Raw genomic sequence first — 288,358 nt, 5'->3', positions numbered from 1 at the left:
TATGAGACAAATTATGAAGATCCTGAATGTATCTTGAAATGATTTTTTTGAGGGAAGTGTTTGTATTTTTGTTTTGGTCAGTTATGTTGGCAGTAATATTGATTCATTTTGTGATAGATCAGTTTTTGACCAGTGTGCATGAAGCTGTTCTTCCTCAAAATCGTCTTTGGTTAGCGATGTAGTTCGAGAGTACTTGTATTGATATTATTCCTCATGGACTTTTCTGGTAGCCATGGTGATGTGGTCCAGTTCACCAGGGTCCTTTCTGTCCTCTTCTGGGTGGGCAGGCTTGTGTGACTTTATAGCCTAATTCAGGTACGTGCTTCATCTGCAAGTTTTACTCTCACCTCTAGTAGTTTTGAGTGATGATTTGGCTAAATTTAAAATTCAAGTGTAGTAAAGTTCTGTGCGATAGAATGGTAGAGAAGTTTGCTTTACTTACTCAGCTTCAGATCAGCTTGTGCCAAGCACTCTGTGGCAGTTTGTTTCTAATACTGTTTCTTCATCTTGCTAGTTTAAAAAATTTTAAAAGTCTTCAAAAATACTTTCTCTTCCTTGGTCCATAATAGTGCATTCTTATGGTTTAAGAAATCATTGCCTTCTCAAAGGTGTAGATTCTAAATGGAAAGCTACATACAGGTTCCTGTGATGTGGGTTTTAGTGGAAGAATAGAGGATGTTTATTTGGGGCCTGTGTACCCTCCTCCCCTTCCACCCCCAGTGCACTTTAGCTGAGGCTGAGGAGGCAGCAGATTTGAGTTTTCCACCATATAGTTCTTCAAACATTTGGGACCAGCGAAGGACCACACTTGCTGGACAAGGGACACATGGGACTTGGGTTCCCAACCAACTTTTCATGTAGGGAAGGACAGGGAATTAGACATGTGTAAGTTTTGACACGTGACATAGTCTCCTTGGTATCTTCCACTTAAAACGGAGATTTGACACTGTGTTTGCATTATATCTGATAAAGGTGTGTGGTAATTAATCCTCCTCCCCATCCCATTCTGTGGCAAGTTGGGTAGCCTTTCATATGCACGATGTTCTCTTTTTTATCCTTCTGAAAATGTAAACATTTTAAAATTGGTTCTGTTGATATTTAAAACATAATTAGCAAATGTACATATTAACATACACAAGAAATACCCTTTAATCTTTAACATGATGCTAAGCCAACAAACAGTGAGAAGTTGCTTGTAGAATTATAAGCATGTTTTTAGTTTTCAAGGCACTGCCTGCCATTGCACTAAGTGAATAATAGAATCAATTTGAGCACAGGTGTACAATAAAAAAAATATGCAGTAGTTGGTGATGTATTTTAAAGTGTATGGGTCAAGAAATTATTTATGGATGAAACTAACAACATATTGAGACTGTTAGGCCTAGATCCTCAAGGTGAACTTTAAAAAAAATCTGTAATTGCAGTATATTATATTCTTGTATACTTGACCTTGTTTGTGCTTGAAATTTAGCTTTGGCCAATTGTAGGTGTATTGATTTTTTTTTTTTTCAGGAAAAAACATGCAGACTCATCTTGAGAATTTAAAAATCTTGACTAAATTATCTTGATTAAATTAAGAAACATGGGGTGAGGGCTTCCCTCTGTTAAAAGTGTTTGGGGCAGTGAAGTCACATAGTGAAGCCATAATGAAACAACATTGAGAATAACAATAATGGTCATACCTACTAGCAGTTAGTTATTGAACATTTCCAATGAGGTATCCATTATGCTGTGTGTTGTAATGAATTGTTTCATTCACTCATCAGAGCAACTCTAGGAAATAGGTAGAATTATTATTCCCATTTTATGCATGAGGAAACTTGGGCTCAGAGGTTAAATTGCCCAGTGTCAGACACATGGATTCAGTTTCCTTCACTGCTTGCTGAAGGAGGGATTTGAATTCAGATTGGCCAATCTCCAGCCATCTAGACCAGTTCTGAGACTTATATCATTACTGTCTTAATAGGCAAAGATCCATGAAAAGTATCAGCAACACCCTGTAATTCTATACCATATTCAATTGCCGTATCTTACAGCTTAGGTTATTTCTGTCCACATTTCCTCTGTTTGTGCCTACTATATTTGTGGGGACATATGCGTTGGAACATATTGTCACCAAAGATTACTCTCTTCATGCCTTTCATCCTTAGTGCTTTTCCTCTCCCAAGGAGAGGAGAACCGTTGTTCTTGCGGAGGTTTTTTTCCAAAATGCTGTGTGACTGAAAGAAAGCTTGACTTATGACATCACACAGATTAGGAAATGAATCATAGAAATGGAAATAGTAATACTGTTAACTTCCCTTAGATACTCTGCCTCTATTAAGGTACTATATATATCATATATGGCATGTAATATATAATTAGCTACTATAAATGCATATATACATATCTATACAATGATATTATTAGCTTTTCCTGTTCATTGAACTTGTCAAGCCGTGTGTCTTGACTTTATTTTTAATCTAAAAAGTCCCCATAATCCTAAATTATGACTGGAAAAGAACTAGGTGGCCTGCAAGGGAGATTATTGGCTGCATGATTTTTATTTTTTCTCAGGAGTAGACATACAAATTAATATTTCTCTGTGCCTTTCTCCAGGCATATAACTATATGTTATTTACCTAATCATCTTCTTGGTGACTTGGATATCCCACATTTCCGGGAGTAGTTCTTCCTTTCAAGCTAGAAAATACTCATCTGCTACCTGAATTATGATTGTCTTGGTAATGGATCAGTCAATTTAGATCAGAGTGTATAGGGTATTCTCAAAATTTGTAACTCCAGATTCTTAAGTCTCTGAGCATTTGATTCAGTCCTTTCTCCCCAAATTCTGTTTATTGATTTTTTTAAAGCTTTATTTATGATACAAGAATTGGGGTATAAACTAGAGGTGTGAGGGTGAGAGGATACACCAGAGAGAGTGGGGAGCAGAACAGGCAGATCTACTGAAATACGCTGCTGAGGGGAGCAGCGGGAGAGACTGGAGAGATCTGCTGTGCCTTGTGGGTTTCTCGCTGACCAGCCAGGAATCTAACTTGTGCTGCAAGTGGCTGTTGATAGCTTGATAGCACTGTCTTTAACCCCTGAGCCATCAGGGAGGCCCCTGCTTATTGATTAAGGAGAAACAAGGTAGGATCTAAAATGAGAGTAGATTTGGGACCAGGGTCTGGGATAAGAGTAGCTGTTAGGAAGTGAGATGGTTCCCTTCCTCTGGATTCTCCTGCTAACCAGACTGGCAGGAAAATCAAAGAGATGAAGTGTAGACTCTTTTCACTTTATTTTAATTGATTTTGTTTTTGCTTACAAGTGACTCTTTAAGGGCAACATAAAATGGGGCAAAGTAAAACAGTGGATGTTTATATGGGAGTGTCTTATATTGTTCTTTCATCATTTCAGCAGGTTTTAAAAATTGTATGAAAACCAATGCTTTCTTCAGTAACAGTGACTTCAAGGGCTAGGTCTCAATAGCTAAATTTGTGCGTTAGCATTAGCTGAAATACCTAGTCACATGAACTGTTTTCTTGAATCCTGATGTAGGATTAATCAAAATGCCTAGGAAGGAACAATAATTGCCATTTTTATGCATGAGGAAATGGAGTTTTAGAGATTGTTTAATGAATTTGCCCAAGACCAAGCTTTTAATGGTGGATTTTGGACCCCAACCAGGACAGGGTCATTTCATAGCCTGAAGCCTTAATCTCTTCAGAATTTGCTTGTACGGTCTCACAACATTGACCTAGGCCTTAGAAGGGTAGGAAGAACAAATATCAATTTCTTGCACACCTATGCTTTCTAAGAGTATCTCCTAGAGAATTGTCTATTAATGGATTATAGTCAGTGAGTCTGCTCTTCCTCAAATATATCAGCTACACACACTTTTAACTGAAAAGATACATGCTCTTTGCAGGACTTACTAATGTTGCAGTCCTGTTTTTTTTTTTTTTAAGATTTATTTATTTATGCATATAAGAGCTGGGGTACAGGTCAGAGATGCGGGGGATGAGAGGATTCACCAGAGACAGAGTGGGGAACAGAACAGGCAGATTGACCAAAGTAGGCTGCTGAGGGGAGCAGCGGGGAGACAGGAGAGGTCTGCTGCGCCATGTCGGTTGCTCCCTGGCCGGCTGGGCATTGAACTTGTGCTGCAGAGGCTGTGGATCGCTTCATAGTGCGGTGCTTAACCCCTTGCGCCACCAGGGAGGCCCCCCTGTTTTTATTTATCAGTCTGACACATTTCCAACCTCAAAGTTTTTAGCTTGCTACAGAATTGACATTCCTCTACGTTTCTTCCTAGTGTTTATCCAAATGCAGTTTTGGAAAAGTTTCATTTAGCATCTTTTTTTCTCACTACACAGGATTTGAGTTGCCAGGGAAGAAGCTCCCAGTCATAGCACTTGTTCTTCACCGGAAGCATTAATTTGGGTGAATATGCAGCCTCCATGAAGTACTTGAACTCTGCTTCTGCTAACACAGGACAGCAGACCTTCTGCACACTGCATGGTTTAAATAGGTATAAAATTCCAATTCATAATTCAGGAGGCTTACATGTTATAGGGTGAACGTGTATTCCTTTTCCAGGAATTTTAAAAAATGATAAAAATCCAAGCTCTTAGTAATACTTTCTTTGCCTCCAAGAAATAGACTGGAGGGAGAGGGATCAGAGGGAAGGGAGGGAGGAGCACAGGGGATGGAGGTGATGGTGCATGGGTGCATTGGTGAAGGAAACTGTGGGGACTACACCTTGGGGGGCAGGGAGGAAAAAGCAAACATTGTTTAAAAATGAACAATGATGTAAAAAAATATATTTAAAAAAGGAAATAGTCTATGTGGTGTAGTTCTAGATTTTGGACATATTTATACTTTTTTACCTTCACAAAAGAACAAACTGTTGACTAGTTAAAACTTAAGTTTTGCTATTTTTAGTGCACTTAAAATGTTTCATTTCGACTGTGTTCATTTCAGAGCTAGATTTATCATCTGAATTAGCATTTTAAGTTTCCAATTTCCCTTTCAGTAAAAGGTAAAAATAAAAATCTGGACTGGTGTTTGAAACAAGCATCAAGTTTATAAGAAACCTTGTGGCTAAGAATGAGCTGCTTGAGAGTCTTTATTTGCCTGTTAGGGTTCAGCAGGATAAGGAAAACTTTGTCTTGTGTGCTGTCAGATATTTTCATAAAGACACAATGCAATAACATAGGTGATTTCTCCCTGGGTTGAGCACAACAGACAGTGTGACACTGCTGTAACTAAATGGCATGCTGACAGGCAATGCCACTGTGCCATTGCTGGAATAATGTGTTGTGGTCATGTGTGACTGTCTTGGTGTGTTAAATAAAAGGCAATGTGTGCTTTCTGAAGAGCTGTGCAGAAACCCAGGTTTGTGCTAGCAGAGTGGTTGACTTTGAGGACTGGCAGTCATTCTCCAAGGCTCAGGCTTTTCAGGACCTAGAGAAATGCCCACATTATTGGCATTATCCTTTATGGATCACTGCTACAACATCAACAACAACATCTGCACTTTGCTACCTGAGAAATGACTCTTCGCTGCATTTACCTCCTCTAAAAAAGACTGCTTGGGCCAGGGATTGAATTTAGTAAATGATTTGATCTGTTTTACTTACTAACACTAGATTAATGAAAATAGGTCTTGTGATTTCTTTTCTTGGTATTTTGAGATAGTTGTGTGAAAATTCTTAGCCATCATATCTTGGGGCAGAAAAGCTCTCGTACATAATACTTGCTTTTTCTCATTGCTGGGGGCTTCTGTCTTCATCCTGTAACTCTTTAATATGTTCTGTCTCTCCCTCCCCTCTACCTTGCATGAATGCACAAGTACAAGGTTGTTTTGCAGATATAATGCATCCATTGGTCTTAAGGAAGAGTAGAATGGTAAACTGGACTGAGATAATTTTCTCCAAGGGACCTGTGAATTGGGTCTGTTAGGTGACCTAGGGTGCTTGTTAAAAATTCAGATTCCTTAACCCACACCAGTTACATTAAATTAAAATCTCTGTGGGCCAGCTAGAATCAGAATTTTATCTAGTTGCTCTAATGGTCAAAAAGCCACATCATTAGACTAAAATCTGAGTTACATAATGAGCATACTTGGACTATAAAATTTAGGGATGTGGTATGCATATAGTCTTACAGTGTTTTTTTAATGTTGCAAGTAATCTTATAATCTTGCCATGTTAGATAAGTGAAAGGTAGTGGTATTTGGCATATCGATTGGTATGAAAAGTGAACATGGACAAATGTTTAAGAGTTTGAAAGCATAGTTCACTTTAAATGTTGCGGTAAAAGGAATGGAGAATAACATGTTTTGTATTTGTTTGTTAACTTTTAATTTCTGCCACAGAATAGTTAAACACTCATTTTATGTGTGGTCTAGTTTACATGGTGGATGTATGAAAAAGGAATATATTTAATATACCACAATAAATATTGTGGGACAACCCATTTCAAGCCAATATTACTTCCAAAAGCATGTAGTAAATTTAAAATGAGGGTCATCTCAAAAGGTAATTTGATGAGATTAGTGCCATTTTTGAGAATTTGTTAACATAATTTTATATAATTCTAAGAACTGTGATACCTATATGGAAGGTGAAGGAAGCACAGACATGCGCGTGCATACACACACATACACACACGCAGAGTTCTTTTCTTACCACTGCTTTTTGCTTCCTTTCTCATTTGTTCCTCACTATCCATCCTCTCTTCTTGATTTCATCTCCCTGAATCTTATCAAGGAGATACTTTAGGGGCCTGGGCCTTCCCTCTGATGCTTCCTCAGTTTTCATTCTTCTTCTTTCTACTCCCTAAATACAGCCTGTATGTAGAGTTTGCCATCTTGGCCTTCTTCAGGGTCTATTTCAGACCCACAGCTTCAGCTCTTGTTTCAATGTAATTGCCTCATTTTCTTAAATTTCCAGTTATCTTCCCCAAACGTCTGTCCTTAATGTTTCCAGCTTGTCTAAAACCAAAGACTTCCTAATGTCTACTGCCTGCAAAAATTTAAAAGAAACGTGAAATTCCAGCTTTTTCTTGGACCTGGATTCCACATCTCGGGCCTACACTGATGTGGCCTCTTGCTGTTTACCTACGTCCAGGTTGATGCTGATCTGTTCTCTCAAGCTCCTTTTCTTCAGTGGCTGCCACATCCCTTTGTTTTGGCATCCTTGCTCCTTCTGTTACATTGTGCTTTCCCTGACACCCACTTGGCTATTAGAATGAAGTCCCAGGTCTGCTAGGTCCTTGTTGATTATACTGGTGGTAACGGGTGTCTGCATCCTCTGTTTTTTCCCTCCCTGCCCTTCTGTATTCTCCTTTATTGCTCAATCAAAGGCTGCCTCAGCATCCTGACTGTGAGTTTATAAGGCCCCAGAACCTGACCATCAGCCCTCCTCTCAGTCATGGCTGCCTGCAGAGAAGGGTATCTCCAGCTCTGTTCCTTGGGCTGGGCAAGGCATGTGGGGCCTCCAAAGAGAGTACTCCATGGCAGCTGGATCTGATGAGTTTAATGTTGAGGCTTCTGTCTCAGGTGATTTGAGGTCACCCAGTGCCCAAACCCGTGTTCCTCTGTGATCTCCTCTGTGACACGTATCACCCTACTTGGCTCTCTCCAAGTTAATTCAGAATGTGGGTGGGGAAAAGGTGAGAGTTTTCCAGGCCTCTTCAAACCCCATCACCATGTTTCTTACTGGAAGGCATTTTCCCATGGAAACATTGTTGTGATTGGGAGCTTAAGATGTGCTGTGGGTTAATTCGGAGCTTTTGTAGCTTAGTACAGTAGTATCTACATTATGATTTTGTGTTGGAGGGAAAACTGTTACACTTGGCAACAAACTTCCTTTGGAAGGGAGTCACTTGCTGAAATAGGCATGACTGAAGGATGCATGCGATATAGGATGGGTGATGGCACTGAGGAACCTCCTGGGGACTCTGGAACCTGGGTGATGACTGCCTTACAGGTTCATTCTACTGCGGCTTTCAGGAATGGGACTTTGACAAACTACATGTATCCAAATCAAGGTTAGAGTGAACTTTTGCTTAAAGGGCCAGAGCCAAGTCAATCCTGAGGAAGAGTTTAATGAATGCAAAGACATGGCCAGTAATGATGAAGAAAAAAATTCAATAATGTGTTCAGATTTACATCTATAAAGAGTAAATGGCAATGTCTGTTAGAGGCTTATAATAAAATCTTTTTATTTTTGGACATGGATGTGCTTGGTTAAAGATTTTTTTCCCCCCAGCTTTCAAAGATAAGAATTACAAGTGTGTATATCTTAAGAACATTCTAGGTAATTTTTTGATATGACTTCAACACTTGTGAAGTTGTACTTTTGTAAAATTATTACTGTGCTGAGTTCTGTAGGAGATGCTATAAACATTATCCATAGCCAGGAAGTGCATGTTAACACAGGTAACAGCGTGGAACAGGTCAGCACAGGATGTAATTAGTGCTAAAGAGGTGTGATGCTGTCAGTGTAGTAGCAACCGGGAGCCACCAGTGCTGGGCTTGGTGGTAGAGAAAGAAAGCAGTAAGTATGCCTTGCACTCTCTTTTGATAGGTTGGGGGAACTGAGAAATAACATGAACAAAAGCATGACAATACTGAGGCGAGGGTTCTGGCAGGAAACAAGAGGGTCTGTCCAGACCAACCTGCAGGGCCCAGGGCAGGAACCTTTGTACCAATACTGTCCTAGGACTGGGGTGGGGAGTCTGAGGGGGAGAGGACTAGAAGCAAAAAGTCAGAGGCCCTTGAAATGGCCAAGCCAGCAAGAGGTGAAGCTCCTACTAAGACAGGGACTATAAAGAGGAGAGAAGAGACTCAGGGAGGATTAAGGGAAACCTGAATGAGTAAGCTAGTCATTCCTTGGGGCCTGGCTTGGACCTGAGGATGGCTTCAGTGAGAACTTAGGTTTTATATTTTGAACTTAGATTGGATCCAAAAATACAAGATATTCAAATAGATAGGGTAAGATGTATAAATGATTACTTTAGGAAGGTTCCAAAATAAAGCCACTTCACTGATGAGGTTGTGCAGCTTCTTGCAGGTCAAGAAGTATTAAACTTATTTCCATTAACTAATTAATACTGTAGTCATTAAATTTTTCAGTTTTTAAAAATTAAGTCAGTATCTTATAAAAACAGATCTTGCAACTGTTTTCACATGTAGTTTGATTTTGTTTTTGTAAAAGTCCTTTCAACATGGGGCAGAGCTTAAGAATAGTAATGTAAAATAATTCTGTATAATATTAATATTACTCTTTTTTTTAAAAAGATTTATTTATTTATTTATACAAGCACTGGGTACAGTCAGAAGCGCGGGATAGTGAGAGAATTCACCAGAGCCAGGGCGGGGAACTGAACAGGCAGACTGACTACAAAGTACACTGCTGAGGGGCCTCCCCGGTGGCGCAGCGGTAGAGCGCTGGGTTGCGAAGCTGCCCGCGGCCTCTGCGGTGCCGGTTCAATCCCTGGCTGCTCCCCGGCCACCAGAGGAGGGTCCCACATGGCGCGCAGACCTCTCCTGCCGCCCGCTGCTCCCCTCAGCAGTGTACTTCGGTCCTTCTGCCTGCTCTGCCCCTCGCTCTGGCTCTGGTGAATTCTCTCACCCTCCCGACTTCTGACTGTACCCAGTGCATGTATAAACAAAACAAACAAGCAAACAAATAAATAAAGAAAAACATGCCTCTATTTAAAAAAAAAAAAAAGTACACTGCTGAGGGGAGCAGCGGGCACAGCAGGACAGGTCTGTGCGCCATGTGGGACCCTCACCAGCGGGATCGAACCGGCGCTGCGGGATCGAACCGGCGCTGCAGAGGCTGCAGCCCAGCGCTCAACCGCTGCGCCACCAGGGGAGGCCCATTAATATTACTCTTATAGAGTCAAAATAGCAAAGTGGTAATTTGATTAGGAGTATGTACAGTTACTACAAAATGAAGGTTCTTAGTTTACTGTAGTTCAAACTTTCTTTTGAGTGTGTGTGTTCCAATGTTAGGAAGAACTGTCTCGTGTTTTATACTTCAGTGACTCTAATATGTGTCTGTGGATCTATTATAAAGACATAACATAGTCTGTGAGAAAGTACAGTAGAAAAACAGTTCCAAGCAAATAGAACAGCAGTAAGGAATGTAAGTGGGTAATATAAAGAAAATTTAATCGCCAGTAAGCATGAACATGTCTTAAGTTATGGAAAAATAAAAGAAATACAATTAAAATGATTTTTTTCCTCTTTATCAAATTAGCAAAGATTTAAAAAATACTCTGATACTGGCAGGGTATGGTGATACTGGTACACTCAGTGCTGTGTAGAGCTTAATAACTACAAACATTTTGGAAATGAATGAATATTTATTTCAAGACCTTTATAAATGATCCTTTCCAGTTGTATCAGTCATTTATGTTAAGATCTGACATCAAATAAACTATAAAGAGGTCACAGCATTTTCTTCTGATAGTGAAAAATTGAAAATGATCCAGTTTGTGCTATATTCAAGTTAGATGTTATGCATGTATTAAAAATCATGTTTTTTAAAAATAGAAAAAAGAAGTAGAATACAAAAATATACTAATTTTGCTCCCAATTTTATCCAAATTAGATCACACAAATAAGGAAAGATTAGGGAAGATACATCAGCTTAAAAATGAATAGTTTTAGGGCCTCCCCGAGGGTCCCATATGGCATGACAGACCTCTCCTGCTGCCCGCTGCTCCCCTCAGCAGTGTGCTTCGTCAGTCTGCCTGCTCTGCTCCCCACTCTGGCTCTGGTGAATTCTCTCACCCTCCTGCGCTTCTGACTGTACCCAGTGCTTGTATAAATAAACAAAATAAATAAATAAATAAATAAATAAATAAATAAATAAATAAATCTTAAAAAAAAATATAATTTTAGGGATTGACAGTTTCACTCAGTTAAAAAGCCCCAATTTCAGAGTTAAACAGTTGTGGTCTGAAGGCCTACCTGACCACTTACTAACTTTGTGACTTTGGATAAGTGATAGATTAGCTCTGTGACTATGACCAAGTTGTGTAGCTTATCTAAGATTCAGTTTCTTCAGCTATAATAGGGACAACAGTATTTATCGCCAAAGCTTACTGAGATTAATGCAACAATGCATCTAAAATACTTCATTCATTACTTGTTGTATTGTTAGCACAGTACAGTGAATTTAGTTATTAGAATTGCAGTTGGTTTTTATTTTAATTTTTGTATTTTTTTAAGTTTTAAATTGATAGGTCATTTTACATGCACAAAATACCACCACTACCACCAAGAAGCTATCTGGTTCCATATATGGAAGGGAGGAGTCTGGCAGGGAAATCTTTAAAAAATAAACTAGTCACATTTCTAAGCTAAATGCTCCTAACTTTTACCCTTTAGGGTCCCCCCCCGCCCCCCCCGCAAGATCTCTAGGTAGTATTTGGCTTATTTTTCCTATCCCCAAGAAATTTTGTCTTACATACATTACATTTAGAAGCCCCCCTCCTTCTTTAAAATTTTCCAAAGTGAAAGAAAACAGGAATCATCTTTAAAACATTTTCTGTATACGAGATCTGAATTTGGTTAATATTAACTGCACATTTAGCACTCAAATTTCAGACATATTTAGTGCTAGCTTCTGTACATCTCACCTAATTGTTTAAATATGTGAGCATGATTTTGATATTTGGGAGGTGGAGGAGAAACCCCTTGAGGTTTTGGAGCTTGAGTTAAAAGGCTTATTGTGTCTTGGAGTAAGTTGATGTAAGCTAGTAGGAAGACTTTAGCATCTGGAACTCTTTCACCTTGGAATTGTGTCTTTCTCATAGAAGAAACACATTTGGCCTGCATACAGTTTGGAGAAGCTCTCAGGCTATATTTTCTTCACAGGAGGGTAACAGCTTTGCACTTATAATAAAATAACTTCAAAGCTTTTGTCCCCTTGAAGTTATGTTACCTTTCATTTACTCTGAAAGATTACTATATCTTATGTGGCAGAGGATGATAAGAAAAAGAAAAACAGAGACAAGTTGTTAACATTATCCTCTAAATTAATTATGAATAAATGGATAGGTGATAATATAAAACTTGAAAACCATGGGATCCAAAACATATGCAATTATATTTCTGATATTTCTGATATATTGAAATGTGTACAGGATGTTTCAGCACTAGTAAAATGAGTGTAAAAAATCCTTCCATTGTATTTTTCATTCTTGTTTACTGTACAAAAAGGAAAATCACCTCACTGTATCTGAAATTGGAAATTAAATTTCTGCTCTTTAGCAAAAATATTTCACAATTTATGTCACTTTAACCACACCTGGTGCCAGCTCTTATACCCCTTGTTCCATACATTGCAAACAGCACTTAGAGTACAGCTTGGGTAGACTCATGAATCAGGTATTTCAACATGACCCTGCTTGGCTACTGGACCTAATATAAGCAGACAGTGGGCAACTTTTTATAGTGTTAATCTGCCAGACTGCTGTCAACACATTGGGTACATAAAACAGTGTCACCAAGACTATTCCACAAGTGTGATGCCAAAATCTATTAAAATTAACAGTAAAACATGAAATGTACTGCTAGCTACTATAAGTCTGACTTGAAAAACAGTGAAGCATTTGAGTCCAGGTTCTGAGTTTAGTACTAGGCTAGTGCCCTCACTATAAATATGCAAAAGTAGTAAAATGAATGGTTCTTGTTTTTAAGAGGTTTAAAATGTAATTACTCAGTGATACAAAGCAAGGAAATCCCCCTTTAGTATTTTGTACCTAGGATAATTAGAGAGGATTTTGCATTGGGTCATGTGAGGCCAGTGTGGAAAGAATAGACAGGGTAGCTACACCTCTCCAGGTCCAAATGTGCATTTATTATAGTGATGTCAGAGATTTGTTCTCCACTGGCCATGAGAATAAAAAATTTCAGATAAAATGTTAGCAATTTAAGGATTTCTTAAATGTATAGTTAGAGATGGAAAGGTAGCATGGCATAAAAGTTAAAACCAAATGCTCTGGAGTCTGATGGCCTGGTCATGTTGGCCTAGGGCAAGTGAATTAATGTGTGCCTCAGTTTCCTCACTTATAAAATGGGGTTAATAATACTAGCTTCCTCAGTGTCCAGCAACGAATCCATCATTAAAACAAGCAGTTATTGATATTGTTATCACTGCTTTGTTTCTTAGTAAAGAGACTATGAAAGTGAGAGGTGTAAAAATTTGAGAGCCTGCTGTCTATCAGAATGACTGTGCAGGTTTCAAATAAAGATGGTAGATAAGGCCTTCCTTGGCATCACAGTGAGCGTTATGCAACCTGAGAGCAATTAGTTATTAGCATCTATGATTGTGGCAACCACTGCTGGAATGTTTTGCTAGTAATTTCTAGGTCAGTGTTTACTGGATTTCCCCGTCATATAGTTAAATAAGGAATAGTTTGAACATGGCAGTGTGGATTTAGGTTGTTTCAAAGTTTGGGAACTGAGTTTTGTGCCACAAGAGGCTTCTCTTGTTTTATCCCATAAATTCCAATGTTACGTGACAAAACCAAAAATTTTAATGGTTCTGAACAGTTATCGAAAGATGATCTGGTGGCGCAGCGGTTGAGCGCTGCACTGTGAAGCTGTCCGCAGTCTCTGCAGTGCCTGTTCCATCCCGGTCAGCCGGCAAGGGTCCCACGTGGCGCGACACACCTCTCCTGTCTCGCCTGCTGCTCCCCTCAACAGTGTGTTTTGTCAGTCTGCCCATTCTGTTCCCCGCTCTGTCTCTGGTGAATCCTCTCACCCTCCTGTGCATCTGGCCTGTACCCCAGTTCTTGTATAAATAAATAAATCTTAAAAAAAAAAAAGATGATCAAGCAGAACTGAGACGATTTAAAACTGCCAGGCATTGATATTTTAACCATTTTGTCTTGAGTCACCTAGAGTGAGCCAGGACCATGTAATATTTTATTACATTTTTCTTGTTTTTTTAAGCCTAGGATAACCTGTTTTGTTGTAGCCTGCCCTGTACCTACCCCCATTGCTATGGAATTGCTCCTAACTTCTCTATTTCCTTTCCCAGGGCCTAATCTCTATTGTTGATTGGGGTAAGGGAGGGTGGAGACAGCTGGAATAAAAAATAGGGCAAGAGTCTAAAGAGCTGGTAGTTGAATTAAATTTTATCTCTTCAACCTCATACTCTGCTGACTCCTAGGATCAGTCCTCCCATTCTGCTCTCTGAGTCATGTGGTGAGTTTGGGGAAGCAGTCCCCTCCCTTTGTTTGCTGCTGATTATTTCTGTGGAAACACTTTAAATTCCAAAGAGCCAAAATTTCAAAAGATCATTAAGAATAAAACTAAATATTAAATTGATATTTGGTGAATACTTACTTTGGACTCTTTACAGTCTTATTGACAGTCTTTTTTCACAAATTGTTTCTATGACTTTTCTACAATTTTTTTTTAAAGATTTATTTATTTATTTATACAAGCACTGGGTACAGTCAGAAGCGCGGGAGGGTGAGAGAATTCACCAGAGCCAGAACGGAGAGCAGAGCAGGCAGAGTGACGAATGATGAAATACACTGCTGAGGGGAGCAGAGGGTGGCAGGAGAGGTCTGTCGTGCCATGGGGGACCCTTGCCCGCGGCCGGGGATTGAACCATTGCTGCAGTCTGTGGGCAGCTTCGCAGCCCAGCGCTCAACTGCTGCGCCACCAGGGGAGGCCCGGCTTTTCTACAATCTTACCATTTTGTTTCATTTTAATTTTATTTATAATAAAGATTATTTATAAAAAACTAGGGTATAAGCCAGAGGGGTTGGGGTGTGTGTGTGTGTGTGTGTATGTGAGAGAGAGAGAGAGAGAGAGAGAGAGAGAGAGAGAGAGACAGACAGACAGACAGACAGACAGACAGACAGGATTCACCAGAGAGAGTGGGAAGCAAAACAGGCAGATCTACTGAAGTACACTGTTGAGGGGGGCAGCATGTGAGGCAGGAGAGATGGTCTACTGCACCATGTGGGTTGCTCCCTGGCCGGCCAGGGGGATCGAACTTATGCAGCAGTGGCTGGTAATAGCTTGATCGCACTCTCTTTAACCCCTCTGCCACCAGGGAGACCCTATAATCTTACCATTTTAAAGTAATTGTAGTAGCCAATACCCATTCTGTAATAGGTATATGCTATTTAATAGGTCATGGACTTTACCAGTTGATGCTGTGCTGAAACTGGATACTGAATTGATGAAAATCAGGCGCGCACGAGCACACGCGCGTGTGTGTATGTGTGTGTGTGTGTATCTCAACCCAAACTAGATGAAGAAAACTTTAAATCCAATGGGTCACCACCACAGAATACAGATTACTGTGTTTGGTGAGATGATGTCACATCTGGTAGCTGTAGAGTTGTGGAAACATCAACATTTTGCCAGCTTTGGCGCTGGCTAGGTACCCATTTAAACCAATCAAATTGTCTATAAATGTGGAAGTTTCAAATGCCAGAGCTGCTGTCACTAACCATGGGAGGCAGTATAACCTAACAGTTAAAGTGTGGGTTCTGGAGTTAGAACCTGGTTCTAATTTAGACTCTTCATTGTACCATGTGACCTTGGGAAAGCCTTAGATCCTCCAGGCTGAGTTTCTGAGACTGGTGCATGTACTCTAAGCAGAATGATGGGATGTTAATGAGGACGTCAGACCTGCAGTTTCGACAAGTCTGTCATAGCCTCGGAAGGCAATACTTTTCAGAAATGGTGGACTGCTTTCACAGATTAGAACAATCTGTTCATTTGAATTTTGAGCTGAGTGAGGTTCGTGAATAATGTATGTTTGAGCTGGGAAATAATCTGATGGAAAGTGAGCACACATACACATGTACACATAAACTTAAAGTAATACAGAAGATTTTATGTGATAGCAACAGATACACGGCTGCAGTTTGACCAAGTCGCCACTCTACAGGTAAAGTTAAAAAAAAAAAAAAAAGTCGCAGTTAATCATCTTTAAACTCAGCAGTGATGGGTTAGTCACTATATAGGTGAGAGAGCATGTGTAAAGCATTCATAGGTTATACAGTACTGAGTACTCAACAAAGTGCTTTGGAAATGGTAGTCAGGAAGGGAAAATCATGGCTCAGAGAGTCAGTCTTTTCAGCTACGTGGATTCATTAATCTGTGGAAAGTCCCATATTCGAAGTATCTGCAAATACTTAGAGAAAAAATAAAAGGGAAGAGTGTCCCTTTCTTTTCCCTAAGTAAATGCAAGTTCCTTAAGGTGAGGTTATTTTTTTTCCTTATGTTTTTCTATATATTTGGTTGGGAATAGATGGGATTTACTAGATAGAATGGAGAGCATGTTTCTTACCCAAAGATGGTGCTATAGGCTGTGCCACGTTTACATCAGTACCTTACGGACTATTTTATTATATCATAGTTCTCTTTTTTCTGTAGTTGTCTATACTATATAATGGGAGGATTTTTTAATATGAGTCTCTCTTGGAACAACTTTTATCAGGTAATTAAATTTTATTTGCAAAGGTCGGTTTGGGTAAGAAGAAAATCTCTGAAGATTTGAAAGGTATTGGTTTAGCAACAGTTCCATGTGAACCTGAGATAATTTTAACCTTCTCTGGGATTTTTCAAAGCTTCTCCCCAAATCTTTATGGGAGGGTGCACCCATCACCATTGCAACTTGTTTGATTTCTCTGAAGAGGGTGTTTACGTTGCTGTAGAGTTGTTTCTGCCTCTTTGTAAACCCTTAAGTTCCTGCTGTATCACTCTGCATGGAGTTTAAGGGGACTGAAAACTTGGGCTTTGTTCCTCGCAATGTTGGTTTTTAGAGGCAGGACAAAATAAAGAAAAAAATAACTTATTTACCCACTGGTTTTGGCTCTTGTGAGTTACTATAATTTCAGTTTCCTCATTTGCAAAATATGGACAGATAATACTTTGGTATTTGTGAGGATCATATGGGTGTGGTGTGTAACGTGTGTGGTGTGTAAAGTGTATTATTGCTTGGTCTACAGTGAACATTCTAAGCGCTTGTTGCCTTCCCCCCTACTTTAATGCTAATTCTCCGCATGTGGTAGGTGAATAATTGGGAAATTTTTCTTATTTCAAACATTACAAATCTGTTTAAACTAGCTGTCCCTCATGATTTTTACTTAGGTATTTATGGTTATTGTATACATATCACACCTTCACATTCGTCCCTCTAACTTTGGTTTCTTCAGCTTAAATGCCCATTCTAACCTGATAAAACAACTGGAATTTATTTAGTCCCCTAAATGAATAAAGCATTTTATATTAAGACCCTCCACTGACAAACTTGTGAGAAGGTGGAGATGGTGGTTTTAGTTGCAAATTTAAAACCCAAATACCTTATACCAAATATTCCCTGTCAAAGATTTTTTCAGTTGCTAGTGAACAGAATGTGAAAGTGAGCAGGAATTTGCTTATACACTTTGATGCCTATAAGTAGCCAGACAGTGTGAGATGGGACTACTCAAGGGAGGTATGAACAAACTGGGCTCAACACTGCAACCATCTTCAGTGGTGAATTGCATGTCTCTTAATTCTATAAAATGTCTTTGGCTTGTTGACTGGTGATAGTGTGGAAATGAAAGTACTATAGGAAAGTGTGTTAGAATTTCATGACTTTATCTCTCTCATTGGTCAAGGAGGGATTGTGGGGAGGAAATAAAAGAAGAAAACAAGAGAAGCAAGGAAGCTATTTGTACTTTCATTCTCTCCATTATAGAGCATTTTTTTTTTTTTTTTTAAGAAAGACATGGCTTTCTTAGACGCTGTACTGAGATAAGTTCTTGAAATCCTACTTGGTTAAAAAATTGTCAATTGAAATTGCAATCTCTGCCCTATTCTTCCTCTACCTCTATACAACAAAAAAGACAAATTCATTATGCTTCCGTAATTGTAACCATTGCTTCAGCTCTCATGTTATTTAGCTGCATCACAAAATTAATGTTACATTCCTGTCTTTGCTTATAATTTGAACACTGTATTGTTCCACCTCTCCTAGGAGTGTTTCACCAGTGGTCTACCATCCTGCCGTCATCTTAGAGTGGCCTACCATCCTGCTGTCGTCTTAGACAACTTTTTCAGATTTTTAATCTCTCAAATTGCTCTCTCAGACTGGCTAGTTATTGAGCCTGCTCTTTTGATCTTCTGTGTCATCTCTGAAACAGATCAGGACTCCTACCTCATGTGATATCTGACTTCATTCTCTGAAATTAATTTTGATTTAACCATGTTGAAGCTCCTGAATCTACAATAAAAATTTCACTCAAGACTCTCTACTCCTAACCTCCCTCTGTCGAATTCTCTTCTCTCACTGTGGACCATCTCTACTTACCTCTCATGCCACTCTCTGAATTTTGTCTACTTTTAGGATGTGTTTTGATTTTTTTTTTCTTTTTAAAGATTTATTTATTTATACAAGCACTGGGTACAGTCAGAAGCGCAGGAGGGTGAGAGAATTCACCAGAGCCAGAGCGGGGAACAGAACAGGCAGACTGATGAAATACACTGCTGAGGGGAGAGGGGAGAGGTCTGTCGCTCCATGTGGGGCCCTTGCCGGTGGCCGGGGATCAAATCGTAGCTACAGACACTGTGCGGGCAGCTTCGCAGCCCAGCGTCCAATTGCTGCTGCACCACCAGGGGAGGCCCAGCCTCTCTCCCTTTTTAACTTACTATTTAAATCCATTCAGGAAAAAAAACAATCTCCCTTGCTTGGGTCTCCTCAAGGCTTATGTACTTAGATCTTAGATCACTTTTTTTTTTTACTCTTCCCTTTTCTAAGGTATTGGCTATAGAGTTAGTTTTATGTTTATTGATCCAAAGAATAGTTAGGAATATCTATGGACTGGGCACCATGCAGCGTGTTGGGGATACAGAGATGAGCAAAATTAAGATTCATCCAACAACCCATGGATAGATGGATTTAATTAAATAATCACACATATGTAAAAGTGCAACTGTAACTTTTTTTTTTAAAAGTGAGCAGTATTTAGTGTTGTGTAGTGTGTTACAGGCATTTGACTTGGGTATGGAAAGACTGACTTACCTGAGGAAGATTAACTTGAGTTAGGTGAGAACTCCTACGTGAAGGCTCAGTAGCTACACAGGGAGAGCTCCTAAGACTAGTGTGTTCTACCATGGTCATAGATTGGAGATAAATGGACAAGTTCTGGGAAGGCAGCAACCAGTCCAGGTGAGAGGTTATGAGACTTGAAGTGAATGGGGTCTGAGAATGATTTAGCAGGTAACATCAATGTGATTTTATGATAGATTGCATTTGGGAGTCATAGGAGAAAGAGTGGGGAGTAGTGGGGGACTCCTGGCTTTCTGGTTTGCACAGATTGGCTACTTGGATGACTGATGTCCGTAGGGGCACCCCTAGCACATGTTGTGCCTGCTCAAATTTATGAGAGGCATTCATGACTTATCTAGTGGAAGAGTGACTGGATTTTTCCAATCACTTGCTCCTTTAGTACTTGTGTTGTGCCAAAACTGTATAATCACACACCTGATTGTAAGAGCTCCTTGGCCAGTCACCAGCATTCATCAACTTTTTTCCACCTCTTACTTCCAAACCATGTAAGATTTGCCTACTCTTCCTTTTTTAAAAAATCATATGGCAAAGTCTTAAGTGTGTAAAAGCAAGTGGGAAGGAGCCAATTGGGAGGACAAAGGATAAATGATGAAGAAGCTCCTTGAGGAGGATAAGGGATGGGATCCAAAGGTGGAGGGACCAACTTTTTAACTCAAAAGAGCTCAATGGTAATGGGCATGGATGGGTGCAGATGTTAGTGAGCTTATTTAGTTATCAGAAAAGTCCTGTTTTCCCTGCAAAGTGGGAAGTAAAGTTATTTATGCCTTTCCCCTCCAACCATTGAGGACAAAGGTATTTATTATGAACATACTTATTTGTTTCTTTCACAGCACTAGGTTGTCAGCTATTTCATTGTTGAGTTTCACTGAAAAATTCACTCATTGAAAATTTAGACTTGTTACTTAGGGTAAAATATGAAAATAAATCTCAAAGATAACTGTTCTGTCACATTTGAAAAAATATGAAATGCTGTAAGCATGAACTATACTAAATTATTCCTACTCCCTGAATGTTACTTATTTAATTTATAAGATATCAACAAATAAACATCATAGAGTAAAAATGGCAGGTTTCTTGCTAATAGTTTGATGCCTGGACTTTATTATGATTTTTTTTGTTTTCAAATTCTTAAGTTTATTTAAATAGCTAGTGTTTATGCCTCAAAGATATTTATTTCTTTTCCTAGTGATTTTTAATAAATATTATTAATGGACGATTGGTGGGGCTAGATAATTGAAAGGTATCTTTAGTGAAAGACTGATAAACCTACATAGCTCAGGAATAATTTTATACACTAGGAAATGGTATATTAGACTTTCTGAATTTTGGATTTATATTTTTCTTTTCTTTATTAAATATATTTATATTTAAATATATATGTATATTTTATATCATTGTTGATTTTTGTACAATGTTTGATTTTTCTTCTCAGGTGTAATCCCCATAAAATTCCTATCACTGAGTCTCCCGTGAACTATTGCCATAGTCCCGTGTGCTCTGCCCTCCCCTGTTTTGATCCCTCTCCCTCCCTCTCCCCTGCTGGTGACTGGCCAAGGAGCTCTTACAATCAGGTGTGTGATTATACAGTTTTGGCACAACACAAGTACTAAAGGAGCAAGTGATTGGAAAACTATAAATCCCTCCTCCGATTTATAGTTTGCCTGCTAGTTTTGTCTTTTTTTTTTCTTTCCCTACTCCTTACTTGGTTTCTCTATATATCTTATATAAGTGAAACTGTCTGATATTTTTCTTTCTTCTTCTGACTTATTTTACTAAGCATAATCCCTTCTAGCTCCATCCTTGTTGCTGCAAATTGATGCCTGGATTTTAGACCAATACATACCACCCACTCTTTGAGATTTAGATATAAAGTACAGGTAATGGTGATACATGTAGAAAAGAAAACAGAGGGAGAAAAGCTGCATGAAATAATGGTTCTTTACTTCACCCCTGTGCATTGACTAATATCATATAATAAAATGAATGGCTTTAGTATTGTGTTTTACTGCTGACCAGGCTCTTCAACAAACACATTGACTCTATGATCCATATGGCATTTTACAGAAGAATAAACTTAGAATTTACCCAAAGCCACACACATAGTAGATGGATGAGACATATTTGTTTCCAGGTCTTGTGACTCCAAAATAGAGTCATGTGCCTTTCCACAGTGGCATCCTGAAAGGATGGACCCTAATCGTTACAGTCACAAATATCTTGGAGTGTTTAATACAAACATAAGACCCTATTATACTGTGGTGATTATACTCATTTGATCTGATTGCTGTTGGGTGGTGTAGCAGGTTTCCTGATTAATATTTTATTTGTTTTCTAATTATGCCTGTGTAAAATTATTTAAAATGGTTAAAGCTTGAATTTGATTAGGTAGTTGAGCCATTATGAATTGCTTAAGAGATAATGTTCAGGAAGCAGTAAGAAATAATTTAGTGTGGTATGTGTTTTAGTATTTAATATTTTTAAATACTTGGTAGAATAGTGAGTTTTATGATACAGGGAATATTTTTGTGCTTGACTAGAATTCACATATAATTAAATAGAAGTCACTTAAACAGTATGCGTAAACAGTGTCTGAACAGTGTAGAAGATGAAAGAACCAAGGGAGACAGAAGGCCACTTGTTAGGGAATTGAACGAGCAAAGTTTCAGGTTAAGAGAGTTTCTTACTCTGACTACTGAAGTTGTAAGAATAAGAATTAGAGCTGTAACATAAAAAGATAAACAAGAGAATAAATTTATCTTCAAATCATTGGATCAAAAATATAGTAATTTTTAGCTATGATTTGGTGATTTAAGAAGTTTTTTGTCACTTAAAATATTTTGTTATTAAAAAAATCAACATTATAGGGCCTCTCTGGTAGCGCAGCAGTTGAACGCTGGGTTGTGAAGCTGCCCGCAGCCTCTGCAGTGCCAGTTCGATCCCCGGCTGCTCCCCGGCCACTGGAGGAGGGTCCCGCATGGTGCGCAGACCTCTCCTGCCGCCCGCTGCTCCCCTCAGCAGTGTACTTCAGTCCTTCTGCCTGCTCTGCTCCCTGCTCTGGCTCTGATGAAGTCTCTCACCCTTCCGCGCTTCTGACTGTACCCAGTGCTTGTATAAATAAATAAATCTTTAAAAAGAAAAAAAAAATCAACATTACCAACTTGCTAATAATTTATTTTTATTTATTTATTTAAAAAATATTTATTATTTATACAAGCACTGGGTATAGTCAGAAGCGCGGGAGGGTGAGAGAATTCACCAGAGCCAGAGCGGGGAGCAGAGCAGGCAGAAGGACCGAAGTACACTGCTGAGGGGAGCAGCGGGTGCAGGAGAAGTCTGTGTGCCATGTGGGACCCTCCTCCGATGTCTGGGGAGCAGCTGGGGATCGAACCGGCGCTGCAGAGGCTGCGGGCAGCTTCACAACCCAGCGCTCAACCGCTGCGCCACCGGGGAGGCTCTCCTTGCTAATAATTTAGTAGTATAGATTGACTAATGAATTACCTTAGGAATGTTATACTTTGTGTATACACAACAATATACACAGCTGTGTATACTCTGTTGCTTTATGTCTCATTTTTAATTGAACATTAAGGGAATGCAGTATTTTAATCACAACTCTGCCAATATCTTTATCTAGAAACTTGTTGCTGTTTTTGTCTTTTCATGAAATTTTGGTTGCCAAGAACGGCACGATAACTTTTTTCTTACCAGATTGAGTTGGTATAGTGCATTCTTGGTCATCAAAATACTCATAGCTTTGGAGCTTTGATATGGTAAATGTTCATAGTTTTGACTATATAAAAATGGATGCTTAGTTATGTTGGTACACATAGAGAACCAAGAAGGCCATGTTAAGCTCAACTGTTTGTAATTATGGGTAACTTTTTTCTTGGCTTCTTGTGCTTTTGGTTATCTATTATGTACATGTTAACTTTAAAAAAATAAGTTCTTACTGTTAAACCTGCAGAAAAGTCAATTTGATGAAAGTTAGTATTCGTATATGAAGAAAAAGGGAGTTTTTTTCCCAAAGATCTTTTAAAATATGTATTAGTACTAGGGTCCTGCATAACAACTGAGTCTGTGGTATAAAACCTGATACATGTAAATAAAAAGCTCCTTTTGATGTTATTTCATCTAGTCTTGGAACTTAGTTATTCCTGCATCTAGAAGCTGAAATATGCAAATATTGACAACAGTAGATATATTGATAATGATTTCAGTTAAAATATTGTGAGTCTGTGTATCCAGGAGTCACCCTCGACTGACAGCATTTTCTCTGGAAAGAAATTTCACTGTGTTCCCCCTGAGTGAGTCTTCTCTTGTTGCTAAATTTGAAGATTGCAATTTACTGTCTTACTCTTACGTCATATTCTCGTTCCCTATGAAATGGTGTAACTTGGGTATGTCTTAATATAGCAGATGTCTCATTTACTGATCAATGGATTGGATTAATGAAAAACATTTACCAGTACCCTGCCATAGAATTTATTTGGAGGGATTTTAATAATAATTATGAAGGATGGAGGATGAGTTATCTGTTGATAGGTAACTCACCCAGCATTTATTGACTTCCTCTGGCAAGGCCAGCTATATATAAATTCATATTTGAATCAGACATTAAGGGCAGAGTTTATGAAAGCATTATTCAGATCTTAAATATTTATGCTGTCTGGCCAGTTAAAATATTAGGGAGATTTCCTGTAAGAATTAGTTTTTTTTGTTGTTGATTTTAAATGTTGGAGGATATCTGGAGAGAGTGGCGATAGAATGGGGAGGAGGAATAACGTCTGAGCAAAGTTACAAAGTTTTATATTTTGGAAATAGGAGAATTTGGCTGCATGAAATAGAGGAGATACAAAGATTAGTTTAAGGAGGGCTTTTTCAATGAGCCAGAGCTTATTTCATAGAGGTTAACCCAAAGTTTTCAAATTAGGAGGGAGCTCATCAGAGCTGTGCTTTGAGTGTTTGGTGTTAGAATCCCACCTGGCTTTTCCTCTGTGTTTTACCCAGTCTCCACTGCATCTTTGACTTTCTCTCCCCCTATAACCTACTCTATCCAGAATGTTGTCAAAATTTGTGCATTTGTAGATTCTGTCCCCCATGCCTTGCCTCTTGAATCCTGCCCAAATTTCAGTGTCTACTGACTTTCTCTGGTGGACTACTGCAAATATTTCTTACATGAACTCTCCATTCCAGAAGTCTCTATGTTGCCTGCATCTCCTCGTTTCACACTAGTGCATACAATTTTTGTGTCTCACCCTTGGAAAACCAAATTGACCATCTCCACTAAGTACCCAGACCTTGTAATCTTGCTGCCAACCTAACTTTCTAACCACAGTAGCTACACTTTTTTATGTCTTGGTATCAGCTATAATTGGATTACTGACAGTTCCCAAACATGGTAGTTTTCCTTTTCTATGGCTCTGCTCTTGCTTGTCGGAATCCTTCAGTTTTCAGGTTCTGTTTCAAATGCTATCTCTCTGTAAAGTCACTTTTCAAAAGAATGCAACATCGTTGTCTTACTCTCTCCTTCAAATTATTTCAGGGCATATCTCCCCTTGGGGATTACTCGGTCAGTAAACAGCCAAATCAGGCGCCAAGGGAAGTATGGCAGTATCTTGCCCCGGCATGGCTCTAGTGTCCCATTGAGTCCTCATTGCCCTTTCCCTCCTGGGTGCACTATCACTCTGTTTTTGCTGGTACGTCTCTGCCTATCTCACTCTGCTTTTACAATATTTCTGAGATTTTTTTTTTAATATCCAAAAGGGCTGGTTTATTATAAAAAGGGAAAGAGAAGTAAAGGACACTTGCACAGACGTAAGTGGACAGAAAGAGCTGCCTATTTCTAAGATTGTATTGCACTTAAGTACCTATAGACATATTTTCTTCTTTTATATAATGTGATCTTTGAAGATAGTTTAGGGTTGTTTTAATATTTTTTATTAGTGTTTATTTTATAGATAGCATTTTCATTATTATGTCCATTAAGAATTTACATCTGATTTCCAAAATAGGTAGTTATAGTATACATTCCCTAATTAATAACTAAGGGGCTTTTGTAGAGCTTGTAATATTTTGATTAACTTGAAATGATGGTGGATTCCTTAAAGTAGAACTGAGTATGCTTAACTAGAAGTTAGAATAAAGTTAGAGGAAGGTGGGAAAGGCAAATATATTGTAAAAATCACCAAATCTTAATTCATTTTATTTGGGTATCCTCATAGCCGCCAATAAACCTATACTGGTAGGTTCATAGGTTTTTGTTTGCTTTTTAAGTTGGGTAAAAGTTATTTCCTTGTAACTAAGCTATGGTGAAGTTGATCACATTGTGTCATTGTTACTTTCTTCTTTGCTCTTCTGACAAGATTGAGTTCATCAAGAATTTACTTATTTTCTATTGCAACAACAGCACAGTATCGCTCACATCCTAAACGTGTTTAGGTTTTTTAAAAAGAAGTTGAAACAGTATTTAAGGATTAAAAGGAAATTTTAGTTGCAATTCTTGTCTCTAATAGCAGGGATAATAGAAATTGACCTTTAAAGAGTAGGAGTTTAAAAGTTTTCTTATAGTACTAATTTGTATAAATTGAAGGATTCTTAATTTCTTGTTAATAGTCAGGTATTTAAGGAGAGATTCACAAATACAGATTGCTAGGAATAGTTTTGAAGATTCTTTTGAATCTTAATTTTTAATCACTCTGTAGTATTACTTCTGATCATTGTTCTTGAAGTGATTATAAAAATTCAATTATATTTTTTTGGAAAATATCCAAGTATCAGTTTCTTCTTTAAATCTTATTTAGGGGCCTCCCTGGTGGTGCAGGCAGTTGAGTGCCGCACTGTGAAGCTATCTACAGCCTCTGCAGCGTGGGTTCAATCCCGGCCAGCCAGTGAGAATCCCACCTGGCGCGGCAGACCTCTTGTCTCACCTGCTGCTCCCCTCAGCAGTGTATTTCGTCAGTCTGCCTGTTCTGTTCCCTGCTTTGTCTCTGGTGAATCCTCTCACTCTCCCGCACGCCTGGCCTGTACCCTTGTTCTTGTATAAATAAAAATAAATCTTTACAAAATTTTATTTAGAGGAAAGGCTCTCTTCTGTTTATAAAATGTGGAGGGAAGGGGAGAGAAAGGAATGTCTTAGAAGAAATTTTTTTATGTCAAGATAGATTTTTTTAAAAATTCATTATAATTTGTGTGTAGACTTCCTAAGTTTTAAAATTTGTCTTTGACCTCCTGATGATGTTAGTCCCAGCAGCAGTGCTCTTTTCAGTGACACAAAATCATATATCTTTGAAGCACTAATCTGGAAGAGGCCAGATGCTGTGGCTGCTGTGTGTATAGCCACGTAATGAGTCAATTGTGCTCAAAATACATTGTTAACCTCTTTCTCTTTGCCTGGTGGAAATGACATCTTGTCTTTCTTCAGTGTACCAGCTGTACTAAAGGTAGCACATTAACATTCTAATGTGCAATTGATTTCATCAAGTTTAAAATCAAGTTGTAATCATGACTCAGAATCTCATTGCCTTTTTTTTGTTGAGAACATGGATCCATTTTTATCTACTCTTTACTCCTTCGAGACATTTTATTAGGAATCCTATAGTGCCATGCCCGAGTCCTTAATCTCGAGGTCTTTTAAATGTAAATATATGTTGAAATTTTTAGGATTTAAAAATAGTACATTCTTCTAAGAGCAGAATGAGACATGTATCTTAAAGAACATTGTGGTTGGAAGAGGGCAATGTGGAAACTTCACTTGGGAAAGGCTCTAAGATGATGATTGCTAGGCTGTGGTGGATAACCCATCTCCTAGATTCCTGCCGACAGTGAGTTGAAAAAATACTTGATGGGTGAAGACACACCTGCCATGTGCTCATGTAGGCAGAAAAGGTTGAGTTTCTTTGGAGAATAAGGCCAGCGTTAGTGGTGGAAGAGAGAGGTAAAACACGTTTTTTGATTTTTTTTATTCTTTAAACCATCATTTCTTCCCCTTCCTTGTCGTAAGTTGTTTGTTTTTTTTTTTTTTTTACACACTTAACAGAACAATTAATATTTGGTGAAAATGATTGGTGTAATGGCATAGTACTCTTTTCAGTTCTGCTTCATTTACGAGTTCTTCCAATGTCTTGTCACAAGTGAAACAATAAAAAGGATGCTTCTGTTCAGCTTTATACAAAAGTGTAAAAATCTAATATACTTAAGAACTTTTACTAATAGACCTATGTGCAGTCCCACATCACAATTGTAGAAGAATAAAGTGATAATTCCAAGGGAAAGCATCCTTGAGACTTGCTAAATTTCCATTTCTGTGTTGATGAGAAGAGAAGGTTATAATGGAGTCTAAGGCAGTTTCAAGGCAAAGTGTGGCAGCCTCATCAGATACAGCTCTGCGGCCTACTGACTTATAATGAGGGTGGCATGTAATTAGAAATTGTCTCTGTCTTTTCTGAGTACTGATGAAAACCATGGCTCAGAGGTTAATTCAAATAATAATTAATATTGGTCTTTGTCAGTACAGGGTGGTAATGAAATCTTTCGTAATTTGATGACTTTGACTTTAAATGTTGAGCAAGGAGTAGAAATGGTGTTATTTCTCACACTAATTGTGGGGAAGCTCCAACAACTACCACAAAATGGTAAGGGACATTATTTGGAAGGTGTTGAACACAAAATTTCTCTGTAGCCTGTAATTGCCTACTGTCGAAGTTCTAACATAAGAGAGGTATTTTATTTTATTTCCTAAAGTGATAATGATTTAGAGTGAACTATTATTAAGGTGCTAGTAATTGGTTACTGTGGACCAGGGAAACTTGGTGGTTGTTCACACATGTAGTGTTCATAGTGTGCAGTATTAAATTACCCACTAAATCTGAACAGATAATGCCTATCTGATAATCAAAAGACAAAAATACCAAATGGTTGTTAAACGAGAGAACCTTGAAGGTCCTTTTCAATCTTTAAAAGTTAATGATTCAGTGAGTCATTGTACAACACATAGTGGACATTTTTCATATATAGAGTTGGGAGTTACAAATGAAGTAGAAGATACATAGTTAATGTAAGATGGTTGCTGACAAGTGCATAAATAACTGTTATCACAAATCAACTATAGCTTTACAAAGTTGTAAATGTCAAGTAGAATTGTTTGACTAAAATAATTTTGGTGGAAGCAAGATGTATGGGCAGGACTGTCTTTAAAAATTAATTACAAGTGCTTAATTGAGTAACTTGCTTTGAAATCACACTTCTTTTTTTGAATACTTGTTGATGGGTAGCTTACTCTTTGAGGGTTGTGTTTGGTATCATTCTAAGCAGCGACATCTTTTATTAGGGAAAATAACAGAACCAAAAAAAGAGGAACTTACACAAAATATTGGTATTCTGAGATACTTCAGATGCCCAATTAGTAGCACCTTTCTAATGCACACAAATACATGGAATAGTAGAACCAGCTGTTGTGGTCTTTCACAGGATACACTAACTCACATCCAGAATTATTTTATTCATGCATTCACCAGCTTTCATCATGTCCCATGTTATTTTGAGACAAATCTTAGAGAAAATTATTTTAAAGTACTTCAATAGGTATCACTAATAGGAAAGAGCTTTTTTCCAAGCTAAATTGCTATACATGCCTAATTTAAGGAAAAGTTTTTTGGGTTCATTTTATTTAATTGAATGGCAGTGCTATACTTGAGGAGTGATTTGTAATCATCTTGTCTTCACTAGAATATAGTGGGTGATAAGTAATTGTTGGGCAACTTTTGGTAAGTTTGATTTCAGGAGTGGTCACAAGTTTGAAATGAGAATGACAGGATCAAACATTGTTTTTATTTATGAAGGCATTGTTTATAGGGTGTTGGTGTTAAGACAGTCAGGAGGTCGTACACTTTGGGGGAGATGGTCAGAGTTGATGAGGAACTCTTCTGGAACCGTTGCTGAATGGGATAAACCAACAGCATTTCCAGGAGAAGCAGTCAGGGAAAAGTCATCAGGGTGTATGTAATCATCATGACCTTTCCCCCAGCAAGCCTGATATTATCGCTTCTCTGCCAAACACCCTCTCTTGGCTTCTTGTTGCCTTTATGCAGGTCGGGAGTTCTGACATGATTTCAAAAGCTCCCTTACCCTTCAGCCTCTTCAGGATCTTTATATGACCTCTTGGCCCCTCTGGTAAGTGGCCCTGCCTTCCTTTCTCATTCCTCAGAGCCCTGCCCTCCTGCCTTCTTTCACCTGACTGCCTCTTGCCCTTCCTTCACATCTCGTCATCACTTAGGGAGACTTCCCCTGGCTGTAGCCAAGGTTAGGCCACTATCTGACAGCCTCAGCACTTGTTCTGCTTTCATAACCTTCATTGCGCTTGCAATTTTTTCCCACATGTGCCTGTGAGGAGATGGGAATCTCAGCACTTTAGCTCTCAGGACTTAGCTTTCATCAAAGATGTACTTCATGAGTGAATGAATGGAAAGACATAGTAGACTGTTGAGGGTAGAGATGGTTCAGTGAGAAGGGAATGGGAGGGAGATTCTGCTGACATCCACGGAAGGATGTTTTGTTTGAAACATTTGTGTTTTTGAGTGGATGGGATAGCTAAGTACATATTTCCTGTTATCAGTGAGAGATATGACTGGAGGGAGATATTAGAGTTTTATAGGTGACATCAAGGAACAGCGGCAACATTGACATGATTTGCCTCCTAAAAGAGTTTGGAGTGAAGAGCTGCTAATGGATCTGAGCTGGAGTGCATTTTTGATTGATAGTGGTGGTTGATCCAACAGCTGTCTTTCTAGTTGCATGTGTCCTTGATAGAAGTAGACTCCAGTGTGTCAGGGAGCTTGCCGCATAGAGATGGGCCCCTTATATCAAACGGATCTCCCTTTGGTGAAAGAGCTTCTCTATGTCTGGCTATTGAGAAGTTCATGTTAGTGAGCTGTGGGTACAAGCGGGCCTTTGAAGTTTCCTAGGACAATATTTTTCCATTTTCTGTATTTGGTTAACACTCTACTTCAAAAAAAAAAAAGTAAAATAAACAAAAAAATAGCCACATGATATGGAAAAACCCCTAAACTTGGGAAGGAAGTTTTGTTTTGAACACCACTATATATGGACAAAACACTTAACATTTTAAGCCTCATTGTTTTATTTATAAAAGGCAGGAACACTGATCCTTCATAGGCATAGAGACTGGTCAGGTGTGGTGGCATAGGACAAGAAGCTTTCCAACAGCACCATTGCATTCAGAACATTAACACTGTGTGGTTTTCAGTGGAATCCTTTTTGACTTTTCATTTCTCTCACAGGCTTCTTCAAATTTGTCCTCAGATCCTATTGGTACTACCTCCAAAGGACATGCAGAATCTGCAACATCTATCTCCACTTCTACTGCCTTGTCCTAGTAGCCTTTCTTTTCTCTGGTCTTAACTGCAGTAGTTCCCTCGCTGGTCTCCCTCTCTGTGCTTGCTGCCTTCAGCCTGTTTCCAAAGAACAGTGTCCAAGCTACGTGTGATCACACCCGTTCTCTGCTGAAAGCATTTCTGAGCCCCGCTTCTATGAGGTAAAACCATAGTCCACAGAAGAGGACTCTTCCTGCACCCTCTGCCCTATCCCCCCTCTGACACACTCTCATGAGTTCTTGGGACAGAGGTACAAGCCCACTTTCCCAATTTTGGTACTCTTGTCTTGGCCACCTGTGCTTCACCCTCAGCTCCTTTCAAACAGTCAATCCCAGAACTTCACAGTCCTTTCCCTGGGGAGTCTGGGGGTACAAGTTCCTAGTTCCTCTGACTTCCCAATTTACAGATAACCTACTGATTGGGAGAAAATATTTGCACACAATACGTCTGATAGAGGACTGATATCAAAGATACACAGTAAACTCATAAAAATTTATAAAAACAAAACAGATAACCCAATCAAAAAAATGGGTAGAAGAACTTGACACTTTTCCAAAGAAGACATTCAAACTGCGAATGAAAAAACGATATTCACCATCACTTACTAGAGAAATGCCAATCAAGACCACACTGAGATACCATAGTGAAATGACCAAAAACAAGTGCTGGTGAGGATGTGGAGAAAAGGGAATCCTACACTGCTGGTAGGAATGCATACTGGTCCAGCCGTGTGGGAAGCAGTATGGAGGTGTCTCAAAACAATAAAAATTGATCTGCCTTTAAATGCGGTAATTCCACTCAAAGGCATCAACCCCGCCCCTTCAAAAAACACTAATTCAAAAGGAAACTTGCTTTTCCATATTTATTGCAGTGATATTTACTGTAGCTAAATTAAGGAACCAACCTTAGTACCCCCAAATAGGTGACTGGATCAAGAAGATGTGGTATATATACACAATGAAATACTACTCAGCAATCAAAAAAGATAAACTTATGCCATTTGTGGCAACATTGATAGAGCTGGACAGGAAAATGGTCAGTGAAATAACTCAGAAGGAGAAAGATAAATAGCAGACCGTGTCACTGATATGTGGTAGTAACTAAATGTAACTAAACTAAGAGTCAGATAAGGTTAAAAAACTGATCTTAGATAACTGACCACAGAACTGAAGCTCTAGGAGGTATGAGGCAGGTGTGTGGGAGGGTAAGAACAAAGAAGGAAGAAAGCACAATGGTCTACCAAGGTGGAATATGGGTAATACTGTATTATGGTGGTAATACCTGAGGGGGTATCCAAATATTACCTCAATTAATCATAAATAAAAAACCACCACATTCCTTTTCCAAACTTCCTGTTTCCTTTCTGTGTGGAACTTTTTTCCTTTTGGTTATTTACTTATATTTTCCTTATTTACTCAGACTCTCTTCACTAGAATGTAATTCAGCTTCATGAAGGAGAGAACTGTTATCTGTGAGTTTTTTTTTTTTTATAATACATCCTCAGTGCTTGGAATAGTGTTTGACATAGAACAGGTGCTCAATAAAATATCTGTTGCATAAATGTATGTGGAAACTAATCATTGTGGGGAAAAATGTCTTCAGTTTTCTCCTGTGTACTGCTTTTTTTTTTTTTTTTTTTTTTGGGTATGCTACACAGATGAACTTTTATGAAAGATAACAAACATTGTTTTACCATAATGCTTTCAAAAATTAGACATCTCTTCTCTTTGAAATGGTCAAAATAGCAACCTATTAACAAATTAGATTTTTTCCCTTTTGTTCAGATTTAGGTTAAGCCTTTTGGGCTACAGTATTGCATGTGTGATGAGTGTTATATTGGGTGGGGCATGGCTTCTTTTTGTCCTGTTTACTGGCATTGTTTAGTTAGATCATTTGGTGAAGCTGATGCATTCTGATTGAAAAGGAAATAATTGGAATTCTGTTCATAACCTTACCTGTCAAATTAGAATTGCAATTTACCTGCATAAAAATGAAGGCAAGTGTATTATTGTGGCGTTTCCATTGAGTTACTTCTTGGTTACAATGTAACTTGACAATATACTTGTGTAGAGCTTTTCTGACAGCTCAACATTGTTTGACATTTGTGTCAGAGTCTTTTTGGCACTGCTGTGGATATCACCTTGGCAGTGGACAGTAGTGAGTATATGCCCACCTTCACTTCTTGGTCACACTGCCTCTCACGAGGTTATGTAGTTAAACCTTAGCTGTGCAGGGGATGGGTGGGTGGGGTGAATAGAGTAAAGTTACTTGACTTAATTTTGATTATATGTTCAGGGACAGTGTCTTGCCTTTTGGACCATCACTGGAGTAGTACCTAACACTGTTTGGATAAGGGAAAGAATTTGTTATTTGTGGGAACAGGGAATGTTGGGGGTGATAGACTGCATTTTTTATTTGAATAAGCTTGAATTACGGGCTGAAAATATTTTTCAAACTTCTGAGGCAGAAATACGGAAAATTTTGACATTTTCCATTTGGGACTTCTAGAATTGTTAAGAAATATAGATAGGTAGGTTGGTTTGATTCCTTTTAAATACTTGGAACATCTGTGGGGGTTCAAAGATTCATAAACATTTCTTTCCAGAATTCCCTTGAACATAAAATATATATCAGCATCTCTTTCTTAGGACTTCTGATTAAATGTGCTAACTATTGATTGTCTCATTCATGAATTATTAATTGGCCAGTTCTTTGTTCAGACATGATGGGGGGCTTGGGATAACAAAGGCATGGGGCACACAGGCCTGACATTGGGGAGCTCTCACCCCACTCATCTGCATCAAACATGCATCACCACATGGCAGGGTGTGACTCTGCACAGGAAGGGCAGACTGTCGGGTGTTTGCATCCCTGTGAGGTCCCGCTTACCTCTGAGGAACTCCAAGCTCTGTGAGATGTAATAACTTGGCCAGGATTACCAGCTCGTAGAACTTGGATGGAAACTGGATCAGTTTAGCATAGGAGAGAAAATTATAATAAATAATTTTTCTAACATCTGATTAAAGTATGCTTTTTTCAAAGAATGCATAGATCCAACCCATAAATCCTGTATAAAGTAGAATTTGAAAGCCCCTGACCCCAGTAAATTCTGGTTGATTAATTTTTCCTCTGGGTTTTTTAGTGGGAGAGAGGTTTTCACAGTGTAGACATATTATACAAATATAACTTCCTTTTTTTCAAAACCATGAGTGATCTTTTTATATCATTACATAGACCTCTACCATATCTTCTCAAATGGCTCAAATGTTATTCTATATAACTTCATTTGTCATCTTCCTTTAACGTATATTTAGGTCATGTCCAGTGTTTCACTATTGAAAACAACGCTATTGTAAAGATTAGTCCTGTGTATCTTTTGGGTATGTTTCTAGAAATGGGTGTTAATGGGACCCTAGACTGTTCACTCTCTATGTTGTGTGTGTTCTTGGACTGTCCGGAGCAGCTTACAATCCTTTTAGTAGCGTGGGAGTTGCCCATTTTTTTTTCTGCACTGGACATTTTTGCCTTTAGCTAGTTTGATAGGTGCGCTTCTTTCATCATCAGTGGAGTCAAATTTCCTCCCAAATGTGTTTTGTTTTTCCTGAAAGGCTGACGTCTATTTGCACCATTGTGCTGTCCAGCCTGCAACTGAAGGAATTGCTTCTGTGACTGAAGATTGGATGTGAGCCTGAGCTCTTTTCCCTCTTCCAGTAGAGAGCTGAGGTTAAGATCACTGGCTCTAAAGTAGTCTTGGGGATTATTTCTGTTACTGCCACTTGTCAGCAGTGGCTCCTTGGCACACTCCTTAACCTTTCATTCCTGTGATGAGAGTAGCAAAGATTAAAGGAGTGAGTACATCTGAAGCCTCAGCACAGGGCCTGGTACAGGAATAAATGCTTAGTAAATGTTTGCCACCCTTGGCATGAAGCACCAGTGTGGGAAGTGACTTCCCCTTCTTTTTTTTTTAATTTTTATTTATTTATGCATACAAGAACTGGGGTACAGGTCAGAGGTGCGGGAGGGTGAGAGGATTCACCAGAGATAGAGTGGGGAGCAGAACAGGCAGACAGACTGAAAACACTACTGAGGGGAGCAGTGGATGAGACAGGAGGGCAAGACAGCAGAAGTCTGCTGAGCCATGTGAGTAGCTCGCTGGCCGGCCAGGGATCGAACCGATGCTGCAGAGGCTGCAGACAGCTTCACAGAGCTGAGCTCAACCCCCTGCCCCCCCAGGGAGGCCCTGACTTTCCCTTCTATCTCTCCTCCTACAGGAATCCCAGCAAGTTGTGCTCAGCTGCTTTGGCTCCTTGTCATAGGACTGGCAGTTGCTGTTTTTCCCAGTGAACTTTCTCTTTGTCTCTCTCACAAGTTGTGCAGGTGAGCTTCTAGACCAACACTCTCAGCCTGGGCCAGGGACCTGAGCATTTCTTCTGAAGTTGGTTAGGAATTCAAGGTTGTGTCTCAGGCTACCTCCTCACTCACTCACTGACCTTCCCCCACCTTCCCCCCTCCCTTGCCCCAAATTAAAATGAAAAAATATTCAACATCACTTGTAATCAGGGAAATGCAAATCAAAACTACCATGAGATACCATCTCACACCAGTGAGAATGGCACATATTAAAAAAACTAGCAACAACAAATGTTGGCGAGGGTGTGGAGAAAAAGGAACTCTTCTGCACTGTTGGTGGGAGTGCAAACTGGTCCAATCACTATGGAGAGCTGTGTGGAGATTTCTGGACCTACTAAACATAGAGCTTCCATATGATCCAGCAATTCCACTCCTAGGTATTTACCCAAAGGACACAGAAACATCAATTCCAAAGAGCACCTGCACCCCTATGTTTATAGTGGCACTATTTACAATAGCTAAGCTTTGGAAACAACCCAAATGCCCAAAAATAGATGACTGGATCAAGAAGATGTGGTACATATATACCATGGAATATTACTCAGCATTCAAAAAAGATAAACACATGCAATTTGCAGCAACATGGATGGCGCTGGAAGGGATCATGCTCAGCGAAATAAGCCAAAAAGAAAAAGAAAAATACCGGATGGTCTCACTCATAGCAGGAATCTAGAAAACTTAAATAAGGGACCAGGAAAATGAATATAAGAAAGTGAAAATCAAAATCAACAAAAAACTATGAACCAGAGACACTTTTTGGGGGGTGGGGGGCGGGAGGGGAAGGATTGGGGTCAGAATGGGGCGTTTGCAATTGTATGGGGGAATATAAAAATAAAATTTATTATTTAAAAAAAATAAAATAAAATGTTAAACCTCAACCCTAATGTGACCGTTGGAGATAGGGTCTTTAGTGGGGATAATTAAGGTTAAAGGAAGGCATAAGATGGGTCCCTAATCTGGAAGGATTGAAGATCTTAGAAGAAGAAGAAAAGAAAGATTTCATTCTCTCCCCTCCTTTGCACACAGAGAGGCGGTGTGAGCATACAATGCGATGTGTAAGTCTCAGGTACAGGTCAAAAGAAGAGGCATCAGAATGAAATCTACCTTGCCAGTTTTTTGATCTTAGACTTCTAGCCTCTAGAACTGTGAGAGATAAATTTCTGTTGTTTAAGCCACCTATTACAGTATTTTGTTATGGCAACCCTAGCAGACTAAGGTAATGGTCCTCACAATTATGGGGTTCTGTTTCTAGGCCTTTGGTTTATTGCATCAAAATAATCTGGAGAGTATTGGTAAAATGCAGATGACTGGGGCTTACCCTAAGAATTTCAGAAGCAGTAGGTCTGGGTTGGCATGAGAAGTCACATTCCTGACCAGTTTCCCATTATTGCTCATGCTGCTAGTGTAGCTTCCTTGGACAGCTACTGTCTAGGGAGCATGAAGAGGCTTCAAGCAAGAGCCCCAGAGTTGGAGTACAGGTACCGGCTTCTCCACCCAACTACAGACGTCCTTCAGATTCTCCGAGGCTCAGTTTCACCATCTGTAAAATGAAGCTCACATTTATGTTAGTTATTTCATAGAGCTATCAATGCTAAGATACATAAATATGAACTTTTGGTTCCTCCTTTGGTTTTCATAGAAGGGAGTAGGGGTGTGTGGGATGTTGAGCTTTTGTGAAAAGAGAGCAAATGGATGAGCACCAAAGTGTTTTTTATTTGTATATTTATATAGAGGTAATATTACTTTACATACTGTATATAATTTAGGGAAGTTCACACCTCCCCAATGTATGTCACTACACTACCTCCACCACCAAAAACACCCATAGTCCTTTGCCATAGAACATGAGCTCCCTCCCCATTTCATTCCCAACTCCAGTGTTGTAAAGTACTTTTATAGTAAGCCACAAATTGAAACTAAGACCTTTCCTGTGCTCTCTTCCCTGGATTCTATTTATCTGATTTGTCAGCTGCTGGAACTTTCACTTTACCCCTTTTTCTTCTGTATGTCTTTACCCCAACTCTCTCACTGTTTTAGCCCAGTAACCTTTTTTTTTTACTTCAAAGATTTATTTAGGCATACAAGAACTGGGGAAGAGGCCAGAATTGATGAGGGAGGTGAGAGGATTCATCAGAGACAGAGTCGGGAGCAGAATATGTGGATCTACTGAAATACACTGCTGAGGGGAGCAGAGGGCTAGACTGGAGAGGTCTGCTGTGCCATGTGGGTTGCTCCCTGGCCGCCTGGGGATAGAGCTGCATAGCACTGTCTTTAACCCCTGCAACACCAGGGAGGCCCCTAGTCCAGTAATCCTTTGTATAGCGTCTGTGGCTTTGTTTTTGGCTCTCCATTGTCAGGGGATATATGTGCTTCCTAGGTGATTGTGGCTGTGGAATTTACTGATTGTTTACTTCTCCATCAGTGAGATTTGTGATCCTGATTTCTAAAGCGTCCAGGGTATTGTTTTTGAAAGATTTTTTTGTATATTATTTTGCCATGTTTAAATGTTTTATGGTGTAAAAGTTTTAAGTGTACATTAATTACAGATATATTGCATGTTCAGTGGTGTTCTGACCAATAGTAAGAATGCTGATCATTTAGAGCTGTGGTTGTCAAATTTTTTATTCTCAGCACCACTTTATTGAGAACTCCAGAGAGCTTTGTTCATGTAGGTTTTATCTATTGGCATTTATTGAAATAGATTAAATTCATTTAAAATTGTATTAAAATGGTTCTCCCTGGTGGTGTAAGGGGTTAAGTCTCAGTACTACAAAGCTATCCACGTCCACTACAGCACAAGTTAGCTCCCCGGGGAGCTAACCCACATGTGCAGCAGATCTCTCCTGTCTCTCCCGCTGCTCCCCTCAGCAGTGTATTTCAGTAGATCCACATATTCTGCTCCCCACTCTGTCTCTGGCTTACACCCCAGTTCTTGTATGCATAAATAAATACAATAAATGTTTAAAAAAATAAAATCATATTGAACCCATTGCAAATCAATATAAATAGCATCATTTTATGAAGAATAATTCTTTTCTGAAGCAAAAGTTTAGTTAGAGTGAATATCATTACTTTATATTTTTGTAAGTCTCATTATTGCCTGGCTTAAGAGAAGAAAGAGTCTCATAGCTGGTGCTGAGTTCCATCTGTTGTAATATGTTGTTTTGGTTGAAGAACATGAAGACAATCTGGACTCATGCAGATATGTAATAGAAAGGGAGGGATATTTGAGTAGCCTTTTCAGACAATTTGATGTTGCACTGAAACGATAAGATTTCTTCTAGGCTAGTTGAAATGCAGAATCTGAAATCATAGCAGTGAAATTTTTGTCCTTGGTTTCATTTTGAATGAATTTTTTATATCGTGCATGTGTTTTTAACATCATGCATCGATAATTTGGAAGACATTGGCTCAATGAGCTATATAAATTTTTCAAATGTTGGCACATTTCATTACATGATATTTAAAAAGAGCACATTAGTTAATATTGCCACCTATGTGATCAGAAAGTCTTTAGGTATTGGGAAGCTGTTAATTTCATGATGGTGGATACAAATTTTCCAAAATTCTGGTTTTCATTTGAAAGTCAGAGTGTACCATTGGCAACCAAACTGTCCATTGTTTTCCTTGACGAGACTTATTTTGTTTATTTTTGAGAAAATGGCTATAAAATACTCAAGTGTGAATAACTATAGTTTGTCATATTTTCCAAGTAAAATGGTGATTTTTTTAAAAAAGCTTGCAATTCAGTTGCACAGCCTACTTCTTCATCAAGTGAATGGTTTATGACTTTACCCACCATCTGGAAGGATACAGGTGTACAGGAATGGTGAGAGGGCAAATATCTTTGCGTATAGAAAGGCTACTTAGACACATTTTGGATAAATGAGTACTCTGCTGGTTAAAAGAAAAAAACATTCTCATAGTTGACTTAATTCACCAGAAATTATGTAAATGAATATTGTTTCCGTCAGTGTTGCAACTTGGGAGACAGAGCACCACATTCAGTGATACCTCCAATGATTAGATTGCGGTTATGGTGGCACCTTATTTGGAATCATTTCAAGTTGTAACTTTTGTTTGTTCCATAGGTTGTATTTGGATGTACTGTTTTAAAATTGTGTTGCCTTGAATGTTAACATTTTTCCTGTGGCTTATAAATATATTTGTCTAGTATGAGAGGATACCATTTCCTATTGAGAACAAAGGGGATACGTTTTTAGTAGTTTAGAGTATTAATTACCGGGGACCCAGCACTAGTCCTGGAGTTTTTGCTCGCTCACTGCCTGACTGGATGACCTTGAAAAATGCATTTAACGTCTCATTGTAAGGCCAGCTGACTGGGTTGAGTCTTAGTTTTCCAGCACTCATGTTCTGTGATTCTCTGATTCTAGAGGCACAAAAGCAGGATTCCTAGCATAACCTGGGAAGATGGCATTTTGGGAACTTTCTCTGCAGCCTTCCTGTTCCTTTCTGCCAGCCCTGTCTCTGCCCTAGTAAGGTGGCAGGTTTTCTGTGGTTGTGGTTTTAGAAAAGGATTTTTTAATTCTTACTAGGGCAGAAGAGTTCAGAATTTGGTGTAATAATAGAAGTTGAATCTTCTAGCATCAGCTTCTATAGAGATGTTTCGGAGGTGAAATTGGGAGGAAGGAAGCCTAGATGACTAGGTCAAGGACACAACCAGGGACAACACCTAACATTTACTGGTTGTTCTCTTAATGGTTACTCTTTTTTAAAATTTATTTATTATTATTTTAAAAAAGATTTATTTATTTATTTATACAAGCACTGGGTACAGTCAGAAGCGCGGGAGGGTGAGAGAATTCACCAGAGCCAGAGCGGGGAACAGAACAGAGAGAAGGACCGAAGTGCACTGCTGAGGGGAGCAGCGGGCGGCAGGAGAGGTCTGCGTGCCATGTGGGACCCTTCTCCAGTGGCCGGGGAGCAGCCGGGGATCGAACCGGCGCTGCAGAGGCTGCGGGCAGCTTCGCAACCCAGCGCTCAACTGCTGCGCCACCGGGGAGGCCCAAATGAGCTCACTTCTAAACCTTCTGTTTAGGGACATGATGGAATACTTAATTTTATACAAGGGTTCTAGAGAGCTACTTTAATTTCCTTGAGGTAGAGAAGGTATTGGAGTCAAAGCTAGCTGGTTTCACAAATGGTTTCCCCCAAATTTATATATGCAGTTCTTTTCTGTGCTGTTTCTTCCCTGGCCATGCTATTTCTTTCATCATATTTTCTCTATGACTGTAGTGTTTTTTTTTTTTTTTAAAGATTTATTTATGAATTCAAGAACTGGGTGTAGGCCAGAGGTGTGGGGGTAGAGGAGAATGAGAGGATTCACCAGAGACAGAGTGGGGAGCTGAACAGGCGCATTGACAGAAATATACTGCTGAGGGGAGCAGTGGTGAGTCAAGTGAGGTCTGCTGCGCCATGTGGGTTAGTTCCCTGGCCGGAGATCTAACTTGTGCTGCAGTGGATGTCAGTAGCTTCATAGTGCTGAGCCTTAGCCCCTTGCACTACCAGGGAGGCCCTGTGACTGTAGTTTAAGCTCTTTTAAAAGTGTTGAAGTGATGTCACAATTAGACATTACTAATCTTTGGTGAGATGGTGATTTTATAAATAAACTTTCAGTATTTGTAAACTTAATTTTGAAAATAGTCAATAAAAGATGAAGCTGAGCAATTGCTTATGTTAAATCAGAAACTTGTGTTGAGATGAGGTCTGCCTCGGGCCATTAGAGATGTAAAATTGAGGGCAGATAAGGTTTGGGATGAGTTCAGAAACATGGTGGATGTGCAATTACAATAGTCAAGTGTTTCTCATTTGCTTTTCCATATCACAAAGTAGCAACTCAAATTCTTATGTACTATTTATTAAAAATAACTTGTTTTTTATTCTTTCAGCAATTTTGTCATGCACCTGCTTTTTCTTAGCCATAGTGGTAAGTACTGTGGATAACAAGTGAATGTCTGAGCTGCAGCCCTCCAGCAGCCTACAGCCATGGTGGATGGCATAGGGGCTTGATGGCGATGGCCCTCAAGATGTGGGGAGCTCTTGGACTTGTGTGTCAATGTCCTGCAAAATGCAGAAGTGTTGCCCTGGGTTCCAGATATAGGAAAGCATACCATTAGGTTGTTAGGGGAGAGATGTTTTAAAGAAATACTCTGTGATCTCTTCAGAAGGATATTTTCTTTTCTTTTTTTTTATATAATTTTTTTTATTTTTATATTCCCCATACAATTGCGACCCCCTTATTTTGACCCCAATCCCTCCCCTCCCCACCCCCCATCCCCCATAGCGTGTCTCTGGTTCATAGTTGCTGGTTGATTTTGATTTTTACTTTCTTATAGTTATTCTTTTTCCTGGCCCCTTATTTAAGTTTTCTAGATTCCTGCTATGAGTGAGACCATCTGGTATTTTTCTTTTTCTTTCTGGCTTATTTCGCTGAGCATGATCCCTTCCAGCACCATCCATGTTGCTGCAAATTGCATGTGTTTATCTTTTTTGAATGCTGAGTAATATTCCATGGTGTATATGTACCACATCTTCAGAAGGATATATTAAAGATGAAGGTTCTTGTGTCTTTGATGAGAGAGCTCTCCATCTGTGTAGTCAGGGAATCTGAGGAATGAAGTGCCCTAAGCTAGACCTTCAAGATGAATTGTAGTGGAAAATAAACTTTAATTATTTTTATAATTGTGTTGTAAAAATGTATTTTGTAGGAATTTGAAATAGTTATGATATCATCACAGCATCCCTAAAGATGGACAGTTGACACTAATCTGTTCTGTTATTGGAAAAGGAAAGTGAAGAGGTTACTTGGCAAATCAATGGGAAATGGGAAAAAGAGATTTAACATACAGTTCTTCCTTCCGAGCTTTTTTAGGATGGTGTGTTCTGAACACTTCAATTGTTAATTAAACGGAAGAATTGCATTTGTGTGGCCAGGAGCTTACATTGCAGTGATTAGGGAGACAGTGTGTACTGCTGAGTAAAGGGACTGAGAAGTTCCATTCTTGTGAGAAGTTTGCTTCTGGTGACTGCATGATCTTTGAACCAAAGCTCCCATTCAGGAAAGGACCTGTCTGAGCCTTTTTCATAGAGATGGTGCCTGCAGGTGTCTCATTGCCTGTGCTCCCCTTCTCTCAGTGGGTTGAAGCAGAGGAATTTTCTGTGATGTCCCTTCAGAGCATTACAAGGGTATGTATTCTGTGAAATGATGGTTTCATAATCTTACCGCATAAACCAGGTGCTAATTTACTTTTAGGGAAGAACTGTGACTAGTGGTTCCTGGGTAATTTTGCATTTAAAACTGAAGTGTCACTAAACCAGTTACATAGTAATATAATATATATATGTTAGATTTATTTGTGTAGGGCCTCCCTGGTGAACTAGGGGTTAAGTCTCAGCACTGTTACACTATCACCATGACTGCCTGAGTTCGATCCCCTGCCAGGGAGCTAACCCACACATGGCACAGCAGACCTCTCCTGTCTCACCCACTGCTCCCCTGAGCAGTGTATTGCAGTAGATCTGCCTGTTCTGCTTCCCCACTCTGTCTCTGGTGAATCCTCTTTCCCCTACTCCTGCACCTCTGGCCTGTACCCCAGTTCTTGTATGCATAAATGATCTTTTTTTAAAGAAAGATTTATTTCTGTAATCACTTTTTATCAGTTATCTATGTTGCTTGAAATTCTGATATTTTTATCACTAGAAATATGAATTTTAGAGGAGGACAACTATACTATGCTTATTTCTAACGCAGCTTAGGGTAGTGTTTAAGAGTAGAGAATAGTCACCATTTTGTTCAGCCACCTTTCCACCTCCCTACTGTATAGATGAAAAAACCAGAAACAGAGAGGTTAAGTAACTGGATCAAGGTCATAAAGCCTGGTTGACTTAATTTGCCTCTTTAAATTTTTCATGATAAAGCAGAGTGTTTGATCATTTGCATTGTAAACCTAATTATATGCTAGGTTCTGTGTTAAGTGCCTTACATATACAGTCTAATTTAGTCCTTGTGAATGTGAGGTAAGTGGTATTATTTGTATTTTACAGATGAGAAAAGGAAGTTCTAGAATGAGATGAGTAATTTCAGAGTTAGTGGGTTTATAGTGTCCTCTGACTATGCCACTTTGTTCTGCTGATTTCTCTTTAAAACTCACACCTCAAGACTATCGTCTTCAGCTGATTTCAGTAAACCAATCAGAGACATCAGTATGAAGCCACAGCCACTTACTGTTTCCTTTTTTTGCATCTGCACCATCCTTTCCCTTATCCCAGAATCTGCTTTTTGTACACTGGAATTTCTGCTTACCCCCCTTCAAGGATCATGCACGTAGTTCTCTCCTTTCTTTCTATGCTGCTTCATAGACCTCTCACTTTATCACTTTCACCCCTCTGCTGTTAGTGTTTATACATTTTATCCAACAAATGCTTATATCGTGCTTACTGTCAGGTACTTTACAAATATCAATATACTTAAGTCTCCTAAAAATCTTACGAGATAAATACTTACTGTTTCACTTTATATTGAGGCACAGAGAGACTAAGGAAATTGCCCAGGGTTATCTGATTTGTATTAGAACACAATTTCATTTCTCTCATGTTGCGTAGACAAATACTGTTCCTTGATCAGTCCACCTCCACTACTGCCTAGCTTTCTCTTCACCTTCTTGGTCCAAAGTTGTGAGTTCTCTGTATCTTTCTCTACCCATCTTTACCTTATCTGGAACATTTAAGTTTCTGCCTCCACTGCTGAATAAAAAGTACTCTTAACCAGGTTACCTATATCCTATTTGTAGCATCTGATGAACACTTAAACCATCTTTCTCTATAGCATTTGAACTTGTTGATCTCTTCCTTTTTAAAGCATTTACTTGGTGTTTTTGCCTCTCTGCTAGCTGATTCTTCTGCTTGCCCTACAAGTGTTGGTATTCTTCAGTGCTTTTCTCTTGACACTCTAAACATATTCTCTGGGTGATTTTATCTACTCCAAAACTTTGCCTTCCTTCTGTTTGTCAGTGACTCAAACAGCCATGTCTTTAGTTTCAGCTTCTTTCTTGAGCCTCTTCACTTTTACATTGTACTGTTTACTAGATAGTTCTGTGTGGATTTTCTTGACACCTCTCCCCTACTCCAAACAAACCCTCCTTTTCTTCCTTTCCCCATAGTCCAGTGAATGGTATCATTGTATACTTGTTTACCCAAGCCAGAGTTCTGTCACTCATAGATGATTCTTCATCCTTCAAAATCCAATCAGAAACCAAATCAGATGAGCATCTCTGTCTCTTGTATATTCCCTCCATGGCTGCACCAACATCTCTTCTTTGTTGATAAGAGCCTTGTAACTGGACTTCTGAGCTCTAGTCTCATACCATTTCTATCTCTCCCAGTCAGTGAGACCATTTTAGTAAGGGAGATTCTTGCTGAAATGTGTATCTTTCTAAAATGCATAGATGAAAAATTTGGAGTGACTTCCCCATGAATTTAGAAGGAATTATGAGGCCCTATATCATCTGGCCTCCCCTTTTAAGCCATATTGAAGTATTTACAGACATGTCAGTATATTCTGCTTCCCTAAACCTCAGGATTTTAAAGTTTGAATCCTCTCTGCTTCCCTCTTGCTCCAATCCTCTAGTTGCCAATCTACGGATGGCTTTTTAGGTCTTGGCTTAGACAGAGGCCTGTTGGACTACCACTGTCTGAATTTTCTAACATGGTGAAAATTCAGCTGATCTCTATTTTTGCTGGTTCAGTTTGGTAGCTACCAGACCAAAAAAAAAAAAAAAAAATGCTGTTGGGCACTTGAATATGGCTAGTATGACAGAACAACTGGATTTTAAATTTTTATGTAATTTTAACTCATTTGATTTTAAACAGCCATGTGGGACTGGTGGCCACCATACTGGATGGTGTAGGGACTGCAGGGAGGAGTGCTTGCCTGCTTCCCTGCATTCGGTTCTTAATCTCGGCCCAAGCACTTTCCCCAAGAACAAGATAGTTGATGGCATAGAGCAGCCAGGAAAAAATAACAGAAAGCACACTTAGGAGCATAAAGCATATTTCTATAAAGGCATGAAGACTATTATAATACAGAAAAATCATTTTACTGAAAAAAGAGTTTGATTTATCAAATGCTAGTTATTTTCAGCATACTTACATGGCTTACTTTATATTGGATTTGCATCTGAAGTGCATAAATATAAATTGTGACCCAAAGGGGCTAGGTGAACTTAAAAATCAAAATTCATTTTTATCATTCATTAGGAATGATATCCTAATAGCAAAAATCAAAATAAAATCAAACATTTTTTGTTGATATCAGATTACATTTTAGGTTTTGATAATACTTGATATGGATTGTTAACAAATATTGATGGAACTTAAAATAGGTAAGAAAGCATTATCTGGAGAAGTCTGGACTTTTTTGGGCAAAGGTGCCCAAATATAATAAGCAATAAATGACGCTTATTACATTTCTTCCTTGACTGCACTGGAGTACAAGTAAAAGGTAAAGTAGGGAGAAGATACTGCCCAGTTCTTTGGACCGTGTTGATGGGAAATGCCCCGGGCCAACGTTACTCTGATCGGTTCACTCTGAAGATTGGAGCAGGTCATTGCACAAGCAAGGCATTATAAAGCTAGACTATTCTCACCAGTATGCCATTCTCTTTGTAAATGACACAACATACATGGAGAGAAGGAAGATGCTTTAATTCCCCATCCCATCCCTTAGTCCCTCTCCCTTGTGTGAATAAAATTTTGAGGGGCTGGTGCAGTTTATCCTTCCGTGTTATTGTGATGGGGCTCAGTGGGGGATGGAAGGGTGGATTGTGTGTCAGTGATTTACTGAGATGGTGTGGAATGGCTATTTCCTTAAACATTTTTGAGGCAGAAGGTCTGTCATTGGGGATACAGAGTTACAAACATGCAAGGTTGTTGATGTGCTCACCTGCCTGGCACATGGGGCATATTTATGGACAGATAGTGGGAACATTTAAATAGTTTGTGCTGAAGGAAACATTGAAATATTACAGCCAATACTCACAAGTTAACTTTTTTTTTTAAATGATTGTATTTCCCATTTTATTTATTTATTTTTAAATAGAGGCATGTTTTATTTATTTATTTTATTTGTTTGTTTTGTTTATACATACACTGGGTACAGTCAGAAGCGCGGGAGGGTGAGAGAATTCACCAGAGCCAGAGCGGGGAGCAGAGCAGGCAGAAGGACCGAAGTACACTACTGAGGGGAGTAGCGGGTGGCAGGAGAGGTCTGCGTGCCATGTGGGACCCTCCTCTGGTGGCCGGAGAGCAGCCGGGGATCGAACCGGCACTGCAGAGGCTGTGGGCAGCTTCGCAACCCAGCGCTCAACCGCTGCACCACCGGGGAGGCCCAAAAGGGGCTACACTCTTAATAGCAGTATTAGAAATCTTTATTGTCTTCAGAAAAGTCAGTCTTTTCAGATCATTTCTGAGAAATGGACATGAGTAGTGAATTTTGTATATTTAGAGATTTAGTATATGGGGGAAGGAAACTTGAAAAATATGGATAAGTTCTATGCAATGTAAATACTCTCGCTGATGAGGTCTAATCCTTTTAATTTCCTTATCTGGACCATAGTTTTTGTTTTGTTTTGTTTTTAAATTTATTTATTTATTTATACAAGCACTGGTTACGGGTTGTCAGAAACACGGGAGGGTGAGAGGATTCACCAGAGCCAGCGGGGAACAGAATAGGCAGAAGGACCGAAGTACACTGCTGAGGGGAGCAGCGGGCGGCAGGAGAGGTCTGCGCGTCATTTGGGACCCTTGCCTGGTGGCTGGGGATCGAATTGGCTCTGCAGAGGCTGTGGGCAGCTTCGCAGCCCAGCGCTCAACTGATGTGCCACTGGGGAGGCCCCATAGTTTTTCTTTTTTTAAGATTTATTTATTTATGCATATAAGAGTTGGGGTACAGGCCAGAGATGAAGGGGGCTGAGAGGATTCACCAGAGACAGAGTGGGGAACAGAACAGGCAGACTGACTGAAACCTGAAACCCACTGCTGAGGGTAGCAGTGGGTGAGACAGGAGAGGTCTGCTTTGCCATGTGGGTTTTTCCCTGGCTGGGGATTGAACTCGTGCTGCAGTGGCTGTGGCTTGCTTCATAGTGTGGTGCTTAACCCCTTGCGCCACCAGGGAGGCCTCAAAATGTTTTTTAATAAACATTGTGTAGCAGTTAAACTCACTAAAACCATATGAATGAGAGATGGGCTGTGGTGGCTGTGCAGCCATCTGAGGCTTTAGTAGACTCTGCATTCTAAAGTTAAGTAGGTGTCTGGTTCTTTTTGTATTCTTTGGTTAAGCCTCTTGCAAAATGCCATTTGAAGGGTCACTGATAGCTCTAAATTATCTTTATGATACTCATTATGTGAAACCAAGTCTTGCCTGTTAGTTCATCTTCTCACTTTCCCTTTTCTTATATTGGACTCTTTTCCTTGCTAACTCTAGGTGAACTTAGTATTTATTTGTGATCAAAATGGACGCAATACGGACACATAATCACAGAAATAAGATTCCTTTTCAAACTGAAATACAAAGTTTACCTGCAAGTGAGAATGATATTCTAATATCAGATACCTTATACACTCATGTAAAAAATAGTTACGATTAGATGACTGTAGGGAAACTGTGAGGCAAAATAAGGTCATTAAAGTCAGCTTTGAGTGATAAAGAATGGTATGGTTTACAATAAAATAAAAGATTAATTCACTTATAATATTTCATACAGTTAATTTTCACCACAGTGCCCAGCTAATTGGAGGAAGGCAATTCAGAAAATTTCTGGATAATGTGGAGATGGGCCAGCCAGTTTAGGGTTGAGCTTTTGCTGTGGATGAAGGAAAACAAAAGTTAAATATATAGAGCTTATGGTTAGAAATGTTATCTTTTATCATATACTAATATGAAGAAAGATACTTATTTTGGTGAAAGATACATCAGGCATATTTACTTGCATGAAATCAATAGTTTTGTTGATCAATGATTGTTTCATTATAAATTTCAGTAGTAGTTTTGCTTTTAAATAATTTTGATTATGGTGATATTGTAGAATCTACTCATGTTTTTAGGTGTAGGTACAGAAAAAGTTGGAATGCTTATGAAATGATAAAAAACTTTTTATGTTTCAGTTTAACTTGGTTTGTCAGATAATTAATAGAAAGAGAAATTTAATACTGTAATCATTGGGTAAGTTACATTTTTTTCTTATTTGTTTTCTGTAGGTTTACCTTTTGAGACTGCGTGTAGTTTTCCAAATATTTTCTCTCATACTCTTCCAAAGACCACCCCAGCCTTCATTTACAGTTCTGTTCACTTTCATATTGCTTCTCTTTTTGATGGAAATTTGAATTTTTATAATTCCTATGTATTTCTCCTTTGCATGAAATACAGCATTATAGAAAACCTTCCAGCTTACTGTGTGACCTCTGTTCTTGGTATCCTGTGACACATCATTGTTTTTCCTGTGCTCAGATTTATTCATAATGGCTAAGGCTCCTTTCTCATCACATGAGCTCTGTTCTACCTGAGAAAACAGATAAATTATTTTCAGCTGTGGTGGTGCCCAAGGGTTTTTTTTTTCCCTTCTCTAAAGAAAATGTTAGTAGTGTGTGTTAGAGAAGACTGTTTAACTATACCCCTTTTTGCTTGTATTTCAAGCAAGAACTGGGTACAGTTTAAAATTTCTCATGAATATGAGGAAAGATCCTCCTTTCAGCTTTCCCGTGCCCTTAAAAATGCAGACGACTATAAGAAATTGCCAGATCAGTTGTTAATCAGTGATAACTGTGATAAGTATACAAAAAGCATGGTTCTTACAAGAAGAGTAGGCTGTTGGTTGTTTTTTCAGACCCCTCCCTGCAGCCCCCAGCCCTTGTCCCATCATGGCATCCACTAGTGCTTTCAGGTCAGCTTTCCAGCAGTTTGTGATCATGGGCTCTGTGGCCCAGGACAGCTCCTTCTTCCCTCTGATTCTACTCTCATTTTTAGTAAGGCTTAACATCACCCAGACAGTGAACTCAGTGGCTTGAAGTAGAGTGGGAAAATATATTTTCATTGGTGATGTCTTTATTTGGCTAATAAATGATTTATAAATAATAAAAAATAAAAAACTAAGTTTTGTTTAAACCATCCCAGGGTATTTTGCATTTTGTGCCTTTAAATTTTTTTTTCATTTTTTTTTTGGTTGAAGTAAAGTCATTTTACAGTGTTGTATGTGATTTTTAAAAACATTTTTATGTTTTTTGAGGTAATATTAAGCAAGGTATACTAGCAATCACCAGATTTTGTAAAATTTATATTACCCTTCCATTAGTCTGTGCTATACATGTCCTTGCCAGGTGGTTTGAAAAATAGTTTTTAATTTTTAAGAATTTTTTTACTGTGTTGTTTTAGTTGAAGTAATATTGGTTTATAATATTATAGGTTTCAGGTGTACATTATTATAAATCAACAACTGTATATACTACATTATGTTTGCCACTAAAATTCTAATTCCTAAACACTTTTTAAAAGAATTATTTATTTTTTTAAGATTTATTTTTTATTTATACAATAGCTGGGGTACAGGCCAGAGGTGCGGGAGGGTGAGAGGATTCACCAGAGACAGAGTGGGGAGCAGAACAGGCAGACAGACCGAAAGCACTGCTGAGGGGAGCAGCGGGCAAGGCAGGAGAGGTCTGCCATGCCATGTCGGAATCTCTCTGGCTGGCCAGGAATCGAACCCATGCTGCAGAGGCTGTGGACAGCTTCATAGAGCTGCACTTAACCTGCTGCGCCACCATGGAGGTCCCTAAAGATTTACTTTATGCATACATGAACTGGGGTACAGGCCAGAGTGTGTGTGGGGGTGTGAGAGGATTTACTAGAGAGAGTGGGGAGCAGAACAGGCAGATCTACTGAAATACACTGTTGAGGGGAGCAGCGGGCGAGAGGAGAGGTTCTGCTGCACCATGTGGGATGCTCCCTGGCCAGGGGATCCAACTCATGCCAGTAGCTTGATAGTGCTGTCTTTAACCCCTGTGCCACCGGGGAGGCCCCCTTTTTAAAGTTTAAATTTCCTGTGTCTTACACAAATTATACTAAAATGTTTCCATTTATTTTTGCATCTTAATTTGCCTTTCCCCCTTTGCCATATTAAAGTTAATTAGGATGGGGCCTCCCTTGTGGTGCAAGGGGTTGAGTCTCAACACTATGAAGCTATCAATGAAACAGTCTGAGTTCGATCCCTGGCCAGGGAGCTAACCCACATATGGCACAGCAGACCCTTCCTGTCTCTCCTGCTGCTCCCCTCAGAAATGTATTTCAGTTGATCTGCCTGTTTTGCTCACCACTCTGTCTCTGGCAATCCTCTAACACCCCTGCACCTCTGATCTACACCCCAGTTTTTGTATGCATAAATAAATAAAAATAAATCTAAAAATAGTTTGTTTAAAAGAGTATAATTAGGGTAACATTAAAAAGGTGTGGGCTAGACACATGTATTTTACATAGGAACATGTCTTACTCATAGATATGTTCAAATGTGTCTATTGACATTTATTCCCATTTCTCTGCTACCATATCATGTTGAGTGTCTAGGTGTTACTACAGTGTTTACTGGTCTCTTGCTGGGCAATAATGAGTTGTGTGTGGAAGATCACCCTGATTGTGTTTTCCTAGTGTCTGTGGTGGCACAAGCAGGTTAACTGTCTGCTCGCCATCTTCTCAGCAGTCTTAAGTCTTTGAAGGTAATGGTTTTTTTAGTGTCAAATTGCAGGATATAAAGGTTGTTCTCTCAGGGACAATGATTTCCATGATTCTCACATTTTTGTGGCACAACTTATGTACAGGACAATGTGTCTTTTAACCTATTTAGAAAAAGAATATTAGTGCTGTGGCCATGCACTTAGTATAAACTGTTAACTAGGTGCTGGTACCTTAGTTGCCTTGAAAGGAAACATATTTGCCCCAGCACTGTTACGTAAAAAAAAATCATCTTTATCTGGAAGGCAACCCAGACTACGAAGACTCTTCAAAGTTATGTAGAAATAACTGAAAGTTTTCTGCAAGAAACCTGTGAAATAACCTGTTATGTAACAGAGCATTAGATATTAATGCTAACTGTATTTTTTTTTATCTTGCAGAAATGATTGACAAGCAGATGGGCATATTTTTTAAGATTAAACCACTTTTAAATGTCCACTTCTTGTAAACGACTACACATTAAAATTTGTCATTAAGGGTTATTCATAATTCTTTGCATGAGATCAGTACTGTTTTTGTCTTTCACAAATACCAGGACACTTTTCTCTAAATGTAAAATGGCATATGTTTGTATTACTTGTTTTGTCATTCTTTGGGGACAAGAGACATTTGTTGAGTATTCATTCTTAAATCAGAAGTTGAGGGTCAGTTGGAGCTATAACTCAAAAGGAACTTAGGATCTGAGAATAAGACTTCCCAAATTTTCATCTGGGCCAGAGTCACCAAGGGTCTTTGTTAATAAAATGCCTATAAACCAGAGACACACTGGGGGGGGGGGCGGGGGGAGGAGTGGCAGGGAAAGGAAGGACTAGAGTCAAAATAAGGGGGGAGGTGCAATTGTATGGGGAATATAACCAAAACGAAAATGCATACATTGTGCAAAGATGAAAAAAAATGTAAGAATTATATAAAATAAAATATTTAAATAAAAATGAAAAAAAATGCCTATTTTGTGTCAGGTCTGGGGTGGGCCAAAATGTTTTGCATCTCTCACAGGCCACCAGGAGTGCTGTTCCTGGACCTCCTTTCCAATGGCAAAACTCGACTCTAGGGAGAGAGGCAAATGAAGAACAACATTGTACATTATGACTTTGTAGCTCTTTGTCTCTGATGCAAGGGAAATACTAGGGAGGGCTTTAGAAATCAGCCTCAGGAGGGGTGTATTGCAGGTCAGGAAACTTCCCTCAGGGATGGCAGCAAAGAGACGGAAAGAGACCAGACTGCACAGAGAATGGAAAGGAGGCAGGTGTTAGGAAGTCAGTGGATAGTTGTTGGTAAACTACCAGCGACTGGACAGATCTAACCTGAGTATTTGTGAGTGTTCCTGGGAGGCAGAGGGAAGGAAGTTGGTGGAACTGAGAATGGAGAGTTGAGAGGGATCTAATCACAAAGTGCCTTTAGCCAGGCTGGAACACTTGGACTTGATTTTGAAAGCTATAGGAAATCCTTTGAGAATTTTGCATCAAGAGCGACATGATGTGTTTTGTGTTTTTTGAAGTTCATTCAGTCAACTGTATGAGCGTGTTGTGACAGGACTTGTGAGAACCAGTCAGGGCATAAATGTTTTGTCCTTCACTAAATCAAGAAGGTCTGACTACATCAGAGATGGCAAGAATGGAGAAGAGGAGGTAGCCTTGTGAGGTATTTAGGAGGCAGAATTAGCAGATTGATTGGTTGAATGTACATAAGGGCTAGCTGAGGGGCTTCATTACAGCAGCACTCTGTGCAGGACAGGGGCCATGTGTGTCAGTTTTGTTCAGCTTTGTGTATTCACTGTGTGTTAAATGCTTTATGCAAAGTAGGCACATATTAAATTTTTTTAAGTGAATAAATGACAGTAAGGATTGAGAGTTATTTTCCATTGTTCCATGGGTCAAAGGGGTGAAAGGAGATACCATTAGCTGCCATGAGAAATGCTTCATAAAGCATAACATTAAATAACATCAACTCAGAACATAGCTTTCATATTAAAAATACATATCTTTTCAATTAATATCAGCAAATTGGATGTTACCTAGTGTACCTAGTGATATATATATATATATATATATATGGAGAGAGAGAGAGAGAGAGAGAAGCTCTCAGTGCAATTCCTATTTGTTTTTTGTTTCTGAATGAAGCTTGCACTGATATAGACCTTCAGAAGTACATATTCTTTTTTGTCCTTCCCAAATTTTTTTCTTCTTCCAAGGAAATGATGAATGAAATAATTAATGTACCAGACCTCTAATAAAAGTTTTGGCCTTATGATAGCATTGTAGATTTTTGGTAGTAATAATTAAACTTGCAAATATTTTATTAAAGGGCATTGGTAATGTGACACCTCTGTAAGTGAAAATGATTTTGAAATTAATTACTCCTAAGTCTCTGAATTTTGTACAGTTGAGAATCATCCTAAGTGATAAAAATTATTTGTTAAAATAGAAACAAATATATATTGGGACATTATAAAAAGGAGAAATTTTATAGGTTGAAAATAATAGTTACTAGGGCCTCCCCGGTGGTGCAGTGGGTTGAGTGCCATGCTGTGAAGCTATCTGCAGCCTCAGCAGTGCGTTTCTATCCCGGCAGGCTGGCGAGAATCCCACATGGTGCCACAGACCTCTCCTGTCATGCCCGCTGCTCACCTCAGCAGTGTATTTCTGTCGTCTGCCTGTCTGCCTGTTCTGCTCCCCACTCTGTCTCTAGTGAATCCTCTCACCCTCCTGCACCTCTGATTTGTACCCCAGCTCTTGTATAAACATAAATAAATCTTTTAAAAAAATAGTTAATTAACATAAATGTCACATATAGAAATAATACTATAAATTTCATTTCAAGGGGTAGGTGTGGACCTTTAAATGAATTTTAATCTCTGAGGAGGAGAAAATATTTTTCATCAAAGAAAACTGCTACTATTTAATATGGTCTTTGTTTAACTATGTGACCTTAAGAGGAAATGTCTGCAGGGATGGAAATGTTACTCATCTGCACTGTCCATAAACGCCCAGTAGCTGCCAGATGCATGTGGCTATTGAGCACTTGAGATGTAGCTTGTATGCCTGAGCAACTGAATTTAAATTTTTATTTGGTTTTGATTAATTTAAGCGGCAACATGTGGCTAGCGGCTGTTGTGGGACAGCATAGTTGTAATGGCAATGCCCTAGGATACTAATGAGGAAGAAAATGTGACCTTGTCGGGGGGCTCAGCAAGGGCAGCATTTGGTCCATTGGGCAAATATGGGACTGGCTTAAGGTGAAGTGATTGGTAACTTGGAGACATTTCCTGATTTTTCATCTGGGGTCTTGTCCGCTGGATGGGTGCCTTCTCCTCACAGCAAGCAATGGCCTGTCTGACTTTTTTTTCTCCCAAGGGACTGCTGGGGGCCATTGGTGGGAATCTTTGTCCACAGGCTTCATGATCTAGCTTAAAGGACTTGCAATTTGAATAGCTCTGCAGTGTTGAGCCCTTTGTCTTTGTGTACTCACCTGTCAGCTTGTGAAACCTCCCCCTGTTAATGTATTTTGTAATCTTGATGAGGTAGAGGCATCTTCATGGATTGTGCTGAGACTGGTTATGTGGGTTTTTCCAACTGCTTGATATTCCCTGGAAAATGCTGATACATACTTCACCTATCCCTCAAATCATTGTCACTGTTACATTGAATACCATAAGCATTTTGGAGATGGAGGAGAAAAATTTAAAGAGAAGATTACAAATGAAGCTATGTAACAATAAAATGGTCCTCAGTGTCTAAAAGATAGTTGCACTATTTATTTTGTACTTGCTCTCACATGTACTTGCTCTGATTGAATATTTGTGAAGAAAGTTTCCTTTGTTTAGTACTCTGCTTGTATTGCTGGCTAAAAAGGTGGTTGGTCTATAGGAAATATTTTACATAGGAGAAGTATTTTGTATTCTCCTATATCCTTGCTGGGTTTCCAGGTCAGTGTGATGTCAAATTAAAAGTTGGCTACACAAATGTCATACTGCTTTGAGAGGAGTGCAAGTTAATGTAAGTTTGGGGAGGCCAGAAATTCACTTCCGAATATTAATGTGTATTTCTATATAGTTTATTTCTTTCATGTTTGTTTCTTTGCATCATTTGCTTTTATCCCATAGTCTCTGTGAGCTATTATTTTATCCTGTTTTGCAACTGCCTGTTTTTGTATATGCCTATTTTTCATTTTTTATTTCAAATAAAATTAACTCAATATGGTATTGTGTGTTTGCTTTCCAAAAGTTATAGCTAGACTAAATGAAACATTTTTTGAGAGGAAATTCTCTTCTATTTGGAGGTCTCAGCAAGTGGTTTAGTTTTGTCACCAAATAAAATGGACCCAATTTAGGCCTTTAGTATTTTGCTCTCACCTATAAGCTGCCCTTTTTCTATAATTTCTTTTTTTGGGAGTTGTCATTAAAGTGTTTTATACATGTTTACTCCCATGTCTATAAGAATTTTTTTCCCCCTCTTTTAAAGAAAGGGGTTTGGAGTAGGTACCCAAAAGTACTTGCCAGTCTAAAATTTTCATAATTGGCTTCATAGCAAGTTACTACTGTGATGATTCCCTTAGTTGAGCTGTCTCACCTTACCCCGCATCATCCCCAGATGCATGGAACTTCTGAACTGTTGTTTGTCTCAGAAAATACTTGCCTGCAGGACACTGATCAGAAACTTACTGTCTTCATTATATATATTGGTACTGCTTACTGTATAATACTGCATACAGCTAAAACATTTAAGTCATCATAGTTTACCAAGAAATATTTTGTAAAATGGCATCCTAAGTTTTTTAATAATGTAACCCCTGAATCTTAATTCTCATTTAAGAGATTCATCATTTATAGAGGAACATGTGCTCCGTGAGGACAAAAGAGGATTTTGTTTTTGTGCAGTGATATATCTCTTAATACCTAGACCAGTGCCTGGGTCAGAGCCAGTGCTCAATAAATACAGTTTGAATAAATAAATGTGATTTGTGATTTGACTTGATTTTTATTTAAAGCCAAATGAAATGTAAATACAACCTGAATATTTATTACCCAAGTGATAACTAGTATTTCTGTTTCTTCTTTTTAATAATCTATAACTGCTATCCAGTATAGTAACTATTACACATTTTTTTTTTTAACTTGAAATATGGCCAGAAGGAGTTGAGATATGATGCGCTGTAAGTGTAAACTAGATAGTGGGTTTCAAAGACTTAATACCAAAAAAGTGAAACATTACATTTGTTTTTTAAAATTATTACATGTTGAGGTGATAATATTTTGCATATGTTGAATTAATGAAAATTATTACTACCAATGTTTTTTTGGTTACTTCTTAAATGTGGCTACCAGAAAATTTTGAATTACATTGTATAGCTCTGATGTCATGACTTATTGAATAGTGCTGATCTAGACATAGGAAAAGTAGATACTAAATGTAGAGAAGGGGCAGGCAACTTTCAAAATGGAGTTTTAAATGAATGTCTTTGATAGAAACAAAATTACATGTTGCAGCTGTGACTTGGGAAAGTGGATAGTCAAATGATCTTGATCAAATTCTAAAAGGCCAAAATAAATTAATTAGATTAGCTCAAATCAGAAATATGAACTCTTGCTACCAGATGGATTCCTAGCATAGTCGCCAGCCGAGTCTTGAGGTCAGGAAGGGGGCAGGAAGGCAGTGGTGACTGTCCAAGAATTGTGAGCAGTCATTAATGACAAACAAAAGCAATAGTATTTTAAATGTCATTTCATTGGGATCACCTGAGTGTGGTCACAGTTGTGGTGGGTGGCGTGTTTATTTGTTAGCAGGTAACGCTGTCATTCATTCTTCATGTTATTGATGAACTGTTCGTAGGAAGGAATAGGGAGCTGGAAGCCCAAGTGTCAGGTGGGATTACTATTAGCGAGTCCGCTGTTCTGTCCCTTTCCATGGCCATCGGCAAGCTGTTGTCCCCTTGTGCTCAGCTTTAAATTGATGTACAGTAAAAGCCAACTCTATCATGCTTCTCTAGGCCGGCTATGCCGCTCCTTCTGGGTTCAGTGGAGTAGGCCATCCCTCCCTCTGGGCACATCCCTCCCCCAACTTGCTGGGAAGCCCATCCAGTCAGCAGCATTTCCAACTGAGACATGAAGCAGGCCCTGGAGGATAAAGCCGTTATCCTATAAAACAAGGCAATCCAGGACATACAAGTAAACATTACTTTCCTTAAGCTAATTTGAAAGGTTATTTTGGTAAGTGGTTAGTCCATATGGCTGGTTTAAGCTATTATCAAGTCCATTCCAGTATTTATTTCCTTGAAAGCTAGAATGAGCCTTGAATAAATGAATACTGACGACTTAGACTTTTTTGGAAGTAAATTCAATTTATGAAAATGTTTGTTTCACTTGGCACTGGACATTTCTACTTTATTTTGGATTTTAAAGTAATTGTGTAGGAAAGCAGGATGCCTGTAAATAAATTGGCTTTTGTGCTCACCTTATTTTCACCCATCTGACCTCTGTTTTTGGAGAAGGTAGATCAGAAAATTCATGGCAGTTAGCGGTGGAGTGAGGAGACCTGTGACTTTAGATGACAGCTGTCACCTGAAAACTACAGACCTAGAGACCCTCTCAGGTGTAACGCTGGTAGTTATGACAGGGAACAGGAATGCTGTTTACATTTTCTGTAAGCAAAATTCTCCCCTTGTTAGGAATATGTTAGAGTAGGGCAGGCAGAAACTGAACTTTCATCTGTCTTGTTAGTAAGTTCTCAGTAATGTTGGCTGCACATTGTTCCATTTCCAGGCTGAGACAGACGTGTGTCACTGGAATTGACGACCAAGCCTGTTTATAAACATCACTTTGGAAATTCTTCAACGAGATACTGCTTTTTTAAGTTGTCCAGTGTCACACAATGCTTAATGTGCCTGTGAAAGAGGGAGAAAATGAGTTAAATTCCAAAGATGTTTAAGATTTCAGACATTTTTCCTACATGAATTCATTCTTTATTAAGCTGTTGATTTAATTAGCGTGCAATAAAAACACTTTCCTGTTTTTGAGTATTGAAACATTGTTTAAATTGGTTATTTTAATCTCACACAAAATCTGTTACTGTTTGAATAAAACGCAGAGCATTAGATAGTGTATACACCATGGGTGTAAACACAGGTTGCTGCTGGGTAAGCCCTCTCACTTTGCCCCCACCTGCTTCTGTCCTGCTTCGTGGATGAGTGCTTCAGGGACACTCTGAACTTTATGCTGTTAACTTTCTTCTGTAACTTTCAGTTCTGGAGAAAGTTTTCTTTTTCTACTAGTGAGAATAGTCCTCAACTCTCCAGCCAGCAGGAATTTCTCTGATAGGTCACATGGGCCCCCTAGGCCACCACTGAGCCTGGAGTCTGCGGGTGGATAATGAACCTGGGATTAGACTTCCTTTGCTGGCACTGCAGACCGGCAACAGTGGATCCAGACTGGTCTTCTTGGAGAATAAATGCTTTTTTTCTTCTTGTCTCTTCCTGGATCTTGTCTATTCCTGCCATTAAACATAATAGAATTATGAATTTGCTGTACTGTTTGCAAGTCAGCTTTCCAGTGCTGTGATGGATGCCTTTTTGTTTGATGCCTCTGGAGTTGTATGTGGGCTGTAAATATCTAATTTATACAAAATGACTGATTTTGGTATTTGTATAATCCTCTAGTCAATTTAACTAAGTTGAGCTTTTCACAGCCCTTGGTGCTGTGGCTGCTCATCTGATTACACTGCTCAGGGGAATAAGGTTAAGGGCGGGCTGTTGGTAACCGGAGCATTTCCAGGGCTTTGGTTCAGCAGATGGGCCGCTTGGCTATATTCATACATCTGCTTGCCTGCTGTGGCAGCTGCTGCTGCTTCATGTTGTGTTCTTTTGTTCTGTTCCATCCAAGAATGGAATGCTAGGAAGTGTAGTGAATGGATTAATTTAAGGTTAAGGTTAGTGTTTTGCTTGCTTTCTAAGTAACCGATCATAATAATGCTTCTGGTAGAAGCTAATGAGTTTCTCTTAAAGTGAACTGGATTTATAAAATACAGCTCAGCGAGGGGGCTAGATTAGTATTGTTGATGGAAACCAAATTTAAATGTGTAAAATACGGGCCGTTTTTATCATTTGTTCCTAATTCTTTGTTTTCTTCCTTTCTCCTCCCTACCTCCCACTCCCTTCTAGGACCTATATCCAGACTTTGCCTGACACTGCAGGGTCCAAGAGAATTAAAGAAATATGGAATGACATGAAGAAGATTAGTTAAGGATTATAGGCTTTGAGGACAAACACCTCAGTGAAGTGAAGCACAGACAAGCTCCCGAGCTGTAGTTTGGAGGAGCCGTGTGTTGGAAGAAGATGGCAGATCCAGGAATGATGAGTCTTTTTGGCGAGGATGGGAATATTTTCAGCGAAGGCCTCGAAGGCCTCGGAGAATGTGGTTACCCTGAAAATCCAGTGAATCCCATGGGTCAGCAAATGCCGATAGACCAAGGCTTTGCCTCTTTACAGCCATCCCTTCACCATCCCTCCACTAATCAAAATCAAACAAAGTTGACCCATTTCGATCACTATAATCAGTATGAACAAAAGATGCATCTGATGGATCAGCCGAACAGAATGATGAGTAATGCCCCTGGGAACGGACTGGCGTCTCCTCACTCACAGTACCACACCCCTCCCGTTCCTCAGGTCCCTCATGGTGGCAGTGGCAGCGGTCAGATGGGAGTCTACCCTGGCATGCAGAATGAAAGGCATGGGCAATCTTTTGTGGACAGTGGCTCCATGTGGGGCCCCCGGGCTGTTCAGGTACCAGACCAGATACGAGCCCCCTACCAGCAGCAGCCACAACAGCCACAGCAGGCCCAGCCGGCTCCATCAGGGCCACCCACGCAGGGCCACCCTCAGCACATGCAGCAGATGGGCAGCTACATGGCGCGTGGGGATTTTTCCATGCAGCAGCATGGTCAGCCACAACAGAGGATGAGCCAGTTTTCCCAAGGTCAAGAGGGCCTCAATCAGGGAAATCCTTTTATTGCCACCTCAGGACCTGGCCACTTGTCCCACGTGCCCCAGCAGAGTCCCAACATGGCACCTTCCTTACGTCACTCAGTGCAGCAGTTCCACCACCACCCCCCTACTGCTCTCCATGGAGAATCAGTTGCCCACAGTCCCAGATTCTCCCCTAATCCTCCTCAACAAGGGGCTGTCAGGCCACAAACCCTTAACTTTAGTTCTCGGAGCCAGACAGTCCCCTCACCTACTATAAACAACTCAGGGCAGTATTCTCGATATCCTTACAGTAACCTAAATCAGGGATTAGTTAACAATACAGGGATGAATCAAAATTTAGGCCTTACAAATAATACTCCAATGAATCAGTCCGTACCAAGATACCCCAATGCTGTAGGATTCCCATCAAACAGTGGTCAAGGACTAATGCACCAGCAGCCCATCCACCCCAGTGGCTCACTTAACCAAATGAACACACAAACTATGCATCCTTCACAGCCTCAGGGAACTTATGCCTCTCCTCCTCCCATGTCACCTATGAAAGCAATGAGTAATCCAGCAGGTACTCCTCCTCCGCAAGTCAGGCCTGGAAGTGCTGGGATACCAATGGAAGTTGGCAGTTATCCAAATATGCCCCACCCTCAGCCATCTCACCAGCCCCCTGGTGCCATGGGAATTGGACAGAGGAATATGGGCCCCAGAAACATGCAGCAGTCTCGTCCGTTTATGGGCATGTCCTCAGCACCGAGGGAGTTGGCCGGGCACATGAGACCAAATGGTTGTCCTGGTGTTGGCCTTGCAGATCCACAGGCAATCCAGGATCGACTGCTACCTGGCCAGCAGCATCCTGGTCAGCAGCCGTCTTTTCAGCAGTTGCCAACCTGCCCTCCGATGCAGCCCCACCCGGGCTTGCACCACCAGTCTTCACCCCCACACCCGCATCACCAGCCTTGGGCACAGCTCCACCCATCACCCCAGAACACCCCGCAGAAAGTGCCTGTGCCTCAGGTAAGGGGACTTGGATCCTGCCTGCCTTGCAGTGTAAAGTGCAACGTGGTGAACAATTCTAATAGAATTTTCCTTTAAACTTCGCAGAAGCCGTTTCATTAGGAGTTTCATAATTTTTATTTTGTAAGCTGCCCCCAGAATCTTTTTTCCTTTATAGTCTTCCACTTAATAGAAGCTTAAGCATTTCATTCACTTATTCAAAAAGTCTTGGATCTTTCTGACCTGGGAATTATGCTAGATGCTTAGGTTGCACAGATGACTAAGAGCAGGCCCCTACTGCCCCAGGGAGATAGACATAGGGCCCAGAACAAGCATTTCCCCCTTCTCTTCTCTTTTCCTTTATCTCTGTTTTAAAAATACACAGAAGCTTGGTTTCTGGCAAAGTTTTATGTTTGTGTTTTTGGAAATTTTAAATTTTTTTCCTTGAGAAGCTACAGAATGAGTTCTGTAATATTTATTTCACCAACTGTTGAATGTTAGTGTTAACTTAAATTGCAAACTGCAGATAATCACAGTAAATGATATTCCACAGAAGGTATTTGGCCTCTGTAAGATAGTTTTGGGTACCCAGCACTCAGACAGGGGTCTTTTCATTAGCTAGCATTTTTGTTATCCCACAAAATTTATAAGCAAACAGATTTAAGTTTTAAGCTCTACTATTCATAGAGGCATGCTTCCATTAAAAATGTTGTATGCTCTGGGTAGGCCTAGGAAAAATAAATATCTATATGTGCAGATTATTCTGAATTCTGGTAAATACACGTTTTGATTTTCTATGATTGCGATCCTGAATTTGGCTGCTATAGTAGGGATTTTAGAGCTGGAAGGCACAGTGCTTGTTCTTAATGAATTTATAATCAATTTTGGGAAACATGGCCAATATGTTAAAGAAAAAAGCACAATAAAAGACCATGTGTGATTATGTGACAGGTGTCCATAGAGGAAATATTTGTGGGTGAGAGTGTTTGGCACTTCTCTAAGACTTAAATTAAGTCAGGGCAAGTGAACCAAGGATAGCATTTTAGGTTGGAGGCTGGTTCATTAAATTGGGGCACCGGTGGTTGAGCCTGCTTCAAGGCAGGTCCAGATGGTAGAGGTCTTGTGTTCTGTTCTATGGGATTTAAACTTCATTGGGGAGCTGATATTGATTAAATAGTCTGAGGATGACTGGGGAGCAAGAAGATGTATTGGTGAGTCTTTGGCCCAGGCCTGTGAGGGGAGTTTGCACCAAAGATCGGGGAACAGGTAACAGAAGGGATGGAAGCAATACGAAAGTAAAAGGAATCGGTTAGGAAAAAAAATTCTTTGTGATCCTGTGGGGCAGAGAGGCATTTAAAATAGAGACTCTGAAGCTCCATCCTTGGTGGGACTGAGAAACTGGAGATCAGTAAGGCCTCCTTCCAAGTAGGGTTTTTAGGAAAGCTGCTATTGAGGCTCCAGCACACTTGGAGATTTCTCAGGACGGTCAGTGGGAGACACTGGGGCCTTAGCTGCCTGACCTGTGCTGCCCAGGAGAGAGCTGCTTCTTTCTCATCCAGGAGCGTAACCTGCAGCCCATAGGAAAGGGCTCTGGGGATATGTGGTTACTGGACGTTGTGCAAGGGGAGGTGAAAGGGCAGCCTGACAAAGCACTGGGAGCAGAGGCCCTGGGGAAAAGCAAGGGCAAAGGAGTGAATAGGAAGATCAAACCTAACTAATTTGTTTTCCTTTATACAAACTTCAAGGCAAAATGCCACTCCTCAGAATTGAACTAAAGTGCTCTTCCCTGAGGCTTGGCCCACCTGTGTGACTTCTAGGACAGAAATGAATGTGACTTCATTTCCAGGAATTATTCTTGTTCCATGGAACATATTTTATTAATCAAGTATCGCTTCAGTGTAGTAGTCTAGTCCTTATACCTCCTTGTCCCAGCATCTTCTCTGGTCTCTGGAGTGCAGGTGTAGTCTGAAGGAGATACCCGGTGATTTTAATCTAATCCCTGGCTGAGAATTGTTGGTCTCCTTCAGGTCCCCCTAGTTTTAGAGTACAGATATCTCAGCCAGCAATTTAGAAGACGTGTATGATGCATGGTGTTTGCGTCACTGGACACTGGAGGGCTCCATGTGAGCTGCGCTCTCGCCAGGCGCCAGGGCCTCATGTGCGTTTCCCTGCCTCTCCAGTGAGCCATTATAGACAGAATTGGAACTGCTAGAGGGGTTTAAATAGTACATTTGAGGTAGTTTCACTATAAGTATAACTGCATTTTAAAATTTTGCTTTTTGTATGTGCTTTCTTATTTCTGTTTAACTTTTTACCTCCTCTTCAGATTTTGAAGCACTTAGTTTTGAACATAGTATTAGGGAGGTATAAAATCTTGGGAAATCAAAGTCGGTAAAGTCAGAATAGTGTTTAAATCCCTGATCTACTGCTTGTTAGGTTAGTGACCTTCTGCAACTTAAGAACCTCTCTGAACCTCAGAAAACAGGAAAAATAGCAGCCATCCCAAGGGGTGTTGATATTGAGTGTAATAATAGATACCAAGTGCTTAGTGTAACGTCCAGCCCAGGGTGTATACTCATGTGTTAATTCCTTTCTAGGTTTTAGTTTCTGACCTCCTGAAATGCAAACCTTCCTGTATAATTATGTCATTGCATGTATAAATACAATGTAAAATTACTTTTGTTTTTAAGGAACAGATTAAATATTATTATGAAATATAGCTTTCATGATGAAACACGGCATTTGTTTTGTGCAAATATTCCCCACCCTTTTGTAGCCCAATATTGCCAGCTGTGGTGAGGATGTAATAGGCGTAATTCAAACTGTCAAATAATTCTAAAAATCATTCCTTCCTTGCGAATCACTCATGTTCTATTTGAGCAAATATATCTTGTCATTTTGCTTTAAAACTACTAAAATTATTTTAAATTTCATATATGATAGAATAGTGGTTCAAAATCATGCTGTTTGGGGGGAAACTGCCAGATTAGGTTATAATATTAATGTAGCTTGCAGAATTACCATATTCCGTTATGCTTATTGTCTTGTCTTCAATTTTTCACTTCTTAAAAATGGAATCAGGCCTTTTTAAGTGTTTCATGGGTTCCAAGCAGATATTTTCTAAATTATCTAACATGTTTAAATATCTTTACATATAAATTTAAATTTACATTGACAAGTCAATGAGGGAAAATATTAGAATGCTAAGAGTGTATAGCATTATAATGTTCATTTTGGTTGGTGTGTGGACATATTCTTTTAAGGGAAGCTGTTCTGATTATCTTATAAAATTACAGGGAAAAAGTCCTAGCTTATGTTTCTTTTCAATTGTTTATTAATAGAGTGGCTCCTGAATGTCTTCATCTCAGGTGATCACTTTACACTCTTAAAAATTATTGAGAACTCTGAATATCCTTTGTTTATGTGGATTTGATGTGTTGATATTTATCATCTTAGAAATTTAAACTGGACAGTTGGAAATATTTACATGTTAATCATTTGAAAAATAAACCATTACTAGTTAGCATAAATAATATTTTTAAATGAAAAATAACCTTTCCCAAACAAAAAAATTAGCGGCGTTGTTTTACATTTTCTCAAGTGTTGGACTCTCTCCTCTGCCTCAGCATTCTGTCTGCATACAAGTGATAAACCTTTGGAAAAATCCATGTATGTTTGGAGAAACTGAGAGGCGGAGGCATATAACATCTCACTGTCATAAAAATAGTTCTGACTTCACAGACCCTGGTGCCCCCCTCTCGCTCCCCCCCCCCCGCCCCACCTCTTTAGAACTGCTGTTATGAAGGGAAGAGTGCAGGCTTAGGAGTCTGCTGCTTTTGGTAGAAACACCAACTGATTACTGACCCCGTGACCTGGGGCAGGTTACTTAACTTCAGGGACTTCATTGCATTATCACTAAAATGAGGGTTTATGTACCTTCCTGGTTAGAGCCATAGTGAGATTAGCAATAACGTCTTTTCTGGTATTGGACACATAGTGGGAACTCAAAATGGTAATTGTCATTAGGCAAATATTCAAAATTGCCCATTGCAAAGTTTTCAAAATAATCTCAAGCATTTGTTTCAATGTTAGCTATTGTTAGAGTAGTTTGACTTCATTTCCTTTGTTTCAGGAACACTTAGCAAGTATCAAGGCTCCCTATATGCTACTCATTGGGAAAGAAAGAAAGATCTTGTGAGGAGGAGCGGGTATGAGTGGGTGAGGCATGGTTATGCTGTGGAAAGTGCATCATGGAGATAAACACCGTGTGCTTTGGGAACAACACCTAATCCAATCTCAGTGTGGGCGACGTTGGGGTCTGGGAGGGCTAACTGGCTGAAGTGATGTCTTTTCTGAGATGTGAAGGGTCAGTCAGTTTGAATTGAAAGGAGAATGGGTGAAAGGAATAAGAAGAGTACTCATTATTGGAGTGTTGCAGCTGGGAATATAGAGTAAAACTACTCAGTCTATCTGAGGGATTCCCCTTGGTCATGCCTGGGCATGCACTAGGAGGTCCATGTCCATGGCATGCACTGGGAGGTTTTGGGCAGGGACACGGCACCACCGCCAAGTGCTCTACAGCCCTTCAGGCTAAGGAGAGACCTGGGAGTGGAACGGTTATCAGTGCAGTGAGCGCGTGAGTGAGAACCACCTAGGAGGAAAGCACAGTGTGTCAGTTCATTTGAAGACCTTATCTAAGAAAGACTGGCTAGGTGGATTATCCTTTAAGTTACAGGCAAATCTCTGGGTTTCTGAATAAATTTTAATGCATACATCTACACAGGTGTCTCAGTTCATGGATTATGCTCTCAAATGTACACATTTTGGTGGACTTTATAGGATCTGCAATACAGTATCCTTAGAATAAGTATATTTTGTATGCATTTGTGCCTCATTGATTTGTTTGGTACTTAAATATAGTCATGGGGAAGGAGAACAGAAACAGAAAAAGGTTTTAAAGGACCACTAAGATTAAGGAAATGGGTGATAATTTCTCTGTGTCATAATTTCTCTCTATATTAAAAAAAGAGAACTAGGGGCTTCCCCAGTGGCGCAGGGGGTTAAGTGTCAGCACTATGAAGCTATCCGCAGACACTGCAGCATGCATTTGATCTATGGCCAGGGAGCTGACCCACTTGGTGTAGCAAACCTCTCCTGTCTCGCCCACTGCTCCCCTTAGCAGTATATTTCAGTCAATCCACCTTTTCTGCTCCCCACTCTGTCTCTGGTGACTCCTCCTCCCCCCCACCTCTGGCCTATACCCCAGTTCTTATATGCATAAATAAATAAATCTTTTTTTAAAAAGATAAAGAACTAGAAGAATCAGTAGTGCAACTTTTCCAGTTCTTTGTTTTCCATCATGTGTTATGAATATTATTTTAAAACAATAGCCTTTCTCAAAAAACCCTTGGGAATGTAGTAGCATTTTTTTAAAGATTTATTTTTATTTTTATTTATTTATGCATATAAGAACTGGGGTGTAGTACGGAGGTATGGGGATGTGTATGAGAGGATTCACCAGAGACAGAGCAGAACAGGTGGATCCATTGAAATACACTGCTGAGGGGGAGCAGCGGGTGAGACAGGAGAGGTCTGCTGCACCGTGTGGGTAGCTCCCTGGCCTGATGGAACTCATGCCACAGTGGCTAGAGATCATTTGATAGTGCTGAGACTTTAATCCCTGTGCCACCAGGGAGCCCCAAAAGTAGCATTTTTTAGTATCAACAGTACATAGAGTATTGGAGGGGTGTGTTTGTGGGGTGTGTGTGTGTGTGTGTGTGTGTTTAAAATGACTATTTGTTCATGAAAAGAAATTGAAGTGAATTTCATTTGTTTGAATTTCATAGGAGGCTGAGTGTCTTTCTTCTCTCTTATAGGAAAAAGTAATCAGTTTTTCCAAAAGGTGGATTGTAGCCATTTTCAAGATTTTAGTTTCAAGAGGTTTTTGGATACCTTTGGTAATTATTTTTTCCCCTTGACTCAGACTCTCTCTTTGCTTCTCTGTCAATTATGTTTGTTTCTTTATGAAACTGGTTCCTCAAAGTTAAGGGAGAAGGTCTTCATTTTAACTATTATGCAACCCAATCCCCTTTTGCCTTTTTTTAAAAGATTTTTTTTTTTTATCTATTTATGTATACAAGAGCTGGGGTACAGGCCAGAGGTTTGCGGGGGGTGAGAGGACCCACCAAAGACAGAGTAGGGAACAGAACAGGCAGATTGACTGAAGTACACAGCTGAGGGGAGCAGTGGGCAAGTCAGGAGTGGACTACTGCGCCATGTAAGTTGCTCCCCAGGGGTGGAACTCGTGCTGCAGAGGCTGTGGAACAGCTTCATAGGTTGCCATCAGGTTGCCTTGTGCCATCAGGGAGGCTCTCCCCTTTGCCTTTTACCTTTTTATTTTCTGCTGCTTTTTTCCAGTTATTCAGAAAAGTGTTCTTTGGCACAGCAGGGCAGTGGATGGCTGTGGAAGGATAATTGGGAAGTGGCTTACGGGCTAGGAGAACTTTGCTAGACCTGACTTGGAGAATTACCTTAATCTTAACATCTTATACTAGTCTCCAGTCTCTGTAGTTATCCTGTTAGTGTTACTAGACCGTCTCCTAGTGACTACAGAAAGGTAGTCCTCATCCTTCCTTTGCTACATAGCACAATTCTTCTGTTAGTGAAGGAAGTCAGGAGCAAACTTGGACTTTTGCTTTTTGCCTTGCAATATTTCAGTAGGTAATTGTGAATCACCACAAGTGAGGTCTTGTTTTTCTTCACTGAGTGTAAAAAAAATGTAGGCAAACCTTCTGGAAGTTGGGACAAATGGCAAGAGTAGGTGGTGATGGAGAAGTTAAAGAAAGTTGGCACAATGCCAAGAAATTGGCACCATTTAAAAATGTCAATAATGGACATAGCCACAGAAGCACTCACATCCGGCTTGCTTTTTTTCCTGGTTTGAATTGGGTGATGAGAGTGATGGCTTAGTGTATCTGGACACTGTTTTCTTATGTCTTATTTTAGTGATTGAATCAAAATCATCACCCAGGCAGTTCTTTAAAGGAAACATGCGGCTGGGTTGCTGCGCCTTCTTGAAAGCGTATTATTTCTGGATGCTTTGTAGTGCTCTGGGCCCATTCATCCTCTGCTAACTTCTGTGTTTAATTATAAATAATTCTGTCCACAGATTTTAGGAGAATTCTTAGAGTTTGATGCTGTGTGAGAGCAAATACAATTGTTTTAAAAGGCATGATCCTGAGAGCTTTTTTTGGTTTGTTTGCTTTGGCCAATGGCATAAAGAGTTAGAGGATACTGAGGAGGTACAAGTGATAAGGGAAGCTTTGATTCTCCAATCAAGTTCTTCCGCTGGGCCCTTTCCGTCTCTTCTGGGGTTGGCTAGAGCTATTCGCAGTATTAGCATAAGAATCCCACTGTCACCTTTTGCTGGGTGGGATGTTCCTGTCTCTTGCTCAGCTTACAGTGCTTGGAGCTTCACAGGGTAGATTTCCCTTCCAGTGAATAGGCAAGGACTTTTAGATTATCCTTCTGAAACTGTCCTTTTGAGGTTGTATTTCTGCATGTGCTTTTTAATTTGTGGGCTGTGTGATGACTTCAAGTTCTTATTAAATGCAGGGATATTTGAAATTAAAGTTCAGTTCTTAAATCACATTTCTTGGTGGAAAAATATAACCTGAATATTCTCTTTAATTTACAAAAAAATTCTTATAAAATTGTGGGATTCATAAGAGTTATAATGTGTTTGTTTTTGCTGCTAAAAACACCTCAATGTCAGTGAGTTTAAAGAGATTGCTAAACTCCAAACAACATGGAGGTTTCCAGAAATGCGCAGTGGAGACTAGTGGAGAATTTACCTTAATCAATCTCTGTAGGGTTACAGCTGTAAAACTTCAGATAACCTGTAAGTAACCATGGGCAGAAATGGAACGGGGCAGTAACCGAGTGGGCTGTGTTGACATTGCTTCAAATGGGCCCATTTATAGGTTAACTCCATTTCTAGCTACTTTAAAACTGAAGACATTTTGCAGAGGAGAGCTCTTTAAATGCATGGAGGCACACCTTGGATTAATGGCGATAAGTGATAAGGGAGCATTCTAAGGAAAAAATTTGATGATTTAGTTAGGAATTAAATAATATTTCATTTTTATCAGGTATTCCTCTAAATATTTTTCTTTTACTTTAACTGTAGTTACCCAAACAATGGGAAGTTAAGCGGCTCCGTGCTTAGTGTCTTCTATAACTTGACTTGAGATTCAGCCAGGTATTCTTCTTACTTTGAAACAATGTAGAAGACTTAGCTTAAAGAAGGAATATGACAGAGTTTAATTTTGGGAGAGGTCTTTACTTAGAACCCAGCTTCAAGCTCACAGTTTTAGTGAGCTTGAAAGAAAGTTAAAAACCAATATTTACATATAAAAAATTCTCTAAGCTAGAGTACTGCTGATGCATGGGGGGGAAAAGCCAATGGTAGGAGATTGGTTATTCATAGAGTGAAATTGATCCAAACCATCTGATCAGTTTTAATAAATTTCCCTGTTGAAGATTTCACTGAGAATTCTTTCAGTGCCATGCTATGTTGGATGCTAGAATAATAATTCATATTAAACAAATTTAATTCCAGGAATAAATTAATGGGGAAGAGGTGAGTAGCAGTTTATTAGCTTGATTTAGTGTTTCTCTTGTCATTTTAAATATCTCACACCTTTTCAGTGTATCTAGTAGATCCTGCTCTGGGTGGCGTCTTGGGGTTCTGCCCCTGACTCTTGCCAGAGTGGTTTCTGGGAAGACAGGAGGACAGAGTTGTGAATAACAGGGGCTTCAGAGGCCTGAGATCTGCATTTCCATTTGACTCTGAATTTTCTGCTAATCAAAAAATGGCTTAACTTCCCTAAACCTTAGTTTCCTGAAGATAATATCAATAATTGTGGGCTTCCCTGGTGGCACAGGGTTAAAGTCTCAGCACTATCAAGCTATCATCAGCCACTGTGGCATGAGTTTGATCCCTGGCCAGAGAGCTAACCCACATATGGCACAGCAGACCTCTCCAGTCTCTCCCGCTGCTCCCCTCAGCAGTGTATTTCAGTAGATCTGCCTGTTCTGCTTCCCACTCTGTCTCTGGTGAATCCTCTCACCCCCTGCACCTCTGTACTATACCCCAGTACTTGTATGCATAAATATATAAAAATAAATCTTAAAACAATTGTACCAATTGTATAGATTGTTATGAGAACTAAATGAGATAATACCTATAAAGTATTTTTGCTCAGTGTATTGCATTTGGTAAGTCTCCAACAAATATTAAGTATTTTATTATAACTTGGTTAATATAATTGTTAAAATGAGCTTTTGAAATGGCAACCCCCTTAAAGAAGAAAAACATTCCCTTATATGTAAAACAGTGCTTTGTATCAGTGCTTAAAAAATTAATCAAAATCTCCAGAAAACAAACAAAAAGTCTTACTATTTTTATTAGGAGGAGGCAAAAATTGCAGTCACACACCTGTGTTTCTTTTTAATTGAATCTCTATGAAATGGTACTATCTACAAATACCAACTTATTTTTCAGTGTTTAATTTCTTACTATTTAAACCAAGGTCATATCAACTAGTTTTCAAAAACTTCAGTCGGCAGAGAGTAAGTCAGCTTCTTGTTTTTTGTTGCTTTGGGAGACTTGCTAATATTCCCTCCAGCATCCAAGAGGTTAACCCCAAAACTATATACACATCTAAGTATATTTAGTCTTTACTTTGTTAAATATAAATTTAACCTTATAGCTGTTAACCACAAATTCAGTGACTCACTTTGCCCCACTGTTTTTACCAACATCTTCCTGTATTTTATAGTTTGCTCTCACACACCTTGAGATGATACTCTAGTTTTGTTTAATAACTGGGTTCCTGTGAAGTAGCACTGAAGGCAGTTTTGAGCTGGTTGGTTTGTGAGGGCCCTGTCACCAAAGTTTTTTTATGCTAATCTGTTTTTCCTTTGAGAAGTAACTTCCTATGTTTTTAAAAAAGATTTATTGATTTATATAAGAACTGGGGTACAATCAGAGGCATGGGATGGTGAGAGAATTCACCAGAGACAGGGCAGGGAACAGAACAGGCAGACAGATCGAAGACACTGCTGAGGGGAGCAGCAGGTGAAGCAGGAGAGGTCTGCCCTGCCATGTGGGTTTCTCTCTGGCAGGCCAGGAATTGATTCACACTCCAGAAGCTGTGGACAGCTTCACAGCACGGTGCTCAACCCGCTGCACCACCGGGAAGGTCCCAACTTCCTATGTTTTTTAAAGTGTGATGGTCACTAAAGAAAACAAATAGGATTGTTGCAGTTTGATTTAGTAGCAAATTTTTAAAATATTGCCAAAGAGGGTGATTCACATTTTTGAGTATGTGAGGTTTACAATTTTGGAGACAATTTTTGTCCAACCCATAACACTGTTGCCACTTTTTAAAGTTTACCAATTAAAGCTGTAGAGTTTTAGAGCTAGAAGAGACTCTTGCTGTAATGGAGCTGGGAGTCCAGAGTTTTGTTCTTCAGGAAAGTTCACAGTTATGTGTATGTTTCAATTTCTGTATTTAAGAGAAATGGCCCTTTTGCTTAACCGCAAACTTTATCACTACAGTTTTGTTCCTTTTTATAAAAATACTGATTAAAATGAGGTTGAATAAAATAAAATAGAAAACCTGTTATTATCCAGTATCCATCAGATATGTTTCCAAGATATGTTTCATGTTTATATATATATATCACTTAACTGAACTATAATTTACATAAAATTTGTGTGTAATTTGCAGCGCTCCCTTTATATTATGGAAATCCACTGTAGAATGTTGCAGTTCCAGTCTGTTTTATGTACTTTCATTTAATTCAAGAATTAGATGGGAAAGATCCTTCTGAACTTACTTATCTGTGTACTGAAATTTGTCAGAAAGTACTGTTTTCCAAGTAGTTTTTTTAAAGAAAGTTTGCTGTATTCTTTGCTGTTATCACATTAATTATGTCTTGATATTTGTAGAGAATGTCTGAACTATCGAATCTGAGAACTTTTCCATTATGATTGGGATGTTCTGTATTTGTCCTGTCCAGTATGGCAGCCACTAGTCATGTATGGCTTGCTTGCCCCTGAAGTGAGGTGAGATTGAAACCTGAAATTTAAATTTAATATGATTTTAATTTAAATGTACAGCCATATGTGGCGAGTGACTTCCATATCGGTATGACTGAACGACAAAAATAATATATAGAACACTGTTAGCACTGAAGAGAAGAGTTTTGTTTTCCGTGTAGTCAGTGTACGCTTTGTGTTTCTACTTTTATTCTCTCTCACCTTTTTCCAGATGGCCTTGAAACTGTGGGTGCTCTGTGTCTTTTGGCCCAGCTAGCTCGTGATAGCATGTAGTGATCCATACATGGCAGTGCTGACACAATTCACTTTGTTATTTTTGGAATAAATCTTTGCAGTGTACCAGCCAATTGTTGCTAAACGCAGTGTACTATTTTAAGTAATGTGAACAGAGTGACTTGTTTTAAAGTATAAGGGATACTCAGAAAGTTAAGGTTTAAATTTCTTGCCCCACATATCTAGTTACAAGTGCTCCATAGAAAACATTTGTTAATTGATTTAATAATTTAAAAACTATCATATTTCATGAAATTATTTTTTCTTTGAAAGAAATTTCTTAAAATTTGATATTAAATTCAGTCTCCTCATTCCTCAGAGAAAAAAAATTCAAAACATTTCCTGGAGGGCTCTTGTCTGACAGCTGGGTTTTGCTTATTGGTGTCCTAAGGTACACTTTTCAGATTTCCAGGTCAGTGTACATAACTGTGTAGGTCTCTTTTGATCAGAAGACATGAGTGTCTTCATTTGGCATTGAAGGCAAGCAGAGAAATGTTAGTCATTGTCAGATGTCACTTTAGGGTAAATTAGTCCTGTATAGAGATTGATAGTTGTTCCTGAATTTTGTAATGTGATTAGTGGAAGAGGGTAAGTGAATTGAATAGAAGTCTAAATTATAGTACTTATTTTATATATTTCAAAAAGGATTTGAGCCACTCTGACAAAAGGGTGTGTGTGTGTCTGTCTATCTGCCTGTCGTTGTTTCTGTGTATATGTGTGTGTGTATGTGTGTAAAATAGAAACAGGAAATTGGATCCTGGAATGGAAGAATAAGGAAATGTGCTAATTATGGGCTTGGTTGCTGGGGCTGAGCATTGAGTTCTGAGCTTTCTGGTGAGTATGCAAAGGGAAATATGACAAGATTCTCATCAGAAAAAAAGGAAATTTTTTTTCTTAAAGGGTGGGTTTATTTTTTCTGGCATTAAATCCTAGGAAATTTTGTGTGGTGTGTTTTACTTGTAGAAGGTATGGATTATCATCACAAATAATTTTCTTAATAAGTATAGTTCTACAACAGGTTTTTTGTTTCTTGTTTTCTATTTTTGCATCTGGATAGTTTCTTCCCTCACCCTTGATGATACCATTTGAAGGTGTAACCTTCAGGGCTGCATATGACGTCCATCCTGTGAGTATTTCATTGACACATGGAACTCAGAAACCCTGATGGTTAACTTGTAGACTCAGATGCCTAAGGGGAATGGATTCAATGTCTTAGGCAATCTCCCCTAGATTTTGCTCTGTTAATTAGGTCATGGAGACTTGTATAGAAATTAATTGTATAAATTCTTTTGCTCATAAAGTCTAAATTTTTGTGAACTTATTAGATGCCTCTGAATTGCTTGTGTTGAAATGCTTAAGTTTTTGTAACGTGAATGTCAACTCACCTAAAAAAAAAAAAAAAGAGTATGAAATACTATATGTATTTTATTGATGATGAGCAGAGCCTTGACTCTGAAAACCAGGTAAGAGGTTTGTAGAATGAACATTCCATTTTGAATATTGAGTTTCAGTTGCTTTGTCACTCACTTGCTGGGACGTGGGTCATAAAAAATGGTTGTAGGCAAAGCCACGGTTTCTACTAGAATGCAATTCATTCCTTTGTGAAATAGTTGATCAAGATTTTTTGATTAAATATTGATCAAGCTTGTAGTAGCTTTGGCTAATGGAAATTGCTGGAATGATGGACTTTTTCTCTGCACTGTCCATTTGGGTAGCTTGTAGCCACCTGTGGTTGTGAAACTTGATAAATGGCTGGTGTCATTGAGCAACTACATTTTAAATTTTAGACAGTTTAAGCTTAATTAGCTAGTGACTACTGTGTTGTACAGTGTAGTTCTAAAGCTACAATTGATAGAGCACGAATGTTCAAACTTTTTTTTTGTTCCAACTTTTTTGTCCCCTAAAATAATTTTGGAAAAAGAAGTTGTTTTGAAATTCTGACTTTTTCCCAATTCAAATGCATGAAATTGTGTTTGCATGACTATCATTTCACTAAACAGATGTGAGTGTGAAAAGGAAGGTGGAAAAGAAACAGCAGAAGGCTGGTCAGTTTTAGTAGAGACTTCATGTAGCCATTAGGAAATTGGAAATAATCCCTTAAATAAGCCCTGTTTTTTAGAAACTATTCAGAGTTCTTTAGGATTTCCCTTATCCTGGTTTGAAGACCACTGCATGATCCTGGTTTGAAGACCACTGGTATTGCTTCTTAGTATCTTCAAATAAAATCACTCAAATATTATCCAAACTAGAAGGCTCAGTCTGCAATGTGGAGAATTAGGGGCTCTGATGAGCATCAGTGACTGGGCTGGGAGGGCTGCTTTTGAGGATAGTGGATAGCGTTGGCTTGAAAAAATTTGAAAGCAGTTTTTACCACTCCTTTTCCATTTGTGTAGAAGATCTCATTTAGTAGTTTTACCATAGATTGTTTCATAGTATACCTTTCCAGTGTCTCTATTTAGTAAATTAACAGAAACTAGACCCAGGCATCCGAAAAAGTAAAGTCTATAGACTTTAGACTGAATCATTAAAATAGATACCAAATATGACAGTGTTAGTTCTGACAGAATGTATTTTGACTATTCTGTTTTTACATTTAGATTCCAGTATGGTTCTAGATAATAAAAAAAAGTGTAGGAACTTGAGTGTAGGAACATTTACCTTCTTGCTAGACAGGAGGATTTGCATCCAGATCACCCAAAACATATAAATGTCTACAGGAAGCTGCTCATCTATTTACAACTATGTTGTGTTTAAAGTAACTCTCTTAAATGAGAGTGTTTTAAATGAGAACCCCAGTTTTTGAGGTTTTTTTCCCTATGGATCTTTACTACCGAAATTGAAATTTGGAAATTTAAAAAATATTTATTGGTTTATTTAAAAATGATAAACCCATCTCTAATGTAACATTTTGAATAAGTTTTTTTCAAATTAATGTGAAGAGGACTAACTTTTCATTTTTGCTAAAGTCTGGCTTAATAGAAGACAGTTGGATCCTGAATTTGCTGCAAAATTCATTCTGTTGTAATAGGTTTTGGTTGAAATATATGAAGGTAATCAATATACACAGATACATACACATAGTTGAAAAAAGGAAGACTATTAATACCTTTTAAGATAGAGAAGTATGGATATTCTTTTTAATACTACACCAAAATGCAACAAGTGGTAGTTTCTTAAAGATTACTTAGAATGTGGGGTTGGAAGGAAGCTATGCCAATTAAATTTTCATATGCAGTTGCCTTAAAATCCATGTATTTTCAGTGATTCTTTTAACCATGCATGATGAGTTTGTAACATTGACATTTACAAAATATTGCTTGCAGAATTACATCTATCTTCCCATTATTGACACATTCTAGTAGGTACAACATTAAAAGTCTTATTTTTTTAATCACTATTGTTTTATCAAAAAGACTGGAAATTTGTGAAGCTCATTATTGTGGTTATAGGCATTTGAAATTCTGAATTTTGCATGAACTTACATTATAGCATTGGGAATAGTTACTTTTCTTTTTTTTTTTCTTTTTTTTTTTTTTTTTTAAGATTTATTTATTTATTTATACAAGCACTGGGTACAGTCAGAAGCGCGGGAGGGTGAGAGAATTCACCAGAGCCAGAGCGGGGAGCAGAGCAGACAGAAGGACCGAAGTACACTGCTGAGGGGAGCAGCGGGCGGCAGGAGAGGTCTGCGCGCCATGTGGGACCCTCCTCAGGTGGCCGGGGAGCAGCCGGGAATCGAACCGGCGCCGCGGAGGCTTCGGGCAGCTTCGCAACCCAGCGCTCAACCGCTGCGCCACTGGGGAGGCCCAATAGTTACTTTTCTTGAAGTGACCTCATTTTGTTAATTTCAAGAAAATTACTGGCAGATAACTAAATTCGAATAAGCATGGTTTATCTTTCAGTCATTCTTTCACATAAAAAGTGTTCCACGAAGCAACCAATTCAACTCACAACTCATAACGCATCAGTGCTTTTCCAGTGCTCGCTTTCGTGCTCAGTGTGTGGCATAAATGCTTCATCAGCACTTTCCTGCACACGAAACATTAAAAATGTGTACTCAAGGATCAGAATAGTAAAAATCAGCTCACAGTGTTTTGTTTAAGGCATTCTTAAATGTACTCTTTTTTTGGGCCACAAGCAAATAATAATTGCTAGTCCAGTTTACTGTTCCTGCCTTGGTTGTGTTGACCCCATCAGTGTAAAAGTCATGGTGTAAAGAAAAGAGATTCGTGCAATATTATGAGAGAGCTTTGACTTTTGTGGATGTCCTGAAAGATCCTGGGGACATACAAGGTTCTAGTCCTCACACTTTGAGGACTGATAGCTTAAGGAAATTCCAAATAACGGTGTTTTCTTATAAAATTGAAAATCTAATTTTACCTAACAAAAAATCTAAACTGTTGGGAATGGCTGATGGGCACTTAAAGTGCTGATTGTCTCACCCAGGCCTTGTTTCCTGCCTGAGAGAGAAGGGAATAGCTGGACTGATTTTTGCCATTGAGGGATCTGTGGTTTTTGATGCTGCTGGATTCTTTTTTATTTTTTTTTTTTAAATAGCTGTTTGGTGAGAGAATATTTACAGTAAACAGTTCAAGTTAAATTGTGATCTTGTACTGGGCAATTAGAAGCATTTCTGTTGTTATGCAGAGATGAACCAAGCAGTAGATACTCCTTCCTCATCTTATGTTACTTATGTCTGCAGTATGGAGGTAAAGATTTTTCTAGTGAAAATGATGTGCTATAATTACTAATCTAGAGAAATGAAGAAGAGGGGTTGTTGAGAAAGAAGGATGCTTGCGCATGTGAGCCTTTGTGGGACTGTTGATTCATTCCTTCATTTACTTATTAAATGTCTAGTGACATACTGCCTAGTATTTGATAAATACTGAGAATATAAAGATGAATATTACTCTCATCTCCAAGAAACTCAGTCACTGAGGGGTAAGCGGATGCTCCTTCACCACGCGAGATTGCTGGTATAGAGTGAGCACCAGGTTGAGTGATGGCACAAGGTTAAACCACTCCTTTTGGTTAGACAAAGCTTCATGGGTGTATCTAGCTTTGGAAATCTATGATCTGTCTATATCCAGAGTTGATAAGATTCTTTGGGATTCACCATAGGATTGTGCTAGGATGAAGACAGTGAAGTCCCATATTATAAGTTTACAGCATTTATCATATTTATAGTTTCTGTCATCATCTCTTTCCTGTCAGTGTACATAGGAGCCCGAAAGCATCATCAGATGTTCTTTCGTGAGAATGTAGTAGGAACAAAGGATGTTGAGGTTTATTATAACTAGAATTTTCATCCAGGCTTCCCTATATCTGATGCCATACAACAGAACTCTTTGCAGTCAAGATTTTCCTCGTTCCCATGTAACCTCTTGACCCTGTTGGCTAAATGACTAAATTAAGTCCTTTGGATCCTTAGCAGACTCTGTCCCTCCTGGTAATACCTTCTTTTTTTCACTTGGTTTGGTAAAATTGATTATTGTGACACTTTATTTTTCTTGAGTGTATTTGGCTTTTGGTATTCCCAAAGCTCATTTAGGGACCTTTTTACTATTCTTTAAGATATGTCGCTTTGGTAGATATTTCTCTCTTCTATTTGTTTTTAATAGTTTAATAACAATTAATGAATATTACTGTCCACCCTGTATCAAGGATTGTTCTGGGCAAAGCAATGACCATGAAGCAACATTCTAGTGAGAAAGACAACCAATCAAGTAACTGTGTGTGTGTGGTGTAATAATAAGTGATATGAAAAAAAAAAAAACTATGTAAGGTGATTGTGCAGTATAGAGAGTGCTATTTTGGGTAAGCTGGTAATGTGATCAAATGAATCTGGTATAGCAGCTAATCATAAAATGGTTGTGGTAGGTTGGTGGCATGACCACTAGCAGAACTCACTGACTTTCACTCTACTCTCCTTCTCCATTGACAACATCTTTAAACATGTAGAAAATAGTCAGTCTTAACTTGTGGAGATGCTTATGAAAGATAATCCAGTTTAAAAACAGTGTTGCTATCACTGATGACTGTGGATAGGGGATCATATAAGTTGTGTGCATTGCTTGCCCCACTTTCCTCTGTTACTGCTAAAAGCAAAGAATAATGAGACACCCTCCCACCTCCCTCCATGTGTTAAGGTTTGAGGTGTTGGATAGATAAGTGTTTCTTTCAAACCTTGCATTTCATCTTTACAGTGTAAAATTTACAGTCAGGGCCTCCCCGGTGGCACAGCGGTTGAGCACTGGGCTGCAAAGCTGCCCGCAGCTTCTGCAGCGCTGGTTTGATCCCTGGCCACCGGCAAGGGTCCCACATGGTGCGACAGACCTCTCCTGCCGCTCCTACTGCTCCCCTCAGCAGTGTACTTTGTCAGTCTGCCTGTTCTGCTCCCCGCTCTGGCTCTGGTGACTTCTCTCACCCTCCCGTGCTTCTAGCTGTACCCAGTGCTTGTATAAATAAATAAATAAATAAATAAATAAATAAATAAATAAATAAATAAATAAATAAATCTTTAAAAAAATGAATTTTACAGTCATCTCAGATATGTCATGTTTGCCTAGCATTTTGATTTTTTAACTCCTTCCTGCCTCAAGCCCTTAAGCAAAAATTCTGATGCTTAATGAAGATGTACTTTTTCGTTGCTTTGAATCACCATTAGTACACTTGCCATATACTCTTGGGGCAATGCATATGCCAGTGGTTTTATGACATTTTTACCTCATAGCGTTGTAATCAATACTTTCCTTGAAGTCTGGATGTGTGTCTCACACCCAGTGGGACAAAGTAAGTAAAATCTCTGAAGTCTCTGATGGTGCTAGAACAGTACATCTGCCTGAGGAGTCCTTCTGGAGCCCTGGGGATGCCTGGGTTTCTCTTTGCACAGGTGGGGAGGTTCTGCTTAGCTCTTCAGGATGAGGAATGAGGATTGCAGTATTTCCTTCTCTTACCCTCCAGGTGCTGTGGGAGAGGCCCATCTCCTTATTTTTAAGTCTTTCACCAGACTTCTGGGTCTTACCCTGTCTCACGTCTTCATGGGCTTTCTCTGCGGGTTCTAAAAAAGTTTTTTTTAGACTACAGATAAGCAAAGTCCTGCCTTCATTTAACTATGGCCTTTTCTTTCTCCTCCCCAGGTGCAATGGACTGATTTAAGTTCTAAATCTTTTCATCCCAGCCAGGGTGTTTGGCTCAGAACATTTAGCTGTAGTTTAGAAATCACTTCCTTTAGAAAGCCTTTTCTGTTCCTACCAATTGTGGAGTCTAGGCTGTACTCTGGTCCCCGTGGCAGGCCATGCTCTTTCGGCACAGTGATCCCTCCTCTTGGATGGCAGCACAATACAGTGTAGAAGAGTGTGCCCTGGGAGCCTGGTTTCCTCACTGATAAGCTATGTGACCTCTCGCAAGTTAAATAGCTTCTCTAGGCCTATTTTCTCACCTCTGAAATGGGAATCATACATTTTAACTGTTAGGAAGATTTAAATAATACATATAATGTGCTAGAATTGTAGCTGGTACATGACATATTGTCTATAAATTACTACTACTATAGATGCCACATGATTATATTATTGCTGCCACTGTGACTGTATATTTACTAAAATACTTTGTTGCCCCCCACTGTATTCTAACTTGAGTGAGGTCAGACTTACTGTCTGTCATCTTCTCTGTTGTATTTTCCCATGCATGGCACAGACATTCCCTCCATGTGTGATATGCTCTGACAGAGGTGTGGGAGAGAAGAGGTGTCTTTGGGGGTCATGGGGAGAGTGAGATTCAGGGAAATCCTGCCAGAGGAGATGCCTTCTGGGCTGAGTAGCATCTGAGAGGACTGATGGGTAGAAGTCAGTCAGGACTGAGGATCACAGGGCTGCAGCCTGGAGGACTTTGGGGAGGGTGGAAAGAGAAGACAAGACAGTAGGATTGAGACTCAGATAAACTGAAAGTCATCCTGGCTGTCCAGTGGGATATACATCCTGTGAAACTGTCTAGCTATCACGTTAAAAAAAATGAAGAAATAGTGAAATGGATTTTAATATATTTTACTTAATGTAATAGATCTAAAACATTGTTTCAATATGTAATTTTCAATGTTCTTTCAACAGCCAATATGGGACAATTTATATTTATTTTCCCTTCTTGTACTAAATCTTTGGAATCTGTTATGATTTTATACATCCACTTCTCAGTTCAGCCCAGCCACATTTCAAGTGCTCTGTAGCTACAGGTGACTGCCACATCTGACAGTGTGGGCCTTGGGAAAAGATAGTTGGGCGGTGATGGGCCTCAAATTTAGACTGCAGTAGTGTGGGTGAAGAGACTCGAGAAGGTAATTCGGACTACGGTATTTCATACTTGTTTGCTAGGAGGATGGTGGCCTCATAGGTAAAATAAATCAGGAAAAAGAACACAAAGTTTTTGGTTTAGTTTTGTTTTCAGTAACTGAAAACACACAATGGTGAGTTAGGCTTTGGTCTTTAAGTTTTAGGTCAGACACTAGGCTTCAGCTTAACCTAGGGCTTAGTGACGTGGGGTCTGCATGGTGGAGCTGAAACCCTTGAAGCTCCGCACCCAACCCCCACCCCTACCGCAGCTATTGATTCTGCCTTCCACCTTTCTCTGGCTTGAGGGCTCTCTGCTTGGGTTTGGTGGATGATAAATAATCATCCACCCACCCCTACCAGTAGCTGGGCTGTGGTCAGAGCAAAAAGGAGAAGCATTTTTGTGTCAGAATTTGCAAACATGCCTTAACCTTCCCTCTAAAGCAACTGAAATATTTCACGCTTCATAAGCCAGGAGGATTTTAATATTTATCTTAAACTCTTCTTACAGTTAAATCGTAAGCCACTTTTGATAAAAATACATGATCGATATAGTTCAGCAATAACTGAAAGTTGTCTGCCTCTTTACTTTTGGAGGTCAAATTATGAGGACTTTTTCTAGGTCTCTGTGTCTCCAGTGTTCTTGTTTGGCAGTGTCTTTCAGGGAATGAGATGAGTGATTGTAATATGTTCCTAGTACACAGGCAAATGCTCCTGTTGACTCTTATTTAGGATATCAAAGGTGAGGCGAGAATCTCATCCATCCTTTCATTCATTCATCAGAGAACATTGTTGAGCATTTACAATGCGTGAGTAGCTATGAAATGTCATGTAGGCATTGAAATAAACTATTTCCCCTAAAAAAAAAAAAATCCCTCTTTTGCAATGATGTAACTGTAACAAAAAGAGAGAAATGCAGACTTGTATGGGAGAAGATAAACAACTTAATTATTTGCAGGGCCAGGAAGAAAGTTGATACTTGAGTCAGATGAAAGGAGATAAAGGAGAAATTTGTGCAGACATAACATAGAATGTGGTTCTTTAAAGGGACAGCAGATGTTTCCACATTGCCTTGGATCAGGCAGTAAAACGTGCATTTGTTTACACTTGGCATGTATTAGTTTCCCAGAGGTTTAAGGGACCATTCTGGGCACCTTGGAGGTACAGTTGCTGCAAGGTGTAAATGAACAAGGCAAAAGGGGTGATAATGAGAGAAAGCACATGTGATCAGGATAGCGTAGAGAAATAACATTAACATTTGAAGGAGGCTTGGGAAGATTTTGATATTCCATCAACAAACACATCTCTGGTTTGTATCAGTTTTTGCTTTAGGCATTGGAAATGTATATGTACACACACATATGTACATACACTCCTGGATATATGTACACAGGAGTGTAACATGCTGCTTTCCTTCGGGGGCTCCTAATCCAGGGACCAGGCATATCTAATAATCAGTAGTCAAGCAATGAAATAAATGGTACTTGGCCTTGAGAGTATTTGACTCTACTGGAGAGCTCAGAAAAGACCTCAGGAAGGGGATATGTTTCACTTGAGTTTTGAAGATTGAGTAGAATTTAACTGAGAGGATAGCATAGGAATGAGCACTTGAGGCAGGGCAGTGATATGTATACAAGCATGAAACTGGGAAAAAGCAGAGTGCCTTTATGTGACTGCAGTTGTTGTCCAGTGTATGCAGTGGAGAGAGTTTCGACAGGGATGGCAGGGTGGGCATGGGAAGACCAATACCTCGAGCAGCCACATTGAGAATTTGAATTTTAAATGTATTGATTGGGAATCATTGACATGTACAAAGGAAGATGCCATAGGCGATTAGCATGCCAGTACAATCTCTTTGCTGTGAGACAGAGTGCACTGGGGAAGATGAGCCCAACTGAAGGCAGACTAGGAGAGAAGTCCTTTGTTGTGGGCCAGGACTAGACAAGTGTGGCTGGAGAAGAGGAGGCAGTTGTTAACATGGATGCGGTTGGTACCAGTGAGAATGAAGCAAGTTTGGATGATTGGTATCATGGTAACTTTAACCAAAAATAGGAAAGCACTGTTGTGGGTGGAGGGAAGTGATTTTGAGTTTTGGCATGCTCTTCCCAAGTGCTGGAGAAAATAGCCATTACTCAAGTGGAAACAAACATCTGGGTCTGTTGGATAACGGAATCCTAAGGAACACCAGAACCTATGGAAATTCGTAGAGGATGAGTATCGAGAAAGGGAGGATGAGGGAAGAATGGTCACATACAAGGTAAAAAAAAGAGAATAATGTGGTAGCAAAAGGTTTTCACACTCCAGTTTTGAATTTTTTGAAAAACTTTAAATCTGTAGAAAAGGTGAATGAATAATGCAGCGAACACTTTTTTATCCTTCACCTGTTAATATTTTGTCACACTTGCTTTAATCTATCTCTCCCTAAACTCTCTTGAAGAAACAAGGTACATAGCCGTGGAGATATTGGGTGAAGAGTTCTGTGGGCAGAGGAAGCCTCTGCAAAGGGCCTGAGGAAGGAAGGTCTTTGCCCATTTGTTGTTTGACAGTAAGCAAAGAATCTGTAATTAGAGTGTAAGAGCATAAGGAGAGAATTGTAGGACATGAAGTTAGAGAGGTGCCAGGAATCCATGTTACTTAAGGCCTAGTGGGCTTTGATGAATGAAGTCTTTAGATTTTACTGTGAGTGAAATGAGAAAGTATTGGAGGTTTTGGGTAGAAATGTGACATGATTTGGTTTGCATTTAAAGTTTCACCCAGACTGTGAAGCAAATAGATGAGGCTAGAGGGCAAGATAGAAATCAGGGGGTTAATTACAGAGATTCTCCAGTAGTCTAGGCAAAGTCTGTGTTGCTTGGATAAGGTGTGGGTAGTGGGTACTTGCTATCTATGTAGAAGGTGGAGCCAACAGGAATTACACATTGGATTAAAGGTGGAACATGAGACTAAGTGAAGCGTCAGTAATGACTCCAAACTTTTGGCTTCTACTGTTGGGGATATAATAATTTTTCGAAGTGGCATTTGGTGAATAATTCAGGAATTTATTTTGGAATGAATTTAAGTTTAGATGCTTATTGAGACGTCTATGGAGTAGACAGGTGATAGAGAGGTATAGAGCTCAAGGGAGTGGTCTCGACTTAAGAAAGACTTTGGGAATCATTAACCTGTGCATATTTAGACCCATGGCATTGGGGGGTGATTGCAGAGGAAGCATAGGTAAAACTGAGATCCAAACATGGAGACTTTGAGCATCTCAGAAATTACAGGTCAAGAGATTGATGAGAAAATGGCAAAGAAAGCCTGCAGGGTAGGAGAGAGGGTTGACCTGAGGTCACTTGAGGAAGTCAGGAATAAGTGCTGTTTCAGATCCTACAGATAGGCTGAAGACATGAGCGAATCCCTGTTGTAGAATTTTAGTGCAGTTAGATAGAACAAATTCAAGAGGAAATGAGAGGAGGAAGAAGCCAGCAGCATATAGTCAGTCTCAAGGATTCTACTCTTAAAGGGAGCTGACCAGGCATGAGCTAGAGAAAGACAGAGCAAGAAAAGCTCAAGAAGTATTTGAAAAACTGAAAGTAAGAATGGAAGAATATTGTCAATGGAGAGATTGGAGATGCAGGAGGCTGTGGAGTGTCTTGTGTGGTGGGAAATTCTAGACTGGGTGAGGGATGTGCCTTGGCTGATGTTTCCTGGCTTCTGAAATTCAGGGCACCCTGGTGCTGAGCATCTGCGTGTTGGGAACTCACAGTGTCAGCTAGCTGTGTCCTAGGGAATTTGGGGTCTCTGAAGATTTCCTGTCCTTGCCTCTGTGAATTCAACACTCACCCTTCCTTCCTAAAGTCTCAGCAGACCTTTTCTAGGTGAGAGAGAGTGACTCTGGCATGTGATTTCTCTTGGTCCTGGGCTCCTGCTGAATGACGTCTTTTTGTTCTTTCTGCTGTAACTTTGCTTTTCCCCCTTCCCTCTCATCTCTTATGGTTTATTTGGCATGGATCTAGAACTTCAGATTCAAACATAAATCCATCTTGTATCCCTAAGCATTTCTATCTTCTGCATGTTGAGATGTGTAATAAATGTTAATTTATGACATGTTATATTGAGCAGGGATTCAATTTAGTGTGAAAAAACCTAGTAGATGTTAGGTATCTATGAAATGAGATTATATATTGTTGGAATTGTGTTCTGAAAGTTTTTTCTTTCTTATGGGAAAAGCAAATTGTGTATTTTAAGATTTTTTTTAGACTTTAAATTCTATTTAACTTATTTTGTTCTATCATAGGTCTTCAGATCAATTTTATTTATTTATTGTGTTTATCTAAGAAACTTCCTTAATATCTCCCACTAAAACAATCTTCATCTCTCCAGTCTACCTTACAAATGCTCATTTCTTTTACACTTGTGTGCAGGACTGTTGTCAGATTTTAAACAATAGAGACTTAACGTCTCAGAGTGAGGACTTTATACATCAGCTCATAAAATATCTTCATTTTAGAGACAAGGATGTTGAGGCATTTTGAGGTGATTGTTTTCCCACTCGATTGGTAAAGCCCCCATTGAGTAAAATGGTCAAAAGCAACCCTTCTATCCCACTGCTCTTCCTTTTGACAATACTCAAAAGAGCTGCCCACACATGGAGGAATAGACTCAAGTGATGATCAGGCACTCTCCATCTAATGCTGTTTTAATGCAAGCCCATGTCCATCCTGAGAGACATCAGCTGCCTTCAGGCCACTAGGCAGTCTGTGGCTGTCCCCCATCCCCCATTCAGTCCTTCTTGGTTGGTATGTTTCCTGTTTGCCAGCTGTTCCTAGGGGGTGATGGTGGTAAGACAGTCAAAAACTTGTGAGATTATTCCCTAGATAATTTCTATTTATGTTTCTGAATTTCCAATAATAGACGCAAAAGAGAAAATCTTTAGGTTCTTGAATTAGAGAAGTGGTTAGTGCTGGATTAGATGTTAGATGATTATTAAAAATTTTTCAACCACAGGGCTTAGTATACTAATCCTTTTGAATAATATTGTGAAATGTCTGTGAAAAAAGCCCCACTCCTTTGCTGATGTTCATGTATAAATATGCTAAAACTCTAATATCTTATTGTGAATACATTCTTATTTACCTCCATTAAATTGAATTCTATTTATTTTTTAATTAAATTTTAAAAATTGTGATAGCATAGCTTTTATAACATTGCATATGATTTAGGGGAATAGGCTCACTCATCCTCAAGTACATCTTACCATACCACATCCACCACCGAAACACCCATAGTCCTCCACCTTAGTCCATTGGACCCCTCCCACTTTGTTTTCCACTCCTTAACCTTGCCCTCTAGTAACATCACTTCTGCAATCATATTTCTAGAGTTGTTTTGGTTTAGTTTTTCTGTTCCTTTGTTTCATTTCTTTATATTCCACATATAGTGAAAAATCAGCCCGCGCTTAAATTGAAGATTAAAGGAAAATATTTTTAGGCACAAATGATGTTTTGTCATAAGTCCACCAAAGTTATGTATTTTCAAAAACAATGAACTTTATCAATATAAATAAGTTAAAATAGAAACAAGTTACTCAACTACAAATCTCTAAAAATAGATCTTTGTGGCATTTTCATATTTTCAAGTAGACACAGGTGTCTAAAACTATAAAGAAGACTGCAGAGCTGGTGTTGATGTTAAGGCACAGGGTAAATCACACAGCAGTTTAAACTAAAACAGCTTAGTTCAGAGGGTACTGCTGTTTTATAACCATATTTAAAAATCTGTTCCTCTTTTACTCCCTCAAACTGAGTTCAGGGATATAATGGATCCCATTATAGGTAAAAGGTCTGTGACTCAGCCATCGAGCTACTCAAACTCTTGGCTGTTTTAATTGCCACCATTAAAGCTTTAGTACTTTTATCTCATAAAAATAGATATCATTGATGTAAAATGTGTGCCTGTTGAAGATACATTTGTACCTCTGCCCTGATGGTTAGCTAATCATCCATTTGTGTTTGAAGTTGGTTAGGTTTTATGCAGATGGAACTTGACATAGATCACAGATTTAGTCTTTTAATTAAGAAAAAAATTCTATGTAGTAATAGGGGTACTATCTAGCTAGAATATTATCCCCAAATAAATTGTGTTGGTTTGTATTTTAACTACATTTAGCTTGTTCTTGAACACAAGAGAATAACAATGTTTCTGATTCTAATGCCATCACTTCAACAATTCAAGGGAAATATATGAATCACTCTTTTGTCCCTATTTGACACATCTGTGTAATTTAAGTGTGGTAATTGGCATGTTTCTCTGTCTTCTGTAAGGGGGGGAAATATCAAGGTGTGAAGAAAACTCCAGGATCATAGTGGAAGCTAAGTGTTAACATGTGAAAATCTACTTTTTTGGGGGGGGGGCGCTTATCCCTCCTGCCTGCTAGGGAATCACAGCTTTTTATTATTCACATTGCTGTGCCCAGGCCCAGTAAGATGTCCCTAGAAGTGATGTAAGATGAGTACATCTCAATGAAGTTTAACTTCCTAATTGCTCTTTACACATTTATCTCTCTGTAGTAAAAATAGAATAGCAAATAATTGGAGGGGCAGCTCATTCAGTTATTTCTGCTCTGCAGTTGTAATTGTGGAATTATATTCAGATAAGAGGAAAAAATGCAACTGTAAAAGCAACTGAAATCTGAAACATTTCTAAAACTAAAACCTACCCACACAAAACATTTGTCAGCTAATATACATAACCATGCTTCTATTCTTGCCCAGCTGTGTAGATTCAATTATAATAATTTTCTCAGTTGCATAACATTGCTGTTTGTTTATTACTGCATTATTAGTCAGTGAATGAACCTCCCTCTTTTTGACCCCTCAGCAGTGTTTATAAAATACTTAATTGCTTTGGTATCTTCTGTTTCATGTGAAATTCCAGCTGGAAGGAGTCATGGGGACACAATCCCCTGTAAGTGTTAAGCTGACTGTTTCTAATGTGCAATAAACTTATCAGAAACCTTTAATATTGCTTATAGTGCAGTTTTTTCTGTATTTTTTACTTAAAAAATGAAGAGGTTTTTGTTGTTGTTTAATCCTCTCCCTATGATGAGTTCTTTGGTAGTTAACTGTCTAACAGTGTCAGGCTCCAGCTTGCCTATGTGAGTGGGTCCCACCTCTGTCCAGTAGTTACCATCACCCAGCTCTCCTTCCCTTTACATTCTTCTCTTTGGAGCAAATTCAACAGGAGTGCGTGAGCTACAATCACTAAGGGGGTAGGTATAATGGCGAGCAGGTGGATTCTGCAGAGAGGTTGCCTGGGTTGAATCTTGACTAACAGCTTTTTGTGACTTTGGGTGAACTTCTTAACCTTTTTTTGCCTTTTCCTGTTTATAAAATACGGTGACTTCATAACGTAATTGTGAACCTGGAACAGTTTGTGGTGCCAAAAATATGTTACTGTTAGCGGCAGCAGCACAGAGAAGTTACAAGGGAATGCCATAGTGTTGTTCATCTTTATGGGGGAGGGTGAATATCTAGCATAGACAGGGTAGTCCTGAATGGAAAAATTTCAGATGAGAATTACAGAGGACTTTAAGTTTGCATTTATTCCTGTGCAACAAATTATCATAAACTCTGATTTATAACAATGTTTGTTTCTTCTGTTTCTGAGAGTCAGGATTTGAGCAGTTAGCTAGATCCCTCTGCTTGGAATCTCGCCAAAGCTATATTAGGTGTCAGGGTCACCTGCTCAAATAGGGTCTTGACTGGCAAGAATCTGCTTCCAAATCCATTTGACTTGTCAACAGAATTCATTTCCACTGTGTGACTGGGGGCTTCATTTCTTGCTCGCCATCCAGGATGTTACTGATAGGCTGCCCTGCTCTCGTCTCCTACTTCTTTAAAACTATCAACATAGAGGGCCTCCCCTGGTTGCACAGCGGTTGAGCTCTGGGCTGCAAGGCTGCCCGCAGCCTCTGCAGTGCTGGTTTGTTCCCCGGCCACTGGCGAGGGACACACACACACACACACACACAAACTCTCTCTCTCTCTCTCTCTGTCTCTCTCTCTCTGTCTCTCTGTCTCTCTGTCTCTCTCTCTCTCTCTCTGTCTCTCTCTCTCTCTCTCCATAGAGAGTCTTAGGCTCAGGGAGAATCTACATCCTCTTATGAGCCTCCCATGGCTAAATGAGGCCAACTCAGGATAATCTCTCGAGTAATCAAAAACCAACTAATTTGGGACCTTAGACACACCTGTGAAATCATTGCATCTATGCCTTGTTCTCTTGACTGGAAGTCACTGGCCCTCCCAGGCAGGAGGTGGAGGCAATGGGACTGTCTTAGAATTCTGCCTTCAAAAAGAATGAGTTTTAGAGGACCAAATAGTCTATTATTAAGCATTTACTGCCAACTAAATTTGCTAGACTTATAGTCTCTGAATCCTAGGGAACTTGCCTAGAGTGTGTAAATTAGCTTTATTGCTGAGCTTCTTATAAATTGATTTCTATCCCCTCAAAGATTGTTCTGGACTTGTTTCTGCACAGTCCCTAGGTGTTAAATAAAGATGCTTTCTTTTCATTCCGTTGAAGTTTTACTTTTTAAACTCACAGGAATAGCATAGTGAGTTACTTTAAATACTTTTAATAATTTTATTTTTTAAAAAGATTTATTTATTTATGCATACAAGAGCTGGAGTGCAGGCCAGAGATGCGGGGGTGGGTGCGAGTTTTCACCAGAGACAGAGTGGGGAACAGAACAGGCAGACTGACTGAAATACACTGCTGAGGGGAGCAGTGGACGAGACAGGAGAGGTCTGCTTTGCCATGTGGGTTCCTCCCTGGCCATTCGGGGATCGAACTCATGCTGCAGAGGCTGCGTATTGCTTTATAGTGTGGCTCTTAAACCCTTGCATCACCAGGGAGGCCCTTAATAATTTTGAAAGTAGTTTGAAATCTAAATGTGAACTTGTAAATTCTTTTCCAAAGCCAAACTCTATATATTTTTATTTATTTTTTTTAAAAGATTATGTTTATACAAGAGCTGGGGTACAGGATAGAGGCACGATAGGGTGAGAGGATTCACCAGAGACAGAGCGGGGAGCAGAACAGGCAGACGGACCGAAGTACACTGCTGAGGGGAGCAGTGGCCGTGACAGGAGCGGTCTGCCACGCCATGTGGGGCTCTCCCTGGCCGTCGGGAATCGAGCCCTGCGCTCAACCCTCTCTGCCACCGGGGAGGCTCTAAACTCTATACATTTTAACTTTTCAAATTAAGGATTAAATTTGTTGTTAGTTATACCAATGATAACATAGTGTAATGTAAAGGTACAGTAAAAAATTGTTTAATTGAAGCAAGCTATTTTAGTATGTGAATTTGGTCTTTTTCTTTAGTGTCTTTGAGTAGGATCTGTTTATGCAAAACATTTTGACAATCCTGAAAGCACTATTGTCTTGTATTTTCCTGAGTTTGAGCCCTGGTAAGCTGGATAGGTTTTGATCTGGTTGTCAGCTGCCAAATTCAGGCCTCTCAACCCCACTTAGAGAATATGGACCCAAGCTTACTTGAAAATAAGGACAGATACCTGTGAACTGGAATTGGTTCTATATATTTATTGAGTAGAACGTACTGCAAGAAGCATGCTTATGAAGGGTGAATGAGAAAAGAAGAAGGAGGGAAGAGACTATAAAATTGACTTTGTTAAGGTCACTGAGTATATTCATTATCTTTTCTGTTTTTACTTCTGGTAAGTAATGTGGTATAAAGGATAACATTTGATGATTTACTGCCCTTAAAGAGCTAAGAAACTCAGAAAATGAGGGTGGAAGTGTGGCTGTGTCTCAGATTCCTTTTGGGTTTGCTTATTGTAAGTCAGATGCATCGTCATGTCCATGCTGCAGACCTGGCTTTTTCTCAAGGCTTTACTTTTGGAGGAGAATGGATGTAGTCTTTATGGGTAGATAGACCTGCTGCCTACAGGGAGCTTCTTCTCTGCTGCCATCCAAGAGTCCTAAGAAGTCAGTCAATGTTACTGTGATAGCCTTTGAGTGTGTTCCTTTTTCTCTCCTGCCCAAAGTAATGATGGGTTCTGTTGGAACCTTTATATATCTTTCTTTTGTAAAGCGCTTCAGGGATAAGAGATTCTCAAGGTCATCAGCACAGTTTGATAATTTGCATTTACTTTGGAAAGCTAATACATGTAAAAACATCATTCAGCTCTTGTATAAACAAGTTAATTTTTTTAAGCACTTGTGAAGCAATGGAGATACATCAAAAGCATGTTTAACATCGGTTCAACTCTGTGCCCTTTGTGTGTGTGTGTGTGTGTGTGTGTGTGTGTGTGTAGGCAAACATTATTTCACTACTTAATTCTTAAATGCAAACCTCCAGCTTCATCTTGTGCTTTTCCTAAAAAGTAGAAATGACCTGTTACCTAAGCAGTGAAAGAACTGACTGTTAGATTCCTTGAAAATATAGTAGACTGAATTTTTGAAAAATCGTAGAGGCTATTCTTTTTAGGTTGTTTTGGGAGAGTTTTTAAGGAAAGTAGGAAGTGAGTTTTGGGGTGGGGGGATGGTGGGTTCTCCAAGACAAAACAGGTTGGCTGAATTGAATTCTATTTTTATCAGAGAGTGATTTTGAGGTTCGAACTGGACAATGTTTGTTAGCTGGAAAGCACAAAATAAGCATTAGTCCTTACCTGTATTTTTACCTTTGGCAGAATAGCCAGTGATTGTCTACAGTTTTAGTTTGGAACTAAATTAAATCTACCCTTCTGATGCAAAAATTCCAGATTTATATTAAATTGAATATCAATTTAACTTGTAGATTAAGGTTAGCTTATTAGAACTAAGCCCTTCATGGTTTTTTTGAGAAAGACAGCAAGCTGCTCCCTGGTCTTGTGCTGTGGCCACAGCCAGGCTTGGAGAATTCCTCGATCTCCATTTGCAACTGTAGGGACCACAGCTCTTGGGGCCTGATCATATTCTCACCAACTCCCTATCTCCTGGATTGGAGTTTCAGGTTTGCCATTTTCTATCTGGGTAAGCTCAGTTATAAAACAGGAATAATATCACTCAATTCACTGGTCTAGTGACTGGCCAAGAAAGGTATGTAAAATATCTTCAGAACACAGCACAGGTAACTGTATAACAGATAGTTTTAAAGCATCATCAGTAGAGACCCCAGTGACCTCAGGACTGCTTGGCAGTCCTGTGCTTTGTCTTCCCTAACACTGAGGCTTTCTCCTGCACCCTTTGCTCTGACACATTGCAGTTACCATAGCATAGCTCCTGGCTGCAGAGTATCCCATACCCAGTCTGACAGCCTACTCAGAATAGGGAAGACACCCAGGAGGGCAGCAACACTGTGGCAGAAGATTAGGAACCAAGGACAGATCAGAGGGAGGGAATCTATTCCACCTAGGATTTCTGAGACTTTTTGAAAGGGTTTAGTGTTGGTAGGATTCCACTGCTGTTATTTTAGCCTCACTGGCTGTAGAAACATAGCGAAAGTGTCTTAAACATTAAAAATGCTGCCCAACAGTTCCTGTAGTATTGTAGTACATACAAGAGGGTCATTATTCAATATCTAATGTGAAACTATTTAACATTAAATTTAACATCACCATTTAGTTCATATTTTCATTATCTTGGACTCTTAATACAAATTGTCTTTATAGTTTAGATACCATAAAGGTGACTTATGTAAATTTATAGCTGTTTTAAGATTTTGTTTGTATGGCAAATCTATCTTAAAGACACCCTAAAAATAGAAGCAGAAAACCAAAGGTTCAAACATGCCTTCAGATGATTTTTTTTTAAACGAGACATTTCACCAGTAATTTTAAAGATACATAGTCTCATAAAATGTAATGATTCTAAGGTATGATATTTCAAAATTTATTTTAATTTGGTAATAATCTTGACCCTGTATACAATAAAACTTGTATAAATCATTCTTATATGATTATACTAATATTTCTCTTTTATTCCTACCATTTCCTATATTTGAGCATAAAAGAACCTGATAATTCAGTGAACTGTTTGAGTGCATTTTATATAAAATTATATTTGTTCATAGTCTTATGCTATCTTGTAAGACATCTGATCACCACTGCTTCAAGACAGACACACATATAGGGCCTCCCTTGGTGGTGCAGTGGATGAGCGCTGGGCTGCGAGGCTGCCCGCAGCCTTTGCAGCACTGGTTCATTTCCCGGACGCTGGCGAGGGTCCCACCAAAAAAAAAAAAAAGACACACATATACAAATGTGTGTGCATGTGGAGACACACACATACACACACTTTTCTCCCTACTGCAGAGGAGCTGCCTTGTTGTAGCTACATCAGTATAATCCGCAGCATATTTTTAGGAATAACTTTATTGAAGATATTCTTAGGAAAAAGGGGCTGCCATTGTTACTAAATACCTTTAGGACACACTGTATACTTATGCCCCTTTAAGAGTGTAGTAAGGCTACAGAGAGTTTTGCAGTAAAGAAAACTATTTTTCTTTTGAACCCTTGGATGCTCTTTTGGCTTAGGATTGAATTTTCATTTTCACCCCAGAATTACTTTTTAAAAGACTGTAAATGGATCAAGAACCTGGGGGATTCTGGAAAATAAAAATGAAGAATGTCAGTTATAGAAATGTGTCTCCAATGCTTTTTAAAAAAAAGCAACCAACCAACCAAAACCACCAAATAGTACTTTTCATTTTGAATTGACTACTTAATGTTTGTATTTTTACAAACCATTTAAACCACAGGTTAGTGTGTTTTAAGGTTGAATTTGTTGTTAACTTGGGTCTTAGTTGACCTGCCAGAATCTTAGTTTCTCTGAGTGCACAAGTGCCTCCCTTGCACTTAGTTTGTGGGGAGGGATGTATCTCACAGATGTGTACCATATTACTGTTTTCCGGGTGGTAGTAGCTGTTCTTTTTTATTAAACAGTGTTTTGATTTTAGACTCAGTAAATGTTTATCCACGGACGACCTGTACTGCAGGACAGCGCTGTGAGTTTGCAGAGTCAGGCTCATGGAGACCTTGCACTGTCACTGTCCCCTTGCTCAAGCCACTTGACATTGCTAATGTGTTGAGGTTTCAGGATTACAGTTAAGGCAAACATGATTAGATAAGATCGCTTTATAAGCCTGGAAATGCTGATGAATGTTGGAGGTAGAGCACACTTGAGGCAGGTGAAAAGTTTATTCTCACATAATTTTTCAGTTTCCTCTGAAAAGTGTTTCTGAGCATTTGGGTCACATTTGCTGAAGGGTGGACGAGGGTCCCTCCCCCGATCCAGCTTTCTTTTGGTTAGATTTGCATTCTGCTAACTCTGCTATTTTATATGACATCACTTATTTCAGTGTTTTATTTGTTTATTATGAATTATGGGGTTAAGGATAAAAATAATTATCTTTAGTTAATGATATATATATTAACGACAGACATATCTTGGATCATTTTTATCTGTAGATTAAATAGTAATTATTCATTCCAAAAGTCCATGGCACAGTCCTTATGTATTCTGTAATATTCCAAAAGGTACATGGAATTATGGTATAAAATGTATCAAACAGAATGCCCTGTAGAGTGTGTTTAAGAATACCTTTTGGTAGATTACATTTCCCATGTTTGTGCTAATAAATGAGAGGTTTTAGGAATGCCCTTGTATGGAAATATCAGATGTTAATGGCATTGATTACCTGTCAGGCTGTGGGAATTGATGAGGGAAATGTCTGCTGTAAAATTAAATAGCATTGGAGAAGACTGTACCATGCTTGGGATGGAGGGGGGGTATGACTGGGCCTGGGAGACTTTGTCAGGGTAGTACTGTGAGCTCCAGGTTTTTTCCCCCACATGATTAAGGCAGGCCATCTGTTCTTTGTTAAATGTTTACAAAAAACAGCTTTTCTCTAAAAGATTTAAGGAGATGTGGGTCTGGTAAACACTGTAATATTTCTGAGCACCTTTTTCACCCTATTTCAAATAGTACCAAAATATAATTCTGCATATCAAACAGGATTAATGTATTTTTTTGGTGTTTAATCTTTATATGTTTTCCTCCTTATGAAAGATTAAATTTTTTTAAGGGATACTAATTTATGACTTCATTTGTTACTAAAAGGAATATCTAAAATGATTTTTATGCTGATGTAAATAAATTTTCAAGTTATTGTATAGGTATTATATGCTTTTCTAATTCATTAACGTGTGCTGGGTATCTCTCATTAGAAGCTAGAACTTTGTTGCCATGGTTAATGCCATACAGATTAAAGAAAGGTACACATACCTGGAATTAACTCACCATTCTAAGTTTTAAGTGTGGTTTACTGGTAGACTTTCCTATTTCTGTCCTTTTCCAGGAAATACTTTTTTTCCCACTTCCTGAAAAATAGCCCAAAGAAGTTTGATCTCTATGTCCCTTACAAAAATTTGATAAGAATTTTTCCTTTTTACTCACATTAGGAAATATGTGACAATATGACTTGAGCAAGTTAAATGTAACACAGTTAAATCAGATCCCATTTATTCTCAGTTAATGATAATTTGGGCAGTGCTTGGTAGACATCCACTAAGAGTGTGAGGGAAAAGTGCAGGTTGGAGGATAACTTTTTTCAGTGTTTCGTTAGTTGTGTTCTCTCTGGGAATCTACCTGCGTGCATCTATATGTGTGCTCCTCCTCAGATGTCTGCCCTTGCCTCTCCCTGCAGAGCCCTACCCTTTTCAGACCCATTATTTCCCAGCTGTGACTAAGAAAGGGCAATACATATTTAAGATTCTAAATTAAAATCCTCTAATACTATAGGATTTTGGAAGAGGCTTTGGAAATCTAACCCAAACTCCTCCTTTTGCAGATAAAGAAAATGAACCGCCCAGCTAGGAGAATTGAACTTTCCCAGATAATGTAGCTAATGTCAGGGCTCAGACTAGAATTTTTATCTCTTACTCATTGTTCTGGGCCCTCATTCTCATCCCAGTACAGGTGGAGAATTGGCTAATAGTTTCTTAGTAAACCTGGTAGCTTTTAGTGGGAACAGCATAACCACTTTTAATCTTTTAAATTGTGGTAACATTGGTTTACAACACTGCATATTTTTTTCTGGGAGTATAGACTAGGTAATGATTGTTGTTGTTGTTGTTGTTTTTTGTTTTGTTTTGTTTTGATCACTGAACACTTCGGAAAGCAAGTAAAAACTGTAGAGCCTTTCCCCAAAGGATGCCCACGTGTAAACTTAAGGAGGACAGAGTCAGGGGCCCTGGATTTAAAAAACCTAGACTCAGATATTAGTTCCGCCCCTTGCTGCATATGTTGGGTGGCCACGTAATCTCCTCAAATTTTGCTTCCTTTTTGAAGGATGAAGGAATGATATTTGATAAAAATACCTAGTTTAGAATATGGTATGAAGTAGATAGTCAATAAATGTTAATTTTATTGGACTCTTACTTAGACTACTTTGCTGATGGTGAACCATGGCTTCTGGGTTACTCTGAGTTTCCTATGGGCCTAAACCTGGGTTCTCCCTGGTTTCTTTGGGGGAGGTGCGATGAGGGTCGTGGGGTCTGTTTGCTGTTGGTTTTGATGTCAGTCTTAGTTCTGGCAACTTATCATCTGTAACTTGGGCACGAGGCTGCTTCCTACTTAGAGTGCCAGGGGTGTAAAGTGCCTAGCACATGTGGTGCACATGGTAAGACTGTTGAGTTAACACTAACAGCCTGTCTTGTCCTTGCCGTTTCTGTTACAATTACCAGTAAGTAGCTGGAGAAATGTATGAAAAAGGCAGAAAATGAGTGATTTGTGGATATGGCATTTTCAAGTATTTTGTTGAAATATAGAGGTTCATGTAGCATCCAGTGGAGATGATATGCTCACCCCTGTCCTGGTTGAGTTGATCGGCTGCAAGACTAATCCAAGTCTGATCTAAGCTGAACCGTTAGCTTCTCATTCCACCGGTTGATATTCTCTACTGTGCTTAAGACCATATTTGGCTATAGTTCTAGTAAATACTAAAAATCTGCAAGGCATGTCAATTGACTGGGTTCTCTCTCCCTCAGTGAAATTGGAAATGTAGAGCTTTGATATGCTAAGAAAAGCTCTTTCTGCATTGCTTATCAGTACAAATATTTTGGCAAATCTGAAGTCATAATGTTTGGATGTGTGCTTTTAATTTGTAATATCAATGACATTTAAGTAAAAAATGACCTGTACTATGTAAAGATGCTTACACATTTTATTTCAAGCTTTCATAATACCCAGATTTTGGTATGTTTAGTACTCTTGTTCTTTTTTAAGTGGTTTAATTGTATATCTTTAATTTGAATCTCTTTTCCACATGGGAAGACAAATGCCACTTAAATTCGTTCTTTTTGATTTAGCTTGTGCTGCTGTTTTGTCATCCACCATTTCCCACATAGGCTGCTAAGAAAATGGACACTGTCTGTTGAGAAAACATTGAATGAGAAATCATTTTCTTCATGGGCTGAATTTTTCAAATGTATTATTAAGTTGTCCTTTTTTACTCTGTTTATTGAAAAGTTTTCTTGCTAAAGGAACTGATAGATTTCATAACTTTGTAGTTGGTTTGATACCTTGAGTATAGGATAAACTTCAGAAATATCCGCCACTAACTTTCAGTTCCTTTCTTTACTCTGAAGAATGATAAACTAACTTCAATTCCTATTTGTGTCTCTTAGCATTCTCCATCGGAGCCCTTTCTAGAGAAACCAGTGCCGGATATGACTCAGGTTAGTGGACCGAATGCTCAGCTAGTGCAGAGTGATGATTACCTGCCACCAATAGAACAGCAGCTGCAGCAGAAAAAGAAGAAAAAGAAAAACAACCATATTGTTACAGAGGATCCCAGTAAAACTTTTGGGAAAGATGACTTCCCTGGTGGGGTTGATAACCAAGAACTAAGTAGAAACTCACTAGATGGGTCCCAAGAAGAAAAAAAGAAAAAGAAAAGGCCGAAGGCAAAAAAAGATCCGAAGGAACCGAAAGACCCCAAGGAGAAAAAGGAGTCCAAGGAACCCAAGGCCCCGAAAGCCCCCAAGATTCCCAAAGAGCCAAAGGAAAAGAAAGCGAAGACTGCCGCGCCAAAACCCAAATCCAGCAAAAAGTCCAGGTAGGTTGTTGGGTGGTAGCAGCCATCATTGCCTCAGGACAGAAATGAGCACACAGCACAGCTTACAAAGTGGGGGTGGGGGTGGGAGTGAAGGGCTTGGGTTTTTTTGGCCTTGTTGAGCTACTTTCTCTAATATCCAACTAAAAACATAAGGTTTTTGTTTGCTGAAATGTAGACGTCTGTTATAATGAACTGTTGATTTGGATGGTACGTTTTAGGAACTTTACTGGCTAAAAGTGATTGATTACTTAAAAACCATTTTGTTGTATTTTTCTGAAAAATTGTCATGTAACAAATAGAACTGATTTACCAGCATAATTATTTGTGAGCATAGACAAGCAACCTCATTTTCGGTGACAATGCAAAACTGGGAAAGAAGGATTATAGATGTAAGACAGGTCAATATATTTCACTAGGCTTTTCAGCCTTGTTTCCCAGAAGTTGAAACAGGAGAATTAATTCTCTCTACTCGGTGAAGTAAGCCTTCTAGGGACAGAGTTGAAATTCTAGGGGGAAAATCATATAGCAGTTACCATTAGATATGCCTTCAAGAATTGCCAGAATTTTAGGTTCAACAAAATAGCCTCCTTCGCTCCATACTTCCCCCACCAACTCTCTGACCCCCCAGAAGGCATATTTACTCAGTAAGAAAAGCTGAGAGGAGAAGACATTGAAGACTAATTTTTTTCATTTGTACTGAACATTTCTTACAACTGTTCTGAACCAGTTCCAAACATCTGAATCTATTTTTCAGAATATGGCTCATGTTAGAAAATATAGTTTCCAGATGGAAGTATGGTTAGACTTAGTTAATCTGAACCTGTTTGCAAATTCCATCAGAAAACACCTTTTACTTCCTATCCCCATTTGCGTATGTGTGCATGCGCATAGACACACACATATGTGTGCACATGCATGCACACTCAATTCTATTATTGACATGCTTCTAGTGAACATTTTTGTGAGATTGCTGGCCTGTGAGCCTGTAACCTATTTTGTGTGTGTCTGCACAGGTACACAAAGAAGAGATCATTTCTGGGATTAAAAGATGCCGCTGCAAAGCAAAAAGAACAAAGTTGGATTTTTAAATACCTGCTTAAAAATATCTAAACAACTCCAAATACATTAGTCTGTAGTGTCCTGAGAATTTGAAACAAAGTCACTTAAAAATATTTGCCCATCAGTAGGTTTTATGGTGCCAGAAATAACTGAGTTATATTTTAACTCAGTCTTAACTGATTACTTATTAGTGTTTGTATTTACTTGTGAATGTTCTTTGACACCCCAGTTTGTGTTTCTTAATTGAAAACAATAATTTTTTTCTCCTTATGAGCCCTTCTTCTAAACTTATTACCCATTAAAAATTCTGTATTCCTTTATTTAAGAAATATCCTGTTGCGTGGTTTCTATTTGTAGGTGCTGTGTTAAGTGTTAGAGATGTGAGCAAGGTAGACATGATTAGAATTTCAGTTTGACTTATATATTTTAAAAATATATAATTATCTAAGTATTGTTCTTTTGATGTGAGGAAACCTGTTTATTTTACACAAGGAGAAAGAAATAGAAGCAAAGTTTAAAAGGAATATATTTTTAACTTAAATTTTGAGTGTATGTTTAAAAGCAGCTTCCAGAACTCAGAAAACACATCACCAAGAATAATTTTAGTCTCAAGATGTATCTCTCTTCAGTTTTACCCTAATTTTTCACTTAATTTTAAAAATTGGTAGAGGAAAAAACCCACCATATCTTTGATCCTGCTGCTGATTCCAGGTGTATTCTTTTATGCTCTGAGTCTACATTGGACTGACCCCATCTTTAAAAACATATGTTAGCATACCCTTAACCTTCCATAAATTACTTTGGAATGAAAGTTACTGAAATTTTCTTAACAAGTGTAAACAACTGTTAGGAACTTGGGCATCAAATCCAGGCATTTCTGGATGCCCTGTGCCTCCTTGGTACAGATTTAGAATCTATCTTTATCCACTAGAGAAACCTTTAGCCCAGGCCTCAGCTGTGCATCCTAAGGTTTGAACTGCCTCTGTGGAGTGTTTAGCATTGCTGAATCTGAGTACTGGCTTTGCTCTGGAATCACATGTTTCTCCTAGGAGGCAAGCTGTGTAATTTTTTTTTCCTCCTCCCATGAAGAAAGCTGAAAACTTTTTCCCCTTGTTTGCTTTTTACTATTAGCCTCAGTCAATCACCCTCAGGTGATAGTTGTTTTTCCTGAACTGGTGTGAAAATAATCCAGTGGAACACTTCTATTGAGTATAGAGATATGCTTGGGGAAAGGGAGCTGCTGTAACTTGGCCTGGAGACTCAGGAGGTTGTTCTGGGGGATACCTAGAGTGTTGAGGCACTTCTGTTGGTCTGATGACTTGACCAATTGTGGGGCTGCTTGCTGATACATGGTAAAATGTGCAAAGACATTCAAGAGGCTTTCCTGTTGTCCATGGTCAGAGGGGGATGGCTATTCAAGAATATGGTAATTGAATAGAGATTTTAAGTAAATTAACAAGCTATCCATTATTTTGTTGAGCCTCAGTGTTTCTGTTGGCCGGATGAGTTATGTCAAGTGGTGGTCTTGTTCTGCTAAGTCTGGAAAGGAAATAGCGTTCCTGAACAAGGATAAGTAGAGTGCATGCAACTACATGTAAATTGTGAGTAGCATAGCAGAATAATTATGTAAATTGAATATGCAGTGATGAAGGTAATAGGGGGTTTGGGTTATGTTAGTGCTGAGGTTGAATTGCCATAGCAGTTTGCTTTTAAGCACTGGAATACAGCAGTGGCAATTTTGTTTTGCAGAATGTTATGTGATACCAGTTATTTCCATCCTTGAATAAGTTAACTTGATGAATTTGTTTATACAGAAAATAATTTTCCTACAGAGTACTGAAATAGAGGGATAAACAGAAGTGAAATGAAAAATTTAGAGTAGAATGACTCACATCTATCCTTTTCAGCCCTGGATGGCGAATCATTGGTGAGGTTATAGAAACAGATGTGCTGTCCTTTGAGGCAGGGTATCAGAAGTGACCTACTGGTGGTCTGGTTTACTCTGCCACTGTCTGTGGCAGGGAGAGAGCTTGTTCTGCGTCATTCACACACTTTCAGTAATAAAGGACTTGAGGATGGTGACTGTCATCAGTGCAGCTGATTTTCCTTTTGTGCCTTTATGATGTCTCCTCACACCACCTCATTCTCATTCCCTTAAGTGTTCGAGGCATGCATTTGCGGCCATTCCCAGCGAACTGGTCCTTTTGGCAACTAAAATGTAATTACATTTGTCCTGCCTATGCAGAGAACCTAAAAAAAATCTGCCGAAAAACTTCTATATAGAACGGTAGTGAAACAGAAATAGGTGTTCAGCATTTCAGAGAAAAAGATGTCTAAAAATCTTTTTTTTTTTTTTTGGTGGGACCCTTGCCGGTGGCTGGGAATCGAACTGGCACTGCAGAGGCTGCCGGCAGCCTCTCAGCCCAGCGCTCAACCGCTGCACCACCAGGGGAGGCCCCTGTCTGAAAATCTTAATGAAGAAATGTGACATACCTCTTTTCTATTGGAGATATATATATATATATATATATATATATATATGTATATATATTTACCCCTCTCCTTTTGTTTAAATATATATTTTTCTCATTTTTTTAGTGCTCTTTCCAGGTGTCTTTCCAGCTCACTTATTGGCAGTTAATATTGAAAATAGAAGCTAGTGTCTGTGTGGGCTGGAGAGGATGCCATTTTGTGTATGGGAGGATACATGGAGCTAAATATGAGGATCTGCATTCTTCTGAAAATTTCAGTGCATTTTCTCTCGGGATGCTGTTGTGTGTGTATGCGTGGGTCTTATGAATTGAAAGAGAATTTGGAGGAAGTGCTCCCAATGAATGACTCCTAGCTATATAAAGATTCTTTGAATGTACATAAAGAAGGGAACTTGGCCAAAGATTGTGACTTGACTACTGAAGCCAGAGACTTGCTTCTAATGCAAATTCTAGGAATACCTCTTATTCCTTATTTTAGTCTCTACCTTCACTACTAAAGTTGGTAGAAAACTAAAATCCAGTTTCTCAAATGAGTGGCAATGTTTTATTCTAAACTGGGGGGAAAAATACTGCTCTTATTCTAAAAACAAAGTACTCCAAACATGCACAGTTTTTGCAACCCACATCATCATCATTACCATTAATATTTATGGGGCAACTTTCTTCTGAGGATATTCACTTTTCAGCTGTTGTTTTCTCAATTATGTTCAAAGAGAGTAGCAGCATTTTACCCAAGAAATATTTTTATTCAGCCAGCAAACTTAGTGGTGGTATATTTTGGTATTTTTCATAGTGTGCTCATATAATTATGTAAGGTCTTTAAGTAGAGATTAGACACAAATGAAAGTCGTTTAGTTAGTTTTGTTAGTATGCATCAAAAACACAGATAATCAGATAGGTCCCCATTGGGTACATAGGTAATAAATTAAACCCACAGATTTCCTTTCTTTCCTTGCCATCTCCCCTCCCCTCTCCCGTATCCTCTGCCCCCCCCCCCCGACATCCCCGGCCCCCACTTCCGAATTAAGAATTTTGGGCATTGTGCTACAGAAGAGAGTATAGATTTCTTGAAACCTGCAGTCACAAAATGGACCATGAGCCCTTTCATTGTTGGAGAGGAACAAGGAAGAAATAGTGTCTGTGAGCACCATGCCCATTGGTCTGCCCCCACCCGTTTGTTAAACCATACTCCATATCAGGGATGGGACCAGATGCCCTCTTGCCTGCTGGTCTTGAAGGCTGTATTCCCTTTAACAGTGGAACTCTGGGGTCTTCTTAATCCCTAGACTCCTTGAAAGTCTTCCCATTGCTACATAGCAATTCTGTCTCTCTCTGATTTGTCTTAAGGCAGATGAATGAGCATTGAGGGGGTGTTGTCAGCCATTTTTTTAGTACAGATCTTGGCACCTTTGACAACATATGATTCAGTTTATATTTACTGGGGGAAATATCATGCCTAATAACATTGACCCTTAAGAGCAAGTTCTGCTAACTCATGCTCTGTGCTAGATATAGGAATGAACCACACTGAGCCTACTGGAAATTTGTTTCTGCCCATCCAGTGAGCTGCAGTTGACTTTGAAGCATGGTCTGCTGCCACTTCAGTTTCGGTAGGAGAGGATCATGTAGATTCCACTTTCAACTCTCACTGTGCTTATCAGATCAAAGTTGAGAGGTGAGGAGACCATGGGCAGCAGTGGGATGTTAAGGGAGAATTTTTTTCTGGAAACACATTTTTCTGAAGCCTTTCTTAAGTTGTATTTTAGAGAGGAGCATACATTGCCATAGTAGATGTGCTTGTGATGTTTGAGCTAAAAGATAAAGCACAGAAGGAATCACAGGCTGACTTTGTAAAGTTACTATTTACAATGTCTGTACATATGCAAATGCTTTTGAAAAGCATGAAGTTCTGAACAAATGTAAAGATCTTTTTTGCAAGATATCTTCTGCCTAGACAAGGGGCCTTTGAGTCATTGGATGCTTGTACAAAGTCACCAGAAGAAGATATGTCTTCTGAAATGCGAGCCCTCACCTTGAGTCATCTTTACATGGAAGGCTGTGTGGCTTAGCTTGAAAATGAGAAATAGTGTGAATTAAGGAAAAAGATACCATTTTTCTCAAATGTTAGAATGACCACATCCTTGAACTTCCATTAGAATGCTAATTTTATATGTACCTCTGACTTCTGTTGGACCTATGTAATCTCATGGGGGTTCAGCTTCCCCTGGTGGTGTTTTCTCATTGTTGGTTTTACTATTTGTTTGGCCTAATTCCCCACCTACTTGTAGCACCTGATTAAAATATGGGTAAGCAGCATGACTCATCTGTTATATTAGCCACCTTGGCAGCTCAGAAAAGATAAGTATGAATTTAGGGTGCAGAATTCTAACTGCCAAAGTTAGCCTCACTTGTCACCCTTCCTGGGAATTCTGCACATGAGAATAGTGTATTAGAATTTAGCATACACAACCAAATATTTGCCCTACTTTTGAGCATTGGAAGGGTATTCTGTAGTAAAAGGGCATTGAAGGGCACACTTTTTGCATTTGTTTTGTAATGTCTAATTCACTTAGTTCTTTGTGTTGCATTGCAGTGCCACTTGGTGCCACAGAGCTAAAATGGCTAATGTTTAGTGCAGCTCCTGTGATCAGGTAACATTGTAGCAGGCTAGATCTCCTTCCCAAGTTACTTCTGACAGATCTTCATTCAATCCATAAAAACTCAGTAACCTTTAGATTTTCAATGAGAGTGCTTGACTCTTTTTTAGTCTTTTTTTCCCCTTTAGAACATGTTATTTAAAGTAGATTTAGTTCTTTCAGGAGAGCTTTCTTCTGAACGTTATCTTTAATTTTACAATATTCTTCTAAAAAATGTTCAACATTGTAGTTATCTTCAGGATAGCGTTCTGATATTATTGGGAGGCTACCCAGGGATGATCCCAGTTAGCAGGAGACACTGACCAGGTTTAAGGTACCCCAAAAGGCCAGGCCAGCCCTAGACTCCTAAGGAGATGACCTCCATTTGGAGGTAGATGTGGGCCTTCAGGACTAAGTAGGGTTCTGGAACCAGAATGGTTTCCGTTCTAGTCCAAGCATGGCCATTTCTTGGACTGAAGCATGTTAGCTCTTTGACCCCAGATTCCTCACGCTTGGAAAGTTTGATCATAAAGTGTAAAGGGGAGGCATGTCGAGTATGAAATAACATTTTAAATGAAAGCAAACTAGGTATCTGTATCTTTCTCTTTCTTTTTCCTAAAAATTATCATATTTAATGTACTTAGGGAGTACTTGATGCTGTAAGAACTACCTAAGGCAACAATTCGGATTAAATTATTTGTCTTAGAGGTATTCCATTCAATGACTTTCAGAGAGTTTCAAAAATGTCTGTCGTTGAAATCATGTTTGTTGTTCAAAAGTGAAATTGAATCCTTCCCTTCCCCCTTTTCTCTTTTTCATTCTCTTTCTTAACTAGAAGAGTAGGGTGAAGAATTTGTGGGAAGTGCCCTGCTTGAATGTGGCAAGTGCATTGCTTAGAGTGAAAACATATGAGTGCCAGGCTGGGCAGCGCAGATCTCCCAAAGACTGACAGTGCATGGGGCAGGCAGGCAGGCAGGCAGGGCTTGGAACAAAAGTCTTGCTCTAGTCCCCCTAGTCTGCGCAGATGCTGACTGCCCAGGGTTGGCTAGTGGAGCATCAGACATGGGCAGTCTGCTGAGCACCCTACTCCCTTCACCTAGGGACCCCTGCTTGCCTTTGTGTGAGGATGTTGACCTTTGGGTTTATTGTCTTTCCTGCAGAGTTTCTTTTGACTCTTTCCTTGTTAGATTATTCTGTCACATGCATCTTATTACATTCTAGTTTAGCTGATAAGTACATTTTAGCCTTGAGGCTTTATTTAGAATTTTTATTTAATTTTGTTGGGTTAATTTTACTTTATACTGTATAACGTTTTATGCTGCCTTAATCCTTTTAGATTTTCAGTACTTTATCTTGTCTCTTTTTTGGTTTGCCTCTTTAATGTTTTCATTGTTTAAAAACAGTGCTTAGAGGAAAGCCTGTATTCTTAGGTTGAGAAGCTATATGCTCATCTCTCTGTTAGTGTAGAGCCTTGACCCTTACAGCTGATTAGGTATTTTATGATGGCAGCCTCAATCTTCTTGAATTGCGGTATGCCACAAACATCATATGCCATGGACAGCTCTCACTTTTCCATTAGGTTCATTTCTTTACTAAAAAGCCTTTTGAGCATATAAAGTAAGTTTATATTTCAATACCTTTTGTTCTTCTAAAAGATTACAGGGTGACATTTTGGCTTGTACCCCTGAAAACAACCTGATTAATCTTCATGCCCAAAGTCTGAAGGTTGATTTTCCCCGGTGTGACGAGAATTTTTTATAATTTGTTCCATCTGTAGGATCTGTTTGGTCAAGAATTCCATCCCATTGTCAAGATATCTTCTTTAACTTGCCATATTCTCATCACATTGGTGCATTTTGTTTTGTAATTACTCAAGGCAGCTAGCTGACTTTATAGTAAGTTCTGGCTCTCTGCATAAAGCTTTGTTTAAAGAGCATACACTTTTTCTCACCAAAAATTAGTTATGTGCTGTATCTTAGCTCGATGAATTCATCTCTTAGCTCATCATTGTGGGCCTTTATTATTATAAGCTGAATACAAATTCTTCCTTAAGAGTAGACCCCTTAGATTGTTTCCAGATTTTATGTATTGTAAATAGTGCTGCAATAAACATAGATGTACAGGTGCTCTTTTGAATCACTGTTTTTGTGTTCTTTGGGTAGATCCCTAGTAGTGGAATTGCCGGATCGTATGGTAGCTCCATTTTTAGTAGACTGAGGAACCTCCAGACAGCTTTCCACAATGGTTGGACCAGTTTGCACAACCCAAATGCCCAAAAATAGATGACCTGATCAAGAAGATGTGGTATATATACACAATGGAATATTATTCAGCAATCAAAAAAGATAAACTCATGCCATTCACAGCAACTTGGATGGAGCTTGAAGGAATTATCCTCAGTGAATTAAGCCAGAAGGAAAAAGAAAAATATCGGATGGTTTCACTTATAATAGGAATATGGAGGAATCAAATAAGACATCAGTGTAAAAAAAAAATAATAACAATACAAAACACAACAAAGCAAAAACAGACAATTATAAACCAGAGACATACTGCAGGGGAGGAGGAGGAAGAGGGGTGAAAGAGAGGGAGGGAGGAGCACAGGGGACTGTGGTGATGGTGCATGGGTGCCTTGGGGAAGGAAATTCTATGGGGACTCAATCTGAGGGGGTGGGGGGAAGCAAATATTGCCTAAAAAATGTAAAAAATGATAAATGTTAAAATAAAAAAAAAAATCTAAAAAAAAAATTAAAAAAAATCCCAGGGAACAACAACAACAAAAAGTAGACCCCTTAGGTTGTTCCTCATATGACAGGTATTCCTCTCTGAATACAAAATGTGGGTTCTCTGAATGCGTGATTCTCAGAGATCTTACCAAGATGGTGTGTGTTTTGATCACAGGGGAGACAATCAGAACTTTAGAGATGACCTAAGTGTCACTTTGCTCTTGACTATGAGCAGGTCTGATTGCCTACTAGTGTGAAATGTAAGTAAAGTTGGTGGAGGGACAGTGACCTTTCAAGTTGCCAGCAGCATCATCAGAAAAAAAGAACTCCTTCCAACATTACAAGGGTTTGTCTAAGCTTCAGAGCAGCAAACTCTACATCTAGGTTGCGACAGTGGTGACAGGAGATAAAGATCAGGAAATGAAAGAACTTTTTTAGTAGGGAGGGGAGGTATCTAAATGTACTGGCTTTAAAAGTCATTAAGTTTCACAGTACTTTGGTAGTACCTTTTTAGCACCATTTTACTGAGCTTCATGGGTATTTCATCATAATGATAGAATCTATGTGGGATTTTTTTTTAAGTGAGTTAATGAGAAAAGCACTTACAGTAGTGTCTGGCACATAGTAAGGGCCGTGGTGTTCACTATCACTTTCATTGTTCACATAAGTAGATAAACTAACAATTACATGTAGTTGACTGTACTAGGAATACAAAAATAATAAGACACAGTTTCTTCTCTTCTTGATCTTATAGGGTAGTTGGATAAAGATAGACACACACACATGCACATGCACACACACACACAACTTTGGTTTTAATACACCACAGTAATGTTACCACTGAATTTTGTGTATTTTAAATATGTGTGGCACACATCATGTGGTGGGTAGGTGGATGAGATCTTACCCAGAGCCATGTGGTCAGAAAAAGCTACTCTGAAAGAGTGATGTCCAAGTTGAGTCTTACAGATGAATACATTGGGGAGTAGACGTAGGGGAGAGATAGGTGTGTGCTTTTGTGGAAAGAGTTCTCTATGCCTGCAGCATAAAGGGTGTGGGGGAAATGTAAAAATAAAGTTAATGTTGCCATTTGTAAAAACTTGAGAGGTCTTGTATCTCAATACTGAGAATCTCAGAAATTTATATATTTGAGGTTGAACTTTAAACAGAAGAGTGATCCAGTCAGACTTGCATTTTAGCTGGTCACCCTGGGGACACATGGAGGATGGTTTTGTGGGTGATGTTTTTAGTGGCATCACCATGTTGCTAAGCTAGGGAATGTAGGAGGCAAAGCAGATTCAGGAGAGGGGTTAGAGAAGACATGATTTCTTCTGTGCTGGAGCCATTCAGGTCTAAAATTGAAAAGTGTTTCCACACACACACCGGTTCTTCCTTGTGATTCTTACTGGTAGGTCTCTGTGCAGAGGGTGGCATTGTCCAAATCTGTGGATAGCCATCACTGCAACCTGTGGAGGTGCTCTCTTTAAACTTTGTAGTGCACGAGATTCTGTTTCTGTGCCAGGCCACTCACTTTCAATATTGTATTGTCAGTTTAAGGAATGTTTCTTATTAATGCATTGTCTTCACAGCTATAGGAGCTGCCCTCTTTGTGCATTCAAGCTTTCCAGGTTATATTTTGTAAGAGGAATGACTATATGGGTATGTTTTGGCTTCAGCATTATGGAAGACTAGCCTTGCACTTACAGATTTAAATAATGACTGCGCATGTAGATTATGTGTTTTTTCTCCAGTAGTTTGGTAGTAGTAACTCTGGCCATGTGTTGTGAGGGTGATGAGGCACTTGTAATGGTCAAGGTGGGAAATGATAAGTCTCTGAACTAAAGCAGTTCTAGTGGGCATGGGGAAGAGTGGCCTTAAGGATTATTTGCTTGTTTGTTCTTTTAACTGGTATTAAAGGATTCTAATAAGGAATTTCCCTCAATTCAAATTGCTTAGATGAAGTGGGAGGTTCTATCCATAAGTCTCTACGGTTGATTCAGTACAAGGGGGTCTGAGCCACAGCCAGAGAGTATGTTTGCAGAATTCCCAGAGTACATTCCTCACTGTTTGCCTTACAGATGTGTGTGAATGTTGACCATTTGTGCTAGACACTGCCAAGGTTTTCATCCATTATCTTATTTAAACCTCATCTCAAACCTCAGAAGAAAATACAATTACTTACCTCGCTTTACAGACGAGGAATCAGAGGCTCAGGGAGATTGGCTTGCCTGGGGACACAGAGCGAGAGGTTATAAAGGACACAGACACTTTGAACTAAGGACTATCTGACTCAGTTCACTGCTGTTAATTACCATTCTGTGTTAACCTCAGTTTGTTAAAGGAAGAATTCTAACTTTGACTTTTTTGGGGCAAACCTGTTTTAATATAACACTTAGTTCAAAATCCATTAACTTGTTGCAAAGTGGTAGCAAAGGCAATTTAATTTAAGTAACTTTATCTTGCCCTTGATTGTGATGTCTTTGGGCTGACATTGAAGATTTTGTGGCTCTTTTGACTTCTTAGCATGTTTTTGATTTGTATATTGATGTCATGAGGAGATGTTAGCATGGAAATGCTTAGCTGTCTCTGAGCCACATTAATAGTGCAAGGTCTAATGAGTTTAGAAATCTTTCAGTAATCAGAGCTGGGGTTAGTTCTTCCCTTGACTAAAAGCCTTATATCTCTACATTTGGAGAGGGTCCTGTTTGACTTTTAGCAGTCTCAGAAATTCCATACAGTTAATTCTTGGGAAGGGCAGATGGAAAATCATTAACACTTCTCTCCTTCAGCAAATTGATATTTCATCAGACCTGGGCTCTAGTGGGATTCAAGACAGCAAGGCTTTCACTCCTATAAGATAGTTCACACAGGGCACAGTAACCCCACTAAATTAAATCGTGTCCTTTGCTCTGGTGCAGAGAGGTCACCATGAAAAGCACTAGCTGCCAACTTCCTTTACCTGGCAGTGGTTCAACTCTGTGACAGGCCTACCTCTGATTTAAACAAATTTGAGAAATATGTAAAGTTTTGGAAGCAGTTTTGCACTGATTTGATAAAAGAAACCACAAAACACTGCAGCGCAGGTGTTGAGAATGTTTGAAAGCTGATTGAGGGAAGCAGATGGCTTTAGTCAGTGGCATCCAGCCAAAAGAGCAGGTGCTGGTCATGTGACCGCTGGTTACCAGGGTAATCTGATTGCTCTTGGCGTGCAGATGAAAGGAAAGGGGCCCAGCGTTCAGCTGTAGTATTGTATAATTTGTGGCAGTTAGAGCGGAAATAAATGCTGGAAATGGAGCCTCATAGTAGGGGAGACTTCTGTCCATGTGTAGCATAAACACTAGGACAGTTGGATGAGGAACTGTTGTATGGATTTTTTTTTTTTAATTTAAAAAATATTATGCTTTCTGTGGATCTTTTAGGGACTTAAAGTTTTTAGGACACTGCATTTTTAAAAACAAATAAAAAGAACTCTTTAAGCCTAACTGCCATTCGCTGTAATCCCAAATTGTTGGAAGTTATTTGCCTATGTGTTTATTTACTATGTTAAAATGTTAATAAAATAAAAACAAGCTCTGATTATTTCAAAATAACTGGGTTAAGATAATATTTAAGATTATCTAAGATTTTATTTATTCATTGCAAAAATACATTTTAATGTGTGGTGGATACTTTATAATATTAACAAATTATTTGAAATATTTCACATGACACCTGCTTCACTTAAATAATAGAATATGGACATCCTGGTTCCTCTTCCTTTTTGTAGCAGCCGAGCATACAAGGAAAATGGTGTTTAATGCATGCTGCTGGCATTCCTTCTGGGAATTTATAAAGTTCTGTAAATAAACTTTGTAAATGTTTTTGAAATATCTTTTGCTTTTAAAATTTACTAGAATTTTAGGTTCTCTAGAAAGAGTAAGAAATAATCATTACTGAGGTTAGATTACTTTAAATGTTGGCTAATAAATAATTGACATTAGAAAACCTTGGGGCTGGTTTCAAAATTGAAATGGGAGGTAGCACTAAGGGTACACTCAAAAAGAATGTCAAATATTCTAAAGTTGATGGTAAACTTAAATTTGAAAACATTTTTTTCCATAGAGTTCATTCATGTCTTTTGACTTGTGTGACATTCAAATCCTATTAATGTTTGATATAAACATACTGTGAGACATGTACTTTAATTATTGGGGTTGCTTTGCTATGTTTTTATATTTCAGAAATCTAACTTTAAATAAAAGGCAATTGTGACTACCGTAAAAAAATACACAGTACAGTACCTAAAAAAGTTTATTTCTAATCAAGTACACAACATTAAATAAAATCAAATGGAGTAAGACTTTGCCATACATGTTATTGTATTCTATAATGTTTTAAGTTGAATAAAAACATAGCTGGAAAATATGAAAAGGGACAGCTAGTAGCACTAGTCAAAAAAAAAAAAAGGATTTAAATAGTATTGAAAACTCTGCAAGAGACATAAAGAAATGATAATTATATTCTAGTTTTCCTTGACAGTTTAAGAAAACATATTCTGTACCTTGAAAACTCGATAGCAAAAGTACTTTCTTAACCTGATTCTTCATTATGGGTGGGTATATCAACAGGGATTTTGCATTGTCTAGTTGAACAAATATATTAAGTGTCGTATTAGGAGTTTTTTCATGCAATTTGTTTTTTAATTAGGTCGGGTATTTGCTAAAGGTCATCAGTAGGGGTTTTGCCAGAAAAACTTCATGGATAGTAGCATATAACTATAAATGGAAAACATGTATTGTTTTACCAATTCTCCTTGATACTTTTTGAGATACTAATGTGGGAAATATCAGGCATGGGGTATGTGGAAAGCCTCATTAAAAAATGAACACTAAGTGTTGCACTTTGAATTTTAGTAATAAGAAACCTGATTCAGAAGCAAGTGCTTTGAAGAAAAAGGTCAACAAGGGAAAAACAGAAGGTTCTGAAAATTCAGACTTAGACAAAACGCCCCCACCATCTCCTCCTCCTGAAGAAGATGAGGACCCAGGTGTTCAGGTAATACCATTATTCTGTTCTCCAGCCTTGGTTACTCAGCATGGGTAACTTTAGCTGCATATCAAGTACACTAGACCTCCCTGTCTTTGTTATAGAGCTGCTATAAAGATGTCTTTATTGTTGTCTGGAACATTATATCCATAGTGATGCGAGCTAAGAGCTAGTGTGAAATTAAACTCCTGACTTCTGGGTTGTGCTAACTCTGACTCCATCTTAAAACCAAGAATCTTCATTTATTTCTGTAAATGTATCTTTTGATATTTCTATATGTGTTAGTGCTAATATGTTGTTAATGTATTGGTTTACTTTAAGCTTCATTTACATTTCTGATTTTCTCCAAAGTTTGGTGCTTGTCAATTCTTATATTTTACAGAGTAAAACAATCAAGGTTATTGTAATACATAGCTAGACTTCAGAGTTCTGACTTCTTATGGTCAGAATTGAGAATTTTTTAAAATTATTTATTTATACAAGCACTGGGTACAGTCAGAAGCGCGGGAGGGTGAGAGAATTCACCAGAGCCAGAGTGGAGAGCAGAACAGGCAGACTGACGAAGTACACTGCTGAGGGGAGCAGCAGGCAGCAGGAGAGGTCTGCGTGCCATGTGGGATCCTCACCCGGCAGCTGGGGATTGAACCGGCGCTGCAGAGGCTGCACAGAATTGAGATATATTCATATAACATTAAAATTTTGTATGAACAAGTCAGTGACTTTCTGGATGACAGTGCTGCAGCATTTCCCAGTGTTCGATTCTTCTGGCTTCTAGAGAATTTAATAGGAATCTGTTGCAAAACTAGCTCTGAAATAAATGTTAGGAATTTAGATTCTTTTGTGTGAAGCACACTGCCTTCACTGATTGGAAGGGTGAGGTAAGGGACCCTTACAAAAGACCATTAAAAATCATTTCCTTGTTAGGGTCCCTGGAAGGATGCCAATATGGTCCTCTGGAATGGCTGGGAATGTAACTTCTGTGAATGACATCTAAGTTGTTAAGGAATAGTTATGAGGAGCCCTGCTAGAACAGGAAGCCAGCTCCCCAGAAGCTTGCTTGACTTTTCTAGTCTCTAGTGAACAGTCAGTACTTTCTACTTATACCCCTACCAATTAACTTCTAAGTTACCAGCAAAATATTTATAATACACAACTCTAGTCTAAAGAACTTTAGTAGCTTTTTTGTTTATTACTTTTAGTAGAACTTCTTGATATCTATTCCTCACAGAATGACCTAAACTATGAAAAGGATTGAGAAGAGATAATGTGTGTGTGAATGAATGAGTGTATTTTGATTTGGTTTGTTTTAGTTTGGTTCTGGAAGTAACAGTGACACCTCTGGCAGCTTGGGTTAATTTAATAATTTTATTTTACTCATCAGTGAAAAGATTGAAAAGATAAGTAGGTATCTTTTAAAAAATTGCTTAGAGAGTTTTTAAAGTATTTTAGTGATTTCATTTTCATTTTTATGCTCAAGAGTGTTTTTCCTGAATTGTGTTTGCTTAGACTAAATCCTTTGTGACAGTAGTATTTGAGCAATATTAAGATTTATTCACACAAGTCAAGAAAATTCTATTGTTCTTTCACAAATACCACTGCTGTTTTTTGAAGTCTGTATTAATGCAGTCTTAAATGTTTGTTTTCTTCTCTAGTTCAGTTATGGAAAAATGCTAATCAATTCAAATGAAGATTGGTGCATCCTTTCTTATTGGCTAGTGCATAACTATTATGGGTTCAACAGCTAATATAAGCAACCACACAAGTAGCTCTGACTTGAAAGGCAGGCCTTTCTTGGTGTCTCTGCCAGGAAGTGATGCCGACTACTTGTTTATGGTGTTTCTTCCTGTAGAGCATGCATGAAAGGCTTTAAGTTAAAGTTCTTGAGTTTTGTGATTGATGTGTTTAAACTTTAGTAAAATGCCATATATTTTTAATGAACTCAGAATTGTGTCATAAAGTACCCCCTTGTTGAGTACACATTTATTATACCTATTTTAACTCTGAGTAATTTTCTAAAGCAATCTGAGTTGAACAAGTTGACCTTTATTTTAGTGTCAATTCAAAGATTTTGAGTTATGGTTAAAATGCAGTTCTTAACATTATATTTTGATATAGAGATATCTTCCAAATAGTAATAGTTTAACAAGTCATAATAGAAACTTGTAGTGAACAATTTTATTTTATATTAGGAATTCATAAAAGGAAACTATATCCAAATAAATAAACCTAAGATCAATTATTTAGAAGGTAGAAAAGAATTATTTAGAAGTTAGAAAAGCCATAAAACATTTAAAAAACTTCAGAAAATTCAGTTCTAATTGAATTTTGGATTTATGTTACTCTTATGAATTGACCTTGTATCCACTACTAACTAACCCCATCCCTGTTGCACGGAATTGTATCATGGAGTTTCTATGAGTAAAAACATTTATTTTACATAAAAGTTATACCTGCAATTTGTAAATCTCTATTGAAAAAGAGACATCCCTGTCTCATACTGGAACATTTCTTTAATATTAGAATGGGAGTTTTGTAAAGTGCATTTGCTTAGACCCTATCCAGGTGTGTTTAGTTATGCCCACTCCAACCATGTTAACCTGATAAAACATCACCGATGTACCATTAGTGAAACATTCCTGCTTATAGTAATGCCATTAAGATGAAAATATAGACAAATCCATCTCAGTTTAGTTTAATTTTTATATCAAATGAAATATAGATATGTTAAATTTCACAAAATTGAAATATTGTTACTGATAGTAGCCTTATATCTCTTGAAGAAATTGACAGCCAAAAAGAGAGGGATGGCAAAGTAGGCACATGAGCGAGCATTATTCTGGATCAGCCTTGGAAGAGAGAAAGGAAGCCAGGTCTTGTAGCCTTATTGTATTCTGATATTTCTTTGGAAAGGTGGAGCTAATTAAAGATAACTTAATTTCTACTGAGTGCATTTGGCATTAATGTTTTCCATGCACTATTCTAAATGCATTAAATAAATTCTTAGATGTTCTTTTCATGGTCCTTATGAGGTAGTTACATATGGAACCCCATTCTTCATACCAGGAAACTGGGGTTTCCATGTAGTAACTTTCAGCATAACATAGTAAGAGTCTGGGACATGGACACTCAGCTCTAGGGCTCACCAGATCAAACAGTCCCCGGTAATATGGGGAAGGTTTGCAAACAGCAGACCCTTGCTAGCTTCTGCATCACCTGTAATTAGTTGTTCTGGCTAGTACTGAAGAGGAGGAGGAGGCCCAAGGAGGAACTCTGGCCCATATCACTATGCTGTCTAAGCACTAGGAAGTTTGTTAATATGACATTGCCCCAAATAACTTCATGTTGCAAAAGTGCTTTGTGTCTCTCAGCCATGAGTATGAGACTGTGTAGGGGACAACAAGTTCACAGTCTCCGACAACCCATTTGATGTTCATGTTATCCTGAGTTTATATTGTGAACTACCTCAAATCATTTTTTGATAGCGGGGAGAACCCAGTCTTATTTAAATAGAAATCATTCAACCCACTCCTTGAGACAAGTTACTGGGATTTTTGTTGGTATTGATTGAGTCATGGAAGTGCTGTGGCCTTCATTCCTTAGGTTTCTTAGGAGAATTTGTCTTCTGCTTTCTTGTCCCTGCATTAAAATTTGTAAGACCCCTTGAAAACACTCTATTTCCTAATTATAAGGAAAAAATTCATGTGTTGTTTTCACTATTTCAGTTTTTTCTGTGTTTTGTGAACTCATCTAGTACTGTTACACTTTGAGTGATTTAAAATTTATCTCTGTCATTTTAGAATTATCTTATATTTTACCACATACACATATTGATGAAAAGTTTATTTCTAATGCTTTTAATTAACTAGCAAAACTAACTCTCCAGTTACAATCACTCCCTTGAATTTAATATGGATTGACAATTTGTTGTTTCCAATTTTTTTGTTATTGAAAATATGCATAGGCACTTACTTTTTAGCAAATAATCATTCACAGAACTAAATGCGATGCACAGTATCTTTTTCTTGAGTTTATATATTGACGAAAATATATACACCAGGTTTTTTGTAATTGTAAATAGAGTTATAAACTAATTATTTTGTGACTTGCTTTTCTTTCTACTCAACAACTTATTTTACAGATAGTCCCCGAATATGTTATGTAGCTTGCTAGCAGTACAATTGTTTGGTCCAAGGGTGGGCATGTTTTAAATTTTGATTGCTATGACTGCATTTCCCTACAAAAGTGCATTGAATTCTATTGTGACCACTGGGGTAGAAAAGAACCTGTTTTGCCAATAAACCTACTAATAGTAGCTTTTGCCCTTTTTTTATATACTTTAATCAGTGTGGTAAGGAAATTTTTAAAATGGAAAATTATTTTCCATCATTACTTGTTATAAATTCTGTCATTCAGTCCTTCATCTCCAAAAAGTTTCAGACAATTTTGCTTAGAACCATGATTAAAATGCAAACTGTTTTAACCTTGGGCTATTTAAATGGTCCTTTGAAATGTTAGGAATATTTTGTATAGTATTATGACTGTATTCATGTAGAACTTCATGATTTACAGATTATTTTCTAATTCCTCACTTTTTTGACATGTAGACTAGTTTAATGAGCCCCTATATACTTATTACCCTCCTTCAATATTGCCTTCACTTTTGAGCAACATTCTGGCTGAGTGAAGTATTAGATTTTTGGTGGCGCAGTGGTTGAGTGCTGGGCTGCGAAGCTGCCCACAGCCTTTGCAGCACCAGTTGGATCCCTAGCTCCCGGCGAGTGGGAAAGGGTCCCATATGGCGCGCAGACCTCTCCTGCCACCCCTGCTGCTCTCCTTAGCAGTGTATTTCGTCATTCTGCCTGTTCTGCTCCCCGCTCTGGCTCTGGTGAATTCTCTCACCCTCCCGTGCTTCTGACTGTACCCAGTGTTTGTATAAATAAATAAATAAGTCTTAAAAAAAAAATAAAGATTTGTTTTTATTCCCATATTCCAGTCGAAAACCACATAGTTGGAAGTGGTAGAGTCATGACTGTTATAGGCACGTGACTTTAAATTTTCCCCAATTTCCATTATCTTCATTGCTACTGTGATCTCTTGTGTGATTTACAGGATTAAAGTGATCACCTTTCCTATAAGATTAATTTTTACAAATTTATATCATACCATTCTGAAAAGTTATAAAGAGCATCATTGCTTGCCTTCTAAACCCTCTTACTGGGCTTTTGTTTTAGAAGAGACGTTCCAGCAGGCAGGTGAAAAGAAAGCGATACACAGAAGACCTGGAGTTCAAGATTTCTGACGAGGAGGCAGATGATGCAGATGCTGCTGGGAGAGACTCCCCCTCAAACACCTCGCAGTCGGAGCAGCAGGTCAGCATCCAGATACGTGTGGTGTGCCATGCACTTCAAAAGATGGAATGGACATTTTATGGCTGGAGCTGGAGAAATTCAGTGGAAGCATTGAACTTTGAGCTGGGGAACACTCATCTAATGTTGGCTAACATGCCATGGGAACTTAGTTGTTTAGCAGTATCTTTTAAAATGCCCTTGTTCACTGAAATTTATTTTTATACAAGCCTGTGATAGGTAATTTGACATAATTTTGGAGAATTGATGGTCTACATTGAGGAAGAGTCAGACCTAGGATGCAGGGCTGCTGAATTTACCTCTGAGAATTCAGTGCTGCAGCTTCTGGGACTTTAATAAACCACTCAAGCCTGTCTCCTGCTGTTAGGCACTGTAAGAACCCCTTTATGAAATTACTGCCTTGTAGTACTCAGCAGGGCATACTTTATTCTCTGTGCAATGTAAATGATGGATAAAATAGTTTGTATAAAATATGGATAGTAATGTAGGATTGATTATTGTAAAGATTTTTTTAAAGAGAAAAGCAATTTTCTTACCATTACTGTACTTTAGTTAACAAACTGATAACACATTGAAAAGTATATTAAATGCAGTTTTGTATTTTATTTGGTAATTTGTGCTATGGTAAGACATTATATAACACTTTATGTGACCTCTAAAGATAAAAGCTGCATACAGTAACACAATGATGAGTATATTTACCCCATGGGTATAAATGAAGAAGATTCATATTTTTGACTGATATCATGCAGAGATTATTTTCTTGTGGCAGCTGGAGTTTCTGAATGCTCTCTGGCTTTAGGGACCCATGCTAGTCCACGTAATTAAACTTCATAATCATGAAGTAATAAACACAGATCTTCCTTTTGCCATTTTGCAAAGTGAGATTTTTGTTCATTTTGGCCACATTTCTCATTAGTAACTTTGTATCCAGTGCTTTAAATGGAATGAATTTAAAAGGTATGGAGGTAGATGCCAACAGGAATGATTTCTTGCTTCCACAATTTAAAATGAAATGTTTTCTATTTTGATTCATTCAATATACTTTATTTTTTAGGAATCTGTTGATGCAGACGGTCCAGTGGTTGAAAAAATCATGAGTAGTCGTTCAGTGAAAAAACAGGTAAGCACAATTTGGAGTGATCAAAACCTATGGGTGTATGTATGGCTGAAATTATTTCTTGCTTTTTAATTTTCTTTGAAATTTTCACCACAATAAAAAAAAAATTCTAGTGATATTTATAATCTAGTCTGTTTTATTAACCCAATATAAATCTTTGGGGTATTCAGCCCCAAGTGACATTAAAATATATCAAACAATCAGTACTTTATTACATCATTTATTTTTATTACATCAGAATTTTTTTGTTGTTGTGATGTGAACTTTTTAGATTTATTTTCTTGGCAACTTTCAAATATGTGATACAGTATTATTAGCTATAGTTGCTATGCTGTATATTATTTCCCCATGACTTACTTATTTAAAACTGGAAGCTTGTACCTTTTCATCCCTTTCACCTATCATCCCCTGCCTCTGGCAGCTATCAAATTGCTCTCTGTATCTGTCATCTTGGCTTTTTGTTTTTTTCGAGATTCCGCATATGTGAGGTCATACAGTGTTTATCTTTCTCTGACTTTTTCCACTTAGCGTAATATTCTCAACGTTCTTCTATATGTTCAAAATGACAAGGTTTCCTTCTTTTTTATGGCTCAATAATTTTCCATTATACAGAAGGCGTACATGCTTAATAACATTTTGGTGAGTGACAGACTGCATTTATGGTGCTAGTCCCAATCATATAGCTTACGTGTGTGATAGGCCATGCCATCTGGATTTATGTAATTACATTCTACGATGTTTACACAATGACACATTACCTAAGAACATGTTTCTTTAAGTGATTCTTGACTGAATATACCACATTTTCTTTATTCATCCTTTTATGGATACTTAGATTGTTTTCATGCCTTGGCTACTGTGATTAGTGCTGCATAGGGGTGCACTAAATGTTTTTGAGTTAGTGTTTTTATTTTCTTTGGATAAATACCCAGAAGTAGAATTGCTTGATCTATTTTGAATACTTTTGAGAAATCTCCGTATTATTTCCCATAGTGTTTACAATAATTTACGTTCCCACTAGTAGTGCACCAGGCTTCCTTTTTCTCCACATCCTTCCTAGCACTTGTTATTTTTTCTTCTTCTTCTTTCTTTATTTTTTTTATTTTTTAAAAGATTTATTTATTTATTTATACAAGCACTGGGTACAGTCAGAAGTGTGGGAGGGTGAGAGAATTCACCAGAGCCAGAGTGGGGAACAGAACAGGCAAACTGATGAAGTACACTGCTGAAGGGAGCAGCTGGTGAGGCAGGAGAGGTCTGTCTTGCCATGTGGGACCCTACCCTGCCGGCCGGGGATTGAACCAGCGCTGCAGAGGCTGTGGGCAGCAGCTTTGCAGCCCAGCGCTCAACCACTGCGCCACCAGGGGAGGCCCTTCTTTCTTTCTTTCTTTTTTTTTTTTTTTTAATAATAGCCATTCTAACAGGTGATCTCACTGTGGTCTTGATTTATATTTCTCTGATTATTAATGATGTGGAACACCTTTTCATGTGCCTGTTGGCCAAGTATGTGTCTTCTTTGGAAAAATGTCCTTTCCGACCTTTTGCACTTTCTTTTTTTTTTTTTTTTATGGGACCCTTGCCGGCAGCCAGGGAACGAACCCGTGCTGCAGAGGCTGCGGGCAGCCTTGCAGGCCAGCGCTCAACCGCTGCACCACCAGGGAAGGCCCCTTTTGCCCATTTTTAATTGGATTATTTTGGTTTGGTTAGGTTTTGTTATTGTTTGAATTCTTTGTATATTTTGGCTATCAAGCCCTAATCAGTACGTGATCTGCAAATTTTTTTTTCCCATTCAGTAGTTCGCCTTTTCATTTTGTTGATTTCCTTTGTGGCATGGAAGCTTTTTAGTTTGATGTAGTAACATTTGTTGTTGTATCACTTAGAGTAGGTAAGAAGCTCAAAAGTCTCCAAAGAAATGTATAGGAATTTTAGAGTTAGAGGTTTGTTTTTTAAAAAATACTATTCATAGAAATCATAAACATGAATATACCTCTTCATCTCTCTTAGGAAAGTTCACTACCTCTCGCCTTTCTCCCCTCTGCCCCAGGATGGAAGTTCCATTTGTCATTTCAGTGAATAGGCGTTTTCTCATACTTTTAAAAATATTTAAAACAATTTTATGATTATAATTATACAATTATAATTTTAATAATTAAAAATCTTAATATTTTTGGTCAGTGCAGAAGTGAAATATAGAACTATTTCCAGTGTAATTTTTGAAGATATTATGACTTATTCTTCAAAATTATTCACACCTCATATTGATCTGCAAAGGTGAGCTCTAAATAACTGTCACTAGACAGCTTTTTCATTGAAGGACATATATGCTCTGTGACAAAGAATTCCAATAACACCGTATTTCCTTACTGACAGAGTTTCCTCGTTCATCCCAACATCTTCTTTCTTGCCCAGTTTGAGAAATTGCTTTATTTAGTTTAAAGAATTACATCCAGGTACATTTACATATTCTAGCATACAATTTTCACTATCTCTGCTCTTTTAGATACAGGTGTTTGTCTTTCATCTTGAATCACTGTGCAATACACAGTTCTTTCATTTATTTGCTTTCAGGGTGAATAGAAGTATGACTTCCCTATTTTGACATGAAAAACAAGCTTTTTAATAAAAGTAAAATGTGTACAGAAGTATAACTTCCCATTGACCACGATCAGGAATGCAGGAATCACAGGATTTACGCTAAAATCCCAGGCTTTATCAAATAGGAAACCTTTACTATTCAGTTACTATCTGGAGGGTCCCAAAAGTGGTTTTGCTCTTGCAGTAAAATTCTCTTTGCCTTAATTGCAATACTGTTTGCTTTTCTATTGTGTTACTCAAAGGGTGGATTTGTATCAGAATATACAACTCTAGTTCCTATGGAAATAATCAAGAGCAACATGTCAAGATATTTTCCAATTGAATATATAGACAGTGGTATGGAGTAGCTTTCTGGTGATTCTTTGAACATGAGGATTTCATCTCTGTTTATTTAAATGATAAAATCTCAACCAAATTTCCCACCTGATCAAGTAGAAATGAGCGCTATTTAACTCATTAGAAAGGTTGCATTTTTGTCCTACTAATGACTCTGGAACTGTTAATTTGTGAATTGTAGAAATGTGACAAAATTTAAATACTTGACATGCTTTGAAGAATAGTCCCCTTCACTGAATTGAAGTGACTTGTTTGAGTAAATAGCATGTGGTTTGGATGGGATATATTAATTTTCATTCAATTGATAGTTCTTCAGCAGGCATACTCAGCAGGTTAGGAGGTTGCAAATTGTAATTAGGTCTATTATTCAGAGCTACTTAGTCTATGCATTATGTAGGATACTGCTTTTTCTTTTTGTTTTGTCCACTTCCAGAATTTCCCCCCCCTTTTTTTTACTACCCTTTAAATGTTGGCACCCATTGTTTCAGTATAAGTATTATTGCCTTTTACAGATGTATATGTATATCATAGGAGATTAAAAGTCATTGTAATTATACATGAGTTTGGAATGTTTGTTGAATAGGTGAATTTTGGGATGGAGAAAATTTGTGGAGAATTTATATTTTTTAATGATTCAAAGTAAGGAAGAGATAAGGATTCCATTAAATTTATTGTAGATTATCGGCATTTCATAAAGCCATTTAGCAGATTGTAAACATTAGCAGGTACTAACTTTTTAAACTGCTAATGTTCTCAAAATAGTTACTTCAGTTATCAGCTTTAATAACACTGGAGGAAAGTGTGGCAAATAGGAACAAAAGGAAATTTGAGATTTTCCTGTGAATTCTAATTCTGCCTGCTGGTCTGCTTCCTATTACCATGAATAATTGAAGAAGTGGCTCTGAGAAGGTGCCTTTATCTTTCCCTAGCAACAAAAGGGAAACTGACTGTGAGTTCTCAGAGCCTACTCTCTATGGTGCTGACACATAGTGGGACTCAATTAATGGATTTCAGAGGCAGTTGATCTCATCATTGTAGCCTAAGAAGGATGATGGGTTATGATGGAGTTATACAAACTCAGAGAGCCCATCTTACAGAGACTCCTGAATTCAGCACCTCATTTTAAATATAGATGGTTGTCATTTATGCTCTTCTAAGTCAAAAGTAATGATCATGAGACCTAGTGGAAGGGATGGAGTTGACAGTTGAATTTTGAGATAAATATAAGAGTGAACTTTTGGCTTGTATAAAGGTCAGTTCTCTTTTTTGCCTCCCACATTTACTCATTTAAATTTCTACTTTGAAATTTTTTTTCTGCTATGAGCCATCTGTCTTTGGGGAACAATGATTTAAATCCTTTTTGTACTAGGTCAAAAATAGTTTCAAAAGCAACCATCTCCCCTAAAATTCTTTATTTTTTTTCAAGTTAACTACATAATACATTTTCTTTTTAAGAGCTTATTTATTTTAATTGTATTATTTTTTATTGTGGTGATGTTGGCGTACAAAACCATCTATGATTAAGAGCTATAGGTTCACACTTCTTCAGATGTATGTACTACCATACTCACTACTAAGACATTCATAGCCCTCCACCATAGTCCATGTCTGGACCCCCCAGACAGCTCTACACCCTCTGTTTGGATGTCTTCACATCAAGTTCCCAGAAATAATTAATCATCACAAGAATATGGGTATTTATGAGAGTCAAGAAAAGACAGTTGAGGGTTGTAAGAGTCAGTCTTTGGGAGCAGCACTGAGACAGAACAAAAACTACCTCTGTTGCTTAAGAGTTGATCCTATGGACTTTGGTGCCCACTTAGTAATTATGGAATGGTGAGACCACATAAAATGGAAAGAATGAAATATGAGGAAAGATCAGGAAGAAATCAAGAAATAATGCAGCATAGAAGTAATAAAACTTGTCTTTCTGCCACCTCAAACACTTAATTTTGGAAAACTCAGGATTGAAAGAAGTATCAAAAGTGTAAAACCATTAGATTACTCATTTTAATTCTATTGTAGGTTGATATGCTATGAGAAGCATCAGCAGATCTAGGCTCAACCTGGCTTCCCATTTTCCTGGGTTATCTACTGTCTCACCTTCACTTTCTTCCCAATATCGAGTTGTAAGCAAAGATAATGTATCTTGAAATGATTGTTGAAATGTGGGAGTAGAATAATATTGGGGCTAGAAAATGTAATGTGGGAGTAGAATAAATTGGGGCTACGTGGGTGCTGACTGGGTTAGGGCTTGAACAGACTAGAATTTATAAGTAAATTTCAGGTTTATGTTGTTGGTCCTTGAAAGTAAACGTTTCTTCTCATTTTGGGCAACAAAAAGTCTGGTCATTGGTGGTTTTCTGATACATTGACTTAAAAGCTGTTTTATAAGTCATTACTGTTTATAGATCCATTTGTGTAGAACAAGATATTAATGGGTTTTGATCACACTCCTGACTCTCCTGTGATGTCTGGGCAGATGGAAAAACTATTTAAAATTTAGGTTTAACTGATATGTGAGCATTTCAAAGAAAAGTTTAAGTTCACAATTTTTGATGATATTTTAAAGATTAGGAAGGAACTCATCATAGTCTCTTGGAATAGATCCTGTGCCAGTCTGTCATCCACCAGAAGTGTTCACTCCTTTGTCCTCCACCATGTTCCTACTTGCCTTCAATTTTTTTGCAGCATCTCTGAGAAAGCTTAGCAGCCAATTGTGACCCTCAAGGCAGACTTGGGTACTCTTGTAAGAGTAGAAAAGCAATCCCTAAACATCTGTAAGTGGTATTTATGTTTTACATCCCTAATTTATCTGATCAAATGTTCTAGAAGAAAATTACATATTACAATGTGTTTAACAGCCTAAAACCAAAAGGAAAAAAATATTGAAAGAGATGCTTAAAATATCATGAGTGATTTCTTTTGTATACACTCCGGTGAGTTGGATCAAGGGAGAAGTTACAGATAATCTTACCACTGAACTCCTGATTTGGCTAATGTGTATCACAATTTTAACCTTACCTAAATGTAGTATTTGCAGTGTTAATTTTATTTGGCTGCTATATGTGTGAGACATCTTGTCTGAGAGGTTTTAATTGTACCATTGAGTAAAACTAAAACTGTGAATAGTGATACAGTGAAATTACAGCATAAGAACAAGGTTTAGTTTTATATGGTTTCTTGTTTAGAGTTATTAACTATATGGAGGAATAAATGTCTTTTAAATATTTTAAAACATTACAAAACCCTCAATGTAAAGTTGCCATGAGGCAGCCAAAAATAATACATATGGCATTCAGGAGAGCAGTTGCTAATTGGCTGCTGCCTGAGAAAATGGTACACTTGGCGTCTACTTAACACTGTGGGTTTGGCAGAGAGCCACATTTGGGGTCAGGTTGTTGTGAATGAAGCTGCATGTGGTTAGGGAGGAGTTAAAGTGATTCATATCTTAGGAGCTGTAGCACGTCGAGCAGTGTGCATGGGTCTAAGCATGTCAGTCTTCGTCTCCCCGGCCTCCCACCAACTCACAAGGTGCACCTCTTCCCAAGAACATCTTTTACTGCTTTTATCACTCCTAGTTTGTATTCCTGTGGGAGTAAATCATTGCTTTTAGAATATTCTTATATATGGTTTTTAAGTATTGCTGAAATTCTCTTTTGTTGCAGAAGGAATCTGGAGAGGATGTAGAAGTTGAGGAGTTCTATGTAAAATACAAAAACTTGTAAGTAGACTGTGATTTTTTTTTTTAAATGGGGGAATAATATACTTCCAAGGTACTAAATATGTTTCATGATACTAAATAATTGGGAAAATTAAAAAATTTATAATTAGAAAATTTGCATTTGATGTACTTAATACTTTGGAGGCTATTGTCAGCTATTTTTTATATCTTTGATATTTCATGAATATTGTTTTACTCAAACATGGGTAATTGGTATAAAATCACCTAAGTTTTATGTTTCACCAAGTAGTTCTTTTTGGAGGGGCAAAAACTCATGCGATAATAGAAAAATGGGGAAAGTTATATTTGCATATCCTCTGAGAATGGATTTTACTCTGTGGGGCTACTCTCTCCCATCTGTACATGGGATGCCTAACACTTGAGAGAATTCCAGTATTGTCTAAAGGCTCTTAGAAAATTGTGATACCACTCATGTTTCAAGAAGCAGGGAATATTGACTTATCTGTCTCTATTTCTAATTTTTGTTCAGTTAATTTGAATTTTATAATTTAAAAAACTAAATTGAAAAATAGTGAATTATTGTTTTGGATTGTAGATGTGGGCAGTATACTAGATTAAAACTTACATTTTGATGAACCAGCATTGTTGTAAATAAAGATCAGTGTTCATCCTGTGAGGAAGATGGGGGCCATTTTCTACCCTAAGCAATAATCACAGAGTAAGGTCCAAAATATTCATTGATAATGTAAAAATGAAATTTACTTTAAACTTTATAAGGCAAGAAACCCATAACTTATTTGTAAATTCTAGGAATTAAAGAGAGGCTTTTGTGAGTTGTTATAAAAATAGCCTAAGGAAATTTATCCTATTCTAGAAAAGCAAAACATGAGGCCCCATTGTTTCTATTATTCTCCTTCATTGTAATTAACACCATGTTAATAAACTGATGCACTTCTGAAGAAGTTTTGTAAGCATAGCCTGTTTATCAAGTAAAATGTTGAAGAAGTTTCTTATCAGTGTTTTTATAAGAGTTCAGTTAAATACAGAATCTGGCATTAAAAAAATGCTTGGTAAATATTAGCTGTAATTATTTATACTCAGAGTATGATGAGTTTATGCATGTGGAAATTATACATAATGACATGATTTCATATAGTCGTACAAGGAGAGTGGTTAAGACAGGCAAAAAAGGAGATAACTAAGTATCTCAGAGAGAGTACTCTGGTAGATTTATCAAATCAAATCTAGAGAAAAGTAGTTAAAGTATCAAGTGCTAAAAAAAAAGGGCCCTATTAGATGGATATCATCCAAATCAGTGTGCAATAGGGCCTGGAGTGCTTGATTCGTAGAAAATATCTGATGTCATCTGTCCATGACCTTAGAGGAGCACATGATGTTCACGAGCAGGTACTGTGGCCAGGACAGGGAGGCCAGTCATATGAGATGAGGCCAACAAACTTTCCTGTCTGCTATTATTGAAATCAACAGGAAATTAAAATTTCCATAAAACTAACATATTTGTATATCTTTTATTTTGACATAATGTACGAGATACAGAAAAATTATAGAAATAGTACAAAGGATTCTTGTTTTTATGATTAAATGGTATCTTGCATAAAGATACTATAAGGCTGTTAATTATGCTAGTGGTGCTAAGTGGTATGTACTGATTCCATCATTCCTTCTTAGTTTATTAGTTGGCCTTATACTAATAGGATGAGCTTAAACCCTGTGCCCATTTGCTTCTTTGTAGCTAAGTATAAACATGTAGAGTCTAATTTTTCTCATTGGGTCATAATTTTTTATTAATATTATCATTCTTTACTTTGCTTACATTATCCCAGAGTTAGCCAGCGGGATGCCCTTTAAGCTGACTCTCTCCTTTTGACTTTATCCCCATCTTTCTTGGAATACTTTACTTTCTGGCACCAGAGGATATTCCACATGCATCTTTTAGTTTCCTTGTTTAAGTATGTCCTGGAATCAGTTATTTCTCCAAGGAACCTTGGTTGAATTACTGAAGAATGGCATTTAGAAACCAAGATTCGAATAGTAGGTGTGCTCATTGCTGCTGGAAAGTCATTGCTTCATTCTCTGCTCAGTGGGGCAGGTGAGGAGGTATATATACACATCAAATATACACGCACACCTTACATATACATATGTGTATGTTTATTACATATACATACATATATACACACACACATCCCCCTCTGTCTACACACTTACCTTTTTAACAACAATGAGAAACAATTTCTTTATATTGATGCTTCCAATTTTATTTCCATACCATCCAGTTGCAGACAATGCTGCAAATACAATATTTCCATATTATCCTTTTCCAATATTAATAACTCTCTTCTTTGGCCACAATAATCTGATTATTACCATCCATAACACATTTGCTTATTGTCAAGAAGTGGTTTCAAGATTATTAGATCTTATTTCTTTGAAAAAGAAGCCTACTGAGTAGAGTTCATCCAGTATTTGTTTAGAGTTTTTTGTCTTTACTATGAAGGTATTGAGTCTAAATGCTTCCTTTAAAAATTCCTTGGGTTAGATCTTCTCCTCCCCCAACTCCTTTCACTGTGGTTATGTTATTGATTTGATACTCAGTTTGATTCATTAGTTTCTGTTTGTACAATAGTTCCCCCTTATCCATTGTTTAACTTTCCAGTGGTTTCAGTTACCTGTGGTAAACCACAGTCTCAAAATGTTATGTGCAATAAGATATTTTGAGAGACACACACTCACATTCACATAACTTTTATTAAAGTATACCATTGTAATTGTTCTATTTTATTATCACACCTCTTACTGTGACTAATTTATTAATTAAACTTTATTATAAAGCAACTATGTAAAGGGAAAAAACATAGTATATGTTGGGTTTGGTACTATCCGTGGTTTTAGGCACCACTGGGGGCATTGGAGTGTGTCCCCATGAATAAGAAGGGACTGTTGTATTTGTATTCTATTCCCATTCCCCTTCTATCCTTGATGCTTTTCTTTTCTTTTTTTATCAAATTCATGAAATATTTAAATGATTTGTTTAATCCCTTTCCTCCCCATTCGTACTCACATTCTTAATAATCCCATTTTTAGTCTTTTTGTCATTTTTCACATGAAAGTGCTGTTATATATTTTATATATAATATATAATATTTCCATTTCTTCCTTATATACAAAAGAATAACATAGTATAGCATCAGTACATGTTTGTACTTTGCTTTTTATGCTGTACCATATTCTGGAAATTACTTGCTGTCACTTTATAGATCTTTCTCATTCTTTATGATAGCTGCATAATATTCCATTTTAGGGCTATGTTGTAGCTTATCCATCCTTTGTATGTGGACATGTTAGTGGCTTCTGATAGTTCACAGTTGCAGATAATTCTGCAAGAACATTGTGCCTATGTATTTTTGAATTGAAGGCATAGCTTCAGAGTAAATTTTTAGTAGTGAGATTGCTAGATCAAAAGGAAAGCATATACAGTTCTGTTAGGTTTTACCAGATTCCTTTCCATAAGTGCTATGTCAATTGGCATTTCTACTAATATTGTACAAACTTTCCAATATAGTGTGGTGTTTGATTTTTTACTTTTTGTGAAAAATCATACTTTAGTCTAGTTTTAATTACCATTTCTTTTATTATAGCCATTTTTATATCTTTTATATCTATTTTTTCCCAGATTCAGTTGTCTTTTGACATTGTTGGTTTTTACATTGTGAATTTAAACAATATATATATAGTTAGATTTATTAATCTGTTATTATATCTGGCTTTTGAATCATCGTTAGAAAGACTTTACCCTCAAATGGGGTAAAGCAGGATTTGCCATATTTATCCTGTAGTTTTTGCATGGTTTAATTTTCTACATGCAGGCACCTAATCCTCTGCTGTTTATTCTTCTATATGGCATAGAGCATGCCTCTAATTTTATGCTTTGTAAATACATTATTTTTCCAGCTCTGTTATTCAAAAGTCCATCTTAGACCCGGTTATTTGAGCTACAACCTTCATCATATACTAAAGTAACATTTATGTGGTCCATAACTGCACTTTATTCTGATCCTTTGATCTATTTGTCAATTAATGAGCCAGTAGCCCACTGTTTTATTTACAGAGGCTTTGTAGTATATTTTAATATCTGATATATCTAGTTTTCTCTGAGATTTTCCTTTTTAATGTTTTGCTGGATAGTCTTACATGTTTGTTTATATATGTGTTTATAAGTACAGTATTAACTTGTTTGGTTCCATAAAAATGTTTGTATTTTTATTTACATTATGCTAAATTTGCAAATTATCATTTGTGATGTAAAATCATGCTATCTAAAAACAAGAATGTCTTTCCAATTGGTTCAACTCTATTTTTGTGTGTTTTACTATGATTTTAAATATTTCCTTGTAAGTTTTATACCTAAATTTTTCTCCAACACTGAATCTTCTAAGTGGTCATTGTGTGATTGGAGGCTGTTAACATCAGTCTGTTACTTTTTTTTTTTTTAAGATTTATTTATTCAGGCATATAAGAACTGGGGTACAGACCAGAGGTTTGGGGGGAGTGAGAGGATTCACCAGAGACAGAGTGGGAAGCAGAAACACACTACTGAGGGGAGCAGTGGGTGAGACACTAGAGGTCTGCTATGCCATGTGGGTTAGCTCCCTGGCCGGGGATCGAACTCGTGTTGCAGTAGCTTTGGATTGCTTCATAGTGAAGACCCTTAACCCTTTGCATCACCAGGGAGGCCCCATCGGTATGTCAATTTTATATACTGTTACATTACTGAATTATTTTGTTATTTTTTAATTAGTTTTCAAACTGATTCTCTAGGGTTTCCAGTTAATGCAGTTATATCATTTACAAACAGTTTAACTTTTGTTTTACATATATTACTCCTCGTTTTTTCTCATTTAATAGCATTGGCTAACAGTTCATATATGATATTGAATAATTTTGGAGATAGTGGTCATCTTTGTTTTGTTTCTGATCTTAGGATGCCTGTGGCTTTTCTCCATTTAGTCGAGTCACTGAAAATTTCAGCCTAGTTTACAAGAGGGAAAACAGGGCGGGACCCACTTGCTGAAGTACCTGTGTCCACCTCATGACCACACTTGTGGTGCTCTAAAGGTGGGCACGTCAGCTACAACAGGAATACTGACTGCCCACATGCCTTTTTAGAAGTAATTAGAAGGCTAGAACTGGTTCTTTTTATGATGTGTGTTTTTCATTATAATAGTACTGAGTAATATTTATTGGAAATTTGGAAAATAAAAGTTGAAGGTTGACAATAAAGTACTTGCATAAGGAATGTCCACAGATACTGTTGTGGCAATTAAATCATCACTAAATTAATTGAAAACATACTAATTTACAATCCTGAAATTTTTTGTAAGTCAAAATGAGTCTTTCTATATTGAAGAAGATAAGGAACGACTAGTATGAGTGTTAGTATTTTCAGTGCTTTTCACTCAGACACATGGTAGGCACTCAGTATTTATTGACCACAGGCTGAATATGTTTTTCTCAGCTCCTTTTCCATGTGTTTTTTCTTTCATTCCAGTCATTAGAGTATTATTTTATCCAATCATCCCATCGGTCAGTGTGCAAGAGCAACAGTTCTCAAAGTATGGTCTCAGGCCTCCTAGGGTCCCTGATACCCTCTTGGGAGATCTGTAAGGTGAAAGCTTTTTAATTCTAAGGAAGATACTGGCCTACCATGTGGCACAGTTGAGTTTTCCAGAGGCTTCGTGATCTGTGATGTCACAGCAGACTGAATGAGAAGTAGATAAGAGAATCTTGCTATATCCTATTTATTATACCAGATATTGCAAGGCCACTTTCTACACTAAATTTATTATGTTTTAGAGAATATCATAAACTTTCATTAAAAATGTTACTTACACTGATGTGTAATGGATTAACTATTGTACTTTAAAATTAAGCAATAAATATTGATAGATATGCCCTAAATAAAAAAAAATACTTTGCAATGTTACCATCCAGAAATGATAGTTATTATTACCAAATTGATGCATGCATAGAGAAAATTGTGCATGCATAGAGAAAACAATTCATGTTTATATAAGGCATATGTATTTTTTTTTTTATAAATCTTTTTTTTTTTTTTAAATAGAGGCATGTTTATTTATTTATTTATTTATTTATTTGTTTGTTTGTTTTGTTTATACATGCACTGGGTACAGTCAGAAGCGCGGGAGGGTGAAAGAATTCACCAGAGCCAGAGTAGGGAGCAGAGCAGGCAGAAGGACTGAAGTACACTGCTGAGGGGAGCAGCGGGCGGCAGGAGAAGTCTGCGCGCCATGTGGGACCCTCCTCCGGTGGCCGGGGAGCAGCCGGGGATCGAACCGGCGCCGCAGAGGCCGCGGGCAGCTTCGCAACCCAGCGCTCAACCGCTGCGCCACCGGGGAGGCCCTAAGGCATATGTATTTAAAGTCCTTATCTCTTTCAGTCTATTGCAGGACTAATGAGTCCTACTTTTGAAAATGCATATTTAGATGCTGCATAAATATAGATGATATATTTAATATCATAAGGCCTTCCTGTATCATTACTTTTTGAAAGATTTCACAATAGGTGCATAATTTTTAGAGTGATAATGCTTTGATGTTGAAAGAGGTATATATTCAAGCATCTCCCTTCTTTTTAATGTCATCACCAAAAAGAGAAATAAGGCAGTTGAGGTGGGGTTGGGGCACAGAAGAGGATAATGAAACAAAAGAATACTATAATACCAAATGAAAGAATGTCATAGGTATCAGAAGACATTAATTATATAGTGATGAGTCTCAGGGAAAGTAAAGGGAGGATGGAGAAGATTCAGGTTAAGGTTACAGTAGAGGCAGCATATGCTCAGAGAAGGCAGATGTGTGTCTAAATGAGAGTTGCAAGAACTGGGTGGGCATTAGAGACTGAGAAATTCACAAGGGCTTGAGGGTTATCATTTCAGATTTTCTGAAAGAATTAGGTTGGGAGAGCAGGAACTGATCAGGAGCTGGTGGGGCATGGCTGTTTAGAGCGCAGGTAATACTCCTTTTGCTAGGATGGCTCTGAAGTATTAAGTTGGGTTTGTCTTTGCTCCTTTACATTTGAATCTTTTAAACTCAATACGGAAATTTTTATTTCTCAGTGATAAAAGGCTCAAAATATAAATTCATAATAAAGGCTACCCAGTAGTGCTAATTGTTTTATACTGAAGTGTAATACATTCACTTATCAAAATAGCTTGTTTCCTGCCCCCCACACACACACCCTTTGTTTTTAAATGGGAACCAGGTACAAGCCTGCTGGAGGTCTCAGGACAGAAGGGACATTTTTAGGCACTGTAACTGATTTTCTTTTTTCTCAAAAGGTAGTGATAATGAATATTGCTTAACAGTCTGTGAGTGATTAAACAGGTTATTTTGTTAATCATTTGTTTTGTTGACTTTTTAAACAAAAATACATATAATTAGGATTGTTTTTTGCATGCTTCAAGTGTTTTTATTTTTTTTAGCTCTTACCTTCATTGTCAGTGGGCATCTGTAGAAGATCTGGAAAAAGATAAGAGAATTCAGCAAAAGATAAAACGATTCAAGGCAAAGCAGGGCCAGAACAAATTCCTTTCAGAGGTATGACATATTTAAGTTAACTCCCTATAGTTATTAAAATGTTTTGAATTTTGAATTTTAGTGAAGTTATTAAGGAAAGCCAGTTTGCCTCATTTGATGCTGTTACATGCATGTTAGTAACTGGTTATTGCTAAAAATTTGTAAACAGGGTATTTCTCATTCTTCCTGTTGCTTATTCTAGAAGATCCTTATGATATTATGTAGAAATATGATGGTAAGATTAACATCTTTTAATGAAAGTGTGGTTAGTAGATAGTGAAAATAAGTGGACAAAAAAGTTTTGTTGCAATTTAGCAAGTTAAAAACTATAGCAAGTATTTAGTACACGTTCAAGGATATAACATTTAACTTCAGTTGAGGAAGGTATGTGGCATATTTCTTTTGTTCAAGTCAATACCTGATTACAGAGAAGTCACTAAACTCATTTTTACAAATGTGCTGTGGCATAGATATGGATAAAATATTTTGTTTGTCCCCAGTTATCAATATGATGATACCTAGCACAGAGAAGAAAGCTCCATTTTAAAGAAGTGCCAAGATCTCCTTCAACATGGTCAATTATATATTTTTAAAAAACTGCTTACTGGATCTCTGGGCTTTTCATCACCAGTGTGGTGATAAAGTATAACTCAAGTGGATTAAAGTGAACCTTCATATTGTAAGATTAAACTATTAATTAAATTATTAATTTTCTTCTCCATAGATGTTATCAGATCCTACACTGTTAAAAAAAAAAGCATGAAATTTGTTATAAAAGAATATTTGTTTACCTACTTCACATCCCTAACCCATTTTGGGAGAGGGAGTGGGGACAAAACAGTGTTGAGCATTTTAGTTCATAAAATCCTTATAATCTCATGTGACAGACCCATGTTCTCTTACAGTCTGTTTTCCCATGCTCCCAACAAGCATATTCTAAAGTTTATATTAGATGGGAAAGCAGGGGCTTGCTGTAAGTCTTTATCACCACCTGTTAGTCATGGCATTATGCTTCTTTGTAGTGCAAGAATTAGCACTGAAGGGAATGGAGGTACTCGTATATGACTACTCCTTACCTCTTGGAGAATCTTTAGGTGATTTTTCCTTTGAAAGGGAAGTTTCTAAGAAAACATTATGAAGTTCTTTTTCTTTCCTGTCCTTCTTAATGAAACTAAATATAAATTTTTGTGACATTGGACAATTCGAAATCATTATCTGCCTTTTAGAAAGAGACTGTATTTTCTGCTGACCTAGTCTGCAGATCAGGGTAGAGAAAAGGAGAGAATGCAATAGAAGCTGTCACCCCCTTCCCCAGCTGTCATACTCCATCCTTAAATCCTGATTCTGTTTATTAAGTTTATTTGGACTTTGTTTGCTGGAGTTGAAAGCACTTCAGCAACTTGTGCCTGACTCTAGCTTTGTAGCCTATCTGTTTGGATCTATGTGAATCACCTGTACCAAGGTTGAAATACATTAGCTTGCTGGTAACTTGGCAACTAGAAAGCTTAGGTTTTGTCCTGAATAAAAGTAACATAAACTTGAGTCTGAAAAGATGATACAGGATTAGTAGAGAAGGATGAAAATTCTGTCCTCTCTCCCTTGTGTGGCATGCACACACACTTGCACGCACGCATACCTCTTTGTTGTAATCCATAGATAGTCAATGAGGCTTCGACTATTCTGTGGTTCTCCTACTTTGAGATTTTCAGATATGATTACTTTTGTGTTCTTTGGCCTACTTTAGGCTTCATTATAACTCTGCTGCAACTAAAATCTCTATTCAAAAACATTGAACTGAAAATTGCATCGTATACATGCTAGCATTGATTACTCACAAAATAGAAGTGTTTAGGAGTCAAGTATTTTAATTGTTTAAGATCAGGCTGTTCTAAAGAGAGAGGCATTCCCATCAAAACCTTGTTTAAAACAGTTTAGTGTTTACTATATATATATATGTGTGTGTATATATATATATATATATATATGTAACATACATATTGTTACCAAAATGTAGAAGCTTTTCACAAAGTCAATGAATTAATGTGTTAACATTTTAAATTAGCTAAACATTTCAGTGATTATTTTGCCTTAGTAATGAACTCTATGTAAAATCCTGAGGCAGTTGAAATACATCTCTATATTTTTGGTTTTTGTTTCATAATTTACTATCCAAAGTGTCCACACTGGGAATTTTAAGTGGGCACAGTAGCCCAGAGAATGTTGGTTATCCTTGAGCCAACTATGATCACAGAACTTATCTTTTTAACCTGTAGTTCAGGGGATAAGACGGGCATCTGAATGACATCTAATAGGTCTTTGAGAAGCATTTTAGTGCAGCTATATTACTGATAAATTAATCTGTGGGAACACATACCAGTGTGTCTTTTGTCTTCTGATTATCTTATCCTTACTTCTTTAAAGTATGGCTTAGTCCATAACTTCCCTTTGAGTCAGATTCTATTCTTTCATAGGAGATAGCCTGCAACAAGCAAAGGTTGTTAATATACTGGGTAAATAACCAATCATTTCAGCCTTGTTTCTTTAGCTTAATACAATTAGCCAAATGCTCTATGTTTAATACAGATAAGTCTTTGGAACATTTAGATTAATGACAAGACTGTATACAGTTGAGGTATTGCTACTGACTGGCAAAGACCATCAAAACTATAAATTCTGTTCATGCTGAAATATGAAACGCACTGTTTTCAGCTTTTGAATAACATTCTGTAAACAATGCTATAAGGCATCAAGCAACTCCAGTAGTTATGAGACTCCAGTAGCACTTACTGTGGCTCTCATTCTTTATAGCAAGCTGTGGTTTCAAGAATGCTAAATGCATTGCATGCCATAAGCCTTTTGGATTGCTCATTAGTGAATTGTAATTTCACACTTCATTTAAAATATTCTTAAACATTCTCTCACAGTAAAAAGGTTTCACACAGTAATTAAAAGACCCAGTTAACAAAGTCTGAGAAGTCTGATTTCCTCATGGGGAATGATTTTACTAAATTGTAGCATTTCAATTAACTTGATAGAATTTGCCAAATATAAATTTTGTATTGCTGTGACCCAAAATATTATTGCCTGGTGAAAGGGAAATAGTATTTACTCCCAGGAATTAAATAGACATTTAAACTTTTTTTTTCCCTTGATGCAGATTGAAGATGAGCTTTTTAATCCAGATTATGTGGAGGTTGACCGGATAATGGACTTTGCACGTAGCACAGATGACCGGGGAGAGGTAACAGATCATTTGTATTAGGGGGTAGTGACTCAGACATCTTATATGCGTTTACAGAGAATGATGGTGTAATCCTAGACCTGGTCCTCATCACAGCCTTGGGTCATGACAATACTTGGTCTAAATTTTCACTGAAATTTAGTGATTTACTATTAGAGTTAAGAATGAGTAATAGTGCTAAATATATTTTATGTTTAGCCTAAGAGCTTTTTAAAAGAAATCAGTTTTCACTATGAAATAAATACATCGTCATTTTGATGATTTCAGAATATGCTAAATAAATGTTCAGTACCTTTTGGTATAAATCTCTTGTGGAGCACAAATTTCCCTTACATAATTAAGAACACTTTTATAGGAAAATGGAATTTAATATTATCTAGCATTGACATCCTTAGTGAAGTTGGTGAACTTTGTTTAATATAGTACACAGAGGATACTATAAAGTATTTCTACTTTTGAGATGTCAGTCTTGGCATTCTCATGTTGCTCTGAAAAACCCCAGAGGTTTGTAAGGGACATTCATTAGTACAGTGAAAATAAAGGCAAGTATAGTGACTTCCTGAGCATGGCATCTTGTTAATGATGTGCTCACTGATCTTGAGTTCTGTCATTCCTGATTTCTTTACATAAATTAAGTTTTATAATGCAAGGTGTTTGGATCTCACTTGTCTTGGTGAGAATCTAAAGTGAACTCCCATTTTCTCCATTCTGTGTATCATGAAGTCATGATGTGTCAAAAACTCTATCTGTAACATGATGTTTACTTTTCCAGTTCCACTTAATTGTACTTTAACATCACAACTATATCATATCTACCTTGGTTCTGAAATGAAGGTCAACAAACCCAAGTATTTTCTAGAAAGAGATAAAGGAAAACTTGTGTATTACCTAAGATATTTTCTCTTCCAGCCAACATTATTTTAAAGTGATTGTATGCAAAAAGTCTAACAGCAGAGATCCTAGTAAATTCAGTCCAGTTTCTCATTGTTTAAGAAACTACCCAATTATATAAATATGAAGATAATTTAAAATGTGAGTCTGAATCAGACACCTGATAAATGATTTACACAGATAAAAAACATCTCATTCAGCTTGCTACCTTTTTTTAAGAGTTTTTGACTTTTTAACATTACTTAATAGTGATACAGATAAATGTTAATTTGTTCTGATAATACTCAATAATACTATTTCCAGTTTAGACTTGAGACTCTCTAAGTAGAAACTACTGTTTAATGGTCATAGTTTTAAAATTTCTACCAACTTAGTTATACTGTTGCTAGAGTAGTGCCTATTGATAAATAAAATAGAGTATATATTTTTCCTTTATATATGTGTTTGTGTGTGTGTGTGTGTGTTTATATGCACACATATACCCATACATACATATGTTCTGGTCAAATGAATATAATTCTCATTTATTTAAACCTGTCGCAGCCTGTAACTCACTATCTGGTGAAATGGTGCTCACTGCCTTATGAAGACAGCACCTGGGAGCTAAGGCAGGACATAGATCAAGCCAAGATCGAAGAGTTTGAGAAACTGATGTCCAGAGAACCGGAAACAGAGCGTGTGGTAAGAATTGGCTAGTGGTAGAGGGCTTAATTTGAAAATAGCATGGTGGTGTGATCTCTGAGAAACCACTAATGGGATTTATTATATTTGAAACAGGAGCGGCCTCCTGCTGATGATTGGAAGAAATCGGAGAGTTCCAGGGAGTATAAAAACAATAACAAACTCAGGGAATACCAGTTGGAGGGAGTGAACTGGCTACTTTTCAATTGGTACAACATGTATGTAAAATACACTTCTCTTCACCCAAAAAAGTCTCTTTTCCCTTGCAGTTATTAAAAATATAAATCAAATGTAACTTAAATGGCATTTCAACTCTAATAAGGATTTTAAAGAACAAGCATTGAATATATGCCTAGCATTTGCTTAATCAACAAACATAAATATTGAGATTGATATATGTAGAAATAATTTTTATTTCATAAAGGATTTTGTTTGAAAATATATTTCACTTTATCTAAGATATGCATTTGGGAATATAATCATATAAATTGTGGAATGGAAGGAGTGTGCAATATGTATCATTAAACTTTCCTTATTTTTTTTCCTTCCCAAAGGCGAAACTGCATTTTAGCAGATGAAATGGGTTTGGGAAAAACTATCCAGTCCATTACATTTCTCTATGAGATATATTTGAAAGGAATCCATGGCCCTTTTTTAGTAATTGCCCCATTATCCACAATCCCCAACTGGGAAAGGGAGTTCCGTACCTGGACAGAGTTGAATGTGGTTGTGTATCATGGGAGTCAAGCTAGTCGTCGGACCATTCAGTTGTATGAAATGTACTTCAAAGATCCCCAGGTAAAAGATCACAGGTGGTATTCCTTATGCTTACTATGTGCATTTTAAAGATTTGAAAGTTAAAATGGTCTAAATGATTTGGGACAAAGTACTAAATTTGATAAAATTGAGAAATTTGCTTTAGATTTCTTACCCAATTTGTATTATATTACCACATCTTATGATTATAGCACTTTATTTTTATAGCTTTGATCATTCTGATTATTAGATGAGAATGAATGAAATTTTATCTTGGCTGACCACTGATTATCATTTAATATATTGATAATGCTGCTAATGTTTTTATTTTATAAGACTAAGAAAAAAATTTTTAAAAGACATTATGAATAAAGAATATTTTATTGTACTACTATTAAACATTAAAAATACTAGATATGTAGTATTGAATTTCACATTGAGTGAAGTAGAAATAAATCCAAAGGGAAGAATTTATACTTTGTTTCTTAGCAATTATGGTAACTTTCAATGTATTCTCATTATCTGTATAAAATTACTCTGTGATACTGACAGTGAAGCATTGTGAGTGACATGATGAAGAAGGAAGAACAGTATCTGCTAAACTAGTTTTAAACTATAGGCAATAAATGGAAGTTCTATAACCAGCATGAAGTGTAAAATCTAACTGCAATGAAATAAGAGGAGAAAAGTATTGAAATCTATTTTTGTATTTAACTCTAGTTTTGGGAAATTATGTTCTATCTTAGGTAAATGTTTCTTTTCATTTCAGCATTTTGAAAGTAGAAAAATAAGGTAAAAAAAGTAAAAAAGTTTAAAAAGTAAAAATCTAAACAATTGGCTTAGTATATAATCCTTTTGGCCTATCACCTTTGGGTGTCTGTAGGATGTGGCTAGAATGGGCACACTTTGTGGCACTTTACTGTGTGTGATCTGTAAGATATCAGACTGGAAATTTTACTAACAATTTTCTAACTTCATTAAAAAAAAAGGTTTTAAACTTTGCTATGCCATAATAACTTAAAGCTTCCAACATACCTTTTAAACAAAATGTTACCTGAAATAAAAGTTTTATTCCCAAAGGGACAAATACATCTATTTTATGCTATTTATTCATCCTCAAAGTTACTAACATAATCATTAATGTGAATCATAATTCAGAGTTATTCTTGTAGGGTCGAGTGATAAAGGGGTCCTATAAGTTTCATGCCATCATCACTACATTTGAGATGATTTTGACTGATTGTCCTGAGCTGCGAAATATTCCATGGCGCTGTGTAGTCATTGATGAAGCCCACAGGCTGAAGAATAGGAACTGCAAGCTGTTGGAGGGACTCAAGATGATGGACTTGGTCAGTGATCATATTAGTGATTCCATTGAACCTGAATAGCATTGTTACTGACTCAGTATTCCTGTTGCTCTGAATCTTGAGCTTTCAGTTACTCAGAAGTTACTGTTGTCTCCGTGATTCTTACATTGTTGACTGGTATCTTTGGAGAGTTGTATTCTTGCAGAGTATAGTCGTGTTATATTCACTGAAATCAAGTATTTGCTTTTCCCTTGTGTTTGTAAATACTGCCTTTTCATAAGCTGTTGGACCAAACTTTTGCTCAGTGATGATAATCCAGTCATTTTCCAGTACTCACAGGTTTTTGGCCTGCTGGCACCAGCAGGACTTGAAGATGCAAGTTCTCAGTAGTTGGGTCAATACCTTGAATTAGTCCAGTTTGCACAGACACTTAGAAATTTGGGGCATTGTAAGACCTCAAGTTGGAGCTGTAATTTTAGGGCACATGGATCCCTACCCTGCCAATTTCTTAAGAAATGCTCCAGTCTTCCTGATAATACTTTTCTAGGTTTTTTACAGTAGGAATACCATGGGATAGTATTGTCATACTATGTATACTAGAAATGGCAGGATTTGATTGATTTTTTTTTCCATTGCATACGGCTTTGTGTATGACTTCCTAGCAGACACTGCTACATGACTTCAGTGATTCTCAGGTGCTTTTCATGCCTTTGTTTTCAAGCTGGGTTTTGATCACTTGTTTTCATTGTCAATGTACATTTTAAAAGCAAAGTTACTATCATTTAAACTACCTTGGATGTTTTGATGAGTTTCAAGAAAGCACAAAAAGATTTTTAAATCCCTTTAATGTTGACTTCTGTAGATTAATTTGATCTCTTGTTAATTGAGGGTTGTGAGATGGGAAGGAATGTTCTGTAGATTCATAGCTATAAATTTATTACTGAAGATTGATTCTACCAAAAAAAAAAAAAACACTTAAAAACTTTCTTTTGCATCTGGTTCTTTGAAGCAACTGCTTTTATTCTTAAATTAAGGGGACTGAATGAGCCAGTTATTCTTTTAATTAAAAACAAGCAAAATCTGCTTTTGATAAAAGGAAAAAACTCTGATGGAATTATTCTATTTAGGGTGGAACTTCCCATTTTCTTCCCCTAATGAATTATTATCTAAAACCTTTCTTAAAGCAGTTAAAATTATTTGGGCACAGTCCAAAAAACAAGTAAATAGGCTTGAAGACATGGTTAAGCATATATACAAAAAAATAAACTCTGTGGCTGTGTTGGGTCTCTCCAGTTGATCCTTTAGCATTACTTGACGTAAACCTGTATTCTGTATTGGAAATGTCTGTTTTCTGAGTAGGTATCTTTACACTGGTCCACATAAGATACAACATCCAGAAGCCTTCAGTAGTTATCTGAGTGTATTTAAGTTTGTTTCTATTATTAGTTCATGTGTTCCCAAATATTAGATTCTTACTGCAAAGCAATCCTCCATTGGCAAGTACCGATTAGTTGAACTCTTTTCAACATCAAACGATTTTAATTGGGTGCTTTAAAGGATTTTTGATTGTTTATTATTAACACTGCAAACAGATTGCAATCTTGTATCCATATAATTTTTCTGTTACATATTTCAGTGTTCCTTAACCTTTTTCAGATACTAGCACATACAGAAAATGATAGTATTTATATGTCACACGGGTAACCAGAGAATACTACTCACTGCCACGGGAGACCCATCCTGGCATCCTGACTGTCACAGCTCTGCTGGCTGCACCAAGGATGTGGCATTACCTGTAACTCATTTGTGCCTCACCAGCTTGGAAACTCTGATTAGCAAATGAACAAAATACTTGCTTTACTGATGTGCAAGAATCTTTATCGCAGAAGACATGTTTCCAGGATGGAATACATTACTGTTGTTCATATTTAGAATAGAATTTTATTTGTCCAGTTCTGAACAGCTCATTGTCTAGTGTTTGAATCCTTACTTAAAATGAATACCGTGAGAACTTACATACTTGCCACTTTTATTCTACTTTCCTAGAATAAGTCATGGTAAACATTGCAAATAATAACTTTATCCAACTATGAGCGGTTACTCACACCAGGATCCATTATCGTAAAGAGATACTTGATGACAATTATCTCCAAGTGCATTTTCAGAAAGAGAAGAGCAGTAGTGTCTTTAGTTTTCCCATGAAAATAATGGTTGAGGAACATTTATGGTGTTCACTGTCTTCCACAAGAGCTGTTCACTATCTTCCACAAGAGCTCTGGAAATCAAACCTGCTTTCTCCTTCATTGACAAGGAGGCGTAGTAGTAGTTCTTCATTAATTCTTTAATCTCATTTTTATTGTCAGGAGGCCTCACAAAAAACAGTGGGTCAAAATGAAATTAAATAGATATCTGGCCATCAGAATTTTAAAAAAGAATGGTAGCATTGTCAAGCCAGCCGTATCTGCTAGCATAGTTGAGCTTGGAGTTAAGTTTGATTGCAGTTTTATTTGACATTTTGTGATACTGCATATATTAATTGTATGTTACTTAGTGCTTATATACTTCCAAATGGAAATGTGGCTTTATTGCACTATGCAAGTGCAACTTTATAAAAGGGTCATATGAGTAATTACTTGGTGTAAAGTGGCTTTAATTAGACCTTGAGAGGAATCAGCATGAAAAGCTGATCAGCATGAATCAGCGTTCCTTTTTTTCAAACAAGTTTATTTTGAAATTAAGTTTAAAGGTTTTTTTTTTTCCTAAAGTACTTGGTTAGATTTCAGGATTTAACTTGGTAATAAAGACTGTGAAAAAACTGGGAGATAATGCTTAGTATCAATACAGCTCTTTCACTGCGGTAACTCTTTTCCTGACTGTGACAACAATTTTTTGAGCATTATTGGATAGAGTAGCCCGGGAATTAAGTATGGGGGTGGTGGGCTTGGGGGAGGAGTGGTATGGTTGTAGGCCATGTTATCCACCATTGTGGAAGATTTAGATTTGAAAACTCTATTCTTTATGAATTTAGCAAGCTTTAAGATATTAGTGGTCCACGTAATTCTTCCTTTATCAAAGGCCTCATTTTCAAAGGGGGACAAAGGAGGAATAAAAGCAAATTGAATTGTTTTACCTTGCCTTCAAAGGCCTTCAATGACAGATAAGACATGATAGAAAGTAAGAATATTAGCATGACCTTAGTTATAGCATTCATCTAGTATTTACTGAGCATATACTGTGCTTGGCAACCAAGTCTAATCAGATTCCAGGTTAAATACTGCTTTTGAACCTATCAGGAGAAGCTTTCAGAATTAGTTTTGTTGGCTATACCGTACACCAAATAACAAAAAAAAAAAAAAAAAAAAAAAAAGCATAGAATAGTACCTTTAAGACTAATAAAGTCACTTGTCAAGACTGGTCTCTGGTCACAGAGAACGATTTCCTTCTCTGTTAGATAGAAATAGGAAGACAAGCTTATGAATACATCAGGAAATCAGGAGAAAGAGATGGTAAACAGAAAGAAAGAATTATTTTAAAGAATACCTTACTTGGTTCCAAGAGATAAAGTTAGAAATAGCATCTTTTTTTTTTTATGTGATTGTGGTATTTAAAACCAAACTGACCTCTGCTAGTTTGAAATTTTTTGCAAAACAAAATAGTTTTTCATCGGCTATTGCATGTAGAACTTCTTTTGTCTCTAAAGTGAGTCATGCAGGAAGCAGATGGGGAGATGAGAGCACTGTTGATGTAGAGAACAGAAAGAAGCATGTAAGCTTTATTTGAGTCTAGGGATTTTAGGGAAAAAAACTTGAACTGATGGGGAAAAAAACATTGCGATTTAGGGGACATATAGTCACAACACTGAAATGTTGGCCCCAGGAAGAAAAGAAATGACCAAACATATTTAAGTGTTCTGCAGCAGTCTAGAAGAATCTTATTTTTCTTATATGTCTGCTTTTGTGCCTAATTCCTATACTTTACATAAGGTGGATGCTGAATCAGTGTTAACGAGTAGAAGTAGAAAAAGCCCCTAGAGAGTATTTATGGTTTTAAGAAGCCATTTTTGTTATAGTTTGCTCAGCTGCTTTCCTTGCACTCTTACAGGAACACAAAGTGCTGCTGACAGGGACCCCACTACAGAACACTGTGGAAGAGCTCTTTAGCTTGCTTCATTTCTTGGAACCAAGTCGCTTCCCTTCAGAAACCACCTTTATGCAAGAGTTTGGTGATCTGAAAACAGAAGAACAGGTACTTAACATGTCTACATTGCATTTTAGTCTTATAGTTGAAGGCTGACCCATAAAATGGCAAAGCATTAGTATTTAACTATTTAAAAATGTAAGCTCTACCTATCCTCCCTCCAGTAGACAGGATACTTATAGACCTTTAGCTCCTTCCAAGTCATCATTGTGGAGGTTCTGTTTGCCTATCTGTTTGCCATCATGAAGGGCTGAGTTCTGGAGCGAGGTTTTGTACCTATTCATGTAATTTTCAGAGACTGCTGTTCTATTCATATTGGCGGTTTTGCTATGTATACTTGCAGGCTTAATATCAGAAGCCAGTGAAGTTTGTAGAGGCATTTGCTGCCCGGAGTTTTGACTCTAGGCTTATCTCTTAGCTCTGTATACTTGGTCATATGCTTATTTTTCTGAATCCGCATATTTTCATTTGGAAATGTGGAAAATTGAAATCCTACCCCCACAGGATTTCTGTGAGAATTAAATGAGGTATTGTATGTGCAAAGTGCTTGCTTATTTTATACACCACAAGAGTTTTTTTTTTTTTTTTTTTGGGTGCTCATCATTTTGCTGTATTTGAAAGAGATATAGAGATATGCTTGAAATCTTGATCTTTGTGTGCCCTGCCTCCTCGCTAACCCCAAATACTGTTTAAAACCTTTTAGTTTAGTTCAAAGTGAAGTATGTTTTGGTTTGGTTTGTTTGTTTGCTTTTCTAAAATGAGCACACTTTGCTGTGCTGCATCCTATTGTCAATCAACAGAGAAAGGAACAGAGAGAATCAGCTCTGCTTGCCTAGTGGTGTAGGACTAGGTAACTCCTTGCTCACTCACTCATTCTCTGAGCCCTTTCTAGAAGCATAGCACTCTTCATGGCATTCTTTTCTCTTTCCTTGTCATCACTGTGACTTAAGACAAACAGAAGAGAAACTAAGTGAATGAATTGGGTGCTTTTCTGCTGTGTGATTTTCAAGTATTCTGGCTATTCAGGACCCTGGGATAAGTGAAATGCTCCATTTGAAAGGGAATCATTCAACCTTTGTGTACTTCTGTTGTGAAAATGGACAGATTAGTGCCTGAATACCCTTCTGGGCTTTGACAATTGAAAATAAATGGTAAATAAGTAAGGTAATCCTGATTTCTCATGTTAGAGTATATGTTAACATGCAAGCAAATCATGATACTAGCATTTACTTAAGGTCCTTTTTTAGGTGCAAAAACTCCAAGCTATTCTAAAGCCAATGATGTTGAGACGTCTCAAGGAAGATGTAGAAAAGAACTTGGCCCCCAAAGAAGAAACTATTATTGAAGTTGAGCTAACAAACATTCAGAAGAAATATTACCGAGCCATCCTTGAGAAGAATTTTACATTTCTTTCCAAAGGTGGTGGTCAAGCTAACGTACCTAACCTTTTAAACACTATGATGGAATTACGAAAGTGCTGCAATCATCCGTACCTTATTAATGGTAAGCCTGGCCACTTGTAAACTTGTTACAGTGGCTATCAAAGCGCCAGAAATCCTTTTCTTCCTCTAGACTGAGGATTTTATGGTTTGTAGTCATTACTGTAGCCTGTCATCTTTTTGTGGGTTTCACCAGCTTCCTATTTTTTACAATGCCTCCTTCTGTAGTGGCTGAAGATGAAGGACCATGGCCCTGCTGAGCTCTGAAACAGGACCACATTGCACCCTTCTCCTTCCCTACAGCTGTCTCACCCCTGAAAGGAGGCATTAGTGCTTCATGATTGAAAATTATCAAAGGTGCTGACAGTTAAAGAGAAATTAGCCCCTTTTGAGATTTTCTTATGTACCTTGGATGGGAAAAATATCTTTGGATTTCTCTGTCTAGAGGCCTTTAGCACCTATTCCCTAAGAATGCTAGACTATCTTAATGCTTTGATAATTGTTTCTCCCTGTGGCTGATGAATACTTTATGGTTTTCCTGTTGTCTTACCTAAATTGGTAGCATTATGTAGCTGATATGAGTAAAAAACTATTGTATACATTCACAAATCATTAAAAGGTTAAATACTGCGTGCCTATGATGTACAAACTCTAGATAATATAAGTACCTTCAGTTTGTCAGGAGTTGAGATTAGGAAAACCTTTAGAAAAAGATGGCATTTGAGACAAGCCCACAAGGAAGGAAGAAGGGTCTTGCCCGTCAAGGTAAGAAAAAGAAAAGATGTTTAGGCTGAAATAATAACTTGAACACAGTGAAGGAGGCAGGAAAACAAAGGGGATCTTGCCTGAAGTATAAAGTATATGTAACGGGGCCTCCCTGGTGGCGCAAGGGGTTAAGACGCAGCACTATAAAGCTGTCCACAGCCACTGCAGCACAAGTTCAATCCCTGGCCAGGGAGGTGAACCACATGGTGCAGCAGACCTCTCCTGGCTCTCCCGCTGCTCCCCTCAGCAGTGTATGTATTTTAGTCAATCCACCTGTTGTGCTCCCCGCTCTGTCTCTGGTGAATCCTCTCTACCTCCACACCTGGCCTATCCGTCAGTTCTTGGATGCATTAAAAAAAATCTTTTTTAAAAAAAGTAAAATATATGTAAGGAATGGTGGGACAGTAAGCCTTAGACATACTGGGGTGCTGCTGCAGAAAACCTTAAATGCTAGGTTGTGGATTCTGGCTTTAGTCTACAGGCAGTGGAGAACCACTACTAGTATTTGAGCTGAGATCATTAGTAATGTAATTCAGGCTCTTTGGTCTGGCAGCATTGTATAAATGGATAGGAGTTGGGAAAGACAGATAAGCAGAAAGACCAACATAGAGGCAATTGCTCTAGTTCAGGCAGGAGTTACAATGGGTGAAAGATGATGACCAGCTAAATTGGGGTGCGTGATTATAACCATCCAACATGCAATTAAATTTCTTTATAAGGCAAAAAAATTAAGCTCATTCTGCCTTTATCACAATATATGAGGTCCTAGGGCACCTAATTTAAGGAGCTCCTAATCTTTCCCCCTTCTGTAACTTACACACCCATCAGTTACCTCAGATCCAGAAGTTTTAGGTTCTAAATGATAAAGTGATCCATGTGTGGGTGACAGTCGTTGGATCCTAGAGTCCATTTCTATGGTGTGACATCAGTGCACCTCTTCTTAAAACTTCGTGCTTTTAGCTCTGTCTTCTAACAAGAGTATCGTGTGGTAATTATATATTTAGTGCTGCCAACCTATTAATCATCATGTGTTTAAGAGTTTGTGAGGTGATTATGGTGTCAACGAGTTTGCGCCTAAGTCAGGGAGAAGGAGTTGGAACTAGGGTGATTGATGGTATGAGTAAAGCGTATCTGTGGGCATGTAGGTGTGTGCAAGCACATCTATTTTTGCTTTTAATATCTGGTAAAAAGAAAACAAAGAATAAGAGGGAAAGAAACAGAGCTGATATGCTACCAGCTAGGTGTTTGTGAAAAGGGGGACTTCAGCCATGGTGTTGGAGAACCACTCTGGTGTCACTGAGTTTCCCTTGTGTGATTACATGCCATTTACATATGTTGAGCATTGTGTGGAGGAGTTCCCCAAAGCAGCTGGTGAACCTTTCCTATCTAATTGCTCTCAGTCTGTACAATTCACTTGTCTCCCAGCAGTCTCTTAGGACTGATCGATGCTTGGATTAGTGGCAGTTGTTCTAATTTGTCGCATCTTGAGGTCAGCTTTTCTGTCCTTACAGCAAGTTATGTAATATCTGTTAAGCACTTATTTTCATATGCCTTTTTATTTGGGAAATTGTAGTGTTAAAAAATGCATACACAGAGACACACTCCAGCATGCACACTGGACATTACAAGCGCCCAGATAACTCATGTAGACCTTGTGTTTCTCAGAGGTTCCTCCGTGGCTGGTGCTGTGCATGCTCATGGCCAGTCTGGAGTAGAAAGTACATGGGCAGGATGCCAGCTCTGAGCACATTTATGGAAGACTTTAAAAGGTTGTTTTTAATTTTGAAGGTTAAATTGAAATTTGTATTGGTTGTGGCAAAGTAGCCCCATTCAAGCTAAGTTCAGTTTAATAAAGTAAAAACATTTCTGTAATTATAAAAAATAGAAGCAACTGTATGCATAAGTTGACTGTGGAAATATAAGAACAGAAGAAAATTAGAAGTGATGGTAGAACACAAACTAGAAGTGAGAATTTTTTTTTTGTGAGTTAATATTTTTACTTAAGTACTTAGAGCAGTGTCTTGCACAATATAAGCACTCGGTAAGTGTTGCTAGTTGTTGTTTTTCTTGTTAAAAATTAAGCAGGTGATTGAACAGCATGAATGGAGTTACTATTATTAGCCCAGGCATTATGAGAATGGCATTTCAATTTCCCTATGTGAGATTAAAAATATTGAAAACTTGGGAAAGGTCCCTGATGGTTAGGGGAGACACTCAAATCACTTGTTGTTATGTTGGTGCTTAGGAGGAATGTAGAGAACAGTAGGCACAAAGGAAACAAGGCTGAAGCTTATGTGGTGGAGTGAACTTCAGAGAGAAAATAGTAACTTCTTTTTTTTTTTCTAATAATCTTCAAAAACAAAATGATTCCTTATTTGTTCGTGGCTAATATAGCTAGATAATATTGCTGTTACTGCCCTTACAGTGACCATCTGTTTTTAAGTTAGAAGTCTTCCATACATATTTTGAGTGAATGCACAATTACTCCAAGTTATTTTTGATACATGCACACTCTTTTAAATGTAGTACAATCACTACTTTAATTTTTAAATATAGTATAAGCAGTGCCAACAAGGTACTTTGGCTTATCATAACCCATTTCCAGTTATTTTTCTCATTGAGATATGTAAGTCTAACATCAGGGTAAACCTTTAGTTGGTAAACTTGAAAGTCTGACTATAACATGAGAAGATAGAATTACTTTTCTCTCCAAAATCTTCCCACTACTCTTATCCTTTCAATCCGGTCATTATAAATGAATTACTAAAGGAATCATAAAAGAATGTTTGCTAAAGTTGCTGTCTTGAGAAGCTGAATTCATAATAAAAAATTGAACAGATTAATTCAGCAATAGTTTTTGTCAGGTAAAAGAGAATATATTTTCATTTTGATGATTATGAGAAATTATTGATAGTATTGAAAAGGCAGGAGTATTATTTTTCTTATCTATGAATAAATTTGAAATATAAACAAATTGCTCATTTGACTGGATTATTTATATTTCAAGATTTTTACTAAAAAAATTCAATTATGTCTGATATTTGTCTAATGATTATCTCATTTGTGAAAACTATTCATCAACTATTAACTTGTGTTAAACTAAATACTGTATTTTAATTGGCGGTTATAATCTTGATATGGGCAATATTATAAATGTAAACTCTTGTTTCCGAACCGCAAAGATCTTATGGTATATTGTACAAAAAATAGTTTTAAAAAGACCTAATATTAGAACTTACTTATTTCCCCATTCCCTGAGAGTCTTCTTGTCCTGAATCTACAATCTAGATTTCTATATTCCTGCTAATGCTGTATTCCTGCTAATGCTAATCCTGTTCCTGCTAATGCTTAGATATCCTTTTGTTCTTTACCTTTCCCTAGCAGAACCTTTGCTTTTTTTTTTCCACTTAAGGAAAAATGCTCTTATTCATGTGGAAAAGTGAGTGAAGGACTAGCAGGTCTGACAGAGTTGGCAATTTTTGCCAGTCCTCCTCCTTCATAAGAAATAACAGTATGCTTTGCAGAAGGTCTTAGTGTTTGGTAAAAACATTTGCTTTAATGTGTTCTCAGTAAGATTCTTTGTTGATGAATAAATAAGCTGTATTTCTGCATATCACCATGTCAAATCTTAATTTCCACAACTGCCTTAAAAATGGAAATAGGATTGCACTTTTGTTACATCTTCTGTTGCTTGCAGAACTGCTGCCCAAGTGACTGTGGTGACCTGTCTGAGTCACACAACCTTTAAAACCCTTTGAGGTTTATGCATCCCCATTTTGTGTGCAGTTAGTTTACATGTTTAAAACCAGCGGTCGAAAGAGTAATTCACCATTTCTGGCACAGTTTAAGGCTGAAAACTGATCTCATTAGATGGAATTGTTTGTGTTGTTTAAAGAATAGATGACCACATCCCTCATCTTTAGGAAGAGGAGCTGAGCACAGCAGCCATGTGCTGATTAACGCAGAGATGGGAGGAGGCAAGGCCCAGGCTGCATAATTCTAGTTAAGCCACCTGAGCAGTGGAAGGAAGCTTAACCTGCTGCTTCCTGAGAAGGCTGGTGTGTGAGGTCAGATGAGGAAGTGGAAAAGCCTCATTCCTTGGGAAAATGTCTTGCTTTTGAGGATTCTCTTTAATGCCCCCAAGTCTTTGAACAAGCAGATGTCCATGTGCAGCTCTGAGGAAGAGAAGGTTAGACATAGACAATCCTACATGAAACACTTAGAAGTGGTTGTTATTTTTAAAGTTTAGATAACTCAAGATAGAATTTTTGTTCCTTAGGAAATTATCAGATGGGAATGAAGATGGAGGGAGATTCAGAGATGGCAATAGATATGTGCTCAGGTCTTCCACAAAAATCCCCAAAATTTGTCCAAGAAATGAATTTCCTTTCATTGCAGACCTCTTGGCTGAATTAATATGAAAACTATTGCCCTTGCATGATAATTTTTAGAACTATATTCCCTTGTTTCTTAGTTTCAGAACAGATTTTGTTGTTTGTGTTTATATTCAGCTAGTAAACAGTTCTTCATTTCTTTAACAATTTAGGTTCCAAATTTTCTGTAGGTATCTGGCCCTTGGCTTGTTTCTGCCACTTCTGGCTTGACAGTCTGTTGTTGAACTTCAGTTTTTATAGACAGCAAACATTTGTTTGTTGGAAAATGTGTTTTTCCCCCAAATGCCTAAATGTGTTATGCTTAAAACTTTGATCCCTTTTATATTTTCATGGTTTTGTGTGGACCTGATTTAGAATCTGGATGGATTTATGTTCATAAACACGAATGTAACATTAGGGTTTGTACAGTTTGTAGTGGGGTTTGAATGCAAGTTCATTGTTTTTAGTAATAAAAACCTTTTACAGTATTCACGTTATGCTGTCCAATCTCTGCAGGTGCTGAAGAGAAAATTTTGGAAGAGTTTAAAGAAACACACAATGCAGACTCTCCAGATTTTCAGCTCCAGGCGATGATCCAGGCTGCTGGCAAGCTAGTGCTGATTGACAAGCTGCTGCCAAAACTGAAGGCTGGTGGCCACAGGGTGCTTATCTTTTCCCAGATGGTGCGCTGCTTGGACATACTGGAAGACTACCTCATTCAAAGACGGTGAGGGCCATGCACCATGCGAATAAAAGGGAGATAAAAAATGACCTTTCTTGGGACTTCAAGTGGTTTACCTCAATGTGACATATATGATAAAGGGGTTGGGATGGGAAGAGAGTGTCATATCTCTTTTTAAAAACTGCAGATGTACATGACAGTTACATGTATGCCGAGTACAGCAGGGTTATGTGCTTTGGGGCAATTTTGCTTCGCATTTCTTTCATTTGACTAGGGGAGAACACATCTTACCTATGACTGAAATTGTTATTCTACTGTTGGGGTTATTGGCTGTTTTTAGAGTTTGGGTAGATCATTGAGGAGGGGGTAAAATAAATTTTAATCTTTAGGCATGCAACCAATGTATGAAAATCCACAGTAAGAGCTTTTGCTCTGAAGTTATTTCTGATAAATATCATTCTGTTAACATATATCTCAGGTTGTAATTCTTGCTTAAAAATAAAAAAAAGGAGCAAGTATGTTGTTACTATTTGTCAAGACTCCTTGTTAACACTGACATTTTGTAGGTACCCATATGAAAGGATTGATGGCCGAGTGAGAGGCAACCTCCGCCAGGCAGCTATCGATAGATTCTCCAAACCTGATTCTGATAGGTTTGTTTTCCTCCTGTGTACAAGGGCAGGAGGTTTAGGCATTAATCTTACTGCTGCTGATACCTGCATCATCTTTGACTCCGACTGGAATCCCCAAAATGATCTCCAGGTAAACATGCAAGAAAATATTTCTGTTGCCTTTTTCTTTTTTTAAATCATTCTGCTATGATGGAGAACCCCCGTCAAATTATGTAGTCATTCAGAGTCCCATATTTTGGGGGGAGGTGTTTGTGATGGCAAATGAATGGGCTAGTATTTATTAATAATGTAAAAGCAATTTCTTAGTATGTCAACACTCTTCTAAACTTACCTGTTAGTGGTTAGTTTACCACTTATGCATTTATAACTGGCAATTGAGTCTTTGGTAGCCACTAATTTCCCTTTTCTTCTAGGCTCAGGCTAGATGTCATAGGATAGGACAGAGCAAATCTGTGAAAATCTACAGACTCATTACAAGAAATTCTTATGAAAGAGAAATGTTTGACAAGGCTAGTTTGAAACTCGGTCTGGATAAAGCTGTGCTGCAGTCCATGAGTGGAAGAGAAAACGCTACCAATGGGGTAAGCAACACTAGCCCAGACCATTCTTTTTTTTTTTTTTTTTTCTCTTGATTTTATTTCTTTTTTTTTTTTTAATTAATAAATTTTATTTTTATATTCCCCATACAATTGCAATCCCCCCATTCTGACCCCAATCCCTCCCATTCTTCTGTTCTGGCCCCTTTTCCTTTATTTAGCTAAAAATAAGAATTTTTTTAATATCTGGTTATTTTCCTGCCTCAATATTTTAAGCATATTTGGTTCCCATTTTCCTTTGTTAAAATCCATATTTACCCGCTTTGAGAAAAACAAAGCCTTGTTTGGTTTATAAATATTTCACTTCTGAAATATCTTAAGTGTTTTAAATACATTTCTAAAACAGGTACAACAGCTTTCCAAGAAAGAAATAGAGGATCTTCTGCGAAAAGGGGCCTATGGTGCACTCATGGATGAGGAGGATGAAGGGTCTAAATTCTGTGAAGAAGACATCGACCAGATCCTCTTGCGGCGAACCCACACTATCACCATCGAGTCTGAAGGGAAAGGTTCTACGTTTGCTAAGGTGCGAGTTGACCTGAAGAGGCAGATCTCTTATACGTGTCAATGTTCATGTAAAATGCCCTTATAAAGTGATCAGGAGATGAACACATAATGTTTGTTTATATTACAAATTAACACATTAATTAATTCCCTGTGGAAACCCTAATGCAAAAAATATTCTGTGTTTTGGCTTCTCTTCTATGTACATAGCCCCAGTAGTGGTCCTCTTATCTGCTGTTTCCTGTTCTTGACCCCATCCTCTCCTTGTCTCTGAGATCTTAGTTCCCGACACAGCTTATAAGACCAATCAGGTCACTCTTGTCTTTAAAAAAGTCTCTCACCTCTTTTCCTCTGCATCTACACTACCATAACTCTGCTTTTATAGAAATAATTTACATTAGCTATCTCTCCACTGCCTTCCTTTCTACTTATTTTTCAACTTCCGGCTTGTGCCGCTCCCTAACCATTCCATCAGAACAGCCCGAGCATAGTTCCCTTGGGCACAGCCACTCCACTAACATCCCTCCTGAGACTTCACCTGCACTGCTCCGTCATTCATACCTGGGCCCACCTTATACATTATTTTTAACAACTTTATTGAAACGCAGTGTACCTGACCATAAAATTAACCAATTTTAAGTGTACAATGTAATATCTTACACCATATTTGCAAATTTGGGCCATCATCTAAGTTTAGAACATTTCTATGACCCAAGTAAATCCTCATGTACATTAACAGCTAACCCCCTCCACCCCCATCCTTTGCCTATTAGCCATTAATCTACTTTCTGTCTATAGATTTGCCTACTCTGGAGTCATACAACATGTTGTCTTTTGTGTCTGGCCGCAGTCACTTAGCATGTTTTTGACATCTATGTTAGCATGTATCAGTAATTCCCTTTTTTTGCTGAACAATACTCCATTATATTAACTGTACCTCATTATTTGTCCATTGATAATGGATATTGGGGTTGTTTACTCACTGACCAGTTGATAATGAAATTTGAATTATTCCCACTTTTAAGTTGTTACCAACATTTGTATGCACATTTTTGTTTGGACATGTTTTCGTTCCTCTTGCACATATCACAAGGAATGGAATTTCTGGGTCATGTGTAAACTGCATGTTTAACTCTTTGAAAGACTGCCACATGTTTTCTGAAGTGACACCGTGCCCTTTTCTCTTTCACAGTGTTTTAGGGTTCCACATTCTCCACACTCCAACCAATACTTACTGATTTTTTTTTACTAGAGCTAGATTAGTGAGTGTGAAGTGGTGTCCCACTATGGTTTGGTCTGTATTTCTCTGATGACATGAGTAACTTTTCATGCACATGTTGGCAATATGTATAGCATCTCTGCAATGATATCTATTAAATCTTTTGCTCATTTTTTAGTTATCTGTCATTTTAAAAATTCTCTATGTATCCTGGATGAAAGTTCCTGATCAAATAATATGATTTGCAGATATTTTCTCTCAGTTTTTTCTTAAGTCTTCTTAAGTGTTTATTATAAATGAAGCCAAATTTACCTGTGTTTTCTTTTATTGTTTGTTTGTTTGTTTGTTTTTTTAGGTGTATTTTCTACCTTAAAGTCACAGCAGATTTATCCCCATATTTTCTTCTAAGAATTTTGTAGTTTCCGCTCTTACATTTAGTTTTGTGATCCCTTTTGAGTGAATTTTTGTGTATGGAGTGAGGTAGAGATACAACTCCTTCCTTTGAGTGTGGGCATTGAGTTGTCCTTTATCTCTCTCAGCCTCTCTTTAGGTTCTTTCCTTAGTCCTCTCTTACGATTACACCATTTACAAAACCAAACTTACCATCCCTGGTCCTCCACCCATTTCATGTTGCATACACAATGCTCTAACACCATTGGAGACTGAGGTTTTTCCTGGCTTCCTCTTCCTCATTCATGCCTCTATCCACCCAAATGCTAACCTCACTAATTTCATCTTTTAAAGAGTATCTTTCGAGATGTCACTTTTTTTCCATTTCTGCTATGGCATTTTCAGTTTTTGTTATTGCCTTCCTTAAACTATGCTAGTTTGTTCTTTGTCCTTCCCACACTGTCCAAGACATCAGTATAATACAACAGGTAACTCAGGATACAGTCCCTCCACCTTGACACTAACCCACTGGAATTCATTGCTAACTCAGTATAGTGTTTGGACTCTGGTAGCACCACGAAAGGCCCTGTTTGGCATGCCTACTGCCTGCCTTGTCAACTCCTCCCATTGGCTGCTCCTCCCATTGTGTGAGCTTCTAATAGTCGGATCTAGGCATTATCTTCTGGAGGGGCTGTTCTGCTCTCTTCCCAGCCTGCATGCACCCTCACCCCCACCTAAATTTGGTCAGGACCCTTTTCTGTTATCAGTTGTGCCTATGCATATCTTTGTTCCCTCTCACTACTCTGCGGTATCATCTTTTGTCTCCTGGTCTGTTTTAGCCCCAGGACAGTGAGCTTTTCTGAGTCAGTCTTTCATCCTAGCCCCACCAACTATAGCATCTGGCACTTAGTGAAGGAATGATGCCTGTTCAAGTGAATAAACAAATGAAAGCTGCTTTGCATTTTGCATCTGAGAAAAAAAGCATCTGAAAATATAATGCTCATTTTTTGCAAATAGGCCAGTTTTGTTGCATCTGGAAATAGGACAGACATTTCCTTGGATGATCCAAACTTCTGGCAAAAGTGGGCTAAGAAAGCTGAATTGGATATTGATGCCTTAAATGGCAGGGTGAGTAAGAGATTTCATTCAAATTCTATCTGATCCAACCCAAGGGTGACTCAAAAGTTTCAAGTTATCTGTGTCCTTTTTAGAACAACTTGGTTATTGACACCCCAAGAGTGAGGAAGCAGACCAGGCTCTACAGTGCAGTGAAAGAAGATGAATTGATGGAATTTTCAGACTTGGAAAGTGATTCAGAAGAGAAGCCTTGCACAAAGCCCCGGCGGCCCCAGGACAGATCCCAGGGCTATGCAAGGAGTGAGTGCTTTAGAGTTGAGAAGAATCTGCTTGTCTATGGGTAAGTGAGAAAGTTTTATCAAAAAAAAAATAGTTGGAATTCCACTTGGTATAATAAAACGATATTTTTGTTTGGATTTTTGTGATTCCCCAGGGTACAATCAAATAAATGTGTCTGTGGCAACTCTGATGGCACCTGGGGTCATTTGGTTAATCAAAGTTGTTCATATCCTCACAGATCTGGAGGGGCCACGTGGAGTTAGGGCAAGTGTTTGTTTTTTAAGGAACTATGCCTCATTCAGACTTATATTTTGATTATCAACTCAGAATGAAGTCTCAAAATTGTAGTTTCCAATTATACCTTCACATAAAATTTACATTTTTTACTTCTTTTGTTATAGTAAATTTGTTACTAATAAATTTGTTACTTGTAAATCTCTTCTTTCCAACTCATCTGAAACAAAAAGATAGTCAGTTCAACTCTGTGAATGTTTCATATTTCTCCTGCTGGAATACAACTTCCTGAAAGGCAGAATCCACATCCCTGGCTCTCCATGGTGCCCCACACAGTGCTTTGAATGTCATGGTGCTCAGTAAATATGTAAATCTGTAAATAAGAAATCTCTGACAGGCTATGGGACTGTAGGCAAATTCCATTCAAATAAAAACTGCCATAAAAGCGTTATTTCTATAGATTTGATGATGTTTTGCCTTTGATTGTTTCTTCCAGTGTATCATCATTAGTTTCAGAATAAATGCAAACATTCTGTTAACATGGCAGGCAGGACTGTCATCTGGCCCATGTTGTCTTGTCCTTTCTGTGGGCAGTCCAAGCTTCTGTTAGACTAGAATGCCTCATTTCCTTCAGTGTGTTGGTTCCATTGCCTAGAGCACCAGCACCCCCAGCACACACACAGTCTTGATCTGGCCCACAGTTCTGTCTTTGGCATCCAGTAGAGGCATCACCTTCACACCTGCCCCAGTCTGACCTGCACTTTTTACCATACTCATCATGTTGTTTTATGACTTTGAATAGTTGACCTCTCCTCTAGATCCCCAATTAGCAACTCCTTGAGGACTAAGGCTCTTTCTCAGGGAAGTGTACAGTGCCAGCTTACACACATGGTGCTGACTCAGTGATTGTATTTCTGGAGTAAATGAAGTCAAGCTGATGCCCATTTTAAGTCTTAGCAACTGTGTCACCTCTGTTAATTACCTCTGTTCCTTCTTACATGGCAGAGAGACTCTCCCCACCAAATCCCTTTGCTGCTTACATCTACTTCCATGGTTCAACCTGAAGATCAAAGTTGGGAGTTTTGTTGGTTACTTTAGAAATGAATTATATTGATAACTCCTGAAGCTAAGAGGCATGATTATATAGTCTTCCAGTTAAACCCTTCCCTCCTCCCATAGGCATCAGTCTACTTTGAGTTTATAGTATATGCTGGGCACTGTGCTAGGATTCTCAGGGACCAAGATCACAGCTCAGAGCAGGACAGTCACTGTACTGTCTCAAGTCAGGCATGTGGGCACAGCAGTGGCAGTAAAATGTGACAGAGCTGTGCAGGGAAGAACTGCATACATGGAACATCAAAGTGTGTTTAAGACTCAGCTCAGGTATAATCTCCCCACTTGTGGGGATAGGAGGAATAAAAGAAGGAATTGCACAGTTCTTGTGTGTAGTCTGTGACTTGGTGGATGTCACAAATTTGCTGGGTAAGAGGGGGTCTTGGGAGTTAAGTAGGGAGGAGAGGAAAGTTCCTGCAGAGAGAACAGTGTCCAAAGCGCTAGAGGCTAGGGCTAGCCTTGAAATTTAAGGGACTAAGAGAAGTTCATAGAACTCAGAACGAACAGGTCAGGTACAAGAGGCAGGGCAGGCTGGGACCAATGCACGGTACTGCCATTGCCACCATGCACAGCTGTTGGCTGTTGAAGAGGGCTGTGGAGGGCCTCGTGCCTATCTTGATACTGCCCTGCTGCCTCTTTCAGCTGTAACCTGAGGAAGACACAGCTTTGACATCAGCTTTCCTGCTGTATGCCCTCACTCCCCGCACCCAGATGGAATAGCACAACACTGTGTTTCACCCAGGTTATAACCCTGCGTAGGTGGTTTAGTTTCAACGGTATGCCATTTGATTCTGTCCAGTCCTTTCTTCCACCTGTTTTGCATGAGGGGCCTGAGAGTTGGCTGAATATTTTGTTATGAATGCCCTTGTACTTGGGAGTTTCCTATTACAAAAGGAAACGCAGCGCTTTTCAGTCCTTCAGTGATGACTGTGGCACCCCATTTAAATGGACCAATGCAGGTATTCTCAGCCTTTTGCAGCCTTATCTGGTGGTAGTCACATGCACCTCCATTCACTTTTCATCTCGATTGGTCAACATCAAAACATATGAACCCTGGCAGTGCGAAACAAAGCATAAAATTTCCAGGTCCTGACTTGTATTCATGTCCTAAAAGTTGCTGCCTCTACCTGCATCTATCAGGAAAAGCAGATCCAGCCCTTTTATTTCAGTGGTAGCTTGACTACTACCCTGAAGTGCAGCAACCTTGTGACCTCCCATGAAGGAGTGTTTTCACTCTTGCACGCTGATCATTGCTTTTGCCTGATATACAATATCGCTAGTTTTGACCCAGGATTTCCTAACACTTGTATCTGGCTGTGAGGGTAAAACCCCAGATCTAAACTCAAAGGCACCATCTGCATTTTGAGTATTTGCTTTACAGCTGGGGACGGTGGACAGACATCCTTTCCCATGGACGCTACAAACGTCAGCTCACTGAGCAAGATGTAGAAACCATCTGCAGAACCATTCTTGTGTACTGCCTCAACCATTACAAGGGGGACGAGAACATCAAGAGCTTCATCTGGGATCTGATAACACCCACGGCTGACGGCCAGACTCGAGCCTTGGTCAATCATTCCGGTAAGTCTGCTTTGTGCTTTGTGTGCTACAGGGTTGCAGTGAGGTGCCAGGGCACTGTGCACATATTGCAGGTGAAGACCCTAGACCCTGTGGTTCCTGCCTCCTGCATCAAAATATCTCACGCTGACACTAAACTGAGTGCTAGAAAGCTTCTGTTGTCACAATTCTAGGTTTATCAGCCCCAGTGCCAAGGGGAAGGAAGGGAAAGAAGGTGAAAGCCCAGAGCGCACACCCAATGGTACAGGATGCCGACTGGCTAGCCAGCTGCAACCCAGATGCCCTGTTCCAGGAGGACAGCTACAAGAAGCATCTGAAGCACCACTGCAACAAGTACGTTCTGAAAATGGGGTGTGGACAGGCTGTTTCTGTTTTTGTTCTTAAATATGCTTGTGTTACTCGGATTGTTAAACCATAGTTACTGTCTTTGCTCAGTCTTACTGTTTTTTCCTGAAGTATGATGCCAGTCACATGACAGCATACCTTTGGATGACCAAGTTTGTTTTTGTGATAAAAGATATGTAATAGAATTTTACCATTTGCATTTGTAAGTGTACAGTTCATTGACATTAGTTACATTCACAATGCCGTGTACCCATTATCACTATCTATACCCAGATCTTTTCATGGACCCACTGCACCTATTAAAAAATAACTCCTCTTGCCCCTGTCCCCACCCCCAACCTCTGGCATTCACCATTCCACTTTCTTTTTTTAATTTTTTTATAATTTTTTATTTTTTTATACAAGCACTTCGGTACAGTCAGAAGCACGGGGGGGTGAGAGAATTCACCAGAGCCAGAGGGGAGAGCAGAACAGGCAGACTGATGAAATGCACTGCTGAGGGGAGCAGCGGGCAGCAGGAGAGGTCTGCGCACCATGTGGGACCCTCGCCCGGTGGCCGGGGATCGAACTGGTGCTGCAGAGGCTGCAGGCAGCTTCTCAACCCAGCGCTCAACCACTGTGCCACCAGGGAGGCCCCTCCACTTTCTGTCTTTATGAATTTGTCTGTTCTAAGTACCTCATACAATATTTGTATTTCTGTGTGTGGCTTATTTCACTTAGCATAGTGTTTTCAGAGTTCATCCATGTTGTAGTTTGTACCGGAATTTCAATCCTTTTCATGACTGAATAATACTCCATTGTATATATACACTACATTTTGTTTGTCGATTCATCTGTCCCTGACACTTGGGTTGATGGACTTCTTTTAGTTACTGTGAATAATGTAGCTATGAATGTTATGGGTGGCTAAGTATTAACCAATATGTGTAAAAGAACTATGATTAACTTTATATAACCTTTAAAAATAACTACTTGCAGTGGAGAACCAGGGAGCTTATGTGTTTGGTTTTTTTGCTTAATAATGTCTTCCTTGCTGGGTCACTTTTCTCCCCCTCTGAGCTTAGAATCTTAGTCTTTACCTTATTTCCGGAATTTGATTATATATCACTGAGGAATATTGAATCTAAATTTACTTCATGACTTGCAGCTCTGTTAACTCTCTATTAAATATCTGTATATGCTGTTTCTCTCCTTGCTATGAGTTGCATTTTTCAGAATCAGGCATATAGTCACCATTGCCACAGAATAGCTCTCCCTCTTCTAGCTCAGTGTAACCTCAAGCAAGTCCCTCAGCCTCTTCAAGACTCCTGTTCCTTATCAGTTAAATAGAGCTCTGCAACTGGAATTGAGGGATAAGGCAGGATATCAGTAAACACATGTGTACCTTTGTTTCAAAAAGTGTCAACTAATGTCTGGACCCATAATACTGGTTGTCTGCCAGGCACTTCATAGGGACTGTTGGTTAGAGTCGACTAAGTTATGTAGTGCTGTTATCCCCACTTACCTGACAAGGAAACTGAGACTCAAGTTGAGAAACATACTTAATGTCCCTCAGCTCATTAAGGAGCAGAGACAGGCTGAAAGTCCAGCCCACCTGAGGCTGCGCCTACTCTCCATCACCCTGTCTACCTCAGATGCCTGCTTCCTCCTGAGGGCTGTTCAAGCCTCATGTGAATAGCACATGGAGAGTAGTAATACCTGGTATTCCCAGAATGCATGGACTAATAGTTCTTTTAACTTTTTAAATCTCAATGGTGGTTTCAGGTCCTACCTGAGCTCTCTAGCCTTATAATTTTTCCTTTCCAAGTCTTCAAAATCATTACCTTAAGCCATTTTGGTGCCTTGTTAGTTTGTTGTTACTGCTGTAAGCATACTAATTCTCCCTAAAATCTTGCCTGGGTTAGAGGTATTAGAAAATATATGGTTCCTTGTGGCTTCTGTGAACTTTGGGTCAGTAGCCTTCTGATAGTTCTGGTTTCCAGCAAACCATGAGTGAAGTGGGTCAGTGTGGCAATGATGGCTCTGCTCCCAAATCCTAGTAGTGTTTAGTAGTTTTCTATTCTTTTTTTTTCCCCTTAATTTTTAAATGTAGTATTCATTTCTTACACTGTTGTTCATTTGCGTGCAGTATATGACTTCTCCCCTCAGTTGTGGTCACTCTAATTCTCCCACTACCAAAGCACTGTATTCCCTTGAGATCTTCACGCCCTCCACCCTCCTTCACCCCTCCCAGATGTCTCCTATCTATGATCAGCTTTCAGGGTTTGTCTTTGACCCTTTGTTGGGTTTTTCTATGTTTCCATTCTTATGTCAGTAACAGACATCCATGATTATTGTGTGAGGAATAACTAATGTTCTTCACATCTTTCCCCCTGGTCTCAGAGAAGGACTGATAATTTCTCCATCTCTGGGACAAGCAAGTAGTCCAGTAGGTCTTCCTAGTTGATCATAATCTGAGACTTCTCAGGATCCAAAGTAAGGAATTGTTTATGACTGGTAAGATAGAAAGTAAGAACCAAATTAAGAGATCTCCAAGAAAATAGCTGGCCAGTTCTCTTCAAAAGTATGAAAATCATGAGAGACAGAGGCAGAGGAAATGTCTTCGGTTAAAAGAGATGAAGGGAACAGGACAGGTCAATGCCATGTATGGCATTTGGACTGACTGTTAGCCCAAGAAGCAGTCATAGTGGGGCAGCTGGTGGAATGTGAATGAGGTCCAGACCCTCATTAGCATTCACTGTTTGTCAGCTTACCGAATGCAAACTCCTCCTTAGTGTCAGAGGCCACAGCCCATTCACCTTGTTATCCCGCCCATACCTACCAAATATTCCACAGGGCACTGAGCTTGCCAGTTGCACTTGTTTGGACTTTTTTTTTCCCTCTAGAAAAAAAAGTGATATTCACCAGTAGTTCTTAAAAGTCCCCACATAACTAAAATTCCTCCCAAAGAAGAAAGGTTTGTACTAAAGAGGAGAAAAACCATCAGGATCGCTGCCACTAAACCTAGTTTTGCTGTGAATAAGAGAAAATTCAGCCCCCAGGTGGAGGACATTTCTCTTGGGGCTTCCCTTTCTGAGCCTCCACTGCAAGCTCTTCTCTAACCAAAGAGCCAAGGTCCCAGCCATGGAGTCCACACTGCTATTTTTGTTCGCTTGGTTCAATGCAGCTTGGCCAGTTTTTTAATCTTACCAAAAGTAAGTAAGTAGAGAGAGAGAGAGAGAGAGAGAGAGAGAGAGATGTACAAAATAAAAATAAGTTATCCAAAATGATTGGAGTATATTCTGCGATTCACAGCCTGACACTTTGCCCAATCTAGAATCCGCATTGACCAGGAGCAGTTGTCTGGTGGAGAGGAAGGCGTGTTGTGTTGTGGGTACTTGTTCATGTATCTTTAGAGCAGTTTGCTTTGGTGAAGGTGCCCCTACTTCTCATTTTGGTGTTATGGAGGATAATTATCATCACCTGAAAAGACAGTGTAAAATGGTAGAGACAAAGGCCTAGTAACTTTTTTAGGAATTCCTAACAGTGGAATAATTCCTAAGTTAGTGGTCCATGCTTAAGATGATCTTGGATCTGTCACTTGTCTTCTGTCACCCTGTTTTCACATTTGCAAAATGGGAATTGTAACTTGCCCCACTTCATCATAGGATTCTTGTGAAGATCAAATGTGCTAGTATGTGTAAATGTGAAGCCTTAGTTGTAAAATGTTCCGTAAGCGTATGATGGGATTATCTAGCTAGGGAAGTAGCACATGGTGTTATCATTTAATATGGAGGAGGTAGTCTTCAGATATTAGTCCTGACTACACACCAGTGGCCGTCCTGCAAAAAATGCAGGATAGATACAGTTCCTTGAGATTTACCAGGTGGGCTTTATTGAAAGAATTATGTTTTAAGCCATTGAGGAAATCCAAGTGAGATTGAAAATCTGGTTTCTAGAATTCTAAGGGTTTTTTTTTTTTTTTTAATGATTCCATGAAAAGGACTAAGAATGTCAATGAATTGGGCACATTTTTAATCTCCTTTGTGATGTTTTACTCTTTTTTAAAAAAGGTACAACTTAGGCTCTCAGGTAATATTAACTAGAAAGAATAAGAAATGTTTACTATCCCTTCAGGGAAAAGACTGAGGACCCACCCACCCCATGCCCCACCCCCATCAACATCTTCCTTTCTCAGAATCAAAGTTGTATAATTTGAAAAACCTGACATTCCATATTGAGGGTTTATTGTAAGGTAGTAAAACCAGATTTTATATCTCGTTTATTCCTACAACTTCTGATGTGCTTCCAAAAATGGTATTAAGGCAGCAGCTGAGGAAATTTTATGAGATAATGAAGCAGAACAGTTACTGAAAGCCATCTGCTCAGTTGTTTACAAACTTGCTTCAATACTTCAGAGGCAATGGTAGGGTACGTGTCTAAACTTCACAAGCTGCACTAGGTAGAACTAAATGAAGTGAGCCTGGGCTGGGCTAAGATGGGTCCCTCTCTGTGCAGTGTGAGCGGTTGCCAGGCAGGCCTGTTGGAAGCCAGCAGAAAGCACCACACAGAGGTGATTATGTGCCACCATCTGTCACGCTTCAAGCCTACCATACAGCATGGCTAATCAGCCTTGGCAGGATGATGGATGAACAGCAGCAGCTGCCAAAAGCCACTGTTGGCAAACAGTCCTGAAGTTAAGAACTTTTTCCCCCCTCTGTCTTCCTCTCCAGGGTCCTGCTGCGTGTCCGCATGCTGTACTACCTAAGACAAGAAGTTATAGGAGACCAGGCAGATAAGATCTTAGAGGGTGCTGACTCAAGGTTAGTCCAAGTGCACACTTGTCCTATACCTCCTCACAATATTATCGGGAGTCGGAAAACATCACGGATTGTGTTTTAAAACCTTCATAAACCATGAATAGTGCGTGTCCTTTTTTTGAGTCTTGAACACATTGTTGGTCCTCTGAGCTTGGAGATGGGATGAGAATGGGGAAATGCCTGTGTGTGTGTGCATATGTTTGAATAAAGAAATATGCACTAAATTAATGGTGTTCTTAGATGACCTTTAAAATGGGACCCTTGGTGATAAAGTTGATTTCTGGTGACAGTAGAAAGCAACTGGTTTCTGCCCTTTCTTTGAGCTTTTTGCTCATTCCCGCCCACAATGCTCAGGTGCTTATTGTGGGAAGGGGCCATGTGAGCATGTATGTCATGTGTTGCTTGGAATTCTTGCCTTAAATATTACACAAATGGTTGTCTTTTTAGTGAAGCCGATGTGTGGATACCCGAACCTTTCCATGCTGAAGTCCCCACAGATTGGTGGGATAAGGCAGCAGATAAATCCCTCCTAATTGGAGTGTTCAAACATGGTAAGTGACGTTTCTGTTTGACCACATCTTGACTGTGTGGCTTTGTCTTTATTTAGAGCTCTTTGCATACTCTTTTCCAGAGTCATAATATTAATGAGGATAGTTCCAAAGGACTCTTGGCGTCTACCATTTTCCTGTACTAAAAATCTAATATGAACTGTAAATATCAGATGCTGTTTTTGAATGTTTGTTGAGTATTTGAGAAGAAAACATTTCTTTCTTGGCTGTAAATAAAACCAAAACCATATTTGTTTTAATAATAGCCAAGTTGTCCTATAGCTCTCCCTAAACTTTGCTTCCAGCACGGCTCCCCTTGCTAGCTCTGCCAACCCGTGTCAAAGTGGACGGTGGGCTTAACCTCTGCTATTAATCTGTACAAGTGCCTCCTGGGCTTTGTTCCAAGCAATATTTCACAAATGTCAGTGCTGAGAACTCGAGGCTCCCCTGAGTGGGATGCAGCCTTGTTAACTTTGAAAGGCTGGGGATGCAGAACTGGCATGATATATACAGTGAGCGATTCCTGATTATAATCCCAATTCTCTGGAGGTCGCGGAGGTATTCTCAGCAGCCCAGCCTGACTAAAGGGGAGAATGATGGCTTATAAAACCTTTCATGATTACAGTTTGGCTTGCGGCTCTACAGCAGTTAGGAGCGGTGTGTTGTAGTACACATCCTAATTGAATTGTGCTGTTCTGCCTGTGTACTGCAACCGCGTTTTGTGAGCTCAGCCTAAAAATCATTTTCCCGCAGTGCACTGTTGGGATCTGCCATTTTCCATCTAGTCAACTTGGGCAGTCAAAAAACAAATTGCAGTTTGAAAACCATAGAGAGAACAGTGTCATCTTACTGACATGCATCATCCTAAACCTAATAAGACAGGTTCACTGGCCTTACCTACACCGGGATTTTTTAGTCAGTGGTATCAGTTCCTGCAGGAAGGATTGAAGCTGTTCACAAGGAGGGTGGGGTGCACTCACAGTACCACTGCAGAGGTCATGAAGGAATATTACGAAGCCTTTTAAATGTCAAGCAAAATTAGATCATGGGAAAAATAGGATCAAAAATCTTCCCAGACATTTTGCAGTCATCCTGAATTCTGTTAGCATTTGTGGTCATTCTGATAACATCCCCGAAGTGTGTAACTTGCCCCCCAAAACTGCCATGAAATGAGAGTTCCACAGAATGTTCTTCTAAAACAAGGCTCATTTAAATTTAACACAGTGATAATCGGTTGGAAACGAACTTCACATTGTGGCAATGCTGTGATTTGCTCAGTGACAGGCTTTTCATTGTTTCTGTGTGTGTCCTCTGTGGGCTGGTGGGGACAACACAGGCTATGAGAAGTACAATTCCATGCGAGCTGACCCTGCACTGTGCTTCCTGGAACGAGTTGGCATGCCTGATGCCAAGGCCATAGCGGCTGAGCAGAGAGGAACAGACATGCTAGCAGATGGTGGTGACGGGTAAGAAGGACATTTTAAAATTTTAATAAACTTTATGTCAGTATCATATCTATTGGCAGGGTTCATTTCTTACACTGCAAACTGTACTACATTGCATCTGATTTGAACTTAAATGATGTTTACTGATATAATCTGTTTATCAAATTACTATTTAAACACAATGTTATCCAGATAATCTGTAGCTTACTTTTTTTCCAAATGATGAAAGATGTCACCCCCTACCCACACACACACATACACCTCCTCTTTTCCTTCCCCCTCCTCCAATGACTACACATTCTAAATGCTGATAGTGACTTTTGATGTTAAATCAAGAATCAAAAGTAGTATTAGGCAGTTTGTTACTCTTTCCCAAGCATCCTTCAGTTTCTTGCTTATCACTATGACTTAAATATTTAAAAAAAAAATTTCTCTAGGGGAGAATTTGATAGAGAAGATGAAGACCCAGAATATAAACCAACCAGGACACCATTCAAGGATGAAATAGATGTAAGAACTTGAATCTATTGTCTTTTACAACTCCATTGAAATATTTTATGCCCATATAAGACTTGTTTGACTTTATAGAAAATGATCTTTTCTTTAAAAGGTAAAGCAAAATTAATTCTCTTTCTTGCTTTGCTTTTCAAGGAATTTGCAAATTCTCCAGAAGAGAAGGAAGAATCCATAGAAATACGTGCCACAGGTAAAGACTCAATAAATACCCATGGAGCAGAGCAGATGTGCATTATGCAGGCACTTAACCACATATCAGGGCCTTCTGCTTCTTTGTGATGGTGGTACCTTCAAATGTTATTCCTTCTACACTGACTCATCTCATTTGTGGAGAATTTTAATTCTTATTTATTGTTGGTATTTTATTACTCTGAATTTCTTTGATAAAATAACTGTCTTTTGATTAAAATAATGTATATATTTATATCTTACAGCAGTTAGTGAAAACTTTTAAGTATCTTTAGAAATGCATCTCTTGAGAGGAGGGCATTTGCTAAGTATCTGGATGTTGCCAATGTAAATAGAATACGGACCTTTTGCCTAATCTAAGATCATTAGCTAACAATTACATGATTATTTTTTATGTTCAAGATTATTATTTTAAGTTCCTTATAGGTACACATTCTTATAATGAAGTTCATGGTTTAAAGTATGTTTCTTTATGTATAGTTGATAAATTGACTTGTTGCCCCCCAAAGAATTAATAGTTTCTAAGTTTCATACTAATATTATTCCTTATTTATATTTTTAATATGAGAGCGCTATGATGCTTTTTCCCACATTGTCATTTGAATGTTAATGAGTCATCTTGTTTTGATGGAAAATCCTGTGTATTGCAAGATTGCAGCTACACATTTTAAAAATATTTTTTTTCCACTTTCCAGGCAAGCACAGTGAGACTAATGCTGAGTTAGGCCAACTTTACTGGCCTAACACCTCAACCCTGACTACCCGCCTGCGCCGGCTCATTACTGCCTATCAGCGTAGCTATAAAAGGCAACAAATGAGGCAAGAGGCTCTAATGAAGACTGACCGGCGCAGACGAAGACCTCGGGAGGAAGTGAGAGCACTAGAAGCAGAAAGGGAAGCTATCATATCTGAGAAGCGGCAAAAGTGAGTTTCTTCAGGGTTTCGCTCAACTATTGGTACATTCCCCTTTTCTCTGTTCTTCAAGGCCCTGGAGACAGGAGGCATCAGCATAGTGTCTCCCCACCTCCGAAATAAGTATTGTGTGTTAAGTTTAGGGGAAAAGAGGAAATAATAATACACTTTAAGCCTTGTTGTGCAAGTACGATTCAAGCAAATGTCTTCTCTCTCAAAGGTGGACAAGGAGAGAAGAGGCTGATTTTTACCGTGTGGTGTCCACTTTTGGAGTTATTTTTGACCCCATGAAACAGCAGTTTGACTGGAACCAGTTTCGAGCCTTTGCCAGACTTGACAAAAAGTCTGATGAGAGTTTGGAGAAATACTTCAGTTGTTTTGTGGCCATGTGTAGGCGAGTGTGTCGAATGCCCACTAAGCCAGATGATGGTAGGTCTCTCAGTAACAAATGTTCTATACTGAAAGGCCAATAAATAAGCAAATAATCTAATGCACGCGTGCACTTTTCCCAAGTAAATATGACTGTCTCCCTGTTACAGAACCGCCTGACCTCTCTTCCATGATTGAACCTATCACAGAGGAGCGTGCCTCTAGAACTCTCTACCGCATTGAATTGCTCCGGAAGATACGCGAGCAGGTCCTTCACCACCCACAGCTGGGAGAGAGGCTGAAACTCTGCCAGCCGAGTTTGGATTTGCCGGAATGGTGGGAATGTGGGCGGCATGACCGAGACTTGTTGGTGGGTGCTGCTAAACATGGGGTCAGTCGGACAGATTATCATATCCTCAACGACCCTGAGTTATCCTTCCTGGATGCACATAAAAACTTTGCTCAGAACAGAGGGGCGGGCAATAGTTCTTCCTTGAACACACTGGCCATGGGGTTTGGCCAGACACCTGCAGTCATCTCATCCACTCACGTCCAGGACGAAAAGGCGGTGGGACAAACTGAAGGCAAAGTAGAGGAGCTGGAAAATGTAGCTGCCCCAGAGAAACCTGAGGTGAAAGAGGAGGAAGAAGAGGCTGATGGCGGTGGGGAGAAGGATAGCAAGCAGGAGTGTGAGGCCGTGGCCAGCTCTGTGAAAAACGGACTGAAAGTTGTGGAGGTCAGTGCAGATACTGGGCCCAAGTCTATTTCAGAAAAAGGTTCTGAAGAGGATGAAGAAGAAAAACTGGAGGATGATGATAAGTCGGAAGAATCTTCCCAGCCTGAAGGTAATGCCTTCCCATCTGGGCCTCTCCCTGATGCCACCACTGCCGTGTGATGTGGTGTGTTATATGATAAGTGCTTTGCACTTGTTACACCATGAGGGAATAATTGCAGGTTATGCTTATTTATTTTTCTCTAATATAGTATGGAAATATGGTATTTCAGACAACTTGAACTCTCAGAAGAGTTTTTATAGACACTTAACTGTTGCAATATATGAAGAATCCCAGGTGATTTTAATTTGGAAAGTTAAAAGTAAGGAAGAAGAGTCACTCACTGAGTAAATATTAATAATTATTTTAAAAGAGATGATGTTTAATTTATTTTTAATTCAGAGGTAAAGGGTAGGAGTGGAATCTAAAAATAACCCATTTTTCTTTCCAAGTCATAGTTGGGTCACTGCACTTGGCACAAAGTGAAATAAGGCAACATATTGTATTATTCTGCTGGAGCTGGAACTTTGAACTTTAGCCAACACATTAGCCCTTTTTCCTGAGCAGAGGGGATATAGAGCCTTTTGGGTCAGAGACTTGGTTGTCGTTCAGCCTCCTCTGAGCTTAACCGACACAATGCTAGGTGACCCATGATGGAGCCTCTAGGCCTCTGCTTCTTCATCTATAAAATGGAATAACACCACCTACGTGAAAGGGCCTTTGCAAGCCTTAAACATTAACATTTGTAAAATTCCTAATACCCCCTTAACTGTTTAGTAGTTACTCAATAAAATGGAGCTGATTGGTATTCACATTTTTATTCATGCCCTTTGTGAACTTTTTCAGTGATATTCTGGTTGTGAGTAATGCAAATTAACTCATTTCTCAGCAGGAGCTATTTCTAGAGGGAAGAATTTTGATGAAGAGAGTAATGCTTCCATGAGCACTGCTAGGGATGAAACCCGAGATGGATTCTACATGGAGGATGGCGATCCTTCAGTAGCTCAGCTTCTTCATGAAAGAACATTTGCCTTCTCGATATGGCCTAAGGTTGGTGGGTCTTTTTTGGTATTTTATGTTGAATGTTGATCCAAAAAGAGTGGGTGGAGAAAATCCTTCTAGCTTGATTTTACAAAGAATTTTAAGCTAAACTTTGATAGAGTGTATGAAAACCATAGATTTTTCTCATTTTTAAAAGACAATCTAGAAAAGTCCAAAGGAATTTTTTTTTTCCTGTCACTTTCTAGTAGCATAGGAAGCACAACCTGAAGGAAAGATAATAGGAAATGGAACTGTTTTTATGGGTCTTTGATTTCTTGAGGCATTTTAGGTTAATAATCATGTTGTCCAGTATAATTTATGGATTATTATTTCAACAGACCCATTGTTTGGCAAAATAAGATGTGTGGACTTTTTAAAAAGTTTGTGATAAAATGATAAAATACACATAAAATTACCATATTAAGCACTTTTGAGCATTTAGTTCACTGGTGTTCAGTATAGTCACGTTGTTGTGAAACAGATCTCTAGAACTCTTTCATCATGCATGTCTGAAACTCTGTTCCCATTAAGCAACCCCTCTTTTTTCTCCAACCCGCCCCCCCCCCCAGCTCCTGGCAGCTACCACTTGAATTTCTGTTTCTATGAATTCAACTACTTTAGATTCCACATATGGCTGGAAACATACAATATTTGTCCATTTTTGACTAGCTTATTTCACTTAGTATATAATATCCTCAAGGCTCATCCAGTGGTTTAAAGGTTAAATAATATTCTGTTGTGCACATATACCATATTTTCTTTATTCATCCATCAGTGGGACATGTGAGTTCTTTTCATAACTTGGCTTATTTTAGTGCCACTGTGAACCTAAGTGAACAAGTATCTCTCTGAGATCTGCTTTCAATTCCAGAAGTGGGTTGCTGGATCATATGGTAGTTCTATTTTTAAGTTTTTGAGCAACCTCCATATTGTTTTCCACAACAATGGAACCATTTTATAACCTTAAAAACAGTGCATGAGGAAAAATGTATAGACTTTTAATGCTGTATTTTGAATTTCTTTAAATCAGAAATAGAACTTTCAGATTTAAAACATCTTTATATGGAAACATAGTGTTCTTAACACACGAGAGGGTACACAGTTGACCCATTTGCTCCAGTGCATAATGAGATCATTTTAGATGTAGTTATTCTCACCAAATGCAAAATGGAAATAACTTTTTTTGGCTAACTAGGATAATTTCATAATACAGCTCTTTGTAATTTGGATCTGTTCTTCAGGGTGGGGAAATTATCATCCTGATCACCTTAACAGGACTGTCTGGTTTAAAACAAACAACATGAAAGTGGCTTCAGTCAATTCATCCCCAGCCTGGTCTCCCTGTGTATGAAACAGTGTGAAATACTTTTAGTCAAAAGTGTACTATCAAAGATATTTTTTCTTTCTATGTCCCCTTAAATTCCCCCATTATGCTAATCTCCTTTATTGAGTATAGAAGGAAGTTTCCCAGATCAGTCAAAAGGTCTATAGTAGCAGGCACTTTTAATCTATGGAAACTGGTTCTAAGAGCTGTAATTAGAAATTTTTAATGTGCACGCTTCAATGAAATTTGAAGTGATAATAGGTGGGGAATGCAAATTGACATTCATTAGGTGTTCCTAGGTTGGTGCCCATTTTGTAATACTGAACTTTATTAATAGTGACGCTAATGATGTTCTACTTCTTGGGACGGACTGATCCCGCCTGTGGATCCAAAGCACCAGAGCATTGAAAAGCTACATACAGGGTTCCACTGTGACCTGCTGACTTTCACCAACACTTTTTCAGTGTGAATAAAAGTTACATTTAAAATGTGGGAACATTTTAGAGGTGGTGGTTTTAAGTAATGTTTTCTCATTTATGTGGTTCAGTGTTCACAACTGAGAAATATTCAGTTTTCTGAATTGGTCTCCTTAGGACCTTACAACCAAACCAACACAATTTGGATGGGTTTTGTTTATTTTTGTTTTGTTTTACTTTTTGCCCACTGATTGCCTTTTAAGCCTTTTTATGCTCCTTAGCATCTTCATGGACATATTTATCCAGGAATTTTCACTAGGTCTTTGTTACAATTTTGTGTGACTTTTCTTCTCCCTCCAGGATCGAGTAATGATAAACCGATTAGACAACATCTGTGAAGCGGTGTTGAAAGGCAAATGGCCAGTAAATAGGCGCCAGATGTTTGATTTCCAGGGCCTCATCCCTGGTTACACACCCTCCACTGTGGACAGTCCCCTGCAGAAAAGGAGCTTTGCGGAGCTCTCCATGGTTGGCCAGGCAAGCATTAGTGGGAGTGAGGACCTCACAACTTCTCCTCAGTTGTCAAAGGTAAGTTAGTGCTGCTTCCTCTGCACTGTAAAGGTAAGCTCTCTAAACCCTAACTCACTGTGGAAGCTTGTGTGTCACTAGCTCCCCTTAAAATAGAATGACTGCTGCTCCCTCAGCTCAGCTCAGCTCAGCAGTCATGGGTGTTTCATTCCTTACAATCCTTGTTCTTTATTTCTGAGAGCCAGCCCCGGATAGCAGGAACAGTGTTGGCTCATTATTTGGTTGGAATTTTTCAATAGGAGGACGCCCTCAACCTCTCTGTCCCTCGCCAGCGGAGGAGGAGGAGGAGAAAAATTGAAATAGAGGCCGAAAGAGCTGCCAAGCGGCGAAACCTCATGGAGATGGTTGCCCAACTGCGGGAGTCTCAGGTGGTGTCAGAAAATGGACAAGAGAAAGTTGTAGATTTATCAAAGGCCTCAAGAGAGGCAACAAGCTCTACCTCAAATTTTTCATCTCTTACTTCAAAGTTTATCTTGCCTAATGTCTCCACACCAGTATCTGATGCCTTTAAGACTCAAATGGAACTGCTCCAGGCAGGTCTGTCACGCACACCCACAAGGCATCTGCTTAATGGCTCCCTAGTGGATGGAGAGCCTCCCATGAAGAGGAGGCGGGGAAGGAGGAAAAACGTGGAGGGCCTTGATCTGCTTTTCATGAGCCACAAACGAACGTCATTGAGCGCAGTAAGTTCCAGAGCTCTCTTCCATTGTGTGTGCCCTCATCAGCAGGCAGGGACCCTGCACCACTGACAGTGCTGGTCTCTGTTCCTCTCAGTGATGTGGTATTAAAGCTGGTTTCTTCCACTTAAGAAATGGCATTACAGTGAACAGTCATGGTTCTGAGCTGGAAAATTGTGTTGAGCCTTGATACAGACTACTCGACCTAAACCAAATGTAGCTTGAGGATTTATTCTTCCCAAGATCCTGATATATTGATTACTCTCAGAAGACTAGTCCTAAACAAAACCATGGTCTCTGAGCTATAATTGTTATCTCTGAGTTCTTGAGGTGGAAGAAGCTTCTGCTCTTAAAAATATCAATATGTTTCAGGCCGGTGTTTTTTAGATTAGTATAAGTATTTCATTTCAGATTTAAGATTTGTGTTTGTATACAAATCTAGTGGTTGCACATTCTCCTACCTCTATAGCTAAATATTTTAAAATAAATTTAGCTGAATAAAGATCTTTGCCACTTTAGGTTTGAATGAAATGTGTGTAATAATGGATTTGATTTTTTTCAACTGAAAGAAAATGAGTGCAGTATAATCAAAATAATTCTTTTCCCTAATCTGCTTCAACCACCACTAAAAAATGTGCCATCTAATTAATAGAAGGGTTTTACCCCAAATAACCCAATTCACGTGGTCCCTTTTTAAAGGGCTGATTAGTGTTAAATAATCCTCTCCCTATGGATTTGAAACCCAAATCAACATCGTAGCACTGAGCTACTTACCTGTGTACCACGAGGAGCTGGCACTCCAGGAAGCTGCGCTGGGCACAGGCTGAGCCACGGTGGGTCCTTCCCCTACGTGGTGGGAGACAGTTTGGAAAACACTGAAATTTAAAACTGAACAGAGACAATTGTTTGTTTTCTTGTTTTCCTTATTCCATCCCTATTTTTATTTGCCCATATTTTTTCTGCCTAGACCTAGAGAAAGCTTAATAACTTAAAAGGGGAGGAAGAGGCATTGTTGAGTTAAAGTCTAGAAATTACAAAATATCTTTGAAATTTGCCTACTGGTGGGGTCTGACGAAAACAGAGCCAGAAGTGATTAAATGTTAATTTTCAAAATTCATTACCCGTGCAGCAGTCATAATAATGGTTGTTTTTGTTGATTATCTGATTATTTTGAGAATTTTTTTTTTTAAGATTTCTTTATGCATACAAGAACAGGGGTACAGGCCAGAAGTACAGGGGGTGAAAGGATTCACCAGAGACAGAGTGGAAAGCAGAACAGGTGGACTGATTGAAATACACTGCTGAGGAGAGCAGCAGGCAAGACAGGAGAGGTCTGCTGTACCATGTGTGTTCTCCCTGGCCAGCTGGGGATCGAACTCACAGAAGTAGTTGTGGATGGGTTCATGGTGCTAACGCTTAACCCCTTGCGCCACCAGAGAGGCCCCCATATGTTTTGAAAATCTTTTAAAAATATACCTCATAAGATAATTAGCTGTTACTGGTTGTTCCATAAATGAAATGCCCTTCCTTGGTGTGTGGTCCCCGATTTGTGTTTTTAATGATTAGCCTTCCACCTTAATAGATTTTATTCACTGACAGTCCTTTCTCTGTGAATGTCAACAAATTGGGACATTTCTATCTTCCTCATACCTATCCTCATCTTGTGTTTCATATTTGAGCGGTGGTACATACTTGTCTATAGACCAAGCACCAGGATTTAGTAGCCATTGTGGCCCAGGTGCTATTTTCCTACTTCAGGTATACCTTCTATATAAAACTTAAGGTTGACATTATTCATTTCACAGCGTTTAAGCAACCACTAAGAATTTGTTGATATTTCCCCCTTTCTAAAGTGACATTTATCAACCCAGTTCAAGATTGAGAAAATGTCCAATAGATGTTGAGGGTGTGGTGCTAAATTTATGGGCTTTTTTATTGCTGTCAAGTATTGAGGTTTGAGGATTCTTCATTCAATGTTGTGGTGTTACCGGTATGTACCTAAAAACAAGGAAAACACTATAAAGAAACTGAGCAGTGAAGAGGCATAAAGTTGGCAATGTTGCTTGTATTGAACAAGGTAAATCCTAAAATTTTGTATGTTGGCACTCCAACTGGAGACAACTTTGTGCTGCCTTAAAAAAATAAAGAGTGAGGATGTGCATTCAGCAACACTGTGGAAGCTGCTTCTGCCCCCTGCACCTGGCACTAAGATGTAAAGAATAAAAGCCTGACAAGTGCTTGCACCCAGAAAACTCAGTGTTTTGGATGAGGGGACATCCGAGTACTGTATCATAGTTGTGAGGAATGCCCAGGGTACTTGTGAGCCCAAGAGAAGAATGGGAAGAGAGGAAAGAGGAGATGAGGAGGAACAGATGAGGAAGTTTCTCTAGAGATAGTCATTCTTTGATCAAGTTTTTAAGATTATATAGAAGTTGGTCATTTGAAAAAAGGGAGCAGAATAAGTTTGTGTAAAGAGACTGAGGCCAGAGGGAGCTTTGGTAAACTTAAAGTTAGTGCCTGGGAATTGATGAAGAGGTGATGTTCAGCAGAGATGAGCTTGGAGGTAAGATAGGATGGATGCAAATCATGTAGGGTCTTGGTTGCCATGCTAAAGAACTTAGATTTTATCATAAAAGTTACAGGGGTTCAATTACCAAAATTGTTTTAATAGACAAGTGATGTGATGTAATTTTTGAACAGTGCATTTTCAAAAACTGACTCTAGCAGTGTGAAAGTTGGATTGAAGAAGAGACCCTAGAATGAAGGCAACCTCTTAGAAATGTTGCAGTAGTGGGGAATGAGGAAGACAGAAAATATGTCTAGAAGTAGAAGTAACAGAGTTTGCGTGCCAATGACCGGACAGTGGTAGCATCTAGACTTAAGCTAGAGTTGCTCTTCTCAGTGTTGCCACAGATACCTGACACAAAATACTTCACTACCAACCAAATTGTGCTGTGCCCGAAGTGTTCACAGGTACCATACAAACTGGCATTTGGAACCCGCCTTAAAACAAAAAATCCTTTAATGATCTTATCCAGGGACCCCTTGGGGAGCTCAAGAAGCTACTTTTCACGCCTATCAAGCTCAGACACTAATGCCTATATTGTCTGCCTAGTTATTTGCTTAAGATCTTAACAGGTGTGTGGATAGACTGAATTTTCTGCCTGGTAATGAATTCTGCAGTGCCAAGAATGATTAAAGTTCCATCTTCTAATAGCTGTTCCAATGCGAACATTGTTTCAATATGGACATAGCCTTTTCACCTTTTTGATCAAAGATCCATAAACCCAGGATTGCATTTTTGGGGATGGGATGTTGACAGAATCTCTGTCTTTGTGTGAGAATTCAGAACATTGTCAACTTTCTACAGGAGGATGCTGAGGTGACCAAAGCTTTTGAAGAAGATATAGAGACCACACCAACAAGAAACATTCCTTCTCCTGGGCAGCTGGACCCAGATACACGGATCCCTGTTATAAATCTTGAAGATGGGACTAGGCTGGTGGGGGAAGATGCTCCTAAAAATAAGGATCTAGTTGAATGGCTGAAGCTGCATCCTACTTACACTGTTGATATGCCAAGTTATGTACCAGTAAGTATTGCAGTATTTGGGAGGTGGCTTGCTAGGACAGTCTGTCTCCTTCCCTCACACAGCACAGAAATTGCTGGGTGCCGCTGTCTTTTTGCTTGAAGGTCTCATCTCAGCTATTGTCATTGTTTTCCAGCTTTTGTCATTGTTTATTCTGTATAAACAGAGAAACTAGCTTCATGTCTGTCCTTCATGAAAGACAGCCTTGTAGTTATTTGATGATGCCTATGAACACATTTCTTTACTTTTTCTTTCTCCCATCTGTCACTCCTTGCATGGCATGGTTTTATTCTTTTGTAACACCTGTGAATGTACTTGAACTGGCCTTCAGGTCAGGTCTGACCAGTGCATAATACAGTGAAGCTGTTACTTAGGAAGATTTGATCACCTAATGCAGCCTAAGGCTTTATTAGCTCCTCTTTTAAAACTTAAGCCTTATGTTAAATACTGGGCATTATCTCCAGGTGATATCGCATATAAACCATTTAGCTCAGACTGTAGTTCTTTTACTTCCTGTGCCTATGTGATTTTGTAAAACTTAAATGTAGGGTTTTATATTTTATTTTGTTGAGTTCAGCCGAAGTTGTGTTCCTGCCACTCAGAATGCCCCCTCCTGCACAGGGCCTTTTATCCCTTGTGTGGATTCTCCTGGTGTATGGTCTTACGTCCTCAGACATGATGGTCATCTTCTTGTATTCATTCAAGTCACTGACTAGAAATTAGCAAAGGTACTAGAAAAAGTTCTCTTGAAAATACCATTGGCTAAACATTAAGCACTTTTAATGATAGCCAAAGCAATAGCACATCCTTAGTTTGTGCATTGGTTTAGTTCCTTAGTGTACAGAAAATGAGTTTTTTCCTTTCCAAGAAAATTATGATTTCTAATTAAAATCTCAGAACTTTCATAGCTAATGGAAATATTCTCTTTTCATTTATACAGGAAAGGGTCAGTTCTAAATACAATTTTGCTTAATATTTATTTTTGTTTTTTGCAGAAGAATGCAGATGTGCTGTTTTCCTCATTTCAGAAACCGAAACAGAAACGACATAGATGTCGAAACCCTAATAAATTGGATATAAACACTTTGACAGGCGAGGAAAGGGTACCTGTTGTCAATAAACGAAATGGGAAGAAGGTAAAAGTTGGGAATTTCTTATCCCAGAAAGTGTTTTATCCTGACATCTTTTATAAGGAAAAAGAATCATGTTTCTCTCAGAACACAGTGCATGGTTGCGGGGGGCGGGGTGTTTATATATTGTTGGGAGAGGGAGAGTAGATGGGGAAGAAGAGGGAAGAATTTGTGTTATTTTAAGTCATTTCTCAAATGCATCTCCCCAGATGGGTGGAGCTATGGCGCCTCCAATGAAGGATCTGCCCAGGTGGCTGGAAGAAAATCCTGAATTTGCAGTTGCTCCAGACTGGACTGACATAGTTAAGCAGTCTGTAAGTACAAAGTCTGCATTTCTGTCAAAAATGGTATCTATACAATACTGTTTATTTTCTGTTTGCCATTAATTTTTCAGTTCTAACTTAGTTTTACAAGAACTGACGTAATACAGCAATTATATGTCATTAATACATCATCATTTCTTGTATCAATACATTATTAATTCCAAGTGGATTAATTTATAAGCTCTTATTAAAGAGGATTGTATAGAAATGCCTAGTCATAGTCTTGGAGGTCAATTTACTACAGGGAGGAATGCCCCAGATAAACCTAGCAAATAGCCCATCTGTGAAATGGAATTTATGGTCGTTGAGATCATAAAGTTATTAACTTTAATTTCTGATTTTCAAATAAAAAATACAGCTCTGCCTAAAATAATGTTTAAACTATTATTTTCTTTGTAACATTAATTTGTTAACATTTCTATTCTTTTTGTTTGTTTAAAGTATACAACAAACCCACTTTTTCTTCTTTTGCTGTGCAGTTCTATCAATCCTAACGTGTGTATAGTTTCATGAATTGGCACCAGAGTTGGAAAACAAGCAATTCCATCACTCCTCCCTCAGGCCCCAAAATTGCTTTTATTCTCTCTATTCGGCCCCTAGCCCCTGGGAACCGCTGATCTGTTCTTCAGCCATAGATTTTATCTTTTTGAAGATGTCACATAAACAGAAGCATAAAGTATGTATCCTTTCTGAGACTACTTCTCTCACATGTTGTTCAGCTTTGTCCAAGTGGTTGAATGTATCAAAAGTTGTTCCTTCTCAATGCCTAGCAGTTTCCATGGCATGGATGTCCTCATGGAAGACATCTGGGCTGTTCTCAGCTTTTGGCAGTTATGAGTAGAACTGCTGTAAACATTCATGTATAGGTTTTGGTGTGAACATAAGTTTTCTTCCTCTAGGTACTGAAATTGATTTTTACTAATAAAATTTTCCATGTTATTTGAACTACTTTCTCGTGTTATTTCTGGAGTTAGAGGTGCTGATAACTTGTCATTTATCTCCCTGATAGTTCCCTTTACCCATTTTTCTGCAGTTCAGCATAATTCAGTGAGCTAATGTAATTAATGCTAAATAAAATACATAGAATTTTTGTTTTCACAAGTTTTTTCATTGAGCTTTCACTTTTAGGATAGGCCATTGCTTATGTGTTCCCTTTCAAATTGTCAGTTTTCAGTTCATCGTAAAGGCCCACGTTGAGATTGTTTTCTTCGGCAACTTTTATAGCCCTGTCTGCCTCTCCATTTCCTTCAGGGTTTTGTTCCTGAGTCAATGTTTGACCGTCTCCTCACTGGACCCGTGGTGAGGGGAGAAGGAGCAAGCAGAAGAGGAAGAAGGCCTAAAAGTGAAATTGCCAGGGCGGCTGCAGCTGCAGCCGCTGTGGCCTCCACATCAGGAATCAACCCTCTGCTGGTGAACAGCCTGTTTGCGGGGATGGACCTGACGAGCCTTCAGAATCTCCAGAACCTGCAGTCTCTCCAGCTGGCAGGTCTCATGGGCTTCCCTCCAGGACTGGCCACCGCTGCCACAGCCGGAGGCGACACTAAGAACCCCGCTGCCGTGCTGCCCCTGGTGCTGCCGGGCATGGCGGGCCTGCCCAGCATGTTTGGACTGGGCGGGCTGTTGAACAACCCTCTATCCGCTGCTACTGGAAACACCACTACTGCTTCTAGTCAAGGAGACCTGGAAGACGGCACTTCAAAAGTAGAAGAGAAGGGAAATGAGAACGAAGAAGAGAATAAAGACTCTGAGAAAAGCACAGATGCTGTTTCGGCTCCTGACTCTGCGAACGGATCTGTTGGTGCTGCTACTGCCCCGGCCGGATTGCCCTCCAACCCGCTTGCCTTCAACCCTTTCCTCCTGTCCACAATGGCTCCAGGCCTCTTCTACCCGTCCATGTTTCTACCTCCGGGTCTGGGAGGATTGACACTGCCTGGGTTCCCAGCGTTAGCAGGACTTCAGAATGCCGTAGGCTCCAGTGAAGAAAAGGCTCCTGACAAGGCCGAGGGTGGCACCTTTCAGGAAGAAGAGACCCTAGAGGGCAGTGATGCCGAGGAGAACCTGGATAAGACTGCAGAGTCCTCCATCTTAGAAGACGAAATAGCACAGGGTGAAGAGCTAGACTCACTTGACGGGGGGGAGGAAATAGAAAACAATGAAAATGATGAATAACCAATACCAGTTCCAGTTAAAGTGTTTAAAACTTTTTGACAAGTGGTAGTCCTACTGTTTACACTCACAGTTAATGTTCATACCTAGTTTTATAAGCTGTTCTGTAACATAGTGTAGCAAAAAAAAAAAAAAAAAAGTCCAAGTCATGTTATACAGGTGTGTCAAAAGGTATCTTGGTCATTAAGTATTGTGCAGTGCATTATTTATTATCCCTAGGAGAGATGAAATTTGAGAGGTGATCATGTCTTTTTAAGGAAACTTACATAATGCTCTGCTTTTTTTCTTTTTCTTTTGGTACCATTGGTATTATAATAAAGAGCAATTTGTAACTGAGTGGCACTAATGGAAGGAAGTGCTGCTCGAAGGAAGTATGAAGTTATATATTTAATTTTTTAATTTTAATTTTTTTGCTGTGAAGGTCAAGATGAAATTTACCATACATATCATACTTGCTCATTTGTTTCCCTTTTTGACTGTATGGGGGTCCCACATTTGCGCATCCACACACATCCATACACTCTGACAATCTCCACGTTAGTGTGAACGTCTCTGTCCCGAGGCGCAGCAATAATAAGGCAGCTGTTGAATGTGAAGGGTCCCTTTGGAAATTAACCTACTGGGAGGGTTCTTGCCAGACAGAACTACAGTTACATTGTCTCGTGGTCTTGTAATGCACTGGTATAAACAAAATAAATAGATGAATAAATAAAGAATGAGAGAAGAGAGAATCAGGTACCTTTTTTAAATTAAAGGACTTTGTTACTTTAGCCACAAAGCTAAAACAGCATTACCTCAGCTCTAAACTAGCCTTGAAGTTTACAGACATGACTTTGTAAATGTATTGTTTTTCTTTGTTGTGATGTCCTTTTATTTTTTTCTTTGAAAACTGCTATCATGTAAGATAAAATGTAAATTGCTGCCAACTGTAGTAATGATGCTTTTAATAAAAGTGACCCATGATATGCAGAGATGTAATTATAGAATGTAGTATGTAGGGAACTGGTGTTCACTCTATTTTTTGTATTCGCAATAGATGCAAATACAGCATTCTGGCCTTTGTACAGTTTCTTGATATATCCTCTTATGCTAGATTAGCTGTTACTAATACCCTAGACTGATTGTCTTCAGACTAGATGGGAAGAAAAACCTTAAATTACCTTCACATAATTCCACTCCAGATATCTCAACAGAACCACACACAAAAATCTCCTATTACTCCCTCAAAAGGGCATCTGAGACCGAGAATACTTAGAAATGTGTGCAGCGTCTGATAATGTGGTACACTGAAGAACAAAAGGGCAAAAGAAAAATGAGGCTTTAATAGGCACAATATCTAGGTCATTTATCCTTGGTTAATGGGTAGGAAAACACAATGCCGTAGTGTCAGCAAGGGACACAAAGGCGCTCCGGTGTCCTGCCGACCAATGCTTAATGCCAGGATCCGTGGGTGGAAAACCCATGTGGAATTAAAAGGGACCCACTTAAGGAAGCGAGCGTGCGTGCGTACACACTCAAACACGCATGCAGTGCCTTGAGAACCCCTGATTTGTATATCCTTTTATGACCTTTGATATTTGATATAAAACGTAATTTGACATCTACTGTTGTCACCTTTTTGTCACCTGACCAAGCACACAGCTTTCTTTCCAGGCGGTTAAAGAGAGGAAGAGATGTGGACGGGGTTCTGTGTGGCCTCCCTCCACAACCCCCAGAATGTACACACAGTCGACCCCACATCTGTGCACAGGGAAGATTGTCTAAATTCCTGTTAGATCACAAGATTCCACTAGTTTATATCCCAAGATGAAAATACACTCATCATGATTCTGGAAAAGGAATGACTTGAAACTCCACCTTAGAGATCCTGTGATTGCTTTCTCTATCATCTTTACTCTTACCTGTTGAAAGTTAACAAATGGGTAGTGTACATTGGAGGAAAGTGCCTTTAAGAGAACTTCTTCTGAAATGGAATTTTTTTTGAACATGGAAACTAAGACTAGATCTGCACAAGTATAGGGAACTTAAATATTTTTAAAAATTTTAAGCCTTAAAATAAGACTTTTCTCAAGTCTTACTAAGTAGATTAAAATGTTTAATAAAATGAGTCTAAAATTCTTTATAGTGTTGCAAGTTTTCCAATGACCTCCTAAATGGAGCGATACGGTGTACCTCTTCGCTGTTAGGAGACAATGCCAAGAGCAACAATAAACTTCAGAGCAAAGCATCAGGCCAGAAGGAACCTAGACTGAGAGACTGGTCAACGTATGCGCTGCATCATGTGGAATTCATCTGTTAACCCAGCTTTAAAGTCATTCAAAGTTACACATTGGAAAATGCAAAGTTTTTCTCTTAATGGAATCGATCCTTGATATTAGATCTTGAGTTTACCTAAGTAAGAAGTATTTTAAACTCAGTCTGATACTCAATAGCTAGTATTTATTGTGTGCTTGGGTAAATGAAGCACTGGGGTGCACTGCTACTTCTGTAAGGGAAGTGCTCTCACATGAGGAAACATACTGGGAGGGTTTAGGTCACTGGCCAAGAGTAAATATAGGTACTGGATTTGAACCCAGGCAGTCTGACATCAGAGGCTATGTATGGTCTTCTAAAATCCTGTGCTCTTGGTCTCTGAAAGAAAGATATAGCATATATCCATTATAGCATAATGGTGACTTGGAGTGATCAGGCATCTATATTTTTACATTTTCCCCCTGTTGCCCCTGCATAAAGGATCAAAAGTTTGAGGTGGTGAATTAAGAGAAAGTCTGTAAGAAATTGAACCGGGAAGAGTGAGAGCTCTGACTAAGGAGACTTGAGTTCCACTTGCCTCGTTTAAATGAGGATTTTTCCTTTTGCGTGGGTGTTTTTATTTGATAAAGAAATCAAGACCTTAAAAAAGAAGATGAGCTTAAATCTCACAGGTAGTTAATTGCAAACCTGGTATTTGAGCCCAAATTAAACTAACTCTAAAGCCTCCACACTGAACTGCCATGCTGGTGTAACTCCCATTCATCAGTAAACATGACTTGGGTGCTGTGTACTACGTGTTGTTTCAGTGGCAAGAACATAGCAAAGAAAACAAAATAAAAACAGATGAGTTCCTTGCTGTCAAGGAGCTTACATCCAAATAGGAAAAGAAAGGTGGTAAACAGATACAAATAAAATTTTTGTCAATTGAAGAAAATTAATATGATGGCATGAATAGTCAGGAAAGAGGACAGCTCTGCTTCCACCTAAGTAATGAGAAGCAGTAGACAATGAACTAGTTGGGGGATGTTCTGGACAAAGATAACAGCCAATATAAAGGTCCCTATTTGTGAGTAAGTTAACAGAAGTGGGGTTGGAAGGCAACCGATAGGTCATTACGACTGTGATTGCCCTGCTGGAGCATTTAAAGTTTGTTTTAAGTGCTGTAGGAAATCCTTGGAAGGTTTTATGCAGGAAAATGATATGATCATATTTTTGTGTTGTTTCTGTTTTAATATGTAAATAATGCTATGACTGCAAAGTGGAAAAAAAAAAAAGGTTTGTAAAGAGGAGTCAGGAGTTCTGCTGCTGTGGCAGCCTTGGCAAGGTAATGGGTGATGACAAAGATGGCATGCCATAAATGGATTTGGGGTATACATTAAAGGCGTAGATGCTCCAATTAAATTACACAAAAAATTTGAATTAACTCCTCAGGAGTTCCTGCTGATATACGCCCAAGTTAAACCCAACGGATAAAGAATGTTTACGATGCCTTTTTTTTAGAATTCCATGATACAGCATTCCAAGCAAAGAGACTGGGAACGGAAATTTTTTCTGCCATGTCCTGTTAGAAAATTATCTTTTCAGTTCAATGAAAATTGTTAATTATCTTTGGGAAGAGTTTTTAGAAGTGATTTCTAACAGGGGAGGTGAGAAGGGATTGTTGAATTGATGTGTGCACAGTGAGAGATCGTGGCTTTTGAGCCACTGATACATTTAAATCAGGAAGCAAAACAATGAAATGACATTTGCTAACAAGCACTTGAAAGTTAGAATATATCTTACCCAACTCTGAAATGAATTAGCAATTTTATGTATTTTCTTAGGACAGATAAGATTTACCACAGTTTTATAGACATAGTAAACTACATTTGGCAGAACTGATGAATAAATACCTTCTGGAACATTTAAGATTCCTTCAGGGAAAAGGATTTCATCATCGAGTTTTTACTGGGAGAGTCACCCAATTTGAAGATTTCTCTGGTAAGGGTTAAGATAGTGATTTTCAAAGTATTTTGGACAATTTAAATCATCTTTATGTTTTAAGATTTCTGTTCAACTTTCCTATTGCTCCAACTCATTCTTGAATCTCTAAACCAAAACCAAAAACAACTCATGTGTACGTATTGGCATGGTAGTGCCATCCTCCTCGTGGGTCTGTTGGTCTATAAATCTTATTTTGGATCTACCAGTGTGGAGTTGAATTTTAATTTGCATCTCCTTAATGAATTTAAATGAAATGGAAGAATAGGGTAATGCCAATTAAATTTTCAAATATTCTGACATCTTTGTCTTCAGAGTGACTTACTCTTAATTTGCTTAGCACCTAAGTTGGTTGAATTTTCATTAATAGAACAACAGTGGCAGAATCCATCCCCAAATATTTACAGACATGTTTAAACAACATGTGTAGTGGTGCCTGTCCCCAGTAGGTTCTTTCCTGAGAGGTAAATGTGTCATTGTGAATTCTGAGCGATAGCTAGCAAACCAACCTAATAGATTTCTAATGTATAACAACGAGAAGCACTAAATCAAAATATTAAGACTCAGTTAACTATATGTGGATTCCTCCATCATCCCATGGCCACCTCTGCATTTTAATACGAAATCTTGATTTCAAAATTACAAGCAAGAGAAACCTGATCCTTTTCTGTGACTGGAGCCAGGTACGCAGCGGCATTACATCCTCTGCAACCCAAAACCATCACAAAATTGTCAGCCACAGTTCAAGACAGTCCAGCGTGGATGTGGGCTAGATGACGGAAGCATAAGCAGGCTGTAAGTCCAACAGCCGGGGAACAGACGTTGCATTTCAGAACAGAAAATTCATCTGGTCCAACATGTTTCACCATGTTTCCTTAGGAGTCAGGAGCACTTAACATTTTAGAATTCAGCATTTTTGTTTAATAGGCACTTGTGAGTTTATCCACACCACACCCCAGTGAGGTAGGTCAATGTTCTTGCCACCACCCCTTTACCTGGTGAGGTGGGGTCACTTGCCCAAGGCTGAGTGGTAAGACCGGTGTGGTGGGAAGAATGACACTCCTCATGCTTTTCATGTCTGGCGATGGACCGTACGTCTTCCGTATAAACCTGCCATCCATGATTATTCGTTTCTACGAGCAAACAAAAACTCAAAACCTAAAATCAAATGAAAGACAAATTTTCAATACTAGATGTTTGATTTGAAAGACAGTTCTAGAATCTCATGCTGCAAGACAAAAGTACTAGTTTTGAGTGACTGAAAGATGTTCAAGTTTTAAAAAAAAAATTAAGCAATTGCAAGCATGCTCTCCAGCCACTCTGATTTTATGGCCTAACCTATGCATCTGATAGTCTCCATATTTTTGTACTTTACTGGACACCGTTGTCTAGGATTTGGGGCTAATGCGTCCTGTCTGTGAATGGCCCTAACAGGCAGCCCCAGCCAAGTGGGAACTTAGAGTTCCTTCGAGGATGGGAAATAGCCCTAGCAGAACGGTGTGACTTAGATCTCCCTCCACCCACAGGACTCTCCTGGGCTGTTAGCTCTCGGAACAGATTTGCATATCTGTAACTGCCGAGCTAATGTTCTCTCATTGGACTGGGGGCCCTGGGAGGTGACTCCAGAATCCTTTCCCTCTTTTTGTTAAGAGTTCCTGGAAAATGAGAGGCGGTCATTGTGTCTGACTGGAAGGCATTGTTCTTGCCCAGACGAAGCTGGCCTATTTCTCCCCTCCTTGCTTTCTGCTTCTTCAGCCATGGCTAGCTTGCTTCTAAGGAGCAGCTGGACTGATTCAGAATAGCCTGAAGGGTGACATAAAACCATTCAAAAATCTCCTGTTTTCCCTTACTCCCCAAAATGTAAAATTATAATCAAACCCCACACCCTCTTTTCTTTAGAATCCCATTTTGTACAGAACCCATGTGTTCTGAGAGAGAAAGCAGTAATACAGCACAGCAATGACAATACAGAGACAAGGTGCTGTGGTCTGCCCCTCAGTCCCCAGCCCACTCGAGAAAATAATTCCCTTGGCCGGCAAAACGCAAGGTGGTGAGGCGTGGGCTGCAGTTGGAGCCCAAAGTGTTCCTTTACGTTTGACTGGAAAACTGTTGTTCAGTACCATTAAAATCTTGCTGCTGGGGATAGTTACTGCAAAAACCTGAATGCTTTTTATGATGCCAGGAACAAAAAAGTTTTGTATTTATGTTGTTGTTTTTTAATGTGCTTTGGGAGCTGCTCAAATGAACAAAACAAAGCTGACCTGTGACAGGCAGGGACGAAGAGACCAAGGTGAAAAATAGATGCCAAAAGAAAAGCAACTGTAAGACTCATTTGTGGTTATTTTCTTACATGTGGCGATAGTCAAATGAGTAAATGGCCAAAGCTCATCTCCAGGTGCCATGTTTCCCGTACACTCGCATGTTTGTGTGACCCAGAGAGCTTATTCAGAGTTCTGCTCTACTCTGTTCTGTGGTGTGGAGTAGAGGTGTTAGGCACGAGGAAGAAGGGACAGAGATGAGAGGGCCATGGCCAAGCCCGGCTACTGGACACGCGCCACCACTTAAAATGCACGTTGGCACGGCACATTCTTCTCGTGGACAACGCAGAGCACAGCCCCTCTCCCTACCCTCACGGAGACTCTGAAATCCACCAAAACTTGAGCGTTTAGGCAGACTTATAGTGTTAATAGTGGTTACGGGTACAAATTCACCTTGCCAGTTGATTCCTGGTTGTGCCTAAATGCACTGAATAATCACCAAGGCCCTGAGTCCAAGGACTTAGGAGAGGGCAAGTGACACCGATTGTCCCTGGTCTGCTATTTCTGCTCCGTGCCCCTGACAACCTCATCCAGAGCATGAACAGCACTGATTAATCTGGTTTTACTTTAATGAGAGCCCATCTAGTCTTCTGAATTATTACGGGAAAAAAAAGTGTATAAACTTGCGTTAAATGACTTACGCATCAGCCTCTTGTGTACATCGCATGGTGTGGTGCCACTTCTCTTGACGGTGCCAAGAGTGACCTAAAAGTGGTGGCAGCAATGACCAAGAATAGCATCCCTGCTGCAAATATCCACAGATGGTTTCCTCCGGGCTTGGACACTCTTGCTTTATGGATTAAAAGCATTTTGTGCTTTGAGCCTTCCTACATGAAGCCTCCTCTCTCTCAAGGACAAATGTCATGGAGTCCTTTTGTGTATTAAGGACACTTGATGTTTTAGCTCACTAGACAAGGAGAATAATAGGCATCATTCTTGTCCTTAAGCAGCAATCAGTTGGCAAATATTTAATGTGCAGCTGGAGAGTGTGCTGGGGGATGGGCGTGAGGGACAAAGAGTGTTGTCACGGTGCTTGTTCTCAAGGCCCTTAGCATGTTGCTGAGGTAGTTAATATAAATAACACATATCTGCCAGCAAGTTACACATTTCAGAGCACTTGTGCATGCGTCATCTCAGCTGATACAACTTTGAAACAGGCAAGTTGTGACTTTAGAGATTAAAGATATCGAGGCTCAGCGATCCAAGGTTAACAAGTGGCTTAGCTGAGTCTTGCAGGCAGGTCTTGCACTCTTAATCCAGAGAGCTTTCCAGCACATGGAGCCACCAAACAGGCTGCTCCCCATGCAGTGTGGCAGGCCTGTGCCCCAAGCGCTGGACTCTTCTCTGAGTCTCACTTTCCTCATCTGTTAAGTCTGGGAGAACAATAATAGCAACCCTGACAATGCCTTCCTTGTAATGCTGGGAGAGGATTAGAAGCAGTGAATAGCAAGGCCCTGGTGTCCCATCTGAATTGACAGTAAATGCTGACTAAAAACCACTGTCATCTAAGTTCCAAAGAAATGGCCCTGGAGATGGCAGTTAATAGCTCTGAGGCTGCGCTGCTGGTCTGTAAGGGACCTTCTCCAGAAGCGAGGCTGTCGCCAGCCTGAAAACCCAGGCTCTCTTCCTAGGAGAGCAGTGTGCGAGGCCAAGGCTTCTGAGTGCAAGCGCTAGCGGCTCCCAAGCATGCTGGCCTTCAAAGCACGTCAGAAAGATGCACTGGGACCTCGCACATATTCACATTTGGATATGAATTTTTTTAAAGATTTATTTATGCATACAAGAGCTGGAGTGCAGACCAGAGGTGTGGAGGGTAAAAGGTTTCACCAGAGACAAGAGTGGGGAGCAGAATAGGAGGATCTACTGAAACACACTGCTGAGGGGAGCAGTGAGCGAGATAGGAGAGGTCTGCTGCGCCTTGTGGGTTGCTCCCTGGCCGGCCCGGGGTTGGAACTCAAACTGCAGAAGCTGTGGATAGCTTCATAGCGCTGTGCTTAACCCCTTGCTCCACAAGGAGGCCCTGAATTTTTTGTTTAAGTTTCACAAAATACAACATATTCTTAATCCCTCTCATACACTCCAGTCTTTTCTATTGTATTCTATTTTATTAAAAAATATGCCCCTCTGAATTGATTTTAGGATTCAATAGTAGATGGGGAGCTACTTTTTGAAAAATCTTGTTTTAAAAATGGGATTCTTAAAAAAATGTATTGAAGTAACATTGCATTTTAACAGTGGCTAAGTTTCAGGTGTATGTTATTAAAAATCAACACCTGTGTAAAGTTCACCGAAAGTCCAAGTTTATCCTTCACCACACTATTGACCCCTTTTCCTCAATTTACCCATCCTCTGCCCTTTCTAGTAATCACTAGTTGATCTTAGAGTCTAAATGTTTGTTTTTTATTTGATTTAGTTCATTCGCCTTGTTTCTTTACGTCCCACACGAGTGGAGTCATACAGAGTAAAACAAAGATTCCTGAACTGGCCGGAGGGAAGGGAGGGTGGCACCACCCGTCCTAAACTTCATGCTTCACTGTGTGTGTGTGTGTGTGAGAGAGAGAGAGAGAGAGAGAGAGAGTTTCTGGAAAGATGTTCCTAGTGTTTCGTATGGTCTTCAAAGCATCGATGATTCCCTTTTCGAGAGAGTAGTGAGAAAGAGCCAGAAAATTAGGTTTGAATTCCTTGGGGATCACTTCTAATGGCACTTAGAAATGGAAAACTGATGAGAGTCAGGTCCCCGGAGAGCAAAGACCAGTTCACAGTCAACCAGTGTCCCCCAGACGCCTGCTAACAAAGGGCTCCTCTCCATGCTCTAAGAGCATCGTGCGGCCTCTCTTTTCTGTGGCACAAGAGCGGGTGGTGATAGCGCCTGCCACCCAGGCCTACTTTGATGCCTGAATGAGATAATGCATGTAGAAGTGGGGAGCAGAACTGGCACAATCAACACGTTCACAATGTCAACTATTGTGCATGCTGTCCCTTCACCATGATGGTACCACCAAGAAGGTCGTCCCCATTGTATCTGCAGTGTGTGTGTGTGTGTGTGTGTGTGTGTGTGTGTGTTTGAGAGAGAGAGAGAGAGAGAGAGAGAGAGAGAGAGAGAGTTTGTCTTAGTGGAATGAATTATTTCCCTCATTCATTAGCATGGAGGCCCATAGAAATCCAGGGTAATCTAATATATGCACATACCTTTCCCTGTGGTCCTCACCCAAGGCTAGAAGACAGAAATGAGTCTCTCTGTGTCTGCCTGAGACCAGAATTGGCATCCATACCAACTTCCCCGATGCCCGGGTGTGCCTGCTCCTGCCAGAGGGCAGACAATCTCTCAGACACCACTCAGCCCAGCATGCTCAGGACCCCACTTGTGTTATTGCTCACTCTTTAGTATAAAATTCAAATAAAAATAAAACAAAATAGGCCTTGGAGAGTTGCCCTCAACTTTCTGAGAAAGAAGCTGAGGTGAAAGAGAAAGGCCTCTCTTGAATCTTGGAGACCCTGAATTTCTGCCCTATTTAAACCATCGCCACAGCATTTGCTGCCAAGCTGCTCAGCCACAAATGCTGGGCCTCATGCTAGTAGCACTTCAGGATTGAAATGCAAGCAAAGAAGTCCTCTCCCAGGAACAGCTCTTCTTTTCCAAAGCTTGGTTTTAAAGGACACAAAAACAAAGGTTTTGCTGATTCTAACAACTCACACATGGTACAGAATGAAGATTTAATACACCTCCCACTGTACTTTTTCCACTGGAGAAAGGCTTCCTGTCGTGTGTTAGGCTGAATTGTGTCTCTCCTCAGCCCCCATTCATATGTCGAAGCAGTAACCCCCTAGCACCTCAGAGTGACACTGTACTTGGAGATTAGACCTTGAAAAAGAGGTGATTAATGTGATATCATATGGATGGACCCAATGCCATATGAACAGTGTCCTTATAAGAAGAGATTAGGACACAGGCACACACAGGAGAAGACCATGTGAAGAAAAATGGGGACCCCCATCTACTGCCCAAGGAGAGAGGGCAGAAGGAACTAACCCTGCCAACCCCTTGATCTTGGACTTACAGCCTTTGAAACTGGGGGAGAATAAACATCTATTTTTCAAGCCACCTAGTATGTGGTACTTTGTTACAGCAGCCCTAGCAAACTCATCCCTGTGTTTTTTATGAATTCATATACTAACAGTTTACAAGCCTGGTCGACTATGTCAGAAAATTAAGAAACTACCATGTGCAGGTAAACAGCAGCCGTGGTTAGCCTACTTAGTCAATGACAAGTTGTGTGCCCAGGACCTCTCTGGGCCTGTTTGCTCCATGAAGTAAGACCCATGATGATGATGATGATGATGAAGATGATGATCATGACGTTGATGATGTTGGTGACAGTCCACTGCATGCACTGCCATGGGGGTTCCACTGGTTAAATTGTGTCAAGTATTTAGCGCAGTTCCAACACCTAGAAAGCTCTATCCCAGCCATTATTTTGTTACTATTACAAACCTGAGGTATGGTTTCAAACCTGGAATGCCCTCCTTTTCTGATGTGTGACTTTGAGAGACTCATTACCTCCTTGGCACGGCTTCATGTGCACAGTGAAGACACTTGAGGACCCTCTCACTTTTTTATTTATTATTCTAATTCATTTTTATATTAATTGTATTGATATTAATCTATAGTGGAACCTCTTGGTGAACTGTGAGAAGCATAATGCTTTTTGGGATTTCTGTATGTGGTCAAGGTTGAGAAACCCAAGTAAATTGGAGATGTCTTTAACGAGTGACCTTGCAAATGATTCCCTTAAAAAATCCGTACCATTAGATTTTGTAGGTATTAACACCAAGAGAGAGAAAAAAGCAAAGTTCTACTTTTAAGCAGTGCAAAGTGACTGCAGTAAATCTGTTTAGGTATCATCATGTTTGACTTTAAGGAAATGGCTGAGCTATGGGCAAGGTAATTCAAGAAGATATAAATGGCTGCATTATAATAAGCAGACACCTATTTTAAGCATGATCTATGTTTTTGAGAAAATTCATTACAATGAGTCTTACAATACCAACCTCTTCAATGAATTTTTCATGTCTGCATACCAAGATATATATAAAACGATCGTAATCATATACCTTTGGGGCAATGCTGAGCGCCAGCTGTTTCGGAGATGATTTATAGGTTGCCATGCTCAAGGTTAATAATCAGGAGAAACAGGTTACAGTATGCAATGTATTTATGTCAGGTTAGAAGTTCAGTTAGTGGAGATAGCATGTTCTGAGGAAGCATACACTTTTAATTATTTTCTAAGCACCCCGCCCTACAACATTTCTCTGCAATAAACTAAAAATAAATGATGTTTTACATGAGAAAACCTCCCTGCCAAGCTTATCTTCTGGTTACTGCTGGTTTTATTTAAAGGGAAAGCACAGCTAGGAATTATTAGCTATTACATATGAAACACAGCTTGAAGGTACTTAAACATCTGTGCAATGGGCCTACATAGAGGGCATAATAGAATTTTATAAACATCAATGTAATCACGCCATTATTGAATGGCAGCATTTTGCTGCTGGAATTCGTAGCAGGGGTTTCAGAGACGTGGCACAGACAAGCCGCCAGTTGATCTCCAAAAGCCCTAAGATGTAACTTGTTTCCCGTGTCAGGAAGTGATTGCATTCGTGTCCTAAAAATCTCAGAAATTTTTTCTTTATAAAAGAGACAAAATCTTGTCCTAGAAAACTTTCTTTAACTAATAGAGAGGCTTCTCTCCTTTCTGCAGAAGGTTGAGTTCCTTGTTGCTCATCATCGTTGGCCTCTAAAGTCTCTCCTCTTTGATTCATTTCCTCATTCTCTTACCCCAGCCTAGCATCTCCGCTCCTATGTGTTCTGAATGCATTTATTGCATAAGTATATGCTTATTTTTTCAAAATGAGCATTGTTTTATGTGTATCTACCTATATATTTAAGTATATAAATGGTATTTTGTTGTGTGTCTCATTCTACTTTTTTAAAGCTTTGTGACTATCTTATTTTAACAGCTTTGTTGAGGAATCATTGGCATACACTATACTGAACATGTTCAGATAAGTTTGAACACCTGTGAAATCATCACCACACTCAATGAACATATCCATCACCCCCCAGTTTCCCCATATCTCTTAGAATTCCCCTTTCACCCCTTTCATGTCCTCATCAACAGACAACCACTGATCTGTTTTCTTTTTTAAAGATTTTATTTATTTTATTTCTTTATGCATACAAGAGCTGGGGTACAGGCTAGAGATATGGGAAGGTGGGGGTGGGAGGATTCTCCAGAGACAGAGTGGGGAGCAAAACAGGTAGATCTACTGAAATATACTGCTGAGGGGAGCAGGGGACTAGACAGGAGAGGTCTGCTGTGCCATGTGGGTCACCTCCTTAGTCAGCGAATTGTACTCATGCTGCAGTGGCTGGTTATAGTTTGACAGCATTTTCTTTAACTCCTGCACTACCAGGGAGGCCCCGCTGATCTGTTTTCTGTCACCATAGATTAATTTGTATTTTCTAGAACTTTATATATAGATAATGACATGGTTGATACTCTCTTTTTGTCTGACTTCTTTTCCTGAGCATATTTATTTTTGAGATTTATTCATGCTATCTCATAGTTCATTTCTCTTTGTGGTAGAGTAATTTTTCATGGGATGACTATACGCCAGTTTACTCAGTCACTTGCTTGATGGGCATTTGGCACGTTTCCAGTTTCTGGTTGTTACAAATCAAGCTGCTGAGAACAGTCGTGTATCCATTTTTTCAACATTCAATATACATATACTTTTGCTTCTTTTGGATGAAAATGAAATTCCCAGATTATATGGTAGATATATGTTTTACAAAATTGCTAAACTTACTTCCAAAGCAGTTGTGTTACTAGTTTTCCTAACCAGGTGTTTGAATATTCCAGTTTCTCCGCACACTGGCCAACACTTGCTACAAAGAACCCTTTTAATTTTAGTCATCCTAATAGGGCAAAGTGCATCTCATTGTTTTCATTTGCATTTCCCAATGACTAATGAAGTTGAAGGTCTTTTTAGATTCTGATTTGCCCTCTCTGTATCTTCTTTGGTGAGGTGTCTATTCAAATCTTCTGCCCATTTGTAGAGGAGGGTGTTTGTTTTCCTGTTTTGAGATTTGAGAGTAGTTTCTATAACCGGGATACAAGTACCTTATAGACATACAATTTATAAATTTTCTCTGAGTCTGTGACTTTTTCTTTACCCTCTTATCATTCTTTTGAAGAGAAGTTTTTTGTTTCAGTGAGGTACCATTTATCAATATATTTTTGTGGAACATACTTTTGGTCTTGTATGTGGGCTCAATGTTCTGTTCCATTCATCTATTTGTTTATCTTGATACCAAATCCTCACTGCCTTGATTACTGTAACTTGATAGTAAGTCTTGAAGTCAAGTAAATAAGTCCCCGAACTTTACTCTTTTTCATACATGTTTTAGCTGTTTGAGTTTCCTTCTATTTCCATATAAATTTTAGAATCAGTTTGTCATTTTCTACAAAATAGTCTGCTGGGAATTTGATTTGGACTGTGTTGAACCTTTATATCGCTTTGAACGTTATGACGTCTTAACAGTATCCTTCTGATCTATGAACATATTTATTTAAAAAAAATCTTTTTCTCTTAAGATTAAAAATTTCAACAATTTATATCGCTCTGTGTATACTTAACACAGTGCATCTAATGCTTGCATAATCTCAGTGTGTATTAGTTTCCTATTACTTCCCATAACAGGTGACCACACACTTACTTAACATAGATGTATTTTCTTACCATTCTGGAGTTCAGAGGCCTGAAGTCCATTTCACCAAATGAAAGGAAAGGTATTAGCCAGGCTGGGCTCCTTCTGGAAGCTCTGAGAGCAGAATTGGCTTCCTTGCCCTTTTTAGCTTCTATTCCTTGGCAGTGGTCCTTCCTCCACCTTCCAAGTGATTACTCCAAGCTTTGCTTTTGTCATCACATCCCCTTTTCTCCTTCTCTCTCTGCCTTCTTATAAGGACGCTTGTGATCACATCATGACAAGTAATTCAGCTGAATCTCCCCATCTCAAGATCCCTAACTTTATCATATTTTTTATATCCCTACTCCCCACCCACTCCAAAGAATGCTGCAAAAAGCATCCTTATTCATGCCCTCTCTGGACTTACATGCAAATTTCCTCTGGTTTTGTCCCCATGAATGAAAACAGCCCCTGCCATGTACATGCACTCATTGTGGCAGCAATCTACCTTGATGAGCCAGGAATAAACCCTTCCTGACTCCATGTCCTCACCAACATTTGCTATTGTCTGTCTTTCTAATTGTTACCAGATGTAAATTTATGTCCTGTGGTTTTATTTTCATTTCTCTAATTACCAATCAGTTTCAACATATCAAGTTTATTAGGCATTTTGGTTTCATCTTTATAATCTGCATTCAGTTACTTTGCCAATTTTTCTATTGGGGTTGCCGTTTTCTGGTTAATTTAATTTCAATTAGAAAGTCAGTCTCTAAGCCTATGAAAAAATGAATTACTCTAGTTTTCCTTTTCTTTGTAGTTTTTCCTTTCACATTTAGGTTTTTATCTATCTGGATATGAACTTTGTATGTAAGGATGCAATATTATTTTTCTTCATAGAAAACCAGTTTCCCTATTACCAGCTAATAAAAACTCACTCCTTTCTTCACTGGGTTATAGTGCCATCATTATCCTATATTTAAGTTCTTCTGTGTGTGTGTGTGCTGCTTTGCTTTTCTACAAATATCACACTGTTTTCTTTATTACTATGGCTTTATGGTTGGCAATGTTATCCAGTGTGGAAAATCCTCTCTCTTTACTATTTCAAGATGGATTTAGATATTTTATTCTTCCATACACATGTAAATATATACTAACTATATATATATATATATATATATACTGTATATATAATAAATGTTTATATGTAAGTTTAAGTTCCTCAAAAATTTCATTTCTAATCATGATATAAATGCATTGAAATCCATTGAAGAGCATGGAAAATTTCCATATTTAAAAAAATGGTTTCTATGATATTCATTAAAAACAGCTTATCTACAGAAAACTTCAGGACTCTTGGTCAGTTCATAGATGCTTCAGAGATGTTGTTGCTACTATGAATGGAGGATTTAATTTTTCATTAAAATTTGTAGTTGGTTATTTTATAGTTAAAAAAAACTGCTATTAATTTTAATGGTTTGACCACACTGATTAGTTGACCACACTTGATTAGTTCTAAAGCTTTGTTCTTGATTTTCCTCCACTGTTCTCTATAGATGACCATGCTATCTGCCATTTGATTGCTTTTGAAAACATTTTCCCTCAGAATCTATGAAAGCTTCATTCTACAAATTAGGGAGTCACTCATTCAAGAGATTTCTACTTTTCTTATTAAGTACATAACATTTTAAATGTGCTTAATGATCTCTCTCTTACCATCATTTCAGTATACCTGTAAGGAAGACAAGAAGAGATGTCATTGATAAAGATATAATACTTCAAATTGTTAAATATATACTCCTTTACTGGGCCTTTCTCTTTAGAGTTTCTTTGTTTAGTCAATACTTTAAAATTTAGCTAGGAAATGTAATGAGAGGAATAAAATTCAGAAAACTTTCAGAATTAGAGGTAAAACATTGACAATAATGGCATCAGGTCACGAGTAATTATCCCTCTTTCAACATTCTGGGGATTATTATATCTTTTCATTTCTCCTCAAATTATTTGTTTACTATAGTCAGTAAACTGCTCAGATCTTGCATATTCTATAAAACTTGGGTCATTTTTTTCCAAGTCAATTTTATTTTATTGTATTTTATTTTTAAAGATATATTTATTTATACAAGAACTGGGGTACAGGCCAGATGCGCGGGAGGGTGAGAGGATTCACCGGAGACAGAGTGGGGAACAGAACAGGCAGACTGACAAAATACACTGCTGAGGGGAGCAGTGAGCGAGACAGGAGAGGTCTGCTTCGCCATGTGGGTTTCTTGCCGGCCAGCTGGGATTGAACCCTCGCTGCAGAGGCTGCAGACAGCTTCACAATGCAGCGCTCAACCACCTGCACCACCAGGGAGGCCCTCCAAGTCAATTTTATATCTTATCTTTTTAATTTTTTAATTTTTTAAAGATTTATTTATTTATGCATACAATGACTGGGGTAGAGGCCAGAGGGGAGAGGGGTCTGAGAGGATTCACCAGAGACAGTGGGGAGCAGAAAAGGCAGATTGGCTGAAATACACTGCTGAGGGGAGCAGTAGGCAAGGCAGGAGAGGTCTGCCACATCATGTGGGTAGCTCCCTGAGAATGGAGGGATGAACTGATGCTGCAGAGGCTGAGGATAGCTTCATAGTGCTGTGCTTTACCCTTGCACCACCAGGGAGGCCTATCTTATCTTTCTTAAAGGGAACAAACTGAACTCCCCAGTTAAGTAGTGTTTGGTATTATCATTTACTCTTATGTGGTTGTCCCAAAGTTGTTCTATATTTGATTCTATCTTAGCTTACTCCCAAATTTTATTTCTTTTCACTGAAGCTTTTGAAGGGAAGTGTCATAGACCTGGTGCTGGGAAAAATTGGGATCAGAATAAATTTCTATTTTACCCAACACCTTTTAACTACTCTAGTATGGGACATACTCCAGAGATTGGATTGTACCTCATCTCCTTACACACTGAGCATGTTGGCATTGGGGGTCGGGGGGGAACTAGAATAAATCAAGTTCAACCCTCTTAAGTCACAGATGAGGAAACTGACAGTCTTCGGCCCACACAGCAAAGGGCAGTTCTCAGGCTCAGTGCACCAGCTCACACCCCTGTACTCCTGGCACTTGCATGAAATGTCCTTTCTCCCACCTTTTTACACATGAACTGCAATTAATCATGAAAGATGACATAGAAGGGAAAAGGAAGACAGATACATCTTAAATAAAGACACTGTATAAGTTTAGGCCTATCCCCTTAAAATTCACATTAATTCAGAAAAAAAAGATAATGGTGGGTAGCATCATTGATCCTTGTTATATGCATTTTATGTGAATTATGTCATTTAGTCTTCACAAAGGTCTGTAATATGGGTGTTATTGTCATTCCTGTTTTATAGATGAGAAACATGTTAGAATTGTCAAACAACTTGTCAAGTTGCCACAGATAATTAAGAACTCTCTGTCTTTAAACATTATCCTACAGGTGGGCAATGTTCTCACCTGCATTTACAGCATGGATCTGAGACACAACACAATGTAATAGAGCTCTTAGTCACAAGTTATAGCAACCAACTTTTGCTCATTTAAGCAGGAGGAGGGCCTCCCTGGTGGCACAGGGGGTTAAGACGCAACCTATGAAGCTATCCGCAGCCTCTGCAGCATGAGTTTGATCCCCAGCCAGCAAGCTACTCACATGGCGCGGCAGACCTCTCCTGTCTTGCCCACTGCTCCCTTCAGCAGTGTATTTCAGTCAGTCTGCCTGTTCTGTTTCCTACGCTGTCTCTGGTGAATCCTCTCACCCCCCACATCTCTGGCCTGCACCCCAGTTCTTGTATGCATAAATAAATAAATCTTTAAAAAAAGAAAATGTGTCAAGGCTTCTGAGAACATCCCAATCCTAGGAGGCAGCCCAGGGCAATTCCTAAATTGCATCCCAGCTTCTCTCTCTGCTCCACTGTGGCAGTGCAATCCCATTTCCTCCAGGTAATCAGATCAAATATTTCAGCCACAACCCATAATAGCTCCCAACACGCGCACACACATGTGCGCATGCACACACACACACACACACACGTGCATACGAGTCTCCTTTTCATCCAAAGTCATGAAATGCCCAGATGTGAGAGTCTTCAGTTCAAATACTGTGGCTCACATGGAGGAAACAGTCTTTCCTTGTTTGTTAAGACCTCTAAACAAAACTCAGAGCTGTGTGTGGGGCTAGAAAACAAAACGGCTGCAAGTCATCATGAGGCAGGCCATTCCTGAGTCCTCCTGATTCATACGTAAGAGAGCAATACAATTTCATTGCTGGTCCAGCACATTCCTAAGCCCCAAACCATTAGTTTGAATGACATGAACTCACCATTTTTATAGGTCAAAAGTGGTTATAAACTGACAATGACATTTGGTTCAATGAAAGAGTAAGATTTTTTTCCCTACTTACTATAGCTAAAACTGAGTCTCCCGTAGGTGACTGTTGTTCTATACATCAGCTACTTCTGAGAAATGGGCTGTATGGTAAAACTTGTGACTCTCATGGACATCGGCTCATTATCTTTTACTGAAAGCTAAATGCATTGGTGAGATGTCATTTTATGTGGCTATGAGATACCATTGTATTTAATAGCTCATTCTTTAAGGCCATGCGGGTGATGTAGAAGAAACTTGGTAGGGAGCAAAGAAAATGCAGCCCAAATCCAGAATGTTTATTTCAGTGAAGAAGAATTGCTAGCTCTTCAATCATGGAAAGAATCCAATGTTATTGACCAGCTCTCACGAGAATGGCTGCAACCCTGGGTTCATCACAGTTGCAGGCTGGCATGTGCTCAGCCAGTTGACAGGAAACTTATCTTCTGAGCCCAGGCATAGCTTCCCTTCCATCCTCCATGGTCACTTACTTTGTGAGCCTGTTGAGTGAGCACTGTTGGGGATAGCAGTTGACTACTATCCAGATAACATCATCCACCTTACTGAGTTGAGCCACCCCACTAGGAGCGACTTTGGTGAGTATTTACACAGCACTCTCATTCTCAGAGGCCAAATCCATATTCCTTCCTGGTCTGGTCACCAACTCTTAAATCTTACTCTTTGCTAATTCCTTACCATATGGTCAAATAACTAGCCATGCCCTTGTAGCTTGACCTCAGCTCCTAAAACCTTTGAGATAAAATGGACAGAAGAAAAAAAACCCTACCAAAATTATACTGACTAGGAAGACTATTTTCTTTACCATCCTGAAATAGGTGTGACTATTCAGCAGTCTTGGTCTGACTGGTGCCAGTGCACTGTTCAAAGTCATATATATGCACAGGTCAATAAATCTGAAGAAGAAGAAATCAAAAAAACCATCCCTTTTATTATTGAAACAAAAAAAATCAAATATTTGGGAATAAATCTAACAAAAGAGGTAAAGGACCTATACAAAGAAAACTATAAAACACTGTTAAAAGAAATAGAAGAAGACACAAAGAAATGGAAAAACATCCCCTGCTCATGGACTGGGAGAATAAACATTATTAAAATGGCCATCCTACCAAAAGTAATATACAGATTCAATGCTATTCCAATCAAAATTTCAATGTCATTCTTCAAAGAAATAGAACAATTATTGATGAAATTCATATGGAATCATAAAAAACCCCGAATAGCCAAAGCTCTCCTGAAAAAAAAAGAAGGGAATGGAGGCATCAAACTCCCAGACTTCAAACTCTACTACAAAGCCATAATCATCAAAACGGCATGGTATTGGAACAAGAACAGACATACAGACCAATGGAATCGAATAGAAAATCCAGAAATAAACCCACAGATTTATGGTCAACTAATATTTGACAAAGGAGCAAAGACTATGCATTGGAGCAAAGAAAGTTTGTTCAATAAATGGTGCTGGGAAAACTGGGTCGCTACATGCAAAAGAATGAAGCTTGACCACTACCTCACACCATATACAAAAATCAACTCAAAATGGATTAAAGAACTAGACATGAGACCTGAAACCATAAAATACATAGAAGGAAATATAGGCGAAACACTACGTGATTTGCATATCAAAGACATCTTTACAGACACATCACCCAAAGCAGTGATAGTGAAGGCAAAGATCAACAGCTGGGACTACATCAAATTAAAGAGCTTCTGCACAGCAAAAGAGACAATAACAAAAACAAAGAGAAACCCCACCAACTGGGAGAAAATTTTTGCACCCAACACTAATGATAAAGGACTGATCACAAAAATCTGCAAAGAGCTGATGAGACTCAACAACAACAAAGAAAATAATCCAGTCAAAAAATGGACAGAGGAGCTAAAAAGAAACTTCTCTGAAGAGGAAATGCGAATGGCCAACAGGCATATGAAAAAATGTTCAACATCACTTGCAATCAGGGAAATGCAAATCAAAACTACCATGAGATACCATCTTACACCAGTGAGAATGACACATATTAAAAAAACTAGCAACAACAAATGTTGGCGAGGTTGTGGAGAAAAAGGAACTCTTCTGCACTGTTGGTGGGAGTGCAAACTGGTCCAACCACTATGGAGAGCTGTGTGGAGATTTCTGGACCTACTAAACATAGAGCTTCCACAGGATCCAGCAATTCCACTCCTAGGTATTTACCCAAAGAACACAGAAACATCAATTCCAAAGAACACCTGCACTCCTATGTTTATAGCAGCACTATTTACAATAGCTAAGCTTTGGAAACAGCCCAAATGCCCAAAAATAGATGACTGGATCAAGAAGATGTGGTACATATATACCATGGAATATTACTCAGCATTCAAAAAAGATAAACACATGCAATTTGCTGCAACATGGATGGCGCTGGAAGGGATCATGCTCAGTGAAATAAGCCAAAAAGAAAAAGAAAAATACCGGATGGTCTCACTCATAGCAGGAATCTAGAATACTTAAATAAGGGACCAGGAAAATGAATATAAGAAAGTGAAAATCAAAATCAACAAAAACTATGAACCAGAGACACTTTTTGGGGGGTGGGGGGCGTAAGGGGAGGGATTGGGGTCAGAATGGGGGGATTGCAATTGTATGGGGAATATAAAAATAAAATTTATTAAAAAAAATTATTTTCATTTTTAGTCCACCGACCAGGAGAATTCTCCATGAGGCTCAGGTGTAGGTTGAAGGAAGGGTCATAGATGGAAGGGTTGGAAGACGTAGACTAGGAACATAGTCCATGTGCTCAGGGAATTTTCTTATGCCTTCAGGATCTGTTCAGCCTGAACAACAGGTTCTTCTGGGAATGTTTAAATTTAAGGCCAGGAGGATGAGATTAAACCCACTTCATCATGTGTAGTTCAGGCTCACCTGGTATTCTGTGATAAGATTTTCAACATACATCAGAGTCAGTAGCAATGTTTGTTTTTTTCCCAAAGAAAAATTTTTGCCAAATAACTGATTTGGTGCCTAAAACCTCAGGGCCTCAGTGGTGAAACTATATGCAGCCTGGCTGAGGTTCCATCCATACAGTCTCCTCATCTGCTACAGACACTTTGGAATACTTGGATCCACTAGCATAAGGCTCAAGTGCAAGAGCTGTTTCCAGTGCAGAGTCATCCAGTTGCAGGCGGACTTGAAGCTAGTAACCTTTCAAGTTACCTTGTACACAGGGCAGGGGGTAGGGTCTGGGGAAGTCAGCATTACCAAATGTCAAACATGTAGCCTCTAGAGAACTCCAAAAGCTATTGTGTTTCTTAAGGACTGCAAAGGTGCAGAGCTTAGTTCTTCACTTTTGAAATAATATCTCTTCATGTTCTCTTGGGCCTCAAGAAAACTTTAGTAATGTGGCCTTTATTTTCACAGGATCTATCTGTAAAATACCTTTGGCTTACATATATTTTATCAAGACTATTGCACCTGATAGTTCCTGCTCTCCAAGTTCTGCTATTATGATGCTATCAATGTAGTAGACAGTGTGTTATCTTTTGAGAGAGAGAAATGATCATGACCCTCTGACACAGAGCCTTGAAGCAAGATGATGAAGAGGTACTGCTGTCCAACCAAGCAAAAATAAACTTCTAATGGTCTCTATGTACTGGGATAGAGAGAAAAGCACTTGTTAGATCAGTACCTTCAGAAAAAGACCCAGGGACTTGATGATTTATTTCAGTAGCCACCACTGGAAGAGTGGTGGCAATTAGAGCAACCACTTTATTAACCTGATCCACTTATTAACCTGATCCACTGTCACTCTTGCTAAATAAAACATTTATCTTCTGCATCACCACCTTGTGTCTGTTTGCCTATAACCACTTCTGGTTCTAGTTCCTTTAGCAATGAGCATCCTTAGTCAGAAGTACCAGAAACTGACTCTGACTGATATGTGTACTATACAACCCATATATCCTTGGTGCACTGTATCTCTGCAGTTCCCCTGGGGATAAGCACAGTTTTTGATTTATCATTTATTAGGGATAAATCAATTGATTTATCATTTACTAGGTCAGCGAATTCTCTCCAATTCTTTGGTCATAGTAGCTTTTACTCCATTTCTAACATTTGGTTCAATGAAAGAGGGAGAACCAAAGAGAGGCTCCATTGTACTAATTGTTGAGATTTCACTGAATCTCTTGGGAGGGGACTTTGACACAACTCTATTTCTTATCTCCTACCTCAGATGCTCCCCCTCTGACAAGAGCACCATAGTAGTGTCCTGGTCTCCAGGACTGGAGATTTTCCAAGAGCAGGAGTAAGCTGTCCTACAGAAAATGCCAACACTAGTGCCCTGCAGAAGCACTGGCCCTCACCTTGCCCATACATTTCTCAATGCTTTGATAAAGGGTGTTTTCTTGGGGTCTTCACTGCAGACAAAGTAAGGTTTGCAGAAATGGATTTTAATTATTCATTTATGATAAATCTGCTCCCAATAATATTTTCTCCAAACTCCAGATTTTTTTTATTATATTTTATCAATAAATTTCTGGTTTTCAATCTCATTCAGTAAGGACTATTGATGAGTACCTTCTTTAGCTGATGAAACAAACAACTTGAACTGTTCTCAACTGCCTGAGGAAGCTCAGTGTATCCAGACTCTGGAAAATACAGCTATATCAATTGAATTCATTTCAACTTACAAATAGGTATTTCTCTCCTTGGTCTGGCTCATCATAATACATCCCCATACATATTTACCAGATTTATGCTATAATAAAAATTTACTTCTGCATATCAGTCTGTTCTGCTCAGGTTTGGTATTATGCCTTCTAGAACATTCTGGAACCTGACTCCAGTTTGGACTCCAGTGGTAAGTAGAAGTCTAAGAGTGTTATAAATGTGGGAACAGGACAATTTTTGTTCAGATGAAGTAGTTGGAGAAGGGGTATCTTCCACAAGGCAGCAATGACTAGGTTCAGAGAAGGCGGGATGGATTGCTACAGCCTTGGTGAAAGGCTCAGGGGAAGCCAAAGGGTCCCCATGCTCATGGCCCATTGGATTTCCCTTAAGTCTCTCTTCAAGCTCCCAGGCTTTTACTCTTTTTTAAACAATGCCCTAAAATTTGCATATAAGCCCTAATATGACTGTGGATTCAACTGACAACATCATTTATCAGCCTACACAATCGAACTTTGAATTTGGCTTTTTGCTCCTCAGACACATGGCTGCAAGAAATAAGAGTTCACTTTAACGGTCATGCAAATCCCAAGTTTTCTGATTATGATTTGAGTCAAGAATTTACATATTTGAGTGTTCTTTGATTGTCTCCTGTAGAAGTGATACCCACTCTCCCCTTTGCTTTTGACTTTCTTGTGGCCTTCATACCACTTTTTGGCATCAGTCTTGTGTTCCCGTGAAGTCTGTCACGAATGAGCACTTTATTCAGAGGACAGCAGGTCACCACGGACCCTTTGTCACCATGCCATAGACCTGACAGTCATTTCCTCCTTACCTGCACTTTTTTTCTGCCACCTGCCCCAACTAGGTCTGATAACCAATCCCAGATTTCCCTCATTACCTCGAGGTCTGTTTTCTATAACCACCTCTGGCTCCAATTTCTCCATCTGTGAGTATTCTTAGTTGTAAGCAGCAAAAACATACTGTGTTCAAATTCAACAAAAAGGAAATCCATTAAAAAAAGATTCTGGGAGTCACGGACATATTTTGAGGGGATGAAAGAAAAAATAACACCCCAAACTATACTGCAGAATTTATATAACTAAGACCCCACGTTTATTGTTTCCCAGCATGGTCTGTTTCTGTTCCAACCCTTGTACCACTGGCCACAGTCATGAGACACAAAATCCAGCTCTGTTGAACCTGATTTCTCAGGAACTTGATTTGATACTTGATTAGATACAACTTGCGCTGAGTGGTTGTCCCTCCTGATCTGATATGCTGGGGAAGACACAGAGCCTCTGTGGTGTCCTTCCCAGTAAAACATGACCTGGGCCTAATCATGGGAAAACATCAGGTAAAGCCAATGTCCAGAAACATTCTACAAATAACCGACCAGCACACTTCAAAAGTGTCAAGGTCATGAAAGACGAAAAGAGATGGAGGAACAGTGCAAGTGAGCAGAGGTGATAAGGAAATGTGACAACTAAATGCTACATAGAAAATCAGTGAAAAAACTGGTGACATCCAAATAAATCTGTTTGGCTAATAGAAGTATAGTAAAGCTGATGTGTTAGCTTTAGTGTAAATCACCATTTGTGACTATTGTTGATCATTGTATTGTGGTTGTGCAAGGTGAAAACATACGGTAAGCTCAATGAGGACTATGTAGGAATGCAGTATTATTTTGGCAACTAGATGTACATGTAAATTTATTTCAAAATAAAAAAAATTAAAACCAGCCAAACAAAATTATGCCCTGTAACGGATAGTGCACACTTGAATGGAGGGAAAATGCCACATTTTTCTCCTGTCTGACTGCTACTTCCTTGAGTCAATACACAAGGTTACTTGCTGCCAGTGATGGGCAAAGAGAGGAGGAAGTTGGCAGGGGTGGAAGGGAAAGAGAGAGAAATGTGCAAGAGTTGGTGCAGAAACACAGGTACCAACTTGGGGAAGTTGCTCTTATGCAGGCTCTTGGGATGCCTTCAATACTGCCACAAGATGATGATTTGCTTTTGGGGATGATGATCTTTCAATCTGAGGTTAGGATGAGGACTGTCCCTGGGACAGCTGGCAGTCTTGGGCACCTGCTGAGTCTTTTATTTGGAAATGATTTGCCTTCTAATTATAGGGCTGTCCTATAAAAACATTGGTGATGATGGAAATGTTCTATATCTGGATGTCCTACACAGTAGCCACCAGTGACATGTGTCTGTGGAGCTCGTGAAGTGTGGTCATGTGATGGAAGAACAAGTTGAAATGTAAGTCATCACTTGTGACTAATGGCTGCCTTGTAGGCCAGTATAGCCCTAATCACTAAGACTTTTTTTCCCCTGTTGATTTTGATATGGCTTAATGTAGGCAAAGATGTGCGTGTATGTGTGCAGTTGACCACACAAACCCAAATGACATGTTGAAACCAAAAATAGAGATATGGATAGTTTTACAATCAGTACATTAGTAAATCATGAAATCTCATAGCTGGAAGAGAACTTACGGTTTGTCTGATCCAATTTTCTGGGCTTACTGTGAAGATGTTGGAGACCACAGGGAATGTATGACTTTTCCAGGGTCAAGAGTGAGATAAAAATTGAGGCAGGATTAGAACTAGATTTTTTCAGTCCTATTGCAGGGAGTCCACAATTGCATGTGACTTTACACGCCTAGAACTGAAGACTACATTTGCAACCCCATTCACACTAAATCTGCATCTATACCACCCACACCTCCCTACCTACCTCGACTGTCCTACTCCCCACTATTGAGCCTCATAAAAATATCCCAAATGTGATATTTGGAGAACCATTACTTTAAAAAAAAAAAAAGATTTATTTATGTATACAAGAGCTAGGGTCCAGGCCAGAGGTGTAGGGGGCGAGAGGATTCACCAGAGACAGAGTGGGGAGCAGAACAGGCAGATCTACTGCAATACACTGCTGAGGGGAGCAGCGGAGCTCTGCTGTGCCATATGTGGGTTAGCTCCATGGGCAAGGATTGAACTCGTGCTTCAGTGGCCGGCGATAGCCTGATAGCACTCACTTTAACCCCTATGCCAACAGGGAGGCCCTGAAGAATCATTGCTTCTTAACAAAAAGTGACAAAACTGCTGTCTTTCAGCCGCATGGTTTGTCTTCTGATCCCAAGGGAGGAGAAGAATCAAAATAATAAGCCCTCTAGAGGATATAGAATCAAGCTCACGAGAGAGCTTTGTCATAAATTGCCTCTCCATTACAATCTGAGTATATTCACAATGGAGAACTCTAAATAAGATGAGGGAGAGGCTAATTCATTTTATAAACATCGCTTTAAATCTCTTCATGTACCTGAGCCACAAAATTAATTATGACTGCAATGAGATGGGAAAAAGAAAGGGTTGTTTAAAACTGTAATGAATATTACCAGAGCTACTTTTCTAAACTGGTATATTTTCCAAAGATGAGTAGATGACTTCATGAATCTAAATCTCCTTATGCAAATGAAGAAGATGGCAAACCACAATAAATTGGATAATTCGGCAGAAAATATATGTGATGTTCTCATCATCTGAGGATGTCTCTGTTTTTTTAAAACAATCAACACAGCTAATGTTCCCTCGGGGGATGAACATTGGGAAAACGCACCCTCAAACAGAAATATTAAGTTGCAAAGTCAAGTAAAAACTACTTCGCTGTAGTTTGAGTGGGGTGAGTTTGAGTGGGGTGGAGCTGTAATGAAAATATTTCCAATGCTTTGTTTTGGTGTGAATTTGGGATTGAAAAGGTCCATTTCTTACAACTTCTGTCCTGTAAGGTAAAGACCGAAGCTTTCACCTGATTATCAAGGGAGACCATCCCGCAGAGTTTCACGTTTTATGCTACTTCATTTGAAAAAGAGCCCACTTAGGGGAAGATTCAAATTTACTTATTGATGTCGAATGCTTCTTTCTTCATTAGCTCAAGGTCTTTCCTAAGTGGGACCCTGAAATCTCTAGTAACAGAAAAATCCAGTATGTGAATTAATTTCTGCTGACTGTATACACAAGCAAGATCAAAGTGGCATCCTAAGCATTCTATACTGCCTCAGGATGCCCAGAGGAGAATGGTGTTTGTCAATAATCTATACCCATGTTAGTTATCACGGGTGCTGCATAAATAATGAAGAATAGGAGAGAAGAGCTCATAGCAGAACCAGTAGTGGCTAAAATTTATTTATGTGCCATGCACGTTTCATCCATTATCTTTTCCAGTCCCGAGATGGATCGTATTATTATCAGCTTCACTAGTGGGGAAATTGAGGCAGAGAGAAGTGAAATAACTTGCCCCACAGCTTACAATTACTGAGTGACAGAGTCAAGATTTGAATCTGGATTTATCTGACTCAGACCCTGAACTCTTAATCATTACATCAGTCTACCTCTTTAGGAGAGGGGAGGTATGGAGAGAAACTCGAATTAATAGTTAATAGGGTTCCAAGATTTCTGGTTGATTATTTCTAATCTGTCAAGGGTGTGTTTGGCCTCACCATGGCCCACTCTGCAATTCTCCTAGGTGAAGGTATGGTTCTGGAAAGCTGAGGGGATATTTGACTCCAGCACTTTCACTTCGAATTCCATGCTCCTCCATTCATCCCCATCCCCACTCTAACTCTGTGTTTTCAAGTTTTCTAGATCCTTCTTGATCCTCTCAAATCACATCAAATCTCCATCCTGTCTTGTTCTCTCATCACATCTGGTATGTAGAGGGAACTACTGCATCTAATTTCTTTTTTTTTAAGATTGTATTTTTATTTATTTATACATATGAGAACTGGGGTGTAGGCCAGAGGTGCAGGAGTAAAAGGATTCACCAGAGACAGAGTGGGGAGCAGAAAGGCAGAGTGACTGAAATACACTGCTGAGGGGTGCAATGGGTGAAACAGGAGAGGTCTGCTGTGCCATGTGGGTAGCTCCTTGGCTGGGGATTGAACTCAGGCCACAGTGGCTGGTGATTGCATGATAGTGCTGAGACTTAACCCCTGAGCCACCAGGGAGGTCCTACATTTAATTTCTGCCTCTAAGGTGCATGACAAGCCTTCCAAGTCCTTTATGCCCTGTGTGTCTCCACAGTGGGAATTTTCACAATACTGTTTCCTCTAGGCAGGAATCCCCCCAAAATGTTCACTTTTAATGGTCAGTAGTGGTCAGGGAGGAAATGATAGGTGTGTTGATTTATTATTGCTTGTTACGAGTCCTTGGGAAAGTCAAACCTTTACTTTGGAAGAAACTCTTACACTGCAAAGTATGCAAGGGCTGTTTTAGAATGACCACAAAATTTACTTTTTGAAAAAGCCTCATTCAGCTTTTCTAACAGTTAGAAAAAAGACAATCCAAATGTCAAAGTATTTTCCAGGTAGATTGACATGACAGTTGATATTTGGGTGCTGATCCACACAGTGTGTGCTTAATCGTGGTAACTGAACTGGAATTGAGGGCACTGCTCCAGCATACTCAAGTCATATATGCTTTCGCAATAGTGAACTTGGTGAAGCAATCAGACCAAATAAAACCAAATAGAAAAAAATAAAACAAAACCAAAAAACCCAGAAAATGAAAACAAGAAGGGAGCAGGATAACAATACCACAGTTATAATGTGTGGGTGAAGTTGACTTCCTGTGTATACAACGAGTGTAGGGTAAATAATTGTCAGGCTTTTCTGCCCTCCTGCCATTAGGATAGATGATGGATCCTTGCGGTCCTGAATGCACGCCTGATGGCGGCACCCGAGTAGGGTGTGGGCATGCGTAGGTGGGTTCACCTGGGCTGAGACTGGGCTTTTAAGGACAGCGTCAAAAGAGCAGAAACCAGAAAGAACAGAGCGAGAGAGCAGCACCAGCAGAGAAGCAGAGACCATGAGAGAACGCCAGGAAGAGTGACGACTTGCTGGGTGCTGGGAAGCCTGCCAGCCTCCCGGCCCCCCGGCCCCCCTGCCTGCCATGTACCTGGTTGCCACACTACCTGTAAGACACAAATAAAGGCTGAAAAAGCCACTGAGAGCTCCAGGACTCCTCCTTCACCCATCTGCTTGGGTCATAGAGATCCTACCCTTACCCTTCCTGCCACTATAGCGAGCTACACCCTGGAAGGCTGATGGGAGTCCGCAGCTGTCTTCTCTCAGTGGGCCCCTGCTGCCACATGCCATGAACTCTGGGACACTGGCATTTCAAGATATGGGCTCTCTTGCAAGTTGTGTCATCCTCAGCCTTTGTTTGGTTTCTTTATATTCTACATTTAAGTGAAACCACCTGATACCTTTCTTTTTCCTTCTGACTTGTTTCACTGAGCATATTCCCTTCTAGCTCCATCCATGGTGCTGCAAATGGCATGAGTTGATCTTTTCTGATTGCTGAGTAGTACTCCATTGTGTGTATACACCACGTCTTCTTGATCCAGTCATCTGTTTTGGGACATTTGTGTTGTTTCCATATCTGAGGCATAGAGCAGTGGAGGAGGAGGGAGAGGGATCCAAATAGGGGAAGGACGAGCACAAGGGACTGGGGTGACAGAGCACAGGGGTTAAGGTGTTGGGAGAACTAGGGGGATGACACCTGAGGGGAGAATCAAATACTGTACAAAAATGAACAAAGATGTAAAAAAAAAATAAATAAATTTAATTTAAAAAATAAAAGAAATGGGCTCTCCACAAGTGCCCATAAATACTTAGGCCACAGGCCTAGCTGGTGCTTTGCCAGCTAGCAGTGATCTGCCCAGAGGTGAGGAAAACATGGATGTATTGGGCTGTGGAGAAAGTCTCTCCAATGAGGGTACTTTCGAAAATTTGGGACTTGGCCCTGAGAGTCTGAGCTGGGATCCCAGTGGCTGCTAATGAATGTATCACATGCTCATAATAATAACCATTAGTTGCTAAGAAGCAGTTGTATTCCAGGCTGCTTTTGTTCAGCAAACGTTCTTTAGGTTTATATAGTGAAGACTCGAAATCACAAGGGCTGATCCTTGCAAGCTGGACACAATTAGGCCACTGTCCTCAGAAGCAAGTGGCACGAGTACCCCGTCTGCAGATACCCCACTGCTTGACTCCTGAAGTATCCCTACCCAGAGGTCAGCTTCACATTCATGACTCAAAATTTCTCCCTCTACCCATTAACTCACTTGGTCTGGGTTGACTTCACTTTGGGGTTTGACTCGCTCCACATGGTGGCTCCTAACAAAGCTGGCTTCCCAACTGTGGCACAAAAGAGCTTCCTTTTGTTGAGCTCCAATAACTGTTCTAGAAGCCAGTTCACACCCCATCCTTGCCTCCATCCCAGCAGCCAGGTGAGTGTGAAACTCTGATGGGCCAGTCCTAGAGACGGAGCTTGAACTATATAGAATTTGGTTTTGTCCACGCCCTGTGAAAAGAAAGTGACTGAAGGCAGGAGGGGAGGTGCTCCCAGGAAAATCACAAAGTTGCTGCCTGAGCTTACAGGCCAAACAGTGAATGCTTAGAGGCTAACCCTCCCCTCCCCCATAATCCTTCACCCTCCTCTGCAGCAGCTTCTCAGATCTCTCTGTCCCCACATCTGCTTCTCTTCTCCTACTGCTCCTCCTTTCATCTCCTAGATCACTTATGGCTTTTGTGAATACTCATGGCTTTTCTGCCTCCCAACTTCCATGCCTTCTCTCTACTTCGAGAGTCGCCTTCCATTTCTGCTTACTCCGTTGCTCATCCTTTTGTAATGTCTCACCCCTCAGTTCCCTGAGAGCCGCTCTGACTGGGCCTGTTAGCATCTAGCATGGAGTCCCCCATCCAGCCTCAGGCACATCAGCCTCCAGCATCCCATCAGCTATTGGACTGCTCCTGTCAGGTTTGGCCCTTTCCTGGATCATCAATCAGGTGGCAGAGCCATGTGCTCTGGGCCAGTGTGGAAAGGACAGTCTTTGACTTCTTTGCTCAGAAGGCACAACAGTCAGAGCTTTGTGGCTTAAAGAACACATCATTTTTTCTGAAGGATCACCACATTATTTCTAGTGTATGCTAAATGAACCTTAAACAGCATTACTGACAGTTCTTTATAGAGTAGAAACAATTTTTTTGACTGTACATGAAAGGACTGTTAGTTGTATGACTAGATGGAAACTCTAGAAACCAACTATCCCAATGACTAAAGGAAAATGGGTTTGATAAGAAAAGTAGAAGGGGTTGAGAGTGGCTAAAAGGTGACCACAAGATGTTTTTAGAAAAATAAAGGTTAAAAAAGATATTGCTCAGCTATTCCACACGTATACGGCATGAGATAACAGGGAATGGATTTCAGTAGCAGCAAGAAACAACCTATTAACTCACAGATTGCAGCACTGAGATAGGGTACTGAAACCTTCTAGGAGCAAGTTCTTCGATGTAGCATGGTGTAGATGCCTGACCCCTTTGAGGTGGTCAGGGGGGATTACAATTTAGAGTTTTGCAATTTGAGTGCTAAAATAGAATAGAAATAGGAAGCTTAACCCTTTTTGATCTCATCTGCATTTTAATCTACCCCTCTGTCTTCCTCCCACCCCAGTGTGATCACTAGTGGGACAGAACAAGGTTGGGGCAAACACAAAATGTGAGGGGCCCTCCCTCTGGGGTGCCAGCCCCACAGTGGCATAGACCTATAGCTGGGGGCCTCTTTTCCTTTCATGCTCTGGGCCCCCGCTGCTCCCTGAAGTCCCAGCCCTCTTCATGGAAAGGTGATGCTTTCATTTTCCTAAAACTGAACTTTTTCGGTGGCTTACCTGAGGTCAATCACTTTTTCTTGCTTTTTCTGATTTAGAGCAGTGGACTCGAACTGCAGATGAAGAACTTTGTAAATGAGTGAGACAGAGAAGGTGTGAAAATGCAGATTTTTCTAAATGTAAAAAAAAAGAAACCTAACATTTTGATTTCATGTTAACTCAAATACCTCTGTGTTCTCCAAATACCTCCTCTCTGGGCAGGATCCCTCCCAGGCTGGCCATGTGCCTCCTCTGACCAACATTTTCACATTAGCTTTCATTCTACAGTCCACACACTTTCCAGGACATCTCCTGTTCACCTGTCTTATTCATAATTGGCTGCAACCTTTTCAATTTTCCCCTCTAATAGGCGCACAGAGTTGTGTTACTTATCACTTTATGAGCTACATTCTTTTAGATATTTACATTACCTCTCTAATGCCGTCAGGTAAATTGAAGGATCACCTGAGTAACTCAAGGCTGATGAGGAAGGCTATGAGGCAAGCACTAACCTAGACAGGCCCAGAATACATGAGAAAACTGGCTTAATCATCTCTAGGCTGCTTGACCTAATCACATCACGTGTGGCTTTCCTCCAGTAGTGAAAAAACTTCTGTGAACAAATAGTCATTCACCCCCAGAAAACAGCAAGACCAGATTTCCTTCATTTTTTGTGTCTGAGTATAGCATTCATTCATTCATTCATTCATTCACTTTTCTGTTCCCCAAGAGGCCTTACATTCTAACTTGAGTATACCTCATAGCAGAGAACGCAGAGAAAGAACATAAATGTTACAACAAAAACCCTCAGTGTGTGTGTGTGTGTGCATGCACGTTCACACACACACTTACACACTTCAACATATGAGAATGAATGAACCACTGAAAATATAATTGCATGCTAAATAACATGGGACGTATTCATATAATCTCTCTTGCTCGTTCTTTCTTGTGTTAAATTAATTTTTGAAATTGAGGTAACATTAGGATCACCCCCCATCAGGTATTGCCTCCAATAAATTCACCCATAGTCCACTACCATAATCCACACTGTGCTTCTTCCTTCTTTGTTCTTACTCCTTCCTGAATCCTTCCAATTCTGGGTGCTTCATGTCTATAGTCAGTTTTCAAGGGCTGGTTTTAAAGTTTGTCTTTATCTGACCTTAGTTTGGTTTCTCTATCTTCTACATATTGGTGACACCAATTGTTACTTATTTTTCTCCTTCTGGCTTATTTCACATGGCATAACCCTTTCTAGCTCCATCCATGTTGCTGTAAATGACATGATTTTATCTTTTTAGATGGCTGAGTAGTGCTCCTCTGTGTATATATACCACATCTTCTTGATCCACTCCTCTGTTCTGGGGCATTTGTTTCCATATCTCAGCTATTGTAAATAGCACTACAATAAGCATTAGAGAGCCATTTTCTTTTCAAACTAGTGTTTTTGTGTTCTTTGGATAGATATCTAGGAGTGGAATTGCTGGGTCATATGGCAAGTCCATTTTTAGCATTTTGAGAAGCCGCCATACTATTTTCTATAGGTGCTAGACCAGTCTACATCCCCCACCAACAGTATACAAGGTGTTTTTTTTTTTTAAAGATTTATTTATTTATTTATGCAAGCACTGGGTACAGTCAGAAGAGCGGGAGGGTGAGAGAATTGACCAGAGCCAGAGCTGGGAGCAGAGCAGGCAGAAGGACCAAAGTACACTGCTGAGGGGAGCAGCAGGCGGCAGGAGAGGTCTGCGCGCCATGTGGGACCCTCCTCCAGTGGCTGGGGAGCATCTGGGAATCAAACCGGCGCTGCAGAAGCTGCTAGCAGCTTCGCAACCCAGCGCTCAACTGCTGTGCCACCGGGGAGGCCCGCTACAAGTGTTTTTTTTTTTTTTTAATTCACACCTTCACCCTCACTACCACTATTTATTCATTTGTTTGTTTGTTTGTTTATTTATTTATTTATTTAATATGAGCCATTCTCACTGGGTGAAGTGGTATCTCATGCTTTTGATTTGCATTTCCCTAATAATAAGTAATGATGAACATTTTTTTTCAGGTGCCTATTGGCCATCTCTATGTCTTTTTTTTTTTTTTTTTTCTGGAGAAGTGTCTGTTTAGTTCTTCTGCCCATTACTGGGTTGGGCTATTTGTTTTCTTTTTCTTGAATTGCTTGCGTTCTTTATAGATTTTCAATATCGTTTCTTTGTCAGATGTAGTTGTTCTCTCATTCACGAGGATGCCTTTTTGTTTTAGTTATGGTTTCTTTTGCTGTTCTGATCCATATTTTCACAATCAAGTTTGGCTATTACATAAGTCTAACAATCTGAATTTAGTCTGGATACATATATTCAAAAACTCATCTGATAGAAAGGTAGGTCATGTCTCAATTAGGAGCTCAGTTACATGCTGAAATGCCCATCAATGCTGGTCTGTGGGTCTGTGTAGGCAGGTTTTGCTTGCTAAAACTCTCACATTAGGTGGAGATGATTGATAACCAAAACAACTCTAGGTTGCTTCTCCGCAATCCACCTTCCCATGCCCTCCCCCTGCCAGTATCAGTCTGCTTTTTCAACTGGCATGAGGACTCAAAGTAAAAAAAAAAAATAACATTGGTTAGTCAGAATGCTCTCCTAACTGGAAAACCACCATTGAGCCAGGAAATGACCATTTTCAGCCTCCTGCGGTACGTGAACTAGAAACCATGCATAGTGTCATGTGAAACCCGGGAAACTCATATTTCAGGAAAATCTCCCCCTCCCTCATGAGCCTGTTGCATTTTGTTCTCTGTGAATTGAAAAACCTGTATTTCCTACAAAGCATCCATGTTTCCTGGTGGAAGGAAACAGAAACTTCAGTTCTCTGAAGGGAAGTCACTCCATCTGCAGCATGTAAGACTTTACTGGAAACTCTGTTGCATTTCCTTGGCAGGTCATGCAGGTTTTTCTAAACTGTGAAAGCAACACAAAGATAAGACCGGATGAGGTTTTCCTTATTACAAAAAAGCTATCTGCTTACTGTCTGGAGAAACAGTGAAGGCTTGATTTTGAAAGGATTCCAGCGATTTAAGGGGGAACACAGCTTCTCCTCTTTTATTTGAATTTCACCTTTCCCTTGAGGGAGAATTGCTTATGAGTGATCCAATGATTTAAAAGTAGCTAGAATAGGTCATTGGGTTTGTGGCAAGATTTCACTTCTACTATTGAGCAACCACATTCTGCTGGTTTCCTTAGGTAAGAGCAGAAATAACTGGGTGGAATGTCCATCTACTGTACTATTGGAAGAGACATAGTTTAAGTGCACAAATGCTTTACAACCTTTAAAAAATCAGAAATAGTTGGAACCATAGTATCTGAAATATAGTTTAATGCTAGAGTACTTTAATGCTAACCTGTGTGTTGAGAATAAAAGTGCAAGATGATGTTTCAATTTCTGAGTATTTGGAAATATTACCTTATGCAAATCTAACTGTTCACATGTTCATTTTTTATAAACTCCAATTCAGTTTCAACATTTCTTCACGATCATGTGTGTGTGCCATTTTGCGTTTGGTTTCAGCAAACACTAGCAAACAATCTGAAACAGTCATATGGCCCTATTCCAGGTCCAGCTTTAACCCAGGTTCAACTTTTGGTAAGTTATTTAACACTGCTGTGCCTTGGTTTCCTCATTTATAAAGTAAAGGTAATGTGGGCATCTACCTCTAAAAGTGCTTCACCGTTTATTAACAAATATTGCATGTGTCCCAGTATCAAGGATACAGTGGAGGGCAGTATTGAATGTGTGTGCCGGTTCTTCTGACTCTTCCCACTCACAGAGGAAAATGAACAACTGAACAAATGAAAGAAACCAATTTATGAACCCTCAGTGCTAGGAACGAAAACAGAGTGCTAAGAAAATTTGATTTTATTTGAAAGAAGGCCTCCTGAGGCAGAGACATTAAATAGAATTAAAAAAAATTGGTGAGGCAAAAGGCTGGATGTTTCAGGCAGAGGGCGAAGCATGTGCAAAGGTCCTGGGTTGCAAATGTTTTTGAAGACTAAAGAAGTCTGACTCATGGTTGGAGGGCAGCCCGATGGGCTGTTGGCATAAACGGACAATAGGTAGGTTCAGTTGGTGGTGGTTTGTAGGTCAGGGAAGCACATGGAATTTTCCTGAGCACTTGGAGAGACTTTAACCAACAGTAGGACTTAACCTCATTTACATTTTATTTATTTATTTTTTAGCAGGTGTCTTAATACATTTACTTTACTTTTATTTATTTTTATTTTTTATTTCATTTTTTAATTTTATATGTTTTTTACATCATTTTTCATTTTTACACAATGCATGCATTTTCGTCTTGGTTATAGTCCCCATACAATTCCCACCCCCCTTGTTTTGATCCTACTCCCTTCTTCCCCCTCTGTAGTGTGTCTCTGGTTTATAGTTGCTTGTTGATTTTGATTTTTACTTTGTATTAATTAGTCTTTTTCCTGGTCTCTTATTTAGGTTTTCGAAATTCCTGCCACTGTGTGGAGGGGAAACTGGGGAAGAAGGCAGGGAAGCCAGGGCTTTCTTTATAAGGATTAAATGACACAATGTATGTTTAGCACTTGATGTAAGACTTGACACAAAATTGCCCAGTTGAAGTTGATGATAATTATCAACAATAAAGCAATAATGTAATTTGGCAACATAATCTACAAGTATAATTTCAACACTTACAACACCTGACATTATATGTCCTCCCTGATTTCAATGACAATATCAAATAAAAAAAAAATTAGGCAAGGAGGGAATGTGAGTTCATTGGCCTGGCAGGGACACAAAAGTAAGGTCAATTTCAATTCCTAAACTCTGCTTTATTCTTGTTTATTTGGCTAGTTGCATGTGACGAATGCAAGCTTTTTAGTGAGCAAATTTGTGATTTTCACTAATTAAATTACCATGCCAGTCTATAAAAGGAGATATTTCTTGAAAATATCTTATTATTTCTCAGACCCTAGAACATTTCCTGCTGTGAGATTGACTTCTGACCCTACCCTTGAAGCTTTGGGAAAGAGTGTTGACTATCAAAAGTCAGAATATAAGCAATCCATTTCCTTTGCCCTTAGGTGGATTTTTAACCACAGTGATATCTCCTCAACCTGTAGGCAGAAGGGCACCCACAACATAGTGAGGAAATTTGCATGCTCCTAGGCCTCTTGAAGCTTCTGTTTTCCTGTCTACCAAATGATAATAGTCATGTCCTCCTTTTAATGCTCTGAAGACTGAGGGAAAGAATTCATTACAGAGCTTCCATCATGTCTGACACATAAAGAGCTCCACAGTTGTTAACTGCTGAGGATAGTATTATTATTTGAAGACTAAAGTATCTGCCTCCTTTATTTGACCATTTCACTGCAGATAGGAAGGGATAGTTCCGGTGTTTCAGGTAGAGCTGCTCTGTACATCTGAAAAATTTTAGTGTGATGACCTCTGACCTTTTATCTATGACCCCGGTTTGACCCTTGAGCCTGGATGGGCCTGGAAAAGAGCCCATGGGCCCTGGCTCCAGCTGTCAATCTGAAGTCACACATTCACAGCTCTTTGAGAAGTGGCCCTCCAAATGCTGTTGGAAATTACACTGGTAACCTGGGAGTTTGATAAGCCAAGGGGTCTGGGGTTTCAATTCCCTCTGTCCTCTGCTTTTCTAACAGGCAGTAATTATCTTTGTAATGCTCTAATGCTAAATAATGATGCTGCTGATGCACGACAGTGCATTTTCTCGCACAGGTGCCAGCTGTTACCTCGCTGGGCAGCTGACAGAGTTGTGCTCACAGGCACATTCACTGGCCCAGCCCCTGCCCACACAAACAAAACAAAGACCACAAGCCTAAGATCCACCCGCCCTTCCCCCTTGGCCTTAGGAGGCCCAGTTCCCTCCCTTCCCAGCCCTCTCCTCCTCTGCTGCTCCTCCCTCCGTACCCCTTCCCTTCACTGCCCTCCCTCCCTCCCACTGGTGGTTTCTTCCTGCAACAGAAATCCAGGAAACCACCCCCCACATTTCCTCTCACAATTTTCTCCAGAGCCTGACTCACACACAAGTCAGCTTGATTTGGAGTTCCCTTTTTACTACCCCATGAGAAGCCCCAAAGCTCCCATTCATTTCTGGGAGTACCAGCTTGCCAGGGAAAGTTGCTTATTTTTGAATCTCATAACTGATCTTTCATTATTTAAAAAAAGGCATATTTAAGACAAATTACCACAGAACAAATGTGAGACTGTTGGCCTCTCTCTCTCTCTCTCTGTCTCTCTCTCTCTCACTGGTCAGCAGACAACATCTGCAGGATGAGTCCTTTTTTTTTATCCCGGTAGCTCTAATCTCCTAATTCATTGTTTCTGTGGTGCTGGTTACAGTAGCTAAAAGGGCTTAGCAGCAGGCCAATTTGGCACACAAACAAATTTAAATGTGAACCGAGGGGTTTGCCCACCTTATGATGAGTGGTTGACTAGCTGCCAAAAAACAAAACCAAACCAAAACAATAGGTGGGGTTGATGAGGGTTGGGGGACCAGAGTTGCAGTTTCTAAACCGGGTGGAGGCGTCTTTAATCTTGACAGCACGAATAATACCAGGGGGTCACAGCACATCTGCTCCGGAGGAAAGACAAAGGGCAAGGTGGGGCGGTCGTGGCCTGCGGGGGCCGGGGCCGAAGTCCGGGCGGAGGGACCGCTGCTGAGCCTGCCCGCCCGCCGCAGCCCCCGCCGCAGCATTTAACCTTGACTTCTCCCTCCTCGCATCTGGCACGGGAGGAAAGTCGGGCCAGATGGGCGTCCAGAGCGTGACAACTCCCCGCCCGCCCCCGCGCTCTCGCGCAGATGTCGCACGCAGCGCGGGGGCCCCGCCACGCCGCCCACCAAGGCCGCGGGCCTTGCGCCCCGGGGGCGGCCCCGCCACCCGCACCTTCCCCGCGCCCCCGCCGTGGCCCGCCCGGGCCAGGCCCCCACACGAGGCCGGCGCTGGGTGTCCCCGCGGCGGGCCACGGGAACAATGGAAAGTCTGTGCGCGGCCGGCTCGGGGGCGCCGTCCCTGCAGCTGGCGCGCCCCGCGGTGCTGAGCTCCGAGTCGTCCTTGGGGCCCTGGGCCCGCGCGCCCCGCGGGGTGCTGGGGCCCGGCCCGGCCCGGCGGGGGCAGCGCGGCCCCGGCGACCTGTTCTCCCGGACAACTGTGTCGCCTGCGCCGGCAAGTCCATGGAGACAGACCGCGCAGTGACAGGCCAGAGGCGGCTCGAGGGATTCATAATTTATGATGTTGTTCTTACCAATCTGGTTTGGGATTTCACAAGCGATGCCTGTTTCCTTCCCATTTGTTGCTTCCTCTTCCCCACCCCAAGACAAGCAGTTACCCTAGAGTATTAATGTACTGTGGGAAAAGGAGATTTATACCCGAGGAATTGCAGAGAGGGGAACACAGGTGAAGGGGAGGAACCGAGAGAGATTACTGGGTCCACTCTGTACCCTCCACCAATTTTACCCGAACTGTGTAGAGAAAAATAACCCTATTTCCAGAGATTTAGGGTGCTGAGGGGTGTGAGAACAGATATTCCCTCGCCGCTATCAGAGATCCTGTTCCTTTTTAATAAATAAACGTCTTGATCCTACCTGACCCTACCTATTTTATTTTCTAGCACTGCAGGCCCTGGGTGGCAGGAAGCTATGGGGTTAATTGCCCTCCTTGCAGTGGCCCTCCCTGACCCCTGCCTGGGGCCTGCTTTGCTGCCCTGCAACCTCTGGTGTTCTTAATGTAGGATATATTGAGGCACCCTTTGGAAAAAGATGCTCCTGTCCTGAAAATTCCTTAAATTGCTTTTGTGATTGGGGAGACTTTTATGGGGTTCTTTAAAATCAAGTTTAAGCACAGCAGAGGAGTAGATGATAAGCACTGCAAAGTGCCCCAAACTAAGTTGGGGCATTTTTTTTTCTTGTTGCCTTTTCTTCCTTTTCCTTGGAAAGAAATTTATTCCAGGCCTCCTCTTGTCTTTTGGACTCGGTGTTGCTACACAGAATTGGGACTAGAGAGTAATTGTTAGAAATGCTTGAGGAGACCGGAGTAGGGAAAGACTTGAATAAAAAGCTGGGAGTTGTCAGATCCATTCTGATGGCTGCAAGTGTGCAGGGCATGAAGCCAGGGCTGTTCCCATTCCACCTGCTGCTGAGGAGGCAACAGGACTGGGAAGACCTTGAGCTCCAGAGTCAGCAGCCCCTGCAGATGCCGGGGTCATTTTGTGGTTTACAAATGACCAAGTCAGGTTGAAGCCACAGTCACTGTGGTTACAGGCAACTGTGATTAGTCACATAGGTAGTGACCCAGTTCTGGCACACCTATTTTTAAAAGAACATTATTCAACATCTTGGTAGCTTGATGTCAGAAATGTAACATGTATACAAGGAAAATGCAGACTGCAAGGGGCAAGGGATTGAAACCAAGGGTGTGTATTCAGCTATGCTAGGGGTTGATTTTTCTGAAAAAGGTGTGACTTTTGAGGCAAGTGGAATTTTACTGAATTTTGACTAGAGACTGCTTCCCAAGTTCAGGTATGGCCTTTTCTGAAGGGAGTCTGGGAGAGAAAGAACAGAAACTCCCAAGTTACCTCTGAGTTTTGACCTGGCTTGTATATTCATGGCCATCTATAAAATGAAAGTGGGGAGACAGGAAGGGGAAGAAGAACTCTGCGTAGGAAGGCTTGTGTGGGTTTTTACTTTTAAAAATAGCATTTCATTTTACCACAATGGCACAGGAACTTGTAAACATGAATCCTCAGCAATAGTAAACAAATTAGTCTAGGTTCTTTTATCTGAAAAGTAAGTAAACTGCTCTCTCACGAGCTCTCTCTCTCTCAATCTCTCTCTCTCTCTTTCTCTCTCAGAAAATGCAAAACAAAAATTCTCCCCCATCTTAAATGCTTCTTTGCCAGTGAATGTTTGTCCAGGAACAAATAGTCTTTTATTTGAATGGTCTCCAAAAGTTCATAAGCAAAAAAAGTGCCCAACGTCTGGTGACCCACAATACAGTCTCTGGCTGCATAGTGAAGCTTTTTTGTCCTGAATTTGTGATCTGCTATCAGAGTCCTTTAATTTTTCTGAACAGAAGGCTCTTTGGGAACCAAAAGCTTGGGGGGTGGGGAGCAACATTGGAATTGGACTCCCCCCACCCTTTGCTGTGTTTTTTTTTTTTTTTTTTTTTTTTTTCCCCAGTCAGCCAGTAGTGCTTGAATTCTTCTGATCTTTCCCAGCATCTTACTGAAGCGAGGGCCATGGAAGAATTAAACTGGGCTCAGGCAGATTTCCCTGCTGGCCTATTTTCTGGGGTGGAACGTCTGGCCAGGCACCACCTAGGAACTATTCATAAAAAGGAGACGCCCTACTCCTGAAACCCTTTATCTCCTTTGGAGATTTTCTTTTTACAGTGTGTTTTATACAATCTTCAGTGATGACTGTCTTTTTAAAGTCATAGGTTCCCTTTAACCATCGGGAGCTTACAGAGATTCCCAACATTCAAAATGTAGTATCTGGTGAGATGAAAAGAAAAGGCAAACAATTAAGGAGAAGACAGACACACATTTTGAGGGGTGGGCAAAAATAATTATTTGTAACTTAAATTATTTACAAACAAATCATCTAAAACATTTGGCCTCTTATTGTGGGTTGAAGGTTCAATTCAAATGAACTTAATTTGTCACCCTTTTACTGAACAGCCTCAATGAAAGCCAGGTCTTTTCCTAGGTGGGAGGAGAGTCAGATACCCACTCTCATGGAGCTAATATTCTGGTGGGGGAGAGACAGCTAATAAGCAGTATTTCAAAGAACTTTTGGATAGGGGTGGTGCTTTGAAAACAATAAAAGAGAGGACAGAGAAGGTCTCTCTGAAGCGGTACTATTTGAGCTGAGATCTAGAAACAAAAGGGAATCAGCAATGTGCCACTTGGGAGAAATAGTCCAGGCAGAAAGATTCACGAGGACTGAAATTGGGATTGAGCTGCTCAAGTTGCAGAGACAGAAAGAAGACCTTGTCACAGGGGGAAATAGACTGGACAAGAGGCTCTGAGGTCTTCAGATTCTTTTGCATAAGCAAGAGTTGGCAATTTGCACAACTCCAGGGGGTGCTGCCATAGGTATAGCCTGCCTGCCACCAGCATCTACCTGGGTTCACTCCCACATGCAAAGCAGCAAAACAGCTGAGAGTCAGACACTGTCCCTTTATCTCTGAATCTTCTTTGCTTTGACTTGAAAGTCAAGAATATTGATAGAAAGTGGAAGACACAACCACTGTATAAAATGGTGTCTAAGGCAGGAGTGGAAGGCATAGGGCATGGAGTTGACCAGTTGGTGGGTACAATCATGTGTCACATCGTTCTGATGGAGGATAAGAATAGAAAAACTGGAAAGGAGATACAAGGTCAAGAACATAACTCACACAGGAGGTAGGGTAGAAGGGATTAGTGTAAATCATTAACCCAGTTATAAAAACCAAGACCCTTAGGCATCAATGCCTAGATCAGGAGGCTCAACACCCAGAAAGTATCAGACTGCTATAGGGAATGTCAGGAGCACAAACCATCCACCCACAAAGATGAGCCCCTACCAAAAGAAGATGATAAAACCTAACGCTGCCCCCACAACCGGGCAGCACTCCATCTGCCCACCTATGACTATGCAGGTGTTTCCTTTCACCAACTCTCTCCTGCAGGGCAGCAGCTACCTGCCTGATCGAGACCTGCACCTGCTGGGGCTTGTCCTCCATGTTCTCCCTCAGTGGAGGCTGCTCTCCTCAAGGCCGCCTGCCTGCAACCATGCAGGCCTTTCTCACCAAACCTGGTCCTTTCAGGGAAGCTCTTTCTACCTGCTTGTGTCTATGCAAGTGTGCTTTACTTTGCTGGCCCTTTTCTAATAAACCTCCTCTTTCAAATATAACTCATGTCTCCGTCTTGTGGAGAAACTCGCCTGGGAAACTCGCCATGTGTCGCTGAAATGGGAGCTCTGGTGACAACTTTTCCAGAGTGAACCCAAAGACCCCGCACTCCAAACCCACAGATTCCAAAAAATGACATCAGTTCCGAGGTGAGACATCCATGATGCACTGAGCAGGATCAACATTTTCCTCAGGAGAGATTTATGCCCGCTGGAAACAATCTCCTCAGACCTTCTTTCTTCTCTTCCTTTTACTCTTACCATGTAAACCTGGGGTCTACCACCCAGGTCTGCTTCCAATTTCTTCCATGACACCTGGGGAGACCTGCCCTTGAGTCATAGGGCAAGTGAGGATAATCAGGTAGCTTTCAGGACAGTGTAGGTGGGGACTTTGGGAGAGATCAAGAAGCTCCAGAGATAATGGCAACAAGAGTATGAATAAGGGAAGATCCAGAAATAAGGGCAACAAATTCTGAAGGGAGATAGTCAAACAGCTCAGGAGTAAGGGCACCAAGAGCAACAGGACATTCTGGATCAAGGATGATAAAAGGTAAGGGATTTGATGTAGGAAGATCCCAAGTTCAGTAGCAGATTGAAACCACTGAAAACTAACCAATCAGAGAGACTAGTGGAACTTTAGAATAATGGGGGAAAGAAAGTATATATTCCCAATGCAAGACTCCATAACAGCTTTCTTTGCCCCACCCAGGTACTTTATACCTGGGAGTCTTTGCTCTTTGTCCCTTTTTCCCTAAAAAGGACATAAACCTTTCTTTGCTTTTTAAAACAAAGTTTGCTTCTCTTTGCTTACTTACCTGAAAAGTCTGTGAATTCCTTTTTATGGCTTCCTGAGACAAGAACTCATGGTGACTACCAGGGTTAAAAGTGGCAGCAGCAGCAGCAGCAGTGATCATGGTAACCGCACACACTGGCATCACACTCATCCTGTCCAGCCTGTTGCAGCATCAGGGGGTGATTTGGAAGATTTAGAAGGGTTTTCCAGTTCTTTGATAGATTATGGAAGAAAAAGACAGGAGAAGACAGGCAGCAGGAAGAAAAAGGACTAGGGGTAGAATGGGATGAGACAGGACTTTAACTATGTCCCAGCATCTCTAATTTGGAAAAGAGAATTGTTTTTACCTCTGAGTGAACTTCCATGCTCCCACAGCTGACTTTTTCTGGTTTTTGTTTTTGTGGCTACTTCCCTTCCCTCCTCCTCCCCCACCATATTTTTTTTGCCTCAGGCAAGCCCTCAGTGGAATCCCTGAATTGATTGGTCCGCCCACATCTTCTTCAAGCAGCCTCTACATCCTTCCCGGTGGCAGGGAGTTTTACCACAGGGGCGCTGGGAGGTGGATGAGCTGCTTTCCATCTCTGCCCTGTCAACTCTCAAGGACTTCTTGGCCACTGGAAAGCCCCCAGAATGGCAACCCTGGGGCTGCACTTCCAGACAGGTCGGGGGAAGGCTCTGGAGAAGCCTCCCTGCTCACACACAGGGAGAAGCAGCCGCCGGGCAGAAGCAGGGTCTCAGGGCCTGGAACTCCTCTAATGCTCCGACTTGCTCTGTGTTCTTTCTTCATTAATCAGGAAAGTATCTAAACTGCCTTTCTTTTTCAACTTCACTTCTCATCAGTTTCATTTTGTCAAATGAGCTCGAGTCACATAAGACTGATGATAAACCCCCACCTCCCGCCTCCCATCCCTCTTTCCCTTCATTTCCCAATGGGCTTGAAACCTCGCTGTTCTTTTACTAGTCCTAGAAATGTGTTGTATGATTTTTCGGCATCTCAGTCCATTTGTAAAATGAGGACAGGAATAGCACCTCTTTCATGGAGATGCTGTGGAGTGAATTGAGATCGCTGAGTAAGTGTTCCTCGGAACATCATGGTAAGGGATGGGATCGAATCCATGTTGACAATGACAATGATCAGCATTAAAAATTGCAAACCAGCAACTTTTTTTTTTTTTAAAGATTTATTTATACATACAAGCACTGGGTACAGTCAGAAGCGCGGGAGGGTGAGAGAATTCACCAGAGCCAGAGCAGGGAGCAGAGCAGGCAGAAGGACCGAAGTACACTGCTGAGGGGAGCAGCGGGCGGCAGGAGAGGTCTGCGTGCCATGTGGGGCCCTCCTCCAGTGGCCGGGGAGCAGCCGGGGATGGAACCGGCGCTGCAGAGGCTGCGGGCAGCTACGCAACCCAGCGCTCAACCGCTGCGCCACCAGGGAGGCCCTCCCATACCAGCAACTTCTTAAACTCTTGCCTCTCTTGGCTTTTGCAACCTCACACTATGTTCTGGGCCACCTCTGTACTTGCCTTCTCTAACTCCTTGAAATTCTTCTCTGGGTTTTCTCTGATCTTCTTCTTTTTTTAAAAGATTTATTTATTTATGCAAGAACCTGGGTATAGGCCAGATGAGCGGGAGGGTGAGAGGATTCACCAGAGACAGAGCAGGGAACAGAACAGGCAGAGTGACAAAATACACTGCTGAGGGGAGCAGCAGGCGAGACAGGAGAGATCTGCCGCACCATGTGGGATCCTCGCCTGCTGGCCGGGATCAAACCCACACTGCAGAGACTGCGGACAGCTTCACAGTGTGGCACTCAACTGCCTGTGCCACCAGCGATGCCCTGATCTTCTTTTTTTAAAGATTTGCTTATTTATGCATACAAGAACTGGGGTATAGACCAAAGGTGTGGGGGGTGAGAGGATTCACCTCAGAGAGTGGGGAACAGAACAGGGAGGCTGACTGAAATACACTGCTGAGGGGAGCAGCAGGCGAGTCAGGAGAGGTCTGCCACACCATGTGGGTAGCTTCCCGGCCAGGGATCAAACTCATGCTGTAGTGGCTGTGGATAGCTTCATAGGTTGCGTCCTAACCCCTTGCACTGCTAGGGAGGCCCCTTCTCTGATCTTCTTGATTTAATTGGGGTGAGTAGGGCTGGGGTGGGGGATGTTTGCTGATCCCATTGGTCTTATATTTGACTCACATTCTAGACTCTTCTCATCCATCCTGCAACTACCAATGTGACATGGGTCACTTCGAGGTAGTCATCCCCATCCTCATCTCCTGCAGTTGTCTTCCTGTGACTATTGTTCCAGTGGGACTTCTCATGCTATCTCAAGCCCAATCTGTCTAAAAACCTAATCATCTTCTTCTCTCTAAATCAGTAATCCTTGCATAATTTCTGAGTAGCTGACGCCATTCTTGGAGCCTCATTGGTTTCATTTTCTCCTGAATACCTTTCCTTCCGGCTGCTATCTCCTTCTGAGACTACAGTCTGGGGCATCTCCAGTTAGTGTGTTTCCTTTTCCATGGGCATCCTAAGTGTCTAGTTTCTGACAACCTGTCGCCTGAATTGCAAGCTCTCTGCTCCATGCTGAAGTACACGATTGGTGCCTATGGGCTACCTGTGGGGAAGAAAGCACAGGTAGCCTACTCCCTGTGCAAGAACTTGGCCAACTTCCTCCTCTGAATGATATACTCCTGCATGTGTGTAGTGGGGGAGTTTTTGGCTTATGCCCACTTTATTGGATATTAGGAAGAGGGACTTCCGGAAAGGCTTGTGAGATTGGTTTGCATAAAAACCCTAAAGGGTCCTGAGTAAGGATTCATTGAAAGGTCAAGGAAAAATCAAAGTGTAATCAGTAATGAGAGTATAAGCTACTACTGACCTAGTGTAAAGAGGGAGGAGAAATTCCAGGTGTGCTACCAATAACAGTAGATGTCATTATTCATGCTGTTTTCTGGTGTCATCTGCCACCTTCTCTCTCAGAGACTTGCACCAGATCCTTAATGAGCGTAAGCTATAACAAAAGAGTGGCTGGACTGAACATATATATCTATATGTTGCTATGAGCACTAATGATGCGTTAGTACATCCACTGCTTCAGTATCTCTAAGCTCGTGCTATGGACTCAGCCTTGGGGATATGTCCGTGTAGAGGTTGGAGTCAAGTTGGAGAAACAGAGGATATGAACAAGTCAAGACCATGTAGTCAGCACCTACTATGGGAGTTCAGGCACAGGTGACAGGACCACGTATTAGGGATAGTTAATCATAAACTGAACATTAAGTGAGATTTTTGTGGAGGACACAAATGTGCTTTGAAATAAACAAGGAGCAGGGAGTCAGGTGGAGGAAGAATTTCTTGCAGAGAGGAAAAGGGTACACGAGTCCTTCGGCAGAGAAACACATGCCATTGTTGAGGAACTGAAAGAGGTTCAGCCAGGCCAATGTGGGCGTGGGATGCTGAGAGATGGGACCAGAGAGGCAACAGTGAACAGGACATTGTAGACCACTCATGGGAGTTTTGATTCTACCCTAAAGGCAAAGGGGAGCCTTGGGAGGGTCTTAAATGGTGGTGGCCGTGGTGGTGTGTGTAACAATCAGATGAGTGTTAGAAGGACATTGGAACGAGTATGGCTGAAGCAAAGAAACAGGTTGTTGTACATACCAGATGAGAAGTGAAGGAGCTTGGTCTAGGATGGGACAGTGGAGGGGCAGAGAAATGAATGGACATGAGCAGTATTCCCCAGGACTTGTCATAGGTTGGATATGGAAAGCGAAGGAGAGGAGAGGGTTGGGAGTAACTGCCAGATTTCTGACTTGAATAGCTGGGAAAATATTAGTGACATTTCCTGGGGACACTTGGGGAGGTGGATGGGTCAGCCACATGGGGACACTGATCACTCTTGCCAAAGCCTGGACTGACCTTCTGTTGTAGTCTGAGATCTTTTGGTTGTAAGGAAAGAGATTCATTGAGGCTCATCATGTAAAATATGGAATTTAATGTCTTGCCCACAGGGAAGCCGTGAGGGTGGGATCTGCGCTTTTGGACAACACAGAGCAATGTGGACACTCGGCCCTTCTTTTCTGCTTCACTTGGTGTAGACCAGTCTCCTTTGCTCATCCACTGGGTCTCCATCCTCCACATCTTTGTTTTCTATAAGGCTGACTCCCACTCTCACCACCTCCCCTCACAGCCTAACATCTGACTTAGAAAGTTGATATGGATCCTACCACAACTTCCATATCTCTGTATTCAAATTTTTGAGAAGAGAGGATCTTATTGGCATTAAGAAGTTAATGGCAAATTGGAGCCTCCCTGGTGGCACAAGGGGTTAAGCGTCAGCACCGTGAAGCTATTGGCAGCCACTGCAGCTGAGTTGGATCCCTGGCCAGGGAGGCGACCCACACGGCACAGCAGACCTCTCCTGTCTCACTCGCTGCTCCCCTCAGCAGTGTCAATCCTCCTGTTGCCCACTCTGTCTCTGTGAATCCTCTTACCCTACCCCCCACACCTCTGGCCTATACCCCAATTCTTGTATGTATAAATGAATAAATACTAAAAAAACTGAAAAAAGAAGAAGTTAATGGAAAGTTGGCTTTGGGGCAGGTGCTCATCCTTGGTACAAGCAGTGACACCCGTGAGTGTGTGTGTATGTTATGTGCTCACCAGTTGTACTGTAGAGTTCAGAACTTCTGGTGGGACACAATGTTGATGCATTATTTACCTGTCTAAGCTATTAAATGTTGATTCTGTTGCCACTATGTGTTCTGTGTAGCAGAAGGAAAGAGCATGGGCAGACAAAACTGACTCTGTTCTGGATGTCTCCTTTACCAGTGATATCGTGGCAGTTAACATTTAGCCCCAGAGCTTTCCTTCTTACTCTATGAAACCAGCAATACTGTACACTTCTAGGAGCGAGAATCAGCTGAGCAACACTGTGGGCCTGCCAGAAACAAGAGCGTCCGCTGATCACTGCTCTCCTGTGCACCCCTTCCTGCTTGCTCAAGTCAGTTTCCCCAGAAAACAGGAATGGTACTATACCACTGAGGTCAGCTTTTTAAAATAGCGATTTCTATGCACAAGTATTAACACATGTTCCTAGAATGAGCATACATTTTATTCCATTAAAAAAGTAATCATAACCACTCAATAACATTTTGGAAAATTGAGAAGGAAAATCATATGCCATAAATCTGTCATTTAAGTAAAAACACATAAACTATTATACTTAATTCTTTTCAGCTTTTTCCTGAGGCTTGTTTTTTTTTACATAAATAGAATCATAATTTACACACAATAAAATATAGTGTTTTAAGATATATTAGCCTAAATTATTTGCAGAGACGTGAAAAAAAAACATACACATTAAACACCTTTGCTGTTCATGAATCTAAAATTTTGATTGACATCTAACTTTAATTATCTGTCTTGCCCAGAACATCTCAGAGATAGAGTAATGTTCAGTTAGAACCATACTTACTTCTACCAAATTACAGATATGTATCAGCCAAGAGCTATGTCTATTCAACTGTACTTCGATACATTAGATCTAATGCAGGGCTAATGAGGCCAGGCCTTAAGTTTTATCCTCACACTAGCCAATTAGCCTTACTAACTACAATGGCCACAGATTTCACCCCACCTTGGTTTCCCATCTTGTGAATGGATGTCAGGGCTCACCAAGGAGATCGAAAGAAAACAGACAGAGTTCAGTGCAAATCCATTGCCATTGCTAGACAGTTATCTCCAAGGCTTCATTTTTTAACGGCTTGGTGAACTTGGAGAGGTAAGGGGTAGTCCGAATACCTTAATAGGCACACTCACTAGGCACAATCAGACTATTTCATGTTGAATGACTGTTAGATTTTAGAGTGGAAGTTCTAGATGGAGCTAAAACAAAATTAATCCAATTATAGCTCCTTCCAAGGATGAGACATGAAAATCTCTGTCTATCTTCAAATGAAATAAGGGTCAGCAGCTTTAAACAGTGATGGAAGCTAGAAAATTCCTTCAGCAGACCTTTTTTATTTTATTTTATTTTATTTTTAAGACTTATTTATTTATGCATACGAGAACTGGAGTACAGGCCAGAGGTGTGTGTGTGGGGTGGGGGGTGGGCGTGAGAGGACTCACCAGAGACAGAGTGGGCAACAGAACAGGAAGATCTACTGAAATACACTGCTGAGGGGAGCAGTGGGTGAGGCAGGAGAGGTCTGCTGCACCATGTGGGTCACTTCCTTGGCCGGGGATGGAACTCATGTGGCAGTGGCTGCGGATAGCTTCATAGTGCTGCATCTTAATCCCTTGCGCTACCAGGGAGGCCCCTGGCCTTCTTTTTTTAAAAAACACTTTGCTAGGGGAGTTAGATATTCTGAAGAGAAGTAGCATTTTGTCACTGATTATGCCATGTCTTGAATGAACCTTGGAGAAGATGTCAGAAAATACTTGTGAGAGGTCAGAGAGATCTGGAAATATGCCCATCAACCTGTTTACCTGAGGGCATCTTAAAGCAGATGCCCACATTTTAAAAATTCTGTCTGAGGAAGATGCATCATGTTATTGGGGAAATTTCCACAGTGACACTAAATATTTGTTGCTGGGTATCTACATTGAGCTTTACAAGACTTATCTCTACCATGATGTTCTATTTGTACACTGCTGTGCTTTCTTTACAAGAGCATGTGATGTAGGCTCTTGAGAAATATTTGTGTGACTTCTGCTAGCCTCTTACATCCAGGTGAATGATTTGTGCCATATTGATATTAAAACAGTGCCATAGAGGGGACAGGTTCCTATCTGTGTGTTCTCACCCATGTGCTGACAATTGCAAGACACCACCCAGGCTAAGGGTACAATACAGTGGCATTTATTAACAAATAGGAGATTGGGAAGAAGGAAAGACTTTTTAAGGCCACAAGTGGCCCAGATAGTGTCCACAGTGTCAAGTATTCCGAACAAAGGCTGCTTGTGCAAGATGGTACTGTCCCATTAACAAGGGCCTGGAGCTGGTGGCATATCTATAAGCAGTGGATCAGGATCTAATTCACCAGGGCAGCTGGAAGTGCTCACAAGTGGGGATGCTGAGTTGACACCACAGCAGCTCACAGCAAATCTGAAGGCCAGGCTGGATAGCACTAGATACTGGACCACACAGTGCTGAACTCAACAGCACTAGGAAGTGGTAGTAGATGATCAGAAACAGTGGATGGCGCTCAGAGGGGTGACCTGACATAGGTCAGCAGTGGTGGTCACCTGTCAGCAGTGCTGGTCAGCACCAGACACCAGGAAGAAGTGCCAGAGACAGCAGTGTTATAGCTCTATGTGAGCTATTGGCATAAGCTCATAGCAAACAGCTCTTTGAGACACTGTGCCCAGGCTGACAGTACTCTTTGTAGGCAACGTCAGAAGCAGGACTGGAGGCAGGTTCAATGGCCAGTCCTCTGCAAATGTCTTTGAAGGTTCAGAGGTCTACAGAAACCTGGAAGTCTGCAAAGGTCTTGGGGTCTGTGACAGTCTTCTGCCTAATTCTTTTGGTAGGTAATCTGCTGAATTGAATCAAGCTGGCTTCTGCTCTGCCTTATATCTTCTTCAGTGTCCCCACACTATAAACCTGATTGGACTGTTTTTCAATCCTGACTGTTTAATTGATGATGGTTAATCAACTATCAGCTTGTTCCATTTTTGATCTGCATAATGAATTCAAGCATTTCAATATAACTGGAGAGCTTGACCCTACTTGGTTGAGTCATGATCCTGCCTCCAGATTCAAAAGGGAAAACCTGGTGTCTGCCCAGGCTGACCTCCACTGAGGTTGGCAGGCTGTGGGCTGGTGGGCTCTGAGGAGCCATAGCTGGAGCCAGCATTCTTAGGGCTAGAGGCACCTGGACCAGGGGTCACAATGCTGCTCCCCTCAGCAGTGTATTTCAGTCAGTCTTCATGTGCTGTTCTCCACTCAGTCTCTGGCAAATCCTCTCAACCCCTGCACCTCTGGCCTGTACCCCGGTTCTTGTATGCATAAATAAATAAATCTTTTTTTAAGATAAAAATAAAATAAACAAAGATTTATTTATTTACGCATACAAGAACCAGGGTACAGGCCAGAGGTGCAGGGGTTGAGAGGATTTGCCAGAGACAGAGCAGGGAACAGAACAGGCAGAATGACGAAGTACACTGCTGAGGGGAGCAGCGCACGAGGCAGGAGAGGTCTACCCGCCATGTGGGACCTCCCCCAGCCTGCCAGGATCGAACCGGAGCTGTAGAGGCTGTGGACAGCTCCACAGCACGGCGCTCAACCACCTGCGCCACCAGGGGAGGCCCTAAATAAATATATCTTAAAAAAAAAATAATGCTGGAAGCCCTACAGTAGCACTGGGACAGAAGTTCCAGTGGCTGCAGGGCAGGCAGCCACTGGGAGCCCAACATTTTGACCTGGGGGCTCATAGGCCTTCCTCCCTGTAGATTCAGGGAGCCACAGTGCTGGAGCTGCCTCCATGGGGCCAGTGGTCCCAAAACAGGAGCAGCTGGTGGGTCACCACTGCAAGAACCCAGGGGCTGGCCTGTTGGGGTGGCCTGGGGGCTGCCCACAGGAAGTGCACGTAGTGCCACTGCCAGTGGGTATTTTTGCAGTGGCCTGGTATGGCCTGCAAGCTGCTTGCACTGGCAGTAGGGGACAGGGCTGTCCCCGGGCATCATGCACTAAGGTGGTTTGGCATCAACAAGCCTGTGACAGCAGTGAGGTCACTGTTTTAATATTATGTCTCTAACTTTGTGTTTTAGAGTTAAGTCTGGAGAAAGCAGGGGCCTTAGTTCTTCTGCATGGTGTCTGTTCATTATCCACCATGCAAGTTTTGTTGCACATTAAAAGAGAAGGCTGGGCCTCTCTGGTGGCGCAAGGGGTTAAGCACCTCACTATGAAGCAATCCGAAGCCTCTGCAGCATGAGTTCAATCACCGGCCTGCCAGGGAGCAACCCACACGGCGCAACAGACTTCTGTCTCGCCCACTGCTCCCCTCAGCAGTGTACTTCCATCAGTCTGCTTGTTCTGTTTCCCACCCTGTCTCTGGTGAATCCTCTCACCCCTCACACCTATGGCCTGTACCCTGGTTCTTGTATGCCTAAATAAATAAATCTTTAAAAAAAAAAAAAAAAGAGGAGGCTGCTTTGATAGCATCTGGATTTTTTTTTCCCTTCAAAGTCCTCTTTTCTCCTCTTTGTAAGACTAACCACAGAGCGCAGCTCTTGCTCACGTTTGAGGCCTAGCTGAGCTGCTGTTTGATATTGTTCTTGCTTATTACCACATTGGTGGTGTCAAATGTCCTTATTGATTTTTTCCTGATTGGTCCAACCTGGAATAGAATGAGCTTCATAAACGGGACATCTTGTGGTCTGAAATATGAGATTTGTTTTAATAAGCCATTCTTAACCATCCTCTCTCCCAGGGAACCAACACAAGACAATTGCTGAATTTCTTCTCGGTTTTCTCTCCGGTGACCCTTCTCCCTCCTCCTGGTACCTCCCTTTTCCTCCTTGCACTTTCTCCCACTGCTTACAAACAAAACCCCCAAACAATACTCTCTGAACTCTCAAATCATTCCCTGGGCCCCTGAATCAGACAGAACTGAGTCATTCTGGCTGCTGATTGAGTGGAGGATGTTGGAAAAAAGTACCATTGTGCAAGTTAAGGAAAGGGTCAGAGAACCGAAAAGACTGCAGCTCTATTAAAGGCCTTCTGTCTGGGATTCTCCTTTTAAGCCACCCAAAGGCATAAATTAAGGACCTCAGACTCCAAGATACGGCACATGAACAGACTACTCCTTTTTTTGCTTTTATTTTAAGTAAAATTCTTCGGTTTGCAAGGAATTCCGACATGAAGCTTTACATATTTTTCATGTCAGTGCTATTCCCGACACCTTTGTTTTCCAGCCTGTGTGCCTGCCTCCCCTTAACAGCTGGACACATCACCATTCCATTTTTCTATTGGTTGTGACTGAAGTAGCTTGAGGTCAATTATTTCCCCAGCCATTGACAAAGAATCCTGACGAAGAGGAAAGTGACATTGTCCCTTCAACAACACTGCCCCCTCCTCCCCTGCCCTCCTGGTCGAGAGGAGGGGCATTTTCCTTTTGCAAGGAGCCCAGCAGGGCAGTGGCGGTGGGGTCTGTGGAAGTGCGTGGGTAACATATGGTAAGTGGAGAAAATATTTATATTCATGGGGAAAGAGCAGGAGAAGATCCAAAGAAGGTCACTCGACAGAGATTTCAGGCAGGAGACATTCTGTCTTTGGCCAGGATACAACAGAGTTTGAAGAAAGAGTTTTGTGTTGTTGCTTTCCCCGTCACCTTTGCTCCTCTTAACAGTCTGATCTGTTGCCAGTTTGAAAAAGGGACTATCCCTTTCTCTAAACCCCAGGAAAGTATCACAGGGAAGCTTCCCAGGGCTCTGCCAGGCCCCCACTGCCTTCCTTCCCCACCTCTGTCCCCAAGAACAGAATCCCAAGCCCATCTCCCGCTCCTTTGTGCCTGGGGCCTGTCTGTGTTGCTTCCCTTGATGTTTTGACGGGGAGACCAGGTACTGAGCGCACAGACAAAGTGGGCATTTGGGGCAACTGGTTCTTGGGGGAAGATATAAATAATTAATTGGTGTTAGATTACTTTCTGGTGAGCCACATGAAACCTCTAGTGCCTTCTCTAGGGCTTTCCCAGGCGGCATTTTGCATCACAGCTTCCTAACAAAGCTAAAGGGCGCTCTGCTAGTCCCCCTGTGGAAAAACTCGCACGTCCCGCGGCGCCGCAATCAAGCGCGTGCAGGAAGGAACGGCTGCCATCTGGGCGCCCGTCGGGCTGCCAGGAAGACACTTGCACTCTTGCCCTTGGACAGACAGACATGCTGACTGACAGAAACACGTGCTCTTCTCATGCCCTCGAGGCGCAGCTGCGAGGCTGTCCTCCAGAGTTCAATGCCTGCCCGGAGCCCAGACGGCAGGGGAAATGCAGCAGACCGCGTGGGGAGCAGAGGAAAGCAAGGGGGGCGTCATTTCCCATCTCGCTGTGGAAAGTTCCCTCCTCCTTATTGGGTTGTGCAGGAGGAGGGGCAGGACGGTGTGGAGCTGGGAGCTTTGGAGGACACCCCTCCCCACGCAGCCCCTCCTCACTCCTGAAACTGCAGAACTTAAATGGCTCCGCTATTTTAACTCCTGTTTGGTTGGGGGCTCTTACTCTCCGTTCTCCCAAAATTCCGCTTGCTGTGGGGAAGGTAGTGCGATGGGGTACAGGTGCGTGGGGTTACTTGCCAGGTCCCCCCAGGGCCCCCTCATGAAGCAGCCCATAAAGTAGCAGCCGCTGCACCGAGGCCACGCTTAATGGATTCTTGCAGATAAAAGAGCCTGGCTACCTTTCTTTCCTATAATGGCCCCAGAGGCTAACGTCTTAAAGAGGAAACAAAGGGATTGTTTTACAACACAAGGGTGTGTGTGTGTGTGTGTGTGTGTGTGTGTGTGTGTGTGTGTGTGTGGCAGCCTTGAGGGGGTGTAGGTGTGTGGGGGAGGTGGCACCCGAGTTTTTTAACCCTTCCCCTCCCGGCCCTTGTCTTGCTTGCGCACCCCTGAGCCAGCGGGAATGGGGCGCGAGGGGACCACAGCGCTGGAGGGGTCGCCCTGCCACCCGCCTCCGGTTCTCCTGGCTCCTTTCCTCTCTGCTAAAGAACCACTGCAAGGGGGAGCTGAAAAGATGGGACGATCCGTGTCTTGAAGGCTGCAATTTGGAAAGCCAATACAGGGGGGGCTCGTTCTCGCAGGCCGGGGGTGACCACTCAGTCTCCACGCGTAGGAGAGCTGTCAGGGCCGACTCTCCCGGGCTGGAGGTGCTATGGGACCACCGGGTCCGGCCTGGGGAGGGCAGCTCCGAGAGCGGCCCGCGCCTCCCCCGGGGCGGCTCCCCAGCCAGCCCGCAGACAGTTCAGGTGTGAGCGGCGTGCAAGCCCGGCGGGCGTCTCTTACAGGAAGTTTACAAACTGCGGAGGGAGAGAGTCCTAGTCACATCTGCTTCCTGGCTTTTTGTTCTGGCTCCAGGAAAAGATCAAAACAATATTTAAATAGCAATTGAAGACCAGTGATGTAAGAAATAAACAACTCCATAACAACAAATGCCCATAGGGATGGTTTTAAAGCCCTATTATTATGGAAATAATCGCACAAACACTGAAGTAGTGAAAGTGGTGTAAATGCAGTAGGTCTTCAATTTGTGCAAACCTCAGAATCAAGGAGCAGAGTCCTGGGGAAAGCTTGTTACAACACACATTATTGTGTCCCATTTCCAGAGTTTTCTACTTAATGTATCTGAGGTCTCCTGCTCCAGCCTGAGAATTTGGAGTCTCAGAGTAGAGTTCCAGGAGGTGTTGCTGCTGGTCTGGAAAGGGCACAGTGTACATTATACAAATATACAGTATAATATATATCAACATGCCAGTACCATAAATTCCTTGACAGTCCTCAATATGTGATATTTCCCCCATCTTCTAGCCCTTAGCCCCCAGCTCTTTGGTTTGCAGGAGATTTTAAGGCAAATCCCAGATAATATGTCATTTTCTCCAATATGGTTCATTTTTGAATTCAGTAGTTACTTAACCAAGAGGACAGAACTATGAGAGGTACTAGAAAAGTCTTCATATACTTCCAGGAGATTCAACCTCCCTTCTGGTCATTTCACACAGGCCAACTCCAGATCCTCTGGCTATAAAAGCCTTGCCTGTGTCTTAAAGACCACACTTCAGGAGTTCCTCACCAGCAACCCTTGTCAAATTTCTGGAACAAATGCTACTAGGTTTTCAGCAAGCTGGCCTGGGCTGGGGCATCACTTGGCCGGGCCTCACAGCTTCGGGTCATTATCCTGTCTGTTGTCATGCACTCCCATGGCCATCATTTACCATGAGTGGTTTTCCTAACAAATCACCTTTCCTGGCTAGAGTTTTGAACCTCAGGGGGTCGGGTGGTACCACAGCAGTGCCTCACCACAGTGATGTTTTGACTGAGTTCTGTCTTTCTCTGTGCATCCAGAACTGGTTGCCCAGTGGAAGCAGTTGTGGGCTGGCTGCTCCTTCATGTAATCACTGGAATTGGAAAAAGGGAGATTCTGTAGCTTTCGGGAATGGCTGTCACTGAAGTCCAGCTTAATCTTCCTTCACTGTGGGTCTTGGACCTTCGGACTGTGCATGCTACTATTCTACAGAGAGGGCCTGAGTCTCCTCTTGTATTCCACTTGGCTGGTTTTCAATTTAAAGTCTCTACCCAGGCATGTTCCTCCACCCTCCTTTAGCCATCCAAGAGAAGCCCTCCTCACCCCCTTTAGGGTCCCTCTTCCCCAACCACAACTCCTACCCTCACTCCAATCCTCAGAGCCTTTAGGCTGTTAAAAAAGGGCATTCTCTTATTTGCTGGTCATCCTTTCTCTTTTCCTGACTCTCCAGGAAACTGTGAATTTTTCTTTTCTCCATCTGCTGCTAAAGAAAGCCCTGGGGATGGAGTTGGCGCCTCCACCCTGGAGCTCTGTTCCTATTTTCATTTTGCATCATCCTCCTATGTTTTTCTTCTTTTGACAGCCTGGAATCAGCTGTCACTTACCTATTTTCTCATGGGTCCTTCAACTTGCCTTTGTTTTTCTAGCTCTTATCAAAGAAAATGCAAACAGCATGTGTTTGCTCCCCTTTGGGTCCCATTGCACTTGATTTTGTTTGGTCACCCATTTCCCATGTTGCTGATGTAGGAGTCTTTCCATTTCTACCAGGGAGGGAGGATTTGGGGTGCGGTGGCAAGACTGGGTATCGGAAGATATGAGTTCCAGTGGGGGTTCTGCTTCTAATCACTTGTATTGCTGAATTCAACCTTGGACTTCAATCGCCTTGTTCATTCATTCATCTGTTTATTCGGCAGATGAGTCTCCACCATGTGCTAGGTGCTATTCCTGGTGCTTGGGATAGAACAGTGAAAAAAGCTGGCAGGTCCCGCCCTCATGGAGCTTTTACTATAGACAATTATATTAAAAAGTATATTTTTTGTTGGGAAGACAGACATTTAACAGGAGAAGTATATAAAATCGCATTTAGAAAATGAATTCTTAAGGGGAAAAAAAAAATCAATGCTAGATGAGGGTTCAGAGATGTCGTAACAGGAGCCAGTGTTGATGTTTTACGAAGCAAAGCCAGGGAGGGTTTTACTGAGAAGTTGATGGAGGGAAGGCCTGAGGACAGAATTTCATTAGCAGAAAAGCGCATGAATATTTCACAAACTTGTGAAGAATAAGTGTGGAAGGTGTGGCCATAGAGATCCTTTTGTCTCATCCATGCCCCCTTCTAAAACTGTAGTGGGGAAAGTCTGCTCAGATACAGGTTTGAGCCACTCTGATGGCTTTGGGGACTGCCTACCTGGCCTGGTGGTATGCCTCTGTGGGGAAGCCTGGCTAGTCCCTCCCTAAATGAGAACCCCTTAATAAAAATAGTGTCACTGGTAAGGGTGGAGGGAGCACCAATGGGCAGGGCTCTGTGGGTGTCACTCTCTCCCTCACCATTTTTGTGGCCTCAGTGACGATGCAAAAGAAGTGATAATGCAGCGGCTGATCTTTAATGAGAAGAGGTAACAGTGGTCACAGGAGAGTTCCCCAGGAGAAAGAGGAGGAACTGTATGGTGGAGGCAAAAGCTGAAGAAACTAGGTATTAACCTAAGTGGGTGGTGTCAGAATTCACTTACGTTGCTGTGCCTTTTGGCAGTCATCTTAGGGTCTGCTCTGGTTGTGTGATAGGGATCCTTGCATAGGGGCAGTCCAGTCTTTCTCTGCACACCCATTTTTTCAAGTCCTATTTGTATTTCACAACTCACTGAGGTCCTCCTGGATGTTGGGCTGCAGCTGAAATTTGGTCCCGCACTGGCCTTGTTCCTGTCAGCTGATGTCCCCTGTCGATCATATTGTAGGGGAGGGGGGAGGGGTGGATTGTCTACCTTTTCACTTCTTGCTGGTTCCTGGTTATACCCACTCAAAACTGAAGGGACTTCAGAAGGAAATGTGCACTCCCATGTTATTGTAGCAGTTAAAATAGCCTGGGATATGGGACCAACCTCAATGCTCCCCCAAAGACGAATGGATTATGAAGACGTGGTACAATAGAATACTACTCAATAATCAAAAAAGATAAACTTGTGCCATTTTCAGCAACACGGGTGGAGCTGGATGGGATAATACTAAGTGAAATCAGCCAGAAGGAGAAAGATAAATATCGGATGATGTCACTTATATGTGGAATATAGAAAAACAAAACAAAGGGCAGATACGGCCAAAGTAAACACCCAACCCTTAAAACCTGACTGTGGAATGGGGACAACTAGAAAGTGGGGGGGGAGGAGAAGGATGAGAACAAAAAAGGGGGGCGCACAAGGGCCTCTGGTCATGGACTATGGGTCCTTTGGCGGTTGGGTGCACTGTGGCAACAATGCCCAAAGGGGAGAACTGTACATTTCTATTATGGAAACAATGATGTAAGCCAACATTAACTCAATAAAAATATAAAGGAAACCCCAAAACTGAGGGCCTGCGTAGCCTGCTCCCCTGAAGTAAAATGGCCTGACACTGTCTCCTTTGATATTTTAAACTGTATTGGTCACAGCATAAGTGCATCTGTGCAGTGCCTCTGCCCAAACCCAGGTCTGCCTGGGAGAGGTGAGGGTTTGCAAACCCAAAGCAAACAATGCGATGCTGGGAAGCCGTGGTCCTGGCACCGCAGGTGAGTGGGCCTCTGGGGCTGTGCCCGCATGTCGCTGGGCTTTGACAGTGTGTAGAAATGAGCCCTCAAAGGGCTGATTCTGCTTTACAATGCCTCTGAAGAAAGTGTGCATGTGGGCTGCATGCGGGAGGCTTCCTTTTTGGAAGATTGGATGGATGGATAACCAGCCCTTCTCAGAAGGAATTCAAGGGGCAGGCCAGTTTGGAGGGAGATAATCCACTTGACCCCTTGTCCTGTGCTCACTTTTGAAGCATCTCCGTGAGTGTTGCTAACTGGCAGGAAGGGAGAAGCAGCTGAGGGAGAGGATGTGGTTATATTGCAAGACCCTGTTCTGTTACAGGATCAAAAAAAGTTCTTGCAAAATATACTCATGTTAGAAGTTAATAGACTTGAAGCTATTAAAACAGTATACATACATGCCTGTGCGTGTGTGAGTGTGTGTGTGGGTGGGAGTTTCCTGGGTGTTATGATACAGATGGCCTGGTGGTTGATGACCACTCCGTGTGATCAGTACAGCTATTCAAGCAGGACAATTGTATCTCACTGTGTTACTCAGTGCAGCCATAACAAATAACCACAATAAGGAAATTGGGTGGTTTAACCAAGAGAAAAATCTACTTTCTCACAGTTCTGGAGGCCAAAAGTCTCAAATCAAGATGTTGGCTCCTCCAGGTGCCTCTCTCCTTAGCTTGCAGATGATCTTCTTCTCCTATGTCTTCACATGGCCTTCCCTCCCTACATGCCTATGCCCCAATTTCCTCTTCTTATAAGGATACCAGTCCTATTAGAGTCCATAGGGTCCATAGCGACCTCATTTTAATTAAATTATCCTTTTAAAGACTACCTTAAATACAGTCACTTCCTGGGGTCTTGGGAGTTAGGATTTCAGCATATGAATTTGTGGGGAGAGGGAAACAATTCAGTCCCAAATAACCACCAAGAATGATCATGACCTGGAAGAGAAACTTGGTGTTTAGAATGTATAAGGATTTTACCATGCAAAAAAAAAAAAAAAAAAAAAAAAAAAATCTGGGCTTCCCTGATGGCTCAGCAGGATGAGCGCAGTTCTGCGAAGCTGTTCACACGCAGCCTCTGTAGTGTGGGTTTGATTCCCGGTCGGCCAGGGAGATACCCACATGGTGCGACAGACCTCTTCTGTCTCGCCCCCTGCTCCCCTCAGCAGTGTATTTCAGTCAATCTGCCTCTGTCTCTGGTGAATCCTCTTACCCTCCTGCACATCTGGCCTGCACCCCAGTTCTTGTGTAAATAAAATAAATCTTTAAAAAAAAAATCAGACTTATTCTTAAAAAAAAAATAGCAAAAACATGGGTAGTCCTTTTTAGGACCAGTTATGGTGCAAGATTAAAAACATTTAAATCTAAAATGAAGCAATTTAGACTAGCAGGGTTAGAGGTGATTTCACTGGTTTCCAGTTCATGAATTTTATTGGCATTACATCTTTTTTAGCATTAGGAATTGTAAACACAAAATGAACAGAGTCCTATGTTACCCTTAGAAACCACCAATCTCAATGTCTTCATTTTGGAGAAAGGAAGCTGAGACACAGAGAGATGAAGTAAATCTCCAACCCACAGCTCAGCCCAGCTGGGTCCCCACTTTGTGCACCAGGGCAGGTAGAGCTCCAACTGGAGAGGCTGGGTTGGTTCTGAGATTTGCACAAGCAGCGGAAACAGACGAGAGGTATTAAATGAGATGGCTCTCTGATTCTCAGTTGGGACTTTTGCTACATTTTCAGAGAATACTTTCCTTTGTTTATTTTTCTGATAAATCTTGAAACCAGTGCAGACTCTTCCGCAGCCCCCACGATACCCAGATGAGACATGCACAGTCTCATCTTCCTTCTCATCTCCGCCCACAACACCCACACAAACAAGAGTTTGAGACAGGCTGAATACTCAAGCCCTTTCTGATTCTTCTGAACAGACTACTTTATTCCTTTCTGTGTAAAAACATTATGAAAGCATCCCATGGGGTGCTGCTTGTTTCAACAGGAGGCGGGCACGGGATCCAAAAAGACCAGGAGCTGGACCCCAATGTCACTGCAGGGGACAGAACTCCTCAGAGCTGCCTGGGAAGCCCTTCCACAACCTGGAACCACATGTCAGCACCCATTCATTACGGGCAGCACAGATCTCTGTATTCCAGCCATTTGGGATCTGATCTCAATGAACATTTTAGACTATTGAATGTCCCTTGAAGGCCAAATGGTGACTTCATAAGTCAACAGCTTCCTCATTGCCATGAAAATTAGGATGCACGGATATTTATTTACAGGGATATTTAAGCATAGAGGAGGGATACAGTATTGTTTGACATGTGAGCGAGCCAGTGTGTTTTGTTTTTAAAGTCATTCCCCAGAGTCCTGAGATTAATGGTTTATTTCTCAATGACACAGAATCCCTCCCCGCTCCTTGCTGTCATGACCAAACTTGCCATCTGCTCTGAGATACCCTGGGTCTATGCCCGGGATTGTCTAGCCCGATTCACAGCCTGTGTGTTTCCATTTTCCTTCTTCCCAGAACGTGCGTGCTCGCATCCCCGGCCCTCCCCTGATTCTCTGCGATTCACTCGAGGACAGGACTCTCCCCTTCTACCTTCAAATGGGTCTCAAAAATTTTTGCTTTGGAACAGGAGAGGGAAGAGCCCAAGGGACTGGGGTGACGGATCCCAGGTGATGTGGTGGTGGCAGAACTAGGGGGACTATACCTGCGGGGAGAAATCTAATACTGTACAAAAAAGAACAACGATGTAAGAAAATAATTACTAAATTTAATATAAAAAAGGAAAAGTTTTTGCTTTGGGGGAGACTGTTCCATATATATATTTTTTTATTTGTGGTTCAAAAACTGTAAGTATAACCTAAAAGTTACCATTTTAACCATTTTATTATTTTTTTTTAAAGATTTATTTATTTAGTTAGTTATTTATGCAAGCACTGGGTACAGTCAGAAGCGTGGGAGGGCGAGAGAATTCACCAGAGCCAGAGTGGGGAGCAGAGCAGGCAGAAGGACCGAAGTACACTGCTGAGGGGAGCAGTGGGCGGCAGGAGAGGTCTGCGCGCCATGTGGGACCCTCCTCCGGCGGCCGGGGAGCAGCCGGGGATCGAACCGGCACTGCAGAGGCTGCGGGCAGCTTCGCAACCCAGCGCTCAACCCTTGCGCCACCGGGGAGGCCCTTTAACCATTTTAAAGTTTACTGTTCAGGGCCTCCCCGGTGGCGCAAGGGGTTAAGCACTGCGCTATGAAGTAATCCACAGCCTCTGCAGCATGAGTTCGATCCCCGGCCTGCAACCCACACGGCACAGCAGACCTCTCCTGTCTCGCCCACTGCTCCCCTCAGCAGTTTATTTCAGTCAATCTGCCTGCTCTGTTCCCCACTCTGTCTCTGTGAATCCTCTCACCCCTGCATCTCTGGCCAGTACCCCAGTTCGTGTATGCATAAATAAATAAATTTTTAAAAAAATAAAGTTTACTGCTCAGTGGCATTAAGTTCCTTCCTGTGGTTGTACAGTCATCATCACCTCCATCTATCTCCAGAAAGTTCCCACCTTCCCAAACAGAAGATCTATACCCATTAAATTAAAACAAAGACTCTCATTATTCTCTTTTCCCTCCATACACTGGTAACCTCTATACTACTTTCTGCATTTGTCAATTTGGCTATTCTAGGTACTTCTTATCAGCGAAATCACAAGTATTTGTCTTTCTGTGTTTGATGTCACTCAACATAGTATCTTCAAGGCTCATCATGCTGTATATGATATGCACATATCAGAATTTCATTCCTTTTTAAGACTGAGTAACATTCTAGTTTATACCCGTTTACGTTTGTTTATTCATTCCTCTGTGGATGGCCTTTTGAGTTACTGCTCTCTTTTTGATTATTGCAAATAATGCTGCTATGAACAATAGTGAAGAACTATCTGCTTGAGTTCCTGCTTTCAATTCTTTTGGATGTTGCAGTGGAATTGCTAGATTATATAATCATTTTCAGTTAATGTTCTGAGACACCATCAACCTCAAATCATTTTTAAGCATAGAGCATGGTCACCAAGCATAGCACCATCGTGCACTTATTTGTGAAAGCAGGACCTTTACCTCTTAAGAACAGGACTTCAGAGGTCATCTGGTTTACCTATTTTCTTTGGGGGATGGGACTGAAGAATGGGGGATTAATGCTCCCTGGAGTCAACCAGGAAGATTTGGATTCCTGTTCTGATACTTGCTAAATCTCTACTCTTGGATGATTACTTAAGTACTCTAAACAATTGCTAATGAGAAAGGGGATTCTAATTTTTTTGGACTATTTTAAGAACTAAATAAGACAACGTGTTAAAATGCTTGTGACAGATTATGAACAAGTCCTTGGGCAGGGGTAGTCATTGTTACTGTGACTGTACTTACAAGAATGCTGAGGCCCAGAGAAGGAGGCAGTTCTCTGGTTGGGGCTTCCTACAACTTGTTCTAGATCTCTCTGTTCATGCCTCTCTCTATGTGTCCGTATATACAATATAGTTCAAACTGAAGAACCTTGCTCAGATCTGCTGTAATATTCATGGTTGTGGTTGGTTGATGATTCTGATCCAGCTAAAGTATTTCTGGAAACCACGTGTCCTTGTGCCATCTCACTCTGCCTCATAGTAACTATGTGAGCTTGAGCAAGTCACCAAATCTGACTAGTCTTCATGTTCTGCCATAGAATGGAATATCATCCCAAATGACTGGGGCTGTGGTTTGAGGTAAATCTCAGCACCATACACACTCTGAAGGGCAAGCAAAACAAAGACACTGATGGCAGATCGGCAGTTTAACCATGATACAAAGATAAGATGCTGCAACTGTACTGCAACCCCTGGAAAATGCATCCTTGTTTCCCAGATGTCCAAATAGGAGGAAAATGCATATTCTAGAGCTGACAAAATATGGTAACTGCATTTTGGTGAGTTCTTAAGTAAAAGGTAACAAAGGAAAAAACAGAAGCTGGGAAAAGCCTCACCTTTTGGAAAAAGAACAAAGGAACCAGGGTAGGTCTGCTCTTCCTGTAATTAACTTGGGGCCCACACCTGGGACAGTTCTTTTACCTACTCATATCCAAAGAATTCAAGCAGAAAAAACTTCTTTGAAAATGCAAACTCAGCCCTGGCACACAGAATGGAAGAAGGAATGCTTTGAAAGAAAAATGTTCCTTCTTTCACTTATCATAGGAAATGGAATTAATATCCTTAAGCCATGGCCTTGGCTCGTAGCTGGTGGGCTGAGTGGGGAGAAAAGTCACCTTTGGTCTCTCCAGGTTAAGCAAGTCCAGCCACCCCTACTCTTTCTATCCAGGTGTCTTACACAATGGATTTGTTTGAAGGTGCCAAATGTAAGTGAGTGACTCACTTCTAAACCTCTGAAACATCAACTTGTTGGATCTTGATGGAACTTTAGAGGTGACCTTAATAATGGCCTTGCCTATGAACGGCTCACATTCCCACAGCTGGCATGACTCAGGTGGTAGTAGAATCTGGAACTCCTGAAGCCGTCTCTAGTGTGCAGATTGGTTTGCATAGTTTGAAAAACAAGGTTGAACATATTTTAGAGGTTGACAAGGATAACGATGATGTTTCCCAGAATGCTTGGAATTGGAACTGACTGGATTAACGATGGATTTTCTTCTTTTGGAAGAAAGTTGACTTTAAGAGCTATGCTCTGTTAGCATTACGGTTAATAGTCTCTACTTCAGCTATTCTCTTCACCTTTTAAACTTTTCATTTGTCAAAAAACACTTACTGAGGGGATTCCCTGGTGGCTCGAGGGGTTAAAACACCACTTAGGAAGCTATCTGCAGCCTCTGCAGTGCGAGTTCGATCCCTGGCCATGGAGCTACCCACATGGCACAGCAGACCTCTCCTGACTCACCCACTGCTCCCCTCAGCAGTGTATTTTAGTCAGGCTGCCTGTTCTGCTTCCCACTCTGTCTCTGGTGAATCCTCTCACCCCCCGCACCTCTGGCCTGTACCCCATTTCTTGTATACATAAATAAACTTAAAAAAAAAAACCCACTCAGCATCTGCTATATGTCAGGCACAATTCTAAGAATGTTTATATCAAGAAAAGTCTTATGACTTTTATAGACATGGGTTAGGTGTTGGTATACCTTGCCCAATGTTATGCCACAAATTTAAACTGTACAGATTGAATTCTCAACCCAATTCTTTAGCGCCTTCTTTGAATGACTTGTTACCTACCTCCTCCCCAGAACAAATAGGAGCTATCATATGAGAACATACTCAAAGTCTTTCCACTAACTTACAAACCTACCTCCATCTGAACCCCACTTCCCTGTGCCTCTTCAGACTCCTGCTCCATCTGTGTGTAGCGTCTCATCCTTTCCTGCCTTTTAAGGAACTTGATGACTATATTCTTTCTCTTAAATTCCTGGTATTATTTACTCAATCCTTTCCTAGCTTCAGTATCTCAATATTTTTTTTAAAGATTTTATTTATTTTTATACAAGAACCGGGGTACAGGCCAGATGCACGGGAGGATAAAAGGATTCACCAGAGACAGAGAGGGAAACAGAACAGGCAGACTGAAGAAATACACTGCTGAGGGGAGCAGCGGGCGAGACAGGAGAGGTCTGCTGCGCCATGTGGGACCCTCGCTGGCCGGTCGGGATCAAACCCGTGCTGCAGAGGCTGTGGGCAGCTTCACAGTGCAGCGCTCAACCACCTGTGCCACCAGGGAGGCCCAGTATCTCAATATTAAAGAAAGAAAAACAATGCCCCATTCCCCCTTGATCACATCTGCCTACAAGTGCGTTCCTCATGTAGTGAATGGTCACAGGAAATCTTGCATTTATTTGCCCACCTAGTGTCACTTGACCATTGGCACCTGCATGGGTGTGCTCTTTGCAGCCACAGTGACCTCCATGCTGCTAAGTCTAACGAATCCACCTACTTATTAACTTCTTGACCTCTTTGGGCCTCTGATGCACACTCTGCTCCTTTTTTGTATAAATGTTTCTTTTGGCTGCTCTGTGTACCTTTTGGAGGTAGCAATTTACCTTCTGATCCTCCCCTTTGGATAAAGGACTTTTTTTTTTTTTTAAGATTTATTTATTTATTTATACAAGCACTGGGTACAGTCAGAAGCACAGGAGGGTGAGAGAATTCACCAGAGCCAGAGCGGGGAGCAGAGCAGGCAGAAGGACCGAAGTACACTGCTGAGGGGAGCAGCGGGCGGCAGGAGAGGTCTGCACGCCATGTGGGACCCTCCTTCGGTGGCCGGGGAGCAGCCAAGGATCGAACCGGCGCTGCAGAGACTGCGAGCAGCTTCGCAACCCAGCGCTCAACCGCTGCGCCACAAAAAATAAAGGACATCACTTTTATTTTTGGTAACTTCTTACCCTTATTTGAGGGAATGTCCATGAAAAGGCTGGTTCCCCAGGGCCCCAGACTGGTGGAACACCATGTGTGGAAAGTACAGTTGCTTCCTGTGCCTCATTTTTAGATGAAGGGATTTTCTCTAGAGCAGCCGTTCCAGAGCGTAGTTCCTGGACCAGCAGCATCACCTTCCTCCAGGGCGTGTTAGAAATGCAGGTTTTTGGGCCTCTTCCAGGACTCACTGAATCTGAAACTCTGGGAGCGGGTCAGCAATTTGTGTTTCATATGTTTTATTCTTATCCCCTTTTATAGTTAATCCATCCCTCTACTCCCTACCACCTGGCAACCATGAATCTTATTTTTTTTCTATAATTTTGCCATTTCTAGACTATCACACAAATGGAATCATGCAGTATGTAGTCCATTGAGCCAAGCTTCTTTCTTTTTTTTTTTAAGATTTTATTTATTTATGCATACAAGATCTGGGGTACAGGCTAGAGGTGTGGGGGGTGAGAGGATTCGCCAGAGACAGAGTAGGGAACATAACAGGCAGGCTGACTGAAATACACTGCTGAGGGGAGCAGTGGGCAAGGTCTGCTGCACCTGAGCCAAGCTTCTTTCACTTAGCATGATGCCTTTGAGATATAGCCACTTTTGTTGTCATATCAGTGGTGATTTGGGGCAACTATGAATGAAACATTAAACATTCATATATATAGACCTTTACATGGGTGTATGTTTTTATTTCTCTTTGATAAATACCTAGAAGTGGAATTTCTAGGTCATAGTAGAATTACATTTAACTTCATAAGAAATGGTCTTCCAATGTGGCTGTACTGTTTTGTGTTCCTATATCAGCAAAGGATGAGACTTCCAGTTGCTCATGTCCTCATCCCCAGTGAGTATTGTCAAGTAAAAAAATTTTTACCTTTTAGTGCTCCCTGGTGGTGCAGGGGTTAAAGTCTTAGTGCTATCAAGCTATGGCCAGCCACTGCAGCATGAATTCGATTCCTTACCAGGAAACCAACCCATGGTGCAGTGGACCTCTCCTGTCTTGCCCACTGCTCCCCTCAGCAGTGTCTTTCAGTGGATCCACCTGTTCTGTTCCCCATTCTGTCTCTGGTGAATCCTCTCACCACCCCCATCTCTGGCCTGTACCCCAGTACTTGTATGCATAACTAAATAAATCTTTAAAAAAAAACCCACGTAATCTTTGGGGGGGAAAAAAAAAGAAAGAAAGTCCATTTTTGCAGAACATCTCCGTCAGATCCCCACTCTGGTCTCCTTCCTTTCATAGCTGTCATGTGGACTCAATTAGTCTGCCTCTGCACCCACCTCCACTGATTCTGAATGTGGAGTGGGGGTGGCGGAACTCATCTCTTTGGGTCCCCTCATTTGTTTAGGGCTGACAGTGTGGGAGAGGAACTCTCCCATGAAGATAACATCATGATAACATCAAGATAACATCTCAGATAATTGTTGAGAGCTGTGTTTGCCATCGTGTCTAGAGAGCATGTCTGAGATTAAAGGCAATGGGGAAAGCTAAGAAATGAAGAGGGGGAAGAAGGGGCAGGTATGGGGGGCTGGAGAGAGTGAGGACGTTTTATCAATTACCCCAGCTATTCCTGGTGTATTTTATTCCTTCTTCTGCTTGACGCTTAGTGATGGTGACCAAGTAAATCCCCACATATGTTTAAGTAATTTGCACTGGGTTTCTGTACCTCATGATCGAAAGAGTCAATTTAACATAAAGGGGTGAGAATGTGGGCTCTGGAGTGGCCACTTGAATTCAAATCCTTCCTCTACTGCTAACTAGTTGTGTGACCTTGAGTAAGTTACTTATTCTTTCTGTACTCCAGTGGGCTTATCTGTAATATAACGATACTAACATGATAGCCTCTAGAGGGGTTTTAAGGATTAAATGAGTCAATAACTCTCATCCAACAATATCTGGCAGATGGAAGTTCTTAATAAATGTTGGCTATTATTAATACAACTGTATTCTTAGTTTTCCTCTTATCTTTTTGGGCACTCTTTCTCAGAATTCTTTGGGATTCCTTTTCATATACACATCAATCCAATGTTAGTGGACCCTCAAGTTTCTGTCCTAGACCTTCTCCTTGTCATTGCACACTCTCCTGTGGCTTCAGTTACTACCTACATATTAATAATTACCAAATGCTTATCTCTGGCTTGCCCTTTGTCTCATGGTCTAGACCTAAATATCTAGCTGTTTATTTGCTACCTCAAATTAGATACTGTATTATTTTTTTATTTGCACCCAACTAATGATTACCTACTTAGAGTCATAAACCAACACACATTTATTATTTCATGATTTCCATGGGCCAGGAGCCCAGACTTTGCTTAGCTGGCTCCTCTGTTCAGGGTCTTACAAGGTTAAAATCAAAGTGTCAACTGGGCTGTGTTCTCATCTGGAGGCTTACCTGGAGGGAGAATCCACTTTAGCCTGCTAGCATGATTAATTTCCATGTGACTATATAGCTGATGGGCCCTACTTTTTGCTATTGGCTATTGGCTAGAGGTAATCCTCAAATTCTGGAGATTTCTTATTCTTCCATTCTAAGCAGGATTTCCTAACATAGCTGCTTCATGAAACCTACAGGAGAAGCTCTCATTCCTATTAGTGGGAGAAAGTCTTAGAGAACAAAATGTGATCACATATCTCAACTTTGCCATATTCTATTGATTAGAAAGAAGTCACGGATAGGTCTGGCCCACACTCAAGGGAAGGGATTCAATGAGGCTATGAGGGCCTCCCTGGTGGTACAAGTGGTTAAGTATAGCACTGTGAAGCTATCCACAGCCTCTGCAGCATGAGTTCAATATCTGGCTGCCAGGGAGCTACCCACATGGCACAGCAGACCTCTCCTGTCTCACCCACTGCTCCCCTCAGTAGTGTATTTCAGTGGATCTGTCTATTCTGTTCCCCACTCTGTCTCTAATGAATCCTCTCACCCCCCACACCTCTGACCTGCACCCCAGTTCTTGTATGCATAAATAAATAAATCTTAAAAAAATAAATGAGGTTATGAATGTGAGTGGTTAGGTCATGGTCACTTTAGGACCTGAGCATCACAGATATCCATAAGCATCATCTACACATGCCAAGTGAGACAGCACCTTCTGACCTTCTTTTTCCATCTTTTCTGCAAGAGGAAATGGCACTCCCATGGGTCATCCTTGATGACTTCCCCTAACCAGCCTCTCATAAAAGCCACCATCGAGCTCCATGGATTTGCTTCCTAAATGCCACTTGACTGCTCATTTTCTCTGCTACATTTACTACACCTGCCTCCTGCCTGCTTCCATTCTTTTTTTCCTCCCATATAGCAAGTGACATCAATTCTGATTGCATTGCACCCCATTTAAAATCCTTCAGTAACTTCCCATTGACTTGCGGGTGAGGCCCAGATTCCTTAATTCAGTCCACCAGACCTTTTACCTTCTAGCTTCCCTTCTCTCTCCAACTTCTCCCATTCTGGCCACTGTACTTTCCTTCCCCTTAACCTGGAGCTCTCTTTTCCTTCCCTTGCCTTTTTTGTCTTACTCACTAGCCAGGACTCAGCTTCCCAGCCATTTCCTGACTCCTTTATAGACCGTTTGACTATGTTAGTCTTCCGACCCCCCCACCCCAACTACCCCTCCACTCAGCACACCAAGTGGCCGTTTCTTCTTCACTCTGTCCTCGCAACTGTAAGCTCTGTGAGGCGGGGGACATCCCCTGTGACTAGCACAATCTATTCACCTCCGTAAGGCTCAAGGAATTGTCAAGCGAGTAAAATGATAGATGAAGACTTGGATCTCAGCCTACCCTTACGAATATCCCCAGTCTTCCCTCACAGCAACACCCAGCTTTCACTCTTGATGGGCTCTGTTCCAGATGGCAGACCATTTTAAATCGAAAGTAATATATTAATAGAGGCACCTTTGTTTCGGGTAATATTTCTTTCCTATTATGACCAGCCTAGTCTCAAGACACATCCTTGCTACTGATACACTCCAGTGATATCAGTGCTGGGACGTCACTTATTTCCTCCTGATGCGACGTTTGTCCTTTTGCTGTGTAATTGGAATTTTGTAAAAATAGCTTACCAACTGCTGTACATCTAGTACTATGTACTTGCTGGGAACAGGCCTGTCTGTCCACTCTATGGAGGGTCCACACCTGCTCCTGGGACATTCTTGGAGACTCTCTCATTCACTGAGAACAGAAGGAGCATTTGTTCCCTGAGTCCAGTTTGGAGAGACAGCTGAGGCTGGGCCCAATCCAGCCAGGTCAGTCTGTTCCTGGGCATCAAGTCTATTTTCACACAACAAGCTATTGAGTTTAATTGACAGGTGTGAAGTATGTCCTTTCTAACTCATCTCTATTCACTTCTGTCTGCAGGGGTGGGGCAAACTCACATGGGAGTCCAATTAGCAAGTCATGTGGGGGGTGTGTGTATGTGTGTGTGTGTGTGTGTGTGTGTGTGTGTGTGTGTGAGAGAGAGAGAGAGAGAGAGAGAGAAACAGAGAGAGAGAGAAAGGATCAAAACTCAAGCAGAATGATTAGAGACTCAGGGAGAAACAGGAGAGGCAAAGAAATCGAAGAAAACAAAGAGAGAAGCAAAGAGCTGCAAGTAGAGAGATGGGCAGATAAGAGGGTCCGGGAGCGTGTGCAGACAGGCACTGTTGGTGGCCTTTGAGTTGGGTTAAGTGCACACAAATGGAAAATGGGATAGTGTAGAGTGTCAGTCCCATCTGGAGGACCATGTGTGAAATAAGGGCAAAATGAGCATCTGTATGGTTGATAGGATATTCCTAATGGGCTGGGAGTGAATCCTGGGAGGGAGCTGGGTTGGAGCTGAGCAGTCTGGGGGAACCTGTGTCTTTGTGGCTGGAGGCTTTACCCTCAGCCTTAGAACAGCTTCCCTGTCATGCGTGAGGCTGGGGGGATGGTATGGACCCATAGCCATTATACTGGGACTAAGCTGTGAGGGGCTGTTCCAGGCAGGGTGCAATCACTTCCTTGAATATTTAGGGGTGGCCTCAGCGTACAGAGAGTCAGAAGTCCAAGGGAAGCCGCATTTGTTGGCTTTAGGATCCCACCAAACAGGGCAAGGTGCTAAGAGTGCACAAAGTGTGCACCATTCCTTGTGCTCTTCATTTTAAACTCATCTTGTGCTTACAAGATCTTTATGTGGTAGATACTCCTGCTTCCTCCACAGTACGGAGGAAGACAGGAGGCACAGAGACATTAATCAGCATGTACAATCTCAAACTGCTGATGAGCTGGTAAGCAGGGAGGGGAGGGGGACTGGACTTTGAACACAGGGAGTAGCATTTCAGAATCAGTGCACTTAACCACTTTCCTGCCAATAAAAATTTCAGCTCTCAAGCTCAGCTCAGTGTTTTTTTGAAAGTCCTTTCCAGAGAGGACAGAAGAGGCAATAGACTGTAGTGGAAAGACTTGGCTTCCTGCCCTGGCTCTGCTGTTTATAGTTCTGAGATTTCCAAGGGACTTCTCTAAGTTTCAGTGGGGGCCAAGGAGTAAGTGCACGGACACTGCACTGGAGTCCCACCAACCAGGCTCTCCCAAACCCCACCTGCCCCTTATCAATCAGACGCCCTTACCCTCAGTCTTTTGCTTAGCTGACCTAGGCGACAGATTCTCACTCTGTAATGAGGACAAAAACAAGACTGTCTTCGCAGGGGTAGCAGGGTTAAACAGGGTCATGTATTTGACAGCCTTGTCCTGAAGCTAGCCCTCAATAAATGTTGCCTCTTATTACTACTTATCAAATAGTGGTCCTTCAATTTCATATACTTATCGTAGGGGTGATATGCGATAATGAATTGTAGAATTTTCTGCACTGTTCGAATGTTACGTAGCATAATTGTTATTAAACACTGAGTGTAAGGACATGTAGGGTATGCGAGGTAATAGCTTTAGCAGATACTCTGCAAGACAAGGAATCTACCAAGGGGGTTGAGGAGGGTGGAACTTAGAGAGAGATGTAGACAAGTAACTGTAACACCAGGTCAAATATGGCAAGTCTCACAAAAGAATTCCAACACCTTGCTCTGGGCCCTGGTAGAGAGGGGATTGGAAAAGGCTTAATTAAAAAACTAATGTTTGAAAAGGATATGAAAATTCATTCATTTGTTGCGTGTTGAGTCTCTACCCTTTGCCAGGCGACGTGATTGGTGCTGAGTATACAGTGATGACTAAGACATAGTCACAGTTCCAGGAACGGTCATCGGGATGAGATTTCAACCAGGGTGGGGGAGGAGTTGGGGATGGCATTTCAGAGGAGGAAAAAGGGCCAGCAAAGACAGAGATGAAAAAAGACAAGCATTTGCAAAACATCCCGGAATTCACCATGGCTGGGCTGAAATGTGTAGAAAAATAGAAGGTGCATCCAGGAAAGCCGTTTGGGCCCGTATTTGGGCATTTATGAATGATAGCTGTAATTAATTTGCAAAGTGATGGGGAACCACAGAAGGACAATAATGTGATTATAACCAGATGAAGTCCTCTCTCAACCACAAATTCATGTGAGTGCTACTTATTTGAGCTAGTTTAGTGACCGTGTTCTAAATATACATGACAGTGTATCCCAGAAAAGACCCACTGAAAGTGTTTTCAGGGCAGGAACACGTACACCTAATGCCTTTGAGTGTGACATGAAGTCAGTTGCAATAAAACAGCAATATCTTGCATTTTTCAGAGCTTTACTGTCATACACATACAGGCACACACACATATACGAGAAGACTGTATTTTAAAGTCAGTTCTGTATGTAGGGGTATTTATATGTATCATTACTCTTTCAGTTCCAAAATTTAATGTGTCAATTTATAGAATTCAAGAATAAATGTATATGGCAGGGTGATTGTTCAAGAATTAAAATATATGCCAACAGAATGTTGGCAAGCTTTATTTTGTGACATTTGGGGCTCCTATCTTTGTGGTAAAAGGTAAACTAAAGATCATTGCAAATCAAAGTGATGCTTTCAACTTTTGAAATGAATGCTAGCATGAATTTTTCTACTTTTCATACATTTGCATAGATCTGTCAACTGAATTCTGAATCTTTTAAAAGCAATGTTTAATACAAAGTTATGAACACCCGTGTATCACAAATTGCTTTGCCCCTCACTTCTTCACTTCACACCCCCACTGCCCTTCCCTTCACCCCCCCACTGCCCTTCTCTTCACCCTCTCCAGAGCACATTTCTCTCTGAAGAATTTCTGGGGCTTAAAGAGATGGAATCAGAGCCTTAAAACAAACTAGTAGCTGAAGCCTCCCTGGTGGCACAAGGGGTTAAGTCTCAGCACGATGAAGCAATCCCCAGCCACTGCAGCACTAGTTTGATCCCTGGCCAGGGAGGTGACCCACATGGCGCAGCAGACCTCTCCCAAGGAGGTGACCCACATGGCGCAGCAGAACTCTCCCGTCTCGCCTGCTGCTCCCCTCAGAAGGGTATTTCAGTCAGTCCACCTGTTCTGCTCCTCTTCTGTTAATTGCAATTCTGCTGATTGTTTCGGATGTCTCCTCGTGAAATGACTGAACTCTCTCCTGGCCAGATCCCGACAGTCTGCTGTGTATTCCCCTGGGGTTGGAGATCTGCTTTTCACTTGGGCAGGTTTAAAAGTCTCCATCTGAGAGGAACCTGGCAATGCAGGATGATGGAGACCCACTAGCTTCTGCTGCCTGCCCATCAGCTTCATTTATGGGTAGTCACAATGATCCAGGAGTACATTTGGTTCTGATTGGCTGCTGGCTGCCAGGCACCACTTAGATTTGCAAGAAGTATCAGCTCTGCTTGCAATGGGTTACTAACCACGAATTGTCAAGAACTTGAAAGGAAACAAAACCTCGGAGCAGGCAGGGTCTTGGTTGGGTATATGTTTGGTTTTGTTGTCTGTTATTTTTAATTCCAATTAATAGCACAGATCAAGCCCACAGTTAAGTAGCACATCTGCCTGGGGTTTGGGTAGCGATTCACAATATGTTTTTATTCATTACTGCTTTAATTATGGCTCAGAATTCTTTTGAGTCTCTCCCAAGTAACAGGTGGTTTTCTGACCATGATAAATGCTAAATGCTGCCTTGGATAAGGCAGTTAGGCATTGTTTTCCTAGCTGTGGTTACACCTAGGCCCCAGGCAGCTTCTGCATTACCAGCCTGCAACAGATTGGAATTCCTGGGGGACTTCACTTAACCCTTAGTTTTCCTAAGCCTGTTTTCAATGCACTATTGGGTGGGGGCTCCCCAGCCTTGCAGCAGATGTACTTTTTGTATCCTGAGAGGTACAAGAGGGTTCTGGGTAGGTCAAAAGTTAATATGTCAATGTTCTGAAGGGTGATGGGGTATGATATTAAAGATGATTTGAATTTAGGTTTTTTTTTTTTTAGAATAAAAGCATTCTTTTATATATCTGCAATAGATGATAACAATTAAATAAGTCACACATGAATCATAGAAATTAGAGCAAGGGCAAAGACCTATTAGATCATCCTGCTAATCCCCCAGCTAACACAGAATTATTCCCCACAGTATTTTCAGGAGAGCTTTGCACGGTCTCTTTTGAAAGACTTGAGCAATTGGGGCCTTCAATTATTTCCTTAGGGAAACACTTTCCCTTATAAAAGGCCACAGTGTTTTTCTCCTTAACCTGATATTCAATCTAAAAAAAATATATCTACACGCAAAATCGTTTGCACAATGAGACTGATGCGAGGTAGAAATTTTACCTACATGTCTCTCAGAAAACAGTGCCTGTACTTGGCATTATTCTCTGCTCTCTCTGTTCTGGTTTTTCTGCTTGAATTTGCATACTCCTTGGAGAAGCAGTGAGGAAATATCCACTGGACGCCTCCCTGTTTCCGATATCACTATCACAAATTGGTCAGAGGTGACAGCAAATCCCTTAAAGTGAATCAAGGGAAAAAAGATGGTTTTGAATAAATTCTGTTCAGGTTGTCTTTGATTCTGGTATAAAGAAATCATCCAGAAAACAGCAACTGCTTAGAATTCCTCTCTTTGGAACAAACTGGTGTTGTCTTTCCTGGGTTGTTTATATTAGAGAGGTGACTGATTGTGCGCGCACACACGACTCAGCTCCAGGGCAGACTCCTGCTCCCAGTTCTCAGTAATCCGGGCATCAGACTGCTGACCCAGCACCAGCGGCCTCACACACAAAGCTTCCTGCCGTGTTGCCATATTTTGTGTCCTCATGCCCTTAAAGAACAGTTTTCAGCGTAGAAGGTACGAGTCTGTGTTTGAAGAGCCACAAACACTAAAAAGGATGACTTGCATAGATTGCCAGAATTTAGGAATGCTGTGATTTGCACATCTTCTATCCCCTTTCCTCAGCTTTCATTAAAATGTGCTAAGCATTGAGCTTGGAAAAGGGGAACAGAGCAGCCAGCCTCCTACCCTGGAGCACTTGACGGCTAAGTGAGGCAGGCAGGAAATAACCCCCAAGCACTGAGGTAAAAGTATGAAAAGGTGTGCAGGTGAGGCCATGGCAAAAGGGAGTGGCATCCAAGCAAGCCAGGGTGCAGGAAATTTCCTAAGGAAGCTGAATTTAAAGTGTTACAGGGCAGGGAGAGGGGCAGCCCAAACCCCGCAAACCTGCCTATTCTAAATGGGTTCTGCCATCCGCCGCATCAACACAAAACATACGAGACTTTAATGGGAAGGAACTTTAATACAATTTGGAAACAATACAGGAAAGGCAAAGAATCTAGTTTCTAAATCAAGCACCCAAAGTTAACCATCCCCTCGTGGGTAAAACTCCATCCAAATGGGATTGGTCCAGAGCAAGGCCCCAAAGCCTGCCACAAGTCTAAAGCATCTTCCCGGGGGGACCCACAGAAAAGGCCAGAAACAACCAGACAAGCCCGGAAGGAAAAGAGCAAAATCAACATCAAGATAAAAGCTGCCATTGTCACCTCCCCACGGGTCTCACCCACATCTGTGTCACCCAGTCCACGACCAAAAGACAAGCGCAGTTTCTTCACATGTCTCTAGGCTCCATGCGCCTCCTCCAGGTCTCCTGGCTCCATCCTGCTCCCTTCCTCAGTCTCTTCTCCAGCTTCTCCTCTCCCTGCTCAGCTCCACCCTCCCTTGGGAGGGTCAGGGAACCTCCCCCTTTCCTGGGGACCACCCTGTTACAAAAGAACAGATGCAGGAAAACTAAGAGGATGTGCAATTGGACAAGGAATAGGAAAGTTTAAGGAAAGAGGAAACAAAGCAGAAGGAGATGTTTTTCTGAGTGTGAGTGACTGGGGAGTAGGGGAGGCTGAAGGGGGTGCCTGCCATGACAACTTTGACAGTCTCTGGAAGGACCTTGCTGTCTTCATTTTACAGACGAGGGCACCATGGCTCAGAGAAGCCAAATATCTTGTCCAAGGGTACACAGCGTACTGGCAAAGCTAGGATTTTAACCATGCTTTCTCAGAAAGACCAGTCAGCTAGCGTACAAGTTCCTTGAGGGTGTATTTGTGAAGCAGGCATGTGGCAGAGGAGCGGCAGAGTCTGGGTGGCTGGAACCTTCCTATATCTAACTTGAAGGTTCAGAAACAAGAACTTCCGTAACTCAGTTCATGGGAAAGAAGAAATAGTTCCTTGCAGTGTTTGTTGGCTTTTACAATTAGTCAGAATGACTCATGTTAAGGTCAAACCAAGTGCTTTCAGCAGACTGACCGTTGTGACCATGACTGAGTCAGTTGGGCTAGTGGTAGCCCTGTGGCCATGACCAGGTGCTAGTGGTAGCACCTGTGGCCATGACCAAAGCGAATAGAGTTTTGTTGTCATGACTTTCTAATAGGCATGTGATCTATGGGGAAACCAGGGGGGATGATGCCTACCTCAGAAATGGGGGAGGGAGGAGAAACACAAAGGTGGCAGCCTGGGAGGCAGCATTGGCGTAGGTGTATCATCAATGTGGGTTGTGCTTCTGTTGGACTAACCCTCACAGCCCAGTCCCTCATGTCTTTTTCTTTTTTTAAGATTTATTTATCCATGCATACAAGAACTGGGGTGTAAGCCAGAGGTGCAGGGGGTAGGGTGGGGTGAGAGGATTCACAAGAGAGAGTGGGGAGCAGAACAGGCAGATCTACTGAAATACACTGCTAAGGGGAGCAGTGGGCAAGCGCCGTGCCATGTGTGTTGCTCTCTGGCCAGCCGGGGATCAAACTTGACCTCATTCTGCAGAGGCTGGTGACAGCTTGATAGTGCTGTCTTTAACGACTGTGCCACCAGGGAGGCCCTCATGTCTTACTCATTCCCTAAGGTTGGGGTTTAGGAGTGTTTTGATTGAATGGCTAGGTTATTAGCAGTTCTACTCTCTGAAAGTTTTGCTAGCCTGCAAATATCACAGGTTCTACCCTCTGCATGCTTCACTTGCTTCCTTAATCTTGTGACTCAGGGGGAAAGTATGAGGTGGTAGTTTGGGGTGAATCTGCTGTGTGACCAGTTGAGTTGTCTTCAGGTCTAGACTGGTTTCCCCCAGAAGACCCACATGTGGCCATGTCTAAACTGTGGTATCCAATTCGGGCTGTTTCTCTACTAATAAGGGTGCTATTTTGATCAAATGCATCTACTTTGAATTGATTCAGAACTCAGAGGTGGAGGAAAGAGTTGTGACGATCTTTGCTGAGATGCTAACAATATAGGAGGTAACAGCGGTATCTGAGAGAGAGAGATATCAAGTGAGAATTAGGGCTGAGGTTTCAGGGGATTTTCTTACCGATAATAAGACAGACATATTAGATTATAAGGTAAACCAGGACAAGTTTAGCATCTAAATAAATAAATTATGGCATATTAATTTAATAAAACATGATAATTTAAGAATAATTATATGTATCTCTGGATTGTCATAAAATATTTATGCCCTATTAGAGCCCAAAGCAGATTGTAAGGCAGTGTAATTGCATTTTTGGTTAAAACTTACCTGCAGAAGAAAAAAGATTCAGAAAATATAATCAAGAGAATTACTAGCTCATTGCTGGCAGAAGGATTAAGTGTAATTTTTTTCTTCTAATTATTATGTTAATTTTTTCCCTGAAATAAGTATAGATTTCTTGAATAATTGAAGGAAATGAAAGAGTGTAAATATTTTGTCATACAAAAGAGAAAGTACAGCACAGCAGCTAGAATCAGAAAAATCTTTTTTATAATTAATATTTTTATTGAGGTGGTGTAGGTTTACATTATTGTTTGTATTTTAGAAGCATTGTAGGATCTCCCCCTCCCTTTCGGGAGCAGTTACTACAGTGCCGCACCACCAAGGCACCTGTGCTCCCCCACCATAGTCCACTGTGCTCCCTCCCCACGTGGTTCTTCCTCTTCACCCATCCCTTCCCAGTCTCCCCCGCATCCCCCACCACACACACACACACACACACACACACACACACACAGCCCAGTTGTCTTCCTTGAATAGTAAGCTTTCAAGGGTTTTTAGTTTGACTTTATCTGACACGCTGCTTGGTTCCTCTGCATTACCTGTGACACCTTCTAGTATTTGTCTTTCTCCTTCTGACTTACTTCACATAGCACAGTCCCTTCCAGTTTCATCCACATTGCTGCAAATGGCAAGAGTTTGTCTCTCTTGATCACTGACTGATATTCCATTGTGTGTATATACCACATCTTTTTTTTTAAGTATTTATTTATTTATGCATACAAGAACAGGGGTGTAAGTCAGAGGTGTGGAGGGATGGGGTGAGAGGATTCACCAGAGACAGAGTGGGGAGCAGAACAGGCAGACTGACTGAAATACACTGCTGAGGGGAGCAGTGGGTCAGACAGGAGAGGTCTACTGCACCATGTGGGTAGCTCCCTGGCGGGCCGGGCATGGAACTTGTACTTTAGTAGCTTGACAGAGCTGTCTTTAACCCCTGAGCCACCAGAGAGGCCTTATACCACATCTTCTTGATCGAGTCATCTGTTTTGGTGCATTTAGGGTGTTTCCATAGCTTGGCTATTGTAAACAGTACTGCAACGAACAGGAGTGCAGATTACTTTCTAAATTAGTGTTTTTGTGTTCTTTGGGTAGACACCTGCGTGGAATTGCTGGGTCATATGGTAGATCCCTTTGTAATTTTTTGTGGAACCTCCATACTGTTCAGAAAGCTTTGGTTTTGAATTCCAGTTTTGCTCCTACTAACAAGTTGTCTTTGTTGCTTAGATCTTTTGTATCTTAGTTCCACTATTGGGGGTTGCTAGCATAGTGAGACAGGCTGTCATCTGGCTGGTCCCAGAAGCCCACAGGTGCTGTTTTGTGAACTGGACTTAGTTCCCATGGCTTTACAGGCTAAAACATCACACAAATAGATAAAGGATTGACTTACACTAACCAACTTCATAAATGACCCATGGATACATTAAACTCCATTTTCATTTACTTGATAGTGAGGTAGAGTGAGCTGGCAAGAAGCAAGATTCATGAATTCTATATTTGGTGCATTCTTTCCATGTAAGAAACTACTTGGGAAACCAAAAAGTTAAAAGTTTTCTGGGTAAGCATGGAATCTTTCAGTATTCAGTAAGTAATGTCTGATCGTCTGAAATGTGCTGAGCTTTGGGCTAAGGGTTGCAGGTGTAGCAATGATCAAATTGACATTTCTTTTTGTGGATATAATGTTAGAATATTAATAATGGTATAGGTTAGTGGTTAGGATCTTTGGAGTCAGATGGTATGAGACTCAAGACCATCCATCTACTCACTCCTTGGCCTGTGAAAAACACTTAATCTCCCTGAATTTCATATTTTTGTATCTCTCAAATGGAAACAGCACCCATCTAATTAGAGTCTTCTTTGACTTCTTGCTTTCCTGTATGTGTTGAGCACCTTAATCCTTTCTCAAGAAATGGATTCAACTCCACAAAATACTTAAGAGAAATGTATATTTTATTGAAGATACTGTGGGGGTCCAGGAGGAAGAAGTCACAGTACATTCCACATTGCAAAAACTTAATAAAACATCCTATCGATGTTTCTTTTGACTTATATAAAGTCTTTTTTTGGTGCCAGATTTCTTGTTTCCCCTTCTTTTCTAGCCTCAAAATCCATTCTATTCTACCAAACAATTTAGTTCAACACTTTTGTTCTATTCAAGAGCATCTTTTTGAATCACTTTCTTCTTTCAGCTGTTCATCCTTTAGATGTTCTTATGATAAGGGCCTGTTAATGGTAAACTGTCTCAGTTTTTGGTTGGTAAAATGCTTTTGTTTTCTTTTTATTCTTGAAATATATTTGAGAACACAATCCTAGATTAATAGTTGTTTTCTTTCAGTCTTTGAAAACATGGTTCCACTGTCATTCATTGTTTCTGTTGTAAGTCTGCTGTTAGATACCTTCTGTGGTAGGTGATCCATTTTTTTGTTTCTTGTTGCTTTCAAGATTTTCTCTTTGGTTTGGTGTTTTAGTTTCCCATGATGGGCCTAGTGTACATGATCATTAAAAAAAGTTATCCTGCCTATGACAGATCATACCTCTGGTCTCTGAGAATTCACGTCTTTCATTAGTTTTGGAATTTTTTTAGTTATTATTGTACTAAACAGGGTCTCTCCTTCATTCTTCCTATTGTCCCTTATGTAAATCTGCCTGGATGTATGTTAGGACTTCTCACTGCTTTCCCTTTTCTCTCTTTCTTTCTATTTTTCTCTCTCTCTAGACTGTGTTCCAAATGTTTTCTTCCTATCAGTATTCAGTTCACTTACCCTCTAATCCTTTCTTCATGTTTATTTTGCTGTTTCACCTATCATTAGTATGTGTACACACGTACATATGTATCTTAATATTTATAGATTTTTTGATAATATATAGTTTTTAAATTATCTGTAAGTTCCTTGTCACATTTATTTGGTCACTTTTTTAAAAAATAATTTTTATGGATTTTTTTTAAGATTATTTATGCATACAAGAACTGGGGTGTAAGCCAGAGGTGTGGGGGTTGGGGGTGGGTGAGAAGATTCACCAGAGAGAGTGAGAAGCAGGACAGGTGGATCTACTGAAATACACTGCTAAGAGAAGCAGAAGGCGAGTAAGGAGAGGTCTGCTGTGCCATGTTGGTTGCTCCCTGGCCGGCCAGGGATCGAACTCATGCTGCAGTCCTTAACCCTTACGCCACCAGGGAGGCCCTGGTCACTTTTTTTTTTTTTAAAGATTTATTTTTATTTATTTATCCAAGCACTAGGTACAGTCAGAAGCGCGGGAGGGTGAGAGAATTCACCAGAGCCAGAGCAGGGAGCAGAGCAGGCATAAGGACCGAAGTACACTGCTGAGGGGAGCAGCAGGTGGCAGGAGAGGTCTGTGCGCCATGCGGGATCCTCCTCTGGTGGCCGGGGAGCAACCGGGGATTGAACTGGCGCTGCAGAGGCTGCGGGCAGCTTCGCAACCCAGCGCTCAACCGCTGCACCAGGCCCTGGTCACTTTTGATAGTTCCTTTTTTTTCTGGTGGCTTTTGCAATTTTTTGGCAGTCCCTTTTTTCTTGTTCATTTTTCTACATTTTATTTCTTTGATTCTTTCATAGACAGCTATATTTTGTTCTATATTTGATCATTCTAATTTTTGAATTTGTTGGGGATTTAAATAATGCTTGTTAATTTTATTGACTCTTACTAGGTGGTTAGTTATCTATGGTTTAGTAAATTTCTTTTTTTAAACTTAAATTTAATTGAACTTAAATGTTGGTCTCCTCATTTGACTGGGTTAAGAAGGCTTTGCTTTTGAGAGGATTTGCATATCCCTCGACCACACTCATAGGGTTTTTTTTTTTAATAATTAATTTTTTTAGTTTTTACATCATTGTTCATTTTCAAACAATATTTGCTTCCCCTCAGGTGTAGCCCCCATCAGATTTCCTTCACCAACACACCTGTGCACCACCACTTGTGCTCCTCCCTCCCTCCCTCTGATCCCTCTCCCACCTCCTCCCCTGCAGGATGTCTCTGATTTATAATTGTCTGTTTTTGCTTTGTTGTGTTTTGTACTGTTATTATTTTTTTTACACTGATGTCTAATTTGGTTCCCCTATATTCCTGCTGTAAGAGAAACCATCCGATATTTTTCTTTTTCCTTCTGGCTTATTTCACTGAGCATAATTCCTTCTTGCTCCATCCATGTTGCTGTGAATGGCATGAGTGTATCTTTTTTGATTGCTGAGTAATATTCCATTGTGTATATGTACCACATCTTCTTGATCCAGTCATCTATTTTTGGGCATTTAGGTTGTTTCCAGGTTTTACCTATTGTAAATGGTGCTGCAATAAACATAGGGGTACAGGTGTTCTTTTGAATCAATGTTTCTGTGTCCTTTGGGTAGATCCCTAGTGGTGGAATTGCTGGGTCATACGGTAGCTCCATTTTCAGTAGACTAAGGAAACTTCAGATAGCTTTCCATAGTGGTTGGACCAGTTTGCACTCCCAGCAGCAATGTAGGAGAGTTCCTTTTTCACCATATCCTCGCCAACATTTGTTGTTGTTTGTTTTTTTGATATGAGCCATTCTTACTGGTGTAAAGTGGTAACTCAGTGTGATTTTGATTTGCATTTCCCTGATTATAAGGGGTGTTGAACATTTTTTCATATGCCTGTTGGCCATTTGCATTTCCTCTTTGGAGAAATGTCTTTTAAGTTCTTCTGCCCATTTCTTGACTGGATTGTTTATTTTGTTTTTGTTGAGTCCTATGAGTTCTTTGTATATCTTTGTAATCAGTCCCTTATCAGTTGAATGGAGTGCCAAGATTTTTTCCCAATCAGTGGGGTGTCTCTCTGTTTTGGTTAATGTCTCTTTTGCTATACAGAAACTTTCAGTTTGATGTAATCCCAGGTGTTTATCTTTTCCTTGACTATCTTTGCTTTTGATGATGAGTCTTTAAAGATGTTATTGCCATGTATGTCTTGTAGTGTTTTACCTATATCTTCTTCTATGTATTTTATGGTTTCAGGTCTTATGTCCAGGTCTTTTATCCATTTTGAGTTGATTTTGTGCATGGTGAGAGGTAGTGGTGTAGCTTCATTTTTTTGCATGTGGTGGTCCAGTTTTCCCAGCACCATTTATAGAACAGACTGTCTATGTTCCATTGCATATTCTTTGCCCCTTTGTCAAAGATTAGTTGTCCATACAAGTGTGGCTTTCAAACTGGAACTGTTTTAATATCTTTATTTGAGGTTTTCAAGATTAGATGGGTAGAGACATTTTGAATCCGAAAATCAAGTGACAGCAGGCCCATATTACCATTTCCCAGAGGGAATTATCATTAGTTTGAATTAGTTTAACAATTAGTATTAATTTAAATAATGATAATTATTATTATTAATATTTTCCACTAGAGTTGTGGTGGAAACAGATTCTTCTCTGACTTGTTTTACCAGCAGGTGTTTGATTTTCTAGCTTGCCATTTTTCTGGAGAGTGAGTCCCCCTGAAGTTTTAAGCTTTATGTGAGTCTTCATGTGAGGTTAATTTCTCCACTGTACGTACACGCAAAGGCCCATTTCCCTGGACAACATTAAGATTTTCTGAAAGGATCAGATAGTACATATCTGTTGGAGTGACCTAACCCTGTACAAATGCAGCCATAGAGTATATATAAATGAGCAGGCACGGCCACGTGCCAATAAAACTTTATTTAGAAAAACAAGATGTTGGCCTGCATGTTGTGGTTTGAAATCCCTGCTCTAGGATCCTGGTATTTGTTTCCTGAGCAATCCCAGCATGTGAATTTTCTTACCTTTTTACTCATGGCTTATTCTGTTTTGTTTTATTTTCTTTGTGTATCTGTTATTATCTTACTAATCATATTTATTCAATATTGTGATTTACTGAACATTTTGGTGTTTTGCAATGGAAGATCTTTTTTAAATATCTGGACTTCTATATTTCTAACAGCAAGTCCTAAAAATTTATCTCTCCTCTTTATCTTATATACCGTCTCAGGTAAACTTATCTAAATGACCACCATCTATTTTTTCTTAAGCATCTCCTCATGTCCTTTAGTATCTTGTACTAGTTTATAACTTTTCTTCCATCTCAGAGCTTGTAGTCTCAGATTAGTGAGATTCAGAGGAGATACATTAAAATTCTGATCTTTCTTATGACAGAGGGTAGAGAAAAAAATTGGGGTTTTATATATGAATGTTGCATTTGAAAATTCTTTTTACTGAGCCTCTTCACATGCCTCTCCTTGGTCTAGGTGGAAGAGTCAAAAAAATTCAGCTCTCTTGGAGCTGGAATTCCATGGGGAGGGGGGCAGAAAATGAATAAGTGAACAAAACCAGAACATAAGAATGCTATATTGAAAATAAAAGTTGTTTCAGCAGAGAATGACTGGGAGGCTGTTTCTGTTCGTTTGTTTTCTATTGGCTGGTAGAGAAGGAGCACTCGGTGAGAAGGCCACATTTAAACTTGACTTGAATGATGTAAAGAAACAAGCTCCATAAAGGTCTGAGGCAGGGAAGGGAGGGGAGCATAGACCTAGAGCCACAGTCAGTGCCGGGGCTGTAAAATTGGAGTATTTTTTTCTTTGGGCTAGAGAGAATGCTACTGTGACTGAAATGTAGTAACAGCAAAATTGACATTAAAAAGTCTTAAGGAGAAAGAAGAATGGAAATCTGAGAAACAGTGGCACTAACCCAGGAGTATAGTAGAGAGGAGCCCTGGGATGACAGCAGTGTCTTAGAAACTATTGGTCCAAATTGATGGAGGGATGCAGAAGATCCAACAGAGAATGTCTTTGACATTAATAGGAAGAAAGTCCCCTACCACATGAAATGATTAAGAACCCGGTAGATTCTCATGTTAAGACAGGTGTGTCTGTTTTCTATTAATCAGAAAAAAAGAGGCAAAAAAAATTGTGAGAAAGATAAATATTGGATATGAAATTAATATTTCAAATAAGAAGAAGGCTGGAATGTGGCATGCTTTAGAGCACTTGATATAACTTAAGGTAAGAGAACATATTTAAACTTGACGTGGGGCCTCCCTGGTGGCTCAAGAGGTTTAGCACCGCACTATGAAGCAATCTGCAGCCTCTGCAGCACAAGTTCCATCCTCAGCGGGCCAGGGAGCAACACACATGGCGCGGCAGACCACTCCTGTCTCGCCCGCTGCTCCCCTCAGCAGTGTATTTCGGTCCATCTGCCTGTTCTCCTCCCTGCTCTGTCTCTGGAGAATCCTCTCACCCTCCTGCACCTCTGGCCTGTACCCCAGCTCTTTTATAAAAATAAATAAATCTTAAAAAAAATAGAATGCTTCACTGTAAGTTCTTTGCTACAAGCATTTTCACCACGTAAATAATCTTAAGGCAATCTTGCCAAAAAAGATAAAATAACTGTTTGACAGTCATCCTCTGGGCCCATCAAAACCAAAAATTTACCAAGCGATGGCAAATGCAAAAGAGGTCACTAGTAATTCACAGCAATCACTCAGAGCACTGATGATTAACTTTATTAGCTGACTTAGTTACAACCACTTGTTCCCTAAGGCCATCTTTACCAAATTTATCACATAACATTGGAAGTTGGAATCAAAAGAAGAATCAATCTTCTCTTATTTCCTGTAAAAGAAATGGTTATATGATTCTTCTTTTTTTTTAAAGGAAATTTTAGTGAAATTTTTTTTTTTTGGGGGGGGACCCTCGCCAGCGGCTGGGGAACGAACCGGTGCTGCAGAGGCTGCAGGCAGCCTCGCAGCCCAGCGCTCAACCGCTGCACCATCAGGGGAGGCCCGTGATTTTTTTTTTTTTAAGATTTATTTATACAAGCACTGGGGTACAGTTAGAAGCGCGGGAGGGTAACAGAATTCACCAGAGCCAGAGGGGGGAACAGAACAGGCAGACTGATGAAATACACTGCTGAGGGGAGCAGCGGGTGGCAGGAGAGGTCTGCGCACCATGTGGGACCCTTGCCGGTGGCCGCGGATCCAACCGGTGCTGCAGAGGCTGCGGGCAGCTTCTCAACCCAGCGCTCAACCGCTGCTCCACCAGGGGAGGCCCGGTTATATGATTCTTAAGGAGTATGTTTTTAAATACAGTAACTCCTCACTTTTATCACTAATGGGTTCTTGGAATTTGTGATACCCAAAGGAATAAAACTCAGCTATAAAAAATGACTTTCTATTTGCAACAACATTGGTGGAACTAGAGTGTGTTATACTTGATAGATACGTCAGAGGGAGAAAGGCACATAATTCCGCTTTTATACAGCACATAAAGGAACAAGATGAGCGAGCTAAATAAAACAAAAATAAATTTTAGAATGTAAAACCAAATTATTTATTACCAGGTAAGGAAGGGTGAAATGGGGCAGCTTAATTGGATAAAAGCAGTCAATTGTTTGTTGAAGGGTAGAATTGGACTTTCAGTGATATACTTATTGTAAGAGATACATGAGTTGGGGCCTCCCTGTAGCTTAAGGGGTTAAGCGCAGCACTGTGAAGCTGTCCACAGCCTCTGCAGTAAGAGTTCGATCCCCTGGCTGGTGAGGGAGCTGCCCACATGGCGCAGCAGACCTCTCCTGTCTCACCCGCTTCTCCCCTCAGCAGTGTATTTCAGTCTGCCTGTTCTGTTCCCCACTCTGTCTCTGGTGAATCCTCTCACCCTCCACACCTCTGGCCTGTACCCCAGTTTCTGTAGGCATAAATAAATAAATCTTAAAAAAAAAAAGAGATACATGAGTTGACAGATACCCGAAACCTATATGATGTTATAAACCAACGTAACTTGAATAAAACATTTTTTTAATAAAGCAGGTTCTTGAATAATGTTTACTTCAACAGAGTGGGATTGTTTTTTTCTCATTGATGTTATAATAAACCTTTGTATCAGGATGCAAACTTAAAAGAGCTTTGCATTGTTCTGTGCTAACCTTCTACACTGCTGTTGTTTTGGCATAGGGTCACGTCTGCTGATAGATATTCCAAACTTCTAAGGGAAATGTGGGTTCCACTCTGTGCCTTTGAGGTCCTTGGCCTCTTTCTCCTCCCATGTAATGTGTTTCAGAATAAGAAACCAACTCTTAGAGCAAATGGTCACCGTAGGCTTAATAAAGCTATGAATAACATCACTAACTGTAAAGAACTTGCAACCAAATTTGCAACCAAACTGTCAGACCAAACTGTTAACCAGTCACTTTATCTTTTGTGGCAAAGTTGCCTCCTCGCCAATTAGTTACACAGTGAAAATGTCTGGGGGGAAAAGGCTCATGGCAAAAAACTTCAGCTGCACGGGACACATTCTCCTTTGAGCAGTGCAGGTTTCAGCACATATGGTTCAATTGCTGCATTGACTTTTTTGTGAGTATAATCACATTTGTCAGTGCTGCAATGGATGATATTTATGCAATTATAGTAGCATTATAGATTTTGTTTTGGGGTTTAACATTTTAGATTTAATTTCTATTGACAAACTAAGAAAGACCCACATGTAGTTAAGGACAGAAGGTAAATATTGTACCCCTGATGCCGCAAGTTAGTTGGATGAGACTGAGGGACTTGCACCCCATACACTCATTTTCTAGTCTTCTGCCTAGTGCATCTGAGGGGTGAGGGTTTGAAGGAGAATGTAAATTAATTTTTTTTGTGTATGCGTTAAAACTTTAAAAAACTCTGTGTTATTTTTATGACCTTATTTTTAGGACACTGTCCTTTTTTTATCTTTCATTCTGTATTATTTATGGAAAGTTTCTGATGTTGCATATGCCATGCACTGGGGACCAGTGAAGAACATGACAAAAAAAATCCCTTCTGATGTAGCTTATGTGGGAGAAAGTGTTTTTCTCTAAGTATAAAAAAGACCCAGGTTAAAGGAATGGAGTATCGGTAGCAATTAAGTCATGATGGGCAACTCCCAAGGTTCAATGGCTCCGTATAAATCAATCATTGCTAAATCTTCTAGTCCTGGGATTGAGACCTTCATGTCCATGTTCCTGATGTGCATCTCTGAGCCTGACTGACCTCCTGCACTCTGCATGAAACCTCCTCCCTCTTCTGTCTTCCTTCATTTCTTCACACACGAGCCCACCGCCAGCCACTTCCTAGGGCCTGCTGATTCTCCCTCCTGGCTGGAACTGGACTTCCTGCACTGGTGCATGCTCACTGCCCCTTCTCAGCCTGGCCATCATTGTTCACTTGGATTATTGTGACATACGCCTCACTGTGTTCCAAATTATTTTGCACTCTGCAGGAAAAACAATATTTAAAAAACAAAACAAAACCTGATCATCTCATTAAACTAAAGCCTCTCAGTGGCTTCCTATAGCCCTTAGGAAACTTTCCAATTCCTTAGTATGATTTAGTGTGACTTTCTCTCTCTCATGTGTGTGCATTTGAGTGTGCAGATAGCACCTATGCTGCTATTTCTCCTTCCAGAATGTTCTCCCCATCACCTCACTCTTTTCTGCTAGGGTCTCTCCATACTTAGGCCTGCTCAGCTGCTTCTGTTGCTGGCAGGGCACAGGCTCCATGCTTGGTCATGAGGGTCTGCCTATTTTGGTGTCCCTTTGTCTGGGGAAGAGCAGTTGTAGAAAACTGGCCCTAGGATTCCACCCCTTGGTTCAAATCCTGACTCACTTTGGCAAGTTATTTAACTTCCCTTAAGCTGTGTGAGCATCTGTAAAATGGGGATCACGGTGAATTTAGCTGCAGGGCTGTTACAAGACAGGTGACATGCCCAGCGATGCATCAGGCATAACAGCCCCCCAAGAGCGTGAGCTTCCTTCTTTGCTACTTTTGTGGTGACTGGCACACCCTGTTCGGCCCTTAATGAGGCTCTCAGGGAGGTCTTCCCGGAGATGCTTTCTGTTTTCCTGGACCCCACATATCCCCTCCATGACACACATCCCCCTTTATCGTATTCATTTGTGGGTGGTCAGGCGGTGTGTGAATTCCACAAATGTGGAGACCAACCTCCTGTTTCCGCCAGTGTACCCGGTCTTCAGCTCCCTCTCTGTACATGGGAGGATACAGTTAAAAAGGAATAATGAGGATTGCAAAGAACTTTCTGCCTTGTGAGACATGGGATCTTAGAACACCTTGGGAGAACAGCTCTTCATTTGGAAATGTATTCTGTCATTCTACAGAAGAGCCTTTTTAAATGTGTTTTTTAATTGGTTAAAAAAGTGCTTGAAGTGAAACTTATCTGTACCTCCAAATCATGTACAATGTTATAACCAATGTTACCCCAATCTAAAATAATACAATAAAGAGTGCTTGTTTTCCAGTCATGTTTCTGATTTTGAGAATATTAGGTCTGTCTAATTATACAAATGGTGGAACGACCTCTGCCAGGTGAGTGCAGAGAGAGCAGAGCCTACAAAGCCTCTCACACCCCTCATTATGCAAGGCTCTCCTCCTTGGGCAGGTCCATTTTTATTTATTTTATTATTATTTTTTTTTAAAAGAATCTTTTTTTTTTTAAGATTTATTTATTTACTTATACAAGCACTGGGTACAGTCAGAAGCGCAGGAGGGTGAGAGAATTCACCAGAGCCAGAGCAGGGAACAGAACAGGCAGACCAATGAAGTACACTGCTGAGGGGTGCAGCAGGAGCGGCAGGAGAGGTCTGCGCACAATGTGGGACCCTCTGCCTGGAGACCAGGGATGGAAACAGCGCTGCAGAGGCTGCGGGCAGCTTGGAAACCCAGCGCTTAACCACTGCACCACCAGGGAGGCCCGGGCAGATCCATTTTTAAGAGGCAGTATTCATACCTGTCCTCCACCCCCCACTCCCACCCCAGTCCCTTGCAAACCTGTCGCAGGACCAGTCATCACTCCTGCCTGTGGATGTTGCTCTGAGCTGAGCCGGGCATAGGCATAGGAGGTGGGTGTGACATTCCAGGCAGTGATCTGGCTCCTTTAAGAGCATGGACAAGCTCCATGAGTCCTGCAGCCTCCCCCCCCACCCCCCCCACCCCCAGTCAGCAGCAGAGCCCAGCTGTCGCAGGCCCCAGGGGACCTCACAGTGTTTACATGAATGGTCATATGGTAACCTCTTCCAGCTCACCAGTACGCTGCAGTTACCTCATCTGCAGTCCAGTGACCTCATCCACGTAAAATGTGGCAAGTGTGAGGCAGGAGCAGAGCAGGCCCGGGCTGTCACTCGGAGCCTGGGAGAAGATGTCCTTCACACCAGCTTAGGGAGACAGCGGAAGAGCTGTCCACTTCGTAATTACTCCCAAGGAGGAGCTGATTCATAAGTCAAGTGGATTTGTCTTCCTGGGGGTGGGGCTGGCGATGCCTGTATAGAAATGTGTGTCCCACATCTGGGAGTTGCCTTCTCCATCCCTACTGAGACAGGCACGGACCCCAGGCTGGGCAGAACAACCCTCCCTGCCCCCCACCCCCCAGCCTCCCCAAAGCTATGCAGGCAGGCACTTTGAGGATGTTGATATACAAACAAGATGAGAACCGCACCACAGAAGCGGAGAGGCACGTGTCTCTGAACTCGGGGGCAGTAGCATCACTAGGCATTTTTTTTCTATTGTTTATCACTTTCTTTGAATTATATTTGCTCTCCCCCTTCAAAAAATACTGCATGTGATGACTAGGAATATAAAATAAATTACCTTTGCCATAGGCTGCTGAGTTTATTAGCCCCTTTCAAGCTCTTCACAATGTAAAGGACAGACTGACCTAGAGTGATCTCCTCCTTCCTATCCGAGGCTGGCGGTAACAGGAGCTCTGCTATTTGTACATTTAACAGCTTAACCCTTTGAGGGACTTCCGAGTTCTGTATTGTTTCCGGGATTTCCTTTCAGAACATGTCTCACTTTGGGATGGCATTTTAATTTTAAGGCAGTGCTTTATGTTTTACATTTCATGTATATGTTAAAAAAAAAAGATGAAAAAACAAGCCTAGGAGATAAAAATGGCAGGAACAACACAAAAGTTAAGAACTTATTTGGAAAAGGTTGGCGCAATGAAAAGATTCTTGGGGGCAGGGGCTCATTTTAAGGAGCAAATGTTAATAAATGGACAGAGTCATCCCCTTGACTGCATGGAGCTCAATTAGTAATATAGGACCCTTTGCTCTTTTCCTTTAAATGCCCCACGACACCAGTTAGTAAAGGTGGGGTCTGCGTCTTCTAGGGAGGGAGCTAAACACTTGGCTATAATGAGCAAAGGAGCAGAGGTCATTATTTCGATGGAGTGTTTGCTATTTACTCCCAGCCCTGACATATTCTTTCTTATTAGCAAGCCTGGAGCAGCACTGGAGAGTGTTCAAGTCATTTCACCCAAAATCTGCACTCCAGGACACACCTCCTGCACACAGCTGAATGCCCTTCTGAGCAAATTGCCTCCCCAGCCTGTCCCACCTAGGCTGCTGGGAAATAGCTTTTCAGAGCAAGGTAAGCACTAAGGCAAACCCGAGCTGTATATTTAAACAATTATGAGCCTGAGCGTGTCTCAGCCTCCTGCTGCAAGGGCCTGAGCAAGATGGTGTAATATGCACATTTTACATATCAATGGCAGAGGAGGCTGTTTCCAGATGGCTGTACCTATTTCAAAGCCACCTTTTTTTATGCAGAAGGAAGACTGTGTGACCTCCTTCCAAGTAAATGTGTTTTGTAAGCCCTGGGAATGAATGCTTAAAAAATGGTCCTGGGCTATATTTCATGTCCAGTCCAACGTGTTGTGTGTGCACAGCTGTTGGGGGCTGGCATGTGGTAGCATATTAAAAGGAAGATTACCATTTCCCATTTTTCCCCCTTCTGAAAGCTTGCTATGCATATATGAAACTTGTGAAAAAAATAGGCATAATGAGACAAGGAAGCCAGGTCTCCAGGCACTAGTCGGTGCACATCTGGAGTTGGTAGCATTCTAGAGATAGTTACTTATTCCCAGGAGCCGCCGCCCGAGTGGGAATGGAAGCCCCGTATCCATGGTGAGCTTCCCTATCGCTCCGTGCCAGGTGTGCGCGCGTGTGTTGTTTCTTGGAAAGGCTGTCCTCTGAGGAGGTGGGGAGGGGAGAGCGCGAGAGATGAGAGCAGGAAAAAAAACAGAAGGGAGGTAATTAGGCGCCACCTTGCCTGACGGAGTCAGCTCTGTCGTCTGAAATCAGGAATGGGTATTGGAAGGACGCTGGTGGGGTCAGATGGTGCCGCGCAGCTTTCTCAGCGCCTGCCAGCTCCGCGCTGGTTTCTATGGGGACAAGACTAAGGCAGAGAAGCCCTGGGGTCAGGAAAGACACACACACAACAATGCCAAGGAGGACGGGCCTGGGAAAGTCCTTGCTACTTGCCTGCTCTGCAGTGTGATCTTGGTCTTGACCCACAACCTGAATTCATGCTGTTTTTTTCCCAGTTAAGAAACCGGTTGTGTTTCAAATCTCATCTGCTGTTATTTGGAAAAAGGCTTCATGGAACAGCATTTTTACTGACTGGCTGACGGGCCTGTGTTTATAGTCTCATTTTAGGAATCCAGAAAGTGAGGAGTTAGGAGCCCTATGGACCTGCCTTACTATGACAAGTGAACTGGGAGGTGGGTCTGAGGGGTTTCCCAGGAAGAGAGTTTGTTAGTTTCATAGATTCATGGACTTTGTTTTTTGAGCTGCAAGATTGTGAGGTTCCAGATGCTCTGTGTAAAACAATGCCCCACAGGGAAAAGTCGGGGAGGGAAGTGTGAGGTCCAGCTTGAGGCCACCCTAAAAAAGGGTTATAAACAGCAGCTGCTTCTATTGTGAGTGACAAGTGCTGCCTATTAGTTTGGGTTTCCTAACTCCTTGTTTCTTTCTCTTAAACCAGATGTGACTAAGCAGGAGTTTGTCAGTTCATACGTAGACCCCAGATCGTGGGAATCAGGGAAAGGAGCCTGTGGGGTGTGGGGGGAGTATGGGGGTCCAGACGGGAGAAGGCACTCTGCTCTTGCTCAGGTGCGGTCTTCCTCTTCTCCACATCTGATCTGCTGTTCCTGCCATGCAGCTCTCCAGATTTGGCAGCTGAGAGGTGCCTGACTTCTCTGATCCTCAAGCTCATATGTGGGCACGTGGTAGGGGGCAGGCACAGGACCCACAGCAGGAGAGATGATGCCCCAGGGGTCCTCAGAGGAGCTACGATGAGGTAGCCCCCAGATGGAGGGCAGGCAGAAGCTAACAAAAGAACGCCATGCTGCTGGGATCATGCAGATCCTGGGTGATGAAACGTGAAGATCCAGGCAGAAAAAGACAGAGACATTTCACAGAGTCACACCTGGGGAAAGGATCCATCAATTCCCCAGTTGCTAAGGAATAGATGGCAACCTCAGTGCCTTGCTACTGCCAGCTAAGTGTGTGTGTTTACCATTTAAGAAGCTGTGGGTTCAGACACTCTTAATTCTTGCCTTCTTAGTTCTCTTTCCTCCTCCCTTTCTTTTCCCAAGGTAGAACACTTTTGAGACATGAATCAATACCGCTGTCTGAAGTGAGTTGGGACAGCCAGGAGTCAGAGCACAGAATGGGGAGGTTGGGAAAGCAGCGTCGCGTACAAAGCTTATTTCTGTCCCAACACTAAAGGCATGTGGCCCAAGTAAATGGGCCTGTGAGCATCAGCCTCTGTCTTGTTGTCCTCTCTTTTTTGTGGAGGTGACAAGAATCCTTGCAAAACATGTCTTCTGAAATTGTCACTTGTGCTCCCAGAGCTGTTTCTGTCACAGTGTAGTAGACAGCCGTTTCTGAGTGACACAGCAGTGAATGCTCATGTGCAGCTGGTAGAAGTGATTTGGGTGCAACCATTCTGGAGAGAATTCAAAAGTATTTAACTAAATTATATATTTTTATATGCTGTGGCTCAGCAATCCCGACGTACTCCAGAGAAACTCTTGTACATGTCTATATGGAAACAAATGTGGAAGGATGCTCCTCACAGCATTATTTTGGGTCTGAGGTAACTGCAGGCAACATAGGTACCCATTGTTTGGGGAATGGATAGAAGAAATGTAGTAGAAGCTTATGGTGGAATGTCACGCAGCAGTTGAAATCATGGAGGAACATAATTCTTTAGAAAAAGTGTTGAACGAAAAAGTAAGAAATTGAATAAGAATTCGAGATCTATAGCATGACTCTGTGTTAACACAGTTCAGAAGCCCATACATATACAAACAACGCTCTCCTTTAAAGACAAGCACATCTCCAAGGGCAAATTCCTAATACACGAGAGAAGTGTCTACTAGCAGGGAACAGAGGAAGGAGACAGGTCATGGGGACCAGGATAAAGGGCAAAAAATGCATGTAAACTTAATGAAAGGAAGAATTTTGTACCATTATAATAACGTGCCACTAACTGAAGGATGATGAACTCAGCTCAGTACTTTAATTCCTAAGTATAAAAACTCATCTATGGCCATTAAAAAAAAAACCCAGCTCTCCCTCTCTGTCTCCTTCTGTCTTTCCCTCTCTCATTTACCTACCTGTAAAAGGCCTTGGTTTCTGGGATAAGAGGGGGCTACAGAAATGCATAAATGCTTAGACAATAGCACCATCAACAATTAATCATCAAATACTCTTTAAACCTGCACTATGTGTTTGGTCCTGTGCTAGGTGTGAGGGGGCCTGCAGAAACAGATTTACAGGCTCATCATGCAGCCTGGAAATCATGTAAAATAATAGTGTGCATTACAAAACAGTTTATAATTAAGGCCCAAACTGTGTGAGGCATACCACATAAGTTGCATGAGATTAAAAAAAAAAAAAAAAACGTAATTGGTGAGGACTGGCATAAAGTTAACATTTTTTCAGTCAGGCAACATTTAAAGGAGAATGAAGCTCTGCACTAAGGGATGAAGGAAGGCTGGGGTGGCTTGGGTTGGAATAGGGCAGGAGGTCTTAGAATTGTCAGCGGGCCACAGGTGAAGCAGCCAGAAGCTCCAGAAGGGGCCAGCTGGAGGTGTGGAGAAGGTGGGATGCAGTGCTCACCTCCCTTGTGGCTTGTGTGCCATTTATGTCCTGGGAACTATACTGTGGGGCTGCAGCGCCTCCACCCCCCATCCTCAGGAAGGCATTTTGTGGGACACACCTCGCCTGTGCAGGCGCAAGTCGTGGGCCCTTGAGCTTGGGCTTTGGGGTGTGGCCAAGAGAATACATCTGCCACTCACCACTGTATTCTTTCCACTTTACTGTGGCTGCCTCCCAGCTTCCTCTCATTGCTCCAGTGGGAAGAGGATTTGTTTTTAAATCACAATCTTACACGGACAATATTACATAGAAAATTCTCAGTCCACACTGTTGTGGGAAGACCTTCCAGTGATCATTTTTAAAGATCTGTTAAAAAAATCATAGTAATGCATGCATGAATTTGAGTCAATCACTAGTACAGGCTTGTTAAAACAAGTCAGGAGTTCCAAGACCCTTTCCCCTCCATTTCTGCTCCCGCGGAAGGCAGCCACATGGCCTATTAAGGATTATATTTGTACTATTTAATTTTTCAATTTCAGGCACTTAGGATTTAGCTTCCTTTCCTCTTCCTCCCTTGACACAAGGAACATTTCCCATCCTCATCTTCCCAGTGGAGTTCATATTACAATTTTGATTAAATGAATATTCAGAATATGTTATTCAAAGATGAGCCATGTATTCACTATGATTATTTTTCCTTTCCAAATAACTTTTTGATCTCTGGAACTTAGCTGTCCAGTACAATAGACAGCAGCCACATGTAACTATTGTGTTCTCCTTTCACATAGCAGCATAACTAAAGACTTGATTTTACTACTGTTTAATTTGAATTCTTTTACATCTAAATTTAAAAACTGGTGGCTTTTGGAAAATTTTAAAGTATGTTTGGAACACCTTCGGAATGTACATTTCAACTGCACATTTAATGGAAACTAAATGTAGCTGAAATAAAGTATGTTTGATTTTTGAGAGTTTTTTGCATGCAAATTGAGATGAGTTGTAAATGCAAAATGCGTACGGATTTAGTATGAAGTAAAGAATATAAAATACCTCACTAATAATTTAATGTTGCTATTATGTTGAAATAATACTTTGGATATGTTGGGTTAAATAAGATATGTTGTTGAAATTAATTTCATCTCTGTTTTTGAAATGTGATTACTCCAATATTTAAAGTTCCATATGGAGATCACTACCTCTGGATTATAATTGCTTTATTTATTTGGTTTTATAATCATTTATCAATCCGATTCTAAGCCAGTAGTGGGGATCTCTGCTTGAAATGTGCATTCACATCAGACATTCTGTCTCTCCATTTTCTGGGGAAGTCTGTCCTGGAGGTCCCTCAAAAACTCTTGTCTGGACTTCTTACTATCATTCTGAGAGCTGGGAATTCCTTTTATTGTTCTACTGTGTTAAGTCCGCTTCCTGGATCTCATATTTTCTTCCTACTCAGTTCTTTTCTTTGTTTGATGAAATACACTCTCCCATAGTTTCCTAAGAAAAGTGTGTAGGAGTTTAATTTTCCATATGTCTGAAATTGTCTTCATTCTGTACATGCCCTTGACTCATAGTTTGTCTGGAGAGATAATTTCAATATAGAGATAATTTTTCAGAATTTGGAAGGCATTGCACCATTGTCTTTTTGCTCCTGGTGTTGCTGTCGAGAAGTTCTAGGTCATTTGAATTTAATCATTTGTATGTGTGATCTCTCTCTCTCTCTCTGCCTCAGTCCTCTCTCCACCGCCTCTTTCAGAATCATCTCAACAGTTCTGTGAGGTGATGTGACTCTCAGTTCTGTCACATTCCCTTGAATGTTTTAGTGGTGCTTTCTTCTTTTTCTCTGTTTTTTCTCTTTGAAGCTCTATTAATTTGGTGAAGCGGGTAATTGTTGGTCTGTTTTTATCTAATTTCATTATGTTTTCCATCTCTATCTTTTACTCTTCTTTCTAAAAATTTCCTCAATTGATTTTCCAACCCTTTTGCTGAGTTAATTTATATTATCATGTATTTAATTTATAAGCATTCTTTCACATTGATTGACTACCTTTTCTTTTAAATAGCATTCTGTTCTTGTTTTGTGGATGCAGTGTCTTCTATATTTCCCTCTCCAAGGACTATAAAGATCTTTTTGTTTTTTAGATTTCATCCCCCTCCTCCCACCCCCCCCATCTCTGTTTCCTTTAACTTTCCCTGTTCCATGAATTTCATGTCTCATATTAAAAGATTCCTCAAGTGTCTGGTAATCCTGGGTTGTACTTGTTGTTTAGGGTTGGGGGCTAAAGGCTGATCAGATGCTGTGTGCCTGGAGGTGTGCTCTTGATGAAAGGGACCTTCTCTTTAGGGTGGTTGTGGGGAAATCCCATGTGGTTGTTTTAGTTCTTCCCTATAGAACTGATCAGAAATCCCAGAGGAGAATTTGCCCATCTCCTGCCTGGAGAATAATATCCTGGCTGCCAGCAATCTGGGAGCTGAGTTATTGAAGAGGGATTTCAATATTCAGCAAGTATATAACCTTACCACATCTACCTGTTTCTGTCAGGTAGTTGCTGTTGGCTGCGTCTGCTATTTATTTCTGTTTAACAAACTACCCCAAAACTTTGTGACTTGGATTAGCAATTTTATTTTGATCATGATATTTAGAGTTAGGAATTTGATAGCATGACTGGGTGGTCTTGGTGCGATCATGTAGTCTGAGCTGTGGGAAGTGGGAAGGCGCACTTCCACCCTGGCTTCCCTCACTCTGCAGGGCCTCTCTGTATGACTCGGGCTTCTCAGCATGATGGTCTCAGGGTGGTCGCACCACTGCTATGGCTGCTAACTTCCAATGAGCAAGAAACAAATACTGCCAGGCTAGTTGAAGGCTGGTCCAAGAGCTGGCACGGTAACACTTCTAGCACATACTGTTGGTCAGAGAAGTCAGTCCCCTCTCCCCCCATTCAGGGATGTTTATAAACAGATTCCTCTTGATAAAAGAAGAATGTCACATTGAAATTGAGCATGCGAACTGGAAGATCTGCCATCTTTGGGAAATTTAATTGGCCATGTAGTCCAGGTTAAACTTGACTAAAAATAAATTCTACTGGGCCTCCCCAGTGGCGCAGCTGGTTGAGCGCAGTGCTGTGAAGCTGTCTGCAGCTTCTGCAGCTCAGGTTCTATTCCTGGCTAGCTGGGGAGATACCCACATGGCGCGGCAGACCTCTCCTGCCTTGCTCACTGCTCCTCTCAGCAGTGTTTTTGGTTTGTCTGCCTGTTCTGCTCCCCTCTCTGTCTCTAGTGAATTCTCTCAAACTCCTGCACCTCTGGCCTGTACTCCAGTTCTTGTATAAATAAATAAATCTTTAAAAAAAATTCTATTTAGCATGATTTTCACTAATAGGAAAACTATCCATTGTTTCTTCTTGCTTATAGTTATTTTCCATAGTGTCCTTTACTGTTGAAAATCCAAATTAAAGTTTGTGTTAAACTTACCTCTTAGCTTTTTGGAATAAATTTAATTCATAAATACGCAGTTGCTCTGAGTTTTCAAAAATGTTTTCTTTATGTGTACTAAATCTTTTCATATGTTGTTATTTATTTTTTGTCAGTTTTCTTTTTTCCTTTGGGAGGAGATCTGCATTTATCTGGTTTGGAGACTTGAGAAAAGGGTTTGTCAGCAAATGTGTTGGTTCCTGTTCTTGAAGTCCTACAGGGAAAATCTTAAATTTTCATTTATTTTCCTTGCATAGAGATCTAAGGAGAGGGATCTTGGGTGAAGTTGGTAGCAAATTACTGCGAAGGGATTCTGCACGAGGAGTTTATTGCTTTTCAGGTAGCTCCTTTGAAGCCTCTTGTGGTGGAGGTATGGATCGGGACTGTCCCCAGCTTCCTCCAGGGTTGCCAGCAGTGTGTAGTCACCAAACTGCTCTCATTTGCTACGTACCAACATTTCCACAGTCTCATTTTCTTTCAATCTGAGAATTTCCCAGGTCTTTGGAGGTCAGGGGGAATTTACTCCTTTCTCTGTCAGCCTTGAATAGTGTTTGGTAGCATTTGGCCCATCTATTTTCACTGCACCCACTTATGTCAACTTTCTTTTTCTTTTTTTTTTTTTTTAAGATTTATTTATTTATTTATACAAGCACTGGGGACAGTCAGAAGCGCGGGAGGGTGAGAGAATTCACCGGAGCCAGAGCAGGGAGCAGAACAGGCAGAAAGACCAAAGTACACTGCTGAGGGGAGCAGCGGGAGGGGCAGGAGAGGTCTGTGCGCCATGTGGGAGCCTCTCCCTATGGCCAGGGATAGAACTGGTGCTGCAGAGGCTGTGGGCAGCTTTGCAACCCAGCGCTCAACTGCTGCGCCACCGGGGAGGCCCTATGTCAACTTTCTTGAGGTTTCTGGCCCATTCTTACCATCATACCATCCTTCCTTATTTTGCATCTTTCTCCAGTGTAGTATAACTTCATGATACTTTTTGTGGATCTGGGAAGGGAGGGGCATTAAACATGTCGTTAAATATCTGCAATCTCATGGATCACTTTGCTCTTGGTTTTCGTTAATCAGGTTTATAAATATGTGCTCTAAAGGATTGATTATACTGGAAAGAGTGATTTTTTAAAAAGATTTATTTTATTTATGCATACAAAAGCTGGGAAGTAGGCCAGAGGTGCAGGGGTGTGTGTGTGTGAGAGGATTCACTATAGACAGAGTGGGGAGCAGAACAGGCAAATAGACTGAAATACACTGCTGAGGGGAGCAGCAGGAGAGACAGGAGAGGTCTGCTGGGTCATATGTGGGTTAATTCCCTGCCCGGGGATTGAACTCATGCCGCAGTGGCTGCCAATAGCTTGGTAGTGCTGACTTTAACACTTGTGCCTCCAGGGAGACCCTGGAAAGAGCGTTATTTTCCCCCTTATGACTAAAGAAGAGTTGCTAATGTTATCTACAGCAGTGGTTTCAATTCTGGAGGTACTTTTGGATCACTTGGGGGTTTTGGCAAAATGCTGATACCCAAGCCATAACCCCCAAGGTTTACGGTTTGATTGCCCTGGGATTGGGCCAGGTCACCTGTTTTCATAAAATACTCGTGTAGTTTTGGCACTCAGAGTGCTGAGAACAGTGGATCTTAGAGTAAGGGGTACACATGTGTGCCTTTGGAATGGGGAAAAAAGAAGAAAAGGAAACAGCAGGGGTAGGAAGGGAGATAGGGTTGAGGGCAAAGTATGGACTTCAGTGCCTCTGTCCAATTCCCTGCTTTGCTACTGAGTGTCTGTGTAAATCTGTTACCTCTTTGGGGCCCATTTCACTCTCTGTAAAGTAACAATAATGACACCTGTCTCATGGCACTGATGCAAGACAAAATTGCATGTCTGTAAAAGCAAATGTTTGCTTTCATTTTCAAAAAAGAAAAGAGAAAATGTAGTACTAGAAACATGAAAGAAAAGGAAATAACATGAAAGAAAAGAAAATTTCCTAAGTCTGAGAACAATGGTAACCTTTTTGTTGGCTGCCTGACCGTGGCATGAATCTAAATCACTTACTTTTTAGTGGTGAGAAACTGTAGGGGACTGTCTAGGAAGAGAATCCAGAGGGACCTGAATTTGCACCTCAGTTTGGAATGCTTCTCTGTGCTAATGGCAGTCACAATTTCAGCAGTCAGTTTACAGATTTTGCAACCATTACAAGCTATTCTTATTTCCTCTAAAAGACACTTGCAAAGTAAACTTAGGATTGATGGGCAGGTGGAGTGTGTACTAAAGTTCTACGATCTTTTTTTATAAAGTCTGTGCAAAGGCCTCATATTTAATTAGAGACCAAAGAATTGTCTATCATGAGGCAATTTTAACCTGTTTTGTCTTCTTAGATTGAGTCCATAAATAACATCTAGAGGGCCTCCCTGGTGGCCAGGGGTTAAGTTTCAGTGCCATCATCACTTAGGTAGCCTGAGTTCAATCCCTGGTCACATGGCACAGCAGACCTCTCCGGTCTTGCCCACTGCTCCCCTCAGCAGTATATTTCAGTAAATCAGCCTGTTCTGCTCCCCACTCTGTCTCTGGTGAATCCTCTTCCCCCTATCCCTGGCCTACACCCAAGTTCTTCTATGCAACAATAAATAAAGTAAAAAAAAAATATGTAATTCTGGAAAAACATTGAAAAAATAACATCCACATGTTTAATTAATATGTGCTCAGTACTATTAGATTTTGTGAACAAACAAGGATCCTGCTGCTTCTCCTCCTGTAACAGGGTGGTCCCCAGGAATGGGGGAGGTTCCAATTGTGTGGCTTTGCGTGGAGTTCTTCCAGAAAGTTGAAAAAGAGCTCAACCAAGAAGAGGAGCACCTGTTTGCTTTGTTTGTAGGGTTCCAGAGACCTCCAAAGAAAGTGAGGAAGCTTTCCTCCGTTGGCAGGACAGGACAACCTGGCCAACGAAAAAGTCCTGGTACCCTCGATAAGAGGAAAGCCCAGGTGGAGTCTGATGAGACCAACTTTGTTCCTGAAGCCTACATGGACCGGATGCCAATGGTTCGCTCTGATCCTCTATGGAGTATTCCAACAAAGCCAGCTAAAATTGCTGTTTAGTTATTCTGCCCTGTGATTTTATGCAAAAATAGGTTAAATGGTTTAAAAGTAGATTTAGTTTGCAAACTTTTGCTAAGCTGTTAAAAGTTTGGGATCAAGGTTCAGAAAATTTGTGTTTTACATGAGTTGAACAATTTTAAGATTTTTTTTTTCCTGTGATTTTGACATATTTGCTGTGTTGTTTTGGCTAATGCCTCCAGATTTTTTTTTTCTTTTGGCTTGGATAATGGGCTATTTTTCAGAATGGAAAACTGTCATACTGGACATTCATGGACAATGATGCTGACTAATTGCTGCTTCTCTTACACACATTGTAACCTTGAAAAAAGACTGTCTCCTAAGACTACACCCTGAGATCTGTGCCACCATAGATATGGTAGAATAAAAATTAAAAGGGGGGATTGTAACAGGGTGGTCCCCAGGAAAGGGGGAGGTTCCTGGTTTCCTGCCCCACCCAAATGGAGGGTGGAGCTGAGCAGGGAGAGGACTAAGCTGCAGAGGAGACTGAGGAAGGAAAGAAGCAGGATGCAGAGCCAGAAGGAGACCTGGAAGAGGCACATGGAATGGAGAGACATGTGAAGAAACTGTGCTTGCCTTTTGGTCATGGACTGGGTGACACAGATGTGGGTGAGACCCGTGGAGAGGTGACAATGGCAGCTTTTATCTTGATTTTGATTTTGCTCTTTTCCTTCCGGGCTTGTCTGGTTGTTTCTGACCCTTTTCTGTGGGCCCCCATTGGAAGATGCTTTAGACTTGTGGCAGGCTTTGGGGCCTTGCTCTGGGCCGATCCCATATGGATGGGACCCACGAGGGGACTGGTAACTTTGGGTGCTTCATTTAGAAACTAGATTCTTTGCCTTTCCTGTATTGTTTCCTAGTTTTATTAAAGTTCCTTTCCATTGAAGTCTCATATGTTTTGTGTTGATGCGGCAGATGGCAGAACCCATTTAGAGTAGGCAGGTTTGCGGGGTTGGGCTGCCCCTCTCCCTGTCCTGTAACACTCCCTCCCCCTTCCCCTTTGTAGTGAATTGAAGTATATGCCATATATCCCTAAAATACACATTCAAATCCTAACCGCTTTGGGGTGTTTTCTTGGCATTAACCTATTCTTTAACACCAAAACTGGGTATCTAGTAATTCACTTCAATTCTGACACCAATTACCCAGAGTTAGTGCAGACCCTACAGGTTAAGGGCTCAGTCCCACAAGACTGCCCCCTCTTCTGAGGTGTCGCAAGTCTTAGGCCACCCAAACTGTTACAGGGCAAACCCAATATGAAATGGGTTGGCCTGACTGTGAGTCCTCACCCCTGTACTTAAAAGGGAATTATAGTGAGTCTCAACCACATGCACATGCAAAAAGGGCAATAAAGGGTTTCTTTACAAAAAGGGGAAATGAAGAAAGGAATAAGTCAGGGAGAAAGAGAGAGATAAATTGGTGAATGTGTCCTACCAATTCCATTGAGCTGGGACTGTTATAGAGCAGCCCCGACATCCTTTTCCCCCCCATAACAGGACCTCAATAGCACCCTGAAATCCAGTGAAAAACCAAGAGCCCCCAAGGCTCAAATTGTTAGGGGGAAATGATGTCCTGAGATAATCCCATGTAGGCTTTGTGGATCCCACCCCCACTCCAGACTAAAGCCATCAAGACATTGGGAAAGACAAATCCCTGCCCCACCCAAGGGAGGGTGGAGCTGAGCAGGAAGAGGAGAAGCTGCAGAGGAGACTGAGGAAGGAAGCAGGATGGAGCCTAGAGACACGTGAAGAAACTGCGCTTGTCTTTTGGTCGTGGACTGGGTGACACAGATGTGGGTGAGACCCATGGGGAGGTGACAATGGCAGCTTTTATCTTGATGTTGATTTTGCTCTTTTCCTTCCGGGCTTGTCTGGTTGTTTCTGACCCTTTTCTGTGGGTCCCCACTGGAAGATGCTTTAGACTTGTGGCAGGCTTTGGGGCCTTTCTCTGGGCCAGTCCCATTTGGATGGAGTTTTACCCACGAGGGGATGGGTAACTTTGGGTTCTTGATTTAGAAATTAGACTCTTTGCCTTACCTGTATTGTTTCCTAATTAAAGTTCCTTCCCAATAAAGTCTCATATGTTTTGTGTTGATGCGGCGGATGGCAGAACCCATTTAGAATAGGCAGGTTTGCGGGGTTTGGGCTGCCCCTCTCCCTGTCCTATAACAGATTTGGCGCCCAACGTGAGTTAGGACAGAGCCATCCGTGGTTAGTCAGCCCCATGCGGAAATTGGGCTTCCCTATGGCACTGGCTACCACAAGCGCAAATTTGATTTTTGGTTTCTCTAGTGTGTTTGTTTCATATGTCGATTTGCTGTTGAAAAACTGGCTTGGGCTTTGTGAAGATTCTGTGTGTTTGTGTGTAATTTGTTTGTAGTGACTTGCTAAGAGATTTTAATTTGTGGAAATTTTTTCTGTGCCAGTTTTACTCAAAAGATTAGGCAGTACATTGGACCATGTGGCCAGATCAAAGATGGCGTCTGAGGCCACTTGGCGTGCTTTTGTAAAATTCAGAGGTTCTTGTTGCTAAGACTTTGGAACTTTTTTTTCTTTCTTTTTGTAATCTCTGCTGTCTCATTAGCATTTCTAAAGGCAATAATGGTTCTTCAGTGGTATGTTGCTTTGTCTTTGGCTACTTCCTGCTCTTTGCCTGATGCATTTTGCCAGCCAATTGTGAAGCAGTGGTGTTTAAATTAGCAAATGTATGCCTGGGTAGCCTTAAGCAGTAACTGGTAATTGCTGGTAGCCTTGATGGATTCTTGGAGATAACTTGAATTTTTGCAAAGTCTGGATCAGAAAAATTAACAAGATTTTGTCTGAGTCTGAAAGGATTTGCTGCTGTGAATTTTGTCTACACAATTTGTTTTGGGCATGTTTGCCATTTTGAATCCTGGATTTGTTCAATTGCTGGTGTAAGACAAGATTCTAAGTTTCTGCTTCCTACTGAGGAAGGTCTGTTATGGAAAGCACTCTTTAGGGTGCATCATGTAACTATACCAGGTTTTCATACCTGTGTTGTTGTTGTCCCTCCCTAGTGTGGGGAGGTGTAATTTGTGCTTAGATGTTTAATCTGCTCTTTCAGCTTCTGTCCCAGAGTGGCTAACAGAAGTAAGGAGATGACTCCTTTTAATTGAAAGTTAATTACTGATAATTTGATTTTGCTTTTTCAGGTTCTATTCCAGGAAACCCAAGGATTGCCTGCTTGGTGGCTAACAAGAGATGACTCCTTTTGCTTAAAAGTTTACTTTTGCTCTTTCAGCTGCTGTAAGAGAATACCCCAGGATTGACTTCTAACAAAAAGTCTTCAACACTGAAAACCCTAAGGTGATAAACAAGGTCATGTAACTCTTTTTTTTTTTTTTTTTTTTTTTTTTTTAATAGAGGCATGCTTTATTTATTTGTTTGCTGGTTTTGTTTGTTTGTTTTTGTTTATACATGCACTGGGTACAGTCAGAAGTGCGGGAGGGTGAGAGAATTCACCAGAGCCAGAGCGGGGAGCAGAGCAGGCAGAAGGACCGAAGTACACTGCTGAGGGGAGCAGCGGGCGGCAGGAGAGGTCTGCACGCCATGTGGGACCCTCCTCTGGTGGCCGGGGAGCAGCCGGGGATCGAACCGGCGCCGCAGAGGCCGCGCGCAGTTTCGCAACCCAGCGCTCAACCGCTGCGCCACCGGGGAGGCCCGGTCATGTAACTCTTGTGGTTAATAAAACTTTTCCTTCCTATTTCCAAAGTCTTAGGTTTGTAGGATGACAACTGGAAATTTTTCTGCCAGCAACACTCCACATTTTTTTTTTTTGGACTTTGACATTTTTTTTTCTGAGCCTATGGAGTAAAACTGCAGTTACATAACATATTCTACATGGCATAACTAAAAAAAAACTGTCTTTGTCTATATGTTGTATGTCTGTATGTCCTTGTGTCTGTCTTGGCCTAGAGAGGTTGAAAAATTGGTATACATGGTGCCCATAGACGTTGGGGAGGAGAAAAAAAAAAAAGTCTCCAGTTATGAGAAAAACTAAAAGTTATGGTTTGATTGTCAACATTGTGCTACTGAACTAAGCCGGTGCCTTCATAGAGATTGAATATTGTTGTTTCTGTTACTTTTCTGATATTTATGGCAAAGCTTCCCAGAAATCTAAATTCAAGTACAAATTTGGTAGCCTGTCATTTGACTGATGCAAGGAAATTTTGTGGAACCTCAGTAGAGCTCCTGAGACACTCCACAAAGTTTCTCCCTTTCCTCCTGGGAAAGGCATTAGATGAATTTGTTCTATTTGGCTTTTACCTAATGAAGTAAAACTGGAAGGGAAGCATTGTCACTTGGGAAAATGGTAAAACTTTGGTATGTACAAAATGTTAACAGTAGTTTTCTAAAATGTGTATATAAAAAGAAAGAAAGAAAAAAAAAAACCTCTCATATACATACATATCTGGTATGTATGTAAATTGTCAATGATGATTGTCACCTTGTAATATTGTATAATTCAATTGTTTCATATCTACAGGAATTGTTTCTGAAAATATAGGGAGAAAAGGTCTCAAAAGATTCCTATTGATGGAACTGTTGAGAGTAAAACTTTTCTACTAAGGACTGAATAGACTTGGAAATACACCTCATATTTACTAAGTTTTCCTTGACATAATAATACTGATGATTTTTTTGCATTTTGCTCTAAATCCACAAAGTTTTCTTGTTTTGGTGACCAGAATCTGCAGCAAGGTTGTAATTTTTTTTCCAACAAAGCTAACTTGTGTTTGCATTTTCTCTCCCCTTGATACCAACACAGCATAAAAATAGTGGTAGTAATTTTTGCTACTGATTTCAGAGTCTGTTTTTGCATAACTTCCATAGGGATTTTGTCTGTTTTAACAAAAATTGGACGTGAGTTTGATTGTGTGGCTTTGTGTGGAGTTCTTCCAGAAAGTCGAAAAAGAGCTGAACCAAGAAGAGGAGAACCTGTTTGCCTTGTTTGTAGGGTTCCAGAGACCTCCAAAGAAGGTGAGGAAGCTTGCCTCCATTGGCAGGACTGGACAACCCGGCCAGCAAAAATGCCCTGGTACCCTCGAGAAGAGGAAAGCCCAGGTGGAGTCTGATGAGACCAACTTTATACCTGAAGCATACATCGACTGGATGCCACCGGTTCGCTCTGATCCTGTGTGGAGTATTTCAACAAAGCCAGCTAAAAATTGCTGTTAGTTATTTTCTGCCCTGTGATTTTATGCAAAAATAGGAAAAATGGTTTAAAAGTAAATTTAATTTGCAAATTTTTGCTATGCTGTTAAAGTTTGGGATCAAGGTTGAGAGAATTCGTTTTTGCATAAGTTGAACCATTTTAACATTTTTTCCCTGTGATTTTGATATATTTGCTATCTTGTTTTAGCCAATGCTCCAACTTTTTTTCTTTTGGCTTGGATAATGGACTATTTTTAAGTAATGAAACTGTCATACTGGACATTCATGGACAATGCTGCTGACTAATTGTTGCTTCTCTTACACACATTGGAACCCTGAAAAAAGACTGTCTCCTAAGACTACACCCTGAGATCTGTGCCACCATAGATATGGTGGAATAAAAATTAAAAGGGGGGATTGTAACAGGGTGGTCCCCAGGAAAGGGGGAGGTTCCAGGTTCCCTGCCCCACCCAAGGAAGGGTGGAGCTGAGCAGGAAGAGGAGAAGCTGCAGAGGAGACTGAGGAAGGAAGCTGGATGGAGCCAGAAGGAGACCTGGAGGAGGCGCGTGGAGCCTAGAGACACGTGAAGAAACTGAGCTTGTCTTTTGGTCGTGGACTAGGTGACACAGATGTGGGTGAGAGCCGTGGGGAGGTGACAATGGCAGCTTTTATCTTGATGTTGATTTTGCTCTTTTCCTTCCGGGCTTGTCTGGTTGTTTGTGACCCTTTTCTGTGGGTCCCCACTGGAAGATGCTTTAGACTCATGGCAGGCTTTGGGGCCTTGTTCTGGGCCAATCCCATTTGGATGGACTTTTACCCACGAGGGGACGGGTAACTCTGGATGCTTCATTTAGAAACTAGACTCTTTGCCTTACCTGTATTGTTTCCTAGTTTTATTAAAGTTCCTTCCCATTAAAGTCTCCTATGTTTTGTGTTGATGCGGCGGATGTCAGAACCCATTTAGAATAGGCAGGTTTGCGGGGTTTGGGCTGCCCCTCTCCCTGTCCTATAACACTATAACAAAATGTCTGGGTTCTATACCAAGCCTGGTTGCTTAATTCCACCCTCAGTTCTCAGCAATCCTTCCTTCTGTGGTGATGACATTATGGGATTTGTAAACCTTGGTGTCTTGGGTCTGTTTGGGGTGGGGGTGGGGTCCAGGAAGCCTGTTTGTGGAGTTTGTTCAGGACATCCTTTCCCCCCAACAATACTACTGACTGTCCAGATATCAACTGAAGGTCCCTTTTGTCCCTCTTCAACTTTGGTAAACTTGCTAGACTGACTCACAGAACTCTGGAAAAGAGTTTACTTCTGTTATTATAAGCATACACTCAGGAACAGCCAGATGGAAGAGATGACTCTCCCACCCCCATCACTTCATTAGCATAAACTCCAGTGTGGTTGGAAGGGGCTCATTATGAATAACAAAAGCCACTCCTATCACTCAGGAAATTCCAAGGGTTTTAGGATTTCTGTGCCAGGAACCTGGGGACTAGGACCAAATATACTTTTGTATTATACCACAACTTGGAATCTGTGAATGTGGCTTTATTTGAA

The 288,358-nt window shown here is 40.3% G+C and overlaps 1 protein-coding gene across 3 annotated transcripts; it reads left to right on the top strand.

Annotated features, from left to right (window-relative positions):
• Nucleotides 1–59,006: 59,006 nt before the first annotated feature.
• CHD7 (chromodomain helicase DNA binding protein 7) lies at nt 59,007–179,233 on the top strand (the record flags this gene model as incomplete). Of its 3 annotated transcripts, none has more annotated exons than XM_084230029.1 (37): nt 59,007–60,668; nt 97,040–97,470; nt 111,276–111,417; nt 116,640–116,777; nt 117,832–117,897; nt 124,494–124,549; nt 132,033–132,147; nt 135,284–135,367; nt 136,802–136,939; nt 137,036–137,157; nt 137,494–137,737; nt 138,868–139,044; nt 143,104–143,247; nt 144,447–144,702; nt 150,293–150,503; nt 151,025–151,220; nt 151,504–151,671; nt 152,033–152,212; nt 154,817–154,927; nt 155,011–155,216; nt 157,884–158,083; nt 158,254–158,413; nt 163,138–163,227; nt 163,672–163,775; nt 165,109–165,238; nt 165,655–165,727; nt 165,869–165,923; nt 166,618–166,846; nt 167,055–167,263; nt 167,374–168,048; nt 168,869–169,026; nt 171,118–171,345; nt 171,585–172,028; nt 175,393–175,614; nt 176,607–176,747; nt 176,951–177,055; nt 178,316–179,233. In XM_084230029.1, 37 exons carry the CDS (start codon nt 59,007–59,009, stop codon nt 179,231–179,233), a joined length of 8,988 nt encoding a protein of 2,995 aa, XP_084086155.1. The 3 variants fall into 3 exon arrangements, with proteins under 3 accessions (XP_084086155.1, XP_084086154.1, XP_084086156.1); XM_084230028.1 differs by having other exon boundaries at nt 168,866–169,026; XM_084230030.1 differs by lacking the exons at nt 111,276–111,417; nt 116,640–116,777; nt 117,832–117,897; ... (27 more) ...; nt 171,585–172,028; nt 175,393–175,614 and having other exon boundaries at nt 97,040–97,090; nt 176,640–176,747.
• Nucleotides 179,234–288,358: the final 109,125 nt, after the last annotated feature.

This window comes from Talpa europaea (genome assembly GCF_964194135.1).
Source record: "Talpa europaea genome assembly, chromosome: 3".
Classification (NCBI taxonomy): domain Eukaryota; kingdom Metazoa; phylum Chordata; class Mammalia; order Eulipotyphla; family Talpidae; genus Talpa; species Talpa europaea.
Note: the sequence above shows the minus strand (reverse complement) of the source record. Positions and strands in the feature narration are given on the sequence as shown.